At 49.4% G+C, this 227,634-nt stretch overlaps 13 protein-coding genes, 1 long non-coding RNA gene and 1 other non-coding gene across 44 annotated transcripts; 8 read left to right on the forward strand and 7 right to left on the reverse strand.

Moving 5' to 3' along the window:
* The first annotated feature begins 4,351 nt into the window (after positions 1-4,351).
* Nherf2 (NHERF family PDZ scaffold protein 2) lies at positions 4,352-14,613 on the forward strand. Its single transcript, XM_051181192.1, has 7 exons — positions 4,352-4,711; positions 6,834-7,034; positions 11,979-12,158; positions 12,377-12,530; positions 12,595-12,638; positions 13,259-13,321; positions 13,511-14,613. The coding sequence occupies exons 1-7, from the start codon at positions 4,499-4,501 to the stop codon at positions 13,667-13,669; spliced, it is 1,014 nt and encodes a 337-aa protein (XP_051037149.1). The 5' UTR covers positions 4,352-4,498; the 3' UTR covers positions 13,670-14,613.
* A 503-nt stretch (positions 14,614-15,116) lies between these two features.
* Positions 15,117-21,122, reverse strand: Nthl1 (nth like DNA glycosylase 1). The gene is made up of 6 exons (XM_051181193.1): positions 20,983-21,122; positions 19,731-19,969; positions 18,956-19,126; positions 18,143-18,302; positions 15,428-15,533; positions 15,117-15,349 (listed from the first exon to the last, which is right to left on the reverse strand). The coding sequence occupies exons 1-6, from the start codon at positions 21,083-21,085 to the stop codon at positions 15,226-15,228; spliced, it is 903 nt and encodes a 300-aa protein (XP_051037150.1). The 5' UTR covers positions 21,086-21,122; the 3' UTR covers positions 15,117-15,225.
* Positions 21,123-21,743: 621 nt separating this feature from the next.
* On the forward strand, positions 21,744-55,638 carry Tsc2 (TSC complex subunit 2). Of its 15 annotated transcripts, none has more exons than XM_051181203.1 (41): positions 21,744-21,928; positions 23,955-24,041; positions 25,509-25,619; positions 26,485-26,629; positions 27,710-27,824; positions 28,986-29,034; positions 29,367-29,492; positions 29,850-29,923; positions 30,982-31,108; positions 31,882-32,025; positions 32,915-33,052; positions 33,438-33,541; positions 33,826-33,907; positions 34,145-34,300; positions 34,741-34,857; positions 38,731-38,853; positions 39,581-39,687; positions 39,891-40,041; positions 41,123-41,245; positions 41,713-41,847; positions 42,976-43,165; positions 43,888-43,981; positions 44,153-44,255; positions 44,460-44,554; positions 45,667-45,795; positions 47,072-47,236; positions 47,407-47,559; positions 47,646-47,758; positions 48,259-48,471; positions 49,197-49,400; positions 49,981-50,049; positions 51,061-51,191; positions 51,480-51,970; positions 52,203-52,278; positions 52,456-52,542; positions 53,382-53,568; positions 53,744-53,883; positions 54,817-54,895; positions 54,961-55,052; positions 55,146-55,244; positions 55,341-55,638. In XM_051181203.1, the coding sequence occupies exons 1-41, from the start codon at positions 21,791-21,793 to the stop codon at positions 55,503-55,505; spliced, it is 5,427 nt and encodes a 1,808-aa protein (XP_051037160.1). In that variant the 5' UTR covers positions 21,744-21,790; the 3' UTR covers positions 55,506-55,638. The 15 variants fall into 15 exon arrangements, with proteins under 15 accessions (XP_051037160.1, XP_051037158.1, XP_051037159.1 ...); XM_051181201.1 differs by having other exon boundaries at positions 21,745-21,928; positions 27,707-27,824; XM_051181202.1 differs by having other exon boundaries at positions 21,745-21,928; positions 27,707-27,824; positions 47,075-47,236.
* A 6-nt stretch (positions 55,639-55,644) lies between these two features.
* On the reverse strand, positions 55,645-104,329 carry Pkd1 (polycystin 1, transient receptor potential channel interacting). 7 transcript variants are annotated; one of them, XM_051181194.1, is made up of 46 exons: positions 103,761-104,329; positions 84,998-85,069; positions 84,811-84,882; positions 84,474-84,643; positions 83,565-84,236; positions 83,263-83,446; positions 81,943-82,163; positions 81,699-81,814; positions 81,063-81,189; positions 80,354-80,589; positions 79,129-79,881; positions 77,802-77,933; positions 77,418-77,593; positions 77,015-77,148; positions 72,884-76,506; positions 72,550-72,699; positions 71,381-71,524; positions 71,016-71,295; positions 70,735-70,948; positions 70,506-70,683; positions 70,043-70,195; positions 69,135-69,279; positions 68,420-69,040; positions 67,953-68,109; positions 67,512-67,764; positions 67,191-67,386; positions 64,861-65,031; positions 64,641-64,784; positions 64,338-64,548; positions 64,128-64,254; positions 63,584-63,697; positions 63,425-63,477; positions 62,793-62,977; positions 62,624-62,717; positions 61,565-61,683; positions 61,287-61,489; positions 61,021-61,215; positions 60,473-60,612; positions 59,758-59,870; positions 58,778-58,919; positions 58,528-58,653; positions 58,133-58,307; positions 57,729-58,019; positions 57,511-57,645; positions 57,126-57,431; positions 55,645-57,031 (listed from the first exon to the last, which is right to left on the reverse strand). In XM_051181194.1, the coding sequence occupies exons 1-46, from the start codon at positions 103,973-103,975 to the stop codon at positions 56,564-56,566; spliced, it is 12,906 nt and encodes a 4,301-aa protein (XP_051037151.1). In that variant the 5' UTR covers positions 103,976-104,329; the 3' UTR covers positions 55,645-56,563. The 7 variants fall into 7 exon arrangements, with proteins under 7 accessions (XP_051037151.1, XP_051037152.1, XP_051037153.1 ...); XM_051181195.1 differs by having other exon boundaries at positions 80,354-80,586; positions 103,761-104,321; XM_051181196.1 differs by having other exon boundaries at positions 63,425-63,474; positions 103,761-104,321.
* Positions 104,330-116,143: 11,814 nt separating this feature from the next.
* Positions 116,144-120,398, forward strand: Rab26 (RAB26, member RAS oncogene family). Its single transcript, XM_051181574.1, has 8 exons — positions 116,144-116,341; positions 117,404-117,514; positions 119,213-119,254; positions 119,335-119,401; positions 119,588-119,640; positions 119,913-119,978; positions 120,065-120,121; positions 120,222-120,398. Exons 1-8 carry the CDS (start codon positions 116,144-116,146, stop codon positions 120,300-120,302), a joined length of 675 nt encoding a protein of 224 aa, XP_051037531.1. The 3' UTR covers positions 120,303-120,398.
* A 1,072-nt stretch (positions 120,399-121,470) lies between these two features.
* LOC127219869 (small nucleolar RNA SNORD60) lies at positions 121,471-121,553 on the reverse strand. The gene has a single exon (XR_007834302.1). It is a non-coding gene; the product is annotated as a small nucleolar RNA SNORD60 (small nucleolar RNA).
* A 587-nt stretch (positions 121,554-122,140) lies between these two features.
* Traf7 (TNF receptor associated factor 7) lies at positions 122,141-140,995 on the forward strand. 3 transcript variants are annotated; one of them, XM_051181217.1, is made up of 21 exons: positions 122,141-122,284; positions 130,331-130,446; positions 130,709-130,766; positions 132,980-133,074; positions 134,845-134,961; positions 135,464-135,556; positions 135,765-135,798; positions 136,408-136,591; positions 136,700-136,834; positions 137,462-137,679; positions 137,752-137,825; positions 138,021-138,069; positions 138,144-138,271; positions 138,452-138,534; positions 139,187-139,226; positions 139,328-139,444; positions 139,528-139,650; positions 139,773-139,892; positions 139,986-140,117; positions 140,205-140,324; positions 140,473-140,995. In XM_051181217.1, exons 2-21 carry the CDS (start codon positions 130,369-130,371, stop codon positions 140,485-140,487), a joined length of 2,013 nt encoding a protein of 670 aa, XP_051037174.1. In that variant the 5' UTR covers positions 122,141-122,284; positions 130,331-130,368; the 3' UTR covers positions 140,488-140,995. The 3 variants fall into 3 exon arrangements, with proteins under 3 accessions (XP_051037174.1, XP_051037176.1, XP_051037175.1); XM_051181219.1 differs by having other exon boundaries at positions 136,700-136,828; XM_051181218.1 differs by having other exon boundaries at positions 132,983-133,074.
* A 411-nt stretch (positions 140,996-141,406) lies between these two features.
* On the reverse strand, positions 141,407-160,653 carry Caskin1 (CASK interacting protein 1). 5 transcript variants are annotated; one of them, XM_051181221.1, is made up of 20 exons: positions 159,671-160,653; positions 153,362-153,413; positions 153,158-153,255; positions 152,838-152,983; positions 152,660-152,755; positions 152,418-152,548; positions 150,865-150,973; positions 150,662-150,770; positions 150,484-150,578; positions 150,269-150,386; positions 149,089-149,190; positions 148,908-148,996; positions 148,743-148,827; positions 148,560-148,657; positions 147,638-147,748; positions 147,446-147,547; positions 145,956-146,094; positions 143,872-145,875; positions 142,963-143,377; positions 141,407-141,951 (listed from the first exon to the last, which is right to left on the reverse strand). In XM_051181221.1, exons 1-20 carry the CDS (start codon positions 159,762-159,764, stop codon positions 141,735-141,737), a joined length of 4,410 nt encoding a protein of 1,469 aa, XP_051037178.1. In that variant the 5' UTR covers positions 159,765-160,653; the 3' UTR covers positions 141,407-141,734. The 5 variants fall into 5 exon arrangements, with proteins under 5 accessions (XP_051037178.1, XP_051037181.1, XP_051037180.1 ...); XM_051181222.1 differs by lacking the exon at positions 141,407-141,951 and adding an exon at positions 142,566-142,779; XM_051181224.1 differs by lacking the exons at positions 147,446-147,547; positions 147,638-147,748.
* On the forward strand, positions 160,186-161,480 carry LOC127219560 (uncharacterized). The gene is made up of 3 exons (XR_007834277.1): positions 160,186-160,330; positions 160,588-160,912; positions 161,311-161,480. It is a non-coding gene; the product is annotated as an uncharacterized LOC127219560 (long non-coding RNA).
* A 5,463-nt stretch (positions 161,481-166,943) lies between these two features.
* Mlst8 (MTOR associated protein, LST8 homolog) lies at positions 166,944-170,689 on the forward strand. Of its 2 annotated transcripts, none has more exons than XM_051181226.1 (9): positions 166,944-167,085; positions 167,521-167,726; positions 167,869-167,920; positions 168,003-168,165; positions 168,498-168,573; positions 168,651-168,803; positions 169,536-169,660; positions 169,779-169,942; positions 170,035-170,689. In XM_051181226.1, the coding sequence occupies exons 2-9, from the start codon at positions 167,598-167,600 to the stop codon at positions 170,151-170,153; spliced, it is 981 nt and encodes a 326-aa protein (XP_051037183.1). In that variant the 5' UTR covers positions 166,944-167,085; positions 167,521-167,597; the 3' UTR covers positions 170,154-170,689. The 2 variants fall into 2 exon arrangements, with proteins under 2 accessions (XP_051037183.1, XP_051037184.1); XM_051181227.1 differs by having other exon boundaries at positions 167,872-167,920.
* Bricd5 (BRICHOS domain containing 5) lies at positions 170,526-172,073 on the reverse strand. The gene is made up of 6 exons (XM_051179739.1): positions 172,023-172,073; positions 171,760-171,930; positions 171,424-171,576; positions 171,250-171,351; positions 170,843-170,996; positions 170,526-170,748 (listed from the first exon to the last, which is right to left on the reverse strand). The coding sequence occupies exons 1-6, from the start codon at positions 172,071-172,073 to the stop codon at positions 170,654-170,656; spliced, it is 726 nt and encodes a 241-aa protein (XP_051035696.1). The 3' UTR covers positions 170,526-170,653.
* Positions 172,074-172,932: 859 nt separating this feature from the next.
* Pgp (phosphoglycolate phosphatase) lies at positions 172,933-175,696 on the reverse strand. The gene is made up of 2 exons (XM_051181228.1): positions 174,966-175,696; positions 172,933-174,872 (listed from the first exon to the last, which is right to left on the reverse strand). Exons 1-2 carry the CDS (start codon positions 175,603-175,605, stop codon positions 174,547-174,549), a joined length of 966 nt encoding a protein of 321 aa, XP_051037185.1. The 5' UTR covers positions 175,606-175,696; the 3' UTR covers positions 172,933-174,546.
* Positions 175,697-175,901: 205 nt separating this feature from the next.
* E4f1 (E4F transcription factor 1) lies at positions 175,902-204,266 on the forward strand. Of its 2 annotated transcripts, none has more exons than XM_051181231.1 (14): positions 175,902-176,028; positions 196,387-196,538; positions 198,233-198,344; positions 200,596-200,789; positions 200,878-200,998; positions 201,164-201,316; positions 201,413-201,579; positions 201,924-202,133; positions 202,516-202,621; positions 202,715-202,932; positions 203,084-203,282; positions 203,359-203,501; positions 203,570-203,632; positions 203,709-204,266. In XM_051181231.1, exons 2-14 carry the CDS (start codon positions 196,419-196,421, stop codon positions 204,063-204,065), a joined length of 2,163 nt encoding a protein of 720 aa, XP_051037188.1. In that variant the 5' UTR covers positions 175,902-176,028; positions 196,387-196,418; the 3' UTR covers positions 204,066-204,266. The 2 variants fall into 2 exon arrangements, with proteins under 2 accessions (XP_051037188.1, XP_051037187.1); XM_051181230.1 differs by lacking the exon at positions 175,902-176,028 and adding an exon at positions 192,601-192,841.
* An 886-nt stretch (positions 204,267-205,152) lies between these two features.
* On the forward strand, positions 205,153-209,797 carry Dnase1l2 (deoxyribonuclease 1 like 2). The gene is given in 9 exon segments (XM_051181232.1): positions 205,153-205,322; positions 205,325-205,491; positions 205,633-205,721; positions 205,810-205,893; positions 205,972-206,072; positions 206,149-206,261; positions 206,372-206,623; positions 206,866-207,890; positions 208,104-209,797. Coding segments are annotated over 8 exon segments (945 nt in total). The 5' UTR covers positions 205,153-205,237; the 3' UTR covers positions 206,920-207,890; positions 208,104-209,797.
* Eci1 (enoyl-CoA delta isomerase 1) lies at positions 209,323-226,510 on the reverse strand. Of its 2 annotated transcripts, XM_051181233.1 has the most exons (7): positions 226,431-226,503; positions 226,237-226,323; positions 216,941-217,068; positions 211,625-211,771; positions 210,766-210,887; positions 210,516-210,694; positions 209,323-209,582 (listed from the first exon to the last, which is right to left on the reverse strand). In XM_051181233.1, the coding sequence occupies exons 1-7, from the start codon at positions 226,468-226,470 to the stop codon at positions 209,416-209,418; spliced, it is 870 nt and encodes a 289-aa protein (XP_051037190.1). In that variant the 5' UTR covers positions 226,471-226,503; the 3' UTR covers positions 209,323-209,415. The 2 variants fall into 2 exon arrangements, with proteins under 2 accessions (XP_051037190.1, XP_051037191.1); XM_051181234.1 differs by lacking the exon at positions 211,625-211,771 and having other exon boundaries at positions 226,431-226,510.
* Positions 226,511-227,634: the final 1,124 nt, after the last annotated feature.

Raw genomic sequence — 227,634 nt, forward strand, 5'->3', positions numbered from 1 at the left:
TATCAGAATTTAGGTTTGGCTGGGCAGTGGTTGCACAGGTCTTTGATCCTAGCACTCAGGAGGCAGAGGCAGGTGAATCTCTGTGAGTTCGAGACCAGCCTGGTATATAAGAGCTAGTTCCAGGACAGCCTCCAAAGCCATAGATAAACCCTGTCTCAAAAAAACCAAAACACCAAAACCCAAAAAACAAACAAACAAACAAAAAACCTACAAGATTTAGGCTTGATACAAAACTATACACAAAGACAGTAAATACCAAGTATGTTCTAGGCAAAGGAAAAGTAAGAACATACACACTTAGACCCTATTGCAGTGAAAGAACAAGAGCAAAATGGGAACAGCTACTACCCAGTCCTAGGGTGAAGGCATAACAGAGATTATTATAGAGTTGTTCTAAGCTGGAAAGTTTAAGTTTTGTATATAATATTTCTATCTAGGAAAAAACAATAATTGTGACAGTCTAATCTTAACCTCATCAAAGACCTGAGAAGGGAGATAACTATACTAGGGTAGGCAGAAAGTGCAGGCAAGAGCAGCTTCCAAAAGGTGCAGCAAAGACAGAAACAGCAGGCTACCTGGACAGCCACCTAAAGTCTCAAAGCAACGTCAGGGCAACCAGCTTTGGCTAAGGCCTAGAGTATCTGACTGACCAACATAGAAGCAGGAAGGTAGAAATGCTGTCTTACCCTGAATTGGCAAGGTTCAGCAGTCTTTTAAGTTTATTTCCTGCAACCACAGTAGGACAGCATGTCTAAAGTCAGCTGTTGAGGTGAGGGCAGTTCTTTGCCCAAAAGGTCATTAGCTGAGGAGAGGATGGACTCCAGAAGGAGTGACATCAGTGCCCAACATATTCTTGAAAATAGCTTGGGCTTGGTGCTGTCAGGAGCAATTGTGTCTCATGTCAACAGAGTACTAATATTAAAACATTTCAATGCCATGTTCTGCAGGTCTATGAAGTGTTTGAAGATCAAACATCTATGCCTGACTAATCTCATAGGTATAAGAAATATGGGTGAAAATATCTTTAATTCTCGGGGACCTAATTGTACAATGACAGAAGCTTCCCAAACTAATTTAGCAAGGACAGTAGTCTTATCCAACGAGCCATCTCTTCAGCCCGCTTTGTTTTTTTCTTGAGTCAGATTCTCATGTTGTCCAGGATGGCCTCGAAGTCACTATGTAGTTGAAGATGATCTTGAACTTCTCATCTTCTGGCTTTACCTCCCAAGTGCTCAGATTACAAGCATGATCCAAAGCAAGCACTCTTCCAGCTACATTCTCATCCCAGTCAGTACCTCAGCTTCCATTCAGTCTGAGGGTTTTTTTTTTTTTTTTAAGACAGGGTTTCTCTAGTTTTGGAGCCTGTCCTGGAACTTGCTCAGTAGGCCAGACTGGCCTCAAACTTACAGAGATCTGCCTGCCTCTGCCTCAGGAATAATGGAACTAAAGGCATGTGCCACTACCACCCAGCCTGATTTTAAAGTCTTTAAAAAGTGTTTTTAGAATTATTTATTTTCATGTATATAAGTGTTTGCTCTGCATGCATATGTGTGATCCACTAGCATGCCTGGTTCTGGGAGGGCATGGGATCCCCTAGAACTAGAATTAATGAAGAGTTGTAAGTTGACATGTGGGTCCTGGAAGTCAAATCTGGGTCCCTAGCAAGAACAATAAATGCTCCAAGGGCTCTTAATTGCTGAAACAATTTCTAGCCTTAAAGTCTCATTTTTCTTAAGTGATGGCTTTCAAAACATTTTGTTTGTTCCTGTTAAAAGATTTATTTGTTGCCAGGTGGTGGTGGCACAGGTCTTTGATCCCAGTACTCAGGAGACAGAGGCAGGTTGATCTCTGTGAGTTTCATGCCAGCCTGGTCTATAACTTGAGCTACACAAAGAAACACTGTCTCAAAAAACCAATATATATATATATATAAATATATATATATATATATATATATATATATATATAATTTGTTGCCAGGTATTGGTAGCTTCCAATATCTGCACCCCTAGAGAGTTTCTTTGTGTAACAGTTCTGATTGTATCGGAACTTGCTCTGCAGACCAGGCTAGTCTCAAACTCACAGAGATCCTCCTGCCTCTGTCTCTGGAGTACTGGGATTAAAGGCATGCAGTACCATGCCCAGCTCCAGCACACACCCTTAGTCCCAGCACTTGGGAGGCAGAGGCAGAGGCAGGTGGATCTCTGTGAGTTCCAGGACAGCCTGATCTACAGAGAAAGTTCTAGGACAGCCAGGGCTACCCAGAGAAACCTTGTGTGTGTGTGTATGGGTGTTTATTTGTTTATGTATTTTATGTATATAGGTGCTTTGTCTGCATGTATGTCTGCACACCAGAGGAGGGCATTGGATCCCATTATAGACGGTTATAAACTGCCATGTGGGTGTTGGGAATCAAATCTTGGTCCTCTTAAAGGCTGAGCCATTGTTTGTTCTTGTTTTTGACACATGATATCCAGGCTGGCTACAAACTCATCATCTTCTTGCCTCAGCCTCTAGAGTGTTGGGATTACAGAGGTCGTGCCTCTGGCTGCCTCTTTCTTCTTGTTCCACACTGCTGGCCCAGGCTTCCCCTGTGGCTCAAGCCCATGTCTAAGATGCTGCCTTGCTTTGTCACCTTCCTTGGTACTTCTCAGCTCTTTTGCTTTGGGAACTCCTTTGTCCTACTCTGTGACTGCAGTTCCTGGCTTCTCTGTGGCCACATGTTCCTGGTCTGGTTTTGTTCTCATCCCATCTTCATTCATGGGCAGAGTCTTTGGCAGAAAGCCAATGAGGGCCCAAGGTTGAGTTGAGAAGAAGTCCCTGGCCTTCCTTAACTCCTAGCCTGGAGAGCTCCCATCTTGCTAACCTCTTTAGTGTGACCACAAAAATGCAGTTAGCAGATGTGGGATGGTCCTGGTTGTTGTGGGATAACTTCCAAGTTCCACACAGGTGGGGTATACAGTGAACCTATTGTTTCTGCACATTATCTAACAATCTCCATGGATAACAGCATTAAGCTGGACCCAGAGGAACCAACCCTAAAACAGACAAACCCTGGATAAGGCAGGCAGATGAGGATGGCCAGCCAAACCAGAGCCTATGGCAGCATCATCCAGAATCTGCAGAGAGGGTTGGAGGCAGGGAGCAACAATGCATCTTCAGCCTAAGTGCCTTTCAGGGGCAGCCACTAGGGTGTGGGTACCCAAGAGGCTGCTGCCTATGATGCTGCTCAGAGGCAGGTCCTGGTGCTAGGGTGGAGGTGGAGAGCCCCAGCTAAGGGCTCTGGAAAGAGGAGAGGGAGAGACAAACACTGAGCTAGGCTGCATCTCCTATCCATATGGGGAATTGTATGAACTGGCTATACCTGACCCAGGAGGACCAGGTAAGTGAGGGCCAGTGGGCTGGGGAGAAGGAGGCTGTGGGTGAGCCTGGATTTCAGCTGTCATATATGCCTGAGAAGATACTTCAAGGTCACAGTGCAGTCTCACAGTGCTGGGCCCCAGCAGAGGTGCAGAACCTCCCTTTGCCAGGCCTCAGTTTCCTGACCTGTAAAATGGCATCTTTCCTCTAGGGTTGTTCTGGTGAAACTATATAGGAACACATAAGTGATTCTCTGAGGGACTACTGAGGGACACAATTGTAAAAGTAAAAGTGTATGGGGGACAGAGAATGGGAGACCTACAGGGGCTTAATATGGGACAGCTGGTCATGTGCCAAAGTCCATCCTCAGCACAGTTCATACCAGGTCAAGAGGAAGGCAGCAAATACCCTCCCATCTCTGCCAGATAAACTCATGTTCCCGAAAAGCAGGGACTATGGGGACAGGATGTTTAGTGGACACACACTTCCTGGGAGGGGAAGGGGGGTCACCCAGTCACTGGTATGTCTCTTTAAATTTGTATTTTTGCCTGTTGCACTCTGGGTTGGGGATCTAAATTCAGGGGCCAAAGAGGGAGCGGTCAGAGAAATCCCGATGGATAGAGGGTGCATTCTGAGGACGGAGAGCAGAGGCCCCTGCTCTTGCCCGCTGGTCTCTGTGTAGGGGTCCTTTCTCTAAGCTCCCCATTTGAGATACCTCTTCAATGTAGGGAATGTCGGGTACGCAGGTGTCTAAAAGAGTGGTTCCTGGAACAGAAGGCGAAGGTGCTGGCTCTACGGAGGGTGGCCAAAATGGAATGAGATAAGAGTCCCAAGGACTGGGGGTTGCGACCCTGCAATCTTCACTCCATGGTCTGGGCTCCCAGGCAGGGGCCTAGCTAGCGGGGTTTGGGCTAGGGCGGGGGCAGTCAGGAGGGCGGAGAAGGGGCGGGCGCGGGGGCGGCGCTGCAGCAGGGGCCAGGGCCAGAGCCGAAGCCGGAGCCCCAGGCGACGCGAGCTGAGCGGGAGCCACCGAGGCCGCTGCCTGCTCTCCCGCCCGCGCCTCCGCCGCCTCCGCGCTCCAGCCTGCGGGTGGTGTGAGCCGTGGCCAGTCGCCGCCACCCAGGGGGCAGCGGGTGCCATGGCCGCGCCGGAGTCGCTGCGGCCCCGCCTGTGTCGCCTGGTGCGCGGCGAGCAAGGCTACGGCTTCCACCTGCATGGCGAGAAGGGCCGCCGTGGCCAGTTCATCCGGCGCGTGGAGCCAGGCTCCCCAGCCGAGGCTGCTGCGCTGCGCGCCGGGGACCGCCTGGTTGAGGTCAACGGCGTCAACGTAGAGGGCGAGACGCATCACCAGGTGGGTTCTTGCGCTGCGCCCCGCCCCCGGCTCCCTCCTGGGGGCGCGTCCCTGCAGCGCTGGCCAAGATGCCAACGACCCCCCACTTCTGCGTACCGCGTGGTGGGACCTGGCAAGGGTCGCACAGGGGCCTGCTTGAGTTCGGTGTCGAGGTGTGGGACGTGGCCGGCCAGCTGGCCTCCTGGTGAGGAAGCTCAATCCTGCACCAGAGGGGGGGCACATCCTGGTAGGGAGGGGCCGCACTGCGGCTACTCTGGCCAGGGCCCTGGCTGCTTCTGCTAGTTTTGGCCTCTGTGTGCCATGGAGGAGGAGGTGGCTAAGGCACCTTGTGGCCTTGTGGTACAGATGCTTTTCGGTCAATGTGTGAGAATGTGTGTGTGCTTGCAGGTCTCTGGGGTCATCAATATGAACACACTACCCAACTGTTCCAGGTTGAAAGCATACATTGTCAGTGCTGGAATGTGTGTCTAGGGTTGTGTGGATACATCAAGCATGAGTGCCAGCTGTGTCTGTCTGTCTGTCTGTCTGTCTGTCTGTCTGTCTGCATGCCTGGTTATACTGATGTACTTCTCATGGGCCATTGATTGGGTCTGGCAGAGTCAGTTCCATGGCAGCATACTCCTTGGTGTCAGAAAGAGCCTCCTCCTGAGGGGGCTGCCTGGCCTTCCCTGTATAGGTCATTGTCAGGCTCTTGCCTCCTGCAGCCAGGGGAAGGCTGTTCTTTCTGCAGGTTTTACCCCTGGGTGTCTGTATCCTACTGAGGGGTAGATACATCTCAGACCTTGGCTAAGACCCAGCCTTCTTCCCCCTGTTTCTGGCTGGATCCCTGGCACCAGCATGTCCATGACCCATGACCCAGGTCCATGGACCTGGAGAGAGCAGGGTGGTTCTTTGGTGGGCCATGAGGGAATTCCTGTCTCCCCCAGGGACTTGCTTTCTACCTACAGTGACCACTGGATTTGGTTGTGTGCTGAAGAGGTTGGGCGTAGAGCCCAAAGGTGGGCCCACAAGGCAAGGGAGAGACTGGCAGAGTTGGTATCATCTGCCTGGAGCAGTTACTGGAATCCACCTGTTTATCCCAGGTTTCTGGGGAGCTAGTCCCTAAAGACTTTTACATAGAGCCACATTAGATCCCTTCTATTGCTCAGGAAGGTAGGAGGTAAAACTATGACTCTCATTTTATGACAGAGAGTGGGTGACTGGCTGGGTTCCCATGCCAGAAAGCATCAGGGTGCTGGGATCCTGTTCTGTTGGTCACAGGGAGAAGAGGATCACTGAGGGACCAGGTGAAGATGGCTTTGGGTCAGACCTTCCTATGTGATAGCACAGCATGTACTAAGTGAAGTAAAGATGGAGATCCTGTCTCTTCACCCCCAGGCCCTGGGGGTGTGGTTGTTAACGCTTCCTGCCCTTCAGATGTCCAGTGGGCATGTCTCCCTTTGAACTCATACTAACATCCTGCATGATCCATGGCAGCCCACATGCTCTCCACACTTCACAGGCACCCATCCAGATACACAGATGGCTGCAGAGCCACACCTGTTCCACTGTTGTGCCTGGAGCAGAATCCTGCTTACCTGATATTTCCCATACCTTAGGTAGGATCCCTAGAGTCATACTGCATCTCAGAGAAAGAAATAGGCCCAAATACTCACATTGGGGCCAACTAAGATGTTGCCCTCTCCTACACCTAGGTAAAAGATAGACTTTAAAATAGACACACACACACACACCACATACATATTGCATGCACACACACATGCATAGCTGGACTGAAATCCTGAAGCTCAACTTAACAGTTTCTGTCTCTTCCATCTGGCTGCTCCTGGCAGCTCCTTCCTGTCCTTACCTGAGCTTGGTGCAATGCCACAAGAGGACCCTGAAGGACTTGCAGCCTGGGCCCTAGCTCAGGCAGAAGAGGGAGGGAGCTACTGGAAACTGGGGGTGGGGGGTGGAGCTCACAGGCTTCTTAGTTCAGCTGCCCACCCCTGGCAAGCCAGCCCCAGCCTGTTGTCTGTGAGCCGTGCTTTGCTGGGAGTGGTGCCCTTTCGAAGTAGTGCCCTATCCATGTGTTGCTCAGGGTGTTGGCTGCTGACCCAGTCCTGCTACCCACCCATTCCAGGTGGTACAGAGGATCAAGGCTGTGGAGGGGCACACTCAGCTGCTTGTGGTGGACAAGGAGACAGATGAGGAACTCTGCCGGCGGCAACTGACCTGCACTGAGGAGATGGCTCATCGAGGGCTTCCACCAGCCCACAACCCCTGGGAGCCAAAGCATGACTGGGCATGCTCGAGCAGCCTTGGCTCGGACACTGGCCAGAAGGTATGGTGGGCTATGTCAGTGGGGATAATGAACCTTTTCCAGAACTTTTGGTAATATCTTTACTTTGATCACATGTTAGCCTCCATTTCTTAGGGCCCTTTCCCTCCTGCGGTAGCCACTATCTATGCCCTGGGTGACCATTTGTGGCTATTCTTTCTTTGTTCCCTCTACTTCAGGTTCCAGTGGTTGAGGAGCCTTGGTTGGAGCTTCTGGGACACTAAAGACTATCTGCTAGATACCTGTTGTCCTGGGCTCTCTCCATGTCTCTGTCTGGAATATCCATGTGCTCTGAGAGCCTTGGGTGGATTAGATCCTATTATAGTGGGGTGGGGATTCCAACACAGGTGGGAAATGGGGACAAGGATAGGGACTGGCACTCAGATGAGCTGCGTGTGGGTGTGGGTCCTCCTAAGGAGCTTCTGGGATGAGTCCTTCCCTTGGTTCCCCTCCCCTAGAGAGCCTATGTGCTGTTGTCCCATGGCTCCTGCTGGAGTCCTCCTCCTCCTTGTCTCCTTCCAGGATAGATCTGGAAGAAACAAGGGAAGGTCTGTTCCACCTCAGTAGCTACCAGGGCAGAACCTGGGGCAAGGAGGAAGGGCCCGAGCTGTTTGTTCTGCTTTTTGGAGGCCCTGGTGTTGTTGCCTCTTATGTCTTCTAATTATTATCTGAGCCAAGGGTTCCCCACATCCAACTCCGAGACCTATTGGCTGAGTGTTGCTGGAGGGTCAGGTGAAATTTCAGACCTTAGCATTTGCCTTTGACCTCACCAAATGTATCCTGCTTGAGCTGGCTGGGCCTGTGCTGATCCCTGTAGGACCTGTCTGGAGGCTGGGAGATGACATTCCCAGTGGTAAGGCCAACCTGGGCAAAGGTCTCAGCTTTGAACCTATTGGTACTTTTCAGAGATCTGAGGGCAGGTGCAAGCCCTGGGATCTAGATTCTGGCCTCTGGCTATTTAAGATTGGGAGTCTTTAGAAGGTCTTGAGGGAACAAGATGGTGCCTGGCCCACCTTCCTCTGGCTGAGGGCTAAGAGCCTCCCTCTTCCCCAAGTACCCCTTTCTCCTGCTTAGGAAGAAGGCCCCCCCTCCTGCCCATTCATTTAGATGCAAACAGCCCTGTTCACCTTCCTGTGGAAAAATCCACCCTGGGGCCTTATCTGGAGATGGGGTGGCCCAGGCCCCTTGGCTGTGGGTGGGTCCTTCCCTGTCATTGCTATTTCAGGCTTGGAGGGGCTACAGGAAGCCCTAGGAGGGGGCTTCCTCTGGGCGTATTTTTAGAGAAACAAAAGGGGGTACAATGGGCCTGTCCCGTTGTAGATGGGTCAAGTCTAGGAGGCATAGGAGCCCAAGGGACAGTCTTCTGGAAGAGAAAGGGGAGCCTCATATGGCCTCTACAAACCAGGCTTAAAACACCCTGCCTCAGGCTGGATGTGGGAGCCTCAGAGGGTTGTACTCTGAGGGGGGGTTGGGGGCTCGACAGACTGTCAGGTATGTGTGCGTGTCTGTGCTCTGCTGTAGGTAGGGTCGGGGTGTATATTAGGTGCCCCTGTAGGAGGTGACGGCTTTCCCATCGTCCCTGAATTTGTGTCCTCTGCCCCAGCCTGCAGGGTAGGGGAGGTGGGACAGGGAAGAACACTGGTATGGTCTGCCCCTCCCTTTGGGGGGCGGGAAGGCCTAGTCAGTGGTGACTCAACCCTAGACCATTCAGGGCTGGGGGTGGCTGCAGCTGCAGGGAGATGATTCTAACAGTGACGACAGGGACAGCCCCCAAACAGAGACCCAGCAGCTAGCAGTGCCAGGGACAGCAGGGTAGTGATGGTCCGTGCCTTTCCACGCCTTCCATCCTACCATGTCTATACCTCTGGAGGACTTGGGGACTGAGTTGGGGATGTATAACTCTGCAGGTGGTGGCTTCACGATACAGGATGCTGTAGAACAAAGAGATAGCAGCAAAGCTTTTGGGACTCCCCTGGTTCTTTCTGTCCTTTTCTTTCTCCCCCCCCCCATCCACTGTCTTCTGTTCTCCAGCCAGGGTCCCCTCCCTTGACTCCCTGTCCCCACAGCCCTGGGTCCTGGAGCAGGGCAGGGCCTCCCAGCAGCTTCCTTCCTTCCTTTCTTGGGACGGAAACCCAGTTGGGTGTGGGGGGCGCCAGACAGGGGAGGGGGTCCAGTAACCACCCTGCTACCCAAAGTGAGTCAGCCCCTATGTTCCCACCCATCCCCAGGGAACCTGGGCCACAGTGAGAGGTAGATAAGTGGGGTGGCAGTCTCTGCTGGCCCAAGAGCTCAGGCCGCTCCAAGCTGGTCACCTGCTGCTTGCCTTTCCAAGCCCACCTCTCATGGCTCGCTCCGGAAATGCCATGCTGCCTGCCTCCACCCCAGGAGCTCCTCCACAGAACTCCCATCCGGGGCTTGTTCAGGTCAGGTGGGATGGGGACAGAGCTGGGCTGTCAGGACCCTAGCCTTAGTTCACTCTCTGGGAAGGGACAGGGAACTTGGGGATGTTTGTGCCTGTAAGATGGACCCCAAGCAACAATGGGGGCCTTTCTCTGCTGGGGTTGGTGAGTCATTATCTGGGGGGGCTGGCTCCTAGGGCACCCCCATATCAGCCTTTGTTTGGCTATAGGCTCAGCAGGGGTACTGGGGCTTGCCCAGCTCTATGGCTCTGTGTCTCAGAGCCGTGGGAGCCAGAGAGGCCTGTCTAAAGAAGGCAGGAAGTGTGCTCACAGCTAGGGCTGGGAGGAAGAATTCCAGCAATGCACCCCTCCCACTGCTCGTGGGGGCATCCTACCCCCACTTGTTTGCTCTAGCTGTCCCCCTCTACCCCACAGGCTTGAGGGTGCATTGCAGTCCTTGTACTTGAGGGTCTTATGCCAGGCCTGGCACCACTTGGACTCTGCTTGTGGTCAGAGATACTTGAGGCCAGTTGACAAAAGGGATCTTTTAGCCTGTGCTTAGAGGTGGCTCATTTGGCTTGGGGTTGGGGGTTGGCCAGAACAGCCCCTCAGGAGTAGTCCCCAGTTTCATGGTCACAATAACTTGCCAAGTCCTGCTTCCCATTTGGGAGCCCAAGAAACCCTGCCCTGCAGGCTACCACAGAGGCCGTGGGAAGAGGCCACAGGGGGCAGTGCCATGAACATAAGCTTGCATGTGTGGGTGGCTGTGTGTGTCCATGTTGCTTGTTTATGAGTGTAAGCTTGGATGTCTTGTCTCCATGGCCACAGGGTATTGTTTTGTCTATTTCTCCAGTCTCTCTCCCTTGTAAACTAGTCTCTTGCTGTCCCAGGGTATGTTTTGACAGGTACCTCTGTTAGGGCCTATCAGAGCCTTGCCCCAAAGCCTGCACATATCTTTAGCTATGTCTTTTCAAGCTGACAATTCTGTGCAGTGGGGTTCTGACAATCTCTGAGGCCTTACAACCCCAAGTTCAGCCAACATTGCCGAGCGGGACCCCTGGGGGACTAGGACTCTGCTTGTGGTCAGAGATAGTTTAGCTAGTTGACAAAAGGGATCTTTTAGCCTGTGCTGAGAGGTGGCTCATCTGGCTTGGGGTTGGGGGTTGGCCAGAACAGCCTCTCAGGAGTAGCCCCCAGTTTCATGATCACAATAACTTGCCAAGTCCTGCTTCCCATTTAGGAGCCCTTGGTAATTCTTGGTGTAAGAAAATCCAGCTGGGCTTTGGGTCAAGGAAGGGGTCCTGAGTGCAGGCCAGACAAAAAGAGGGTATCCAAGTTGAAGGTACCACCCAGAACCCCAAAGCCAGGAGTGGTCCTGCATGGAAGGGTGTAGTTACTCCGGCAGCTGGCTGCTACCCATGGGCATGGATAATACCACATTAGGGCTTGGAGCTAGATATATGCCTATAATTCAAAAACAAAAGATCACTTTGAGTTTTGAGTTTGAGGCTAGCCTGGGTTATAACGTGGGGCCTTCTTGCCAAAACACCAAAAAGGGAGTATAGAGGGCAGATGGAATAGTCAGAGGTATTCTGGGGTGGGGGAAAACAGGTACCTGAGATTTAACAATCTGCCCTGAGACCTGAAAGAACCTCCCTGCTCTATGATCCCCCAGCCATCAGATATGCAGGGACAGGGGTAGTAGGTGAGGGAAATGCCCCCAGCCAGCACATTGTCACCTGCACACACACCTAGAAATCTGATCTGCCACCTGCCTGCCCACCCCAGCCACTGGCCCTGTGTAATTGGGCACCAGCAGCCACTGGCCATTCAGCAGCAGTCTCTGCCTTGGCCCCTGGCTGGGGTGGGAGGTCAACAGGCTGGCCCCTGCCTTCATAGCCTCCTGACCCAGAGATCTACTGCAGGATGCCAGAGGTAAAGCAAGGCAGCCTGGGGCAGCGGTAGGGGGTCCCTGTGGGTTGCCATGAGCCCTTCCATGTTGTGGGCTCGGAAGCATTGTAGTCTAGGAGTGGCTGTCACTGCGTCTTTCCTACTTGAAGCCTCTTCTTTCTGGGCCCATGGGGTGGGGGCAGTGGTTCCAGTTAGTGCTGGAATTCAAAAGCAAACAGCTGCCACACAGCCCAGGGAGCCTTTTGGAGGCCTTGAGGAGAAAACAAAGCTGCTCCGGCCACCAAGGCACCAGCTCTGCAAAAGGCAGGCAAAGGAGGGGGAGGTGAACCCTAAGGCACAGTCTTGCTAGGTGCTATGATGGGGGCCGCTATCCCACCTGGCTCACCAAGCTGTGCAGTGACCCCATGAATTCTTCCATGGCTCCTGCCAGCAGCTATCTCATTAGATATTTACATGTTTGGGAACAGACTTTGTCACTAAACTCACAGCTAAATCTGTGTTACAGGCAGCTTTGGGGACTAAGCCCCTCAGTCATGGGGCACAGAGTACTTATCAATGAAACCTGGGATTGGTTCCTGACAGCATAGGACTGGAAGGCTGGGGGTGGATCCTGATGTCACCTCCTTTGTGTTTACAGGATGTCAATGGGACTCCAAGAGAGCTGCGCCCCCGGCTCTGCCACTTGCGAAGGGGACCCCAGGGCTATGGGTTCAACCTGCACAGTGACAAGTCTCGGCCTGGTCAATACATCCGCTCTGTGGACCCGGGCTCACCTGCTTCCCACTCCGGCCTCCGGGCCCAGGACCGGCTCATTGAGGTACCCTGGGTTGCTATGCATTTGTATGTCCCTGGGTGTCCATGTCTGGGTCCTGGGTCCCTGCAGGAGGAGGGGAGACACAGGGAACTTGAGCTGGCACTCCTCTTGCTGCCTCGGCTGGTGGTGGCTTCGATGAATATTTGATGGCACACCTGGCTGGGTGGCATTGGGCCGACTGGGCCCTTCAGGCCTTTCTGACCCTGTGTGGGTGGTGGCAGGTGAATGGGCAGAATGTAGAGGGGCTGCGCCATGCTGAAGTTGTTGCCAGAATCAAGGCACGGGAGGATGAAGCTCGGTTGCTGGTGGTAGATCCTGAGACAGATGAACACTTCAAGCGGTTGCGGGTCATACCCACTGAGGAACATGTAGAAGGTAGGCTACTACCTCAGGGGCTCAGGGTAAGGTCAGTGCAGTCACTAACATGCTGTTCCCACAGGTCCACTGCCGTCACCAGTCACAAACGGGACCAGTCCTGCCCAGGTGAGAGGGTAGGCCCATGTGATCATACGTGGACCTCCACCTCTGTGTCCCCAGACGGGACAGAGGCTGCTTCTCTTGGAGATTCCTGCCCTTGAGGATGTACAGTTGTGAAACCTATTTGGCTTGGCCACCTCAAAAATACCCACTGTGTTAGCCATGCATGATGGCATACACCATTAATCCTAGCACTTGGGAGGCAGAAGCAGGTAGATCTTTGAGTTTTGAGGCCAGCCTGGTCCACAAAGCAAATTCCAGGAAAGCCAGGGCTACATAGAGAGAGACCCTGTCTCAAAACAAAACAAATACCCTCTGTGGATCTTGTATGGGGTCAGCACTGGGGCTCACACAGGGTGGGAGTGTACCCGGGGTCCTAGGTTACCCTCAGGTGACATCCACATAGCTAATTCCCATTGCCACAACTGCTCTCCCCTATCATGATTGGCCAGGTTGGGCTTGCCTGTTCACTGATAGGTGCCAGTTATGTGCTGGCCCAGACAGTGCAGAGTAGATGTAGTTGTGCTGTGTATGCTCAAAATTGAACTGTGTATGTGTGAGCAAGTGAAGATCTAGGTGCACCAGGATGGGGATGCTGAGACCACAACCTACCCTTACTTTTCTAGCTCAATGGTGGCTCCATGTGCTCATCCCGAAGTGACCTGCCAGGCTCAGAGAAGGACAATGAGGTAACTCTGCTGGGGTGCTCACACACGGGGTTTGAGAGCTTAAGAGTTCATCTCTATGGAAATATCTACCAGGACAGTGAGGCTACCACTTCCAAGAAGCCTCTTAGGCTAGTTGCCCTAGGCCCTGAGGTAGCCTCTGGTGTAAGTTCCAGGGATATGGCTCACTGTTTGCACCTCACTCGTACCCAGGATGGCAGTGCCTGGAAGCGAGACCCCTTCCAGGAGAGTGGCCTCCACCTGAGTCCCACAGCAGCTGAGGCAAAAGAGAAGGCTCGAGCTACGCGGGTCAACAAGCGGGCACCACAGATGGACTGGAACCGGAAGCGAGAGATCTTCAGCAACTTCTGAGCCCCTCTCTGCCTGTCCAGGGGCCCCAGGGTCTCTTCAAGCACAGACCTTGGACCTTTCCGGAGCTCCCCAAGCCTCAGCAGACTGGAGGGTGGTATCACGCCACCCAGAAAACAACCCATGACCCCATGAACCCTTGTCTTGTCCACTGGGTGCTGTGGCTGTCAGCAGGATGTGGGAAGAAAGAATCCCAGAGATGAGAGACAGAGACAGAAACAGACAGAGAGACAGAGAACCAGTGAGAGAGGGAGGAGCCTATGAATGGTGGTCTGCCAAGGCCTTTGCTTTTCTGCCTCGGGCCTGCTGACTGGAAGGAATTCATGTTTTCGCTTTTTTTCCTAAAAGGTCCCCAGCTCCACATATGTTTCTAGTTAATAGTGGAGCCCCCTCCCCCAGCCCCTTGGGACTCACTCTCTGAATAATTGCAATAAAACAAACCTTTCTCTGCAAACCCTTTCTTACCCACCCTGTCAGCAACACCATCCTGAGCAGAGACCAGGGACTCCAGGGAACAGACAGCCAGGGGCCCGCAAGGGCCAGATGTGCCTGTAGGAGCTAACACTGTCCCATCCTCACTGAGGGAAGGTCCCTAAGCCAAGCCTCTCTTTGCCTCCCACATGCTGGGTTCTGGAATGCAAATCCTAGGCTCTCTGAGGGGCCAGAGGATGGTGGTTCTATGACTCCAAGAGGGGAGGGAAGCATTTGGACCAGCTCCTCATACTGCTCTGCAGCTCCTGGACCTGGAGACAGTGAGTCTGTGTGAGCCATTCCCAGGTATGATCCTGGGCTCTTGGGCCTGGCCCCTGCCTTATGTCTACCTGGCACCCACTTTCTGCCCTTTCCTTAGTGTTCTCAATGCCCAAACTCACTTATTGACACTGCAGTCTGCCTCATAAGCCATAGCGCACGCGCGCGCCCTCAAATTAAACAGGCCTTGCCTTGGACTCTGGCGCCTGTGTCGTTTCTGAGTCTTCAGTTGAGGGGGCGGGGGTGAAGAATAAGGGCCATTCTAGAAGATCCTTAGGTAAGGAATGACACCATCTCCTACTTCTCCAAGACCTGTTCTGTTAAGCCTTGTGTCCAGCAGCCCAGAGTCTAGGTCTCTAGAGTTCTCTTTAAGGTGGGGGTGGTTTCTGGCACAGGCTAAGCACGAGTTCAGAAGCTGGAAGATTCAGGGAAGTGCTGGGGCCACAGGACAGAGTGTGAGAGTTCACAAGGACACATAACACACACACACACACACACACACACCCTGCCCAGACTTCCCAGCAGCTGGCTGCAGCTGGCTCTCTTCCCTCTCTCTCTCCCTCTCCCTCCCTCCCCAGGATACAGTATGTCCCCACACAGCTTCCCAGGCAGTCCTGCCCAACATGTGAACATAGTGTAGACACTGCATTCATATACATGCTTCTTGGCCTGATCCTAGCCAACTGGGCTAGAAGTCAAGTGTGAATAACCCCCCAGCTTTATTATATACCCTGCAAACAACCCTCAAACCTCATTAACCTTCCCCACAAAGGCACTTCACACTCTGGCCAGAGGAAGCCCTCTGACCCTTAGAGGTCCTGGGCAGCAGGGCACAGGGCCTGGTTGAGGCAGGCCTGGCACTGAGGATGGATAGGAAGGCAGATCTGTTGGCCAAAGCCCACCAGCAGTCCATTGATCTCACTCCACAGCCCCCTGTGAGGGTAAGGGGCATGTCAGTGTGTAAGAGGGCAGGGCTGCTCCCTCCCCCAGGCTCATCCAGCTACACTGTACCTGGGTAGCCACTCCTCCAAGGCTATGCGAGTCTCCTCTGGGGTCTTGGTCACCTTCTTGGTCCACCTCAGTCGGTTGGTGATTCTGTGCACATGTGTGTCCACTGCTGCTTGGAGATAGGGTAGGATGAACAAGGGCACTCTGCCAGCTGGACTCTGCCCCATCCAGTCCTAAGCAAGAGCCCAAGGCCTCTTGGACCTCTAGACAAGATGGGAACATGGAGCCTGAGAGAAGTCACCGCATCTGCATGGCTGGCTGAGACTGGTGTGCAGGTAGCCTGTTTATGTTTAGTTTGTTTGAGACAGGGACTCTCTTCATGGCCCTGACTATCCTGGAACTCACTATGTAGACCAGGCCTGCCTCAGATTCAGAGATACACCTGCCTCTGCCTCCTGAGGGCTAGGGTTAAAGGCGAGCAGGTGGATCGGATCTCTGAGGTCAAAGCCAGTCTGTTCTACAAAGCAAGTTCCAGGACAGTCAGGGCTACACAGAGAAACCCTGTTTCAGTATGAAAAAAAAGTGTGGGACAGGCATGAGGCATGGTGGGTGGCTCCTATCTAACCCCAACACTTAAAAGGTTGAAGTAGAATTGCTGAGTTCAAGGGTAGCCTGGGCTACAGAGTAAGATTCTGTCTCAAAAAAAAAAAAAAAAAAAAAAAAAAAAGAAAAAAAAAGAAAAAAATTCAACTCCCTATCCTGAGAAAAACAAAATCCCCGAGCCCTAAAGTGTGTGCTCTTGATCCAAAGCCTCCTCAAGAATGGGGCCTGGACCAGGGAGGGCCTTGCTCTACTTCCTTTGCCATCTTCTGCAGTCCCAAGTCCCCCACCCCACCAGCCCATCCACTGGCTGTGAACACTGGGCTAGGTGGCAGCAGCATGGCCCAGGGGGCTGGCCTGAGCTGGTTCCTGCTACTACATCCCCTGGGGACAGGGTGGAGAGCAGGGTCAGCCTGGCTCGGCTGTGCTCCCACCCGCTGGCCTCTGCAGGGATTCAGCCTCCTGCCTTCACCCAGGCCACTGCAGTGCCTGCCCTGCTTCTCTAAGGTGTGGCAAACCATTAGCCAGTCCCCATGCCAGCTTCTGACTTGCTTATTGCCTGAGAAAAGACTAGGGGGTGCAGGCTGAGGGGGTCACATTGTGGAAGCCTTAAGCCTCAGTTTCCTTCTCTGTAACAGAGGCGATCATACTCCTTAGAACCCCATTGGCCCAATCCAGGACCACATCATGTAGGAGCCTCCTATGCTGGCCAGAAGAGCTTCCTAGACTTCTGTATTGTTAAGCAGGGCTGTTATTTCATTGGCTGTGAAGTCAAGTTCAGAGAGGCCAAGTGTGTGACTTAAGGTCACCCAGCTGCAAGGGTCAGAGCTCCATCCTTGCTTTTCAGTTAAGAGGACATCATTTCTCCCTAGGAAGCAGCCCTGGGATCTCACTGGAGGTAGCCAGGCCCTCAGATTACAGAGAAGTAGGTGGCATTCATATACTGCCCTGTTCACTGGAAGCGCAATTCCCTGAAGGGGCCCTTCCCCCCACATAGCTACCCGACCATGGTACTCCCGGGACACAGATAAGCTCAAGTGTCGACTAAGAGGCTGCTGGCAGCTGCTGAGGAGTGGAGACTGAGGCCTCACCACTTCCTACCTGTCAGGTTTTTCCAAGGCTTGCTGTTCTCCACTCTCAACAGGTGGTCATCAGCTCCCAGTCAAAGCTCTGGGCCCCCAGCTGCCCTCTCCCCACTGGGCAGCACTACTGTGCTACGGGCTTGGTGACCCTGCTGAAGGACCTGTCCACCAGGCACGCACAGGAGCCAGGGGTTGAGGCCCCAAAGAGGTCAAGGCTAAATCTTGGTTTCCATGTGACCACAGGAGCCCCAGTTACTCGGGGTAAAGATCTGAGGAGGCAGGACTTCTGTCCGTGCCCCAGGGAGTATTGTCTTCAACTTAGCTACAGAGGTGCTTCAAATGCTGGGTGATCATACCCAGAAAAGGAATTCCAGAAATGACCCTCCTTCCCCATCCCAGCAGACCACCCTTCCCCTCTCAGCCTAGGTTTCCTTGATTTGCCCCACCTATTCTAGATCTTCCTCCTCTGTCATCCAGCTGTGCAGCTGCTATTCTTTCTGCCTGGGACACACTTGTACCTCTTGGTCTGGCTAATTCACTAGAAACCCTAAACGGAAACATGACCTCAGGAAGACTTCCCAGAGTTAGGCACATCCGTGTGTGATTATAATCCCAGGACTTAAATTGAGGTCAGTGCTGGGAGTTGTGGCTCACACCTTTAGTCCCAGCACTGGGGGGGGGGGAGGGGGGAACAGAGGCAGGTGGATCTCCGTGAGCTCCAGGACAGCCAGGGCTGCACAGAGCGACCCTATCTAGAAAAACCAAAATCAAAACAAACAATAACAAACAGAAAAGGCTTCCCAGATCCTGGAAGCCTTGGTCAGGCTTCACAGGGCTGTCATACCACCCACCCACCTATCACCCTCTCTACACAGGTGAAGTACTCGTCATTGACTGCAGTATGTAGAGAGCACCTGGCTTCAAGGTCCCTCACAGAGATCAGCATGCAAGAGGAGCTCAGTGCCCAGCTGTGAGCTTGCTCAGCACCGTGATACCCTTTGATACTGTTTTGAGTAACAAAATATTTAGGGAATTCTTATAGAAGCAAGCAAGCTTATAGTTGACTTTCTTCCTCCTTGTGACACAAACCACTCACCTATGCCTGATATGGATCCCCAGGCTACAGCCATAGCCAAGTGTGCCATCTTGGGTCCAACACCTGGCAAGGCTACCAGCTCTGCCACGGAAGCAGGGATGTCCCCTTCATAGTGCTGATGCAGTATGGCGGTTGTCTGCTTGATGAACTTTACCTTGTTCTGAAAGATGGTAAGTCAGGCTTGGGGTGAGGGCCCACAGGTATCTAGAGTTGCACATCACCTGCCCATGTCTCATGTAGAGATATCTACCTGTCCTGCCTCTCCAGGAGGTGAGGATCCAAAGGCAGCAAAGAGGCCTGAAGGAGATCCTAGCAGGACTCCAATACATGCCTAGAGCTACCTCCCACTAATGTGAGCCAATGACATGTGTGTGGGAACCAGCATGGGTCCCATGCCTCAGCATTCCCTCCCCAGAACCTAGACTCAGTAGCACCTGGACCTTCAGGAAGGAAGGCTGGAGCCTGGGGCTCCCCCAAGCAACTGCCAGACCCGCTGGGTGGTTCCCATCCTGTGCCTGAGTGGAGAGAGCTATTTAAAACCAATCTGATAGACACAAGGGGAAGCAGCCCCACCCACAGAGCCGCTTTCAACAGATCCACCCACCACCCAGGGTTCTGTGGAGTAGGGGAGCAGCCTCTTTGGAGTGGTGCACTCCAGGGAGCCTAGGAGGGGAAGGGAGGAAAGGGGAGGGCAGGCAGCTAGGTGGGAGGGTAGAGGAATGAAGGGATGTAAACAGGAAAGTCCCAAGAGCTTCAGGGACAGGGAACTAACCCTGTAGTCAGAAATGCCTGCCCACCAAAAATAAGGCTTACCCTCCAGAAGCCCACAGGGTAGATGAGCCTGCCCAGCATGTCATCATCTGTCTGTAGGATGCTTTCCACAGTCAAGCCCCGGGCCCGTAGGCGCTGCATGGCACCTGCTGTCACCTGGTCTTTGGTCTGGCTGGAAAGCATCAGCGATAGGAGTATCTGGTACCTCTGCACCTGTTTGTGCAATGACAGGTGCCAGGATGGTGACTGATCCTAGTCATGACTCTTACCCATCTTTACTTGTTATCCTGAACTTCTCACACATCAGGGATAGTGGGGTCTGTCTTGTCACACCTAACATGGACTAATATCTGCCTCTATAGAGTAGTGTGACACTCCAATGAATGACCTATTATGGAGTCGATATTAGACAACCACAGGCTACTATGGTTATTGCTAGTGCTTGGTTAATGATAACACTACTCATGTTATAGACAAGAAGGCGCAGAGACAGAAGTACTCAAGTCCTCCAGTATAGAAGGTGTTAGTCTAAGGAACCAGTGCAATGTAGGGGGCTCTCCTTTTCTCACATTACCCAGTGTCCCCAATGCTCCTACTATGCATGAGGCCTCAAGTCACAGGCACTCCTGACAAGCACAGTGGTCACAAGGAATGACAGACGATGCATGCTGTCCAGTCTCCAAAGTATTAGGGGTACATCCCTTTGGGGGCAGCCTGCAGGGGATGGTGTCAGCTGAGAGAGCTGGCAGGTCTTGTTTTTTCAGAGATCAGAAAGGAAGAACAAGGGATCCCCTGGGCAGGTGGAGGTTCTGCTTACCTTTGGGGGGGCACTGGCATCATAGCAATGCCCAGCGCCTAGCTGGTCCACAGGTGCATCCTTCTTGCTTCTCATGATTCGGATGTTGGCCAGCTGCTGTTGCCAGTTCTGGGGCTCCCAAACTGGCATTTTGAGGTACTCAGCATCTTCACCTTTCTCACCACTGGAAACCTCATAGGCCACATGTAGTTTCTGTGTCTTCCGTGGACGTTTCACAGGCCGGTGGCTTTTTCTTCCTTCTGCAAAAAGTGCCATCCAGTCTTTGGAGCATGAGCTTTATATGAGGGAAGGGTGAGGGTGCTGCTTACCTGCCAATTCATTTCTCCCTCAGTAATTTGTACAATTGTCCATCATGGTGTGTGTAGAAGTGCTCTGGCCTTGTCACAACATGACACGATGGTCTGACAAAGTGCCTGTTAGCACACCAAGACACTAGTAACAGCTTCTAGGATGAGTTAACTTTTCTCCTTGTCCCATGTCCTTTGAGGAGCATTTAAGGGAACCTCAACACCCAACTGGACTATGCTACTCCCCTTTCAGAAATCTTCACCCTCAGGATGAGCTCCAAACTCTCCTAACATCAAAGCACTTGTTTCCCTAACCGTGTCAACATTTGCCTTCCTTCTGTGGCACTTGGCTTTTGCTGAGCTTCAGCCTGCCTCCCAGTGGGTCTCCATGACAGAACGCTTCTGGGGCCACTGGTGTCTATGCAGTCTTGCTTTAATCACTTATGCTTAAGTACCAACAGGAGACTTGCAGCATAGTAGGTCCTTAACGGCTACAGAACAAACGCAATGAGTGCCATGCCCTTTCCTGTTTTCGCTAACGGCCTGTTTTCTTTCAGAACCACTCCAGCTGGGGGAGAAAACTTCTGGCTGGGTGTGTTCTTGGCACACAGCCTGGCCCTACAAGAGAGGCAGCTCTGAGGATGGGTTGCTGTGCCCCACAGTCAGCCTGGAACAAGTAAATGTCCCAAGATAGGCGGGCCGAACCTTTTCGCTGGCGACAAGGGTGGATGAATGGACAAGTCCAGAACCCAGAGTCTTACGGACTCCTGCAGATCCTGCGGGTCCCAGGCACTCAGAAAAAGCGAGGGTGGGAGAATGGACACGTGAGACTCAAGAGTTTGTGGGCGGCTGCCTACTACGTGGTGCCTAGAGTTGAGGTTAGATAGTGCGGCCCAGGACCTCAGCTTGGAGCCAAAGTTCCACGTCCCGCCTTTCCTCCAAAAATCCTCGAGGTGCACCGCTACCTGCAGCAGCTTCTCGCTGCGTGAGCTCCTCCCCAAACCCTTCTGCCGCGATCCTAGGCACGCGGCTCCGACTGCGAGTCACCATCCGAATCCCTGTGTTCATGCTTGGAGCGGCAAACTACACATCCCGGCCGCCCCGGCAGTCCCGTCACTTGCTCAATGCGCACGTGGAACTACAATTCCCAGAGAACTCAACGCAGTCAGCAAAGCCTGCCCCCGGAAGTGCAGGTTGCGTAGCTTCCGGCAGCTGCTCTGGGCCGGGGGTGTGCGCCCTTCCTGGCTGCAGGAGGTCCTGCGCGCGGGAGGCGCGCGCGGGGTGAGTATCCCGCAAGGCACTGACTGCTGGTGCGGGTCAAGATGATTGTGTGGTCGCGTTGCGATGGGATGAAGGGGAATTGGCCCTTCAGTATCCAGGCCTCGGCCTCACCCACCGCTGACAAGTCCCAGTGCTCCAAGCTCTCCATTGCTTTTATGAGCGGGCCTCTGCTTCTGTTGTCCTCACTACAGCTCCTCCTCCACATCAGGGGAAAACTAATGGCAAACAGCGTGGCTCTGCGCACCCCGCAGCGATATGCGGCTCACTGGATCAGGCCTATACCTCCCTGGCAGATTTGTGGAGTAGTCCTGCCTGATTGAGATTGAATTGTCCCAGGGGTTGTAGGGAGGACAGATTATTGCCTATCCTAGACCTAGGATTCTGGCAACTGGAGGTTCATCTCAAGGGCAGGAGGGCATAGCCCTTTCTCGGATGTATCAAGTAATACGTTTCTCCTGCACAGAGCAGTTCTCTGGTATTGCCCTACCCACCATGGCCAAACCAGCAAGCAAAGATTCAGGCTTGAAGGAGAAGTTCAAGATACTGTTGGGACTGGGAACATCAAGGCCAAATCCCAGGTGTGCAGAAGGCAAACAGACGGAGTTTATCATCACATCGGAAATCTTGAGAGTAAGTGTGCAGCCTCTATTTTGGCTAGCCCCACATGTAGCGCAAGGAAGGCTAAGTTTGTCTGTCACTGGGTTCGGTAGGAGGTGAGTTGCTGGTGACCCTGCACAGGGTCGCTGTCCCCAGTACTGTGGAGTCATATACATGTCCTTTCTCAGGATCTGGGTGACTTGCCCTAGCACCTAGCTTTAGGATTTAGGTAATGCATGAAAACTTACTTTGCTTAGTGTCATGGTAGATGCACATGGGAGACTGAGAAGATAGGATTATGAAGTTGGAGGCCAGCCTGGGGCAACATAATTCTTGACTAACCTGAGCAACAATAGTGAGACCTAGTCTTAAAACAAACAAGCAAACAAAAATGGTAGGCCATGGTAGCACACATCTTTAATCCCAGAACTCTAGGAGGCAGAGGCAGGAAGATCTCTTGAGTTTTGAGTTTCAGGATAGCCAGGGCTATACAGAAACCGTATTTAAAAAAAAAGACAAAAACAAACAAACAAACCCCCCCCCCCAAAAAAAAAAAAACCCAAAACACAGAAAAGAAAGCCGCTTTTCTAGTTGTGACCTGAAAATCATCCTTTTTGCAGGGTTAGGAATATGATGAGGTGCTAATTGATGGTTTGTGACTTTTGCTCCTTGTTAACTTTTTGATGATGCAGATGTAGCCTAGTTCTCACATACCAGCCCTCACATATAGTACCAAAGAGCTATAATTTGCATTTGTCCACTTGTTTGTTTTTTAACTTTTACGTGTATGAATCTCTTTTTTCTATTTTTGTTTTTTCAAGACAGGGTTTTTCTGTGTTGTCCTGGCTGCCCTGGAACTCAGAGATCCACCTGCCTCTGCCTCTGAAGTGCTGGGATTAAAGGCGTGCACCACCACCACCACCACCACCACCACCACCACCACCACCACCACCACCATCACTGCCGCTGCCTGACTGTGTATGGGTTTTTTGCCTACATGTATGTTTTACCCATAAATAATAGTGGAACTTTTATACTTGGAACATTTTCCACTTAGATACAAACCAAATACTCATCATTTGATGAGGTTTGTAAATAAAATCGTACATCTCTATACAGTGGGATACTATTTAACAGAGGAAAGCATCAAATAGTAACACATGCCCCAATATGAGGGAACATTGAAAGCATGTTAAATGAAGGAAAATAGTCATAGTAGCCTCATAATTCATGAGTCCAGTGTATGAAATGTCTAGATAGAGCAGATAAATCATAGAGGTGGATGTAGGAGCTAGATGGAGGAAGGAATTGATAGGTAGTTTTTTTTTTTATTGTGATAAAAACATTCTTGAAATAGTGGAGATGATTGTAATACCCTGAAGTTTGCAGTTAAAATCATTAGGCTGGTTATTTATGCCCATAATTGGAACACTTGGGAGTCTAAATCGGGAAGATAATCTTGAGCTCATAGTCTGGGCCTGAGTTCTAGGGTAGGTAGGGTCACATAGGAAAATACTATGAATAAATAAATAAAATTGTTATAATGGTATATTTTATATTATGTGAGTTTTATCTAACAAAACTTCCAGTTAGGAAAATAAAGTTGCCCCTTGTCAGTCCAAGAGCTGGAGAAGTAAGTTCTTCCATGAATTCTGGTCTACAGCTGGCCACGTTTGGTAGTGCATGCCTTTAATAACAGCACTCTAGAGGCAGAGGCAGGCAGGTCTCTGTGAAGTTGAAGCCAGCCTTGTCCTTATGGTAAGTTCCAGGCCACCTAAGACTACATACACAAAAAAATAAAAACAAAATGAGAAAGGTCTATAGTTAGACATGGTGGCTTTCCCTTGCAGTCCTAGTGCATGTGAGGCTGAGGCAGAATTGTCTATGTTTAAGGTTGCTCTGGGTTATAATGTGAGTTCAAAGATAGCCTGATTCTTAAGATTCTTAAGAGAAAAACATAGGTTTACAGATGAAATGCAGAGCAACTTGTAGGTGGTTTGTGACTGGTTTGTGACCCCTTTTCTAACCATTGTCCCTTTTCCTTCTTTCCCTTCTATAGGAACTGAGTGGTGAATGCAGCCTCAGCAATCGTATCCGTATGATAGGACAGATATGTGATATAGCAAAAACTAAGAGATTTGAAGAGGTAGGTTTCAGCTATACTGGGAGAGCTGTACATGCCAGCTCTAGGCTGTTGAGAAGCCTTCAGTTTGCTGTTGCTTTGTTGAGCTTTCTCTCTTGTTTTTGAGACTTGATATGTAGTCCTAGCTGGCTTGATATTCACTGTGTAGATCCAAGCTGGCCTTAAATTTGGTATGGTCTTCCTTCCTTAGCCTTCATCAGTGTAATATGGGATTACAAGTGTATGCCAGATAGCTAGCTTTGGTGTTTGTTTTGTTTTTTTGAGACAGGGTTTCTCTGTATTGCTTTGAGCCTTTCCTGGTCTGTAGGCCAGGTTGGCCTCGAACTCACAGAGATCCATCTATCTCTGCCTCCCCAAGTGCTGGGATTAAAGGTGTGCACCACTAACGCCCAGCTATTTCTTGTTTTTGTTTTTGTTTTTGTTTTAGACAGGGTTTCTCTGTGTAGCCCTGGCTGTTAAAGAATTTGCTTTGTAAACCAGGCTGGCCTAGAACTCAGAGATCCACCTGCCTCTGCCTCCCAAGTGCTAGGATTAAAGCCATGTGCCACCGTTACCTGGCATGACAGTTAGCTTTGTAATTATTTAATTTTTACTATTTTAGAGAAATTTAACTTTCATCTTAATGATGTGGAAACTTCTAGAAATGACCTGAGTTAAACTCTCACGGTGACAAGAGGAATGGATTTTCCCTGAATTTCTGGAAAGGGTTAGGGATATGAATATCCACGCATCCACTTTTTTGGTGGTTGGGGGTTCATGGTACCAGGCAATAGTGGCTCACTCCTTTAATCCTAGCACTTGGGAGACAAATGCAGGTAGATCTCAAAGTTGAGGACAGCTTGGTCTATTGAGTGAATTCAAGGACAGCCAGGGTCACACAGGGAAACACTGTCTCAGAAAAAAAGAAAGAAAAAGAAAAGAGACAGGGTCTCACTATGTAGTCCTGGCTCACCTAGAACTCACTATGTAGACTAGGCTGGCCTTGAATTTATTCCCACATTCTCACCAAATCAAGGCATCCCAGTCTTGGATACTGTTTGAGAAAGGCAACTGATTGATTGCATCAGACAGACAACCTTATAGAACACACAAAACTGGTTTATTTTGGTGAAATATTTTCAGATTTTTTTGATGTTGTGTGTCCAGTGAACAGTTTTCTTTCTGGAAGTCAGAGTTGCCATATGACACTTGAGTTTCATCATCCTTGCCTAGCATCTGTGTGTGAGATTCAGGTGCAGATCCACCAAGGGAAGTGCCTTGCTACATATCAGAGAAACCCTGTCTCAAAACAACAGAAAAGAGAGAGCAAGGGAGGGAGGGAGGGAGGGAAGGAAGGAAGGAAGGAGAGACTTGAGTGTGAAATGGTCTGAAAGTCTGTAGTCACTAGTGCTGCCATTTGATTGAGGGGCTAGGGTTCATGGATAGCACATCCTTATCACCGGCCTCTCTCTGTTGTGGCCTCTCTCATAGCATGCAGTGGAGGCACTTTGGAAGGCTGTTTCAGACTTGCTACAGCCAGAGCGGCCACCAGAGGCCCGACATGCAGTTCTTGCCTTGTTGAAGGCCATTGTGCAGGGACAGGTAAGGGCAGAGCTGGACAAACCTGTGGGATGAAGGCAGGCCATCTCTGGTGGGATGCTGTCTTTGGTGGTCTGCCAGGGGTGGGGTCTCATGGTTAACAGAAGCTCTGGAACCTAAGTATGTGTGAGGCTATCTTGGTGTCACAACTCATGTCTGGTGATCTTGGCTAATCACTGTATCTCCCTGAGCTTTCATGTTACTGCTAATTGAGAATGCTAACTGTATCCTTCTGGGAGTGGTACAAGTAAGTTTGTGCAGAATGTCTGGAGTATGGCCATTGTTAGCTTGCTCTTATTGACCAATTTTCCATTTATGGCTATTTCCCCTGTTTATTATTATCTAATCACTTAGGTCTAATCACTTAGGTCTCAGCTGACCCTTTAATGCCCAGGGCCCCTCTCTGTTCATCCCCGGAAGGGTCCTCCTTTAGGCTACTTTTTCTTAATAGTCTGGCCTCTTAGAAAGGTTTCTCCTTACTCTTACTGTACTCAGGCTGTTGTGTCTCTCCTAAGGGCTGAGGCACCTCTTCTGGGGCTAGATCTTTGTCTTCACAATATGAGTACACAGATGTCTACCCTGACTCTTGAGCTGGGGACAGAGCAGGAGCTTTATTGTCACTTCTGTCTGCTTGCATGCACCTGACCATGTTTAGAGCTTGATGCATTAGGTGGTGTATGCATGCCAGCTAGCTGTTGGTCAGTACCTCTGGCTCCCTTTTTGAGCCCTATGATACTGCTGATCTATCATTCTTAAGGTGCTTCTAGAGCATGCCTAGAGTCTTGGGATCTGATGTACTTTTTGGCTTTTTGATATCTGTAGGGGAGATGCTGGCAGGTCTCTGTTGACCACATGGTTTTATCTTTAGGGTGACCGTTTGGGGGTCCTCAGAGCTCTCTTCTTCAAAGTGATTAAGGATTATCCCTCCAATGAAGACCTCCATGAAAGGCTAGAAGTTTTTAAGGCCCTCACAGACAATGGAAGGCACATTACTTACTTGGAAGAAGAACTGGGTAGGTACCATACAGAGCACAAGGTTCCTCTGGCGTTGGGAATCAGAGATCTCTGGGATGAGAAGACCCTGGACCCCCAACCTGGGGGAGGAGTGTTGCAGTTGATGAGGTGGCCTCTAAGGGGCACAGGATTATATTGCTCCTGCTCATCTGGATTCCTTTGTCTTGGTGACTGATTACAGATGTACTGATGGGATTAACTCTAGACTTGCTGCTTAAAGCCTTTGGCTGGCAGGGCCAGAAGGTGTCTTTTTGAAATGGGTGATGCATTTGTCTTTGGATAGGGTGCTGATGACCTGATTTCAATCTAAGTGCCTGGGTCCCATCTTCCTAGTTACCAATGGGTCTGTGTTGTCACCGCTGCATTAGTGTGTGTGACATCCCACTCTGGTTTCTGCTCTTCCTCCTGTCATGTGACAGAAGTTTCAGTAAGTTTTAAGACTTTGTTTCCGTTTGGTGAGGGAAAGATTGGGGAGTAATTCAGCTTGGGCCCATTCTGATGCCCAGAAGTGGGCTTTAATAGTTGATCTGCCTCTGGGACAGGGGCTGTCACAGTTTGCCATCAAATTTTCTAAGGCTGTGTGGCCTGCAGCCTTGCCTGTGTCTTTCCAGAGATTCTTTGGAGGGAGGGGACTTCTTAAGAACCTGCCTTTTGAGCAAGCATTGTAATGTTTGTGCCCCTGTCATGGAGTCAAGCCTTAAATGGAATGCTTGCTTCTGCAGGGCGGTGGTGGCTCACACCTTTAATCCTAGTGCTCTGGAGGCAGAGGCAGATGGATTTCTGAGTTTGAAGTCAGTTTGGCCTACAGAGCTAGTTTCAGGACAGCCAGGGCTACACACAGAAACCATCTTGAGAAATGAAAAAAAAAAAAAAAAAAAAAAAAAAAAAAAAGAAAATAAAAGAAAAGAAGGATGATTGCTTCTTCTATCAGCTCAGCTCCAACACCCAGGCAGAGCCAGTATCTGTCAGGGCTTGTTCGGACTCCTGTTGAGCCTCGTTGGGTCCAACAGAACCTGTAACAGGATACAGGTTCATTTTCCTGGGGGAGGAGTATAGCTTCAACTTTTCTCCTACAGCAGAGTTTGTCCTGCAGTGGATGGATGTCGGCTTGTCCTCAGAATTCCTTTTGGTACTCGTGAATTTGGTCAAATTCAACAGCTGTTACCTTGACGAATACATTGCATCAATGGTTCAGTAAGTAAAAAAATTAATTAAGGGCTGGGGTACAGCTGGATGTTAGAGCTGTTGCTAGAATGCAGAAGACCCTGAATTCCATCCCCAGCTCCAGAAGAAAGAAAAGAACTTCACTGTTACTTTGGTGACAGTTCACTGTCTTGTGTTTTGTTTTAAGCTCTGCAGGGTGAATAATGGGGGTGAAACGGCTAGATATGAGCTGGGCAGTGGACGTAGTCTTTTTTTTTTTTTTTTTTTTTTTTTTTTTTGGTTTTTCAAGACAGGGTTTCCCTGTGTTGCTTTGCAGCCTATCCTGGCATTTGCTGTGTAGACCAGGCTGGCCTTGAACTCACAGAAATCCGCCTGCCTCTGCCTCCCTCCCAAGTGCTGGGACTAAAGGCATGTACCACCCCTGCCTGGCTATAACCACATATTTTTATAGTTTTTGTTTTCATTGCATTGTATTGTATTGTGTGGAGGTCAGAGTACAACTCTGTGAAGTCTTGTGTTTTCTCCTTCCCACCTTTGTGTGTGTTCTGAGGCTAAAACTCAAATTTCTAGGTTTGTATAGTAAGTACACACTAAACCATCTCACCAATTCCCTTTTTGTCTTTTTTTTTTTGTGGTTTTTAGATAGGATCTCACTGTATAGACCAGGCTGGCCTCCAACTCAGACTAATCCATCTGTCTCTGCCTCCTGAGTATTAACAATAAAGTGTGTGCCACTATGGTCAGCTCCTTTTTGTCATTATTTTATTTTAATTTACTCATATATATGTATTTTGTCTGCGTATATGTCTGTGCACTGTGTGTGTGCAGTGCCTTCGAAGACCAGTAGAAGGCATCAGACACCCTGGTCCTGAAGTTAAAGATGTTTGAGACAATATTTGGGTACTGGGAATTGAACCTGGGTCCTCCAAAAGAGCAGACTGTGCTCTTAACCACTGAGCCATCTCTCAGGTGTAGTTTTTTTTTTTAAACAATTTTGTATCCTTCCATGAAAGCAGAGGCTTTCTCTTATTTACACCATGCACTCAACACTAGGCTGTGGCACAGAGTAGGCATGCTATGGAGACACCATTCAAGTAACTGATACTGTACATTGAACAAAAAATGAAATATAGTCACAGAGTCTTCTGGGAAACACTATTTGAACTGACTTTTTTTTTTCTTTTCCTCTAGCATGATTTGTCTGTTATGCATCCAGACAGTGTCTTCTGTGGACATTGAGGTCAGTAATGCTCAGCTTTATTTTTGGTGGGCTGGGGTGTGAGGTCAAGCCCTATTTGCCTTTCTCTGGCTGTGTGGATTCTGGAGGCTGCTCAGCTCCTCTGAGCTATAGGTGTGTGCTCTGTCAGGACAGTTGGGTTGTCTACATGGTGGAGTAATCGCTTAGGATGGGAAGTAGCACTTAATGGTGTACTGTGATGGTGTGTTACAGTGCCTCCCAAGTGCACACTCACTCTTGCTCACTTGTTCTGTGGTTTCTACAGAGGCTGCTTAGGCAGTAGGGAGGAGGGGAAGAGTTGGAGGTGCCAGTGTGATGCTCTACCCCTTCTGCAGGTGTCCTTGCAAGTGCTTGATGCCGTGGTCTGCTACAACTGCTTGCCAGCTGAGAGCCTGCCTCTGTTCATCATCACCCTCTGTCGCACCATCAATGTCAAGGAGCTGTGCGAGCCTTGCTGGAAGGTAGGTGTCTCCCAGGCTATTTCTGGGAGCTCCTTCCCCAGGAAATGTCTGCTGCCAGCACCTGGCAGGACAGGGCTGTGTGTTTTCAGTGAATGCTGCTAGACTTTTGGGTTCACCAGGCAGTGGCCCATTGAGGCCATCCCACTGGCCATTGCAGGTTGTTGAGCTGAACCTCAGCTTTGGGAGCTGTTTTGAGAGCTCTGTAGTTTTTTGCATTTGGAAAGGGAACCCAGTGAACTAGTTTCATGGTGGGACTGCAGAGCTGTGTGCACACAAGGCAGGTGGAGGCCAGGGCTGCCCCGTGAGCCTGGGGCATATAAGAGTTAACCCTTACGGTGTGTGTGTTCTGTCTCCCAGCTGATGCGTAACCTCCTAGGCACCCACCTGGGCCATAGTGCCATCTACAACATGTGCCGCATCATGGAAAACAGGCGAGTGTGGACATGCCTGGCGAGGTGCCTGGTGAGGGCGGGTGGGTAGGATCAGGAGGAAGCTGTAGAGACATGGCTGGCATTGATGAGCTTGGGGTTTTCCTGTTTCTTTTGGGTAGCTGTTCTCCATTGTGCATGTGACCACTGTCTTCTGCTTCTACCAGTCTATCGGGATGTTCACATTTATACTGAGTTTCCTTTCCAACCCTGATGGCCATAATGTGACTTCCTTCCTACCCTGCTACAAATCTAGACTTATGGCACTAACTTGATATTGTCCTCACCTTCACCCCAATAGCAAAGCCATTACAAGTCTTGATGCTTTTATCCTGAGGAGTGGCTCAGATTTGCCCACTATTAGACACTAGCATCAGAGCTCCCCTTTTTGCTGCCCTCTGGCTTCCATCATTGCTTCCAGAAGCTTACTGTTGTATAGCAGCCATTTGAGGTTTCTCTCATATAGATCTGACCATGTTGCCCTTTTTTTGAAATCATAGTGGTCTTTCCTCTGAAACAGACCCAGGGGATGTCTTAACCCTATCTTAGTCCCATAAGCCTCTTGAGTTTTCTTTCTTGGCATTCTTCCTCCTGCTAAGGTTCTTTACACTTTACTCCTGGTAAAATGTTCTTCCTACCTGTGCTGAGTCCTGAATGTTCTATGAGGTCCTGATATGGTAGTTAGTTGCCTGGCATCTTGGAATACTTTTCACTATGTCCATGGCTTCTCAGCTGTGATTTCAGATGTAGCTTTGAGGGATTCTTGAGTGTCTGCCTTTCACCAGGGTGTTATCACCATGAGGCTCAGGGTCTTGTCACTCACTCACATTGGAGTCCCTTTGTCTGCTGTGAGCCATAACCCATGGTGATCAATGACTGAACAAGTCGTGGTGGAATCGTAGTTGCTGCTGGCCTTTATCTTCCCGGTCGTTTCCCAGACTATACTTCTGCACTGTAAGTGCAAGGTGATTCCTAGGGACAGTGCCAGAGCCCAGCTCTACCTTGGGCCCTACGCTGACCTGGGACTCTGCTCACATCTGACTTCCTGGGAACATTTTCAGATCATACATGGAAGATGCCCCACTGTTGAGAGGAGCCGTGTTCTTCGTAGGGATGGCACTCTGGGGAGCGCATCGACTCTATTCTCTCAAGAACTCTCCCACGTCTGTGCTGCCGTCTTTTTATGAGGTAAGGGATTTTCTACACCACAGTGGGTTGGGGAAAATGGGAGGACTTGCATCAGGTTTGCCCACATGTCTGGCTGGGGCTTACTGGGCTGCAATTAAGCAGATATTTAACTATGGGTAAGATTTAGGTCTATGAAAAGGTTTTATTCTCAAGAAAATATTTTATATTATGAATAATCTCTTGCCCATCATCAGTGCTGAACTACTCAGTGTTGCCCCTGGGATAGTGTTCTTCCTCAGAGTGCCGGTTCCAGTTTGTCAAGTAATAATTTTGCCATCTCTTTGAATGATGTCCACAGCATTGCTTTTGTTCTGTGGTACCCTGTGATGTCCAGAGAACTTCCTGTGGGTGCTTGTATTTGGTTCTCATGGCTCCCTGGTGAGCTAGGATCCTCATCTTCAGCAGAATTGCTCAGACAAACTGCCTTTCATTTGATTGTATAGTCTCCTGATCTTCAAGGGTCTTGCAGGGCTGGTACAGGGTGTGGTCTTTGCACATTACATTGCTTGCACCAGAACTTAGTACCTGTCACTTAGCTAGAATTTGAGCTACTGACTCCTCCAAGTGAGTCCTTTTAGAGGCAGGGTCTTTGGGTCTTGAGTTTAAATAACAGGTTCCTTTCTGGGATCCACATGTGCTTTGTGGGCATGTGTGGTAAAGTGCTGACCATACATGCATTTTTTTGCACTCACCTCTAAGATTGGATTGGAGGGGGGCTTCTTCTTTGTGAGCAAAAAGCAGCTGATCCTCTGTGCTCTGTGGCACTGTTTCAGGCTATGACCTGTCCTAATGAGGTGGTGTCATATGAGATTGTTCTGTCCATAACAAGACTCATCAAGAAGTATAGAAAGGAGCTCCAGGCTGTGACATGGGATATTCTTCTGAACATTATTGAACGGCTGCTTCAGCAACTTCAGGTAAGGAAGGAATGCCAGAAAGGACTAAGATCCAAGACAGGCAGGCTTGTCCCTGATGAGAGGCCTGCATGTATCCCTCCCATGCATTTGGGCCTTTCTTGGGGTCTGAGTGCTTGACATGGCTATTTGCTGGTGGTTCTTGGTGGTGCTAATTTGGCTTCCATTGAAGGACAGATCTTTTTCTTCCAGGCTCTAGGCAGAAATATGCAGTAGATGAGCAAGGGCTGAGCTTGTGACTGTTCTGACCAAGTGACAGGACAAGTCACCTCCATAGCTCGACTAGTCCCTGAGGCAATTTCCAGAGCATCTCCACTGCCAGTTGTGACTTTGGAGGACATTAGTGAATGTTAACCACACTGCTAAAGAAAACACCAGGGTGACACATTCCTGAGTGCAGGGTGTGGGTGATGAGGTTAGCATCTGGTGTGAGCTCAGCTGGGACAGGCAATGGAAAGGGGGCATGCCAGTGAAAGGACAAGGACAACCTGGGACCTGGCACGGTTCTAGTTGAGTTGTAGTTGTGTAATAGACTGAGCAGGACATACTTTGGGCCTGGTAGAGGAGGTAGGTGGCCACACTCTTGGAACTGAAAGGTCCTGGAACCTGGGAGCAGCAGGCAAGGGTTTGGAGTTGTAGTCTTCACTTCGCGTTTGCTCTTCTTTCCAGACCATGTTTGATAGGCTTACCCTCCATTCCTGTGTTAGGAAATGGACCATAACAATGGTTTCCATATTTCTCTCAGATAGCCTGGCTAAAGTAAGAGTGTGTGTGTGTGTGTGTGTGTGTATGTATGTGCGCACGCGTGTGGGTGTGTTTGTATGTGGCTCCTCTCAAGCTGTGTTTGGAGGGCAAAACAAATTAGTTTATGTGGTGTATCTTGGTACTATAGAACCTGGACAGCCCAGAACTCAAGACCATTGTCCATGACCTGCTGACCACTGTGGAGGAGCTGTGTGACCAGAACGAGTTCCATGGCTCTCAGGAAAGATACTATGAACTGGTGGAGAGCTATGCAGACCAGAGGCCTGTAAGGACCCTATCCAGTGTGGGGCTATAGGGAATGGTTACCATGGTTTCGCCTCCCGAGTGCTGGGATTAAAGGCATGCGCCGCCGCCACCACCACCCAGCTAACCATTCATTTTTTACCATGCCTGTGGAGGAAGGTTCTGGGCTGGTTCTACAGAGACCATTTCTCCCATGGCAGTAGTCATTTTGCCAGGATTCCTCTGCTTACTGCCAGACTGTTCCATGGGTTTGACATGAGTTTCTCTCTCCCAGATTTTTATTTTTGCTAAGTCCCCACTGGGTTATGAGGAGGCTAATCACTGGGTTCTGGGTCTTCAGCAGCAGGTTGCAGCATCTGCAGAAGGGTAAATGGCTTGCTGACCCTGGAATTGTCTTCCTTTGACAGGAGTCTTCTCTCTTAAACTTGATCTCCTATAGAGCCCAATCCATCCACCCCGCCAAGCACGGCTGGATCCAGAACTTGCAGCTGTTGATGGACAGGTTCTTCAGGTAGTAGAGCCTCTGTGATCCCTTTGTCACCAGGGGCCTGTCCAAGACCTCAGGGAGGTTCTCCAAAATCACAGCTTTTGATGAGTGAGAAGGATGGCCTTTCAGTAGGATGGTGTCCTCTTGTCCACATGGTGGTCATAAAGATGGCCTCTCAGACTTGGCCTTGGTTGGGTTCTTGATGGATTCCATGAGGATAGTCCAAAGTTGGGCCTCCCTGCTCAGTGCACGTGTGCTGAGGGTGCAAGTGTTCTCATCCAGCTGAAACAGGTTTGCTCCTCTCCTAGGAATGAGTGCCGCAGTGCTGTGCGCATCAAGGTGCTGGATGTGCTATCCTTCGTGCTGCTTATCAACAGGCAGTTCTATGAGGTGTGTGCTGGGGCAAGCTGGTCTGGGTTCCACCCCCACCTGGACCATATACGTGCTCCAGCAGAGCTGGTTACTGTTTGGGGTCCTCCAGCTGGCTTCATCCCTCCCTGTGGTCTTTAGTGATACCTTAACTGCTTTGGGTCTGTGCCTTGAGGGAGTCACAGTCTGTCACTGAAATATGTCCCTTGTTTACTGTGGGACTGGACGCTCACCTTCTCCAATTTTTGTCCAATGCAGGAGGAACTGATTAACTCAGTGGTCATCTCGCAGCTTTCCCACATCCCCGAGGATAAAGACCATCAGGTTCGAAAGTTGGCCACCCAGCTGTTGGTGGACCTGGCAGAAGGCTGCCACACCCACCACTTCAACAGTCTCCTGGACATCATTGAAAAAGTGAGAACCATCTAGAGGTCTGGGCTGGTAAGGGCAAAGCCCTGTGGACAGCGCATTCCTTGGGTTCTGCCCCATTCTTACTGTGACTGCTGGCCGTTTTCATGGGCAGCATATCCCTCGCATCAGAGTTGTGCGGTGTCAGAGATGTGTTGAGCCACCTTGTTGCTTGGACAGTGTCCCACCTGCAGCCCCTTGCAAAAGTATTTTGCCATTCTCGGGGATCTGGTCTGCTCAGAATGCTCAGGGCTATGGCCCTCACCCTCCCTGTGTAGTCACTTTGTCCCATTAGTTTTGAAGTGGTAGTTTGTGAACAGCCACTTGTGTAAAAGTGTATCTTCCCTCCTGAAAAGTACAAGAGAAGTTATTTGCTGTAGAGGAAGAGCTGTGGGTAACCACGTAGGAACCCTGAATTTGGAGCTTTCATGCTGGTCTCTTGGAAGGTGATGGCACGCTCTCTCTCTCCACCCCTGGAACTGGAAGAAAGGGATGTGGCAGTGTACTCGGCCTCCCTGGAAGATGTGAAGACTGCAGTCCTGGGTCTCCTGGTCATCCTTCAGGTGGGCACTCTGGAAGGGCAAGAACACTAGATTTTGTCTACTCTTGCTGGAAACTTCTCTAAAGAGATGTATCTCTCTCTCTTTTTTTTTTTTTTTTTTAATTTAATTTAATTAATTAATTTATTTATTTATTTTGGTTTTTCGAGACAGGGTTTCTCTGTGTAGCTTTGGAGCCTATCCAGGAACTAGCTCTGTAGACCAGGCTGACCTCAAACTCACAGAGATCACCTGCCTCTGACTCCCAAGTGCTGGGATTAAAGGTGTGCATCACCAATGCCTGGCAAGATGTATCTCCTGGAAGACCCAGCTCTGCCGGGTTTACGGGGATTGGGTGGTAAAATGGGCAGTGGCAGAAAGGTGAGATTGAGGTGTGAGAGACCTGCATTGTGCCCTTGCTGTTTACAACTATGTAGTCTGTGCTGCCCAGAGCTACCTCTGCATTCCTCTAACACTCGATCCCAGTATAGCTGCTATGCAGAGAAAGCCCATGCTTGCCTTGTAGCTGTTTTCATTTCAGACAGCTTTACTGGGGTTCATATATCATACAATTCCTTCCGTTTACAATGAAGTGCTCATTAGGTATAAATATGTTCACAAGGCTGTGTAGCTATCCCCATGGGTCAACCTGAGCTACATAGTGAGATGCTGCTCTATCAACATAATACACACCTGAGGAGCCATCACAGGTTTGTTCTGTTCTGTTGTTTTTTAGTGTGTTCGTGTGTGTGCATGCATGTGTTTGTGTGTGTGTGTAAGTGTAGACATACTCATGCTACAATGCACAGTGCACTTGGAGGTTCACGTGTCAGTCCTCATTGTCCACCTTATTTGAGACAGTGTCTCTTGTTGCTCTTGTTGTTTGCCACTGACTACTCCAGGCTAGCTGGCCTGGGAGCACACAGGGATTCTCCTGCCTCTCCTTCCCGTTTCCCCATAGGAGCACTGGATTTCAGATACGTGCTGCAACATCCTGCTGTGTGTGAGTCTAGGGATCCAAATGCTGGCCCTTCTGCTTATATAGCAAGTACTTTCCCACTCCATCTCTGTAGCTCACTTTTCTTTTTAAAGATATAAACTAGCTGGGTGTTGGTAGTGCACAACTTTAATCCCATAATCCCAGCACTCGGAGGCAGAGGCAGCTGGATCTCTGTGAGTTCAAGGTCAGCCTGGTCTAGGGAGCTAGTTCAGGATAGCTTTCAAAACCACAGAGAAACCCTGTCTGGAAAAACCAAAAAAAAAAAAAAAAAAAGAAAAAAGAAAGAAAGAAAGATATAAACTAGACTGGTTTTGATCTCTTGGTCCTCTTGCTTCCTTCCATCTCCTAAGTGCCGTTATCACAGCTCTGCTTGTCATGGTCAGCTCCTGGGCTGTTCTGCACTCATGTGTGTTCTGATTCTCCATCAGATCAGTGTATATTGTTCTCCATAGCTAAATCGCTTCTGGGTTTTGTCTTTTATTATTTTTTTTCTTTCTATTTTTGAAAGAAACTCTCATTATCTTACCAAGGCTGATTTTTAATTCATGATCTCCCTGCCTCCACTTTTCTAGTTGGAGTGAATACAAATGCACTTACGATGCCTACCTCCTAGCAAATTCGTGTGTGTGTGTGTGTGTGTGTGTGTGTGTGTGTGTGTGTGTGTGTGTGTGTGTGTGTTACATTGATGCAGGGTCTCATGTAGCTAAGATTAGCTTGGACCTTACTTTATAACAGGCTGACTAGCTCTCAAGTGCTAGGATTTCTATTGTGGACTACTATGCTGACACTCTTTAGTTTTAAAAATTTGTATTTATTTATTTTATGTATGTAAGTTCTCACATGCACACATGTACAATATATGTGGGTATTAGAGGATAGACAATTTGGTTTTTTATTGGTTTTTCAAGATAGGATTTCTGTGTGTAACAGCCCTGGCTGTACTGGAACTCACAGATTTGCCTGCCTCTGCTTCTTGAGTGCTTAGAATTACCTCCTGGAACCTCCACCTCCTGGCCGAGGACAGACAACTTTTATGGGAGTTGATTTTCTCCTTTGGCTTTATGTATTACAGGAACCAAACTCAGGTCATTAGGCTTTCTGGCAGTACCTTTAGCTACAAAGCCAACTCCCGTTTTCCTTTTTGAGAAACAGAGTTCTCTATGTATCCTTGGCTGTCTTGGAACTAGCTATGTAGACCAGGCTGACCTCAAACTCAGAGATCTGTCTGCCTCTTTCTTTCACATATTGTGATTAAATTCAAGTTCCACCTGGCTGCATGCCTGGCTCTCTCAAGCTTTTTGTATGTTTATTTTTTTTCAGACAGGCTTTCTCTGTAGCTTTGGAGTCTGTCCTGGAACTTGTTCACTTGCTCTGTAGACCAGGCTGTCCTGGAACTCAAAGAGATCTGCCTGCCTCTGCCTCCCAAGTGCTGGGATTAAGGGCATGGAGTACCACCACTGGATGTTCTCTCCAGCTTTTGAAACAGGGTCATACTGTGTAGTTCAGGCTGGTCTACTCAGGGAGATCCTCCAGCCTCTATCTGAAAAGGTTATATCAATTGGCATGCAAAGAACTCTATACTCTGCCTCCCTTCTCTGTTGGGAAGGAGTGGTTCCTGTGGGCCACATGATCAGGATAGAATAGGAGGGGAACTTAAGTTGTTTTTTATCCTACCTTGGAAGTCTAGCTGTGAGGCCAAGTTCCTGGCTATAGGTTGAGCTATGTTCTCTTGGAGGCAAAGTCTTGGCCTGGTCACTTCCTTACAATGTAAATGGTTCAACATGTAGACTCCCACAGAAGGGCTAGATTCCCTACCAACAGCAGCTGTCTGAGGCCCTAGGTGTCCTTTCCTAAATTATCAATCGTGGATGTGGTTTGTGTTGAATTTGTCACCTCAACCAGGCATGGTGTCACATGTCTTTGATCCTAACACTTGGGAGGCAGAGGCAGGCAGGTCACTGAGTTTGAGACCAGCCTGGTCTACAGAGTGAGTTCCAGGACAGCCAGGGCTACAGAGAGAAACCATATCTCAAGAAAAAAAAAAATTGTCACCTCAAGTCATTTAGGGCAGGGCTTTGGATGCTATGTTTTGAGACAAGGGAAAATATCTCTGTCAGTCGTCTTTAAAAGAAGAGAGTTGAGGGCTAGAGAGATGGCTCAGAGGTTAAGAGCATAGACTGCTCTTCCAGAGGACCGGAGTTCAATTCCCAGCAACCATATAGAAACTGATAACCATTTGTAATGAGATCTGGTGCCCTCTTCTGGCCTGCAGGTGTCCATGCAGGCAGAACACTGTATACATAATAAATAAATACTAAAAAAAAAAAAAAAAAAAGGAGAATTGAGTGTGGCATACACCTTTAATCCCCACACAAAGCCAGTGAATACAGAGACTTCCCTGCAAGCAAGAAAAACAAACAACCCAAACAACAACAACAAACAAAAACCTGTGATGAGTTTATCAGTACCCACTGCTAATCTCCAAGGCTCAGAGACCACTAAGGCCCCTTGGGTTCCCCATGGCTGCTTGCAGAATTAAGGCCTTTCTTCTAGGCCTACCTGTCACCTACCAAGGAGGGACACAACCTTGTTGGAATGGTATGGGGTGGGGGTGGGGGCTCTTTCAGTGGGATAATGACTTGTAGTATATTTTCCCCACCCAGGTTATCCTTGTTGACTTCACCTAGTCTTAGAAGCCATGGGGGGATGTGTTCCCTGATTTGCTCCCTGCTGATGAGATAGGCTCATAGAGAGACGGTACAGAGGAGAACATGTTAGATTATGTTAGACTATGCTGCTGCATAGTCTTTGGAGGAGTGAAGCTGTTTCCTCTCACCTGGGTCGGGGTGCCATCGCCCTGGCTACTGTCATAAGACTGGTGCATTTGTTCTTTGCAGACCAAGCTATACACTTTACCTGCCAGCCACGCCACTCGGGTGTATGAGACACTCATTAGCCACATCCAGCTCCACTACAAGCATGGCTACTCCCTGCCCATTGCCAGCAGTATCCGGCTACAGGTGAGACTGCCAGGCGGGTGAACACTTCTTGGGGGGGGGGCAGCATGTTGCCTTAGGCTTGGCAGATGTATTACAACAGTCTAGAGAGGCAGTAGGTGGCCTGGGGTGGGCTGGGCCTTGTGCAAGGCCCTTTTCTCCTTGACATCTGCTGTGTTTGTTTTGTCAAGGACCTACTGCCTTTCCTTGACCTGTACTCCTTGTGTCTGTGGCTTATAACCTGAAGTCATATGGTTGTGCAGGATAGGTGCACATTGGTTTCTAGGGCTGGCATATATTTGAAGTGCTCCTGGTGCTAAAGAATCTCAGTACCCTGTAGAATGAGCTCCCTTGGATGAGCTAATAGAGGGAGGGGAGGGCCAGGCAGAGCTTGACAGTTCAGTTGCTGACAGCTTGCCATGCTGATGCCCCCCGCTGAGTAGAGATCTCTAAGAAGGAATCCCCGAGGACTCCCAGGATCAGTGTATAGCCTGTTCTTTAAGGATCCCGGCCTAGTCTGTCACTGTAGGGAAGTGATGGGGCTCTGAGAATAATTTGCTGTTTGGTGTTGGTGGCTGTATGGTGTTACCTGGGAACCAGATAGTTACCAAAGAGAAGTCTCCCTCTGTAAGACACCAGCTTAAAAGTTCAGGCTTCAGTTGTCTTTAGAGTGTTAAGTGGTTAGGATCTCTCTGCCTGCTCTGGAGTCAGGCTCCTGGCTTGATTGAATGGCCATTTTGCTCCCTGGCAGGCTTTTGACTTCCTGCTGCTGCTGCGGGCTGATTCATTGCATCGACTGGGCCTGCCCAACAAGGATGGCGTCGTGAGATTCAGCCCTTACTGTCTCTGTGACTGCATGTATGTGTGGCAGTGCCTCTCTCATGCTCTGGGGGGGGGCGAGGGGGGCTGTTCATTACATGAAGCTGGGTGTTCTCTGCCCCAGTTAGTCTTTATGTTAAGAGGAACTGTTCAGAAGGGATGCTGGATCAGGAGCGACCGTGTCTGTTCTGACTTGCACAGTGTAGTACTATCTCCAGTGTTTGTCCCACCTGCTTCCACAGGGAACTGGAGAGGGCCTCTGAGAAGAAGGCCAGTGGGCCCCTTTCACCTCCAACTGGGCCACCTAGCCCTGTGCCTACAGGCCCTGCTGTACGCCTTGGCTACCTACCCTACTCTCTGCTCTTCCGTGTCTTGCTACAGTGTTTGAAGCAGGTGAGTTAGGCTCTGTGAGGGCAGACTGAGCTGTCCCTGCCTTGAGGGTATCAAATTCTTGAAATAAATCCAATTTTTCACCCTTGCATGAGTGAAGTTTTGTAAGAGGACTCAGTTACATAGCCACATAACAGTAACCCTAGATCCACATGCACTTCATGGGGAGGGCACAAGTGGGCAGTGTAGCATTAGAGGGGGTGTAGTCATGTCTTAGGGATATCTACCAGGTAAGCTAAGGTCAGGCCTGAAAAGTAGGAAGGTTTTAGAGACAGGAGTCAGCTAAGCCTGGAAGCAAGGGGTATGATTTTATACAAGAGGTGCTAAAGATGCCAGGTAAGAGATCATGGTGGGGGGGGCACAGATGACGGGGATGGGGGACTGGAGGGAGTGAGAGGCCCAGAGCCCCTGATGATGCTGGAGCTGGCAGGTTGTTTCCTAGGAGTATCTAGGCTTCCTGTCACAGAGTGTCGGGGGTTCAGGACTGCTTATGATTTAGCTCTGGGAGTAGGCTATCATGGACATATACCGGCAGAAGTCAGAGAGCCATGACTCTTGTCTTTCCTGTGGCTGTGGCCATAGGCTGACACACTGGCTCTCTGCCAGTGATCTTGGACTGTTGTGTGCTCTCTTCTACCCTTGGCCACAATTCATCTTTTCTGCTGCCAGTGTCAGTGCTGGTGGGTATCTGTTGGGAGCCCTTTAATACAGTGTGGAGGCAGGCAGTTTCCATGCCAACACTGGGCAGGTGAAGGAGGGTAGAGCCACACCTGGGGAAGCCCTGAACTACTAAGAAGAAGATGGCGGAGGCAATGCTCTCTGCTGGGCCTCCACTCAGCGTGGCCTCTGGAGGATAGCCACCACTGTCCAAGGTACTGCCCAATGTCCAAGGCTTTCTCTGAGAAGTGGCTTCTAGTACAATTCAGGGCCGCAGGTCAAGGTTGCATAGATACCCTGTGGGCAAGGGAGCCGAAGTCCAGAAACCTTGTAGCTGTAGCTGTGTACCAGCCTAGCTACAGTGCAGATGGAGCTTTCTGTCGCAAGGTCTAGTGAGCTGTGCTGCCTTAACCATGTCCTCTCCTAGGAGACCGACTGGAAAGTGTTGAAGCTGGTGCTTAGCAAGCTGCCTGAGTCCCTGCGCTACAAAGTGCTCATTTTCACCTCCCCCTGCAATGTTGACCAGCTGTCTTCTGCTCTCTGCTCCATGGTAATGACCACCACAGCCCCTGTGCCAGCTCCTCCTGTGTCATTTGTGGTGGCCTTTGCAGTAGGCTATAATCTAGGCTTTCTTCCAAAACAGAGGATGCTTCTCACAGGTACCTGCCACTACCTAGCTGGGATTCTGTGTCTTTGAGAATGAACCTTGGCTCCAGACCATGCTCCTTGAGCCAACGGAGGCTATCATGCCAAAAATGCCCTAGGAATCCCATTTCACCAAATCCCAGATATGTGCATTGGAGGTCCCTGAGCAAGGACAGTTACTGAGGAGATCTGCCTGAGGCTCTGCTCTTGTAGACTACAGCACCTGTGGTAGTCATATCCCCTGCTACATTTCTCTGGAGGACCTCTGCCAGGAAGGAAGTAGGGGGTCTTCTGTGCTTGCTTAGCAGCACCCCCTGGCCTCCTGAGGGGAATTACTATAGACAGAGGTTTCAGGGCTGTGTCTTATGGCAGCTTTCAGACCCAAAGACCCTTGAGCGGCTCCGAGGTACCCCGGAAGGCTTCTCAAGGACGGATCTGCACTTGGCTGTGGTTCCTGTGCTAACAGCATTAATATCATACCACAACTATTTGGACAAGACCAAACAGGTGAGAGATGGGAAGAGGGACAACAGTGGGACAGAGGGGCACTCTGTAAGCTGATTGCTGGGCCAGGCTGAGGTCAGCTGGCTTTGTTCTAGGGACTGATGGCGGCTGAATCCCAGGCACAGAACTTAGAAGCTGTCTAAAAGCTCTGTGTTTTGTTATGGCCCTTGGCTGTGCCCATTGCCCTCCTCTCCCCAGCAGAGCCTCCCCCCTTTGAGGAGTGCCCCTTGAACTCCTTCTGCTAGGTTTGGGGACAGGTGACCAGACCAGCTTTAAGAAGTGTGGTAGGTTGGTCAGGACTCCTGGCTGTCACCTCTCCTTTTGTCAAGGTCACAGTCATGCTCATTTTCTGTCACCCTATACTCTTCTCTACCATCCTCTCTATATCCCCTAGATTCTACTCTGTCTCCATGACAAAATGAGCTTTGGGTGGGGTCAGGAGAGTGCTCACAGTGCTGGCAGTCAGGAGAGGGACTGGGGTCTTACCTCAGGCCTGTCTGCCCTGGGCCGAGGTTCCTGAGTGCAGCACAGTTGGGAAGTGATAACTGTGGCTCCACCTGCAGGCCCAGCTTGAGTGAGACACCCCTGTGCCTGCCCTGGGTGTACGGCATAACCCCGCTGCCATTATGCCAAAAGGCATCCGTGCAAGCTGGGTCAAAAGATCATGGAGACGCTGAATCCAAAATATTTCTGAGGTTTGGCTGTAGGAAAGCAGAAATATTCTGGGGTATTGAGCCCCAGTCTGTGGCCTGGGCTGTCATTTTACTGTTGTCTACACAGTGGATATCAACCAGGAGGTACTTCCTATATCAGTTGATGCTTCTCCTCAAGGCCTGTCCTTTGGGAGGCTCAGAATGATGGGGGTGTGACCCGTGGGCATGTGGTTTAATCCTATTGGCCATAGGGTGGGTACCATCCGTGAGGATGGGCTCACTCAGGCACTGAGAGGCATTTCTAAGACTTGCCCCCACTCTCCTCCAAGAATCATCTCAAAGTAGGCAAAAGAAAGAAACAAGGCCTGGGAAGTACCTGGTATACTGGAGTAGCTTGGCCCTCCTGGGCAGGGGTTAGGGGTACCGTGTCAGTTGGTGGCAAGTAGATCCATAGTATCTCACATCTTGCTTCCCTTAGCGTGAGATGGTTTACTGCCTAGAGCAAGGCCTCATCTACCGCTGTGCCAGCCAGTGTGTGGTGGCCTTGGCCATCTGCAGTGTAGAGATGCCCGACATCATCATCAAGGCACTACCTGTCCTGGTAGTGAAGCTGACGCACATTTCTGCCACAGCCAGTATGGCCATCCCTCTCCTGGAGTTCCTGTCCAGTAAGTGTGTGTGGTTCTTCTTGTATACACCTGTACATATGTATCTGTGGGCACCTGTGTGGGGTGGACACTTAAATTTAGGCCTGTGCCTGTGACCAACACCCTGTGACTTCTCCAGCCCTCCTGACTCACACAGGTTGGCCTTCCTGGGCAACACAGGTCTTGGCACTTGTTCCAGCTCAGGGTGTTAGCCTTCCTGCTAGCTTCCCTGGTACTCTGCTGTGTGGTCTGGGTCTTTCTCTCGGAAGCCTGCCTGTCATCCTCAGCCTCTGCCCCATGCCCAGACTGGCTTTTTTAGTCTCCTTTCTGCCCTCAGAGCACTTGGATTATGCCACTTTCACTGATTTTGTCCTCCCTTGTCATACTTCCAGAATTTCAGGGTATTGTGTTTTTGTACCTCGTTATGTATCTGGAGCATCAGCCTTAGATCTTGAGGTAGCAGACAGACAGGTCAGCACTTGGTGGGAAGGGCCAGTGTGGAAAGCTGATACTCTGTGGATAACGTAAACTTTGTTGTGCTACTACCCTGTAAAAGTGTTCACAATGTTTGCAGATCATGGATCTATAACTGCAAACCATGGGCTAGACTTGTTCTGGGAACTATAGGCTGCTTGTCCCTGGGATGGAGAACTGAGGCCTGGGTCTGGAAGGTTATATTTAGGTGGCTGTGGATAGTGGCCCTGACTTTTAAGGCTCCCCTGATGGCAGTCCTTGTGTCACAGCTCTGGCCAGGCTGCCACACCTTTACAGAAACTTCGCTGCAGAACAATACGCAAGTGTGTTTGCCATCTCCCTGCCATACACCAACCCCTCCAAGTAAGTCTGGCTGCCCTGGTCTCCCTTCTCATCCATGACCTAGGAAGTCAGTCTGGGTTCCAGGCTCAAGAGTCTGCTGATGCCCTAGTACCTCTGCTCTGAATTTTAAGCCCTGTGATGTTTCCCCACTGATGCCAAGAGAGAGGCTAGAGCTGTGCCTTCTCACCCCAGGTTCAATCAGTACATCGTGTGTCTGGCCCATCATGTCATAGCGATGTGGTTCATTAGGTGCCGACTGCCTTTCCGGAAGGATTTTGTCCCTTATATCACTAAGGTTAGCCAGCGGCCATGGATGGGGTGGGACATGGGCAATGGACAGGGTCATGGATGGGAGTGGGAACTGGTCTGTGGCACCCAGGAGCTGGCCCTGCTGAGCTGGCTTACTGGACGCAACCTGAGGTAGGCATAGGGAGAGAACTTGTGATTTGCTCTCCCGTGGTCCCCCTCACAGCTTATGATATATCCACCCCTACTCCAGGGCCTGCGATCCAATGTCCTCCTGTCTTTTGATGACACCCCTGAGAAGGACAGTTTCAGAGCACGGAGCACCAGTCTCAATGAGAGGCCCAAAAGGTTCGGGGTCTTCTGGGACCTTGCCTGCTATCAAGTGGGGTGGGACCCTAGGCTGTAACTTAAGATCAGTGACCTCTGTGCCAGTGAACATGGTACTAGGAATGACAGGGTATCACCATGTATGGTGACCTGGGCCTAAGATGGCCTTGGGTAGGACCTGCAGAAGTTGTTAGTGCCTCCCATTTGCTAGGCTGGCTTATAGCCTGCAGCCCCAAGGAGCCCATGTGCCAGCACCCTGGCTTCTCTGGGCTAGGATTACATATTTCGTGTTGGAGATCAGGATGTATAGGGTTGGGTCTCACTGCACTGGGAGAGGAGTAAAGGAATGTATCATGGCAGCTGTGACTTGGGCCTGGCCAGGGAGAACCCAGAGACATCTACTTGTTGGCCCGTGGTCTCTGGTTAGCCCTGCTTTCAGCCAGAGCCACCCTCTTCCTCCAGAGCTTGCTCATCAGGGACACGCTCTTCACCATCACAGCTGCTTGTGCCAAATCTGAAAGCAGCACTGTGCTAGTCCTCATTGTTCTTGTTTGCACCTCACTGCCCGGCTGCCCTGCCTACCCCGCTTCCTGCGGGCTGTCTCAGCTCTCCCTGGGTGGGATACGGCACTTTCCAGTGCAGCCTGTACTCAAGTCTTGTGGCTGGGGATGAAGAATGTCATTTTGGCCATCATTGGCCAGTACCTCCTCCTCTTAGGGGCTTCTGGGCCTTGTGTTGAGAACTAGCCTCTTTCCACAGTGAGTTCCAGGCCCTGGCCTGAAAGGTCTCTCTTTGGGGTAGACAGGGATTCTGTTCAGCATAGCCTGGAATCTGCCGTGCGGGGCGATCACACACATTTAATTTGCACTAATGTCTTTTGTTTTGGTATCATGCGTGAAACCTTACATTTTCTCAGTTGCATTTACAAGCTGTATTTTTATGCATTTTTGTTTTCTGTTTCTTCCCCTGCTCACTGTCCTTTGGCATGGTTCTTTTGTTCATCTCACCCTCGGGACCTCTCCATCTTGACCCTGTGGCCTGGGACCTTTCCTCCTCACCCCTCCAATGGCTTGTTCTCCCATTCCCGGGAGCTGGGCTCTCTGGGGCTTGGGGCTTCCTTCCTCGCCTGGTAGTTTGAGGATAGCCAGAGTCCCCAAACAAGGCCTGAATAACTCTCCACCTGTGAAAGAATTCAAAGAGAGCTGTGCAGCCGAGGCCTTCCGGTGCCGCAGCATCAGTGTGTCTGAACATGTGGTCCGCAGGTAGTGGGGCTGTGTTGGGAGGGGGGCACAGACCCTGGAGCTTGGCCCCGTGAGCACCCGGGTGGTGGTGCATGGGGCTGCATGCATGACCTCCTCGCCTGCTGGCGGCTCTCCCTGACCAGAGCTAGAGGACAACATGGTCCCAGCCTAACAGAGCCTGGTGGCAAAGTCGTCGGGGAAGGTTGCATTCTGTCCAAGCCTTATACTAAGACAGTTGGCTGCACAGCCTCCTCAGGTCATCATCTGAGTCCTGACTAGAGCTAGGATAGCTGCCCTGAGAAAATTGGGAGGCTAGAGCCAGCCCCACAGGCTTGTGCCTGAAAGGCAAGGGCAAGACCTTTGTAAATTTAAGGTGCACTTGTGCAGGTTGTCAGACACACACTCTCCTAATTTTGACATCACATTCTGTAGGGCAGATTTCCTTCTTGGGCTTCATTCTAAGGGGAACTAGAGGCTTTTGTATAGGGATCTGGGGTAGAGGCCAGCCTGGGAGTGGAGGCTGGGCCCCAGGGTTACATGCTAGCATCTTCCTGTGAGTTTTGTCTATACTAATGATGGGCATCTTTCCCTCACCTTCAAGCCCTTCCTGGATGTGGCTTCTTCTACCCTGAGATCCAGCTCCTTACTAATGTCTGCCTCTGTGTGTGGCCTCTGGTAGCTGGGGACAATGAGGGGTTCAATAATAATCCCTCTGTCAACCCCTTTTTTTTTTTTTTTTTTTTTTTTTTTTTTTTTGGTGTGGCAGATTCCTTATAAGCAAAATGTGACTAAAGAGATATGGCACTCATGTCAGAGTCAGACCTATAAAAGGCCTTCCTCTGGTCCCTGGGGCGTGAGTGGAACCTGAGCAGTCACCCCAGTTTAAAAAGCCCAGCCACTCCCCATCTGTGACAGGAGGTGGCCCTGTGGGCAGAATGCAATCTTGCTGTGTCCTCCTGTGGTCTCTAAGTCTGCATGACTTAAGCTGTGTGTTGCAGCCATGGCTAACTCCTTGTGCTTTGGGTAGAGGGTGTTCTGTCTCCCCAGTCTCAGCTCTGCTCCAACCAGAGGGGCTTTGCTGTAAGGCAATTATCTTCCTTCCTCTCTGGGTTGACATGGTCCACATGGCTTGTGAGGTTGTAGCTCTACTGGCCACTGCACCCTGGGCCTGGTGGGCTTTCTGAGCAAGGCCATCTTGGCCGTGCATGCATTGAGCTTTGGCTCCTGGTGTTAGGTGACTCGGCATGGTTCTTCTCTTAACCCTGACCCCTGACCTGGGTATGGTTTCTTCCTCTAGCAGAATACAGACATCCCTCACCAGCGCCAGCCTAGGGTCTGCGGATGAGAACTCTATGGCTCAGGCTGATGACAACTTGAAGAATCTCCACTTGGAGCTCACAGAAACATGTCTGGACATGATGGCCCGATATGTGTTCTCCAACTTCACTGCAGTACCCAAGAGGTGTGTGCTGTACTGCAGGGCTGGGGCACTGAAGGTTGTTCCTCTGTAGCTGAACTGGATGCCCATGGTGGCAACTGCTTTGGGCTCTTGAGTCCCTGCTAGCCTTCAGGAGCCAAGAGTTCCCTTTGATCCTGCACTTGCAAGGGAGGTAGACACTTTTATTCTTTTAGGTCCCCTGTGGGAGAGTTCCTCCTGGCAGGGGGTAGAACCAAAACCTGGCTGGTTGGAAATAAGCTTGTCACGGTGACAACAAGTGTGGGAACTGGCACCCGATCGTTGCTGGGCCTGGACTCGGGGGATCTGCAGGGTGGCCCAGAGTCAAGGTGACTGTCCCTCCCTTCTGTGTTCACTGTGATCCTGGAAAGCCTGGGGACCATGGTTGACTCTATATGGATACTTATGTCCTTAGCTCTGACCCTGGTGTTCATGTGAGGCAGACAAAGGAAGCACCAGCCAAACTGGAGTCCCAGGCTGGGCAGCAGGTATCCCATGGGGCCCGGGACCGGGTCCGCTCCATGTCAGGTGAGTTTCTACCCCGACAGCTCCTGGCAGATGCCCGTACCCCTCAGCTGCCTCTCCGTTGGGCCCAGTGTTCAGAAGGCTACTGGCTCAGAGCTGAGGGACTACTGGCTAGCTTTATGACTGGATACTTCCTGATGGCTCTTGGTTATGGTCCTTGTGGCCTACTTGTCTCAGTCTGTGTTTAGAGGCATTGGCACCTCTGCTTATCAGTGGAGTAAGGACCGTGCAGCTGAAGGGCCTGGAGCCCATCCAGCTCACCAAGAGCTTTATCTGCTACAATTGAATGAGCTGTGGTTGAGTGGACAAGCTTGGGTCTCTTGCTGCTCTCAGCCTAGGAGGCCACCGCTCTTAAAGGGCCAAAACCGGGGGGCTGGGGTTGTCCTAATCCAGCTTTCCTTGGGCATGAGCCAGGTGCTTCCAGCCTGCCTAATGTCTGCTCTGTGCTTGGTACTTTGTGCTGGGTAAGTGGCGGTTACTAGTCTCAGCCCCCTTGTCTTTAGGGGGCCATGGCCTTCGTGTTGGTGCCCTGGACACTACAGCTTCCCAAACCTCAGGTGGCCCTGCTTCTCTGGGATCACAAACTGCACCAGCAGCTAAGCCTGAGAAGGCCTCTGCAGGAACCCAGCTTCCAAAAGCAGAGACGACGAATCTGGCAGCCTATGTGCCTTTGTTGACCCAGGGCTGGGCTGAAATCTTGGTCCGCAGGCCCACAGGTACTGAGAAAGGAGGCAAACTGGAATCCCTAAGAGAGTGTGTAATGGTCTTCTCCAGGCTGTAGACTCAGAGCAGCAAGCATAGGGTGTTGAGTCATTTACTCTGAAGTCAGTCTTTAAAGATGGATGGTGCCTGAGGCACTGGCAAAGTGCCTGACAGGGCAGCCCACCCTGCAGATGTTTATTCTTCCAATGTAGAGACCAAGAGATGAGACTAGATGGGGGCTGGGCTGATTCCTTCTCGGGGACGCGTGCGAGCAAGTGGCTGCCTTTTCTCCCCGTGCTCAAGGTTGAGCCCCAATCCTTTATTATGTGCATGCCAGTCATTAGCCTGGCCCCACCCATGTGATCTCACTTGGCCTCATTCCATTTCCACATACACAGTCACTTTCTGAGGTCCTGGGCTAGAGTTTAGCATACGAGTTAGTGTGTAACAAGGGCATGACAGTCACAAGGAAGGGTTTAACAGAGATCCCCAAGCCCTGGAACAGTCTCAGGTGCTGTAGGGATGTGGTACAGGGAGAAGGACATAGCTCTGGGCTTCCAGGCTGTCTCAGTAACCTCTGCCCTCATGTGTGTCTGAACCTGGCTTGCTTGGCCTCAGTGTAGTGTTCATCTAGAGCAAGAGAGGGTGTGAGTAGGTACAGGCTGTTGGAGATAGTGCTAGGAATGGTGTATGGCTGTAAGCAGTATGGCCTGAGGCTTAAGGGACTACCTATACCCAGGGAACACCAGCTGGCTGATGAGCTTGGAGAACCCACTCAGCCCCTTCTCCTCGGACATCAACAACATGCCCTTGCAAGAGCTGTCCAATGCTCTTATGGCTGCTGAGCGCTTCAAGGAGCACCGGGACACAGCTCTGTACAAGTCACTGTCAGTGCCAGCAGCTGGCACAGCCAAGCCGCCACCTCTTCCACGCTCTAACACAGGTGAGCTCAGGAGCATGGGCAGTGCTGGACCCCAGACGCCTTGTCTGATGGCACCGTGGTTCCTTCCACTGAAGCCTAATTGTCAGCGTCTTTGGGGAGATACTAGTGCTCAGGTCCCTAAAGTTTAAGAGTGGGTCCATGCCTGCTGAAGAAACCCTCTTCCTTGGAGACGGGTACCTGCTGTCAGCACCAGGATGCTGCTGGAGTTGGCAGTCTCTGGAGCCTTTGCCAGCACTCCCATGATGGGCATGGCTCTGGGTGAGGAGGCACTGCGGGCAGCTGAGCATCCCCCCGGGCCTGGGGTGGGATGCCTGAACCTGCCTGCCTTCTTGCCAACCCTGCCCAGCTAGGCCTTTGGATATGTAGTCATAGATGTACTTGGAAGCCAAGGCAGCTGACCAGCACTGACCTCCCAAAGGCTGTGCATGCTGTTTGGAGAGCTGGGAGCCCTGTGTGCCGGCCCTGGCCGCCGCTGGCCCTCCCCTCTCTCCTCTCCAGGCCCGGGGATATGCCCATCCTCTCTGCTCGGCCTTGTGCAGTCTCTGCCGCTGACGAGGCTACTCGCGTGGTTACCTTGCAGTGGCTTCTTTCTCCTCCCTGTACCAGTCCAGCTGCCAAGGACAGCTGCACAGGAGCGTTTCCTGGGCAGGTATTGGTGCATCCCTGTGAGGAAGCCATGTGGTCTGCAGAGCACCACTCTGCCTCATAGACACACTTCTCATCACCCCTCATGTGGTCACCCTTCATGGCTGGCTGAGCCTCTCATCACCCTTGGGGAGCAGGGTCTTGGCTGACACGGGGACAGCTTGTGGGATACCTGTGCTTAGCCCACAGGAACCCTTTGACATGTGTACTGAGCTGAGCTCTGCTTCTGAGGTGTATGTGGCCTCCGGCTGACAGGTTGGGTAGGTCCCCTTGATTCCTGTGGGTGGCAACTATTGGGACTGACCTATTCCTGCCTGCCGATGGTCTGATTGTTTTGTGCATCTCCCTTTTGTCATAGCTGGCCAACCTTGGTGACAAGGCCCCTACCTCTTTGCCACTGGCTCTTGAAGGTTGCCCTGCAGATTCTCTCAAGTGTACAGGAGCCAGCTTTGGAAGGGCAGTGTATACCTGGCTGCTGGAGTCTGGGCAGGAGCTAGGGGAGGGTGTCACAGGCTGCACTGACCTTTGATTGCTTCTTATCTTTGCCCTGCCCCAATGTTGGCCTGGGAAGTGCTGCTTGGGGACTTCGTCCCTTCCCTCAAGTACCTGACTTGAAGCCTCCATCTACAGAGTGGGTTGCAAGTCTGCATATGGGGATATCCTGTTAGCTTCTTCCTCAGGTCCAAAGTCCTAGTCTCAGAATTGGCTTCAGACATGATACCCCTACCAAGCTGGAACCCTTCCTGAATGGCCCTGCTCTCCTACCTGCCTTGCTAGTGATGCAGGAGCGAGCAGAGCCGCTGCCCACTGGCCTGCAGGAGGGCCTTGAGCCAGGGCTCCCTAGGCCTTCAGAGTCCATCTCCAGCCTGCTGCAGTGGCAGCCACAGGAAGAAAGGGGGGGGGGAAGCTCTGTGGGGTGCTGCCCATCTGGCAGAAAGAAGCTGGTGTTCAGAGGCCACATGAGCATCTGGCCCTGTATAACACATAGCAAGCAGCCCTGTCTGTGTCCTCCCAGACTCCGCCATGGTTCTTGAGGAGGGAAGTTCAGGAGAGGCCCATGTGCCCGTGGAACCCCCTGAATTGGAGGACTCTGAGGCATCACTGGGTACTGACAGGCACTGCCAGCGTCCTGATGCCTACAGCAGGGTGAGTGCCTTGGGAACGGCACTTGCTGTGACCCTGAGAGCTCCTCTCCTTCACTAAGAAATGGCTAGTTCTTCCTCCATGTCCCTCATGCTCAGGCCATCTGGGTGTCTTACCTCCCCCCCATCTGAGTGGACTTTATTATGGGACTTTTTCAGTCTGTGGCTCTTAGCTTCTCTGCTCAGGAGAAGGGCCCGGAAAGCATGGCAGACACAGCTAGTGGGCTGGAGGCAGAGCCAGAGGAACCTGCTGCGTGAGTGCCTCTAGCAGTTTTTCAAATTGTCTTTGCAGTCATCCTCAGCATCTAGCCAGGAAGAAAAGTCCCACTTGGAGGAGCTGGCTTCCGGGGGTATCCCTATCGAGCGGGCCATCTCCTCCGAGGTGACTCGGCCTGCAGTGGACCTCTCCTTCCAACCCTCGCAGCCCTTGAGCAAGTCTAGCTCTTCTCCTGAGTTACAGACCTTGCAGGACATCCTTGGAGACCTAGGGGACAAGGCTGACCGTGGACGGCTGAGTCCTGAATCTAAGGTCCGGTCCCAGTCAGGGATCCTGGATGGGGAAGCGGCTACCTGGTCAGCCCCAGGTGAAGAAGGCCGCGTCACAGTCCCACCTGAAGGTCCCCTGCCTTCCAGTTCTCCCCGCTCCCCTAGTGGCCTCCGGCCCCGAGGCTATACCATCTCTGATTCAGCCCCATCGCGAAGGGGCAAGAGGGTGGAGAGGGATACCTTCAAGAGCAGAGCTGCGGCCTCCAGTGCTGAGAAAGTGCCAGGCATCAACCCTAGGTGGGCATAAATCCCAAATTGCGACCAACTCCAAGGGATACATTTTCTTCTTGGCTGAAGCTCCCAGACACTGCCTGGGCAGAATAGGCATACATGAAGATTCTTGTGTCTTCCCTGTGGCTTGAGGGAGCCATAAGGAGGGTGGGTTCTTGGCCAGAGTTTAGGTCCTAATATTGCACATGTGGGACAGGGCTTCACTCTGGCCCTGCCCTGACCAATACTTTCTCTGCAGCTTTGTGTTCCTACAGCTTTACCATTCACCCTTTTTTGGTGACGAGTCCAATAAGCCCATCCTGCTACCCAATGAGGTAGGCCTGCCTTCTCTCTCCACTGTAGGGTGGGTCATAAGAGGGTCTACCCTTGTGGCAGCAGGATGTGTTTTATTTGGGTGGAGACAATCACCCTGAGAACCTGTGTTCGGTATGTTATCTGGGTTGGTGGCTGGTGGCAGGAGTCTCTGAACTCACATCTTTCTGTGACTACAGTCCTTCGAGCGGTCAGTGCAGCTCCTCGATCAGATCCCATCCTATGACACCCACAAAATTGCTGTCCTCTACGTGGGAGAAGGCCAGGTAAGACCCTGGGGCCAGCATAGAACCCTGTGATCTCAGGTGGTGGGTCTAGGTGTCTCCTGCCTCAGAGTTCAGTCTCTGATCTTTGATGCGCTGGAGCACTGGGAGCTTGTTGAGCCCTGAGCCAGGGGCACAGCTATGAGATGACAGGCCAATGTGTTGGTATGCAGAGCTGTGAGAGCTGCAGGGTGCATGCTTGCAATAGTAGACTGAGGTCCTGGGGTGAGCCACTGAGTGAATGCAGCTAAGTGGCAGGAGGTAGAGGGCCATCATGGACAATCTCAGTCCATTGTATGGACATGGGCTGTACTTTTCTTCTGAGCAAGATGGGGATCCTGGACTACTTTGAGACAAGAGGTCACCATTAACAGTCTTTTTGTTTTTGAGATAGGGTTTCTCTATGTAACAGCCCTAGCTGTCCTAAACTTGCTCTGTCTTGAACTCATTGAGATCCACCTGCGTCTGCCTTCCAAGTGCTAGAATTAAAGGCATGTGCCACTGCCGCCCAGCCTAGCACCAGCATTTTAAAAGTATCCCTCTGGCTGCTATTCAGAGCCATGATGAAGTTAGGTGATGACCATCCAAGTGAGAGGAACAGACTTGGGTTTGGTTGCAGAACTGCTGAGCAGTGCAAGGGTTCTGGGTGTGTTAATTTTCCTAGCTGAGTGTAGGGGTGGATAAGAGAGGGAGGCCAGGGGACACCAGTGCGTGTGGACTGGACAGCTATGAGCATGAACTACCGAGTGAAAGATGGGGATAGCCACCCTGGCTATTCATCAGTGATGAATCTGCCACACTCTTGCTTATGAGTTGATGCTAATCTCTGGATTTCTCCACAGAGCAGCAGCGAGCTGGCCATCCTATCAAATGAGCACGGCTCCTACAGGTACACAGAGTTTCTGACAGGCCTTGGCCGGCTCATCGAGCTCAAGGACTGCCAGCCAGATAAGGTGTACTTGGGTGGATTGGATGTGTGTGGCGAGGATGGCCAGTTCACATACTGCTGGCATGATGACATCATGCAAGGTGTGTATTGTTCTAGGTTGGCTGGCTTCCAAGCCCTGTTCTCTGGGAGAGGAGCCAAGGGGCTGGGAAAAAAGCAAGGAAAATCTGGAGGGATACAGAAGTCTCAACCTGGGCCTTTAAGCCCAGCCTGAGATGTTCTGTCCTGGAACCCAGCCTAGTGTCACCCACCCTACAGCTGTTTTCCATATTGCCACCCTGATGCCCACGAAGGATGTGGACAAGCACCGCTGTGACAAGAAACGGCATCTGGGCAATGACTTTGTTTCTATCATCTATAATGATTCTGGTGAGGACTTCAAGCTGGGCACCATCAAGGTAAGTGGGATCTCTATATGATGGACACCCAGGTAATGACCACATACACACCAGACTGAGCAGTAGCCCAAGCCATCTGTAAAAATGTTTGCTGCTGTATCTTCAATTGGCCTTGAGTGCCCTAAGAGGGTAGCCCCTCTTGGGAGCCTCATGTGCATGCTATCAGGGACACAAGGAGACATGATCACAAAACTTGCTTCTTCATCTATAGGATGGGCTGTGCTCCTGAAGAGTAGCTAAGTGAATGTGTGCCTGGTAGGGATGTAGAGTGCCCAATAGGAGCATAGTGTCTGCTTGGAGTGGTTTTTAATGGTCCTTGCTGAACACATTTCAGTACCCTTGGGGTCAGCATTAGTATCACCTGTGTATTTATGATCTGTGGGCATTGGATGTCAGACAGAGTCTGGCACAGCCCAAGCTAGCAAGTCTGAAGCATAGCAACAAGTGTGTAGACTGTACCAGAAGCCATAAAGGACACAGCAAGGCCTTAGAAGGGGCAATCTGGAATGACTGGTCCTTGGGAATGTCTGGTGAGACTGTCCACAGCAGCTGCTTCCAGGATGAGTGATGGGAGATGAGGCAGGACGCTGGGAAAAGCCAGTACAGCTCACTGAGATGGGGCACTTGAGCAGTGCCATCTTGAGAGAAAAGCCAACTCTGGAAAGTTCTGTCTCTTATGTATAGATTGTGTGTGTTTGTGTCTGCGCGCGCATGGTGGGGGGCAACACATCTTAGGAGTGCCAGGTAGTCTGCAAGGCAGATTGTATAATATAAGCAAATCTGTGTTGGGGCCCATATGCAGAGTAGGTTGCATTTAGCCAGAGATAAAGACAAAGGCAGGTGGCCAAGTGCTGCCTATTAAGGTGATAAACCTCTGACATAGCAGTGAAGCATAGTGGCCTTCAGCATATGACTTTCCTCTTGTCTGGACAGGGCCAGTTCAACTTTGTCCATGTGATCATCACACCGCTGGACTATAAATGCAACCTATTGACCCTGCAGTGCAGGAAAGGTAAGGCCTAGGTTGGGTAGGGTAGCAGTTGGCCTGAGTCCGGTATGAGCACTGTGTCTCTACAGACATGGAAGGCCTTGTGGATACCAGTGTGGCCAAGATTGTGTCGGACCGAAACCTGTCCTTTGTGGCCCGACAGATGGCCCTACATGCAAATGTGAGTGGTGGCTGCAAACTAGGGCCAAGCAGGGAGATGGGCGTGTTGGTGCTCCTGGATGGGAACTCACCATCCTGCTTTGGGGGTCCCCAGATGGCCTCTCAGGTACACCACAGCCGCTCCAACCCCACTGACATCTATCCCTCCAAGTGGATTGCCAGGCTCCGCCACATTAAGCGTCTCCGCCACCGGGTAAGAAGGACAGGGTTTCAGAGACATGGTGGCTGAATTTGGTGGGGGGGGGGGGGGCAGAACTTCTGAGCTCACTGCCAAAGCCTCTCTCCGTAGATCCGTGAGGAGGTGCACTATCCAAACCCAAGCTTGCCTCTGATGCACCCTCCAGCCCACACCAAAGCACCAGCTCAGGCCCCTGCTGAGCCCACACCCACCTATGAGACAGGCCAGCGGAAACGCCTCATCTCCTCCGTGGATGACTTCACAGAGTTTGTATGAGGGCCCCTTGGGCTCCTGAGGTGCCAGAGCCATGCAGCTGGCCCTTCCCTGTCCATTACCATCATCTGACTGTACTCTCACATGAAATAAACTGTGGCCATGTCCACCTGGCCCTGGAGTTCAGAGAAGCACAGATAGCAGCAGTCAGACAGCTTCTTTATTTGACTTTGTCTCGTCTGTGTGGGGCTGGGGCAGGATCAAGGCTAGAGCTGCAGCTGAGCCCACAGAAGCAGGCAGGCGCTGTCACACAAATTCTCTACCCCACCCTGGGGGCCAGCCCCAGTGGAGGTCTTGTCCAATAACTTCTTGGCATTCAACCCACAGTAGTCCTGGTCTTGCTCAGACCTGATACCAGCAGATCTGGGTACTGCCTGGCCCCAGACAAGGGAGGAAAATCATCAGGCCATGGTGGCCCCAATACCATCCAGCACCTGCCCAAGGCCAGACTCGGATCCAGTAAATGACTGCAGCTTCCCCTGCACCCCTACCATGGGTAACCAGCCACTAGGCCCTTCAGCCCAAGTGAAAAACAGTGACATATAAAAATATATACATTTTAACCCCATATAAATTATTGATGATGGACATACAAAGGGGACGGCGGCTAGAGGCATGTGTGCTGCACAAACAATAAGAGGTAATAACTTAGGGGATGGACAGGAAAGACGTGTAGCTTAGCCCTCCCTCAAGCTTGGATTCTTAGCAAGGGGAGATGGCCGCCTAGGGGTAGAGCTGGGCACAGCCCGCTGCACCTGAGGACTCAGGAAATAAATTAGCATCTTGGAGGCTGGGTACTCACTTTGTCCAATACTGCTGTATCCTCCTATGGGGAGGGGACCTAGGTCCTGGCTGGCTACACAGCCTTTTTAAAGTGCTGAAGCCCATAGGCAGACAGGTAAGGCCACAATAACTGTACCCTAAGGAACTTGTATGCAGCTATTCTGCCTGGCTCAACCTTGAGGGTAGCAGAAGGTAATACTGAGTGGTGTCCACCCTGGCTCTGGCTCTGAGAAGCCACAGGCCTTCCCAGGAAAGGGAATGGCCAGGACCCCTAGGGCCTAAGTGCTGCTGGGGTGGATCTTATTGCTAGACCGCAGGGATACCCTGCTAGGTCCCAATGCCTGGTCTAGCCCCTGACTGGCCCTAGCAAGGCAGCTGGGCAGAGCTGTCTGAGGGCCTGGGAAGCAGCCAGGGGAAGGTAAGAGAGGAGGTCTGCTGTGTCCATGGCCTCGAAGGCTTTGGAGTTGTTGCTCCAGCTGGTAGACATCCTCTGTGGCCTGATTGAGTCGGTCAAATTGGACAAGCAATGTTTCAAACACAGCATGTAGGCGCGAGGGTTCTGGTTCCAGCCTCAATGCTGAGCGACTCAAGCCTGCGCTCAGCCCATCTGGCTGGCTGGATGAGGTGGAAGGGTGTGAAGCATCTGAGCCTGCGCTGGGTGGAGGTTCAACTGGGGATGACTTAGAGCCCCTGGATGAGCGGGAAGGCAGTGGTTCCATTCCTTCAAACCGGACTTTGTGGCGGAACTGGGGGCGGCACAGGGGCTCGGTCAGTCCGGCTGCACCCTGGGCTCGCGAGACCCAGGGTGTGTCCCTCTCCCCCCCACTGGGCCGTACCCACCTCCTTGACCTTGCTGAAGCCCATCCAGAGCCGAAGCCTACGCAGAAAAAGCTCTACCATCTCGTAGTCTTGGGGCTCCCAGGCTGGGCGGTAGAGCTCTCCACGAAGGGCATGGTACCGCCAACGCAGAAGGACAGCCCCTAACCTCAGGGCACCCCATATCCGCAGAGCCCAGAGCCCCACACACAGCAGAGGGGACAGGTAACAGGACTCAGAAGGGCAAAGAGTAGGAACCCTGGCCCCAGGGCACAGCACCAGGAAGGCTCGGGCCATATTGTGGAGAGTGTCAGCACCGGAGGAAATAAGCTATGGGAAAGAGACACAGGTAAAGGCATACCATGGTCACCCTGGGCCTTCCCTGGCACACCCCAGGACAGCAACCTACCAGAATAGCCATCTGAGCATAGGCCACACCAAGCACCACCAAGCCCAAGGTGGCTCCCATGAGCTCTGGCAGGGCCCTGCACAATGTCTTGCCAAAAATGGACCACTGGCGCACGAACCGCAGTTGCTGGGCAGCCTGTGAACAAAAAGTTTGTCAGCTTTCATTAGGCCCTGGGGTCTGATGCTAGCTAGTCACGCACTGGCCCCCTTGGACCTTACCTTGATCAAGAGCAGGAAGAGTAGTGAGGCTGCCAGGCCCCGGGCCACAGAGCCCAGCTGAGCCACTTGGTCGAAGCTAGTAAAGTGGCGTGGATGATCATGCACAAAATGGGTCCACTGGCGGTCAGCAATGCCCAGCTGGGCCAGGCGTACTAGCCCTGAGGCTGCCGTCAGTATCACCAGTAGCCACCGTGCCCAGGCATCAGGCTGTGCTGTGCGTGCACACCCTTCTCTGCGCCAGGTATGCACCTCAGCCATGGAGAAGTACAGAGCGAATAGCAGCAAGCACACCTGAGGGGAGGGGGTGTCTGTGAGGGCGTGGTCAAGAGTGGCAGGGATGTGTTCCCATCCCCGTGGGGGCATGATCAGGGTCCTGAGGATAGATGTCAAGTGGAAGGGCATACCGAGGTGAGCAGTGGCAGTGACAGGCCGGTGCTGAGTCGCCGTAATGCAAATGGACGGACACTGAAGGCAGCCAGTGCATGGCCTGCCACAGGGAACTCGAGGCGCAGTGTAACAGCAGCGTGTAGCCCCACAGCAGGGCTGTAGCGGGTGAGTTCCACAAATACTGCGCGGCTCCTGCATGAAAGGTGCTGTCAACAGGAGGGGCGAGGTGTGCAGGAGCACAGGATGCAAGATGGGAGGGCAACAGTCATGGGTGTGTGGGGGGGTTCTGGGCTACGGGGGGGGGGTTCTGGGCTAGGCGGGGGGGGGGGGGGCCTGGACAGCTGGCTAGGAGTGAGGCTCAGAGGCCTTCAAAGGGAGTTAGTTTCCTGCTCATTTTTCCCTCAGCACCCACCTGCTGTCAAGCCAGTTGTGCAGCTTCAGGAAGGTCAGCCGTGCGCGGCTCTCCTCCAGAGTCAGGCCTAGCTCCTGGACATAGCCCCCACTGTCATACACTGCACAGTAGCCCCAGTACCAGGCGCTGTGGAGACAGGGCAGTACTGGAAACTCCCCAGCCCTGAAAGCATCTGGTAATAAGCATGCCCACGAGAGGGCCAGATCCTCCGAAGAACTTCATCACCCAGGTAGGGCCTTGTTTTACTCACCCCAGCAAGTCAGCTGAAGAGTAGGCCCATGTCTCAGAGCCATTTTGAGCCATACTCTGCCAGCCAATGCCATAGTCACTGGTGCTCAAGCTTCCTGCAGCTGAACACATGTGCTCTGAGCTGGAAGGGTCTGGGCAGAATGCTAGAAAGCAAAAGGCCAGGACTCAGGACATACTGTAACACAATGGGTGACTCACTCTTCGGTCAACTCAGCTGAGCCCCTGTGCTGGAGACCTTGAATCCCCTCCCCCACCCATTCTGCAGGATATTTAATCGCACCGTGAACCCTGAGATGGTGTTATTTAGTGGTAAAACCTGTTTCTAGTTGTGGTGTGGCTCAGCATACACCTTTAATTCAAGAGTTTTCTGCTTGAATATTGTAAACAGGGTTAAATAAAGTCAACCATAATTCAAAAGGCAGAGCAAGCAACCAGTTGATAGGAAGTGAATTTAGGATTAAGAAAAAAACATGAATGGAGCAGTAGATCTCTGAGTTAAAGGCCAGCTTGGTCTACAAAACTACACAGAGAAACCTTGTCTTGGGGAGTGGGGAAGCAAAAAAACAAACAAAAACCCATGAAGAGTAAAAGGGTGTCAGGAAGATGGAGAGAAAGGCACAGGAAGTAAGAGGAGGGAAATTTGAATTTGAGGGGGTTTTGAGACAGCGGAGAAAGAGAGAGAGAGAGGTGTGAGACTTCAGCTGAGGAGGGTCAGCTGGGTGCTTTCTCTGCTTCTCTGAGCTAGCAGGCCTTCACCCCAGCATATGGCTCCAGAGTCTTTATTGGTAAAATCCAATGATTGAGATTTTGTTGCAAGCAACCCACAAGGCAAATATTATTATCACTTATAGAAAGGCAATGAAAAAAACTAAAGAAAAGGACAAAGGTCATACTGTTAAGCAGAGTTCAAATGGATCAGCTTCAAGTGGCAACGGAAGGAAGAGAGCAACAAGTGTGGACTGACTGCCTTCCCCAGCTTACCTTCCTCCAGCCGCACCTGCCGCAGCCGTGGGGGACCCAGCTCAGGGCTAGACTGGTTTCCGTGGACATAGGGCAAGAAGACATGTGTCATCCATGGCCAGAATTCATCAGCCCTGCCAGCAAACATAGGTCACTGAGGTCAAGGCTGTCAGGGCCCAGGAGGTGCTGCCACAGCAGTCCCTCAGGGATGATCCATGTTCCCTACACTTGGACTGCTGTCATTTGGGGCAGATAATTCTGTCCTGATATTGTGCTGTATGCCACAGAAGACTAAGCAATGTCCCAATTCTCTACTCACTGGATACCCCAACATGTATGTGCTCTGACAACCAAGCAAGTATATAGATCAGGGATATATAATCTTTTAGCTTCTCTGGGCCACACAGGGGTTTCTAACCCACAGCCTAAAGGTTTCAAGAGCATAACACAGGTTCATTTTGCATGACATTGTGATTATGTTGTCTACAAAATTCATCTGAGTTATAAAAACAAAAACAAAATCTCTCATACTTTATGAACAGCAAATTTAGGATTCTGGGTTGGGATTCGTTCACAGCTACCCTGGATTACATGTGGCTCATACACTGTAAAATACCTTTGACTCTAGATACTTCCAAATGTTCCCTAGAGGCTGGGCTGAACTAAAGACAAAACAAATAGGGGCCAGTGCCACCCTGGCCCAATGCATGGATGTGTGTATCCTGAGTGTCCCTACCGGGTGATGGCCAGAAAGGCTTGGCTATCCAGCTCCTGCTTGATGGCACTCTGCAGGCGATAGGCATGACCATGGCAAGAAGCATCCCCATAGTTGGCCAGGAGTGTCACCAGTAAGAAAAGCATGGACACCAAGAGGCTCTGCAGGACAGGAATGGATGGCTCTGATCAGCTGATTCCATCACAAGGCCAGAGCAAGTCTACCCATTGGTGCAGGGCAGTAGCAGTGCACACCTTTAATCCCAGCATTCAGGAGGTAGAAGCAGGTGGATCTCCCAGTTTGTGGCCTGCCTGGTCTATGGAGCAAGTTCCAGGACAGCCAGAGATATACACAAGAGAAACCCAGACCCAGAGGCTCTGAGAACTAGAACAGCTATGCCCAGTGCCCTCAAGACCAGGAGAAAGCAGGAACTTGAGATGTACAATAACAGATGAAGGGCAACAGGTGATAGAAGGGCAGGAGCTACAAAGCCCTGAATGCCCATTGGAAGTCAGGAGTGGAGCAAACAACAGGAGACAGAGTAGAGGTTATCTGTGGCCAGAGCTCACCTTCAACATGTCATGGAGCTTCTTGACCTTGCGGGCTTCCTCTTTTGCCAAGAAGAGTGCAAAACCATGGGGGGGCCGCACACGGGGCACACGTTCACTTACAGGTGTTACAGCTGGGCTTTCTACCAGAGTGTCGTCTTCATCAGGGTGTAGCCGCTTGGCTATCAGTGAGAAGTAGAGGGCTTCCAGCAGCACCTGGGGTGGCAGTGGAATCAGCTGGCAAGCTTGAGACTGGCAGATGCCTTCCCCTCTAGGAGCTTTCTCACCTTAAGGGGTTCCCAGCCAAGAAATGAGGCCAGGAAGCTGGAACTGCTTGAAAGAAGCCACATGACACTCACACTGGGGGGGAAGCTGGCACCAATCCACCCTGAGACAGCAACAGCCACTGCTACCAAGAGCAGGCTGAGCCCATGGGCCAGGGGGGCACACCAGGCAGGCAGCAGTCGTTTCCGAAGACCTTCCACCAGTCCTGGAGACACACAGACAGCTGCAAGGCTGCAAGCCCAGGGACCCGGGAGGGATGTCCTGGTCTGTGTGAGCATACCTGTCCTGGAGAACCTTGTCACCTGCGACTGCTCCCAAGTCAGGCCCATGCTGGGTGGCCTCTTCTCCCCCAGTGTCTGCAGCATCAGTGTTTCTGTTTTCTCCCCAGGAACACTGGATCTGGGTAGAGGTCAGGGCTGTGAGTTATGTGCATCCCCACCCCCCCACAGGAAGAAGAGGCAGTGGTATCAGTTTGCATTTAAGTGGGAGCAGGTCCTTCAGCATCTTAAAGAGTACTGAACCAGGCTGGCTAATGGGGTGCTGGGCATGCATGACCCCATGGACCTGTTTCTTAGCTCTGCATGGTATAAGGACGGCACCTGGGGGGGGTATTAGCTAGCAATGGCCATCAGCCCCACAATGAGGCTGGTACGGGGATAACTGGAGTCTGCCAACAGCCTGGCCAGTGTACCTATTGTCCTTTTAAGCACTAAATACAAGGTAATAGGTAGTACAGTAGGAAAACGAGGTGCAGGACAGCAGGGTCAGTAGGAGAAATGCAGAGAAGGTACAGAGCGCCTATAGTGCAGGCCCTAGCAAAGGAAGGTCCAGGCAGGAAAGGCAAAATATGGAAGTTGCAGCTGGGAACACACTCATCCCTGCATTTGGAAAGAAGCAGTGAGTATTTGTTAAAGAATGATGGCAAAAAGAGAGTCACTGAGTCAAAATAGTCTCAAAATAAGAATGAGATATTTAAAAACTTTTCCATTATTTTTCAGTTTTGATTCCAACTCAAAATTCCTGCATGGCTATGCCTCAAAACAAAAAATAAAATTTCTTCCCAGATGAAGCCACTGGTTGCCTCTCCATTTGTCAAATGTCTCATGCTTCTGCTACTTCCCTAAAGGGATGATGTGCTGGGCCTCTTGGGATCCCACGAACTCCCTTCTACAGGTGGAAAGTGGAGGCTCACAGCAGTCAAGCAACACAGGAACAGGCACGCTTGTAACAACAGGGCAGCCAGGGTACCCTCAGCTTCCTGAGGCAGAGGCAGATGCAGGGTCCCACTACACAACCACCATGAACACCCTACCTCCTTCCAACCATGCCAAGCACTCACAGGCTATTAAGCAGGTCTGTTTCTGTGAGGGCATCCTGGGTGGGAACTAGGTTACTGGCCCCATCAGCCAGGACCTGCTGGATCAGGTCTTCATCTAGAGGAAACGAGAAGTGTTTAAGTGGTTATCTTTTAAGAGCTTGGGAAGCATTCCTTCCCATTTATGACTCACCTGATGCTGACAAGTATTTAGCAGGCAAGGGAGGGCTAACCAGAGAGATGCCATCTTCCTCAGGACCCAACATGCAACCAGGCCTATTCTGTGACAATTGCTGCAGTGTGCTGCTCACCACAGATGGGTCACTGAGCAGGTCTGGCCAACTGAGCGTGCCCTCACTGGATGGCCAGCACACCAGGCTGTGGAAAACATAGACACTGTTTTTTTTTTTTTTTGTTTTGTTTTGTTTTGTTTTGTTTTGTTTTTTTTCATTTGGTTTTGGTTTTAGTTTTGGTTTTTGAGACAGGGTTTTTTTGCAGCTTTGGAGGCTGTCCTAGAACTTGCTTAGTAGACCAGGCTGGCCTCGAACTCACAGAGATCCACCTGTCTCTGCCTCCTGAGTGCTGGGATTAAAGGTGTGCAACATCACTGCCTGGCAACATAGATATAGTTACATGTACCTGACCCAAGCCTAGTCTCACAAGCATGGGAAGAAACATACACAAGCACACACCAGCTCTGCAGCAGCCCCACTCCCAGAGACAGCCAAAACAGGATGAGGACACAGAGCCCAACACCCTAGCATGGCCTGCCAGGCACAGCTACTGACTCAGGCCAAAGCTCCCAGACTCTCCCGGCAACCTCACCTTTTAGTGTCTTCCAGAAACAAGTCATTCTTCACTTGCCCAGTGAGGGCCTGCTGAAAGGGAGAAAGTGCCTCAGTGTGGTCTGCAGAGCAGAGATGACAACCCAACCAGCCCTAACCAGCTCACCCTGCCCTGAACCCCTGGGGCGCATTCATTTACCTCTGTGAGGCCAGAGAGTGTGAGGAGGGAGCTGTCTAGCACAGATGGGTCCAGGCAGCTGTCAACATCTAGGGCCTGCTGCCCTGTGGGTGTGGTGTTTTGCTCACCAGATATCTGTGAGGAAACAACAATCTTCAATGGGTGGTAGAATTGGGCAGGAAGCATTTGGCCTTGCTTTTCTTTGTGATGATTCTGAATGATCAACTTAGGCTCTTTACTGGCTTCAGGAGCCACTTGAATTCTTTCTGAATTGGTTTTGAATTTGTGTCTTTCTAACAATCAACTGTTTATCCTAGGTCTCTTAACCCATTGGTGCATAGTTGCTCATGGAATTCCAAGTCCCATCTATTTCAAGATGCCTCCTCTAATTCATGGTTTGCTAATTTGAATCTCTTCCCCTTTGGTCAGTCTAGCTAATGGCTTATCAGTTCTGTCTACCCTTTCAAAGGATCACTTTTAGTTTCTGGATTTTTCCTCTGGCTGCTACACCAAACAACACAAACCATACTCCACCTCAGAGCTCTGAGTCCCTTGCCCAGCCCACCTTACTCCGTGACATCCGGAAGAGGAACAGGACAGCCAAGTAGACAGGGTAGACTACAACACTGGACACAAGGCCAATAGCAACTGTGTCAACACTTGGTGGGATCAGATTGGATACAGGCCCCATGCTGAGGTGACAGAGAAGATAGGATGGGTTAGGGTAAAGACCAGAAGGAAGTCAGCCCGGGGCAGCAGACCTCACAGGACTTACCTGTATGTGGTATCTCCCACGACCCCATACCACACAGCATTGGCAGCCAGGAACAGGCAGAGGAGGAGAACACAGCAGGTAACTCTCTGAACTCGAGTGAAGCGGCTACGAGGTGGCCTGTCCCATATGGAGAGCCAGATGTGCTTGTCAAAGAAGCCTCTCTGCAGTTCAGCCACTAGGAGGCGCTGGAACTGCCACAAGGCAGCTTCATCTGGGAGGATTCAGCAGGGATGCAGGGTCAGCCACCCACCTTTGTTATCCCTCTCTCCCTGTCTTTACCAACAAGGCAGGAAGCAGCCTTACTTGCTGCAAGCACCTCCTTCTCCACTAGGCCCCCATTGGCCTCAGTCTCCACAGACAGCCAGTCGTTGACCAGAAAGAAGGTGCTCTGGGCACTCTGCAAGTCCCGGACGATGATGTGCTGCAGGAACCAGGCAGGGCTGAGCCCTGTGGAGAAAGGGACCCAGGTGAGGACTGAAGCAGGCTGGCAAGATGCATGGGTGGCAACAGCTCTCACTCAGACCTTTGTTGTCATGCCACACTCGGATCTTCCACACGCTGCCAAGACTGTGTGGGGTGGCAATCTGGAAGATGTCCAGGCTGTTGCGATGAAAGGCTCTGTCCCCGTCTAAGTGCCGGTGACCACTACGACTGTCCTCTCCATACAACATGATGCCTACATGAGCCGTGGTACCTGGAGAGCAGAGAACTCTGGTTTGCTATTCAGTACATATGAAACACAGATCAGTCACCCTGTTTGCCAATAATGCAGGTAGCCCTTAGCTTTGAACAGGTTTTGAGATTTTTTACTTTTATACTACTGCATATTGAACCCAGGACCCTACCTCTGAATTCCATCCCTAGTCATTATTTATTTGTTTATTTTGTTTGTTTGTTTGTTTGTTTTGGTTTTTCAAGACAGGGTTTTTCTGTGGCTTTGGAGGCTGTCCTGGAACTAGCTCTTGTAGACCAGGCTGGTCTCGAACTCACAGAGATCTGCCTGCCTCTGCTGGGATAGCCATTTAAAAAAAAATTTTTTTTTTTTTAATTTTAGTACAGGATCTCATCCAAACTAGCCTAGAACCTGCCCTCATGTGCCTGAGTTTATGATACCCCTGCCTCAGCTTCCCAAGTAGTTAGGATTATAGGCCTGCAGCACAAGGTCCAGTCTGCATAGTTCAAAAAGACCCAAATTCCAGGTTCCTCAATTTGTTAACAAACACCAAGCTCACAACAGCGTGGTTTCCAGTGCCAGGGTGTATGTGCTGAGCTCAGGGTTGTAAGCCTGGCCAGCCTGTCATGTGACAGGATACATGTGCTGGTACTCAGGCACATCTGTAGTTCAGTCACACAGGCAACAGTGCCTCTCCTCTCCAGAGATGAACTCAGAGCTTTGAAAACGGGGCCCTCAGAAGAGAGAACTGGCCAGCAATAATGAAAGCATGGCAAAGAAATAAAAACTGGTGGGTTTGGGGTGAAGCTCAGGGGAAGAACGTGCTCAGCAGGGGCTCCAGCACACATAAATATAATGAGTGAAAAACTGCAACACTAGAAATAAAATTAGAAAAATAAAAAAAATTGTTGAAATAAGCTCTTGCCTTGGAATTTGTCAGCAAAGAGACTTTCTGTGTAAACAAGGGAAGTTGTCACAGAAAGGCGTGGGCTGTCTCTGCAGAAAATGTTGGTGAAAGCTTCCCAAAGAGTTCCCAGGGAAATTTCACAATAGTCTCAGCAAAAAGAAAAATGTGGGAAGTCAATTCAAGCTTGGACTACGACACTTGCCAGAGCGCACTTGTCCCAGAAGTCAATGGAATAGCTGTAATCACACTATTTTGAAGTTTCCAAAAGTTTTCACTTCCAGGGTGTGTCTCTCTGTGTGTGTTTGGGACATGGTCTTGTTATGAAGCCTAGGCTTGTGAACTTTTTTTTTCTTCCCCAAGACAGGGTTTCTCTGTGTAGCCCTGGCTGTCCTGGAACTCACTCTGTAGACAGGCTGGCCTCGAATTCAGAGATCTGACTGCCTCTGCCTCTTGAGTGCTGGGATTAAAAACATATGCTGCCAACCATACACAGATAAACACCTTGGGTTTTTTTTTGTCTGTTTGTTTTTGCATTTTATTTACTGAGTGCAAGCTACAGTGCACATATGGATTTCAGAGGATTATCTATAGGGTCTGTTCTCTTCTTTCACCTTGTGGTGCCTAGGAATTGAATTCAGATTGCCAGGTTTGGTAGCAATTTACCTTTACCTGAGCCATCTTTGCAGCCCCAATAGTAAGTTTTAATGTTAATAATAAGCATCAGCTGGGTGTGGTGGCATACACCTTTACCTTCAATCCCAGGACTCATGAGGCAGAGGCAGGTGGATCTCAGAGAGGCCAGCCTGGTCTACATAGGGAGTTCTAGGCCACCCAGAGCTACATGTTGAGACTGCACCCTACCCCAGCCAATAAATAAGCAAACATTAGGGGCCGCAGAGCAGTTATAATAAAGCAGTTTGAACTTCGTATGTGTGAGGCCTGCTCTACTCTGAAGTGAGGAGCACCTTCTTGGCTCTTGGACCTGTTGTCTTTCTCAGGAAATGAACATAAACTTTGTGTTTGCACAGTGCTGTGGATGGAACCAAGGACCTTTGCACCTGGTTAAGTGTTCTACCATTGAAGTATACCCACAATTTCCCTATTTGCTGTTTTCTTATATCTGAGCTAAGTCCTTATTAACAACTTTTTGAGAACTGAGCACTTGCTTTGTGGTACTGGTCCCCATAATCATCAGACAGGGTCCAGGACTAAGACTACAGAGTCTAGGCCAGGATAGACTTCATATCCCCACCCCTAATCACCCTTCCCTTACCTGAACCTCGGCTCCAGCCAGTCTTGACCAGGATTTCATATTTGAAGCGGCCCCCCTTCCCACAGAATGGGATGACACGGACCCGGCTAACATCTAGCTGATCCAGCTTGCGCAGGATCACAGCCATGACCACATAGGTCACCAGACATATGGCACACGTAAGCAGGACAATGTAGTTAATGCTTGCAGAAGGTTCCTGGAAAGAAAGAATCATCAGGTACTGGTGACTTTAGCTCATGCACTTTAGTTTCTAAGGATGGAATTAGGATGCCCTAGGCTTCTCAATATGGAAAAAAATCTAGGAACAGGAGCATCACTTACAGGAAAGATGAACTGGACATGGCTGGGAGGCACAAAAAGGCTGGCGCCAAAAGCAGTGAGGTGGCGGGTAAGGCAGACAGCCTGGCTGGGTGAGGTCTCCTCCAGGGGTACGATCCCCTCAGTTCTCCACATCATCTTCTCTTCACTGAAGTACTGGCACAGGGATGTATACAGGCCAACAGACACCTCCAGTACAGACCAGTGGAAATGGCTGGTCAGGTTCAGGTAGTAACTCCTGCCCAGTGCTCCAGTCCTACAAGAGATAGTAGTGTTACTGCCAGACTCCAAGGCCCTGAATGTCATGCCGAGCCTTCCTGTTGCCCTGGTTCCATAATTAGCCCACATACCTGTGGCTAATGCAGGACAAGTTACATTCACCCTTATCCCACCTCCTTCCCCTCTGCAATGCCTATTTCTGTGGTCCCAGTGGGAAGCACTCACCCTGGGGCAATGAAGAAGGTGTAGGGCCTGTGATCAGCACCCTCAAGCACCTCCAGGCTGATCTTCCTACTGGCCGAGCAGTTGTACTCATTGGGCTGCGACACCGAGTGCAAGTAGACAGCCAGATAGGGCTCAGGCTCCTCAGACAGGTAGCGCTCTGGGGGCCACAATACACACTATCAGATACCCACCAAAAGGCTCATCATCACCCTAGGGACCCTGCAAATTGTCATAGGGCTTGAGGGTCACCTAAGCATATTATAAGGCTCTCCACATGGATGTCATGGCATGCTTCTGTGTGGCTACAGGTATATGGGCATTATGGAACCAGGGCAAAAGAAAAACTGAGTATTAGTCAAGTCCCCAGGACCAGTCACTGCAAATTTAATGCTATCTACATAAATACCCTCTTCCCAGGGGCAAGGATAGGAGGACAGGCAGGTCATGTGCCCACCCCTAACACCCACCATTAAGCACTGTGTAAGTGATCCTCAGATGTAGCCCAGCTTGAGGGTTGCTGTTGTCTGCAGTGACCACAGCACTGACTGAGGCCTGGGGCTGTATGATGGTAGACCCTGCAGGGTTGTGGGAGCCCTGGGCAGTCTGGTCTGAGTTGTTTGGCACCTTCACTGTGATGGCACGCTCTGAGGCCAGCCGCTCAATAGGGATCTGGGCACCAGCCTGTGTCTGGAATGCCATAGATGCCACTTTGGTGGAGACAGTGTAGTTGCTAATGTAGCCAAAGGGAAAAGGGTTGGAATCCACAAGGAAAATGAGTTGCACTACATCACTGAGGTTGGACAGGGCCCCACTGAAGGCCTCAGGAATGGAGAAATGGCAGCTTGGTCCCAAGGTTTTGCCATAACACAGAAGGCTGAGTGGGTCTGATCGCTTGCCCAGGGCCACAATCTCTTCGCCCACCAGGGCTAGAGGCTCCTCATTGAGTACTCGGGAACGCATGAGGATGCACATGAGGGCTGATGAGAGGTTGTAGGCCTTGGATGCCACCATCAATGAGGGCGGTTCAGCCCCCAGCTCCAAGGGCTGTGGGCCCTGCATGTCCAAGCTGGCCAGATGGATGAGGTCACCTGGGATAGTAAGTAAGTAAGTAAGTAAGGATATTAAAAAGAGGTAGCAAGAGCTAGAGGGGAGACTAGGGGGTGAGAGGGGCAGCATATGCACCTGTGATATTGAGGATGCTGTCAGCAATGGTAGTGGGTGTCATGGTACCCTCAGTGGTTTCAGCTTGCAAGATGCGCATCATGCCCTCCAGCTTCTGCAACATCTTCTTCAGGCATGAACGGCACATGAGCTCCCTGCTGGACACCTTTGAGGAGGATCAGCATGGCCTCCAGACCCATTCATAGCACAGACTCATGGCATCTATGATTCCCACCCCCATACCACTCAATGGTTCTGTCTCACCACACTGGTTGGGATGCTAGGCAGCTTCCTACCTCTAACCTGCACTGAGAACTTGTGTGGATGGAAGTCTTCAAGGCTTTCCTTGCTAAAACTTCCTCTATGGCTCCTCCCAATGCGAAGATGTGGCCAAGTTCTTCCTGGAGCCTACATACTAATCATCCCAGCTATCTGTTTCCATGGCTAAAATCAAGGCAGATGTCAAGGCCTTGGCTAGAGTCCAAATCTAGATACACTCAAGGGCATAGAAGCCACATGGTAATAGTGACCTTTATGCAGAGCTCTCTGAATCTCTGTCTTCTGAGGACTTGGCTGTTCTACTGGTCCCTATACTGACCCTCACCGACAAGAGTACCTTCCTATCAGATATGGGTTGTTTGGCTCACAAGTCTACAGGTCGGAAAATGGATACCTCAAAGGTTCAATAGGCCCTATCAGGTAAGCCTCGTTAAGTGGGACATGACTACAGGCCTGATGAGAGGGCATACATACATAGACTACTCTTTCCAGAAACACCCTATAGTTACCAGAAGAGCATGTGGGCTCATACTGGGAGATAACAGCGAGGCTACAGAAAACTGGCACAGGCCATAAAGAGCTCCCAGTCTGGAAGCCCTACTCATGCCGCACAGGGCCTGTCATAGTGACGAAGGCTGCACCTGTCTTACCATGCACTGGGCTAGTGCTGCAGTGATCTGCTGGATGTCATCCACAGTGTTGACCCGAAGGGAAATAAGGGTCTCTGTGATGTTCTTACGCATTTGGGCTCGCAGCTGCTGATCATGGTTGGGCTCTGACACCATATCTAGGGCCTGCTCATACTGGAGGAGGCAGGGAACATAGAAGAACCATGAGAGGAAGACAGGCCTCCCTGTGATATTTGTCAAGGGTGTCAGAGTACAGTTATGAGGCATGGGCAGGGCTTTAAAGACCAAGGGTAATTAAGACCATATATAGGGTTCGGGGTATCAAGAAGATACAGTGGGAAAGCTGACCTTGGGAAGGGCCTAGTATGCTGTAGCTACTATGGGTAGGACTTAGCATCCAAATATACTAAGGAACTTCACTGGTTTCAAGTACAAGGTTTCAGTCCACTCACAAGGGATCCTTGCACTGACCACATGCACTGACCTCATTGAGCACTGTAATGAGAGCTAGAGAGTACTCGATGACATGCTGGGGGTCAGCCTGCCTCAGTAGCCCAGGCAGCACACTGGCAGTCAGGCTGTACAGCCAAGGTATGAGGTCTGCAGGATTACCATTGGGTTCTGGCAGGACAATGGTCAGAGACCTGGAGGGTAAAAGTAGACTGTAAGCAAGTGGTAATCAGTTTGTGTTCCCTACCCAGGGTTCAACTCACCTGTTGAGTGCAACAACAGCAGCACCAAGCTGGTCTTCTACAATCACAGTAAGGCCCACCACAAAAAAGGGCCGGAATCCAGGAGGCAGGACAGCCCCATAGGTGGAAAGACTGCCTTTATAGATACAGAAATCCTCACAATAGCTCTGGCGACAGCGCTTCAGCAATAGGGCATATACCAGTGGAGCTCCACCATCTTCTGCATCACGCCAGCCTATGGACACATAGTGTCAGTACAGAGTCCAGGTTCACACCAGCCTCTCCAGGTAACCCAGACTCACCTGTGCATTCAAAGTGCACCTTAGTGGTGAGGCCATGTACAGCATCCAACGGGAACAGGCGACAGGAGCCTCCAAGTGGAGGGCGGTTGGGTGAGAGGCGAATGGAGGCACAGCCCTCCTCCTCACCTGAATGGCCCAGCACAGTGAGTGTGAAGATGTAGCCCTCCCCATCACGAAGTGCTCCCTGTCGAACCACCAGATGCATTCCAGTGCTACCCGTGGATGTTGTTGTCTCATCCAGCACCAGAGTCTTATTGCTGAAGGTTCGTGCTGCCCAGCGCTACATGATGAAGGCATGGAGGACACGGTGAAAGCAATGCCTTGGGCACCTTCCCGGGGAACTTGTCATCTTGACTGATACTCACCCCTTGCTTGGAGCCACTGCTACAGTTGTGGCAGTAACCCTCCAAGTACACATAGGAACTGCGGCTCACTTCATAAACTGCTTGTGCCTTGCAGGATACACACTGAAGAGATACAATAGGTACTCGCCCACTTCGGATCAGCACCTGGAAGAGACAAGCATGTCGCAAGGAGGCTCCACCCTCTTGTATGCATGGGGGGTTGGGGAAGCTTCCTAGACCAGGCCACTCCTGTTTGACCCAAATTCCAGGTTGTATCACTGGGTGGGTGAATCAAGTAAGCTAACCAGCAAAACCCAGAAGGGCTTGCCAGCTGGTAGTATAAGTCCAAGGCCTTGCTGGCCTGGCAGTAGGAAACATGGAAACCTACTGACGGTGCATGGTGGAAGCAAAATACTCAGAAAGTCAGTTAGTTGTTTTATATACATATAGAGAGAGCCCTGTTCCAGACATGCTTGCTGACCTGGGTAGGTGAGCTCAGGTAGACAGGACCTACTGAGTGCCCACTCCAGAACTTTACTAGGTAGGACCATCTCCAGGTAGGTGACCTGAGAAGACCTGGTGCTGGGAAGACAACCTTAATCTGAGGCACCAAAATAGCCCAGCACTCCTCCATACACACTGGCAGGACCCATCCCACAGCACCAGAAGTGGCCATCACTCGCACACTGGTCCTCACCTACATGTGAAGTCCAGGGCAGATGTTTGAGCAAGAACTGACTCACTGCCCCCAGAAGCAAGGACAGGTTTTGTGGACAGGTGTTACCTAGGTAGGCAAAGGACTTGGTTTCTTACTATTGGCCTTTCATGCTGGTAGCATAAAGTTTATTTTTTGCAAACCAGTATTTGTATGGTTTTTGGACACAGGTCATCATTATGTTGGTGAGATTAAAATAGAGCGCTTGATTTTCCTACCTCCACTCTCTCTAAGTGCTAGGATTACACAGGAGTGTGCCACCATGCCTACCTGTCTTCCAAAAACTTACCATAGTTGTGCCCTGGATTTTCGACAGAAGCAATGCTAACTTGTTAATTTTGGTAAATTAAGTTGGTAATTTACCAAAATCAGCACAAGGTTAGAGAGCATTCATAGGCCCTGAGACTACTACAGCTATGACCGACAGAAACTGTCCTAGTGAGGCCAAACTGAGGGGCGTGGGAGCACAACCCACCGTCTGGTTGGTGGCTTCCTCCTTCCGGCCTCCTTTCCACACTATGAGGTTGAAGATATATTCCACACCAGCTTCTAGGCGCTCCAAGGGGATGGTGACCACACTGCTCCCACGGGGCCCGAAATTCAGCACACAGCCACCTGCCTCACTCTATGACAGCAAATATGGGAATTATGTAGTCTTAAATCAACACCGCCTAGCTTAGAAAACCTTTTCCTGTGCTGGGGCTAAGGCCCATCCCAGGAATAAACCAAGTGCTAAGCACTTACTAGGCATGGAAGCATGAGACAGAGGAGGCAGGAAGGACCTGTCATCCTAAGTTCCCATAGCTGACCTGTGTTGAAGCCACGCAGGCCCAATGGAAGTTGAGTGGCGTCTGGTCACCATCCTCCAGATTAGGATCATAGGACTTGCTCCCATTCAGCACCAGGTCCTGTGTGTCTGACCATACCCGGTATGAGCCACCTTCAATGATGGGTACCAGACGTTCAGCAGCTACTGTCACGTTGGCCTGGATGCTCCGTGCCAATGGTGTGTCCCCAAATGAAACCACAAACACAAAGCAGTAATGGCCCACAGGCAAAGCCAGACGTGGCACTACCAGCTGGGGCCGGCTCACATCTACACCAGGAAGTACCATTTGAGCCACACGCCCTGGCCGTTGACAGCTGGCAGTACGATATATCTCCCAGCGGTACTCAGTTTGGTAGGAGACACAGTTGCGTAGATCAACATGGGCCTCTAGGTAGTTGCGCTGGGAGCGCCGCATTAGCACCTGCAATGGCAGTGCTACCTCTACCTCAGGCTCCCTGCAGGCCAGCACCTGGACAGTCACTGTGACCTGCGCCACAAAAAAACTTACTAGATTTGTGGCATTCACTTCTACATGGTAGTCCCCAGGTTGCAGGTAGTAGTGGTCAGCCCAGGACTCGTCTGTATCCTGTACTGGAGTCCCGTCCCCAAAGTCCCAGTGGTAGGCTACACGCCGGGGACTAGGGCTTGTAGTAGCCTCAAATCGAGCTGAGCGGTTGACAAAGCAGCGGCCACTTTGAAGTTTCACATACTGGATGATATCCTGGACTTCCATCATTAGTGTGAGGTTCACACCACCCAGTTTGTTGAAGGCACGAACATGGATTTCCAGTAACCCTGCAGCCATGGGTGTGTAGGTGACATCACGCCCCGACAAAATGACCAACGAGTCACCCTGAACCTTTTGCAAGGAGAAGTACCAGGCATAGTCGACCTGAGAGCCCTGCTGCACCCGGGCTGTGAAGTTCTTCTCTGTGCCTGTGGCCATGCCTGGCTCACAACAGTTGGGTACCTGCAGCCCAACAACAGCCTCCAGCACTAAGATGTGAACCTGTGCCTGGGCACAGCTCACGTGGTTCTCAGCCTGCACATTTACAATATGGTCTCCAACCAAAAAGAAGCTATGGGAGAAGTGGGAACCAGGGAGAACTTCAGGGATAGATCCGTCAACCCGAAGTCGGAAAGTAACAGCAGAGCCAGCAGTCAGCAAGATCTGAAAATGGACTGGCTGCCCAAGTGCCACCACCTTGGGGCTGGCCCACAGCACTGGGCTCTTAATAGGCTCCTCTACTGTGAGACTGTACATGGCTGAGACCCAGCTGACTGCATTGGAAGCATTAAGCTGTACAGAGAAATTGCCAGCACTGGGGAGGTGCACAGCAATGTACTGGCTGTACTTACTGCCACTGGGCAAGGTCCAGCACCAACTCACATTGGTACCTGTAGCCAACTGACCCCAAAAGGATACATTGGAGCCAGCTGCCACAAAGAACTTATCTGGCTCACTGGTTCTGATGCTTAGGCCACTCACAGGCACCTGTATGGCCACTTCAATTGTGGCATTAACTGAGCCCAACTGGTTCTCAGCTGTGACTCTAACCAAGTGCAAGCCAGCTGTAGCAAAGGTATGGGTGGTGGATGGCGTAGAAGTCTCCCAACTTACTCCTTCCTCTAGGTACCAAGTGTAAACGACACCACTGCCACCAGCCACTTCAGCACCAAGGGTGAGGCTTACATTGACAGCAGCTGGATTGGGGGATGCAGACAGGATTAGACACTCCACAGGCTCCACAAAGTCTATGGTACGGTTGGCTGAGGCACTACCCAACATGTTGGTGGCCCTGAGATGGATATGGTAGGTGCTAGCCTTAAGTGCTGTGAGCGAAAAGCTTTTGCCACTGCCAGCGAGGGTGAGGCCGCCATCCTGCTGGGCTGTCCAGATGTAGGAGATGTTGGTGCCATCCCTAACTGCAGCTTGTAGCTGCAAGGTGTAGTTGGTGGGGAAGCAGCAGCTGCTACCACCTCCCACTACCTGCAGACCCTCAATGAGCTGCAGGACATAGATGAAGATGCTGTCCTGGGCAGAACCCACCTCATTTTCAGCTGTGACAATAATATTGAAAGTACCCACTGAACGGAAGGTATAGGAAATAGTGGGGCCGCCTGGAATGGGTGTACAACGGTCACAGAGCACCCAGGAGTAGTGAACATCACTACCCACCTCCAACAAAGTGCTAAAGCTTACACTACCATTCAAGGGTACTACTGTGCGGCTGGCATTGATGGTGAGACCCCGCACACGCTGCTTCACTGTGATGTTGAGTTGGGCCTCACTGCGGCTCACTTCATTCCAGCCAGACACCCTGACAGTGAAGTCACCTGTGCTACTGTAGATATGGGTGACATCAGGGCCCCCTTGCTGGCTACCATCTCCCAGTTCCCACAGGTAGGTAGCAGGGCTCCCATTGCCCACTGCTGAGAACAGATAAGGCTGCTGCAGCTCCAGTACATGGGAGCCATTGATCCTGATGCCACTGACTAACACAGGTTCCTGTACCTCCACAAAAGCCGAGTCATTGGAAGCAGAGATGTTGTTGGACACAGTGACTGTCACCAAGTAGGAGCCTGGTTCTCGGTAGATGAATGTCACTTCAGAGCCCCCAGTATGGGTGTGGGTAGCATCTTCAGTGCCAAAGTCCCAGGTGTAGTGGTAGGGAAATGGGGGCCAAGAGTAGGCAACCAGCCAGGCTTCATCCCCAAGCTTCACAAACTGCCTCTCAGGCTGCAGGGTGATATTTCGTATCTCTGGTTCCACACAGATGCTGGTAAAGTAATGTGCCTTGTTCACATGGCTTGACAGGACCAATGCCAGTGGGAATGTGCCACTCCTTGTGAAGTTGTGAGTCACTATTGGTTGTCCATAGACAGTCACATTGGAAGAGCCATCCCCAAAGGTCCAATCAAAGAGATAATGGGCAGGATTTCCGGTGACATGGGCAATAAGTTGGGCGCTGGGCTGTGTGGGGATGCAGGTAGAGGGTTCTATGCGTAATACCTCCAGGACAAAAACTTGCACATGCAAACTCTGGGACAAATGGCCAACAGGGCTGGCTGCTACTACTGTTACTGTGTAGCTCTGGGCCTGCAGATACACATGATGCACTGCAGCCTCAGTGCCTGTGAATACTGTGCCATCTCCCATGTCAAACGTCCATGTAATGTTGTCACCTGACTCCACAGTACCACTGACTACCATAGGGGCTCCCTGTTCCACAAATGGGCTCAAACACACAGTTAGACCACGCAACTCCTGGAAGACATGGATGTCTACATGTGCTGCCACATTGCTCACTGTGTTGTTAACCTCCAAGATGATTCTGTAGGTGCCCGTCATGGTGTAGGTGTGGTTGAGTGCTGGTTGGCTCTGTATTAGGACAGGGGATCCATCCCCAAAGTTCCATGTATAAAGAACACCATCAGCTGAGGGCAGTGGGTATGGGAAAAAGGTGATAGGTCGGCCGGCCACCAAGATGTTGCTGCTCATGCCAATAGCCACACTGGGGAGCACAGCGCGTACACTCACGGGCACCTGCTGCGTCAGGTTCTCATAGGTATTGGACACAAGGACCGTCAAGTTGTACTCACCTGTGAAGACAGGCCCAAGTGGGACTTCCTGCTCATAGAATCCCCACCTAGGACCTATTACTACATGGGGACAGGATTTCTCAAAGCTTGAACAACCCTAAACAGGGCAAAGCACCCAAGAGTCCACAATGAGCAAGAAAATGGACAAGACTATTCTTAAGCACAACTGCACAAGGGTAGATCCAGAAGTGAAGACCAGCACAATGGCTGAGTATCACATGCCAAGGGATGGAGTGGGGATATTATAGTGTGCAGTCAGGAGCTGTTAAAGTGATTAAACAATGACCCCATCTCACTCTCTCCAAAGGCTGAAACTGAAGACTAGAGGACCCAGTTCCTGGCAAATTTAAATTGAGGCCTCGGGGACCCTGTCAATTCACTCCACTCCTCAATATCTAGGTGCCCCTCCTTTATCCAAGTAAGGACTTTTCTCCACCAACCCAGGCTGGGACAAAGTAGGAGTGATAGGAAATATCATACCCAAGAAGACAATGGCCCCACCCCTCACCTGGGGTGGTGTAAATATGTGTGGTATTGTGTTCCACCAGCACCTGGGCCACTGTGGGGTCCGGGACCTGGAAGGACTCATCGTATGGAGGCTTGAAGTGACGGAGTACCTGCTCCCCATCCCCAAAGTTCCACCTGCCGGGGCAGACAGACAGTAAGCAGGCAGATGAGTAGACAGGGTGCCCCCTGGCTCTTGATGCAACTTCTACAATTGGCTCTACTATGCCAGGACCTCTGCCCCTCACATGGTCCTACCCACCAGTATTCCTAAAAGAGGAGGAAACTGTAGCTCTGAGTCAGGATTCCAGGATAAATGCTAGGGGATGAAATGAGAACCTGATGCCAGCCCCACCCAAGCCCTGTTCAGCTAGCCACTTCCCCTCCCTAGGCCCAGAGGCACTCACAGAAAGGACACCTCCACAGCTGAGTCCACCAGCACACCACCCGTCAGTACCAGTGTGGCATTGGGGGGCAACACAGCAGGCACTGCAGATACCCACAGCCCCCGCATCTTGTTCATCCGCTCCACAGTAACATTGTAGTTCACGGTGACGTTGCTCACATGGTTAGAGGCTGTCAGCTGAGGAGACAGGCATCAGTGGGTATGGCCCAGAGGCAGCAAGGACAGACCAATGGGTGAAAGGCCTCGAGCCCCGACTCAGCAGCCTCCCCACACTCACCCACAGCTGCAGCAGGGTCCTCAGGGGCAAAGCAAAGCAGAACAGAAGGCAAAGTGAGCACCCAGATATCCCAGGACCCCATGCCTCCCTCCATTGGCCCCTGCCTACCGAGAGCTTAAAGATGGCAGCAGTCTGGTAGATTACATTGAAGACAGTGTTGTAGAAAGTCAGAGACTGCTTGTCATCAATGGTCCACCGGAAGGCCACATCTGAGCCAGCCTCTACCATGGGGCTGTACCGCTAGGGAAAGGACATGACATTGGCCAAAGCTATGACTTTGCCCCAGCCTGGGGCTGGCTTTGGCTTTGGCCCTGCCCCATCTGACCCCATCAGACATACTAGAGAACTTGATGTGTGGTGCAGAGTGTACAGTGTGGGTCTACCAGCTGAACTCTGATTACAAGACACCCATGTTCGTAGTCTTAGATGTTGACCCGGGTCAATGAAGAACAGGTGTATCCATAGGAGAAGCCAAAGTATCCAACTGGACAAGTCATAGGAGATGGACAGAAATGGTCCACTCTCTCTCTTCCTTCCATTCTGTCTTTCTTTTTCTTTCTTTCCTCCCTTTCCTTTTTCTTTTAAAGATCCCCCTTTTTACAAAAATTATTTACGTATATAGTATTCTGCCTGCATATATGTCTCCTGGCCAGAAGAGGGCACCAGATCTCATTACAGATGGTTGTGAGTCACCATGTGGTTGCTGGGAATTGAATTCAGAGACCAGGCTGGCCTCATTTGCCTGCCTGTCTTTGCCTCCCTGTCTGGCTAGAAATGACCCTTTCAATACCTGCGGGTGCTAGGGCGGGCATGCCCACAATGAGGAGGGTACTAAGGTAGCTAGCAGTTACCCTTTGAAGTTTCAGATGCCATTTCAATAGGCACATGCACAGCAAATAGCTCAGAAACACATGGGGATTCATGGGAGCTCAGTGAAGAGTGTAGAGAATTGTGATGAAGTATTTCAAAATATCTCAAGAGTATCTTGGCAGTGGTGGCTCAGGCCTTTAATCACAGAGGCAGGTGGACCTCTGTGAGTTCCAGGCCAGAGCAAGTTCCAGAACCCAGAACATCCAAAGCTACACAGAGAGAAATCCTGTCTTGGAAACAAGCAAGCAAGCAAGCAAACAAATCTTGAGTCTGTAGGGCAGCTGTTATAGCTGTGACCTTCAGTAACTTACAAATTTCTAAATGGTTCTCAGGAACTGCTCACAGCAATAAAACTTGCCTACTCTGCAGAAGTCCCTAGGTTCTATCCCTGACATCACTAAGGAGAGATATAATCACTATGTAGACAAGGGCTCCCCAACAGGTCTCACAGGGAAACTGTATAACAAAAACTCATCCCTGGAGGACAGCTGAAGGGCTTCTTCAATGGGAGGAGGCTTCTTGTTTTCATAGTAATTTAGAGGGCTAGGTTGTAGGCCACACTTACCACTAGGATGCCCTGCAGCACACGGGCCTCAGGGCTTGGAACAGCACGGAGGCCAAAGATGGGCTCCTCAGCTATCACCCTCAAGCTGAGATTGGCCTGGCTGGCTCCATTCTGTGCCACAATGTCCACTGCATGATCCCCTTCCGTAAGCCTAGGCAGCACCAACACTGAGAACAGGGTGCCATTAGAATCTTCAGTGCAGTCTTGCTTGAGAATATCCACCTCAGGAGGGCAGGCATCCTCAAAGGGGGCACTAACGTTGCCCTCAAACCAGTGAGCCGTGGCAGTGGCATTAGCACCAGAGTCCACCTGAAGCACCAAGACTGAGCCATTGGTTGGCACGTAGAAATGCCCATCAAGGGGAATAGGGTGAATGACTCTCAGCCCAGACACAGGGGAGACCACACTGAAGCTGCAGGACAAGTTGTACCTGGACACGCTGTTGCCCACTGTAGCCCGGACCTCATAGCGCCCAGGATGCTGAAGTCCAGGATTAGGCCCAAGGCCCAGCAAGGGGGTAAGCTGCTCTGTTACCAAGAGCAGCTGTAGTGAACAGGCAGAGCCAGCCCAAACTTCTTCCAGATGGATAGGCAGGTGGGTCAGCCAATCTGAGGCATTGGTAGAAAGGTACAAGGCTTGGCCAGGACAGCTGGAAGCCAGGGGACAGTGTAGAAGGGTACCTGGTCCAGCATCATGTTGTAGGCCAATGAGGTCACCAGGGAGCACAGGGACATCCTGGCCATGGAGGGTGACCTATAGAAAAAGGAAGCAATATTGTGTTGTGTCCCCATGATAAACAAACAAACAAACAAACACCCTATAGGAACTACTGAGAGAGTGGACAGGACACCCATCTCAGGTCTCAGCACTGTCAATGGTACTTCAGAGTCCCTGCTCCAAGGCACTCATGGCTGAGACAATTGTTAACACAGGGGACTTGAACAGGAAGATATAACAAGAGTGACTGCCACAGGCATATTACGATAGAAACAGGTAGCTGCTCCAAGGGAGAGCAAGAGTTCCCCCTTAGAAGACACAAGGATAGGGGCCCTGAGAAGATGAGACAGGGGCTGAAGAAGGATGCAGGCAAGAGCATCGGGGAAAGGCCTTTGGGCACACAAAAAGCCTGCAAGGTATCTGGTGAGAGATCAGGACCCTGGGCAGATAGGGGGAAGTGGCCTCAGGAATATGTCAGAGACATATAGTCCCACACCAGGACATGTACCGAGTACTGTGTGGGAGGCCCTGCAGGCACAGAGAAGAGGAACTCCTTCCACAGCATGTAGTTGGCCCTGGGAAGTCCCAGCCCTGACATGGAGCCATTGATGCAGACATGGGGGTTGCAGGAGGCATTAAAAGGTATGCAGGCGTTGGCTCCAGCACACCAGTATTCCTTGGGCACACACTTGGAGGTCAGCTCAGTCCTGTTGTCGGGCTCACTGCTGCCTTCTGGGGCCACTGCTGGAAAAGGAAGGCTATCAGGAGCTTGATTCACTAATAGGTGCCCCACTCACCCATGACAAAACCAGACCTGGGCTGGGCAGTGGTGGCACACACCTTAAATCCCAGCACTTGGGAGGCAGAGGCAGGAGGATCTCTGTGAGTTTGAGGCCAGCCTGGTCTACAGAGCAAATGCCAGGATAGGCTCCAAAGCTACACAGAGAAACCCTGTCTCAAAAAACCAAAAAACACAAAACAAACAACAACAAAACAGACCAAACCTGGATAAGCAGTTCCTGGGTTTCCATCATCATTGTCCTGCCACTAGACCATGCCCAAGCAGGCACTACCCAATCTATCTTTGGGACAAGGGAACAAGACTTGGCAACTCTGGAGAAGCAGCCATCAGTCTACCCTGAAGCTGGGATCAGAAGGCGTAAGAGAATTCAGAAAGCCCACCTAAGTCCCCGATTCCTATCCCCACAGAGCCCCACCTGCTTCTCTCAAGGGTCGGTACACCTGCAGACGCAGCTGGACAGGACCTGCAAGCTCCATGGTCTCAAACTCTGCTGCAGTGAGAAAGGCTTCACGGCTCGGGCTCAGGCCAGGGAACACTATAACCTGGAGGAGATGGGACCGCCTCAGCTCAAAAGATCTATCCTTTGGGGTATAAGTAAGCCCTCTCAAAGACTACCATAAACCTCATTTCATATCACTTGAGGAGAAAAATCAGATCAAAACTATCTGTGAACAATAGGAAGGTTGAAGCAAGATCATGAGTTCAAAGTCTGCCTGGGCTACACAGCAAGACTCTTCAGATAATGGAATTGGATGCTGAGTATTTTTCTAAATGTTGCACTGGGCACACTAACAATTTTAACAATCTCTACCAAAACCAACTTGAAGGTTTTTTGGTTTTTTTTTTGTTTGTTTGTTTTTTGTTTTTTTTTTTTTAATGGCTATGGTGGTAGGACCTGAACCTAGATCCTCATTAATGCTAGAAAACTTCTCTCTACTACTGTGCCGTATCCCCAACCCCCATCTTGATTAAGGAGACAGTAATGCAAGGCCTCTGGAGTTGAAAAAAATGCAAGGTCTTTGGGTTCTAGAACACAAAAGGACTGGCCTACCTCCACGGGCTGCAGGGGTCCTTGGAGAGTTTGCTGCTGGGCCAGTGGATGCAGGGGTCCAGACAGGCCTCCACCAGACACTCCCACAAGAAAGCTCTCAGCATCCCACACAGGCCCTAGGAGTGGTAAATATGCAATGAGGTGCCAGGGCCAGGCAGAGATGACACTGGGGAAACATGCAGGTTGGAGCTGGATGTAAGGCTAAGCCTGAACAGGAAAGGGTGGCCACCCAGCAGTCCATTACCTCCAGGCCTCAGCTCGCAGACATAACTATGTGGTGCTGAACACAGGTCTGTGTTACACTGCCCAGCTGGCCCCAGCCGCACACAGTGCTTCGCTGTAGCTGGGTGTGGCTCCCCGGGCAGCCAATTCTGGCAGCTTTCCAAGCTGAAGGCCTCCCCCTGAGGATCCAGGCCTTCCTCTGCCCCCTCCACAGATGAGAAGCCGATCCACACATCCAGGCTCCTGTGGGCAGATTCAATGGAGAGCCAGGTCATCAGGAGGCATCTCTGCCTTACCTCTGGGGACACACTCCTCACAACACCCTGGTAAATGGGCCATCTCACTCTCATTTTCCAGGTGGTAAAACAGCCTCAGAAACATTACCCAGTAAGGACAAACCCAGGCCCGTAGGCCACATTCAACCTGAATCACATGGGTGAGACCAGCTCTTCTTGGAGAACTCAGATTTGGACCAGGATCATGGGCCACCAGGTCTTGCCCTGAAGGGAAAGGGCTGCACAAGAGGACCAAGACTGTCTCACCTATAGGTGCTATGTGATATTCTGCCAAGGCAGGAAGGCCCTTCTAGAGGCAAGGTTTAGAGGTCCATGGCCCAGTTTAGGCACAGGTACACACACAAGAACATACACGCAGAAGTACACATAGTGGTGCTCAGGTGTATACACAAGCCTGTACACACACACGGAGGCCTGGTTCCATGTAAGGGCACTGTCACCCATTAACTAGATGGTTATGGAGAGGGTTCTTAACCACTCTAGACCTCTATTTCCCCTTCTCAAGACAGGCAATGTAAAGGATGTGAGTAACCAACCAGGATGCAGTTCCCACCCAGGGAACAGACTCCCAGGGGAGGTGAAGTGTCCCCTTACCACCTACCCCTGACACAGAGGACCATAGGGCCTCAGAATAAGTCCCTATAAGCCTGGACGAGGCACAGGAGCCTGACAGGTCACAGATGGATAGCACTGCCACTCACTGTATATGAGAGGGTGATGAGCATAGGGGTATGAGAAGGAAGAAGTATATCCTGGTGGTGACCAAGAACCAGTCTAGCCAGCAGGACCCAGGGCCCTCATCTAGAGGGGCAGGAAAGACTGGGAGCCTGTGACACTTTCTATAAAGTGTTTAGAGAAGCTGTTCCACTCACGTGTGCCTTTACATATGCAGAGCCACCAGCAGTGGCCATATGTGGAGCAGGATACAAAGCACCCCCACCTTCCCCTGCTCCCAGCTCACCTTCAAGCCTCTACAGGCCTTAGGTTCTGCCCACACCCAGCATCCTTTACCTATGTTGGCCTTTGTAGGGTTTGGGGACAGGTACCTGGTAACCTGGGAGACTAGGAAATGCTGGATAGCAGGACTGTCCACCATGGCCAGAGCAGCTCCAGCCCAGGTCCGGCATTGCTCCTGTGCTTGCAGCCAGGGTGCCTTCTCTGCCACCAGGCGGTAACAGTGTCCATTGCCAGGAAAGATCTCTGTGTCCGAGGGGCAGAATGGGTGCACCACTAGGTGACAGTAAGTAAAGAACAAGACATCAAAGTATGCCTAGGGCTGAAGTACCAGGCTTTACCCTACCCTGTGTAGAAGGAGAAGCATGAGGGGTTAACCAGGGTAAGTAAGCACCTTGGGCAGGCTCCTTATCCAAGGCCAGGATACTATAGGTGACCTCGAGGGCTGAGCCTCCACGGTGCCGTATGGCAAGCTCAAGGCTCTGGTCACTGTGCACAGAGGATGGGCACACAAGCTCCAGGGCAGTAGGTGACACTTCTACTTGCACCTCTGTCTCCAGCAGCACGGAGGCAGCACCCAAGGCCAGCACAACTGTCACGTGATAGTTCCCAGGTAGCATATAAGAGTGGGTGGAAGCAGGGCCAGCCATGTCCACCTCAGGGGAGCCATCTCCAAAGTCCCAGCGTGTGTAGTTGATAGGCAGGGGGGAGGTGATGTGGAAGTCTGCTGGCTGGCCAGAGGCCAGGGGTCCATGGGGCCCCACCAGGGCAGCCCCGGGGGAGACAGGAAAGGTGTGCTGGAGCAAGGTAGGACCCCCACAGGCAGGGCTGAAGGACAGCCAGATGCTGGAACACCAGGACAAGCAGGATGCAGAAGTGTTGGAGGGCTGGCCTGCCCCACAGAGGCACTGGTTCTCTTCTGAGAGGGCTGCAAGGCTTTTACCAGCTGCGAAGCAGAAGGCACTGCAGGCCTCAGGCTCCAATGGTCCCTCATGAGCAAAGAAGAAGGGAACTGCTGCCACAGCACCTGAGCTGTTTTCAGGGAGACAGGCCACATATTCCTCACCTGGGGACAGACAAATACACTGGGTCCCAGGGCCTTACCTTCTGCCTGTATCTTGTTTCCTCATCAACTCTCTTTAAACTCCATGGTAGAGCCCCCACCTCCAAAGAGAATTCCTAGACCCTATCTAGCCACTATCTTCCCATGTATGCCTTTCCCTGGGTCTCATCTGCCACCAATCAGTGGCTCCACTCTTCCTGGGTCCTGCCATCCCTGTCCTCTTGAATCCCCTGCACTCACCACAGGAACTGTCCAATAAGGGGATACTGAGGAGAGGTTGGCCAGCCAGTGGAATGGGCCCCCTGCACGTGGCTGCCTCAGGCTGTACCACATGCACCTGTCGTTCCTTTGCCCAGCGTGGCAGCCAAGTCAGACCACAGTTGCACTCAAATGGGTTCCCACTCAGGTTTCTGCAGGGGAGAGGCAAGTGTGGGGTACCAGGCCAGCAGGGCTAGAGATCAGCCTCCCACTGCCCACAACTCTCAAAACTGGGAGGGGTAGGGAATAGGGCAGGACAGAGAAGACGTTGGGGACAAGAGACCAGTTACTGATGCCCACTAAAAGCAAAGCAACTTACATTTCACTTAAATTAAATAAATTAGCAAAAACGCCTTCTTCTAATGTAGAAATTCTATTGTTGCTTATGTCCCTGCAAGAAAAGAGAATTGGACAAGGTGTGACCCTTTGGTGACAGGCAGCAAGCACTTCCTGCTTGCCCTGACTAACCTCTAGTGTGGCAGACATAACAAGGAGGGGACACTCACAGCTCCACCAGGGCCGAGAGGTTCACCAGGAGCCCAGTATCCAGCGTCTGGAGTAAGTTGTGGGACAGGTCTCTGAGGAACAAGTAACAAGTGACTGTGGTCAGGACAGGAACTCTGGGATAGTTGAGGGCACACCTGGTTCTCACCAGGAGCTTCCCAGCATCCAAAGCTATGGCTTTGCATCCCCACCAGTCTCCTGTTTTCACAGGCCACAAGAGAACTTTCCTCATGAATGGTATGAAAAACACTTAATTTGGAGAAAATGAGATAGAAGAGCTCAAAATTCTGTAAACATCTCAGCCCTGCACTGAGAACCACACAGCAGGTCACACGGAATAACAGACCTAAATGCTCTCCCAAAGGAGAGCCTTGGGCTGTCTCCAGCACAACAGAAGAGTCTCTACTGATAGTAGAAGACAATCTTAATGCATCATGTTCCCAAGATGCAGTAGGGCACAGAGATGAAATGACTGAGGAAAAGACCTGCCGGGTAACCCGTACCACAGCCCTGGTGACATCATACAGTAAATCTCCCCAAACAAACTATCAAAAACTCTGAACTCAGGGCTTGGGAGTACTGTTAAAGCACTTGCCTCAAAAGCAAAAGGACTGGAGTTCTGATACCCAGAACCCTCATAAATGCTGGTGAGTGAGACTAGCTAAACTGGGCAAGCTCTAGGTTTGATTGAGAGACCTTGTCTCAAAGGATAAGATGGAAGAGTGACTGGGTGACAGTAGAGGTGCACACCTTTAATCCCACAACTCAGGAGGCAGAGGCTGGCAGAGCTCTGTGAGTTCTAGGCCGGCCTGATCTACAGAGCGAGTTCCAGGACAACCAGGGCTACACAGAGGATCCCTGGTAGAATATTAATTTATGGTGTGTTACTTTTGTTTATGCTGTGGAACATTTAATGATATAAAGAGGTGTTACTTTTGTTTACTCTGTATTTGTTTAATTCTGTGAAGCTTGATTCTTTGCCTGTCTAAAACACATGCTTGGGGCTATTCTTCCAGAGGTCCTAAGTTCAATTCCCAACAACCCATCTGTAATGGGATCTGGTGCCCTCTTCTGGCCTACAAGGATACATGCAAGCAGAACACTGCATGAATAATAAATACATCTTAAAAAACAAATACAACAAAAAACAATTCCTTGGTTTAATGAGCTGAGCAGCCAATAGCAAGGCAGGAGAAAGCATGGACAGTAGTGCCAGGCAGACAGACTAGACAGAAGGAGAAATCTGGGAAGAAAGGAAGAAGGAATGAGAGAGGTAGGAAGAGGGCCTGAGGGGCCAGCCACTCAGGGAGTAACAAAGGCATACAAGAATTAAAAAAAGATAAAAGCCCCAAGGCCAAAGATAGATGGAATAATTTAAGAAAAGCTGGCAAGAAACAAGCCAAGCTATAGCTGGGAATTTATAAGTAAGAATGTGTGGATTTATTTGGAAAAAAAAAAAAAAAAAAAAAAAAAGAACAAAGGAGCAACAACATCCTGTCACAAAAAAAGAAAGAAAGAAAGAAAGAAAGAAAGAAAGAAAGAAAGATGAAGAGTGACCAAGACCAAGGAAGATTCCCAACAATTATGGCTTTTCCACACATATTTATACACACATACAAATACATATACACATACCATATATGCCGGGCATTGGTGGCGCACGGTTTTACTCTCAGCACTCAGGAGGCAGAGGCAGGCGGATCTCTGTGAGTTCGAGGCCAGCCTGGTCTACAGAGTGAGTGCCAGGACAGGCTCGAAAACAATACAGAGAAACCCTGTCTCAAAACAAAACAAATAAACTAACAAAAAAATATACCATATACACATGAAAAAAGGGGGGAGGGGCATCCCATCTTCATTTAAAAAGAAAAAAAAAAAAAAAAAAGATGCCATGAAGGTTTGTCTAGCAAAAATTAAGAAATGTGGGAATAGGAGCCAGGCAGTAATAGTGCACACCTTTAATCTCAGCACTCAGGAGGCAGAGACAGGTGGACCTCTGTGTCTACAAAGTGAGTTCCAGGACATGCTCCAAAGTTACACAGAGAAACCCTACCTGGGAAAAAAAAATTAAAGAAAAGAAAGAAAGAAGGGAGGGAGGGAGGGAGGAAGGAAGGGAGGGAGGAAGGAAAGAAAGAGAAAGGAACAAAGATGGGAATGGAACATGAACTGGGGAGGTAGCTCAATAGCTTGCTGTGGGACCTGAGTTTGGTCCCCCAGAATCCACATTAAAAAAAAAAAAAAAAAAAAAAAAACAAGTATGGTAGTGCATACTTGTAATCCAACACTAGAGAGGTAAAGACAGGCAGATCCCTAGGACTAGCTAGCTAGGCAGCCTGCCCTAATTATACACGCTTCAGACCAATGAGAGAGAAACCCTGCCTCAACTATGGTACACGGTATTCCTTTGTTTTATTTTGAGACAGGATCTCACTATGTAGCTCTGGTTCCTGGACTTCACTACATAGACCAGGCTGGCCTCAAACTCAAGACATCTTCCACTCCTAAGTGCTGGCAGGGTGGGCAGTATTCTTAAGAAGTGACAACTGAAGTTGTCCTTTGACCTGTACCGACAGACAGACAGACAGACAGACAGACAGACAGACAGACAGACAGACACACACACACACACACACACACACACACACACAGGCGCGCACGCAAGCGTGAGAGAGAGAGAGACAGAGAGACAGAGAGAGAGGGAGAGGCTGGGGAGATGGCTCAGAGGTTAAGAGCATTTACTGCTCTTGCAGAGGACCCTTAGCATCCTTAGCATCCACATGGTGGCTAACAACCACTATAACTCCAGTTCCAGGGAGTCCAGTGCCCTCTTCTGCCCTCTGTGAGCACTGCACCCACATGGGGCACTGAAATACACAGGAAAAACACTCATACACAAAAAAAATAAAAGTAAATACATCATAAAAATAAAAATTAAGAAATGTGGGAACATGAACTGTGCCACTTTCTTTTTTGTTTTTATACACAGGGTTTCTCTATGTAGCTTTGCGGCTTTGGAGCCTGTCCTGGAACTCACTCTGTAGGCCAGGCTAGCCTCAAACTCACAGAGATTCACCTGCCTCTGCCTCCCAAGAGCTGGGACTAAAGGCATAGGCCACAAATACCCAGCTCTGTGCCACTTTGTAATGTACTGTAAACTGGAGTAGACAGACTGATAGAGAAGAAGGGGTCACAGAAAGGCACTGGCCTTTGAGAGCTTTAGGAGAGAAAGAGAATAAGAGCAACCGCAGAGGAAAGAGTCAGAGCCTGGCCATGAAACAAGTCACCTATAACCTGTGATGGAACCAGAGCATGCTATCACTGAGACAGACCTGTATTTGCAAAGCATGATCCTGTGCAAGCACAAAAACAAAGCATCAAGAAAAGAGACATGGGACTGGAGAGATGACTCAGCAGTTTAGAACACTTGCTGCTCTTTTGGAGAACCCAAATTTGGTTCCAGTGCTCAGGTTGGGCAGCTTACAACTACCTATAACTTCAGTACAAAGGGACCCCCACACCTTCTCTGGCTTCCAGGAACCTACACACATACAGCAGACTTAAACAACACATACACATATACAATACACAAATTAAAAAAAATTTAAACATCAGGTTATTTACTTCTTTAAAAAAAGACAATCGATACAGCCAGGTCTGGTAGCACACATATGTGGAAGCTAAGGCAGGAGAATTACTACAAGTTCTAGAGCAGTCATGGCTGTTGAGTGAGACCTCATCTAAAAACAAACTAAAATCTAGCAGACTCAACTACATTCCAAAACAAGCAACATCTACACAAAAGATCATGGATAAAATTAAAAATAATACAAAACAAACAAACAAAAAACAGGCTGAGCGGTGGTGGTGGCACACACCTTTAGTCCCAGTGTTTGGGAGGCAGAGGCAGGCGGATCTCTGTGATTTTGAGGCCAGCCTGGTCTACAAAGCTCCACAGAAAAACCCTGTCTCAAAAAAATTTAAAAAAAAAAAAAACTATAGGCTGGAACTACTGCAGCAGCAAACATTTGGAGTGACAAGTGCTCAGAAGGCTGAGGCAGGTTCACAGAGTAAGCCGATGAAGGAGTTATAGGAATGCAGGCTTGGAAATGCAATAGTACTTCATTCCATCTCACTAACTACCCAGCCACACTCGTGCTACAAACACTGAATAAACTATTCAGCAAATATCAGTGATTCCTTCTTAGGCTAGTGATGTGGCTCAGCAGCTAACAATTCCAATCCAAAGAATTAAAGTTTTCATAATAACTTGACAATTACCAATGAAAAACAATGCAATCATGCCTGTCATCACTAAATTTGTAATTGTGTTATATCAGAATCCCAGTTCCCGATTCTAATAATAGGAAGGTAACTTAGGCCCCACGTATGAAACCAAATGACCTTGGCATTGCTGGATCCTTTTCAGAGGTATTTCCCATGTCAAGCTCTATCCAAAAACCTGCCTAGCCTCTAGTTCCAAGGTCTTGTTAACCCCCAGTCAACCCTGCCATCCATGTCCTGGGCTCTCTCTGCACACATACTCCAACGTCCAGTGACATTCTGGGAAAGAAGACCCTGCATCACCCTGACTCAGTGGACACTTTTGAGACCTTCCAGGTCTAGACACTACTCCAGTCTCTAATTGGTGACCCACATACTCCACAAGATTGTACTTAGTTTTCTGGCAGAGATGGCATCCCAATAAGAACATACCTCTTGAAAAGGCTCTCCTACATCCCTTTCTAGAATTTGAGAAACCCTAAAAGGAAGCACCTTGCTGGACTTAAACCCAGCAGAGGCAGGCAGATCTCTGAGCTCAAGGCCAGCCTGATCTACAGAGTGAGTTTCAAGACAGCCAGAGCTATACAGACATCCTATTTCAAAAATAACCAAATGAATAAATAAAAGAGAAAGCACCTGGTGCAGAGCCCCATCTCCTGGTTTATGGGTTGTGAAAAGTACAGAATACTATAAAACCCCTCGGTCTTTTATCCATGCTCAAATGGTAGTCCTGTGCATTGGCTGCAACCCCGCCCCCCATGCCATCCTCTGTCAGCCTACAAGAGGAAAAACAAGTGGTAGTGAAGGAATTTCCTTCTGATGGAAGCAGCATTCAAAGTGTATAAAGATCAATGGTGTTATGGAATAATCTTTTTGTACACTGTGAAGATATGTCACTCTTGTTGCTTTAATAAAAAGCTGAAAGGCCAATAGCTAGGCAGGATTTCCAGGCACAGAAAACACTGGGAAAAAGAAAGGTGGAGATGAGAGGAGACACAGAGGAAGCAGAATGGACAATATGTAGACGAGGTAAACAAGCCTCGGGACAGCACAAGGATGAATAGAAATTGGTTAATTTAAGTTATAAGAGCTAATTAGAAACAAGCCTATGCTACCAGGAGAGCTTTCATAATTAATAAGAAGTCTCATGCAAACAGAAAAGGTTACAGATACATGGTAAACCAGGTCCAGACAGGGAAAAACCTCTAAACAGATTACAGTGTGTTTAAAAATGTGTGTAGTCTTAAGAAAAGAAAATGGGGGAGGGGGGGTTGGAGAGACGGCTCAGTGGTTAGAAGCACTGGCTGCTCTTCCAGAGGTCCTGAGTTCAATTCCCAGCAACCACATGGTGGCTCTCAACCATCTGTAATGAGATCTGGTGCCCTCTTCTGTCGTGCAGGCACACATGCAGGCAGAAGAATCCTGTATATTTAATAATATTTAATAATAAATAAAATCTTAAGAGAAAAGAAAATGGGTATATACAGTTATAGAAAAAAGAAAATAATCTCAAATAATAAAAAAAGAATAAGCCATATAGAGATGGGAAATACACAGGGAGTCCAGATCCTATATAGTTTTATATTGAGTTTAGAGTTTTTGATTGCTGATGAGCAAACAATAACTGTTGAAAGACATTTGATTATAAAAACTACTAAATTAAACCAACCTATATGTATAAAAAATAACTTAAAAAAGGAAGTTGGAGCTGGAGAGATGGCTCAGTGGTTACAAGTACTGTCTGATCTTCCAGAGGACTCAGGTTCAATTCCCATCACCTATATGGCAGCTCACAACTGTCTGGAACTCCTGGTTCCAGGGGATCTGATGTCCTTGTACAGACATACCTGTAGGCAAACACCAATGTACATAAAAATAAGTAAATTATTTAAAAAAAAATAAAAATGGAAATCAAAACATACGTTACATTAGGGAAGAGGCTAAGCTTTTGTTTCCATGGAAAATGAAAGGCTGTGGATTCATTCAAGGTTGATAAAGATCAGATTTGATCAGGGAAGACCCCTTGAAAATCCTGGCTACAGACATAAAAAATAATAAACCTACAAAAACTACAAGACAGTTGATGTATATATTTTACCTGCTCAAACATAAAACTAAAAAACATCCTTTTTGGCTGGTTTATGTACAATGCACAGTCCATACCTGTGTTGATGCAGTTATGTATGTTACCTTTGAAAATTTATGTGTTTTTAGAACAAGAGGACCAGACACTAATGAAAACAGGTGGCTCAGGTGATCCAGCCTCTCAGAGTGCCTCTGTTATAGTTTCCTCAGAGTTCTGCATCCAGAACAGCTTTAAGCCTGCTAGCTGTGATGGTCCAGCCTCACTGACTCTTCTAGCCAGGACTTGACCATTATCCTAATTTTCTCATGGTCCCCCAAAGATGTCAGTGCTCCCCAGACAATGGGAAGCAGTCTAGAGAACACAACACGAGAACACAACACCCACCTTCCTAAGAGGTGGGGTAGAAGGGTTTTGGTCATTTGATAGGCTATGGATATTTGTTATTAGGGAGGGGAGTTGATTAAAAATTGTTATTGGTCATAGTCAGAAAAAAAAAACTGAACAAAGGAGGTTAGATTCAAGGATCTCTTTCTGAAGAGAAAAAGAGGATATAGTGTAAAAATGTTAAGATAAAAAGGTGAGTTGTTGGGGCTGGAGAGATGGCTCAGAGGTTAAGAGCACTGGCTGTTCTTCCAAAGGTCCTGAGTTCAATTCCCAGCAACCACATGGTGGCTTACAACCATCTGTAATGAGAACAGGTGCCTTCTTTCACCCTACAGGCAGAAAGAACACTGTATGCATAATTAATAAATAAAATGTTAAAAAAAAAAGTGAGTTGTTGAGTCTACTTTTAAACAAACACTAGTCTCAAATATTGGTAAAGATTTTTGGTTATTTTAAGGTTATTTTTGTTAGAACATACCTTACAAACATTTCTACTCTTGTTTAAGGTATTGTACCTATGCAGCTCGTTTAACAATGTAATGTAAATTTCTGGTCCTTGAAAGTTATTATTTACAAACTATTTAGGATAAAAAAGAAATACAGGTTAGTAGTCAGTCAGCTATAACAATCAAATTGTAGTCATGTTAGTTTTGTTTTCAAGGTCAAACAGATATGTTTTAGATAGACGGTCTCCAAACACTTCAAAGACCTACAGAATATGGTATTTAAATTGGGGGGAGGTTCAAGACAGGTGTCCTCTGTGTAATAGCCCTGGCATCTCTGGAACTTGCTTTGTAGACCAGGCTGGCCTGGAACTCACAGAAGATCTACCTGCCTCTGCCTCCCAAGTGCTGAGATTAAAGGCATGTGCCACCATGTCAGGTTTAAAATGTTAACATAGGGCTTCTTATGAAAGTGAGATGTATCTGCTCTTGGCAGCACCAATTTACTTCAGAGAAGATGATGGGCATCAAAGAAACTCCTTATGGAGTTTGCTTTCAATATGGCAAAACTAGCCATTTGGACAAGAAGTGGTTCTTGTATTGACTGCTGAAAGTATGCTATACAAACTGGACAAGCAGGACACAAAGGAAAAAGACTGTTGAGCTTTGCCAAGATAAGGCGGGACAGTTGTTTCACAAAAAAATCTGTCAGATATTCTAGGCCTGTAGGCTGAAGACAGATGCCCTAACATTCCAGAGGAACCTTAGGGTCACTGTCCAGGCAGCCAAATGTCTCTGTTGTTTCTTAGTTTTGGAAGTGGCTTGCACTACACTTCCTATTTACTCAGTTAATATTCTATCCTTCTGGGGTCTTTGATAGTTTTGGAAGTGGCTTGCACTACACTTCCTATTTACTGAGTTAATATTCTATCCTTCTGGGGTCTTTGATAGTTTTGGAAGTGGCTTGCACTACACTTCCTATTTACTCAGTTAATATTCTATCCTTCTGGGGTCTTTGATGGAATTGACAATTATAGTTTTCCTTAGTTATGATAGAGGATAAATTAGGTCTATAACTTTGAACTCATCAAAAGAGGAAAGGTAATGGAATATTTTCTCTAAATTTGCCAGATACAATTACACTGATCATGGTAAATGTAATTCTTACTTGATAATTGTTCTTATTGTACATAGTTTCATTTGTTAAAGTTAATACCTTTCCTTTCTATTTAGACAATGCCTGATAATTATTCTTATTGTATATAGTTTACTGTGTTAGAATTAAAACCTTTCCTTTTTATTTAGACAAAAGGGGGAAGTGTCATGGAATAATGTTTTGTACACTGTGAAGATGTGTCACTCTGATCAGTTTAGTAAAAAGCTGAATGGCCAATAGCTAGGCAGGATTTCCAGACAGAGAACACTGGGAAGAAGGGCAGAAAAGAGAGGGGACACAGAGGAAGCAGAAAAGCAGGATGGACAGTACATAGATGAGGTAAACAAACCTCAGGCCAGCACATAGATTAATAGAAATGAGTTACTTGAAGTTATAAGAGCTAACTAGAAACAAGCCTAAGCTATTAGGAGAGCTTTCATAATTAATAAGAACTCTCTGTGTGGTTATTTGGGAGCTGGTTGACAGGACAGAAAAATCCACCTTCAAATGGGAACCTCCCCAATGAACAAATTTCAGATTGACACAAATAAGACTGAACCCACTTACTGAAGCCAGAGTCCAGGGTTTTCCTGGATGGCTTCCATCCCTAAGCATGTTCCGAGATACCACCCTGACCCCTTGCTAGATTTATCTCACCTCTGCTATCCAAGTTCCCACATGAGAGGAAATGGTCATTCCAGGGGAAACTTCAGTTAGATCTAAGCAAGGACTTTCCACTGGTTATAGTGATGATAGCACAGAAACCTGCATTTTTAGGAGGAACCAGGATATAGACTGAGCAGCAGTGATCCTGGAAAGGCTAATGACACAGGGACAGAGACCAATACAGGTAGGCTCTTATATTTGCTCCTAGCATGGAGGCTTTCCAGCCTAGCCTACAAGATTGGAGTAGGAGGAAGGAAATAAGTAAGAACCCCCAAATTCCATTTCCTCAAAAAGCTATCCTGAGTGTTAGTTGCTAGGGTCACCTAAGAAAGCAGATGAGAGGGCATCAGCCTCAGGATACCAACACCCGTCCTCATCTAAGACAATTCAATTCCCGATCCAACCAGACACTAAAGTGAGACCAAGCCCAAAAGAAGCACCAAGGCTCCTTTCCCAAGAGGCTACTTTGTAGTATTTTCCCCAGATCTCACCTGGACTTGGGCTAAGGCCCCCCAAAAGAAACAGAACCATAGGGACTCTGCTCAGCCAAGCTCCCAAACCCAGGGTAATAAGCAAGACAGCTTGGACAGGACTGATTCATACCCCTAGGGTAAGAGATCAGCACTAACAGACAGGGTGGTATGAGGGGATGTGGGGAAAAATAGAGGGACACATAAGGTCCCTGCACAGAGGCCCTGAACAGAAATTTTCCATCTGTTGCTGCCATCACTGTTCTAATAATATGGCCAAGACCTGACTAGCCCCATCTTCAAAGGCCTCATTTCCTGCCAGATGATGTCACTATAGTCTGATGCCCAGGAACCATATTTGGAATCTCTGTAAGGATCAGGGACAAGACAAAGGCAGACATGAGGTATCCCGGCAGAAGGTGCACAGAAGCAAGGGGTAGCACCACTGACCCCTTACCTGCTATGAGGAGGTAAGCCAGCAGCCTAGATAGAACACCCCGAGAAGTCATAGGCCACCTGGGTACTCTGGACCCTCAAAAACCTAAGCCAGCAACTTATAGAAACCCCCATATTCAAGGCTAGAGGGGACCTGAGCTGGGACTCACACACACTGGGGTGATAGGCAAATACTCGTACTATCTCTCAGTTTGGCAGACCACCTCCATACTGCTTACATCACTGGGACAGATGTAGCCTCAGTTTCCAACTTGGCCTATCTGCTGTCCCCCTCCTGTTCCACAATGGGTGACTATGTTGGGAAAGGTAAATAAAGATCTTCTTTACCCTATACATGTGGACCCCATACCTTCCAGATCAGATACTCTAGTGGGGTAAGGGACAGAAGACAGTTCATGTCCCAATACTGCCATCTCTATGGGGCTACCTGACCTGAAGGGAGGGACCCCAGCCTCCCCAAGTATATGTCCTTGGGCTCACATATCCCATGACACATCTTGTTTCTGACTCCCAACTTCCTTCAAATAAAGAGGAACAGGGGCCTCCCTGAGCCTCCGAGTATAAGCTACACTAGTTGGGCTGATGCTGTGAGACAAGGAGACAAGCAAACTCAGGGCACCTCTTTGTAGGACAGCAATAGTATAAAGGCAAGTGTGTAGGTCTGTGCAAAAGTGGAGATCAAGAAGGGTCACTGCAAACACTGTAAGCCCTTACTAAGATGGGCTAAATTGGGAGGACCAGCCCTATTCCAGAGCTGCATGCAATAGGAGGCCTTCAACAGGCTGCCCACAACAAAACGCAACCCAGACCAAGAGCTAAGCAGCCTTCGTTTCCTCCTCTGCTGTAGGGAGTAGCTTAGGTGCCCACTCCTTAGTCTAAATGTAGGGGGTAGGGGGAAGTTTAAGGGCCAGCTGGAGCCCCAAAGGAAACATCTGCACATTCCAGACACATGTGGTCAACAGGCAGGCGAGTGCCAGCCACCCCCACCCCAGCCCATTGCTGGCCGCCATGCTGGAAACAGGGCTCAAGGGGAACAGCTCTGAGGGGCCGCTTGTGGATGTTATGTAACCCACTCCACAGGAGCCAGCTGTCTTCTCCCTCTGGCAGGCTAGGCCAGCGTGGTAGGGAAAAAGCCCCCAGTACTCCTCCAAGGCCCAGCTTCATCCTCTCTCTGGGAAAACAAGAGTCCCCTCAACCAGCAAGGATGAACCTCCAAAAACATCCCCAGTCAGGGCAGAAGGAAATGGGCGCTACCATGAGGGGGCAGCCCTAGGTCTGGGCAGAGTGGCAGAGGCCCTAAGCTGGCCTCACGCTGGGTGCCTTTCAGCAGTAATGGGCCTTTCATAGCCTAGCAACAGCAGAGCCAGTCTAAGTCTAATATCCTCACTCTGTTTTTGTTCTCTTTGCTTTTTGTTCCCTTCTATTTATGGCAAGCAAGGCTGGCTTCCAGGGCCGGAAATGATGTTTAAATTAATGAATTCAAGTTTAGGAAAGAGAGAGTTGAAGAAAAACACCCCAGCACACTGGTGGTAGAAAGGACAGAGGCAGTCTCTGAACTATATGAACTCTTTTTCTAGGGAGAAGGGCCAGAGGACAGCCATACCTACCATCACTCTGCATGCATCTTGAGGCCCATCTCTCACCTGGCTCCAAAGCAGAACTAGGCACACAACAGGGAACTCAGTGTCAGAGATGGCAAAGAAAGTACATCAAGACACAGACAGTGGAAATGCCATGTTCAAAGTCCCTCAGCCAGGCTGTAGGACCTCATAGTTCCAGGGCCTGGGGAGCAGAAGAGGCCCCACATTGTTACAAGATGTTCTGCATGGTCTTTTTGTCCTTAAGAAGCCCTTTGTCACAAATACTAACATCTCCCACAACTAAACTATAGCCAAGATGAGATGCTGGGGATGATATGACTTGCTTAGGATTTTCTTGGGACCTATAAGCAAGAACAGAGAACAAAGACTCAGGCACCAATATCAGAAGGAATGTGATAAGCAATAGGTTCTCCTCATACTGAGGGACAAGCCCAGCCTAGCCCAGGAAATAGCTGTTCCAAGAGTTGCTCACTGTCCCCATGGGGAGGAAGGTAGGCTCACATCCACATACAAATGGGGCATTAAGGACACTCATTCAGACCAAAAGAAGGAAAGAACCAGCACTAGTGCCACTAGCCTCTTCCCAGACCACTTCCTGATGTCCACGCACCATGGCACAATGCGAGGACCATGTGTGGCCGCTCCTGTCCCATTACACTCAGCAAAGGCAGGAGCTGCTCCAACCATGAGCTCAGTTCAGAGAGATTATTGCCTCTTCCACGCTACCTGACATGTCCATAGCAGCCAGCAGATCTACGATCTTGAAAGAGTGTCAACAGGCAGATGGGACTCAATTGCTGCCCTGCTTTTCTAGGGGCTGTGGTGCCCTGTAGAGGGCAGGAGCCTCAGTCTAGCCATAGTCACACCTCAACCTGTAGTGAAATATTCACCCTGAGGTGCAGGCAAGGTGAATATCTCACTACATTAATGACTTGGGGATCAGGCATGGCCAGTGGCAAGAACCAGCACAATACCAGGGCAATGAAGCAGTATGGTGACTCAGGATCCTGGAGGCCTCTCTACTCCTACAGCTGCAAAGTGGTCCCTTACTAACCCTTACCCTAAATAAAGGCTGCAACCAGTACAAGTTGGCTTCTGCCACTGCCAGAGGGACAAAGCCCTTTCCAAGTGGCCTCATAGGGTCCAACCTGCCTTCTTAGCACTATGGATACCACATTCTGCCAGGAACCAACCCACAGGAGTTTATCAGGGAGAGGAAGCACTGCCTACCTTGACCCTTAAGTGCACCCTTCTCCTTGGCAATTAGTGCCTGGGCATCACAAGGCCTCATTATGAAGAAGACTTCTGCCAAGCCAAAAAGAACGAGGTGTTCCGAGAAAAGACATGAGCTGCATTTTCCAGCTGTATCTAGTCCTTCAGAGAGACTGCTCACGCCCTGTGGCGCCCACACCAGGCCAGCTGGAGCCATACGGACAGCTGAGGCAGGCCAGGCCTGAGCATGGAGCCCAGACAGCCAACACCCCAGACAGCAGCAGGAGAAGTGGGGTGTTTTCATTCCAGAGCACTAGGCGGGCCAGCTGTCTGGGCTCCTGCTGCTGATGTTGGCCACAGCAATGTTCCGGAAAGGAAAATGTGTCTCCATCCAAAATGGCTTCCTCAATTGAAACCCAACTCAAGCCAAGGTTTCCCTCAGGAGCCAGGGTCACTATGCTCCTCTCCCTCTCAGCAAAGACACCCTGGGATAAAGAAGCAGCAGAATGGCCCCTTATGCCTCAGGAATGTTCAGGGAGGTTCAGGCATTACTTAGAGTCACATGATGGCAGCCAGAGAAGGCAGAAAAAGGCTACACGGAAAGCCTATGTGGAGACATTCTGTTTGCCTATGTTGGATGGAGAACCCAGAAGGGGAAGCCTAGCATGGTAGCCCACGTATTGCAACACCAGGCAGGAAGACTGATGCCAAATGCAAAGCCAAGCACTCTTCAACACACACACACACACACACACACACACACACACACACACACAAAAACAGCAAAGGGAAACTGAGACTCACAACATTTTGGGTTGCTTAAAAACTTCCAGTCCTAAAAGCCAAAGTTCACTGGGCTCATGGGAGCAGAATGCAGGGCAGTATCACATCATCACTCAAACTAGAGAGCAAGGGGAACTGGGACAGCAGATGCAACGGTGTGCTTTCAACACAGCCTTACTGCTTTATACATGACTTTCAGCGCATAAAAAGACAACATAAAAGCTGAGGTTAGTAAGAGGAAAGCTAGGTATGTTGGTTTTCCACTGTATTCCCAGCACTAGTGAGACAGAAGCTAAGTAACTGATGCCACGGGAGAAGCCAGCCTGCTCTACATACTAAGTTACAGACCAGTAAAAGATACAGAATGAGACAATAACACCTGTTTTCAAAAAAATGAAAAAGAAAACACACAAACAAAAAAGATGGGCACAGTCATTCACACTTGCAATCTCAGCATGAGAGAAATGGGGGCAGGAGAATCAGAAGTTCAAGATCCCTCTTGACTATATAATAAGTTTGAGGCCAACATGAGATCCCATCTCAAAAAAGCTACAACTAAATAAAATCAGGGGCTACAGAAATGGCTCAGCAGCTAAGAGATAGTGCTGCCTTCCAGAGGTCCTAAATTCAGGTTCAAGTAACCTGCCTGTAACTCCAGCTCCAGGAGACCCGACAACCTCTTTTTGGCCTCTAAGGGTACTCGTACATAGGCAGACATTTACACAAACACATTACACATACATATAAAAATAAAATCTAGAGCTGGATATGGTGGTGCACACCTTTAATCCAAGTACACCCAGGAGGCAGAGACAGGTGAATCTCTGAGTTCCAGACCAGCCAGGGATGCAAAGCAAGTTCCAAGACAGTCAGGGATACACAGAGAAACCCTGTCTCAAAAAATTAATCAATAAATAAATAAAATATAAAAATTAAAGTAAAATAATATTTTAAAGCAAACATCAATTTAAAAAACAAAGCAAAGAAGCTGGGTATAGTGGCTCATACCTGTAAACTCAGCACTCAAGAGGCTGAGACATCTTCATAGCAAACTCTAGGCTAGCCAAAGCTATAAAGTGAGAATTTGCCTCAAAAAAAAAAAAAAATTAGAGGGACCCCAGAATACTTGGTGCATGCCTGTATTCCCAGTATGTGGTAGGCTGGGACAAGAACCCCCATCGTACACATACTACCACCACACATGCTCCATGCCACACACAGAGGTACTGGGCTAGGATGTTGGACTTCTGCTCTCCTTGACCTAGATGTTGAGGTATGAATAGGAGTTTGCCAGCTTACAATGGTCTGTGCTTCTCCTACCTATAAGACATCTAACCTGAACCCACACCCCACACTCAGGCTCTCATGACCTGCCCACAATGCAATGGGCTTGAGGTATATTTGCTCATGGGCAAGCATAGGAACCCCTGCTCCCAGGGAACACATATAGAAACTTAGGAGAAGCTGGGAGTAGTGTTGCATGCCTTTAATCCCACCATTTAAGATGCAGAAGCAAGCAGGTCACTGTAGCCTGGTCTACACAGTGGGTTCCAGAACAGCCAGAGCTATACAATGAGACTCTGTCTTGAAAATACCAAAGGGGGAGGGCAGTGGTGGCACATGTCATTAATTTCAGCACTCAGGAGGCAGAGGCAGGTAGATCTCTTCTAGTTTATAAACCAGGCTGGACCCAAATTTGTAGCAATTCTCCTGCCTCTGACTCCCTAGTGCTGGGACAATAATGTGCACTACCACACTTGACCTCCCAATGACCAAACTCTTTATCTTGGTATGTATTTATTACTTGGTCTAATTAAAGCTTATTTTCACTGGGTGTAGGTTGCATACACCTTTAATCCCAGCACTCAGAAGGCAGAAGCAGGCAGATCTCTGTGAGCTCAAGATCAACCTTGTCTACAAGAGCTAGTTCTTCCAAAGCCATAGAGAAATCCTGTCTTAAACAAACAAACAAAATAATAAAAAAATAGCTTATTTTCATAATCAACAACAAAATTCAAATAAAAATTGCATACTATGAAGTTCACACCTTTTCAAAATTTACAATTTGATGGTTTTTAGTATCTCCATAAGCCTGGGTAACTATCACTACTAATTTCACAGTGTTTTCATCATTCTAAAAAGAAGCTCCACAGTACTCGGCCATCTGCCCTTACCACCCTATGAATTTTTTTCTGTCTCTATAGATTTATCTTTCTTTAACTTTTCAAAAGGGTTATGTTTTATTTTTCAAGACTGGGTTTCTCTGTGTGTAGCCCTGGCTGTCCTGGAACTCACAGAGATCTTCCTGCCTCTGCCTCCTGAGTGCTGGGATTAAAGACACGCTCCCTCCATCTTTTTGATACTAGTAGACTATTTTTGATACTAATAGAGTGCTATTTCACCATGTGTTTTTTCCTAATTTTTGTTAGTTTGTTTTTTTGGTTTTTCGAGATAGGGTTTCTTTGTGGTTTTGGAGGCTTTGTAGACCAGGTTGGTGTCCATATTTGTTTGTCTTTAAGATAGTGCCTGTCTATACAGCTCAGGCTGGCTTGAACTCAAAATTATCCTGACCAAAATGTGCAGCACCTGTCACCCAGAAATGATATCTAAAACAACCACATCTAAAGCCAAAGCCAATTTATACCTAATGCATTCCAGAGAGCTTTCTTTAATAACAGAATTGCCCTGCCTTGTAGTCACTAGCCACAGAGCCACAGAGACCTGACAGAGCTGTGGCCCTCCACAACAAAGCTGGACACACAGAGGACAGAGACATGCCAAGAGCTCACAGCTCTGTCAGTCAGAAACCTAATGATAAAGGAATTAGTTTTTTCCATGAATCAAAAGTAGAATAAAAGAGAATTAGCCCAACCATTAGCTAGACTCAGAACATCAACTAGTTGTTCTATATAGACCTCATTTGGACCCTAATTTAAATTACCAAAAATCCAGAGCCAGGTGGTACACATCTGTAATTCCAGCTCTAGGAAGACTGGGGCAAAAGGATCAAAGGTTTGAAGGTTCGATGCCAGCCTGGGCTTCATTAGACCCTGTCTCAAAAAAAAAAAAATCAGAACAGCTAGGCATAGTGGTACACACCTTTAGTTCCAGCGCTGGACAGGCAGAAGTAATCAGATCTCTATGAGTTTGAGGTTATCTTGGTCTACAGAGAGAGTTCCAGGATAACCAGGGCTACATAGAGAGATCCTGTCTCAAGAAACAAACACATGCCATGTGGTAATGGCTTACACTTTTAGTCTCAGCACTTAGGAGGCTAAGGCTGGAGGATCTCTATGAGTTCCAGGCCAGCCTGGTCTATAGAGTAAGTTCAGGGACAGCCAGAGGTACACTAAGGAACCCTGTATAGAAAAATAAAAATCAAAGCACACACAAACACAGACAGACAGAGAGACAGACAGACACACACACACCTCTAAAACAAAACAAACTTTAAAAGAAAGACAAACAAAAAATGCCTACAATTGACATTCAATAGAACCGAGGAAGCATTCCCTAGTTTAGCTGTGTTTTGGGTATTATGATAGACATTCACAGATAAAACACTAAGATGCCAGTCTTTGGCTCAAAACATAGGGCAAGAATGACAGACAAGAAGGGTGAGATTCATTACTCTGTTCTACATACTTTCTACAATAAAATGCTCCACAGTAAAGCCCAAAGCCAGTCAAATAGCAGCACCCTGCCAGTAATGCCATTTTTCTTAAGCAGCAGCATGGTTTTAAGCCAAGGAAAAATGGGAAGCTCTGCTCTCAGAAAACAAGCGGTCCTACTACCAGGACACAGCTATCCCTGCCAAGGAGCCACACACATACAGAGGGGCCTGATTACATTTGGAAAGGAAGCAATATTTCTTAGGCCCCTAAACAATGACCTGAAAGGTTGCTCTCTGTGTCCTTCTCCCTCAGTGAAAACCATATATCTGATTTCTAGTAGTCTGCAGGGTGGACAACCTACTGGACAGACTGGCTTCGAGAACCAGCACAGGAACTCAACACCTGCCACAGAGGCTTCAGATTCCTATCAGTTGGTTCTCCCAGCTCCATAAATCCCTAAGAAGCAGTGTTGGAGGTAAAAAGAATAATGTGGACACTTCACCCCTCCATCACATGAGGTTATTCTGACAACTCTTCATACAGTGTGAAGGTTAACACCTTGAGAAGTCAATGAGCTCAGGCTGGGCCAGGTTATCAGATCTCAGAAAACCTCTTGCACCAAAACCCAAGGCAACAGTTCAAGCTTCACTGTTTGCAGAGAGCCCACAGACCTGTAGGCCTTCATCCTTCCTTCCCTAGACAGCTCCTAAGAGGCCAGTGGGGCTGCAGAAGGAGGAGCCAATAGGAGTTGGGCCTGACCCCCAAAGATGCCAGCCAGCAGAGAGGTGCCCTTATTCACAGCATCCATAATTAAAAGGTGGGGGTGGATCTGATGCAATTCTGTGGGTACTGCTGGATAGCTAGAGGGGATCCATCTCCAGATACCACAAATGCTACAGGGTCAGGGAGCACTATAACTGGCTGAGATGGGGGTGAAGTTCCAAAGGACACAGGGTTTCCTTACAAAGATTTCTCTTCCCTAAATTCCTAATAAAATGCAGCCCTATCTAAGGCCCACTCCCATCATACCCTCTACTCCCTAACACTTCTCAAGCAGTCACCATATGTGGCCAGGACCAGCCTGCAGTCCGCTGGACCCATCTTGTCCTTTAAGCATAAGCAATTCCTACACATTCATCAAATTCTTGTCTGCCCCCTCCCCTAGATGCCATCTCTGAGCCCTGACAGAAATCCCCTACCCTAGAATGCATCTCAATTGTCTCTAATTAACGTTTATTCCGAAACCTCCTACCACGCCCCACGCTTGCTGCAGCTCCTGTTTGAGAAGCCCGGCAGCGTAAGGCTTCACAGAAACCGAGAATTTTGGCTACCCTTGTGGGTCACGCCGGCTGAGGTCCAAGGTTTTCCTTATTTAGTCGGGCCGACATCCCTACTGGAGCCTCGCCCTGGGAGCGGCCAGGCCCCACTGCATCTTGTGGCCCTAACTCGGGACCGCGCCCATGCCCTGAGGCCGACAGCGATGCAACGCTCCAGAAAGGGCCCTATCTACTTCAGCTCTGCTCCCGCAGGACCCAGTCCTGATGCTCTAGCCAGGCCGCCCGCCACCATGGCAACCGCCCGACCGCCTGCACTGCCTCGGCGCAGCTACTCACAGCGCGGTGGCGTCAGCAGGGATGCGCAGACTCGGCTCAAGCGTCTGCAGCCAGCGGCCCGAGCAATTGACGCGGCAGGCGGCGTCGGGTGCCAGACTGCAGAAGCACGGTCGCGGGCAAGGCCCGCAGCCGTGCCCAGGGTCTCCGGCTAGCGATCCGAGCCACAGGCCCAGGCCTAGGGCCAGCGCCAGGCGAGCGGGCGCGCCGTGCGGCATCGTCAGCGCAGCCCGCGCATGGCCCCGGCTCCCCGAGGCCCCGTGCGCCGGCAGCCGCAGTTCAGGAGGGGCCCGCGGACCTCATGATGCGGGCCGGGACAGGATGCCGCGGCGGCCGTGGCCTGTCTGCGGTGCGACAGTTGCTCAGCTCTCTGGGGCAGGCCGCACCTCAGGCCCTTGGCCGCCTGCTCGCGCATTCGCGCTGCACTGCAGCCCAGCATCGGCTCCTCCTCCTACCTCACCCCCGGCGCCGCGCAAGGGGTGCGTCTTCAGGCTCCGCCCCTACGCTTCCAAGTCGGCCGTAGGCGGGGCTGGATGAAGAAAAGGCTTTCACAGGCTCTCCCCGCGGCGCTGCAGATCCTGCAGTAGGCGGGGCCTGAAGGAAGGGCGTCCGCTTGGGTTCCACCCAACACTAAGGGGTCGTTGGTGGCCCACCAACGCTCCGCCCTCTGCTCTGCAGGGCCGGCTACAGACAAGACTAGAGGGTGAAGGAAGCTCCGCCCCCTCTGCTGCGGAGTTAAGATGCCCCACCCATCAAGCTGCAGTGAGGCCGCGGAGTGCGCGTGCCAGGTATTACAAGCGTCGGTCCCCGTCCCGCAACAGAGCGGCTATGTGAGACTGGAGGGCGTCAGGCTCCTCACCTACTACCTGAGCTCCCTAGTGAGATTCTCTGGCTGTTGAGGCTTCTCCGGTGTCAGTAGCTTTCTCTGGTCCCAGCCTTCTGTAAGTAACAGTTACAATATTGAAAACACCAATAACTGTGGAAGGGATGGCTTATCAGGAGCTTGCGGTGCAAAGCCTGTTGACCTGAGCTCGATCCTGAAACCCTCTCAAAAATGAACTTACACAAAGTTGTCATCTGGCCGCTACACCCTCGCCATAGCACGCTCCCTACAATAAATTTAAAAAAAAAAAAAATGCGGCTTACTGTTTTTGGGTGTCCACTGTGTCTGTTTCCATTCTCTGCTCCTAGAGAGAACGCCGATGTGAGCCTCCGCAATAGATAGTCAATAAGTACTTGCTGCGTCATCTCATGGACCTCTGCAAGAGGATGCTACAAAGGCTCAGAAGTGATGCACAAGATAGCTATGCTCACCTGGAGTGGTGAAACTCATCGCGGTGCCCTCCACCCCTGCACACAGCCCACCCTGTGGCTGCTGAGTCGCTGGGAAGCTGCTGTCCCTCCCTCCTATCCTGCAGGCAGTTCCAGTCTTCAAACTCAGTCTACTACAGATCCTTGTGCACTGGACCTAAGACAAAGCTAACATGAAAGGAAATACTCCAAGCCCAGTACTTTGCATAAAGCTTAAACACATGCTTAGATGACGAATACCAAGAACTACAAATTGTGTTTCCATTTACAAGAAGTATTTAAAAAAGGAAAATCCACAAAGACAGGAAGTTAATTAATGCTCTAAGGCTAGAGGGAATGAGGTAAGAGTTTCTTTGTGGCAAAGAAGCATATTCTGGGATTAGTGAAAGTGACTGAACAGCCTTATTAAATATATTAAGATGTACAGGGCATGGTGGCACACATTTCTAAGGCCAACGCTCTGGAATGAGAGGCAAGAGGATTCCCAAAAGCTCAAGGTCATCCTATCTTCTTAACACACTCTAAATCTGACAAAGCTACTTAGTGGGTCTCTCTCAAGAAAACCCACAGACACTGCAGGATGGTGGTGGCACATTCCTTTAATCCCAGCAGTTGGGAGGTAAAGGCAGACAGATATCTAAGTTCAAGGCCTGCCTGGTCTACAGAATGAGTTCCAGGACAGCCAGGACTACACAAAGAAACCCTGTCTCGAAAAACCAAAACAAGAAAAGAAAATACAAAACACACATATACACACACTGGAGTAGTATGAGGGTAGAGCTGGAGAAATGATTGAGCTGTTAAGAGCTCTAGAGGACAGGTGTTCAGTTCAGAGCACCTATGACAGCATACAACCAGGGGATTCCAAGGTTGTCCTTCTGTCCTCCTCAACAGGATACGTGAGTAATAAATGCGCACAAAATAAATAACTATTATTTAAAAGAATACTAAACCTCATGCTTGGTAAATTGTTTCTCAATTTTTTTGTTGCTGAGTGCATGAGTGCACGTGTGTGTGTGTGTGTGTGTGTGTGTGTGTGTGTGTGTGTGTGTCTTTGTGTGCATGTGGTTTTGGACAATGTCTCTCTAAAGCTGGCCTGAAACTTGTAGATATCCACCTGCCTCTGCCTCCAGATTAAAGGCATGGTCCTCCCACATCTGGCTAGTTTGGGGATTTTGTCATTTTGTTGGTTTTTTTTTTTTTTTTTTTTTTTTCTCACACTGTAGCCCAGGCTGGTCTGGAACTATGTAGTCCAGGCTGGCTTCAATTTATGGTAATTCCCCTGCTTCGGTCTCTTAAATTTTAGGATTATAAGCATACACCATCATTGGACATTTATACTTTACAAATAAGAGGTTTTCAATTTTTTTTTTTTTCTTTTTAAGATAATGTCTCACCATGTAGCCCTGGCTGATCAACTCCTCATGTAGACCAGGCTGGCCTTGAATTTACAGAACTGCATCTGCCTGTGTAATGTTAGAATTAAAGTTATACACCATCAAAACCAGCAATTACCTTTTGTTTTTGTTTTTTGTTTGTTTGTTCGTTTTTTGTTTTGTTTTTGGTTTTTTTTGGGGGGGTTGGTTTTGTTTTATTTTTTGAGACAGAGTTTCTAGACCAGGCTGGCCTTGAACTCACAGAGATCTGCCTGTCTCTGCCTCCCTAGTGCTGGGATTAAAGGCATGTGATACCACTCATTACCCAGTAATTACTTTTTAATTTTTATTGGGCTAGTCACAGTGGTGTCACAGTTCTCTAATGCCAGCAGTGGTAAGGCAAAGGAAAGAGGATCTCTGTGAGTTCAAGGCCAGCCTTGTCTATATAACTAGCTCCTGGTTATATCATGAGAACTTGTCTCAATTTTTAACGTGTGTGTGCGCGCGTGCGCGATCACCCATGCTCACATGTAGAAGTTAGTTGCTGCTAGCTGGGGCCATGAGCCACATAGAGCTTTGCAATTCCCCAGAAGATAAGTGAGTACCACCATACTTCTGTGGATAATGGGATGCATGATTCCACATTTTAGGGATGAACTAAAATGTTTCCTACAACCAGTCCCAAAGAAGAGCTGGTAGATGCCACATAGGCAGAAGGCAGAGATGAAAAGGAAGCAAATAGTAGTCTGGATCCTTGAGGTCAAATAATCCAGAAATAAACAATGTATCCACCCAGAAGACTGGACTGAGAGAGGGACTTGGTCGATTCTCAAATTCAACTTCTTTGCCAGAAATAAAGGAGAAAGTCAGTATAAGGAGAAGCTCCAGCAGGACGATGGTGGCCCATGCCTTTAATCCCAGCATTTAGGAGGCAGAGGCAGGCGGATCTTTATGAGTTTGAGGTCTACAAGAGCTAGTTCCAGGACAGCCTTCAAAGCCACAGAGAAACCCTGTCTTGGAAAAAAAAGAAAAAGAAAAAGAAAGAAAGAAAGGAAGGAAGGAAGGAAGGAAGGAAGGAAGGAAGGAAGGAAGGAAGGAAGGAAATCCAACCTAACAATTGAAAATCTAAAAATCTAATCTACAAACTAATAAAGAATTGTAAATAGTATTCTAGAAACAGCTTGAAAACACTGGTATGTGGACTGAAAGGACACATATTTACCAGCCATCTACTGTAAACAGATCACTTGTCAGAATCCCAGAGACAGGGTTCTCCAAGATGGTTTTGACCCTGGCCCTTGCTGTGTCACCTGTGGGTTACTAAAGGAAAGATGCCAGGGAGCCAGGAAGCGATCTTTATAGAAGGCATTCTGAATGGAAGACTTGGCAGGAAGCCAAGTGGGAGCAGGTTGCTGTAAACAAAGTCTGGTTAGCTGTCCTGAAAAGCCTGGATGTATGGGATAAGGAAGGACAGAGAAGACCAAGTCTTTTTCTTAATAATGGAAAGGTTTTACAGGTTAAAGGAATCATGCCAGCAAAGCGAGGTGAACTGAAGAACAGTGAGGACATCTTAAGAGATGGAAGGAAAGGAACCCACATCCCACACTTCCTCACCCACTCCTTCATTGCTGTATTCTATTGAATTTCAACAGCTGTAGCAACTGGGACCACTGTTATTCCTTTATGAAATGAGATTGCAGGAAACAGAAATGTCAAAAAATGTTCCAGGCCACACAGCAAATGAGTAGCAGGGTTAGAATTATATTCGAAGTCCAGGCTTTTCACTAAAGTCAGATGGCAGATTTTTAAGATTCAAGAACTCAAAGGGCAGAAAGATACACCCACAAAAAAAAAAAAACAGTGAAAGAGAATGGCACACACCTGTAATCCCAGCACGTGTGTGTGTGTGTGTGTGTGTGTGTGTGTGTGTGTGTGTGTCAGAGGCAGGTATCAAGGCCAACCTGGTCTACAGAGCAAGTTAGGAGCTAGTCAAGCTACATAATAAGAACCTAGCTCATTTAAAAAAAAAAAAGTGAAACTAAGTAAATAAGTAAAACAAATTAATCCAGCTGTTTTAAATATATATTTATTTTTATTATTTTCTTTTATGTGTATATGTGTGTCTGTGTGAGTGCACCCCACATATGTGCAGGTCTTATGTAGGTCAGAGGAGGGCATAGGATTCCCTGAGACTGGAATTACACACAACATGGGTGCTGAGAACTGAATTGGGGTCTTCTGAATTGACTGATAATACACACATTTGTTTTTCAGTACACACTCTTCAGCTCCACCTTTTTAATTTTATTATTATTATTTTGTTGCTGTTGTTTCAAAACAGTGTCTCACTATATCATTCTAGTTGACCTAGAATTCACTTATGTAGACTAAGCTGGCCTTGAACTCACAGATCCGTTTACCTCTGCCTCCCAAGTGCTGGGAGTAAAGGCAGGTGCCATGAAGACCCAAAATAATCATCTCTAAAAGACTGAGAGTTATTAAGTTATCTGTGACTGGATGTGGTGGGACATACCTTTAATGCCATTTTCACACAATAAATTTTCTTTTTCATGACAGGGTTCCAAAAAAGCTAGTCAGTGGTGGCAAATGCATTTAATCCCAGTACTCAGGAGGCAGAAGCAGGAAGATCTCTGTGAGTTCGAGGACAGCCTGGTCTACAAAGCTAGTTCCAGGACAGCCAGAATTGTTAAACAGAGAAACCCTGTCTCAAAAAAAAAAAAAAAGCAATGTGCATTCTAGCAATGCAGATATTCTATTTTGTTCAGTATATTCTGGCATTGCAGATATTTGGCAAGGTCAAGAGCAAAACTGTAGGTAACACTTTGCCCCTATTATCAGTTACAGCAAGGCCTGGGGCAATACCGCCCCTAGAGGTTCTTTTAGGTTTCCTGTGCTTTGGGCACTGAGGCTACAGATGCTCCAGAAGGCTCCTTCAGGCTGCCCTAAACCAGGTACTCCCACCTGAGTAGGGAGGCCTAAAAGCTCTCTAATGAAGATCTTGGGACAAATTTATACTCCCAATACCAAGTGACATTAGGTGATAGGTGTGTTTTTGTCTTGGTTGTTGTATACTCATGGTATGCATAAAAATACTAAAACTTGTCTGTTGTATGACTTTCCATGCTGCACCTGCCCCAGAGGCTGGTCTGCTTTCCCATTCACTTTCCCCCAATTAAAAAACAAAAACAAAACAAAAAAAACCTCCACCTAAGCTCTGTTTTAAATTACAGCACCCATCTGGCCTTAAACTCCCAAGTGCGGGGATTAAAGGCATGTACTATCACTCCCAGCTTATTGTCCCCCCTCCTCTTTTTCTTCTTTTTTTTTTTTTTTTTTTTTTTTTTCTTTTCTTTTTTTGCCTTCTCAGGACAGGGTTTCTCTGTGTAACCCTGCCTGTCCTGAAACTCCCTCTGTAGTTTGAGGCTGGCCTCAAACTCAGAGATTCACCTGCTCTGCCTCCTGAGTGCTGGTGTTAAAAGTGTGCACCACCACTGCCTGGCTCCCCTTTTACTTTTTAAAGAGAACTTAGAAAGGAACTATGTATACTTGGCTGGCCTAGAACTTGCTATGCAGACTATACTGGTCTTAAAATCACTATGAGGACCTACCTGCCTTTGCCTTCTGAGTTAAAGATATGTGACATCAGGACACTTTTTTTTTTTTTAATGATTTATTTTTGTTCTATGTACATGAGTGTTTTACCTGCTTGTAAGTGCATGGCATGCATGCAGTTCCCACAGAGCCCAGAAGAGGACATTGACTCCTCTAGAACAGGAGTTACAAATAGCTGTAAATTTTCTTCTGGAAATAGAATCCAGGTCCTTTGCAAAAGCAGCAAATGTTCCTACCCACTGAGTCATCTCTCCAGCCCTGTCCTAGCTTTGAGACAGTTTCTTATTGAAATTGGAGGTCAATGTTTGAGCCACACTACATTATCATTGAATCCCTGGAATTCCCATTTCCATTTACCAGCTCGAGGGTTACAGACACATATTGTCAAGCTGGCCTTTTTTTTTTTTCAATTTTAATATGGGTGCTGGATATCAGAATTCAAGTCCTCAAGCTTGCCCAGCTTACACATCATTACCCATTAAACCATCTCCCTAGCCCATCAACTTGTATACTTTAAACATATGAAGTTATTAGATATATTAACTAGATACCCATAAAACTTTTTGACAAAACCAGACAACATAAAAGTGCCTTCTACTCTCCCCCTATAAAGAAAAAGAAAGAAAGAAGGCACAATACAAGTTCAGTCACAGGGAGTCATGGGTGGCTCTAGGGATTATGTGGCAAATCCAGGGACTGTTTGGTCATTTCATGATCTCCAATGCTGTTTGAGAATACAGATCTGCATGACAGAGGGACACATTCAGAAGCTGGAAGCCAACACTGCTGAGAACTGGTCCCTGACTCCATAGGAGTTCAGACTTAGGGACCATGATCCCCTAGAAAATAGAGAATGTGACTTTTATTTTCAGTGCTAGGGACAGAATCCAGAGAATCCAGGGCCTCTTGGTTGCTTAGTGGGAGCTCTGCTTCAACTTCACCCCAGCCCTATGAATGTGACTTTTGCAAAAACTCACCTTTATTTGTGAGAAGTGCCTCTGTGGTCTTAACCTGGAAAGGAGCTACTCTCTGCTTGGGCCCCATACAGATATCTGGTTCTTCAGGCAGATGGCCATTCACCTCTTACTACCAGCCAGCAGAATATTAGGGCCACCAAAATGAGTAGGCTACTGAGGGTATCTTTTCAGGAGTAGAATATATGTGGCCCCTTTATATCTTGATGCCAGAGTCAACATACCGCTGACATCACCTGCTTCTAGGGTGACTCAGTGTTCTCCCTCTCTCTGTGTCTCTGTCTCATATAATTCAGGGCTGTTGCAGTTCTTCTGATGTTTCCATGGCAACTTTCACAAGGATTTCATAGAACATAAGGTATTTGAGCAGGAAGGGCCCTTGGAGATCAACTCCTCCTCCACATTTCACAGAACAGGAAGTAGGTCCAGAGAGGCAATGCCAAATACATGGGGTCACACAGCAAGAAAGAGATACTGCCCTATGGCTTTTAGATAGCTGACAACTGTGTCCTGCAGCTGACTCCTCATGAAGTGCTCTGAGAACACAAGCTTTGGGGGCTTTGCCATTGTTTGCTAGAGGACCCCTGAAGCCTAGTCTAGCTTCCTGCTGCTTAATCAGAACCTGTTCCCTTCAGTGCCTGTCTTCAGGCACAGGAGCAGGCAGCATAGGATCTATCCTGTCCTCAGAAAGTTTCCAGATAGGCACAGAGGCCAAGAGCAAGCTTCTAGAGAACCACTGGAGGGCATCCAGGGTGCAGGAAGTAGGGGAAGGAGAAGCCAGGGAAGCAGGGCTCCAAGCAGAATCTGTAAGGTCAAGAAGATGTTGGCTCCTGCTTGCACTGCTCTCCAGCACAGGCCAGAATCTGGTGTGGGGGTAAAGCTAGAAGCCTAGGGAAAATGGAACCTCTGAGCAAGGCTGGACTAGGAACTCATGGCACATGCTACACCAGGGCAATGGGCTCAGACTCCCAGAAGGATCAGTTATCAGAAGCCAGACTAAGTGGCACACACCTTTAATCCCAGCATTTGGGAAGCAGAGGTAGGTGGATCTCTGAGTTTGAGGCCAGCCAGGCCTGTTACACAAAGAAACCCTGTTTCCCCCTCAAACAAAACAAAACAAAACAGTGTTAAACTAAAAAAGGTTACAGGAGCTGAGGGGCATGAGAGGACCAAAGGTTGGGATTGTAAGAGGATTCAAAGGCAAGGTTCCAAGGAGACCTAGGTGGCTCCATTCATTTGGAAACAATGATATTACACATATATTTTTTTTTAAAGCATAGAACCATCTTTGCATTCTAAGGTTGAGGACAGGACCACTCTCTTCCTGGGGCATATAGCCAGTCCTAACTTTCTGCCTTGGGGCTGATCAGCACTGCTCTTTCCAAGAGACTGGGGGACTCCAGGCCAGACTAAGGCCATTGCACCCTCCTGACCCTTTCTCACCAAACTGGTCCCTTCCCTCAAGTTTGCTCTGAGCTGCCATTAGTTATTTATTGCTATGTAACCAATGTCTCTCTAATACATAGGAAACTAAGGTTTTAAAAGGCTCATTTCGCTGGGTGGTGGTGGCACATGCCTTGGGAGGCAGAGGCAGGCCTGGTTTACAGAGCGAGTTCCAGGACAGGTTCCAAAGCTACAGAGAAATCCTGTCTCAACAAAACAAAGAAAACAAAAATGGGCTACATAGCAAAGTCCTATTCAACATATCATCATCCACTGAGCTGTGTCTATCAGCGATCCAGTTTATTCAATCAGTTTCTCTTCATTGACTGGATGGGTGTTTTCTAATGATGGCAGGCAGCCAGATTCTGGAAATCACTGTCTCAAGGTACAAGAAACCTGGGGTCACTTCTGTTTTATTGTTGCTATTGCCCAGACTCAAGGGCAGGAGACATAGACCCGCTCTATTACTGGCAAAAATACCAAAGAGTTAGCCATCTTCTTGTGTTCTTGTTTTGCATTTTGAGATAGGGTCTCAATATAGCCTTGGATGTTCTGGAATTCATTGAGATAGGGTCTCAATATAGCCTTGGATGTTCTGGAATTCACTATGTAGATCAGGCATCTCCCCCATACCCAACTCTTTATTTTTATTTTAATTATTTAATTAACTTTGAGACAGGGTTTTGCAGTAGGATTTCTTGGACTGCCAGCCCCCAAAATCATGACATGGAGACAATATTAATTATAAATGCTTGGCCTTGCTGAACGGTGGTGGCACATGCCTTTAATCCCAGGACTGGGAAAGCAGAGGCAGGTGGATCTCCAAGTTTGAAGCCAGCCTGGTCTACAGAGTGAGTTTCAGGACAGGCTTCAAAGCTACAGAGAAGTCCTGTCTTGAAAAACCAAAACAAGCAAACAAAACAAAATACATTTTTACATAGTTAAAGCAATATTCCACAACATAAATAAATGTAACACATCTTTGCCTAGTTAAACAAATATTCCACAACAGGGTTTCACTATGTAGCTCTGACAGGCCTAGAACTTGCTATATAGACCAGGTTCACCTTTAACTCACAGAGACCTGCCTACCTCTGCCTTATAAGTACTAGATTTAAAGGCATGCACCACCATGCCTAGTTTCTAACTTACATTTCTTTTGACAATTTAGTAACTACTCACTGAGGCCAGGAGCTGGCTGCCAGGGATATGGCAGTGACCAAGACAAGCTGCTTCCTGTGCCCAGAAAGCTTATATTCCAGGGTGAGAAACAGATGGGAACAGAAAGAGAGCCATGAGATACAGTGATCAAAGATGAGCAGAGCCATGGGGAGCAGAGAGCTGCAAAGTTTCTCAGGATTCAGCAGAGACCTGGGTTTTATGTAAAGGCTCCTCATTGTAAAGGCACGTCTGTACGTCTGTCTGCCCTCCACCTTTTCCATCTTCCCTGTTCCCTCTCTTTTCCTAGTTGCCTGCCCTAATTTTTTTTTTTTTTTTTTTTTTTTTTTTTTTTTTGGTTTTTGAGACAGGGTTTCTCTGTGGCTTCGAAGCCTGTCCTGGTCTCGAACTCACAGAGATCCGACTGCCTCTGCCTTCTGAGTGCTGGGATTAAAGGTGTGTGCCACTGCCCGGCTGCTTGACCCATTTTCATTACTCACATCCAAAATTCCTCACTCACAGACCCTGCCCCACAGCATCCAAACGTGAACTCCTTGTTTTTATCTGATTACTTTGGGTGCATGCACAAGTGTGCAGGTATACACTTACCACACCAAGTATATGGAGGTCAGAGGACAACTTGTGGGGATCCATTCCCCTTTCCACCATGTGGGGCCTGGGGATTGAACTCAAGTCCTCTGGCATGGCAGCAGATGCCTTTTAGCCACTGAGCCATCCCACAGGCCCTGACTCTTTGTTTTTATCCCACATACTGGACATATTCTAGGCAGCAGCTGGAAGTATGAGCTACTTCCTAGAGCAAGTAGGCACAGGCTGTTGAGGTTCCCAGCTGAGGTTGGCTTTGTAAGAGTGGGCTATCTGGTTCCCTCAGGGAATACAATAGTACTCCCACTCTAGGTCAGGACACACAGATCTTGAGACTGGCCTGAAAGAGGTAGGAGATCAGTGAAGGGAGCCAATGAAAGGAGACCTGAGGCTTTGCTGGGTTTGCTTTACAATAATAGGTCCCTGATGGGTAAAGCTGAACCATAGGACATGAAGCCAGTGTTCCCAAGAGCAGCCTTATTGCTGCCATGCACTAGCCTGGAGATCATGGACAGCAGCTCCCTGTTGCCTTTCTGAGCCTCAGTTTTCCCATCTGACCATTGGAAGCTGTTAGAGCAATACCTACCACACAGACTAGCACACCTAGCTCATGGCAGCAGGGCAGTGCAGGCCACAGCAAGGCCCTGTCTAGGAAATACTCTGGGTCCTTTCAGGCACTGAACCCCAGAGGCAGTGAATTATTCATGCTTTGTTCATTGCCAGTTTAGAAGGCTCAGGGGGCCTCCAAGAGGTCCAGTTTTGGTGACAGGAGGACAGCTAGGCCATCCCAGAGGAACACCAAGAAATATCCTGTCTCAAGGGCACCACCCTCCTGTACCCACTGTCCTCACCTCTGATCTCTGAAGCCTCATTCTCCAGACTGGCATGTCTTGGGTGAGAGGCTTCAGACAGAGCTCCTCTGGTCAGTGTAGATAGGGCAGCAGAGTCAGTTCCCGGAGGTGGGGTATACCAGGTCCTGGACCAGTTTGGGGTCTAGAGAATCAACACTGACACTTTTGCATGAGAAACTAAGATGGAAAGACTACAGACCAGTCACTTCTGGGGAAGAACCTCCTATCTACTAGGCTCTCAGGGCAGGGGTCTTGCAAGGGTTATCTCAGAGGGCCTGATGCTGGCTGTGATACCCACTTCCTTTCTTTCCTCAGATACTCATGCTTCAGCCTAGGTGGCGAAGTCTATGAGGAAAAGAAACCTCCTCACTCTGTCTTTGATCAGCTGAGCCCAGAGTGCTCAGGCATAGCAGGGATTGTTTGTGAAGCCTGAGTGTGTGAGCTTCCTGGATCTGCCTGACCTGTAGGGTACAACACTGAGAACAAGTGTCAGGTGGCTGGCATCTCTTGCTGAGAAGAAACAGAATCTCAGGCTGACTTCTCAGCCTTCTGCCCCAGCCCCTTCATCTCAGAACACACCCATGTCTCAGGTCTGGGGTCCAGTCTATTGAGCTTGGTTCCTAAGCTGGGACACTGAAGACTGGGGTAAGGAACAGTGCACCGAGAGGACACATGATCCTGGTGCTTCTTCACACTAGATGCAGACAGTTGGGGTCCTTGTTAACACAGAGCAGCTTTATTTAGGGTGAACACCTAGAGCCTTGCTGAGACCTCCTGACTCCGTCCCCTGAGCGGCGAGCTAATTTGCATGGCTCCGCCTCAGAGCGGTTATTGGCTGCGGCGGTGGGAGGCTGGGCCTGAGTGGCTGCGCTTCCAGGGAGGCGGGGGCGGGGCAGGAGCCGAGTGCTGGAGATGCTGCTTCTGCTGCTTCTGCCGCTGCTGCGGGACGAGTTCGGGTCCGAGTCTGGCTTGGCGGGCACCGGGCGTGGGACGTCCCAGGGCGCGGTAGCAGCAACGGGAGCACACTGAGAACCATGTCCAGGAAGAAGACCCCCAAGAGCAAGGGGGGGAGTGTGCCTGCTGCTTCTACGTTGCCCACTGCCGCCAATCGGTCCCGTCTGGCATGTCCCATGACTGCGCGTCCTGGACCAGAGGCGCTGCCCAACGGGACCCCGCAGTCGAGCCGGCCCTCGCTTGGTGGCACTGGAGACTTCTACGACGTTGCTTTCAAGGTGAGCTAGGCACCTCCACGCCATGGGAGTGCAGCAGGTGGCTTTGGATACTAGACTGTTGGGAGGGCCTCTGGGGAAGAGTGCAGAGCTGTGCGGACCTTTGCAGCTGAACTGGCCAGAGCAGCACCTCGCAGCTAGCCAGTCAGCACCTTAGATTGTCGCGCGCGCGTGCACGCACGCGCGTGTACACATTGACACAAACATATATTCACACACACAACTATTAGGCTTGGGTTTGGGGTATTCAACAGCTGGCCGTGCCTGCCCCTACTCCATCTACTGTAAGACCAAGCAAGGGGTTCTGAAAGCTGTCCTACCACTGCTCCATTCACACATTTCCCATCCATATGCTGCTTCCCCTCTCTCTCCCCCAGGGGCTGTAAGTCTCCTTTTTCTGGAAGGGTTGAGAAAGTGGCCACCCCCCCCCCCCAGACCAAAACCGAAGCTTGTGTGAATTTGACCTGTGAAAGCAGGGCCATCATTGGGTTTTGGAGCTTTTGGCAGCAGGGCTGTGGGGGGAGGGAGAGACTTTGCCAGTCTGCCCCTCAGGCCCACAGATGATCCCTAGCCCCTGTTCACTTACAAAGCTGTTTGGCAAACCTCTACTGAGCCTTGCTGCTGAGATTTGTGTCTTTGCTGGAACTGAAGAAGCCCCTGGCACTGAGTCCCCACAGGTCTCTGTAGGATGGATGTTCCAGCTGCATTTTCATGCTCTGCTCCCCATAGGCCCCAAATGCTGCCCTCCAAGATCAAGTATGATGTCTATGGAGGAGGGGTAGGTAAGATCTTGGATGGGGACAGCAGTCCCTCCCTCCCCATTGATTAAGGTGGCATTGTTGGAGGGAGAGGTGGCACAGGACTACCAGGGGTAGAGAAGCTGGGCACCCAAGCTATTGGGGACCATGTTTGCTGTATTTCCCCAGGCTATGCTGTACCTACAGGCCTGGAACATTCATTTCCTCTCCTGCCCCTCCCCCACAGCTCAAGGCAGACCAGACGCATCTCTAGGTGGGCAAGGCCCTCAGCCCCAAACCTAATTCTTGACCCTCATATCTATTCTAGGTCATGCTGGTGGGGGATTCTGGTGTGGGGAAGACCTGTCTGCTTGTGCGCTTCAAGGATGGGGCTTTCCTGGCTGGTACCTTCATTTCCACTGTGGGCATCGACTTCCGGGTGAGAGTGGAGGCTGATGTCCTGAGCTCTGACTGGGTCCAGCTGTACTATGATTCTTACACGTAGTCCTCCCAGTACCCTGGCCGGCTGTTTCTCCATCTCCTAATGAGTCCATAGGTCCAGGGGATGAGAGCTTAGTTACCAAACCAGCTGCCTCCTAACAGCTGAGGGTCCTAGGGAAGCCTCCCAACACCAAAGGTGCTGTCATTCAGCTGCAGCAGAGTTCTGTTCTTACCATGGGCTGATGCTATGCTTAGCTATACCTGAGCCCTAGGGTAGTGACAGTGAGAGGAAACTCAAGGCCTGTTCTTTAGGCCAATGTTGCTCTCCCACCAAAGAGGGGACCCAAGGCTATGGGAGGTACTGGGAATTTTCTAGTTACTATAATGCAGTGCAGCTTGGAAGAGACCTCCTTAGATCCCAGGCAGGGTCCTAGGATCTCCAGCATCAGAGCCCTCCCAACCCCTTACCCAGTCTGAATCTCATGTGCTGAGGTGCCGGTGTGTTCTTGGCAAATCCTGAATTTGCATTTTTCTCACCCTTTAATTAGATCCAGTTAGCAGGAGGTTGGGAGGAAGGCCCACTCTGGGGACAGTAAAGGGGGTTGGGGGTCCTCTAGTGGGAAATTTTCTTTATTGAGGATTGCAGGTCTTCTCAAGCCCTCTAGGTCCTAGAGTCCAGAAAGAAGGCTGAAGTGCCAGTGAGTAGGACAAGCTTGAGCAGGTGTTTCTTGCCTATCCTGGTCTCCCTCCCCCACACTCCTGCCTCCTCTTAGCTCCTGGGAGGAAGATAGGGCTGTGTGGTTTGCACCCCTGTTCAGAGTGCAGGAAAGGCAAAATATCCTCCCTTGCCAGGCAGATGGTTGAGTCTGATTCCCTGGAGACCTAGAAGCACTGACAGCAGCTCTGGAAAAAGGGGGAGCTAGGCCTAGCCTGGGATGACAGGTGGGTGGGCATTCCAGCCTGATGTCTAATCTTCAAAGGGACAGGTCTAGACCTACAGACAGCAAATTTATGGCTATTACCTATGTACCAGCCATAGTTCTGAGCTCTGTGGGCACAGTAGAGTCAGACAGCCCCTTAGAAATGGGTGTCCTAGTGGTTGGCGGTGTGTGTGTGTGAAATTAGGATGTAGTTTTCAGTGTACATAGTAGCTCATTAAGTCAAAGTTGCCCTATCTATCCCCATCTCCAGGTGGGGAAACTGGGGCACAGTGTACCATTTGTACCATTGATGACTTCTAAGCTAGTTGAAGTCTTTAAGCAGAAACAGTACACTAGTAGTGCTACACTCTTGACAAGTGGGAACCTGTGTAGTAGGACCTGGTGTGCGGGGGTGGTAAGCAAGGCCCCAAAGTGGACACAGCTGGCCATTACCTAGTATCAGGGTAGCCATCTGAGGAAGAGCCCAGGCAGGGTCATCTGAAGAGGATGCCCCCAGGGTTGATGCTGGGAGCAGTACCAGGGGATACCATGCAGTTGCTAGGAGCATCTGATTTTAAGCATGTGACGTTTAGGCTGGTTTAAGTTCTCAGAGCAGAACTAGGAGGTACTGTAGAAATGGGGTAGGGATCTCCCAACTGCCCACCAGTGGGGGTTCAGTCATGGCTTGCATGACTTCCTCTCCTACTTCAACCTCAGGATCCCCCAGGCCACAGGATGGCAGGCATCCTTAATGTTGCTGGCTGGTTCTGTTTCAGAATAAAGTTCTGGATGTGGATGGCACGAAGGTGAAGCTGCAGGTGAGGTAACAGGAGTGCGGGTTTGGGGCTGGAGACACCAGGGAGAGGTTGGGCAGTATGACCAGTGCCTATTGCCACAGATCTGGGACACAGCTGGTCAGGAGCGGTTCCGAAGTGTCACCCATGCCTACTACCGGGATGCTCACGGTAAGCCCACAGATATGGAGACCAGTTCTCCACAGGAGTCTGGGTGACCTACTAGCATGGGGGAAGGGGGTGAGCACAAATGCCCTGCAGAGGGCGATGTGGTACCCTGTGACTTGTAAAGTCTAAACGTGGGTAGCTAAGGAGCCACTGGACCCCAGGGATGTCCTCATTACTTTCTGTATTCAGCACTGTTGCTACTCTATGACATCACCAACAAGGACTCCTTTGACAACATTCAGGTCAGTGGCCTTCTTGGTGGGGGAATGGGCCCAGACTGTCTAAATGGCAGGCATCAAGAACACTCATAGAACCTCTCTGAGCTCATGGTGGCCAAGTTGGGTATTCACTAATCCATCGGGCCTGAGTGGCAACTGGCTCCATTAACAGGATCACCAGGATAAGGTACCAGTGATGTGGGTACCATTCCAAACATGGGAGGGCTTCTAGGAAAAGGCACCCAAAGAGGTGGCAAGGACCAGCCTTGAAACTGGTCCCAGCTCTCCCCATACAGGCCTGGTTGACAGAGATCCAGGAATATGCCCAGCAGGACGTGGTGCTCATGCTGCTGGGGAATAAGGTGGGAATTTTAACCTGTTCTCTCCAGCCTGGCCCAATAGGGCAAGGCATGGACTGCCACTAACAAAATTTCTGTGCCTGAGCCAGGTAGACTCTACCCAAGAACGTGTGGTAAAAAGGGAAGACGGGGAGAAATTAGCCAAGGTGAGTCAATACAGGGTGGGCGATAAGGGTGGCTTTAAGGCTGTAACACTTGGGCTTGCCCCCATTGGGCCAGCACCCCCCTGGCAGCAGCTGTTTGCAGGAGTATGGGCTGCCTTTCATGGAAACGAGCGCAAAGACTGGCCTCAATGTGGACTTGGCTTTCACAGCCATAGCAAAGTAAGTCCTGACAGTCAACACAAACACTGCCCTTATGTTCCAGGCCATAAACCTCTAAGAGGTTGCACAGGCCACATGTGCTCTATTGTCATCCCTGCTCTTCAGGGAACTGAAGCAGCGATCCACGAAGGCTCCCAAGGAGCCACACTTCAGGCTGCACGACTATGTCAAGAGGGAGGGGCGAGGGGTCTCTTGCTGTCGACTCTGAACCTGGCTGATCTCAGTTCCACTCCTGAAGAAGCCCTGCCCTGCTGAGTTGTACCGGAAGTCTATAGGCTTGACCCAGTGGATACTCGTGTGCAAGGCTAAACGCTATCACCCCTTTGCCCCAGAGGCCACCACAGAAGTGGTATTATAGCATATAAACCATGCCATGATGGCACTTGTAGCAGAGGACGGCATCATAGAGCCCAGGTGGGACCCCACCCAGGGCTTGGTCATTACCGTCTAGTTAACCCCCAGAAGCCTGCTTCCAGCCCACTCACTGTGAGACTTAGATCACAGAAATGTGAGGGAACTACAAACAAGTCACCACCCAGCAGGTTGTCCCAGTTCTTCCCATGTTGTGTTATCAACCACAAACTTGAGTGGAAACCTGTCTTCAAAATTCCCCAATAAAGTTGTTTTCTGGAGTTTGTGTCATCTGTGGAAAATCACCTTCCAGGGCCAGCAGGATGGCTTAGTGGGGCTAAAGGGATTCACAAGCAAGCCAGGCCTGGTGTCTTCAGAATTCACCAGTGGAAGCAGAATCCTGCGGCTTATTCTGGCTTCCACAAGTACCAATACCCTCACCAAAACAGTCTCTCATGGAAGCTGGTTACCAAGACTAGAGTGCCCTGAAACCTATCACTGACACTGAACAGGCTAAAAGCTCACTCTAGAGCAGAGTTCTAAAAGTAGGAGGCTTTACTTTCATGAGTACCCCTTTACAGACCGCAGGAGTACAAACGAAGCCTTTTGCAGAACATGGAATAACGACATTTGAAAACAGAATTAAGATTATTTTTCCTTTATTCAGATACAGATGCCCAGCTTACCAGCAAATCCTGCCCGCCGTCGACCGGAGTCAAGGTCTGTAGCACACTCACCATGCCCTGAAAGTCAAACAGAAATCCTTTACTTTTGGTAACTTTTCATTCTCAGCCATCCAATTAAACGTAGAGTAAGTTCCCAAGCCTCAGTCTTGCAATGTAATCAGACTGCACATGCAGTTTTCATACGAGGTGTCAGAAATTATAGCAATTCATCACAGGCTTGGTGCTCCAAAGGAAAGCCAGGCCTGACTTACCTTACCCGCAAAAAAGGAGTCGTAAGTTGAAGGAAAACGTTAAACAAAAAGGACTAAAGCAGAGCCCAGACTTCCGCAGCACTCGAGGAAAGGCTGGCCTGCAATTGAGCGATCCTTCGAGTTACATTTGGCGACCATTTCCGGCAAAAAAACGTGCCTCACAGAGATAACAAAAAAAAGAGCAGAATACAATAGTCACTCCCAAAAGACCGGTCGCAACCGAAGCTCAATCGTTTATAGAACTGCTCCTTATGTGATTGGACAGTTTCTGAGGAAGTGCCCACCTTCTTTTGCTGCTGATAGGCTTCTCAAGCTATTATGAAGTTTCCACCAATCATACCGTACACTTTCTTTTGGAGGCGGTATCTTGGGTCGTTCGAAGATCCTCCCCTTTGTAGAGCCATTGGGTACGTGAGCGACGAGTGCATTTAGCCAATCAAATTCCGACCTGCAACATAGAGTGATTCTGAAGCCACCAATCCGGTCCTTTAGTGCCGAGGTCGCCGGAAGTCGTAGTTTAGGAAATTCAAAGTGGGAAGCAGCCGCCGGAGTTCCAGGAGTCCGTAAACTACAAGTCCCGACGTGCGTAGCGCCCGGGCCCTTCCGGCTCCTGTATCCTGTATCTTTGCGGGCCGCGGGCCGAGGGGGCAATATGATGCCGGAGGGTGTACTCGCTGCTCCCAGGCAGCCGCGGGCGGGTGAGTGTTTTCGCGTCGCACTGGATCTTGGGCTCGTTATTCCGTGCTGTGCGGCAGGGCCCGGGCTGGCCTGGGAGCGTCACGAGCGGTCGTGGGCCTAGACTGGGGGGGCGGGACTGAGACAGCTGGGGTCTCAGTGTCCGTAAGTCCGCTTGACTCTCCACAGACCCGTCTGTCACTCCTTTCCTTCACTCTCTTTCTCGTTCTTTTTGCTCTCCTGCTTTTACTGAACGCTACTTTTTTGTCAGAAAGTATCCTAGGCTCTGGAGAGTCCGCAGAGAGCAGGATTCCAAACTGATAAGCTCATCTGGTACGCGGTTTCGAGACAGAACATTCTGCCTCTAGGGTCCTGTGCATTGTAGGATGTTGAGCAGTATTTCTGGATTTGTTCCCTGGATGGTAGTAGTACCCACAGCCCTGTTGTACTACTACAAGTATGTCCCAAGATTTTAAGTGTATCCTTGTGGCAACTCACCCTCCAGAACTGTTATTCTTAAAAGGAGCGAGCGACTGACAAGAGTTAAAAATCATGAGGAACTGTGATAAATATTACCAAAAAAAAAAAAAAAACCTCACAAAACTGAATGCAAGTAAAGTGATCGTTGAGCGTTCTTAAATTGTTTAGTAGGGAGCGCTACAGTTAGCCAAAGATCTGATTGAGAAACAATCTTGAGACATTGCCTGAAGAGCCTTACAGGTAGAGGGAGCCAGAGGGATAAAGGCCCTGGGAGAATGAGCTTGGAGCAAGCTAGGGAGTTAGTTGTATAGATGAGCTAGGAGGCAGATCAGGGCAAAGTCTGAGAGCCTTCAGGTATGCATAATGATGAACTTTATAATTCAGGTGAGATGCAGGAAAGATCAAGGAATCTGAATCATTGCCTCTGACTCTCAACATAGCCAATTGTCCCAGCCTGGATATTTTGTAGAGGCCAAGATGAGGCTGAAGGCTAGAGATGTCTGCCACCTCAGTCTCATCTCCCCCCTTGAGCCCCTCCTCCATGCCCCTACAGGTTCATTCCTTTGTTCACTGCTGGCCTTCAGTCAGTAGCCACTCAGCCTTGTTCTTCAGTCTTCTTTGGGCCTTGCTATGCCCAGATACCTATTTGGGGGGATCTATGTGGCAAGAGCTGTTTCAGTCACAAAGATACTCCATGCATTCATGTTTCTCTGTGGAAACTCCGGTTCCAGTACTCTGAGGTTCCTGCATCTATTTGCCACGGTTCCTTCAGGAAGTGAGAACCACTATACGCAACCTGACTAAGGTGACCCCAGACCAGAAGGAATGGCCAAGAGTGGTGTCTAAATCCTAGAAGTTCCTTGCTGTAACTTCTTGTAGCTGTATATCAGAGTCTTTCTGGAAATGAATCAAAAGATCGGGGTCTTTAGTTCTGATCTGTGGCAGACAGAACAGAAATAAATGGGTTCTCTACCATTGCCCCTCAGACTAAATTGGGGGGGTCTCCCTACTCTCCGGCACCCAATGGGTATAAATCGTGGCTGAAACAATGCATGTTGTGGGAAATAGGAAGAAGGTATAGCTGAAGGAAGATCTAAGATGGGCAGAAACTATAGACAGCTTAGTCTCTGTAATGGGCTGCCTGGCTCAACCTAGCAAGGGACTAGCCCAAGGGTGCACTGGGGTTCCTAGTTTACTGATAGAAATGGAGGGAGCAGAAGGAACAAAGCTTGGGTCAGCCTTTTTGTGCCCATACACTCACTGGCTTGTCAGTGGGCTAGCCTTTTGGCCTTTTTCAGCCTCCACTCCAATCTCTCAGAGCTGCTGCTGCTGATGGTATATCTATAGCTTTTAGTTATATGTTATCTCTGACAGTTCCTTTCAGACTTGGATCCATTACAATGTTTTATAGTCAAGCAACTTACCCAGTCATTCCTTTCTTGAATGGTCAAAGCAGACTTTGAACCCAGGTCTGTCTGAGTTTGTGGCCCATGGTCATGATCACTCTGCCACAAGTACCATGCGTGTGAAGTACCAGCCTGTGTCCACCTGAAAAATTGATCAGCTGGTTGTATCTTACTGTGGACCAGGGTTCCTGGAAGTCTGGTCTTACAGCAAGTGGGTACCTAGCACTTTATCAGTTCTCTGATTGGCTTGTTCACAAGAAGCCCTTGGAGAGGAACCTACCAACCCCCATTTTTCAATAGACACCCTTAGGTCCCCAGAACACTAGACCTAGGGAAGAGTCATGTGGCTGAAGGAAAACAGACCACTAGGGAATAAGCTGATAATGTAGGACTTGATGCTTGAAAGTCCAGGTAGAAGAAGGTCACAGGGTAGAAACCAAGAAATAGGGCCATCCAATCTCAAGAGATCCAGGGGGATACCCATTGTTGGGGTTGGGGGTACAAGGAGGAACAGCCTTGAAAAAAGCCAAGTTTGAGGGGTGGAGCTGCTGTGAGTGCCAGAAGCAGGGGTATAGTATGGGATGGGGCTGAGCAGGTCTCTGTCCTCTCCCTTCTGTCTGGTCAGGGACGTTAGTTAGACTGTACCTCAGCTTCTATGGATGGGAAGAAGGAGGCACCAGGAAGTCAAAGCCACAAGAGAAACAGATAGTCAAACCTGTTACCACAGGTTTGACACCAGTTGAATTTGAGATAGCAGACATTCAAATGGAATGGCATATACCTCAGAAGCTCTGTCTGCTCTGGATCTGGCTAGTTCCCTCCTGTGGAAAACCCTTTGCACTTGTAGACAAAGCCTGATTGCTTTGCCACAGACGGGAAAGGAAGGACAGTGAGTTGAGACTAGTGCCACTGGCAGGAGGGTGTTGAAGTTCACTTCCTGAACTCTGAAGACAGTCAGCCTGGGCAGGGAAGGTGCAGAGGCTGGATTATGGGTATAAGGCGGCAGCAAAATGCTGGGAAGGAAAGGCCAGTTAAAGGCCCCATGCAGAGTTTGAGGCTGTGGGTATAGACAGCAGGAAAACTGAGGGTAGAAGTCGGGCTGGGTGCTGGGAGGGAAGTAAGCTTCTGCCCAGGGTTTTATATGGATTCTGGGAGGTCTTCACTGAGGCAAGTGAAGGCATTCTAGGGTCCCTGGCTGTCATACTTTGCCTGGTTGGGATGGAAAAGATGTGCTAAAATGACATTAAGGGAAAAGCCAGAGGGAGTGTATGTGGCTTGCTATGGCAGTCAACTCTGTTTCTATAGGATTTGGTAGCCAGATCTGGTTTTGAGCCTGGACGTTCTTCAGGTTCTTGCACTGACTTCCTTATACCAGGAGATATGCTTGGAACTTTGGCAAGTATAACCAGAGGGTGTTCTGGCTGAAGTCTAGTCTGTTTGCTACCCACAGCTCAGACAAGCCTTGAGCTACTTGTCTACTGCTAACAGTAAAGGTAAATAGTGACCTCCCCCATAGAGGGTGTGTGTATGTGTGTCTGTGTCTGTCTGTCTCCAAGACAGAGTATCACTGTATATTGAAAGTTGGCCAATCCAACTTCCTCAGGCTCTCAACTGGTTTTTGTTTTTAAAAGACTAAATTGGGGCTGGAGAGGTGGCTCTGCTTTTACAGAGGACCCAGGTTCAGTTCTCAGCTCATAACTGTTTGTAACTCCAATTCTAGGGGATCCAATGCTTTCTTTTGGCCTTTGTGAGGAGTCTGTTTATGGTTTCCAGACATACATAGACATACATGTAGTTTTGCACACACATAAAATTAATTTTTTTTTTAAAGAAGATAGACTCTTGTGGGGGTTGGTTAAGAGCACTTATTGTTCTGGTAGCAGTCTGGAGTTCAGGTCCTAGTGTTTATGGTGGGTGGCTCACAACCACCTAAAACTCCAGGGATTCCAGCACTCTCCTTTTTTTGTTTCTGGAGGTACCAGTACATATGAACACTTACACACACACACACACACACACACACACACACACACACACACACAAAATTTTTTTTTTTTTTTTAAGGTAAATTGTGGGGGGAGGTGGAGAGTTGGCTTAGTGGCTAAGAGCACATGTTGTTGCAAGGGACTAGGTTTGATTTCCCAGAAGCCACATGGAGGCTCACCATCTCCTTAAGTACCAACATAAATGTGGTGATGGGAGATGCCATTATGTATATATGTTTCTCATACTGGTTAATAATAAAGCACTGTTGGCCAATAGGAAAGGAAGATAGGAGGGACTAGGAGACAAGGAGGAAAAGAGTAAGGAGGAATCAAGATGGAGAGTCTGGAGAGAGCAGTACGCGGCAGCTGGCTCCGGGTAAGAAGACCACATGGAAATACATAGATTAACACAAATGGGTTAATACTTAAGACAGAGCTAGCCGATAAGAAAGTAGTAACTGGCCAACAATATAGAGTCTCTGTGTGTTATTTGGGGCTGGCGCGGCGGCAGGACAAGACCAGGCAGTGGGCGGAAAACCGTACTCCTTTACAAATGGCACCCAAGTGGCTACAGACACACATGTGGGCAAAACACTCATACACGTAAAATACTAAAAATGAATCTAAACAAAGTTTTTTTCTTTTTTTAAAGATAAATCTTTGGCTGGTGAGATGGCTCAGCAGATAAGGGAACTTACCACCAAAGATGACGTGAGGTCATTTCCTGGTACCCAGATAATAGAAGGAGAACCAACCTGCCCAAGTTGTCTTCTTCCCTCCACATGTGTGCCATAGCACATACACTCACAGTCACACACAACAAATAAATAAATGCTATCTTGTGAGATAGACGACAATCCGAGTGGAAGGAGAGAGCCTACTTCTACAGTCTACACACTCATGGTAGGGACTGTGGCACACACATGTACAGATGCAAGACATAGAAAAATAAGTGGGGCAAAAAAGAGTCTGAAAAAGGAAAACAGTAAAATAAAGTAAGATTCTTTTTCTCAGAGGCTTATGTCTTGGGCTCTGCAGACAGTCAAGGAGTCTTCTTGAACTTGGGAAAGGGGCAAGGGAGCTTATGTGGCAAGTCCTGGCTTGAGAATGGGCTGCCAACCTTATAGAAAGCTATCCTTCCAACCCTAGGAATTAGAGGACAGGCATGATCAGGCTTCTAGGACACATAACCCCTAAGGAGTTCCTACCCTGGTTGATAGCTTTCTTCCAGAGAGCCTCAGCAGGGTGTAGTTTCCAGCTTGTGGTGCATTTGGCCTGCTTGACACTTTCCCTGCTGTCTCAGCCTGCCCCCACCAGCTGGGGAATCCTGTTATTGCAAAACTCAGGCCCTGGGGAGCTGACCTGAAGAGCACCTTCAATGTATTGCTCAATCCTGTAGTGCTTGTGGAAGTAGCTGCCTTGTGGGTGGTGCACAGATGGGGGCTCTAGACTCTAGCCTGAGGTTAGCCTTCCCTCCAGTTCTTGAAGGAGGCTGAACCCATATGAACTGGGAAGCTGCCTCCCTCCTTTCTAGCTCAGTTTAGCTCTATGCTTCTTCTCGATAGTTCTGTTCCTCTATACTGCCTCTATGGACTGGCCTCTGATTTGCATGCTGCCAAGTGTACTTTTTCTTTTTTAACGTTACAGTAGAACCAGAGAGAAGCCAGGCACTGTGCTCCTGAGCTCACAGCCCAAAGCAACAGGTGCTAGGAAACAACTCTGTGGAATGTAGGTCTGTCTCTTAATTCCACCCTGTGAGCCCACCTCCTGGATTTCTCCAAAGGGTTAAATCTTTCACACTGATGGAGCAGGCCTGAAGCCCCCAGGTTTAGTCTGGTTGGAAGTCCCTGTGGCAAAGGTGTTTTCATCTAAGTCAACATGACAAGCAAGACTCTGGCAGCTATCAAGGTCCTTCCTGTTCAGGAAAGAGACTGCTGGGGGGGAAGGGGAAGAAGAGTGGAGGGTTGCTACTGGCCATATTCACATCTCTGCCCCAGGACTACCTCCTCTGAGCTTGCCTGTCACTCAGAAATACATAGAGCCAAACCCTAGAACTACAGGTAGGCCACAGGTGGTATTGAGGTAACTACTATAGAAGCCTCTGGTTTGCATTGGCAACTGTCATGGAAGCTGTGTGGCATGAAGCTAAGGTCAGAAGAGGTAGGCTTTGGCCTGCTTTTTAGAGAAATCCACTTACCTGTACTTGAGGATACTTAGAATGACAGATGGCAAGTTCCTGACAGTGCCAATTACAGAGGCCAAAATTGACCCTGATTTGTGAGGTGGAGGGTTGAAGCCTGAGGCCCAAAGGCTAAGTGAGTCCATGTCAGGTAGATTGAATTGCAGGTGGCAGCTGAAGAGGTAGGTGAGGCCTGGTCATGAAAAGGAAAGGACCAGGGACCAACAGGGGTTGTAGACAGGTTGGGAGCCAGTCCTTCCTCAGAGCTCTCTGGATGGGGCTAAACAACTCTGAGTAAAGTGGGACAGACTGTGTGGCCTTCTTGTATTTGTGTGACACCATGTCAGGAGGACCTGATGGGAGAAAGTGGCAGAAGCTGCCCATGTGCAATATTCCTAAGGAACTGGGATAGAAACTGTCTGTCTCACCTTGATCTGGGCCTACGCTTAGCACATGACTCACCTGGACCCCTCTGCATTCCCTCCCTTCTGTGCCTTCTCTGTCCTCAACGGCCTGGGCACAAGCCAAGCTACTGAGTGGCATGGTCCTGGTGTGTAGAACGGATGCTCCCCTGCCATGTCTCTCTGGAAGGTTGCTTCAGAGGCTCCACCTGGGCAATGAACCTGTGGTACAAATCACTGGGTGACCTCATGAGAGAGAGAGAGCGCACAGTTGATTCGACACCATGAAGCAGGCTTTCTTGGAGCACCAGCCCCCAAATCATGACATGGAGACCTATTAATTATGAATGCTTAGCCTTAGCTTGTTTCTAGCTGGTTTTTTTTAAACTTAAATTAACCCACTTCTATTCATTTATGTGCTGCCCTGAGACTTGTTTACATCATCTATGCACTGTCCATCTTGCTTTCCTGCTTCTGTGTCTAGCTGGTTGGTACCCCTTTTCTCTCTGCCTGCCAGCCCTGCCTATTTCCCCTCTGCCAAGCTATTGACCATTCAGCTTCTTATTAAACCATTCAGGTGCCTTAGGTAGGCAAGGTGAAATAGTAACACACTAAACAAATGCAGCTCATCTTTACATAGTTAAACAAACATTCTATTCCACAGCAACCCTGCTCCCTGCAGGAAGCTCTCTGGGACTAAAGTAAGGCTGCTGCTTGCTTGTTTGTTGAACAGTGGTGCCCTCTTAGCTCCACCCTTGCAGAGTCCTGAGAGGTGGGAAACCCTTAGGGGATGCCTTCTGACAGTGCTATGTCCCTGCAGTATATAATGCTGTAGTGTCACATGATGGGTGTTGTCCTGGACCTGTCCTGAGTATGACCTGGTGACTGGGTCTCTTTCTTATCTTCCCTTCCCTGCAGATGACAAGTGTCTACCCTTTCTCCTGTCCCCTCTTCTGGGCAGAGCAGGGACACTGGCCCTTGCATGCTTCCCTCTGTAACCATAATCCCTGAACGGCACAGTTGGTATAGGTGGCTTGCCCTGTATGACCACAGTTGGAAAACAGGCTCAAGTGACTTTGCCTGTGAATTCTTGGTGATCCTGGCTAGGTCTCCTGATAGCATCTGCTGTGACAGAGAACACATTCATGTTCTCTGGTCCTCCTATGACTAAGTCCTGGTGTGTGTGCTACACCTTAGGCCCAGTCTAATGGATGGGTAGAAAGCAAGACCTAGCCTAAGCCATCAGGACATTTGACCTGCAAAGGGGCAGGCCTCAAAGTGATAAGCTATGATCAGGACCAGATAAGCAGATCAGATGGGGTTTTTACTTCAGTGGTAGAGCAGGGTGGGTTCCTCAAAAAGGTCCAGGCCTGAAGGGATGGTACCACTAAAGGTCTCCTGTCCTCAGGGGCCTCCTTTCCTATACCTGGGGCCTTTACAACTTTGAATGAGGGGCAGGAAGCCCTTGTCCACTGTGGACCTACCAACAGAGGTAGGAAGAAATTAACATTTGCCTTGTGATGGACTGGCCAGAGGTCTACCAGGTGGGGAAGCTGGGATGACTTCCAGGTCCCTGGGATGTCACCTCCAAAGCCCTTCATTTGTATTCTACCTATAGGGGACACTGCCCGAGGAACCTGGATGCCTCTCTAGAGCATGAGCTCAGCCAAGAGTGCCCGCTACAACCGCTTCTCTGGGGGGTCTGCCAGCCTTCCCTCCTCAGACAGCAGTGGGGTAAGAGAGGTACCTGAGAGTGAGGGTCTGCCCTCTGCATACCATACCCCAGGCCCTCAGCATGATAATATATATTTGCCACTAAGGGCAGAGCTATTGGCAATCCTTTTCCTCCTTGGAGGGTCCCCCACAACAGCCTGTGCCTGTTGATGGTATGTCCCTGTATATGCATGCAGGTGAGCCACCAGCAGGTAAGCATGTCAGTCAGTCAGTATGTGTGACCCTGTGCAAATTGCATTAAGCCTTTTCCATTGTCTATTAGACCAGAATGGAAACGACCTTTGGGCCTACCTTCTCGACCGTCGCCACTATCACCAAAGGTGAGCCTGTGATGAGGAAGAATCGGTATTCTATTGGGTTCTTGGGGTACTTCCTGGTGGGAGCGCACTAGGTACTTGTGTTGGTGAAGGAGCATTAATGGTCTCCTGACCTCTTTTTCTTGCCATGTCTCCACTACCAGCTGGGCAGAGTTAGGCAGTCCTGTCCCTGTGCCCCCCCCCACCTCCTTCCTGAAAACTTGCCCATCCCCCCCCCCGGGGGGGGGCAGCTGTCCTGACTTCCCTGGCACCACCAGTTATACCTATATCTTGTCATAGTGACTCATGCCTCATCTCAGCCATGGGGCCCTAGCGTCCAAGAAGGTGTGATTGGCACAGCATCTCTCCTAGGGTGGGATCCGGTGTTGTCAGACAAGGTGCTTCAAGAGATCACATAGCACAGGGTGGGGCAGTGGGGCAGCATCCTTACTGAATGCTAGGGAGAGCCAGGGTTCTGGGGCATTGTGTTCTGCTTTTCTAGTACAGTACTCACTCCACTGCAGGAGTGCACCAGCTACTAATTGGTTTTTTAATTGCCTTCCCATGGCTGAAGGCACAGGCCTACCAAGTGCATACCAGTGTGTTTTAATCGTGGATGACCTCAGGGGGCTTTGAAAGAGCCTCTTCTCCCACACTGCTTACCCAGGAATCTGTTGCTTAATGTCTCATCTATCTTTAGAGACTACATAGTACCTGCCACTACTGTTGAGGGTTCCAGAGCCCAAGTGGCATATGGTCTGCTATACCCTGGTTTCTGGGTGGCTAGTGGTGGTCAGCTAGGCAATGAGGTACCAGTTGTTGCCTCATCTGGCCTTTCTCATTACAGATGGAGAGGCTCAGTCACAGGATAGTCATATTTCCTGATCTTGAATGGAAGCATTTAAGATTCTGGTTGCTTCGACATCTGAATCTGTTTGAACCTGGGCTGGTTGTAGCCTGTCTCCAGTGCTGTAGCCTATAGGGTCTGTGAGGTGTTTCTCTGGTTCCCATGTGGACCCTTGACATTTTATTCTCCAGGAACCCCTTCCTGCTTCTGGCCCAGATTGGGCAGGGTGTTCTGTTGGCAAGAGGAGGGAGGCTAATAAGGCTAGCTAGCCCTAGTTCCTGAATCTGGTTGTGCCAGGGAGGAGGCAGGAGAACCAAGACTACCAGAATGTGGTATTAGCCTGGCCATATATTAGCTGAGGCCCTTCAGTCTCTCTGTGCCTCAGTTTCCTCTTCTGAACTGAGGCTGTCAGAGAACTCAACTTGACAGAGTTACCTTGAAGGTCAAAGGGATGTACCCAAATGATCTACCCTAGAAAAGGTGCCATGCCACTCATGCACAATTGGGGGTTGATTGTATACCCAGATAGGCACAGAGGGCCCTCTGTCAGGCTCTGAATGAAACGTCTTAGCTGGGTATGGTGGTGTTCACCTGTCATCCTAGCACTCCAAAGATGGAGGCAGGAAAATAAATGCATTTCAAGTAACCCTGAGCTACATAGAGAGATCCTGTCTTAAAACGAGGATTGAGCCAGGCACACCACTAATCCCAGCCCTCTGGGAGATAGAGATAGATAGATCTCTTCTGAGTTCCAGGCCAGCCTGGTCTACATACTAAGTCAAAGCTAATCAAGTGAGACTGTGTTCCAAAAAGCCAAACTCAAGCAAGAGTTGGATCTAGAAAGATGTCTTAGTGGTTCTTCAAAGGACCCAGGTTCAATTTTTAGCATCTACATTGTGTTACACGTCAACCTGTAACTCCAGTTCTAGGAGATCTGATGCCATCTGGCCTCCATGAGTACTAGCCATATGTGTGGTACACAGATGTACATGTAGGCAAAACCCTTAAACACATAAAGTTAAAAAAGAAAAACAAGGCTGGGGATTTGTTGCTCTTGATTAGCATGAACTAGGTCCTGGGTTCTCCACACCAGAGGAGGGAAATAAACAATTTAAAAGTCTTCAGTTGGTAAGGATGGGGCAGCTAGCAGAATCCATCCTCAGTTATCTGCAGGGCCAGGCTGATGAACCTTTACTGGTCTCACCTTGGAAGACAATCTCAGATACCATGTTCCATTCCAGGACCCTCTTACTGCTAGGGAAGATGAAAACTAGAGACAATCCAAAGGGTCCCATAGACATAGGCTCCGCCAGCAGCCTGCTATCCCCACTGCCTTAATCCCTTCTTTCACTGACAGTCATGTCACTCAGCCCTTCCCCTCTCTCTTTAGCAGCTGATGGGACCAGCACATACAAACAGCATCGCAGGACACCTTCCTCCTCTAGCACCCTTGCCTATTCACCACGGGATGAAGAGGACAGCATGGTAGGTCCCCATGATGCGGGAGCCTAGTATGATTCCTAACCCTTCTACCAGGCCCTCAACTCTGACAGGAGATCAGAGAAGTGAGAACAGTGAAGCACCTTGAGGTCTAAGCCACTTGCCACGTTCTTGAGACTAGGAGGACGCTCCTGTAGCTGGATGGTGGCAGGAAGCCGCCAGTTTGTGGGACTGGGCTTGAGGTCATGGACCCTGAAGGCCAAGGTCTGGAAGTTTTAGTTCTTAAGTGAGGTGGGAGCCACAAAAGGTTTTCTCAAGTGAATCTGCCGAGGGACAGAGGACAGCTGGTTTATTTTTAGTAGGTTTTTTGTTGTTGTTGTTTGTTTTCATTTTTGGTTTTTGAGCAGGGTCTCTCTACATAACTCTCATTGTCCCTCATTATGTACTCATTATGTAAGACCAGGATGTCCATGAACTTAGAGATCTGCCTATCTTTCTCCCAAGTGCTGAGATTAAAGGCACATGCTGCTATACCCAGCCCCCTTTCCCCTTCCCCCTTTCCAATGAGAAAATAAATTCTGAATAGGCATGTTATGGGCCTGGCACAGCACTAAGCCCAAGGATGAGTCGGATATATTGTACCATGCTCCCCACAGCCACAGCTTCACCTGTCTGAGTTTCCACCCAGCTCCTCTAACTGCAACCCAGGTCTTGGAAGTAGACTCTTTGTGCCTCTGGTTTTGGGGCATCTACAGGGTACAGTAGCTTTAAAGATATACTGGAATCTTCTGTTTGCTGTGGACTGGTGGGCAGCCATTTCCACCCCATCCTACTGGCCTGGCCTCAGTTCTTGTGCTCAGGGTGGGAGCCTAGGAGCTGCTCTGGCCAGTAGACAGAGGAGAGTGCAGCTCTGTGCCTGCCTGGTGCCCCTTGTTCCCATGCCGGCCACTGCTGCTTCAGGGGATGTTTGACTCACTTCCTTTAACTTTGCCCTCTGGGTCACATGGTTTTCCCATGCAAGGTGTCACTTGGGACATCATAGTTAAAGGAGATGGGCACTGCCCTGGTGAATGAAATACATGTCTAGTCTCTACCTCCTGTTCAGGGACACCCATCACTGGGATTGGCTGCATCTCTGTTCTGTGGCACTCTTTCCTGTTCTGGACATAGGCTCAGGAGTGGCAGGTGGGCCCAGGACATTGGGTCCAAGAGAAGTCATTGCTCACAAATGGGGCTGCAGGTGTCTGTCAGCCTGCAGGGAAGAGCTATGACAGCAGTGGCTCGTAGATACTGTGCCTCTCTCTCCTTTGAACCTCATCAAAGGTTGCTTCCCTCCAGTCTCAGGAGGCTAGGTCAGCCTCTGGTAGAACATTCCTGCCGGTACAATGAACCTCCTTGGCTGGATCTAGTGTCTCCTGGTGAAGAAGGCCTCTTAGCCATGGCCACAGCTCCTTGACCAGGCTTCTACTCTTTTCTGTTCAGTAATCTGGAGTCTTACCTGCTCCAGGATTGGCTGGTGGATGCAGCCTCTCTGCAGTCCACATTCCTTCACGGGAAGCAGGAAGAAGCCTGAGCATGTCCTGTGGAATTGAATAGCAGGAAATCTCTCCATTTACACAAAGAAAATTGGCAGGCAGGAACGGGCAGCCCAGGACCAAAGGCCAGGACTGGCCACCACAGCAGCAGGGACTGAGGCCACACCAGCCTCCCACATATAATCCTCGGCCTTGTGGGCTTGCTGGAATTGGGGTGGCTTAGGGGCACCCCTGCCTCCACAGGGCTCAACCCCCTGATAGGCTGCCTCCATCTATGCAGCCCCCTATCAACACTCCTCGCCGCTCTGACTCAGCCATCTCTGTCCGCTCCCTACACTCCGAGTCCAGCATGTCCCTGCGCTCCACGTTCTCGCTGCCTGAGGAGGAGGAGGAGCCGGTAGGTGTGGTAGGCTTGACAGGAACCGTCTTCTAGGGTTGCCACTGCTGCACTGTCCCCTCAGGCCACATCAACACAGCACACAGTGAGGGTAGGTCAGACCTGGTTAGGGCCTCTGGTCCATGTTGAAGTTCAGGGTTACATCTCCCATTCCTGTCTGAAGGCTGCCTGGGGATGAGTGGTGGGAGGATGGGGCTCTAATCTGTATGCCAGGAAGGGGGACCAGTAAGGCTGGCTGAGACCCTGTACAGATGCTTATGTGTGGTTGGTCACTGCTTACGGCCTGCCTCTGAGCCACACCCCTTGCCTTTGTTCCTCTTTTGGTTCTCTAGTTCAACAGCACCTTCAACAGGATAGGTCCAGCCCTAGAGAACAGCTGTGGACAGGGTGGACACGCAGGTGGCTTGGGCAGTTAATGTTACTGAGGGTCTATTCCCAAAACCCTCACCTTAGCACTCCAGGCCCACCTCCTGATCATCTGACTTCTCTCTGCTCTGTCTAGGAACCGTTGGTATTTGCTGAGCAGCCCTCAGTAAAGCTGTGTTGCCAGCTCTGCTGCAGTGTGTTCAAGGACCCTGTGATTACTACATGTGGGGTGAGGTCACAGACACTATTACTCCCCAGTCCCAGGTGCTCCCTTTGATACTCAGGCCAGTGAACCAGTGAACTGCTGGCCTAAGCTGGCTGTCAGGAAGGTACTCTTTGCAGTGGTGTGGGATGATGTGAGCTCTGGGCTACCACTGACCTTGACTTAGAGGGAAGACAACTACAACATCCCCCAAGTCCACTTTTTGTCCCCACAGCACACGTTCTGTAGACGATGCGCCTTGAAGTCAGGTAGGCTTGTGCCTCCAATCCAGACCTGGGGAGGGTGGTGGGTGGTCCCCACCCTGCTACTTCCCAGGCTGCCAGCAGAGGTCACTGGTTTCCCATCCAGGCTTGTGTGGCCTCTCCCGGGCCTGGAATAGTGTTGCAAGGGCTCAAGCCCGCCTGGCAAAGGACCTCTAAAGCAAAGCAGACTGCAATTTCCTGATGTCTCTAGACTCAGAGCCTTTGCTGTGGTGGACATGGGATGGGTCCCAGGGTGAGGGCTTGAGCTCCAACAGATGCTGTTATCCCTGGCAGCCCCTGCTTCTGTTCTATACCAATCTAATTACCTTTCTACTGTCTGCCCACTCACTACCCCTTGACCCTGCCCAAGACTACTGGGTCAGCTAAGAGGCCTCTGTCACTACCTGTTTATCCTCTGGGAGGTCTACTGTGCAGCTTTTCCTAGATAGGAGCCTTGGGGCAGATGAAAGAATAGACAAAGCACCTAATGGGCTTCTGTTGACCTGTCCTGTCATTGCACCTCCCTTTCCCAAGACTTGGCTTCCCACTGGGCAAAGCTGCCAGGTTGAGAGGTGGCTGGGCAGGTGGTGGGTTCAGCATGTCCTCCTCTCCCAGAGAAGTGCCCTGTGGACAATGCCAAGCTGACAGTGGTGGTGAACAACATTGCAGTAGCTGAGCAGATTGGAGAGCTCTTCATACATTGTCGGCATGGTTGCCATGCAGCAGGCTCTGGAAAGCCTGGTGTCTTTGAGGTAGACCCAAGGGGCTGCCCCTTCACCATCAAGCTTAGTGCCCGCAAGTGAGTACCTCCTGATTCTCCATCTCCCTGGGGTCACTGAGCATGTTTACTGTCTGAGGCTACACTGTGGATGCTCTCAGCTCAGGCCTATGTCCTGCATATGCACAGGGACCACGAGAACAGCTGTGACTACAGGCCTGTGCGCTGCCCCAACAACCCCAGCTGTCCTCCCCTTCTCAAGATGAATCTAGAGGCCCACCTGAAAGAATGCGAGCACATCAAGTGTCCCCACTCTAAGTACGGGTGAGTGGGCGGGGGTGGGCTGTGGGCTGGTGGGTTTGAGTTCATTAGCTGAAGGCTTCTGGGAGCTGGTGCCTGGGAGATGGACCAGAGCTGGGAGCCACACTAATGACTGCCATCACAGCCCACATATCCAGTGCCCAGGAGAACACAGGACTGAACAGGTTGGAAGTGGGGTATCAGGGAAGGTGGGTAAAAGGGCATAGACTTAAACAAATGGCTGAAATGGGAATGGAGGGGAGGCAGGGGCAGAAGGAAAGAAGAATTATGCCTAGCTGTTCAGAGCAGGGAGGCTGTTGATGGACAGAAGTTTTGTTCTCAGGGAGGGAGGGATCCTTGAGGCATGATAAGATTTTGTTGGCGAGGGGTTGAAGAGATGACTCATAGGTAAGAACTCTAGCTGGTTCTTCCAGAGGTCCTGAGTTCGGTTCCCTCACAACTGAGACCTAATGTTTTTTTCTAGCCTGCAGGGATACATGCATACAGAACACTGTATGCATAATAAATAAATAAATCTGGATCCGGGGGTATTGGGTATGGCCGTGATGACTTGAGGGATTTAATTAGGTTAGGGACGCTAAGGGTCAGTGTTGCCAGAAAGGCAGGTGGGCAACTGTCCTATTCCCCCAGGTGCACGTTTATCGGGAATCAGGACACATATGAGACACACTTGGAAACATGCCGCTTTGAGGGCCTGAAGGAATTCCTGCAGCAGACTGATGACCGCTTTCATGAGATGCATGTGGCACTGGCCCAGAAAGACCAGGAGATTGCCTTCTTGCGCTCCATGCTGGGCAAGCTCTCAGAGAAGATTGACCAGCTGGAGAAGAGCCTTGAGCTCAAGTTTGGTAAGATCTAGTCCAGAAAACATGGGGTTCAGCACTTCTCTGGACCCCAGTAATACCTTTCTTGTTTCTCAGATGTCCTGGATGAGAACCAGAGCAAGCTCAGTGAGGACCTCATGGAGTTCCGGAGGGATGCATCCATGTTGAATGTGAGTATGTGAGGGTTGCAGCAGCGAGACACAGGAGGATAGATTGGGGTCCCTCCTCTTGCCTTTGCCCCTAGTGCTCAGGGTTTAAGGGTCTGTGTCCAGTAAGAACTGACCCTATGCTTGGGGCTCCATAGTGTCACCAGAGGTTGTGTCCATTCCACCCAGCCAATCTCTGCTCTGTTCTTGGCCTTGCAGGATGAGCTTTCTCACATCAATGCACGCCTGAACATGGGTATCCTTGGATGTGAGTATAGCCCAGTGCTGCTAACATTGTCCCCAGAGCCCTACCAGTCCCTCATTAACATCTACTGTTTGCAGCCTATGACCCTCAGCAGATCTTCAAGTGCAAAGGGACCTTTGTGGGCCACCAGGGCCCTGTCTGGTGTCTCTGTGTCTATTCTATGGGTGACCTGCTCTTCAGTGGCTCTTCTGACAAGACGATCAAGGTCAGTGGGGTCCTGGTCCACAGGTTCTGCAGCATGGCTGGGTTCAGGTGGGCACTGCATGCCACCCTCTGCTGCCTCCTATCCATGGTTGGGTCTTCTCCCTTAATGGGTGTTATCTTGTCATTTTGGCACCGGACTGACCTGACCTTGTGGGGACCTGGTCTGGCCTGATCTCTGCAGGTGTGGGACACATGTACCACTTACAAGTGCCAAAAGACACTGGAGGGCCATGATGGTATTGTGCTGGCACTCTGCATCCAGGGGTGAGTCTTGATGTTATACCCACTGACCACAGGGCCAGGGCCAGGATGTGCTGTACTGACACCCTCCTATGGGCCCTGGGCCTGTATGAGCCTGTGTAGTTTATGTCTGTTCCATCCATGGAACACTCACACCTGAGCAATACTGGGTTCCTATGTGACAATCTGTGAGCTCCCAGCAGAGCATATCCTTGCCCTAGTATATCAGGGGGCTAGAAGCTAGAGGTGGCACTCTTAGAGGGTAGGACAGCTCAACTGTCACCAGGATGGCAAGTACCTTGGGCTTAACTCTGGTTGTAGTTCATGTGGCAGCTGCCATGCTCTCAATAGGCTCTTCCCAAGCCTGGCCCTCCTTTCTCATGTTGTGTTGGGCTGTGTGTAGTCATGCTAGGTATTGACAGCAAGGGCCTTGCTCAACTTACTGGTGGTGTTAACCCCCTTGGGACTTGGTATTCAGGATAGTGACCTCCCCGTTTGCTCAGCTCAGCCATCAAATGTTTCCCAGACTGGTTGTTCACATCCAACTATGCAAACTGAGAATGGGCTCAGCAGTGGGGAAAAGCCATGCCCCTGGGACCAAGTCAAGTTGGTTCTTGGGGCAGCCAGGGTATGGTGTGGTAGCTTCTGCTGCCATATATTGACTTTGCTTCCCCAGGTGCAAACTATACAGTGGTTCTGCAGACTGCACCATCATTGTGAGTGGAGCACAGGATGAGGGGTGAGGGGCAGAGAAAGCCCAGTGTTCTTTCCTTCCTCACTAGCCCTGAGTCCTGGGGTTTACTGTCATCCCCTACAGGTGTGGGATATCCAGAACCTGCAGAAGGTAAACACCATCCGGGCCCACGACAACCCTGTGTGCACACTGGTATCCTCCCATAACATGCTCTTCAGTGGCTCTCTGAAGGCCATCAAGGTATGGGCAAGGAGTGCACATGTATGTGGGGGTCCCTGGGCAGTGGATGCCTTGCTAGCCCAGGCTCATGTTCATCCCTACAGGTTTGGGACATCGTGGGCACTGAGCTAAAGTTGAAGAAGGAGCTCACAGGCCTCAACCACTGGGTGCGGGCCCTGGTGGCAGCACAGAGCTATCTGTACAGTGGCTCTTACCAGACAATCAAGGTGTGCCCTCTGCTGCATTTCTTAGGGTGTTCTGGAGCTCCTTCTGCCCTTTTCCTACCCTCCTACATATTTTGAGGCTATCTCCTGAATCCTAGAGGATTAAGTGACATACTTTTCCCTAGATATGGGACATTCGGACTCTCGACTGCATCCATGTCCTGCAGACATCTGGTGGCAGTGTTTATTCCATTGCTGTGACAAATCACCACATTGTCTGTGGCACCTATGAGAACCTCATTCATGTAAGAGCTAGGCAACCCTGTAGCAGGCCTCCATCTCTCCTGCCCTTGTTTTGGGTCCCGATCTCTAACTTACTTGGGCCTGCCCCCTTTCAGGTATGGGACATTGAGTCCAAAGAGCAGGTGCGGACCCTAACGGGCCATGTGGGCACAGTATATGCCCTGGCAGTCATTTCAACACCAGACCAGACCAAAGTCTTCAGTGCATCCTATGATCGGTCCCTCAGGGTATGTGCTGCCAGGAACAGGAGGACGAGGCCTAGAAGTGGCTGGGCCAGGGTATGCCCTCATAGCTCACATGTCGCCCTTCCCCAGGTCTGGAGTATGGACAACATGATCTGCACACAGACGCTGCTGCGCCATCAGGGCAGTGTAACTGCACTGGCCGTCTCCCGGGGCCGGCTCTTCTCAGGGGCTGTGGATAGTACCGTGAAGGTTAGTGCTTGTGGCTCAGGCTGATGACAGGGGTTGCATGAGATGGAGCTTTGAGCACGGATGAGGGGCAACAGTAGAGGGTTGAGAGACCAGCTTGAAGGGGATCCTTGTGCCACAGGGGATCTGAAACAGAACCCTTTCTTTGCAGGTTTGGACATGCTAACAAAATCCAGACCAAGCTTTGACTCCCTTTGGGTCTGTCAGTCAGGCTGGTCCTACATGATGGCCTTGGAATTTCTGCCTGTCTTGTGGAGACAGACAGACAGGCTCAAACAGCTAGGCAGTGTCATTTCTGCCCTATGCTTGGTGAGGGATCTTTCTTTAGGCCCCGCTCTTAACTTCTACCAGAGAAATGCCCAGGCTCTTCTCTGGGCGCCAGGTACGATGCTTGCCCGGCCCACCATTCATTTCACTCCATAGATTGTTGTTTTGAGACAGGGTCTCACTATGTAGCTCTGGCTGTCCTGGAACTCACTATATCGAACAGGCTAGCCTGGAATTCACAGATTCACCTGCCTCCACCTCCCACGTGCTAGGATTAAAGGCGTGTGCCACCACTCCTGGCAGGACCCAGATGGACTGTGGGTCTTTTTACTCACCTTTTCTACTGGTTTTAGACTGTATATAGATTTTATTACTTCCCTGTTGAAATAAAAGCTTCACAGACTGCTTGTGAGTGGAGATAGCTTTTGAGACCTTGATTCACATGGCCTTAAGCACAAGATGGGAGGGAGGAAGGGAGGTTGGGTGGACTTTTCTTCCCTGCAGAGGCAATTGTCAATCCTTGGCCCCCAGCTTCCAGTCTTCAAGCTTTGCTTTCCCCACCACACATGTCCCCAAAGAGTGAGCCAGGCAGCTCTGTTTTCTGCTGTTTATTGACAGCTGACAGCAGCTCCCTGTCCAGACCCACCCTCCCCACTTCCTAGAGCCCTAGCCTGGGCCACCTATACAGAGGCTGATAAATGGCCAGTGTATTCACTGATAAGGAAGTGCCAGGAATGACAGTTGGAAGGGGCCCTGTGCCCACACTACCTTAGTTGGCCCCCTCCACCAGCCTACACCACAGTTACAGTTTTGGCAAGTTATTTTTTTTGTTCTTTTTTTTTTTTTAAAGAAATGTCAATGTTATGCCCAACACTTGTGGATCAGCAAACACGAAAGAGGAGACCAGTCAGTATTTTTGTAGGGAGGAAAAGAGGGTGAGAATTACTACACAATACAGCCTCAGACCATGAGCAGAGCTGTCCATGGAAATTCAAGATGGATAGGTTGGCTGCCTGTACAAGGCTGCCTTGGGGGGAGCGGGGGGGGGGGGCAGACACAACCTTGAATACACATCTGCCCATAGTATGGCATGCATGCCCTTGTACTCATGCCCACGTTCACACAGGGTCCACACTGGGTGCACCCTCACACTGGCACCCCAAGGGCATGGTCACATCCAGAAGGAAGAAGCCCTCCCCAAGGTGTATGGGGCATGGAGAGGAACAGGTAAGAGCAAGGCACATCCTTCAAGTTCTTCAGACTCTCAGAAGCTAGAAGAGTGGAGGAGAGGCTCTGGGCAGAGCCGCCCCTCCAGACTGTGCCTCCCAGTTGTGTGTGCTCGTGACCAAGGGCAAGGCCATTCCTAGATGAAAGAAGAGAAGGGCAGACAGGTGGCCTCAGCTCCTGACAACTGTAGTCTCAGGCCGGACATGTGTCCTTTCTGTTGGTAAATGGTTTCTATAGAATCAATAATATTTCTTCTCTTTAAATATATATTTGTTAAAGTTATCTTTTTGTTTCTCTGGGGAAATCTGCCTCAGCTCATTCCCAATAAATTAATACTCTTGATAGCTTATATTCTGGGGTGCAGTGGGGCAAGCCCAACCTTGGCCCCCTGTCCCTTGTGCTGTGCCAGAGCGGCTGGCAGAGGTTCCCCAATGGGCAGTTCTGTGCTGGGCATAGGCCTGTGCTCTGCCACAGATTGGGGAGAGGGCCACAGTGGCCACCCCCCTCATCTTCCCTCGGTGCTCAGTCTGCCTAGGGCAAGGGAGGAACAGCCTTCCGCAAGCAGAGCAAAGCCTGCAAGTGTAGGGCCCAGCAGTTGTTGCACAGGGAGCAGCAGACAGGAATGGGCACCAGCGGGCAGCACATCTGCCCAGAGCCCTTGGAGCGTCCCCCACCCCTGTGCCAGGAAACTGACAACCGGCCTGGGCCAGGAGTGGGAGTTGTGCTTGTGCAGAGCGGGGGGGGGGGGGGGGGCATGCCCCGCCCACTCGGCCCCCGCCCACCACTCGGAGGTGCCCATCCTGAGGTAAAGGTCAAAGTGCGGGCCAGAGCTGGGAGTACGGTGGGCCCTTGTGGGTGGCCGCCTCACTCCAGCATGGCGTCCAGCTGGTCGGCCAGGTCGTCGAACATGCTGCCGATGTCTTCCAGGATGCTGCCAGTGCTCTTCTCCTCGATGGAGGAGGGGCTAAGGGTGGGCATGCATCAGTGGGGTGGGGCAGCACAGGCCTCCTTCCTCTAGGCTAGGTGGCTCCACAGCAACCCACTCTTAAACCCCGGCTGGATGGCTCCGCCTATCCCTACCAATCCACCCACAAGAGCCACGCCCTGTGCTGGACCACAATGACCCCACCAGACCCCAGGTACCTACCGAGGGCCTTGCCCGTCTTCCTGCCGGATCTTCTCCTCCACTGCCTGCAATGCTGCAGCCAAACACGCACTAGTCTCCTCCAGCTTCTGCCGAGCGCTGTCCCCGGGAGAAGCACAGTCTGGAGCTACTTGGGGTCCGGAGGCCACTGAAGCAGCAGCGCGAGGGGGCTTGGCGGGTACGTGCAGCGCGGGTGGCCCTGGGGAAGGGGGCTTGGCGGGGCTGGCACTCTGCGAGGGCGGTGAGCTAGACGGCTTGACAAGGGCTGCTGACGGCTGGCGTGCCGGCGAGGGCACAGGTGAGGTGGTGGTGCTGCTGGACTGTAGTCCCGCCACAGCCTTAGCTGGCTTGGGTGCTGTGGGTGGTGGAGGAGGCTTGGGTGACACAGGCGGTGGCGTGCCATGAGCGCGCTTTACCTCTGCAGGGAAGAGGACAATGCTGGCTTCCATAGAATAAAAACATTGAGTTCCCTCCATGTAGCAGGAGAGATGCTGTACCCGAGCCTATTCTCATGGCAGCTGCTAGGATATACAATTCCCTAGCATGCCATGCTTCCTAAACTTGAGATGTGGCCTGATGCATCCAGCCCCAATGGCCGTCTCGGCACCTTTGCACTGCTGTCCTCGGTGGAAAGCTACCCTCTCCTGTATCTGGGAACTCCAGCTAGGTCTTCCTGCATCTGTGCCACTACTCTTGGTCTTCTGCACCTCGTTCACTGAACAACAGGCATGGCCACTATAGGATGGCAGAGTTGTCCCACAGTGGATAGATAAGGAGATCTGTAGACAGTCTTATCCCATACCACCTGGGCTTCATCAAACCCAGAAAGGGAAATCAGACTATGAGATAGGGTAGCAGGCAAGGGGTCTGTGCTGAGATCCTGTGTTTTCTTAGCTGGCTCTCTGTACCTACCTGGGCTGCCAGGGCCTGGCAGTGGCACCTTCTTGGAGGCAGGTGTAGGTGAGCCCTGGATCTTAGTCACAGGCTGAGCCAGGATGGGCTTGGGAGAGACAGGTGGCTTCACAGGCTTCCGGGCATTGCCATCAGGCAGAGGCAGTGGAGGCAGCTGCATGAGGTCAGCAGGTGGGGGCTCAGCAGGTGGAGGAGGAGGGGGCAGCTCTGGGGGCCCAGCCTGCTCTGAGGCTGGCCGTCGACGAACAGTGGCTGTGCCATTCTGATACACAGACAGTGGTGGATGTGCTTCGGGCCCAGTGTCACGATCTTTAGCCTTAGGCCTGCGCTTGACCGTGTCAGACTCAGTCAGGATGAACTTGACATTCTCTTGCTGGCTCTGTTTTGCCCGGATGCGCCTCTTGAGTGTGGCACTGGCCTCTACCCGGGCAAGGGGAGGGCCCTCCACACTTGCCTCCCCCTTGGCTGGACCTCGAGGCCTTTGTCGGGCTGTGCCATCCTCCATAAAATGACTCTGCTCAGCTGGTTCCCCAGGGCTCCGGCGAGCAGTGGCCAGAAGTCCAGTGACTGGGCCACTGAGGGTGCGGCGCCGGTTCACTACTTCACCGTCGGGCCCAATGGCCTCTTTGTGCTTCACAGAGGCCAACACAGTAGCTACCCGACCAGGTTCTGGACTGGCAGGCCGAGGGGTGGGGTGGCCTTCTGGGGGCCTGCGGATAGCCCGGCCCCCGCCCCCAATGGAAGACAGCTCCAACATGGCTGCAATGCTCTTCACACTGCCAGCACTGCCTGTGTCCACACTGCCTGTCAGATCACTAGCCCGCCGGCGCTGTGCCCGGACTCCCAGCCGGCCATCCTCTGTCTCAGCATCTGGAGCTGGCTCATCAGCTAAGTTGGCACTGGCCATGGCTGAGCTGGAGCGCTTGGGTGGAGGTGGTGGGGGCCCCTTCTTCCGTGGCCGCACAGCAAAGGACTGACTGCGGTTAACATTCTTGTCAGTGCCAGCGGGAGCCCTCACTGAATGGCTCCTACCCACGCGCCGCTGGACTGTGGCATAGGGTCCAGCAGCAGCAGGCACCAGCAGCTCATCCCGCTCCGGCTCACTGTCAGACGCTGCATAGCGATTCAGGCTGTGGGCACGTTTCTTGGGTCTCCCGGGCTCCACATCAGCTTCTGGGGGCAGGCATAGTGTGGGCACAGCTGCTGGTGCCGGTGGGAGTGCAGGTCCTGGAGCAGCTGGCCCTGTGTCACCCTCAACTGGCTGGGGCAGCACGTAGGCAAAGCCACGGTGTGTGGGTGACTGAGGCAGGGAACGGGGTGACATGGGTCGGTCTGTTGGCGGCAGGAGCTGTGGGGTGGGCTTCACCTTGGCTGTGGCGGGACCATGAGGTCCTCCAAGAGTCTGAGGGGAACCTGGCTGAGCTTTGGTGGGTGTCTGTGGGGGTGTGAAGTGGCTGGCCCCTGATGGAAGGACCTGCCGTGGCTTGCCAGGCACAGGAGGCACACTGGCCCTCTTGACACTGTGGCCATGGCGGCCAGACCGCACCTCCTTGGGTGGTGTGCCAGGAGCTGGCCCCTCATCCAGCAGGTACTCCTGACTTCGTGACATAGGGCTGCCAGGCCCTTGGGGACCGTCACCGAGCAGCTCCTGAGAGCTGCTCATGTGCCGAGCCCGTCCACCCAGGCTGGACTCCTGTCGCAAGGTGGTCCTCGGAGTGGGTGGCAGGTGGTTGGAGGGCTTCTCAGCAGCAGCTGCACCTGCTTCGGCTGGGCCAGACAGGGCAGCCTGCAGCTCACCACTGAGTTCACTGTCCTGGAAGGTGCTCATCTTAGGAGATTGGCAGTCTGCTGCAGCAGGCTCAGATGGGGGTGGTGACTCAATAGCAATCATTTCAAGTGACTGGGGTGCCTTTCGGTGCAGGGGTCCCCCCTCATACTTGGAATATTCTGCTTTTTGCAGCTCCGCCAATTTCCTCACAGCCAGCATCAGCTTCTTTTGGTGTCCTGAGTCAGGGATGGGGAAGAGGCTGGTCAGGAGGACCTGAAGGTACAGGCAGATATGGAGGGACAGGCTGGGACCTTACCCAGCTTGGTGATGCCAATCTCCTGAAGGTCCTCCCAAGTGATATCAGTGATGAAATCGATGTTCTCATAGCCGTTGTCTACCAGCACCTTATAATACTGGGCCAGACCGATCATGGACAGCCACACAGCCAGGTTAGCCTATGGAGAGGGGGACAGAGAGGGGCAGCCCAAGCCAGCTGCTCACACCATGACCACCTACTTGAAACTATTACAAGATGGGCCTGTGGAGCACAGACAAACAAAAGGACAAACAGACAGGCCTGAAATGTCAGTATTGCAGACAGCCTAGGCCCAATCTTGGTGGGGACTGAGGCCAGCTCCTCAACATGCCAATCATACTACTAGGATACACACAGGTTAACACATGCAAACATACTTGGGATACCTATCATCTGGACACGGTTTCTGGTATAATCAAGTGCTTCTTTGCCTAATCAGATGGCCACAGGCATTGTCCTGAGGAGACATACCCATACACCAGACACAGACACACACAGTACCACAAAAGATACATGTACACACACCATACACCCTGCATGCTGCTTCCAGCTATATACAAAACACAGGCACTCTCTCTTGGTCACCCTCACAATGTTTCCCCACCCACAACAGATGCATGATCACACACCTGTTACACATTCACTACACAGCCGTACCAGGAATGTGCAAATATGCAGTGTGCACCAAGAACTGCCCAATCGTCCCAAGCTCCCAGCTGATGACACTCTTGCACCCACACTCGGCACCTTCAGTCATGCAGGTGACAGAGTAAGGCGAGGTCCATGAGACCCAGATCCTCCTGGGAGGATCCCTGAGCTGCTGACTGAGCAGCAAGGTAGGGCATATAGGTACAGCCCTGCCTGCCTACAGATCCAGGGCCCTGAGAGGGCAGGCTTTGCATAGCCAGCAACACCTCTCCCATGGACAGATGGAAGAACAGAGCTAGTGTGCAACCCAGAGGGCCAGTATCAGTCCAGAAGACCATAGATAGGCATCTCCTCATAAGAGCAAAGGCCACTGTACAGAAGCCACCAGAGGAGGGTTGTCAGCCACCAGCACAGGCCAACACGTGCAATGGGACCTGTGTGCACGCATGTGGCAAGCATGTCTGACACCAGCCCATCTGCAGCCCACATGAGTAAAAGACAGTGCTATAGGGGTGCTTGCCATGAATAGAGAAGGCATACTGTCCTGGCTCCCAGCTCCCCTCACAGGCCCTAGTCTTAGCCATGAACCTGCTTAGGGAGTTTACCCCCATAATGGACAAATAGGCTGTCCAAACAGCTCCCTGCTAGCGGGCTACCTCATGATCCTCCTGCCTCAGCCTCCCTGAGTGCTGAGTTCTGTACCACTAGGCCTGGCTCCATCCTCAACTCCACTTCCTAGGACGCCAGAAGGCAGATGAGGGTTATAGCCAGGGAGGCAGCCTGTCTGACTGTCCATCTGCCTGTTGGTCCTGGCTCGGCCACCAGGGCGCAAGGAGCCTTACGGGTTTGTGTTCAGGCAGCCAGTCAGGAATGTTCAGGCCGCTGATCTCTGCTGTGATCTTCTTACGATGACCTGGCTTGGTAACACCAATGGCTGTGAGGTCCTAGGCAAAGAGGAGGCCCATTAACTAGCAGGTAGAAGGAACCTGCCTTTTGGAAGGGAAGCAGCTGACAACTAACCCATAGCAGCTCACCTCGGGGGTCATACGACTGATGGTGGGCAGGTCATAGCCAGCACTGGTGAAATTGGGGGCATAGAGTTGTAGCTGGAATGTGGCAAGCCACTGACTGACCACCTCAGCACTCTGCAAGACACAAGGTACCAACTGCAGCCTGTCCACTACTGGGCTGTGCCCCAACCTCCACTGTGCCTCCTTCTCTGCTTGGTTCATGGCCAAAGTGCTGGGTCCGCCGTTGTGTCCACTGCACCAGTACTCCATGATCTGTCGTCCTGGATACAGCATCTGCAGCCCTCCAGCCTTCTTCTGTGAGCTCCACCAGGAAGGTCCTGCAGAGTCTGTGCCATGACCTCCTCCCACCCCATGTCTGCGCCAATGATACCCATACCATCTCAGAGATGCAGATGTGGCCCTATAGGAGGGGACTCAGGGGGAAGGGCTTCAGGTAGGGCTGCTCCCTGGAAGGTGGGCTCTGTACCCTAGTCAGAAGTCCCTCGCCTCCTCTGCTGTGTGGAATTCAGCCATCAGATCATGCCTCACAGCCACAGGTGCATACACACATGACCCACTGCACCCACATACACATTTATGTGTCTTACACCCATCTCTTTCCATATGTGCAAACACACACATACATGCCCAGCTCATAGTGACCATTCCACATCCACACAACACCCTGCATACTTCTACAAGTGTGCACACACTAGCTCACAGCCTACACGATAGACAACACCTGTACACTTGTGTGTGTGTGTGTGTGTGTGTGTGTGTGTGTGTGTGTGTGTGTGTGTGCGCACGCGCACATGACACAGAGACAGACAGAAGGACAGAGTCTGGTCTGTCAAGGCCTGCAGTAACTGCTGTGGCCAGGTATGCCTGTCAGACTGTTAACCCCATCCCTCCCAAGTCCAGGCCTGGAGCTGACCAGGCCCTGTACCTTGCCCTCTGAGGCTGAGGCAGACTCCAGCTTCTTAGGAGGCTGCTCCCCATATACCTGCCCAGCATGGGCTGCTGGAGGCTGGGACCGGGCAGCACCTGGTGATGAAAGGAAGTGGCAGAACAAGGGCTATATAGGGGCCACCTGCCTGCCAGGCTAACATACCTGGATCCTTGCTCTTACCTGTAGAGCCCTCTGGAGGCTTGACGGGGCTATCTCCTGGGCTGGAATCAGAGACTGACTTCTGAGAAAGCACTGTTGCCAGGAGCTGGAACCCAGAAAGGTCACTTGCTGTCACTTGTCCAAGTCTGACTAGCCCAACCTGACCAACCCTCCCTGCTCACTCACCTTAACTCCTTCAGAGCCTGCATGCAGGGCATGGCCCCCACCACTTCTGCCCCCAGCCACATTGCTTAAGCTGCCACTGCGATCTCCACCTGCCAGGACAGAGACCATGAAGTATGCTGGCCCCACAGTGGAATCCAGCAGCAAAACTACTGTCCCAGTGCTCTGGAGGCCCCTGGCCTACCTGCAAAAGGCTTTCTCAGTACCCAGATCTCCTCTGGGGGTGCAGAGGGCCCCAAGGAGCCACTTCCCTGGGGTGGGCTTGGCTCACTGCCTGTTCGGGAACCTGTAGGCCAAACACAGCTTTCCTGAACCCTGGGTAGCCCAAGCATAGCCACACATAGAGAGGAAACGGTAATAAAGGCCATTCTGCCGCCTTCTGCCTTGTCTCCAGTAACCTGAGAGACCCTGAATGTCTGAGACCAGGTCAGAGTAACAGAGGCACAGGGCCCTATAGGCAAAGAGGCTGAGGATCACTGAAAGGTTGACTTTCTCTGTGCTTGGGGACAGGTAAAGACAGGTAAGGAGCCACCCAATGGCCTGAGACCAAATCTGTCCTAGAACCAGATGACCACAGGTGGCTGACCTACCTGGGCCTCTTGCCCCACCTGCTGATCTCCACCCATGTCCACTCTAAAAGACAAATCAACCCCATCCTCCTACTCCTCCTCCAGCCTCGTTAAACCATACTATGGAGTTTTCCAAGTTGGTCCTGCAACCCTCCCACAGGCTCTACCATTAGGTGCTGAGATCCTGACCCACTGTCCTTGCAAATATGGTTCATGTTGCCAGGACTGTGTCGCCCATGACCTAGCCTCTACCAGCCATCAAAACCTCCTCTGGTTTCCCTAACTCAGGTGAGCCTTGCTTCACTTTCTCTGTTGGTTCAGTGGTTGGCTCTTCTCCTGTGTTAATGTTAACAATCCCTGCTCTTTCCCATCTCAGGAAAGACCACTGTCTGCTTCGGACCCTTAGTAGCCACCTAAGAATTGGTGGCACATGCCTTTAATCCCAGCACTCGGGAGGCCATCAGTGGCAGGTGAATCTGAGTCTGAGACCAGCCTGGTCTACACAGTGAGTTCCAGGACATCTAGATGGGCTACATAGAGAAACCCTGTCTCAAAAAACCCAAAATAAGAATTGGACAATGGAAGGTATGGTAGACAAAAAGAAGGCATGCACATGGTACTCTGCTGAGAGGGGGGCAGGAGGAGGGGTTACTGGATGCCAGTCTTGGCCACAGCTAGAGTTCAAGCTGGCTCTGCCACCAACTGAAGTGTACTTATTTCCAGTTCCCAGTCTCAGGCTGAGTGACCCTTGATTGCTTCCCTCCAGAGTTGGGCAAGGGTGGGGGATGGACTTACCTGCTCGTTTGACAATAGCCTCTCCCAGGGAGGATGGGAAGTAGCCCACCCTGTCATTGCCTGTCCGGTTGTCATGGATACAGCCTTTCCACCGGCCATCTGGATGCTGTTCAAGTACCTGACCAAACAAATGAAGTGTGTTCAGGGAGACACCTCCACAGGTGAGGCCTGCTGCCCTGCACCCTCCCCCAACAGCACCCAGGAGCTGTCCTCACCGTGATAATGTCCCCAGCCTTTACATTGAGACTGGTCAGGTCATAATTGTTACAGTAATCCTTGGTCGCCCGGACCTGTAGAGCTGCTGAGGCCTCTGGAGATACAGGGAATAGATCCCCAGTCCTGGGAGCTGACCTCCCCAGCCCTATCCCAGCCCTTGGCCCCACCCCGGCCCACCTCGAAGCAGTTGCTTGATCTCTTTGCTGGCCTGGGATGTAGTAAACTGGTGTACAATGTCCAGTGCTGTCTGGCTGTAGGTGTTTCTCACCTGGGCATTGATTCCACTCTGTATACACCAAAGGCCAAGGTCTTGTCAAGGGTTCCCATGCCTCCCACTTGACCCCAACATTCCTCTCTGCGTTCTGGGTCACCAGACTCACATCCAACAGCAACCGAACCACTTCTGTCTTCCCACAGAGTGCAGCCTCGTGAAGAGCCGTGCCTGACTTGGTCTGGCGGTTAATATCAATGCCTGCCTGAAGAAGGAGTCTAGTGCAAAGACAGAGGGCAGGCAAGGCGTTTTAGCTGGAGCCCTTCTCAGCACCCTCAAACTAGATCTTGGTTCTAACTGTCTTCCAAGGCTGAATGACAAGTCTCCCTGCCCTTGTGTAATGATATGATGACCAGTATTTCTGACACTTTGCAGAAGGCCTGTCCACGACTGAATTTTCACAGCAGTTGTTTTGTTCAGATCTAGGGTATGCAATGTTGTGAGGCCCCTTTTATAGATGAGGGAACTGAAGCTTGGGGAAGTTAAATGCAGCTACAAGATTTCAGCAGGTGGCAAGATCAAATCAAGGCCAAGACTGAGGAGGTACAGAAGCATCTTCCCCAGCCTCTCCAGTTTTTCCTTTATCTGGGCACACTCAGGTTACCACAACTGCACCTTCCTTCAGGTATCGTGCGTGTACATGCATGTGTGTGTGCATGCATGCATGCATGCGCGTGTATGCTAGGGATTGAACCTAGGGCCTCATGCATGCTAGGCAAGTGCTCCCCCAGAGCTATATTCCAGACATTTTTTGTGTCTATACATGTCCATTTGTAATGTACAAGTGTATGAGTGCACATTCACATGTGTGCAAATGTGTGTAGAGACCAGAGGTTGATGTTGGGTGTCTTCAATCACTCTTCACCTTTTTAAGTTTTTTTTTAAATTTATATGTATGTGTGCATGTGTCTGCAAATGGAAATGTGCAAGTGAGTGAGTGTGTGCTTGTGAGGGAGTGTAGCGGGTTCCCTGGAGCTGGAGTTAGAGGTTGTAAGCTGTGTAACATTGGGTATTCTGGAGGAACAAGTCCTCTTAGCTGCTAAACTCTCTCTCTAGCCCTCCACATTATTGTTTGAGACAGGATGTTTCACAGAAACCTGAGCTCTCTGGTCCAGCTATACTGGCTGACCAGAAAGTCTCAGAGATACTCTTGTCTCTCCCTCTCCAGTGATGAGAGTATAGGCACGGGCTGCCATGTCTGGCGTCTTTACGACTGCATGGCAAGCACTTTACTAGCTGAGTCATCTCACCAGTAACCACCCCCTTTTAAGAGAGAGTCTCATGTAGCTCAAGCTGGCATCAAACTCATTATGTAGCAGAGGATAACCCTGAACTCTTCATCTTCCTGACCCCATCCCCACTTCAGTACTGGGATATGCATCTGACTCAAGGCCTTTATTTTTCATTTTTAGGTAGGATGTTGCTATGTTGCTTAGGTTAGCTTTGAACTCTCTATTCTCCTGCCTCAGGTGACAGGCATGACAGACCTGTGCCACTATCCTGGAGGCTCCTTCCTTCTTCCCTTCCTCCCTCCCTTCCTTCTTATCTATTAGGAGAGAGTGCTCCTTTCTTATTCCCAAGCCAAGAACAGGAGCCTGTGCCCCTAGATACCACCATGCCCCAGAGGCCTGAGGCTGGCCCCATTTCTGTTCCTGGCTGTACCTGATGATGTCGATGTGGCCATTCTTGGCTGCCAGGTGCAGGGGGCTGGTGCCATTGGGGTCAGTAGTGTCCCCTGGTCGGGGCTCCAGCAAGGCTGCACACATGTTGCTACTTAGTAGCAGCTGGACCACCTTGAAGGAAGGATCAGAGTAGGGTGGTCCTGACTTGGAGCTGCCCCTGGCCCCACCACAAGTGAGAAGGACAGGCAGGAAGCACCCCACCCATTTATGGGGAAAACTTACCCCTACTCGGCCGAACTCACAGGCCAGGTCCAGAGGTGTCTTTCCAGAGTTGTCTACCATGCAAGGGTTTGACTGATGCTGCAATAGCATCTCTGACTGCAGGACAAGGGGCTTGTTATACCTGGGGCCACCCAACCCTCTGCCTGACTTCCCACCCAGACTCCCCATGAGGCCTCACCACATCGTAGTGACCATGCTGGGCAGCCAAATGCAGGGGTATGTGGCCCTCGTCGGATGGGACATTTACTGCTGAGCCTGCCTTCAGCACCAGCTTCATGGGCTCCTTCCGGCCCTGCCAGGCTGCATAGTGCAATGGCCGCATGCCTGGGGACAGGTATAGTTCATTGGAAACTAAGTCCTGACCCTGAATCCAACCCTCACTAAGAATATGTCACCACCTCTAAGGTTCTGTCTTAACTTTGGGCTGAAGTCTGCCAGGATTCCACCCTTGGCCTTGTCCCCTGCCCTTGGCTTCAAGGCCCCCCAGACCAGGCTTGCCTTTGTTGTCCTTGATGTCTACAGCAGCCTGAGCCTCCAGCAGAAGAGAGATCAATTCTGTGTTGCCATTCAGGGCAGCATGGTGCAGGGCTGAGAAGCTGGGTAGATGAAGGACAGGTCTAGGAGTGAAGCCAGTGCCCAGCTGTCCCTGGGGCCCATCTACCCTTGGGATCCATGCTGCTACTGCCCAAGCTGACAACTCACCCGTCTGGGTCCTGGAAGTTAACATTGATCTTCTTGGTAGAGCCCAGGAGCTCTGTGGAGGGAGGAAGACCCAGTGAGGAGAGGTGGTCCAGACCCTCTTAAGAGCAGGGGAGGGTAGTAGTGATCTGCCTGCCTGTTGGAGCAAGATCTTAGTCTATAGTCATGCATCCAGCTCAGCAGGGACTCGGCTCTCGGTGTTTGACCTGTCCGCATCTGGGAATGGGAGATCAGACCATGCACACACATGTGTACATGCACCCCTCCCTTGGGACACTGGCTCAGCACCTGCCATTGGTGGGAGGGAGAGAGCCAGCCCCATCTGTCTCTCAGAAGGACCCAGATGGGGCCGGGGGTGGTTGAGGAGGCTGGAACACCCGGAAATGGGGTATTTCTGGGGGAAAGGACTACATCTCCAAGCCCTCTGCTGCCAGCTCTGGCTGCCATGTGAATATGCCCTCCAGCCCTGCAAGGAGAGAGGGAGGTTGGCTTGTAGGCAAGGGCCTTCAGGTGACTCATGCCAATGGCCACCTTGCCCACAAAAGCTATATTCAGACTTCATGTTCTGACCAACTATAGGACCAGGGTCCACACTCTCCCTTCTGAGGGTCTCTCATCCTGTGGTCTCCCTCACCATGACCTTTTCTAGAGCTTTCAGAAGAGGGAGCCCACCAAAGCCCTCCCAGTGGGCCCTTGTCCACCGGACTCTTGCCAACCCCCTGCCTGTCTGGGCCATGGTTATATAACCCATTTGTGGGTCAGTCACTCTGGGGGGGGGGGCTAAACGGACAGAAGCCCCTTTGTCCAAGCTCAGAACAGGGGTGGGGGTGGGCGATGGGGACCCAAAGGCTGAGGAGCCAAGAGAGTAGAGTCACAGTGGGCTGGCTGTAGGGCTTAGCTTGGATTGGCTCAGCCTCAGCCACTGGGCACAGCATGTGGATCTCTTAACAGTCCCTGAAGCCCGGAAGCCAGCTGCACCTAAACTTGAATCTTTGTCCTGACATTTCCTAGCCCTGTGGCCTTGGCCACTGATCTCTTCGGTGAGCTAGAAAAGGCAGTATCACTTGAGCTAGTGAGACTGGGAGCATTACTTGAATACTAGGCCCTACTAACACTAGCTGGGCAGGCCCAACATCGCACAGTCTCTCCTGGATAGAGTGAAGGTACTGCCACCTACTGGTTGCTCTCATGTTCTCAGATACTACTGGTACCAGTTCATCAACTATATACCATTTGACCAGTGGTCAGCCAGACCAAGCCTGGGCATCAAGAGTCAGCCCTGGTTATCCAAGCACTTGGGAGGCAGAAGCAAGCGGATCACTGTGATTTTGAGGCCAACCTGGTCTACAGAGTGAGTTCCTGGACAGCCAGAGCTACACAGAGTGAGATCCTGTCTCAAAAAGTAAAAAAACAAACAAACAAACAAACAAACAAAAACCCAAACCAACCAAACAAACAAACAAAAACCAAAAAAACAAAACAAAGAGTCAACCCTAGGGGTCTTTCTCATGGAGCTAAGTCATGTTCCCAGGCAAACCCCCCTGACTCTACCTGAAGATACTCTCAAAACACATCAGGTCCCATGCTTTTCACCATACCACAGTTTCCACCATGGGCCAGGCTGGCACTTCAGGCAGGAGCCCTGCAATGCATTGCCTTCCCATTGGTGTCACTACCGACTTCTTGTACCGCTTGGTTTGTCCTCTGCACAAATAAGTCAGAGCACTGTTAAAATGCAGGTCACAGCCAAACATAGTGGCATATGCTTTTAATCTCAGCACTCAGGAGATAAAGAGCAGAGAATCAGGAGTTCAAGGCCAAACTTGACTACATAGTAAGTTTTAGGCTGACCTGCGCTATATAAGATGCTGTAACAAGAAAGAAAGGAAGAAAGAAAAAAAGAAAGAAAGAGGCAGGAAGGAAAGCAGGCAAAACAAAACTCCCAAAAACCAAAAGTTACAGCCACATGTAGTATAGTACATGTGCCTGTCACTGCGGTACTTTGGAGGTGAAGTCAGAAGAGTTCTGAGTCTGGGGCGTGGGGGTCGCACCAGTGCAATGGCTACCTAGGTGAATATGCCTGCCAGCAAGGCTAACAACTTGAATTCAAGCCTTAAAACCTACCTGGGGGGAGAGTGAAAATTGACTTATGCAAGCTGTTTATGACACATGTACCATGGCACATGCATGCTCACATAAATAAATAATACACACATACAAACATGAAAGTTTTAAAAAAGGGAGCCAGGTATGGTGGTACCTGCCTTTAATCCCCCCAGTACTTAGGAGCAAGGGCGGCGGAGCTCTGTAAGTCTGGCTTAGTCCAGTGACACAGTGAGACCCTGTCTCAAAGCAAAACCCCACAAACAAATGCTCACCAAAGTAGAAAACAAGAGTACAGACCTCCTGGAAACCCTCCAGCACCATTTCACTGGGGTGGGGGCTAAGGGTGCAACGTCTCACGTGATTGGGCTCTTGATGTTGCTCTGACCTCTTCCCTCTCCTCTATTCTCATCATCCCTGCTACTGCTGCATAGCCTTCTTGATTATAGGCCACCATGGCCACAGGACCTTTGCATGACACCCTCCTTCACACACTTCAGGTCTGTTCAGATGTAGCCTATTCTCCAAGATCTCACATCTGAAATGCTACCCTTCCCTTCCTGGACTAGTTGTGTTTTTCTCCCTAGGCCTCTTCACCACCCAGCATATCACATCAATTTCTGTCATGGCTTTGGTGGCTAAACAATGCCAACTCCATCCTACATGCTGTCTGTCCACCTTCAGGGCCAGCTGCATGGGTAGGTGACCCGTGTATTTACTCAGAAAGGTACCCTATTCGAACACTTGGATTTCAGGTAAGGGTCCTATATTAACATCTTACATAAGGCCCTGAAAACTATATATGACTGGAACTTCTTCAGTCCCCTGCTATGATGGCATAGCCTCAAGACACTTTGTCCCATTCTTCTCAACTGTAATGCAGTCAGGGCTCAGAATCTCCAAGGCTTCCCAAATGCCTGTTCTCCCTCCACCATAGTTCTTCCAGGCAGCTACAGTCAGGGTTAGGGAATGGAAGCCCCAGGCAAGCTGCTCTGAGGTCAGAGAAGTAGAAGCCAAAGTTTTAAAGAGGTATAGAAGTTAAGACTCAAAAAAGGATTCAAGAGAGGAGGGAGGGCTCCATCAAGAATGGGACTGCCAACAGGGCATAATCTGTACGCCTTTAATTCCAGCATTTAGGAAGCTGAAATAGATCTCTGTGAGTTCAAGGCTAGCTTGATCTATGTAGCCAGGTAGCCAGCCAAGATTACACAGTGAGAGTGTTTCAAAAGAAAATTAATTTTATTTTTTTAAAAAGGGGGGGCTGCTCCCCTTGTGGGGAGGGTCACCTTTCCAAGGACACAAATGCACAGTCCCATAGGGAGGGGAGTAGTGTAAACTGCTTGGAAGGCAGTTTGAGACCTCAGGGCATCTTCAGTGCCTTCAGGAGATACCGAAGAAAGTTTAGGGCTGGGGTGGCTATCAAACAGAAGGACAGGCTCTCAGAATGAATCAGGAGCAAAAGACAGCTGAAGGAGGCCTGGGAACTGAGGAAGGGGCAGGTGGTGACCAAGTTAACAGCCTCAGGAGCCCCTTTCGATTTTTGTTCGTTTTGTTTTTCGAGACAGGGGTTCTCTGTGTAGTCCTGGCTGTCCTGGAACTTGCTCTGTAGACCAGGCTGGCCTTGAACTCAAAGAGATCTGCCTGCCTCTGCCCCCACCCCCCTGTCCCCAGTGCTAGGATTAAATGTGTGGGCACTGCCTGGCCCCTTTCACTTTTTAATAGGTGTCTGCATTGATACAGAACATAGACCCGGGCTGCAGCTTCCTGGCAGAGAGCCTACTTAGCATTTATGAAGCCCTGGAATTCCATCCCCAGTACCACACACATACACAAACAGTGCACAAACCTTTGCTCCTGTTTCTTGTGACCTCAGACCTCACACTGCTCTCCAGAAACCAGCCTGAGGCCAGATCCACACTTGGGCTGGGAGGATTTTTATTTTAAAGACCCTTAACTCACTATGTAGATGAGGGTGACCGAGAACTCACAGAGATCCTCCTGACTCGGCCTCAAAAGTACTGGGATTAATAGTGTGTGCTACAGCCACAACCAGAAGGGGATTCTTAGTGGGCCAAGGTGCGTGTGTGAGAGAGAAGGGCTCTGGGAATTCCTACTGGTGTTCTCAACCTGCCTTGGGGAGGGAGACTAGGCCACAAGACTAGACAGAACCCCTTTCCAGTAGCAACATCTTTCCTCTAAAGTTGTCTCTTTTCCTCTCAAGGACAACGGCTAAATGTGCATGCATGTGCAGACTCCCTTGGAGGTGAGGTGGGGGCTAACAGAGCCATGGGCTGGAGGGAAGAGCTGAGCACCCTAAAAGGCTCAAGAACAAAATTGTGGGAAAATCTCTAGGCTAGACTGTGACATACTTTCTTTTTTGTTTCATTTTTGTTTTTTGAGACAGGGTCTCTAGAACTTACTATGTAGACTAGGCTGGCCTTGAACTCACAGAGATCTGTCTGTCTCTGCCTCCCAATCACTAGGGGATCAAGGGTGTGCACCACTATGCTTGGCTTGTGTGTGGGGCAACACATTCTTAAGCATGCTTATGGACACCCCTCACCCCATGGCCTAAACTCCAGCTGTACTTTGCTAAATCAAAATACATCTTACTCCAAAGCAGGCCAGCGTTGCCATGACAACCGAGCTAATTCATGGAGGGATTTCTCTGTCTGATTTATTGTACCGCCCCTCTGACTCAGAGAGTACAGACATAAGGGCCAAGGCAGGTGCCTCTGCTGTCTCTTAGACCACACCAGTCAGAGGCAGAAGTCGAGACCCTGGTACTCTCACCTCCCCACAACTGCCACATGGAAGGGAAGAGGAATCCCAAATTTGTGGTTCTCACTGGCTGGTGGCAGAAAAAATCAGCACCATTAACATTTACTGAACTGAGTGTCTCCTCTTCACCAGTGACTTCTTACTGTTTTCATGATGTTGTGGGGTGACAGGGACCACAGATATTCCATCCTACAGATTAGGCCATTAAGGTCTTGAGAGTCAGTATGACCAAGGACACGTGGCCACTATGTGGAAAGCTGTGCCTAACCCTCTTCCATCTGCCTCTCCTAAAAGCTCTTCCACTCCACCGTGAGGTCCTAAAGCCAGTCCTAGTAGATGGAGCTTCCCAGCCAGACTGTGTGTCATGGAGGCACCAGTGTCCTCACCAACAAGGAAAGTGGACACAAGCCTTTCCAGACAGTCCATGTCTCAGCAGCCCCCTGGAAAAATGGGATTCCCCTTTCCCCAACTTATATGCAGTTTCTGGTTGTGGGTAGGAAGTGGAGACACCCATGTCCCATGTGTTGACCTACAGAGCCCAGTTCGTGTCTGCACAGGTGCCCTGACACACTGACACGGTCATACGTGCGCAGCTGCACACTCGGCTAGTCCACACGCCCATCCATCCATCTCCAGAGGCCCCTAGGGAGGCTCCAGGGCTGAGAGCTAGAATCAAAGCTCCAAGCTCCCAGTCCTTCCCTGGACCCCCTGGGAACAAGCTAGGGATGGTGTGGGAGCTCCTTTACTGATCCTTGGCCCCCTCTCCTAGCAGAGAATCCAGGGATGACCAAGGGCTATAGAAACCTGCATAAGCAGTGAGCCCACAGTTCTTATCCCCCTCCCCCAAGGCTGTGCCTGCCTGAAGCCCAGCCTGCCCCAGGGCTGGGCGACCTTGGGCCTCTGCTTCACTACCTCATCAGTAAATGGCCCCCACTGGCCATGCTTGGACAGCCACACCCCCAGCGTGGTTCCCCCCCCCCCAACTGCAAAGCCTGTTATTAAACATAGGTTTGGGAGGAAAGGTGTGACAGAGATTGTTAGTCTCTGGGTCGTCCCTCACTGTAAGGGCCCCTCCCTCTCTCCACAGTGTGTGTGTGGGGGGGAGGGGGATATCTGCCTCGCCCTTATTTGCCCAAGTAGAAATCATCAGCCCGCAGCCTGGGAAGGGAGGGGGTCCGAGGAAAGAGGTGATCGCCAGCGGCCTCAGGGGACCGTGGGTGCCGCAGGTGCCTGCAGGGGGCTGGGCAGACGGGGTCCGGCGCTCGTTGCCTCCCCTCCTCCAGAGCTGGGGCGAGAAAGGGGGGCGCCGACTAAGGGTCTGGGCGCTCCTGGCCCCGCCCCACCCCCGGAGACCCAAAGCATCCCTTCCCCGCCCTGCACCCCGGCGGTGGGGGCCCCGCCCGCGCCCCGCGCACCCCCAGCACTCACTGGCCTTCCCCGGCCGCGGCCTCTGCAGCAGCCTCTGCGCGGTCCCCACGTCCTCCGCCTTCACCGCCTGCACCAGCTCCTGCTCCTTCCCCATGGCGCCGCCCGGCCCGCAGCGACGCGGCGCTTGATGCTCTCGCCGGTTCAGACGCTGCGGCGGCCCCGCGTCTGCGATCGCATCCTTTCCAGCCCGCGCTGCCTGCGCCGCCCGCCGCCCAGCGCCCTCCGCGGGTTCGGGTTCGGGCTCGGACTCGGGCTCGGGCTGGGGTTTCGGGCTCGGACTGGGGCTGGGGCTCCGACGCGGAGGGACGGATAGCGCGTCACGGGCGGGGGGCGGCCCGGGGGCGGGAGCCGGCGACGGCGGCGGGCACCCGGTGGCGCGCCGCGTCTTAGCCGCCTCCCGGACGCCTGGGTCCGCTCCCGCGGCCGCTGACCTCCGTCAGCCCGCGCCGGCCGCGCGCCCGGCTCCGAGGCTCCGCCCCCGCATTGGCCCTCCCCCGCTCCCGACGCCCCCTCCCCACGTTTGGACGCGCGGGTCAGGCTAGGCCTCTGCGGACAGCGGGGAACCGAGGACGACCGCCGGGGACAGAGAACAGTGCGCCGGCGTGGGGGCTGGCCACGGAGCACCGGCACGACGGCGACGCAAGGCTAAACCTAGGAGAGGTTTCTCGAGGCTGCGGGACCTGAGGGGGAGGGACTCGAGACAGTGGGCGGGCGGGGAGCCGGGCACCAGTGCCACCGGTGCTGGCCCTCCAGAGGCTGTCAGACATTTCTGGCCCGTGGATCCTGTGGGAGGTGTTGAGGGATTGCGAAGAGGAATCTCCCAATAATGAATTCGGTGTCAGGGAACCCGTACCCCCCTCCCCCCCAGTTACACCTTCTTTTCTGGCAGCCTCTGACTTCTTTCTACAACAATGCAGGATGACAATTCTTCGAGGACAGCCTGGAAGGGAGCTTGACTTCGCCACTCTCAGTATCTACTGGGATGTAACTATCTTCACCAAGAAGGAAATTAACCTCCCATCCTCCGCACCACTTAAGGCCCAGCCCTGCCCGGCCCTGCACCATTCTAGTCCAACCTAATCAACCTCCAGCCACAGGTTCCCAGTCGTCAGGATCTTCTGCTTGACCAACACCTCAAGGGATCTTACCTTTCTCCTGCCTGCCAGACGGCTAGGGCTGCTCGAGGCCTCTCCTTATCTTGCCTGCAACATTGTGGACACAGAGTTGTGCTCCATATCTTGGGTAAGGGTCTACTGCCTCGGTTTCCTTATTTCCAAGCAGGATCAGAGCGTCGTCCCAACCCAGCAAGACAGTAGAGAGAATGTGGTGAGGATTCACCGTATGCATACCTGACATACTGTTCTTGTGGTTCTAGACCATGCAGCAGGTCCAGAAGGGCAGGGTAGAAGCAGCAGCTGGTACAAGGATTTCCAGGATCATGTAATTCTGATCATGGTAGAGTCATGAGGCTCAGGGAATGTGCCTGGATCTCCTATGTGCTGGGCCCTCAGAAGAGGTCTCTGAATTAAAAAAAATCCTTGCCTTGATCCTTTATAGTGACCAATTTGTGGTTACTGTCAGGGTCAGGTGCTGTGCTGGTCATTTGGGGTAAAGCTGAATTTACTGTCCCCATTTTACAGGTTGAAAAACAACAATTAAGCTTTAGAGATTCTGTGCATTCCTGAATGTGTGCTACAAGGGCCCTGGGTCTCAAGGTCATGAATCTGGACTTGGAACCTACATTGATTCCTGTCCCAGTTCTTCTTACTGGTTTGTCATCCTGAACTGGTAACTTAGTCTTTCTGAGTCTGTCATCTGCCCTCCCTGTCAAAGGTGGGTCAGCAGTGTGTCCCCTCTACTTACTCCAGGGATAATTGTGATGCTGTCCCCACAATTAATCTTGGATATAGCAAATGCTCAGCAAATAGCTGCTGTGAACAATGTGATGTTCTTGGGCCTCTCTGCAGGGATTGCAGCTGTATTAGATTCATCTTCACATGATACATTGCCAAGGACATAGGAAGCACTACAAAAATAAATATATAAAAAGAAAACAGCTATTATCATGACTATTATTGCTGTGTTTGCAGCTTCTAAGGTAAATAATCTTTGTAGGACCTGGGGCAAAAATACAAACAGAAGCCCACTCACCAAATGTCTATTTCAATGTTGTGACTCACACTAATAACCTGTAAATAAAATATCTTTTAGCCTCCTACTTTAACAAATATACCTTCACCAAGACCCGAAAGGGCAAGTTAAAATTTAGAATTCTTGGACTGCTTTTGGGTGATGAACTGGTCCTTGCCTGTAGCTGTCATTCCTGTTCTCTGTCCAGCTCCAGCATCAGCTTACCTGGTAAACAGGCACCCCTGGGCCACTCCTCAGGCCAGATGTGCGCATCTCATTATGTAGCCACCCGGGAGGAGGGATGTGCAGACCAGAAAAATGAACTATATCTCCTTGGACAGGAAATCCAAGGGTTCCAGTTAAATATTCATATTGTGGTCTGGAAGGGACATCTGGAAGGTCCGACTAGAGCCCAGAAGGGGTCCCAGAGACCAAGGTACTGCTAATGAATGACAATGTTGGACAAGCTCCTGATGCTCAGCTGCTTTGTCTGTGAAATGGGACAGCAGCTCTGCCTGGAGGGCTGATGGGAAGGTCTGCATGGATACAAAGATGTTCATGTGATTTGATCCCCTCCCCATGCACATGGGAAGAGGGCAGCATAGCACACTGTTATTTGCTATGATAACTGGGGCAAAGGATGCAGATTCCTGGGTCTGGGGCAGCCCTCCAGGGTGTCAGGCCTCTGAAGATCCAGGGAGGAGGGGCCGCTGAGCAAGCAGAATTGCTGAGCTGATGGCAGCTTCACTGCAGCCCTGACTGGCTTTCTTCCCGGATGCTTAGCTGCCACCAGCCAGCCCACAGCCCCTGCCTCTGCCTATCAGCTTTCCCCAAGCATTGGTACCAAGCCCCTCATGAGTACAATGGTGATGTTGAATGTGCCTTCCCATGGGTTGCTGGAAGTATGTCAGGTGTCATTTCTGTGGGCACTACCTCTGTAAAGTGCTGTGCTGGTGAGTAGTATCTCACAAAGGCTCAACAGCCACACACGCCCCATTTCTTCTACCCCACAGAGATGCTGGAGCTGCTCAGGGCCACGCCCAGTTTAACAGCTATCTCTGAGTTGAACCATCTGCAGCATCCCAGCCTTTAGCTCCTAGCCCCACCTAGAGTTCCAAAGAAAGGGCAAAGGCTCAGGAAACAGGTGACACACATATGGCCACTCTTCTGTGTTCTTGGGTCCCATCATGATTGATTTAAATGTCTTTCTTATGCTGTCTCTTCTCTTCACCCAGCATCCTCAGGGCTCTGAGCCTTCAGTAGAGTTGCCTTTGGGGAGCTTATGCTTCATCAAAAGGAAGATAAGTAAGATGCAGGGTCCTTGTGGATCAGTCTCCTCAGCTGGCCAGAAAGGATGAAGTCAGGAGAGAGTGGGGTCTGAACTGCAGCTGGGCTAAACTGGGATTCACCATCTTTCAGCTCTGAGTTTTAAGTGGCAGTTCTGCAGCCCTGAGCCTGTTTTCTGACAAGATATCCCCAGACAGGGACTGATTCTCCTGAGTAAACTCACTGCAGAATACTAAGTATGATGTACTGAAAACACTCATGATGTTTTGGCAGTTCCTCAAAAAAATTGAACATAGCAGGCTGGAGAAATGGCTCAGTGGCAGAACACAGAGTGAACGTAACCCAGTAATTCCATTCCTAAGGTAGTTCCAAGTCAAATGAAAACATAAATGCAAACAGATGCTTGTACATAAACATTTATAGTAGTAGCACTGTGTCATAATATAGGAGGAAATAACTCAGATATCCATCATGAGTGAACAAATAAAATGAGGTTCATACATACAATGGGACAATGTTTAGCCACAGAAAGAAATGAAATAGTAACTCATACCTAGTGTGTAGGTCTGGCTGTCTTGGAACTAGCTCTGCAGACTGGACTAGCCTAGAACTCACAGAGATTCCCCCATCCATTTCCCAAGTGCTGGGATTAAAGGTATGGGCCACCACTGCCCATCAAATTGATTTTTTTTAAATACAGGATCTCATTATGTAGCCAAATGAAGCTGGTCTTGAATTCATGGTCTTCTGACTAAGGATTCCAAGTGCCAGGATTACAAATGTGTCATATTGACTAAATTGTTAACTCTTTTTTTTAATTTATGTATTTCTGGGCTAGCCTAGAATGTACCAGGCAGTCTTTCTACTACTGATTTGTGTCCCTTGTCTGAACTGTTCAATTTAAATGGCCAGTTGTGGGACTAGAGAGATAGCTCATAAGTTAGGAGTAATTCTGTTTTTCCAGAGGATCTGAGTTTAGTTCCCAGCACCCGTATCAGGTTGCTTACAACCTGTTACCCCCAGCTCTAGGAGATCACATACCCTTTCCTGGTCTCTGAGGGCACCTGCAGGCATGTATGTATACTAACTGGGACATTACATACCCATAAATAAAAACAAACTTAATAAAAGGACAATTTTATGCTTTGTGCGTTTCCCCTGAACCAGCACAAAGTCCCACAAAGAACAAGCTCAGACAGTGAAAGTGAAGATGCTGAGAGCCAACAGCGAGGTAGGTGACGGGATGGAGGGAAGAACAGCCTAGGCAGCAGGTGTGGCAAGAGTCTGTCTCTCTGCTGAGCCAGTGGTCTTCAGGGAAGAGCAACTAGACAGAGGCAAGAGCTAGACTCAGGAACCTGGAAGGTTTCTGGAATCCCTGAAGGCTCTTGTGGGTTAATAAGGCCAGATTTCAACTGGTAGAAGACCACACAGGCCTATCTGTGATTCTAGCACTTGAGAGGTGAAGGCAGGAAGAGGAGGTCAAGGTCATCTTTAGTTACAGAGCAAGTTCCAACCAGCCTGGGATACATGAAATTATGTGGAGAAGAAGAGGAGGAGAAGGTACAGCAAACAGGTCAACTGTTAAAAAGGGGACTAGGGGGCTGGAGAGATGGCTCATTGGTCAAGAGCACTGACTGCTATTCCAGAGGTTCTGAGTCCAAGTCCCAGTGCCCACATGGCAGCTCACAACTGTCTGTAATTCTAGTTCCAGGGGATCCAATGCCTTCTCACAAATACAGGTGGAGGCAAAACACCAATGCACATAAAAATAAAACATTAAGCTGGGCACACGCCTTTAATCCTAGCACTCAGGAAGCAGAGGCAGGCAGATCTCTGTGAGTTCGAGACCAGCCTGGTCTACAAGAGCTAGTTCCAGGACAGCCTCCAAAACCACAGAGAAACCCCATCTCGAAAAACCAAAATAAATAAATAAAGCATTTAAAAAAAGGGCGGGGAAACTAGAGTATGGCTTTCTAAGATGTGATGGCAGTGGTGGTCCAGGCCTAGCACTTGGGAGACAAAGGTAGGTGGATCTCTGAGTTCAAGGTCACTCTGGTCTACAGAGTGAGTTCCAGGACATCCAGGGTTACACAGAGAAACCCTGTCTTGGTTGGAATACAACAAGCAAACAAAAAAAGATGTGAGGAGGTGGGTATCAGGTGAAATTGTTGGCTGAAAATGGAAAAGATGAGGGATGTGCTCAGATTATAGTTAGTTATTACATATAATCAGACACTGCTTACAGAAGGGCATCTGGTCAGTGAGGAATCACCTTGGACATGAAAGGTGACTTCCTCTGTGCGGCAATTGTGTGCCATAATTAACAGAGAGCTGGATGTGCTTCAAGAGCCTGGGAATTGAAGATGAGCGTGGCAAGACACCAGAGCAAAGACAGCATGGGAAGCCTGTAGGGTAAGGCAAAGAGAAAAGGGGGAGAGTGATGGGAGGGGCACAGGGAGAGAGCCCATTGAGGTAATCTGGTACTGGTACTAGGGCACAAAGGAAGGAATGAGATTTTTCTGTCATCTACAGTACAGAAGGGTCAGGAGGTGGAAAGAAAGTATCTACTGAGTTTGGCAGATTAAGCTGGGCAGTGGCCTTGAGGAATTTCCCCAGAGAACTTGGGGGTAAAGCTGAGGAACGAGGGGGATGGGAAGTGGGGCTACCACATGGTGAGGACAGCTCTTTGGAGAAGAGACTTTAGCTGGAAAGAGAGTATTGAGGTTGTTTTTGGTTTTAAAACACTAAGAGGGAGGCTGAAGTTAGCACTGAAACTCAGATGGTAGTGTACTTGCCTAGCATGTGCAAAGCCCTGACATCTTCAAGTGATACAGACAGGGGACTTGAAGTTCAAGGTCACCCTTGCTTACATAAGAAGTTTGAAGGCCCCATAAAATACCAAACAAATCCTGGTTGAAAAAACTAAGTCAGTCGGTGGTGGTGCACACCTGTGATCCCAGCAGGCAGAGGCAGGCTGATCTCTGTGAGTTCAAGGCCAGTCCAGTCTATAGCATGAGGTCCAGCATAGCCAGAGCAACACAGAGAAACCCTGTGCGGAAAAATAAAAACACAAAAACCCAAAACAAAACAAAACAAAAAACCAAACAAACCAAAAGGCAAAAAACAAAACAAACAAACAAACAACAAGCCAAACAACAAAAACCCACGAAGGAGGTAAAGATTAAAAGGGCCTGGGGAAAGGCACCAGGGAGAAGGTTAATCTATGGTCAAGGACCTGATGCATGGACGGGAATTGGCATTGGCTAAGGAGCTGGATTCACCCTCTCTGTGGCCAGAGAAAAAAGGGGTTTGCATTCCCATCTATAGGATGGGAAAGCAAGGCTAACTTCGTGGAGTTCGGAGGGCTGTAATGAAAATGGGGGAAGTTTTAAAGGGTCCTGGATAACTTGTGTGCATTGAGGATCAGGCTAGGGCTGTACAGATCTGAAAGAGCCCAGACTAGACTAGGGTTACCAGATAAAGCAATAGAAGTACAGAATGCCCAGTTGCATTTGAACGTCTTGTAAGAAAGTAATTATTTTAGTACGACGTTTGAGATATGCTTATACAAAACAAAACAACAACAGCAAAAAAAAAAAAAAAAAAACTTTTAAAAAATATCTGGAAGTTTTTGTATTTGCCTGGAAATTCTAGCTTGGTAGTTAGGATAGGGGATTGTGAATGTATGCAGGGGTGGGGGAACGACAGTGCAATCCTTCCTGGGAACCAAGCCTGGAAAATAGACAGCCACACCATGTCTGTCAAGTGAGTACAAGGCTGGGGTCATGGGGTCACGGCTCACGCCCATTCCGCGCGCGACCGCTTCTGCTGTTCCACCTCTCAGAATTTTGGAATCACTGCAAACTCCCCCCACTACCGGGACTCATGGTCTCGCCCTGAGCGGCTATCGATAACTCTACACTCGGCCCGGCTTCTATCGACTCGCTCCTACTCGCCTCGCCGTCCTGAACCAAGGCAGAGTGCTGAGCGTGTGTAAGGTACGGAGGCCGCGGGGTAAGGGCTGCGTATCAGCCGCTGGGTGGCTAGGAGGGTGCGGTCGGGGTAATCAGGCTGGTAGGGCAGAGCCAAGTCGGTCTGCAGAGCACAGGGGTCCTCGGGGGTCCTGCCACACAGCGCCCCCACCCATCAGATCTCAATGCCGGGCAGCTACGCATGCGCAGCAGCATTGGTGCCCGGCTTTCCCCAGTCACGCTGCGCATGCGTTGCCTACCCTTGCGGCAGACGGCGCCCCTGTGATTGCCCTGTGTGTGTGACTGCCTCCTGCTGGCTGCAGGCGGGGTGGCGTCCCCATCAGTGCTGGTGAAGCTGAAGAACAGCGTGACTCCAAAGACTCTCGTTTTTCTTATCTTTAAAGTGATTATACTCAGTGTAATGTGCAGATTGTTTTCTCATACATTCGTCTTTTCCGCTAGATGTTTTGACCTTTGGACTTTGCCTATCGCCTCGCTGTTGTCCCAGTGCAGGCCTCATTTTTCCCAGCCATCAAACAATGAACACCACCCCAGGCACAGTGGGCAGTGACCCTGTCATCTTGGCAACTGCAGGCTATGACCACACTGTGCGCTTTTGGCAGGCGCACAGTGGCATCTGCACCCGAACAGTGCAGCATCAGGACTCTGTATCCTCCACTTGGAAGCAGGCAGGGTGGTGCTGGCCAGGATTATGTGTGAATGAAAAGGGCCCGGGGAAACTCAGGCCAGTGGTGGGCCTTGGGCCCTCCCTTTCCAGGGTTTACTTCCCATCATCCTTAACATATTCAGCAGGTGAATGCATTGGAGATTACACCAGACCGAAGCATGATTGCTGCTGCAGGTACCTGAGATTCTTGACCTCTGCCCTTGACTGGTGGCAGGACTACTTGGCCCCCATGCTTTAATTCAGCCTGTGTCTCTAGGTTACCAACATATCCGAATGTATGATCTCAACTCCAATAACCCCAACCCCATCATCAGTTATGACGGAGTCAATAAGAACATTGCATCTGTGGGCTTTCATGAGGATGGCCGCTGGATGTACACGGGCGGGGAAGACTGCACAGCTCGCATATGGGACCTCAGGTGTTGAGTGCTGGGCTGGAGAGGACGGCCGCATGGGGAGAGGGCAGCCAGGGCAGGTATTCTACGAACAGACTAATCAAGGGGGCTTTGAATGGGTGTTTGAGGGAAGAAGGGAAGCAGCAGAATGGAATTACATCAAAGCCAACCCTGTCTTGAGGCTAGGAGCCAGACTTCATTCCCTTTTTAATGACCTAACACTACCATCTGTGGGAAAGAGCCAAACTCCACAAGCTCCTAAGGTAGAAGCAACTCTTATTAGCAGAGAATGGGGGCTTTTGGTTGGATACCAATAGCATACATTAGGCACCATGTGTGACCCTAACTCCCCACAGATCCCGGAACCTGCAGTGTCAGCGTATCTTCCAGGTGAATGCACCCATTAATTGTGTGTGTCTGCATCCCAACCAGGTGAGGACTCATGGGACCAGTACCTGGGGGCTTTGGAAGGCAGAGGTACTCCACATCTTACCCTTACTATATCCCAGGCAGAACTCATTGTGGGTGACCAGAGTGGTGCTATCCACATCTGGGACCTGAAGACAGACCACAATGAGCAGCTGATCCCTGAGCCTGAGGTTTCCATCACGTCTGCCCACATTGACCCTGATGCCAGTTACATGGCAGCAGTCAATAGTGTTGTGAGTACTGGGTTTGGGTACAGGGGCATGTTAGCATCTAGCCTCTTATCTTCTGCAGATGAGCTGATTCCCTAGTTGTTCCTCAGGCCTAAGTTTCCATCCAGTTCCCAAAGTCAGACACTTGAGTACCACTCCTCATGTCCACCTTGTTGTCTGCCATAGCCCTCTCATCAGACTAGGCACCTCAACCAGTGTTTCTCAGGGTCAGTTATTTCCTCCTTTTCTTTCATGTTCCAGTCCATGACTTTCATCTTCCCTCATACTGACAAACTTCTCTGTGGCCTTCCTGGAATGCCTGATCTATTCTTCAACTGTAGAAGTATCCTTTAGCCTTATGGCAAGCTGCATTGTTCTGAGACCTTAAGATGCTCTGGCTCCTTTTCATGGATTGGTCCCTGCTTTTATCTCTAGTCTCATTTTCTCCTTTTAAATCATAGAACATCACTTGTTCTACATACTTACATTCCCTCCTTCTAGCCTTGGGTTGTTACCACTTCTATCTGGGTCCCTTCCTTCCTGCCTCCCTTCCTGCACATCTCTATTGGCCAGCAGCAGCCTCTGAGGAGCTGTGTTTGAGTCCCTGGCCAGTGTGGCCTCCTGCTTTTGGCTGGCTAGGCCATAACAGTTGGGGCCAAGCTTCCTGTAGACATGACCCAAGATGCTGGCCTTCCTGGCCTGGCCCCCCTGGTTCTGAGGGTCTGGGTTTTGAATGACTGCCCTCTTGTCCTATAGGGAAACTGCTATGTCTGGAACCTGACAGGGGGCATTGGTGACGAGGTGACTCAGCTCATTCCCAAGACCAAGATCCCAGCCCACACACGCTATGCACTGCAATGCCGCTTCAGCCCTGACTCCACGTGAGTGTTAGGGTCCTGGGAGTAGAGGGTATCTTCAGAGGGTGGGGGCACTATCTGGTGTGTGGTAAGTAGATACAAGGTGGTAGTAGCTGCTGAGATACCCATTGTCCAACCCCAGGCTCCTTGCCACCTGTTCAGCTGATCAGACATGTAAAATTTGGAGGACATCCAACTTCTCCCTGATGACAGAGCTCAGCATCAAGAGTAGTAACCCTGGAGAGTCATCCCGCGGTTGGATGTGGGGCTGTGCCTTCTCAGGGGACTCCCAGTACATAGTCACAGGTGAGCCCTATCTCCATCTCCCCCACATTGCCTAGTCCTCTAGAGAGGCCATTCATGGTTGCTGCTTCTCTTCTGCCTGATCCCTCCTGCAGCCTCCTCTGACAACCTGGCCCGGCTTTGGTGTGTAGAGACTGGAGAGATCAAGAGAGAGTATGGTGGCCATCAGAAAGCTGTCATCTGCTTGGCCTTCAATGACAGCGTGCTGGGTTAGCCTCTATGCCTTGAGGCTGCATTGGGCAGTCAGGACTGCCTGGTGTAGTGGCTCTAAGTGGATGTACCTCAACAATATCCTGGCCTAAGTGACTCTCAGGTCAGCCTCTGCATGTCAGGCCAGCTGGACCTGTCCAGACTACCGTGGACCCTCTATCCTGGGACTTTCTTCATTGTCAGAAATCTTAGTAAGCCAGGCTACATGTGCCTGGGCTGGGAGTCTTTTCTCCCTTTAGAGAGGCTAGACCCAGAGGGATTGAACTATTGAGGAGATCTGAGGTTGATACCCATTTCCCAAGCATGTTACCCCCATTTGCCCCTCTTTACCCCTGTACAGGTCCTGGGCCCCCCCCCCCCAGAAATTACCACCATGGCCAGGTAATCTGGGTTTATTTGTCCCTATTGTCAGCTGCCCTTTGGTGGTGCTGGTGACCTGACCAGCATTGCTGACCTGTGGGAACAGGACTGGCCTGTGGGACCAAAGGCAGGTCAGTAGGGGACTTAGTCTGGAAGGTAATAAAAGCAGACAGACACACAGATGTTGCTCGGGAAGCAGATGTCAATGCAGAGGTAGATCAGCCGCTGTCTCTGGGGACCTGGGAAGAAAGGAACTCATGAATTCCAAGGGCTCCCACCTAGTACTATCCTGCTGGAGCCACTGGCCTCTTTGCTCAACCTATGCCAACTCACCCTCTGCTCGTTGGGCCCAGTAAATGGGAGTGTCCATGCAAAGGTGTTTCACCGAAGCTCCTACTTGGGCAGGGTCCACAGTATGTCCCCCCAAAACTGCCAGCAGCTCCTGGGCATAGTGGGTGTCTTGGCCAGGTACATGGGACCCTTGGACCTGCAGAAAGACTCTGGTGGGCCACCATATAGTACTTTCTTGATCCTGGCTGGGTAGGGCATTCATGTCCCACCCAGCCTGATGGCTCTTCCACCTGCTCTTGTCAACAGCCTTAGTCAGAAGATAGAGCTTTCTGTTCCCCTGAAACCAGAGCCTTGGCTGGCCCAGCTGGGCTGCACAGAGGACCTTTTGTTTGTCCCCTGTCCTTGGGGGTGGGGTGGGGGTGATTGGCAAGCCAAGTAGTACCGCTCACCCTGGAAGTGTTCACCAACAGCCGTAAGGTCTCCCGATCTTGAGCTTCCATCAGACGGAGGAAGCAGGCCTGGTGCTCTGCAGGTCTGTAACAGATGTAGCCCTGGGGAGGCAGATAGGTAAGTCAAGGCCACCCCTGATACTTCCACTCTGCCCCTCTTCCAAGCTCACTCACACTTTGTCCATCGAACAGTATGGCCCAGCTGTGGTTGCTCTGAAGCGGAGTCACCATGATAGTTGCCATATTCTGGGCCACGTCCACTAGAGTGGTTTGGTTGGGCCAGGGTACCCTGGAGCTTGAGGTCTTTCGGAGCGTCTGCAGCAATGTCTAAGGGGTATTTGGAATTTCAGCCTTGACATGTAGTTTCTAATCACCTGAGTAGGCCTTTGTTCCTTTTGGTTCTCTGTCTGCTCAAGGCCAGTGTTAAGGCCTGGCCCCATGGGAGGACTAACAGGTACTGGCTTTCCCACCCTCTTCCCACTCTATCCCTGGACTTGAGGAGTGGCTCACCTTAGGAGGGCTGTACATGAAGCCAAGAAGCCCTCCTGCCACGGCCCCTGCAGTGACCAGTGTCAGCAACAGCAGCAGGCCTGCTGCTCTCCGGCCCCTATGGCAGGGTTTGCTCTTCACCTGGGGGCAAATTACTGTCAGTGGGACTTCTGGGTTAGAGAGCTGGCTTGCTCAGGGAGGGGCTGATAGTAGGTGGTGACACACCCCTGTCTCTTTTATGCCTGTGTTCTTGTGTGAGTGTATGGGAAGGTAGAGACACTTACCTCAACAGGCCTGGACCTGAGGCTTTCAGTGTGGCTGTGCCCTTGCTCCATGCCGCAGCCCCTGCTGACAATGCACTGATTGTCTACAGCCCCTTGGAGGAGTCAGCCAGGGAAACCTCAGGATGCCTTTGATGAGTCAAACTGTATCCTCCCCTCCCAATCCCACCACTTCCTTCCCAGTCAGTATCTGATATCCAGGTCAGGGCCAGGACAGCCCTCTTCCCCACTGTGATTGCTGGTCACCAGTCTCTGGACCACTGACCTGCAGAACATGATTTCTGGGAGCGAGTAAAAGCAGGACCTTGGTAGGAATTCAGAACTGCCTAGGTCTTAGCCAGGATGATTTTGTCTGGTCGGGCAGTTTTTTTTTTTTTTTGGAGTTTTATCTCTAGACTCCTGAGCAAGACACAGGAACCATCAATAAATGTTCAGTGAACCATCAGTGTGAGGCTAATTGTCTTTTTTTTTTTTTTTTTAACTTTCCCTGCAAACTCCCAAGCCTCTTTCCAGACCCCATTAGCACCAGATGAGACTGGACATTCCCATGTGCACCAAGTGGGCTCCAGGCTGGACTGGACAGCTTGATGGATGACTAAGCCAGCCTGTTTCCTAGGATGTTTTTTCTAACTAAGCTGTTAACTGCTCTGGTCTGATCTGTATAGCTATATGACATGGTAACTCAGCTATACTCACATCCACATATTTTGCCCAATAGCCTTATTCTCTGGTTTTATGCTACACACTTCCTGTTTCTTCAGGACCTGTTCCCAAGAAGGGCGGGGCTGCAGTGGTCACGTCCACTGTGCAAGATTTTGGAACTGGAAGCCCAGCCTGCCTTATATACTCTTGCCTCGCCCCCACCCATAGCTAGACAGCTGCTACTCAGAAGTATAGAGGAAGGCAGACCTAATCAGTGTGGTTTGAGAGTTTAATGTGCATTTGAATTTACAATGAAACAAGCTGGAAATGTACCACACACAGGTTCTCGGGCTACTGCCCAGTAGAAGGGGGGCATCCCTTGCTGCTGCACCTGCCAAATACTCCTATGTGGGTGATAATGCCAAAACAGGTCTGTTCACTGTCCAGACTCACAGAGCCACCCTCACAGAGGATCAACCAGCAATATCACAGGCACTGCTGTTTTCATGCTTAATTATGGCACCATTCCACTCCCAACCACCCGTCCTGGGAGCAGTTTCAGGCATGGGATACATTTTATTGCTCTGAGAATTTGAATAGGTGAAGTGCAATGACTACTTGGTACAGGGCAAGGTGCCAGGAAGGAGGGAGTCAGCTAAAAGGAACAGCTTCCTGGGTTGCCCCATGAATACTGCTGCTAAAGGTCACACACTGGCAGAGCAGAGCAAAGGGCCAGAGATGCTGAGAAGCCAACTGGTTGGCAGGGTGGCCCTTCTTCCTAGCCACCAACAAGGAAGTCCAGGATGGAAATAGATGGCTTCATGGAGCACCAACATATGACGCAGCCACAAATGCAAAGGACATAGGCAAGGGAGACAGTTATTCTCAGGACTCCTCTTTCCTTCCATACTCAGAGAGCACTCTGGGAAACAAGGTAATCCTTGGCTTACACATTGGCTATGCTACTGACCAGGGCATGAGATTTCTTCAGTGGGGTTTACCCTTGAGACAGCACAGCTATTAATCAATACCCTTTAAGATCCAATTCCACAATTGACAATGTTGTTCAGTAGTTTTAAGAAAATTTTTTTAAAAAATAAACACTGATCTAAGGTCCCTGTACAGCAGTAGGAGTTCAGTGCAGGCATTCATGCATGCTCTGCTACTTAGTTTCACTCAGTGAAACACCTGCATTTCAATTCATACAAGAAAGCCAAAGTTTATCTATGCTGTTAGTGTGCATGAGGGGCTGTAGTGCTGGGCATCTGAAACAGAACAGACAATTGTGACATCAAACTGGCCTTCGAGGAAGCAGGGGCGAGTGAAAGTTGTCAAGGGCAGCATACTAAACCCCAACAACAGAAATCCCACCTGGCAGCAGCTTCCTCCACTCCCACCCTTATGTGAGGAACATAGTAGCAGACTTCCCTGCTGTATGATCACACTGGGGGAAAACCCCGGTTTTTGGTCTACACAAGTGTCTCATAACAGCCTTTCCTTTTCTCTAGCCCATCTGAGGGTCTGATCCCTGAATACATTTTACAGTAAAAAGCATGACACACAACCCTTGACCCACTTCAGATTCATCAACGGGGCCTAAGTTTACTTCAATGCTGTGCAGATGCTATGCCCATCCCTGCCACCACATACAAAGCCCAGGGCTCACCATAATGCCTTCCAAGTTTAAAAGTGCATGGTAAAATATAATCATTTGTAAACGGCACTCCCCCAACGTTTACTTACAAGGTTAACTACTACTGCCTTTGCTTAACTCCAATTAACCTGCAGCCACCTAACTGAGCCATTTCTAAGCCCCACCTATTAATTTAGGTAACTGATTTTCATTTTTTTTTTTTTTATTCCAGAGATTAAAGACACTAGATCTTTAACCTTGAAGGGCAGGCAAAAGGTCGGCTATGCTGTCAACATAAAAGTCAGGGACCATTTTCTTCTTGTACATGCAGTCACTTTCCTGATTAATCTTCACATCCTCAAGAGTGGAGACTCCGGTGAGGGTCAGGATAGTCTTCAGGCTACAGGTGGCGCCCAGGAGGATGTCTGTGTCCAGGCGATCTCCTACCATAACGGTGCGCTCCGGGTTGATACCATACTCCTGGGACACGCAGTCGAAGATGAAGCGGCTAGGCTTCCCGATGATATCCGCCTGGCGCTGGGCGGCCATCTCCACGGCTCGCACCAGACAGCCGGTACCTGCGGGGCGAGGGAGGGAAGGGGACGCTGGGGGTCAGAGGACACGGAAGGGCTGGGCCCGCCCTCCAACCTCCAGCCCCTAGGCGCACGGACCCGCAATGAAACGGCCGTTCTCTAGCGGGAGGCGGTTGTCCATGTTGGTGCCCACGAGCAGACAGTCGGGCTGCTGCAGGTACCGCACGGCCTTGGTGAGTTTCATGTAGCTGAAGTGTGGGTCGAAGCCCACCACTACCGCGCGCACGTCGGGTTCCAGCGGCACCGCCAGCCAGTCGCTCGGGCCTTCGCCGTGCAAAACCTCCGGGCCCACACCCACGCTGGCAACACCCACGGCCTCCAGCTCGGCGGCTAAGGCCGGACTACCCAGCACGTAGGCCTTGGGGTCCGGCACGCCGGCCAAGCGCTGGCGCAGATAGAGCGCGCTGCAGTAGGCCGTGCCGAAGACCTCGAGGCCGGCGTCGGGCCCCACCGGACCGCCGAAACCCAAGCGCCTTAGCTTCTCCGCGTAGGCCGTGCGAGTCTTGCTGCTGTTGTTGGTGATGAAGCCCAGTCGCTTGCCGCGGGCCCGGAGCGCTCGTAGAGTCTCCGGCGCGCCCGGCACGGCCGTCTCACCGCGCCACAGCACACCATCGCAGTCGAACAGCAGTGTGTCCACATCGGCCAGCAGCACCTTGGCCCGCTCGGCGTTCAGCCGCACGCAGCGGGCTTCGTCGCCGCCGGCCTCCGCCTCCGCCATGGCCGACCGCTGACCGCTGCTGCCACCCGCCGCCGCCGCCGCCGCCACTACCGGCCGATCCTCACAGCCGCCCGCCGCGGCGCCCGCCCCGCCTCTGGGACGCTCATTGGCCCCGCTCCTCGCGCGCACCGCCCATTGGCCCCTGCTTGCGCCAATCCATCTCCGTTTCCCGCGAGCTGCAAGGCGCGGCGCACAGCGGCAAATGCCGCAAGTCCGGCGCGCGGAGGCGGGCAGCCATTGGCCTTCTGGTCGGGATACACCAATGATTGGCTGGCAGAGCGCCAACCGGCAAGGGTAAAGCGTATGCTGCGGAAACGCTGCGGGCCGTGAAAGGCACTGGACGTAAGGCGGCTGGTCAGGGATGGCCGCGGGGTAACTTGCTCTTTGGAAACTGGTGGTCAGCGTAGGTGACGGAGACTCCAGGTCAGTGTCCCCGGGCCAGACCGGCTGCTAATTGGCTACTTCTGGAGGCCTAAGTCGGCGCTTGAACCGTGTACCTTCCAGTCTTTGAAGCCAGCCTGGAACTTCCTTTCCCGGGTACTTGAATTCTCACCTTCAGTTCTTCCAAACGGTTTCCCAGGACCTCCAAGTGACATGAACCAATAATGGCAAAGCAGTGGGGTTGGGATCTAGGGGGACATTGCCTACAGTATGATATTCAGCAATAGGTAGCGCTTATTGTCCTTATCAACTATTAACGCTTTTATTGAGGCATAGTATACAATGATGGCCTTAAGTGTTAAGTATGCAATTTTTACATATTAATATCATCATATATCAAATATCAGATATACCATAATTCCAACATGTCACAAAAAGGCCACTTATATTAATATCTGGCCAATAACGGATATCCCTCCCCAACCACGTTTCTGGCCTTGATTATACATTCACTCTAATTTGCTTGTTCTAATGTTTTTAAAATTTTCACCTTTGGACTAGAGGAATGTCGATTGAAGATCTTACTGTTAAACCCCGAGACAGGAAGAGAAAGACTAACCAAATCGTCATGGCCCAATTAAAGCAAATAATTAGACTTTTGTTTTTGATTAGTGTACTTGGGCTGCCTCCTCCTCCTAAGCTGAGGTTCAGAGGTCATCATTGGCTGTGAAGAAAACGAAGGATTTTGTTGTTGGGTTTTTTTTTTTTTTTTTTTTTTCGAGACGGTTTCGCTGTGGCTTTGGAGGCTGTCCTGGAACTAGCTCTTATAGACCAAGCTAGTCTACAAGATCAGCCTGCCTCTGCCTCTGCCTCCTGAGTGCTGGAATCAAAGGTGTGCGCCACCACAGCCCTTCGAGGAAAATGAAGTTTTTAGAAAGTTTAGGGGCACGGGGTTCCTAAATGGGATTTGGCAAGCAAAACAGGGAAGGACATAAGCTCCTAACGACCTCCTGAAACAAAGACATGTTTGCAAGATGGGCATAACAAGGTGGTCATGAGTGGTCACATAACCCTTTGAAACAAAGGTAGGTTTGCAAGATGGTTATAAGCAACTTTTTGAAACAAAGACATGATTGCCATTCCTGGAACAGGCAGTACAGAACCATTTGTAGTTAAGGTCACAGGCAGGGCATAGCTCAATCCTTGAGAAACAGGTTTAATCACAAACAGGAATGCACCTAGTTTTTCCTTAAGATGGCTTTTAATCCTAAGGTGGAGGCAGGCTGGTTTTTTACTCCTGCAGATCACCCTGATGAGTTCAGTTCCCAAGCACTGAAGTTGGACAGTTCACAAGTGCCTATAACTCGAGCTCCAAGGAATTGGTCGCTTTCTTGTGACCTCTGTGGACACCTACATACATATGCACATACCCACATTACTTAGAAATAATATTTTTAAAGATTTATTTTTTATTTTATACATGTGAGTGTTCTCCCTGCATTTGTGGTGACCTTGAAGACCAGAAGGAATGAGTTCCTTTGGAACTGGAGTTACAGCCTGTTGTGAGCTCTCATTTGGGTGCTAAGAACCCCAGGACTCAGAGGCAGAGGTACGTGGATCTCCGTGAGTTTGAGGTCATTCTAGTCTACAAAGCAACTTTCAGAACAGCCAGGGCTGTACACAGAGAAACTGTCTCCACAAACATAATAAGGTATTATGTGTAAAATCTTTTGGAAATCTTTTTTTTAAATTTGGTTCCTGTGTGCCCATGCCATGGCATGTGGAGGTCTGAGAACACCTTGCAGGAATCTCCTCCTACCCAGTGGGTCCTAGGGATCCAACTCAGGTTGACAGGCTTGGCTACAAGTGCCATTTCACAGGCCCCATTTGTTTGTTCGTTTTGAGACAGGGTTTTATAAATTGAGGCCACCCTCAATTCAATATGTAACTGAGGGTGACCTTGAATTTCTGTTTTGTGTCTCCCAAGTACTGAGATCACAGATAATGTACCACCATGACCAATTTGTATATGCTAGGCAAACAAACCTCTCTCAATGAGCTATATCCCTTTTGTTTGATTGTTTTTTGTTTTTTCAAGACAAACTTTCTACTCTGTAGTCTGGGCTGGCCTGGAACTTTTGGCACTCCCCCTGCCTCAGCCTTCTAAGTGCTGGGATTATAGGCTTGAGCTGTCATACCCACTCTAGGACCATCTTATAAATGAGAGGTACCCTGCTTATCATGCTTCCTTAACTCAGCATAATGCCTGTGAAATCTATCCTCAGTTTATTTTTAATTTTTGTAGGATTATCTATTGCTGATGAATACTGGGCCATTTCTTGTAATGTCCATGTGAAGATTCTTGTTCTTATGTATGAATATATGGACATATGCTCACACATCTGGGGTGTATCACTTGGAGTGGAATTGTTAGGACATAGGGGAGGTGTGTGTTTATCAGTATCACTTTGACTAGAGTTAGGTGTCAGAATAACAGTAGTTCTTAGTTTCCTGAGGGCTTACCCTGTGCCATGTAGACACCAGATTCCCAATGTTTTATTCTTTTGTTTTGCTCTTGAACCCCAGTTCTCCATAAAGTATTTCTCTGAATCACATCTACCTTCAAACTCATCAGACAAACCCAATGACCTCAATACTCCCATCTCTGTTGGCCTGGAAAACCTGAAGGACAAGGACCATAGCCTTGGAGGGCAGGGACTACATACTGACTAGGAGAACTCCCTTCATTTCCTTGATTTCATTTTGAGGACCTGAGCTGACCCTGAGAAGAGCTGCACTTGACAAAAGATTACAAATGCTGATTTTATCACATAGAAACCAGGAGTTGATTTGGTATACAGGCCACAATGGAGAATGCCAATTGTGTTCAGATGTGACCAGACTTCTGAAACCCTGACCTGATTGCCTTGGTTTACAGTTAGTACTGAGTACCACTCCTGTTGTAAGAATCACAGGACCGTCCTGAGAAGGAGATATGGTTAGTACACCTGTGTTACAGAGAGGACACTAAGCAACAAAGAGCCATCACTAGCCGATGCAGAACAGGGATGAAACTTATTGTCCCCAAAACTGAACCCCGCCGTATCTGCTGAGTGCATTGGAGTGTCTGTCGGTGAAAGAACAGCCTGCAGAGTGGAAGAAGTGCAAAGAAAACTGTGTGAGGTCCTGGAGGAATCTCAAGGGGACAGTGACCTTCATGGTAGAGTGGGCCTGTGGATGGACAGGAGCCCATTTTGCTATGCTCCTCATGCACAGTTGGTACTCAGTATATAACTTCTAGTAGATGGCACCAGTGTCATATCTTTTCAAATGAGGAACATCCCATAAGTGGCTCAATCAGTGGTACAGGATAGACTAGCATAGTTGGTTTTCATTGTTGTTGCTGAGTTTTGTTTTTTGTTTTTTATGTTTTGTTTTGAGACGGTTTCTCTGTGTAGCCCTGGCTGTCCTGGAATTCACTCTATAGTTCAAGTTGGCCTTGAACTTAGAGATCCACCTGCCTCTGCCTTTGAAGTGCTGGGATTAAAGGTGTGTGCCACCAACACTTGGCTCTTGTTTTGTTTTTTATGTTTTTGAGACAGGATTTCTCCGTGTAGTCCTGGCTGTCCCAGAACAAGCTCTATAGACCAAGCTGGGCTTGAACTCCTAGAGATCCATGTGCCTCTTCCTTCTGAGTGTTGTTGGTATTAAAGGCATTCAGTACTACCATGAACTTGTTTTGTTTTAGACATAATCTCACATATCCAAAGCTGTCTTAGAGCTGGCTACATAGCTGGGGATAATCTTCAGTTTCTGATCGATCCTCTTGCCTTCCTGCCTCCATTTTCCTACTGGTAAAATTGCAGGCATATGGCAACATGCCTGTTTTACCCAATGTTGGATATTGAATCCAGGGCTTCTGCATTTTAGGAAAGCATTCTATTAACTGAGATACACCACCAGCCATTTCTGCTGCCATTATGGAGTGTTCCATCAAATTAGGGCAAACGAGAGAAGTACACACTCTCTGATAAAACATAACAATGGTGAGTGATTTGCCTGCAGAAGGCAGTTCCACCATTAGTCTATCATGAGTAGGGAAGACGTTAGCGGTTTCTTTCTTTTTTTGCTTATGAATACAGTGTTTCTGCCTGCACGGCAGAAGAGAGCACCAGATCCCATTATAGATGGTTGTGAGCCCCCATGTGGTTGCTGGGACTTGAACGTAGGACTTCTGGAAGAGCAGCCAGTGCTCTTAACCTCTGAGACATCTCTCTAGTCCCACCTTAGCTGTTTCTTATACATCCCAGTTCCGCACCAAGCCAAAGGTCCCAGGTCTCAGTCTCCCAAATTGACATCACAGCATGAAAACCACCTATACTCAGTGCCCTTCCAAGGACAAAGCTGCCTGCTTCCTGCCAAGGAACCTACTGCTCTTCTTGGTACTGTGTCTGTGTCATTGTTCCTGGAGCCTGGGTCTGATCTACCCAAGATCTCATGGCCTGCATCCTGCTGGTTACTGGGGATCATTAAGCTAACAGAGTCCTCTGAGTTCTCAGCCTGTATTAGTTCTGAGAGCAGCCCCGGGACAGGTATCCTGACAGTATAAAACTTTAGGTTTTCATCTTCAAAATAATGATGGTGGGGCTGTAGAGATGGCTTAGTGGGTAAGAAGAATTCCAGCCGGGCAGTGGTGGTGCAGGCCTTTAATCCCAGCACTCAGAAGTAGAGATATGAATCTCTTGGGAATTTGAGGCACATATTTATTTTATGTGTATGAATTTTTATTTATTTATTTGTGTGTGTGTGTCTGTCTGTATCACATATGCATTGTGCATGGAAAAGCCACAAGAGGGCAGTAGATCCCATGGAATTGGATGTTTGATATCTTTTAAGTTCTGTGATTCAAACCCCTGTCATTAGGAAGAATAACCAGTGCTATTAACCACTGAGTCCTGTGTGTAAGCAGATCTTTTCTGTCCCACCAGCCAGCTCCCAAGTAACCACACAGAGACTTCTTAATTAAGTTTTTTATTCCCCCCCCCTCCAGGACAGGGTTTTTCTGTGTAGCTTTGGAGCCTGTCCTGCAACTAGCTTTTTGTAGACCAGCCTGGTCTCAAATTCAGAGATCTGCCTGCTTCTGCCTCCCGAGTGCTGGGATCAAAGGCATGCACCACCACCGCCCTGCCGACTTCATATTAATTATGAAGGCTCAGCTGTTAGCTTAGGCTTGTTTCTAATAGCTCTTATAACTTAATCCACATTTTTATTAAACTACATTCTACCAATAGCTCTTATAACTTAATCCACATTTTTATTTAACTACATTCTACCATGTGGCTTTTATCTCTGTCCCATTTTGTGTGTCTGACTCATTCTGCATCTGTCTGGCTTCTCTCGACTCCCCCTTCTTCCTAGCGTTCCCTCCGTCCCAAAAATCTTGCCTAGCTATTGACTGTTTAGCTTTTTATTGAACCAACCATGGTGAAATATTTTTACACAGTATCAAAAATATTCCACATTTCCCCTTTTGTCTAAATAAAAAGAAAGGTTTTAAATCTAACATAATAAAATTATAAACAGTAAGAACAACTATCATGTAAAAATTACTTTCACAATGTCCAGTCCATTTGTATTTAGTGAATTTGGAGAAAATATTCCATTATTTATTCTATCTTGATGAGCCCAAAGCGCTGTACCAAATTTACCTTTTATCATAACTAAAGAAAGCTGAGGGCTGGAGAGATGGCTCAGAGGTTAAGAGCACTGGCTATTCTTCCAGAGTTCTCAGTTCAATTCCCAGCACTCATGTGGTGGCCTACAACCATCTATAAAAGGATCTGATGCCTTCTTTTGGCATGCAGGTATATACATGCAGAGCACCCATACATAAAATACAAATAAAATAAAGAAAGCTGCAATTATCAACTACCTAGTCTTCAACTTCATCAAAGACCCCAGAAGGATATAGTACCTGAGAAAACAGGAAGTACATTGCAAACCACTTTCAAAATTAATAGACATCACAGAAACAGCTGGCTGCCTTGACAGTCACTGAAGTTTCATAACAAAGCTCTTTGATATCCATCTTCCTTTCTATTGAAGGTGGTGTTGCCAGGAGTAGTTCTGCCTCAATGTTAAGAAAAACCCTAAAGCATTTTAAATGCCATATTCTGTAGGTCTTTGAAAGGTTTGAAGAATGCTTATTCATCTCAAATACATCTCTGTATATCCAGAAATCCTAACTAACTTAACTATAAGTTTTGACTATTATAGGTAAAACCTAACTAAATTTTTGATTATTATAGGTAACTATCTAAAATCTGTACTAAATTATACATTTTTTAAATGTACCTAAACAAGAGAAATATACTTATCATAAATTGACCTTAAATTTGTATCAATAAATGAAAAATCCATTCCAAAACAAAGTATTCATATCTATACCACAATCCCCTTTTTACCTTTAAAAAGAAATTGGTTATGGTCATTAACCATTTATAACCAAGCCCATTTAAATGAAAACAAACATTTATAGACGATATTTGGGAATTTGGGTGTCGTTCTTTCCTAACTGCTTCCTGCTGGTAGGGGGTGCTGTCATGGGGATCCTAACAAGAAATCCTGGCTGTAGTGGTCTACAAGGCTGCCTTGTCCCATGGACATTGCTTCAGAGGGTCTTGCTTGATCAAACCATGTTAGTCTGGAAGGAATCCATAGCTTTTTATTTTCTGTGGAAACAAAAATAGAAATCCTTTCCCCCAGTAACCTGTCCTTGAACTTAAATTTTGAAGTCAAGACATTTTTAAAATATATAAATTGGATGAATCCAGCAGCAACAGTTGTTATTTCCTCAGTAGTTAAATACTTTAAAGACAATAAATACAGTAGCATACAATATCCAGAATCTTTGTGGTTTCCATCTTTAAGTGGTCTATTTCTATTTTTTTTTTTTTTTTTCATTTTTTGAGACAGAGTTGCTCTGTGTAACTTTGGCTGCCCTGGAATTCACTCCACTCTGTACATCAGGTTTACTTTGAAATCACAGAGCTGCTTGCCTGTCTCCTGAGAGCTGGAATTAAAGGCGTGTGCCACCACACCCAGCTACTCTCTTTTTATTATTCTTTTTTAAACCATTGTATCCTGTTTCCTTTTTCCTCCCAAGCCTACATATATTTTAAAACACACTGTAAATCTTTAGCGGTTTTTCTTAATGTGAATCTGTCTTTACTGTAAATCTTTATCTTTTCTGGCCACGAGTCTTTTATCTAGTAAACAACATTGCTAAAATGAAAGCCATAGATAGCTGTATTAGCTGCAGTCTATCCAAGATGGCTGGTACTTTTACTACCAGAACTGAGAGCAGTGTTCACTGCCTTGGTCTACGCTGCCAGCCAGCAGCATGTTGCTGGCCTGGAGATGTAGTCATTGCCATTGCCAGCTCTCTTACACACCATTAAGTTGTTAGTAGAGCTCTTTAAAAGCCTTGCTGGTTTTTGCCGCTTATGCTGAGTCAGGAAATCTCCCTTAAAGGAGCTGCGCAAATTTCTGCTTGTCTCTAGCAAAACATCCAACCAAGAAAAATGCTGCTACCAAGAAGCCTTGTCTTTGTTCTTTTGTTTCTAAAACCCTTTTCCTGCTGGCCAAGGCCCACAGCCGCACAAGCCCCAAATAACACACAGAGATCCTGTATTTGATATAATGCTGTTAGCCTGTTACTAGCATTTCTTATTGGCTAGCTCTGTCTTAAATATTAACCCATTTCTATTAATCTAAGTATTTCCACATGGTCTTATCTTACCAGAGAGAGGGGCCGGTGTACTACCCTATTGGTCCTAAGTCTTGAAAACTCCCTACTACTTCCTGAATCCTCCTTGTCTCCTAGTCCCGCTTATCTTGCTTTCCTATTGGCCAACAGTGCTTTGTTCATTAACCAGTAAGAGAAACTACAGAATGAAATCTCCCATCAGGGACTAGTGGTTGTTTAAAAGTAGACTCAACAATCTACCCTTTTATCTCATCATTTCTATGGTATAAAAAAGGACTATACTCCTTTTTCCCTCAGAAAGAGATTCTTGAATCTAACTCCTTTATCTTTTTTTTTTCCTGATTATGATCAATAACTTGTAGTCAACCTGCCTAAATGAAGACAAATATTAAAAGTCATTCAGCCTTCCTCCTGGGAATGTGGGTGTTGTGTTCTCTAAACTGCTTCCTGTTGTCTGGGGGTGCTGGCATCTTCAGGGACTCTGAGAAAGTTAGGATAATAGTCGTTATGGCTAGAAGTATCTGTGAGGCTGGAGCATCTCTACCAGCAGCCTGGAAGCTGTTCTGAGGAGACGGCAACAGAGGCATTGTGAGAGGCTGGAAAACCCAGGTCACCCATTTTCATTGGTGTCTGGTCTCCTTTGAAAAATCTGAGTTTTCAAAGGTAACATACATATCTATATTAACACAGGTATGATCTGTGCATTGTGCGTAACCCAGCCAAAGATGGATTTTTGTTTGTTTGTTTTATGTTTGAGCTATCTTGTAGTTTTTCTAGGTTTGTTTATCTGTAGCCAGGATTTTCAGTGGGTCTTCCCTGATCAAACATGATCCTCTTTAACTTCGAGTGAATCCACAGCCTTTTGTTTTCTGTGGAAACAAAAGCATAAACTCTACTCCAACACACACATACAGTTTTTCAAGTCAGGGTTTCTCTGTAACAGCATTGGCCACCATGGAACATGCTCTGTAAACCAAGCTAGCCTTGAACTCACAGAGATCCACCTGCCTCTGCCTCCCAAGTGCTAGAATTAAAGGTGTGTGTCACTGCCCATGCTAGTGCAGCTGCCGCCACTACCACCATTACCTGTCCACAATTTTTTTTTACATTCATTTTGAAGTTAAGACATTTTAAAAATATATAGGTTGAAGCCAAGTGGTGCCTTTAACTCCAGCAGTCAGGAAGTAAACCAGCCTGGTCTACAGAGTGAGTTCCATGGCAGCCTCCAAAGCTACAGAGAACCCTTGTCTTCAAAAACAAAAACAAAAAAACCCCTACCACCACCACCAAAAAAAAAAAAAAAAAAAATATATATATATATATAATATATATATATATAGGTTTTAGTACTTTTCATAATAATCTAATATTTCCCAGCAATTATTGTTTTTTTATACATTAGCATTTATAAAGTTCATAGTTAACAAGACACTATACAGGAGCCAGACTTCCTTTGTATTTTCCATCCTTGGCTTTTTTTTTTTTTTTATTACTTTGCTCTCTCTTTAAAAACATTATTATTTTACTTGGATAGCTTTATTGGGGGAAAGGGAGTGGGAAAGGGAAGGGAGAGAGGGGAGAAAGAGCTACTTTATCATTTTAAACTATTTTTTCTATGACTATATCCTTTTTTTTTTTTTTTTTTTTTTTTTTTTTGTTTTTCAAAAGAGAAACAGGGTTTCTCTTTGTAGCTTTGGAGGCTGGCCTGGAACTCAGTCTGTAGACCAGGCTGGCCTTGAACTCACAAAGACCTGCCTGCCTCTACCTCCCCAGTGCATGTATCACCACTGCCTGGTTTTTATATCTTTTTTTTTTTTTTTAAGCCTATGCACATTGTTAAATACACTGTAACCTGTTTAAAGTTTTGTTTGTTTGCTTGTTTTCTGAACCTGCTTTGTTGAGTATCTGTAACCTTTTCTGTGTGCATGATCAAAACTGTAAACCCACACTTAGCCTTAGCTCATGATGCACTGGCAGCTCAGGCAGCTGTCAGATGTATCTGCAGTGTGGCTGGCATGAAAGACAAAAGACTAGAAAGCTGTGTCTGCCTCCATTTTTTGTGTGTTTAGAGCCTTTTTGCTTTTTCGAGTCAGGGTTTCTCTGTGGCTTTGGAGGCTGTCCTGGAACTTGCTCTTGTAGACCAGGCTGGTCTCCAACTTACATAGATCTGCCTTCCTCTGCTTCCTGAGTTCTGGGATCAAAGGCGCATACCACCACTACCTGGCTTAGAGCCATTTTGAAAGCTTTCTCGGGTCTTATGTTGATATATGTAGTCCCATGTTGATCTCCATTTTAGGCAGACTTTTTCTGTCTCGACAGCCAGCCCGCAAATAACTACAGGGTGACTTCTTATTAATTATGACAGCTCAGCTGATAGCTTAGGCTTGTTTTTAACTAGGTCTTGTAACTTAAATTAACATATATTTTTATTAATCTACATTCTGCCATGTGGCCATTTTGTGTGTCAAACTCATTCCATATCTGTCTGGCTTTTCCTCTCAGTTTCCCCTTCTTCCCAGCATTCTCTTTGCCCACAAAATCCTGCCTAACTATTGACGTTTAACTTTTTATTAAACCAATTGCAGTATCTTTATACAGTGTAAAGAAATATTCCACAACACTTCTCTTCAGCCTTTTTTTTGCAAAAAAAAAAATTTTTTTTTATTAGTGTATAAGGTGTATATGTATGCATTTATCACCTACCTCAGTGTGACCTGGAACATTAAAGAAACTCAGCACCTGGATCAAATGTCTCTTTCAGGATTTTTCAGAGCTTTTATTAGTATTATATGCTTTCTTATATATTTTATATACATTGGTGTTTTGCCTACATGAATGTCTGTGTGAGAGTGTCAGATCCTCTGCATTGGGTTAGAGACAGTTGTGAGCTGTCATGTGTGTGCTGGGAATTGAACCCAGGACCTCTGGAAGAGCAGCCCATGGTCTTAACCTTTGAGCCATCTCTCTTTAGACTAGGTTGTCCTTGAACTCACAGAAATCAGCCTGCCTCTGACTCCTGAGTGCTAGGATTAAGGTGTGTCCCAGAACTTATTAACTTTTTTAAAATCACATTTATTTACTTACTTACTTGTGTGTTTGTATATGTGTGTGGGCCTGAGGCCCGTCTGTGACATGTGTGGTCTTTGATTCTCTCCTTCCATCTGGTGGGTCCCAGGGATTGAATACAGGTATTCAGCTTAGAAGGGGTGTGCTTTTACTTGATGAGCCCTCTGATAATTGGTATTAAAAAAAAAAATGCGTGTGCATTAGCACAGTCTTTTGTGCAAGTGAGTGTTGTATATTTGTAAGGGTGTCTGTATACTTCAGGGTGTGTGTGAAGTTCAGAAGCCAACTTTTGTTGGTCCTGAGGATCAAATTCAGGTTCTTAGGCTTGGTGGCAGGTAGAGGATGGCAGGTACCTTTCCAACCCAGTGACTGCTAACTTAAAGGGATTAATCCAACAAAGTAGTTTCATGAAACTACTTAAATACTATCTTATAAAAATAAAAAGAACTAGGAAACAAAACAAAAATATAAAAGGATGTTCAGAGCAACACTATTCATAATGGCAAAAAGATACAAAGAAGTTGTTGAGCGGTGGTGACACACATCTTTTAATTCCATCACTTGGGAGGCAGGTCTCTGTGAATTCAAGGCCAGCCTGGTCTATAAAGTGAATTCCAGGACAGCCAAGGCTACAAAGAGAAACCTTGTTTCCAAATAAAATAAAATAAAAAAAGCAAGTCTATTGTGATGAATGAAATATAAATGCACTGTTCATACAGTCAGTAAGTAATTTTATTTATTTGTTGCAATAGTTTCATGTGTCCCAGGCTGGCCTCTAACTCTCTGTTGTAAACAGTCAAGAATGTGACCTTTTGCCTAATCACTGCTAGGGGACAGTCTGGGATTTAAATGTCTAGCTTCCTGGGGTCAGTGGAGAGTTAGGCTAAAATTTCTATCCTTACATTCCCCACTTCTTCTCTTGTTAATAGTTCTAATCTCAGAACTGGGAGGACTAAAAGCAGCCTCTTCCTTGCCCGGGAGGCTCTTGTACCATTGTCTAGGTATCATAATCTGAACCACACTCACTCCCTCCCAAACAAAATTAACGATTCTATTAATTATACAAGGTCTATTAGTAAGCAGCAAGAACAAAATCAGGGCAGGAAGTGGGGTGGTCATTCAAGGGGACTTGTTGAACCATCCCTCAAACCAAAGGGCAGCAAAGAGGCTTCCCAGAGCTGCTTCCATGCTCGCTGTCTCACCCATTCGAGCGCCTTTAGCCTAGCGAACAGGGGCTGGGAGGACATCACATCAGCACTATGTGCAGAGACAGTTTCCACAAGTGGAGGGGGCCCCCCCACAGAGTAATTCATAGGGGGTCACCCCAAACCGTCCAGGGGTGTTTCTAACTCTGAAAAGCACGAAGGGTAGGAGAGCTATCCAGTCACTAATGCCAGTCTCTGCGGTCAATTTAGTGAGGGTCTCTTTAATGGTTCCATTCATCCTTTCTACTTGCCCTGGGGTCTGCATGCACAATGTAATTTCCAATCAACCCCCAACGTGTTGGCCAGTCCCTGACTTAACCTGGTCAACAAAAGCTGGACCATTGTCTGATCCTAGTACCTTAGGTATTCCAAATCTTGGGAAGATTTCTTCCAGTATTTTCTTAGCCACCATGGTTGTGGTCTCCTTCTTGGTAGGGTAAGCCTCTACCCAACCTGAAAATGTGTCTATAAAAACTAATAAGTACTTGTTACCATATTTGGCTGGCTTTATCTCTGTGAAGTCCATTTCCCAGTGAGCGCCTGGATGGCTTTCCCTCAGTCTCTTCCCAGGAGGCATTCTTGCAGGGTAAGCATTAACCAGCTGACAAGGCACACAATGTTTTACTCCTGAGTCGGCCACCCCCAATAGTCCCAGAACATGATAAGGGGATGTTCTAACCAGTCTCCGCAGATGTTTAGCCCCTAGGTGGGTTAGATGATGTATCTGCTGGACGTACTCTGACCCTTCTGAGTAGGGTAAAATCTCCTTTCCATCTGAGGTATAGCAAGTCCCCTCTGGGGTTTCAGTGAACCCATCTAATTCTTTTATTTCCTGCCAGTCTTCCAGAGTATACTGTCATCCGAGTTCTGGGGCTTTAGACCTCTCTACTACCGGCAGCAGGTTGATACCCTGGGCTGCCTGCTTGGCTACCTTGTCAGCCATCTGATTCCCTTTTGAGATGAAATCTTTGGCCTTTTGGTGTCCAAGGCATTGTATAATGGCCAGTCTTTTTGGCAAATGTAAGGCTTCTAGCAAGCTTAGAATTTCTTCTTTGTTTTTGACTTCCTTCTCTGCTGAAGTAAGCAGCCCCCTTTGCTTATAGATAGCCCCGTGCACATGTGCAGTTGCAAAAGCGTACCTGCTGTCCGTGTAGATATTTATGGATTTCCCTTTGGCCAGCTGCAAGGCCTGTGTGAGGGCCACAAGCTCAGCTTTTTGTGCTGAGGTTCCTTCTGGCAGGCTGTTGGCCCAAACAATGTGGATTCCATCCACCACCACTGCCCCAGCCATTCTTTCTACCATGTAAGTGTTCCCATCCATGAACCAGGTCAACGCCTCTCCGGCCAGATGGATGTCCGTAAGATCTTTGCGAACTCCAGTCTCTTTAACCAACACTTGATGGCAGCCGTTGTCACTGGTTCAGTCTCCTCAGGCAGAAGAGTGGCAGGGTTGAGGGTGGCTGGCGGAGCGAACGAAATCCTCTCGGTGAGAAGCAGGCTTTGATAGTGAGTCATGCAAGCATTGGTCATCCATTGGTCTGGGGGCTGCCGGATAATGCTCAGTCCAGTGCATGGGGGGCTATTGTAGTTACTTGTCAACTTGTCAGTGTCTTTGACCAGTACAGCCATGGCCACCATAGCTTTTAGACAGCCAGACCATCCACTGGCTACAGGATCAAGCTCCTTCCCATTTTATCAGTTACTGATGGCTGTTCAGAGTCAAAATGAATCTGGGCTCCTACTTTTGACAGAATGTCTCTTCCTAACGGAGGGTAAGGGCATTCTGGGATAACCAGGAAAGAGTGGGATACCCCCCGGCCCACGCCAAGGTCCACTGTTCTTCGGGTAGTCAATGAATAAATATTGCAGTTGCCCTGTGGCATCCATTACAATATGCACATTGGTCCTTCTCAAGAGGGGTCCTGATGCCCAGGTTTCCTGACTGTCTAGGGCCTGCTCTAAAGTTTTTAATTTTTTTCTCTCTCTCGCTACCATTTCCTTTTTTAACTACTGCGGCCAAGATTTTAGTCAAAATTTTTTTCCTGTCTTTTGTTACGCCTGTCCTCTCTCTCTTCTTTTTCCTTTTCTTTTTTCTGTTTCTTTTTTTCCTCTGTCTCCCTTCTATAATACGCTTTCTCTGCCTCTTTTACTAAATCACGCAACTCAGCTTCCTGTAACCCTTCCAGTCTCTGGAGTTTTTTTTCCCCCTAATATCTGGAGCCGATTGCCCTATAAAGGCCAGAATCACTGAAGCTCTCTGGGCTTCTGAGGTAGGGTCAAAGGGAGTATTTTCTTTACCTTAGCCAAATTGGTGGGCTGTCTCACAGCACCTTGGAGATCCGCCACCAGAGCCTGGCGATAGACGACTTTTAAGCTCTCCCTACCTTCGGCGGTGTTGCAGTCCCAACTGGGGCAACCCAAAGGGAATCCCAAGTCAGTAGTATTCTCTCCTGCTCCTCGATGGTGAAGAGCATCTGCAGCAGGCTGTTGACTGTTGAGAAAACATAAGAGACTCCACCCGAGAAGTGTTGGGGATCCTCTGAGAAAGGGGGGTGGTTAGTTTTTCAATTACAAAGATCTGAGGCCCAGTACTGTCTGTGTGTGTGTGTGTGTGTGTGTGTGTGTGTGTGTGTGTGTGTGTGGGCCAAACATGCACAGCAACAGGGTCATAACCCTGCCCGTCCATTCCGGCGTGGCTCTGCCCCTGCCACCCCGGCCCATGGCCTCTCAGCTGCAGCTTGGCCTTGGCTGTGCAGGCGGCTGCGGTGGCAGTGACCGAACACTCCAGGGAGCAGGAGACCTGCGCATTCACATTCTTGCTGGGTCTTCCAGCCCCAAAGATGGATCCGCACAAATGCTCTCTGGCAGTGGGTCAGGATGAAAGCCAGGTCCGGAAAAACAGTTGCCTTAACAGCTTGGATAATCTCAGAATTAAACGCCATCCGACATCGAATGTCTGCCAACTCAGGCACAAAAGTCTGCCAGAATCTCCCTAACCTCTACTGACAAATTATGGGCCGAGACTTAACTTTAGTCCAGTGGTCAAGAGTTAAACTAAAGGGGAGTCGTCAGTCACAGTCAGTCCTAGGATAAAACTACAGATAAAGACACCATGGAGGAAGTTTCCTAACAGAGTTCGGCCCCACCAGCCGACAGATGGAAGCCGATGGCTTCCTCACCTCCTGGGATGTCCCTCAAGGCGGCTCTAACGGATTCAGAGTTCGGTCTACCGACCAACAGATGGAAGCCAATGGCCTCATCTCCCAGGGTGTCCCCCAAGGCAGCACTAACAGATTCAGACATGCGCGGCCCAGGCGGGCCGAGGAGGAAGTTTCCACCTCAACAACAGAGTTCGGCCCTACAGGCCGACAGATGGAAGTTAACAACGGGGCGTCCCCAGGCTTCCTATACCCCCTGGAGATTCCTCCAGGGCCACAGCTTGTGACCATCCTAGCACGTCTACTGATCACAGCCCACTGGTACTTACAACCCAAGAAGGCAGCTGCAAACCGAAACCGAGAACACACGTTCCAGTATACAGATACAGGAAAACAGAGACGCAGGCTGACAAGACATACAAACAGACACACACATTAGAGGGATCCCCGTACCTCCAAGCCGGTTCTCGGGTGAGAGGGGTGGTCGCAGTTTCCCGTCTAACACACCAAATGAAAGACCCATAGAGCGGGTGGACCCTCACACCCCGACTCAGGAAAGGCGCCCTCCCCAAATCACTCATGAGAAGCGGTCTTGATGCAAAAGCATGAGGTCTTTTATATTCCCAGTGCACTGGGGTCCGCAGCCATACTCACGTGGGAGTAGAGGACTGGGGAACCCTGGGTACAGGGTTCAGACAGCTTTTATAGCGTTACAACAAAGCCCGCGCATCATAAACCAATCATCTCATAGCATCCAGTGCGGACCAATCAATTTGAACTATCCAAGCCCACACTTAGCCCAGGAAGTCTGCTTTTGCACGGGCTTCTGGGTGGGGTGACAAGGTTCATTTCCTGTGTTCCCTCACTCACAGGTGCTGTCATAAACAGCCCTGTTGTAAACAGTCAAGAATGTGACCTTTTGCCTACTCACTGCTAGGGAACAGGGTCTGGGATTTAAATGTCTAACTTCCTGGGGTCAGTGGAGAGTTAGGCTAAATTTTTCCATCCTTACAACACTTCTTCCGGTCTCTGTAGGCACCAGGCACGCACATGGTGCAGACACACATGCAGACAAAATATTCATACACGGGTTCGAGGTCTACAAAGCGAGTTCCAGGATAGGCCCTGAAGTTACCCAGAGATACCCTGTCTCGAAAGCAATAACAACAACGACAAAAATCCATACACATTTTTTAAAAAGAGGGAAGGAATTCAGATCCTTTAGTCCATGGCTAGCAACAGCTCCCACGTCCAGCCAACAGAACACAAGGCACGCCCATTTCCGTTCTCAACAAAGTCCGCCTCTTGCGGCTCAGAGAGCCAGGCTCCACCTCTACTGAATGAAGCTCTGTGCCACACCCGGCAGCTCCCGCCCCCTCTGCCTGTCCGTCAAATGCATCCTGGTCCCGCCCTCTGCCTATGTTTCACGCAGACCTCAGTGCGGCCCGTTGTTATGACGACACGGTCGTAAATCCGCCATCTTCCTGTGGCGCGTTGCGACATGGAGGGCGCGATGGCAGTGCGGGTGACGGCCGCTCATACGGCAGAAGCCCGGGCCGAAGCCGGGCGTGAAGCGGGCGAGGGTGGGGTTGCGGCGGCGGCGGTGGCCTTGACCTCCGGCGGCTTTCTTGGCCTGCCAGCACCCTTCAGCGAGGAAGGTAACGAGGCTACAGAAACCTTGTGCGGCCAGGGTGCGGGCGGCTCTGGCCCGGCCGCGGGGTGCAGACTCGCCAGCATCCAGGCTTTTCGAGTGTCTGCAAACCTTCACAACTCTCACGGGCCACCTCTAACTCGCTGGGCCCAGTACTGGGCCTCACAGGGAGCCCATTTCTCCAGTCCCTTGGAGTAGATCTGGCCAAACATCGCTCGCAACTCGTAAGCGTTCACCAGCCCTAGCTCCAGGGTCCCCTCCTTTGCCACTGGGGCTTTGCTTGCCCCAGGAGGAGCTGGAGACTGGGGGCGGGGCCGTAGGGCCCTGACAGAAAGGGAGTAAGGGACCTGAAAAGGGGCGGTGGCACCGCCCCACTGAGGACCTGGGTCTCCCCTACAGGGTGGAGCAACGACTCCAGGGATGTGCAAGACACTCCCGCTGTATCGGCTTTTACCATTGCTTAAACCACCAACTTCGAAAGGCGAACTATTATTACTACTCTTCACTTCAGAGATTGGAATAATTGGAATTCAAGGATTGTAAAATGGTTGGATCACTTATCTCTTTCTTGTCAAGGATCAGATTGGAGCCAGGACTGTGTAACTCCTAAACCCTTTAATTTCTCCTAGGAGCATGGGGAAGAATTAAAAGCATGTCTGTATGTTGAAGGCTGTGTTGGGTACACTAAAGATTACTGGGTGCAGATCTGATGGTTCAGGTATCCACTCTGAGTTCCATGGAGCTGTAGATTTGATCAGACAGGAAGTGGTTTGTCAAGTAATATTGTCATCAGGGTGCTGTTCTTTGTCCCCACAGGACTCAGTTTCATTGTAATTGTTTTTCTCCCTTATTCAGTTACAGTCTCAGAGGGATCGCTCTTGAGATTCTTTCTGTTTTTTGTTTATTTGAGACAAGATCTCAATACATAGAGGACTGGCTGTCCTGGAACTCTTTTTCTGTAGACCAGGCTGGCTTTGAACTTAGAGATGCTCCTGTCTCTGCCTCCCAAGTGGTGGAATCAGAGGCGTGCACATCCATCGCCTGGCCCCAGTGCTGGGATTAATGACATTTACCACCATACCTGGCTTATAGATTCTTGGGTTTGTTTACAACAGTGGTTCTCAACCTTCTTAATGCTGCAACCCTTTAATACAGTTCCTTGTGTTGTGGCGACCTCCACCATAAGTTTATTTCGTTTTGATAGGCAGTGGTGGTTCATGCCTTTAATCCTGGCACTGGGAAGGCAGAGGCAGGAAATCTCTGTGAGTTTGAGGCCAGCCTGGTCTATAGAGGAAGTTCTAGGACAGCTAGGGCTACACAGAGAAACCCTGTCTTGAACTCACTCCCCCCCCCAAAAAAAAATTATTTCGTTGTGAACTTCACAATTGTAATTTTTGCCACTGGTACGAGTTGTAATGTGAATATCTGATAGCTAAGCCCAGAGGGGTCATGACCAACATTTTGAGAACCACCCTGGTATGCTCTGGAATGGCCCTTTCTCTGTGAAATGGGCTACCTGTGCTACTTTTCTTTCTTTCTCTTTCTTTCTTTTTTTTTTTTCTTTCAGACGGTTTCTCTGTGTAGCTTTGGTTATCCTGACACTCACTTTGTACATCAAGTTAGCCTTGAACTCACAGAGTTCCAACCTCCTTTGACTCTTGAGTGCTGGGATAAAAGGCATATGCCATCACTGCCTGGCCAGTAACAATATTTTGTTGCTAAGTCAGACTGTAAATGAGATGGGTAAAAGGATTGTTGGCACTTCAGTGCTTGGTTTGAGACTGAGCCGTGTGCAGGACACCACCCTCTTACAGGTGGCCAGTGTGCCAGTCATAGCTTGGGGTTGCCCATTTATTTGATGGTTAATTTGTCATCAACTTTACTCCTCCCTTGTACCAGGCTAGGTTTGACTTTGATGTGGGACTGCGTGTAAGATAGTGGAAACTAGCAGACTGTTTTGGAAGCTGAGTCTGGCGAGTTCAGCTGAGTGACGTTGAACCTTAGTAATTCTTTAGGATTGACTTAGTCATACCTTTCCCCAGGGTGCTGGGATGAGTTGGTTAAATTCTTAGTTGCTGAGCTGAAAGGAAGGCTCAGTGGTTAAGAGTACTTGTTGCAACTGGGTGGGAGTGGTGTACATATAGTGAGGGTACAGACCTACATACAGGTGAAGTACCCACACTTGAAGTAAAAGTAAACAAATCTAAAAGAAAAAATGGCCAGGAGTGATGGTTCACACCAGCACTTGGGAGGCAGAGGCAGGTGATGTCTCTGAGTTCATAGCCAGTCTGGTTCTAAATAGTGAGTTGCAGGACAGTCAGGGCTGTGTAGAGAGACTCTGGAGAGGAAGGGGAAGAGACAGAGGAAGGGAGGAGAGAACAGAAAATGAAAAACAATTCCTTTTTTTTTTTTTTTAAACTTTTTTGCCTCCTGAGTGCTGGGATTAAAGGCATGCTCTACCACTGCCTGGCCTTTTTGTTTGTTTGTTTTTGTTTTTTGAGACAGGATTTTTCTGTGTAACTTTGGAGCCTGCCCTGGAACTCACTCTATAAACCAGGCTGGCTTCAAACTCACAGCCTCCCAAGTGCTGGGATTAAAGGTGTGTGCTACCAATGCCCTCTCAAAACAGTTCTTACATACTCATCATGTAACTCCTGCAGGTCCAAGAATAGGTGCAGTGATGGTGAGGGGCCCAGATGCAGTATCTGGATGAGTAACTCCTTTGGACTGCTTTATCTTTGGAGTATACTCTGGATCAGGATGCTACCCAATGGGGACCAGTATAGCATCAGATTAAGAGAGAAAAAGAGTGGTCATGGTGTGGCTATATCCCCCTGGTAGAATGTTTGCTTAGCATGTTCAAGGCTCATTTTTAGCACTATATACACACATGCACAAAGCAGTAAGAGTGATTGGAGTGGGGGTTCCTGCTAGTCTGTTCCTGCTGTTTTTAAAAAGCTGGCCTATTAACTAGAGTTCTGTGGACATCCATCCTCTGAGCCCCTTGTACTCTAGGTGGATATACATAACTAGTTAGCCCATTTATCTTTCTCAAGATATGAAAATAGCTTTGAGATGGCAGGTGAGATGCCTACACATTAAATCACCAGCAGGCTTAAAATTTTTTTTCAGATTCTGGGTATCTAAACTCAGTGGTCTAATGGATGGTAGGCAAGTGTTCTGCCACTGAGCTACATCCCCAACTTCTCAGTAATCTTCAATCTGAGTTGTTTGCTATCCCCAAACTTACTTAGGTGAGTTCTTATGTCTCCCAGCCTCTCTCCCCAGCTCTGGCATGTAGGACTTTGAATGTTACAGCTTCAGTTTGCAGTTGCAGGATAAATGTGTGGTCAGGGTAACCCTGTGCAGAATGCTGATCTCCATAGTAGACCTTGCTCCTGTAGACCTCTAAAAGATGAGGTTAGACCTTAAGATGTACTCCAGTATGTCCTCAGCAGCTCCTGGGTGAGCAGTCTCTTGTGTCAGCCTTGAAGGGGAAGCTGGATGAGGCCCTGACTGCTTTCATTCCCCTTGACATGAGGCTTATTGCAGATGAAGATGATGTGCACAGATGTGGCCGCTGCATGGTCGAATTCACTGCCTTGGAGGACTTTGTCCAGCACAAGATTCAGAAGACCTGCCATCGGGCTCCTCAAGAGACCCTGCCTACCACTCCTGCTGCCACTACACTACTGGGCCAGGAGGTGAGCCCCTACTAGCTGCTAGCACCCACACTCCTCTGGTTTGGCTTATCTCCCAGAAGGAAGCGGAAACTGTCTCGAGCAGCCTGAACAGCTGGTTTATGACATGTGGCCAATTGGAAGGCAGATATGCCTGTGGGTGAAGGGAGACTAACTGTACCACCTGGAGTGGAGTTGTGCTTTGGGGTGGCCTGGGTAGCTCAACTTCAGCAGCCTACATAGTTTGGGGGTGGGGGATCTTTCTTGTGTGTGAGGGGTATCTTAGCTTTGGTCTTTTTCCTCATCTGCTATCCTGTTCACATGGTTCTTAGGGCTCTCTTGAAGTAGGGCCTACTGGGTCCTGGGACCCACTTGATTGAATCTCAGTGATGTGCTTGGGTATGTACTCAAATAGTCTTACTAAATGCTGTCACGTACAGCATTCCCATGAGTCTTAGCGGGTAGAATTAAGAAGAGGTGATAGCCTGGCTTGGTAATATAGGCCTGTAACCCCAGCTACAGAGGAGACTAAGGCAGAAGGATTTCAACTTCAAGACCAGCTTGGCCTACAATATAAGTTTGAGGCTACCTTAGATGACTTAGACTCAAAATAACATTTTAAAGGAGGCTGGAAAGATGGCTCAGTGATTAAAAGCACTTACTGCTCTTGCAGAGAACTCAGGTTCAGTTCTTAGCACTTGTATGGTAGCTCACAACTATCTGTTACTCCAGTTTTTGGAATTTTGATGCCTTTTTCCTGGCTTCTGTTGGTGCTTGGCATGCATGTGGTGTACATACATACATACATACATACAAGCAAAACATTCATATATAAAATAAAATAAATATATCTTTATATTAATGAAAAGAGGCCTAGGAATATAGTTTAATGTATTCAATATAGTGGATGTTTACTTACTTGTACAAAGGTTCAGTCTCTAATATCTTTGTTCCGAGAGGAGAAACCTCTAGGACAGTGGTTCTCAACCTGTGGGTGGTAACCCCTTTGGGTTGTCAAACATCCTTTTTACAGGATTCACCTAAGACCATCAGAAAACACAGATATTTACATTATGATTCATAACAATAGCAAAATTACAGTTATGAAGTAGCAAGGAAAATAATTTTATGGTCGGGGGTCACTACAAATGAGGAACAGTATCAAAGGGTTGCAGCATTAGGAAGGTTGAGAACCACTGCTCTAGAAAAAAAGTCAGTGGCCTCAGGCTACCAGCATAGAATGGTTCAGGTGACATTGGAAAGGGATTAATTTTCCAACTTTGCACTTAACTACTTGCCCCCTCACTGTGTACACTCTAGGAATGTCTGTCTCACAGCCCTGGGGTCCTTTCTTCTAACCACCTGGCTGGGGCTGTGTGTGTGTGTGCATGCACACTGCACCTTCATTCCTACAGCTAGCCCAGCTTTATGCCTGTTGTGTGTCCCTTGCTGTATATGTTCTCTGATCAGTGTCCAGGTCAGAGGTATTAGACTTATGGGGCTGACCCTGACTGGGGTCATGTCGTGGTTCAGGCTTAGAGCCATGTTCCTTGGAGGGAAGAAGAGAGCTCCCCCCATTCCACTCCACACAGCCTTTCTGTAGGACATGGACCAGGCCTGTGTTTCTCAAGTCCCTTTCTTGCGTAGAGGGTAGTTTCTTCTCTGTAAATTCCAGAATCCACAGATGCATCTCATTTGTCTTTTGATCCCATTGATAGGTGGTGCCAACTGCAGCAGAGGGAGGTCCAGAAGAGCCCATCACTGTGGCCCACATCGTAGTGGAAGCCACCTCTCTGGCGGCAGACATCAGCCATGCTCCTGACCTTGTTGGTAAGCCAGTTGTCCATGGGTCACCCTCAGCTCTGAGGAATTGGCTTGATGGCTGATTATAGTCAGGGCTGGAGGGTCTCCATTGTTCACATCCTCCACTCTCCTAGGAGCATGGACTGTCTACAGAGGGGTCTATGCCTTGTGTGAGCCTCCCTTGGGCAGGCCCTTCAGGGGGAGGGTCAGTAAACACTAGGCTCTTTCAGGAAGGGAGCCCAGGACATTCCTTACTGCCCTGGAGTACTTGGAGGCATTTGGGAATCTTCAATCTATGTACCACCATGAACTTGTCCCTCTTATGTGCTGTTTCTATCCCTGTCCTCCTTAGCATCTTCTCCACTTCTCTGCCAACGTAATCCGTCCCTCCTGCCCCTAGGTAAAACCCATCGGTATACCCCATCATAGTCCCTTGCCCCAGCGGTTGCCTTCCTACGAAGGTGGACAGGGTGTTGCTGATGCTTCAGCTGTCCCTGACTTGCTGCTTGGCCCTGGTTTTCATCCCTTTGCTTGTTTACACTGGTATGGATTGTTGCCCTGATGCTTGATGGGCTTTTATGAGCATATAACGCCAAGCCTCTTTGATGGCTAATGCTTTCAATTTAAGTACTCATTGATGTGAAGAGGGGCTACTGAGAGGCCTAGGTCAAGTGCTTATTAATTGGAGACTGCTGAGTATGCAGGGAGCATTCAAAGGGCATTCTGGGCTTGAACAGGTGAAGGGAGCCAGGGACTGAGTTCAGGGAAGGCATAAGTAGTTGAATGTTCAAAAGCCATTGAAGGGTAATGGGGTTGAATCCAGTGAGGTTGGATGTTGGGAAGGGAATCATCATTGCCCTGCAGGGACCAAGACAGATAGGTGAATGTGCAGGTGGACAGAAAGTGATTGGGACAATGGCTAGAACTTGACATTGAGAAAGCTATGAAACTCCATTGGGGCAGGAAGAGAGAGAGGATCTGTTGACAAAGGCAACCTTGGCTAGGGAAGGGAGCCTCTGAGCACATTACCCTTCCCAAGGACACCTGTCTGGGTTTCCACTGCCTTTCTCAATGTTCCTGCCACAGGAAGACTCACCCCTTGCCAGTCAGACTTAGGAATGTTGTAATGTGGGGGTGGGGCCCTGCTTCTGCCCTGGCATAGAGTTTAGTTTCTGTGGTGGGAGGTGTTATTTGGAAAAACAAGTTCATTGGGTTCTGGCGTGTAACCAAGCTCTGCCAGCTGGGTCCTTTTCCACCTACTCCAGCCTTCAGTGGTTTCAAGGTTTTGCTTAGCACAGCAGTCCTGTACCTTCTGTAGCCCTCCCAAGGGGAGGGGAGCCAGGGCCCACCAGAATTTCTGATAGCCTGGGTGAAGAAAAGGTGGTGAGGGAGATGGACTGGTCAGCAGGGGCTGCTTGGAGTGGCTGTATCAGCTCTAGATTCTTTGCATCTGTCTCTAACAAGTGTGTTTCTTCTTGGTTACTAGGTCTCTGTCCTTTGGGTTGGTACTTGTGGGGCATTGGGCTGGGAGCACAGGTGGGAAATGCCCTTAATTGTTTCTGAGTCATGGTGCTCACTCACTCTGTTTTGAGAGAATGGCTTGTCAAAACAAGACCAGCTGGCTGGAGATGGTTTTTAAGAAGTAGTTTCACAGCTAGTTCCCACTCATCACTTTTATGAGTAGAAAATGTGAAGGATGTTTATAGTGTGGCTTTGCACATTGTCAGATTCCTCAGCATCCTGTGAGAAGTGCAAAAACCTGACTTCCTTTTCTATAACTGTCTCAGGTGTCTAGTTTCTCCAGTCAGTTCTAGGCAGGGACCTGGCTAGGCCTGCCTGCCTACCCACTGGCAGCCCAAGCCTTTGGGCAGCACCCAGAACTATCTTTCCTTTAAATTGGTGGGACTGATTCATCCAGCAGAAAAAAATGCATTGCCTATTTACCTGGGCATCCTGTTGTAAGACCCCTGGGTCTCTTGGTTTAGGGGATGGGACATCTCCTCAGGGAGTGTCCATATTGGGCACAGTGTGGGGGCTCTGAACTTCAGGCAGCTCTACTGAGGTGAAGGTGGTCTATCCACATGTCAGACTGCCTCTAATGGCTCCTGCATAGACTTCCCTCAGTGCAGATTAGATTCAGGTTCTAGGCCCTAGGATTGGGGTGGTGTGTGGTATAGACAGTTCTGTGGCTTCCAGTGGACTCCTGTGGAGGGATCCTTATGGGCAGAGCCTATAGTATGCTAGGTCTTGAGGCTTACGTTAACTTGCCTCTCCTCAGGAAGTGGGCACATCAAAGAGGTCATTGTGGCTGCTGAGGCAGAGCCAGGGGATGGCGAGATGGCAGAGGCTCCAGGCAGTCCTAACCATCAGGAACTTGGGCTTATTGGGGAGGGCGAGCAGGCCCAAGTCAAGCTGCTGGTGAACAAGGAAGGCCGCTACGTGTGCATGCTATGTCACAAGACCTTCAAAACGGTGAGCCCCTGGGGCCAAGGGCCCATTGGCTCCCCTGCCTACTCCTATCCAGTGAGGTGCCTTGAGCCTTACTGCCCCTCCCCCACAGGGCAGCATCCTTAAGGCCCATATGGTAACGCACAGCAGCCGCAAGGACCATGAGTGCAAGCTCTGTGGTGCCTCCTTTCGGACCAAGGGCTCACTCATCCGGCACCACAGGCGACACACTGGTAAGTGAAATGGGGGTTGGATCTACACTAAATAGATTGGCTCTGGGGGCACCCTACAGCTGGCCTGTGTCCTTCCAGATGAAAAGGCAGAGGTTCTATGCCTGGTGTCCCCTCAACACAGGACATTTGTCCATACCCCACTGGGGGCTGGTTGTTCTTTTACAGATGAGCGTCCTTATAAATGTGCCAAGTGTGGAAAGAGCTTCAGGGAGTCAGGTGCACTGACTCGGCACCTTAAATCTCTCACTCCGTGCACAGAAAAGATCCGCCTCAGTGTGAGCAAGGCCACAGTTGTGGGCAAAGAGGAAGTGCCTGCAGGTTAGCCTGGTGGGGAGGTTGCCTGAGTTCCTGGGATAGGTATTGCTAAAATTGGCTGCCAGGCTCTTCAAGGACTCATTGAGCTCTGCCTTAAAGGGCCTAGTGCCTCCACTGTGGGGACAGTTACATCATCAGTGGCAGGAGAACCCATGGAGACATCACCTGTGATTCACCTGGTAACAGATGCCAAGGGCACTGTCATCCATGAAGTCCATGTCCAGATGCAGGAGCTTCCCCTGGGCATGAAAGCCCTGGCCCCCGAGGTAGGTGATGCTCTGCCCTTTGATCACACTGTGCCAGCCAGGCTGGATTCAGAAGCTGCCTTCTGAAAGCCCAGGACAGAGTTATACCCGACCCCCACCCTGGGTGTAGGGAGACCTCCTTAGTCGATGGCATATCAAAGCAGGGGAGCTGCCAGGGAGTGAGGTGAAGTGTAGGAAGAATGGGATGGATTTACTCAGAACAGAGGCAGCTGGCAGTGCACCATGGGGCTCCAAGGATGGGCCTGTCATGCGTCTGCCGTGTGGAGTGGGTGAGAAAGGATGCCCTGTGCTGGGCTGCCTGGCAGGCTTCCCCTCTTCCTTCTTTGCCTCTACCTCTCTTACAGTCCCCAGACCCTGAGGAGCTTCCCTGTTCCAGTGAGAACAGCCGTGAGAACCTGCTACATCAGGCCATGCAGAATTCTGGCATTGTCCTCGAGCGGGTTGCTGGGGAGGAGAGTACTCTGGAGCCAACCTCTCCCTCTGTGTCCAGTCCCCAGTCCCTGGGAGAGGGACCCCCAGAACTGCCCCTGCTGGAAGTGGAACAGATAGAGACAGTAGGTTTCTGTTATGGGCATGACCCTTCTGGTGAGGTTAACGCAGTGCCTGCTTACCATGCTAGGGGGAGGCTCCCTCCTCATGCATTTGGCTTTAGGTTTTGTTGCTTTTGTAGACACCATCTAATGTAACTCAGGTGCCCCACAGTTACTATGGAGTCAATGTCAGCCTCACTCAGTTCTTGTTCTTCCTGCTTCTTCTGGAAATACAGATGTGCACTACTGTGTCTGGCTTGAAAAGTAGCATTGCTTTCTGCTGTAACTTTTTCTTGTTAATTTCCTTACCAAAGGCCAAGAGAGAAGAGGCTGGCTCTTCTTTTTGGCACCTTCGGGGCATAGCTTACAGTAGTACTAGAAGTTGGTCTGTGGTCCCCCCCGGCAGGTGGCCAGTGAAGCTTCAGTGGTGCCTAGGACACACCCATGCCCTCAGTGCAGTGAGACTTTCCCAACAGCAGCCACCTTGGAGGCCCACAAGAGAGGTCATATAGGTGGGTAGCAGAGAGGTAGGCGGTTGGCCTATGGGATGGCAACTGGTGGGCTTGTGGGTGGTGAAAATGGCTTAACGTTCGTTGTGGCTTCAGGGCCGAGGCCATTCAACTGCACACAGTGTGGCAAGGCCTTCCCCAAAGCCTACCTGCTCAAGAAGCACCAGGAGGTGCACGTACATGAGCGCCGCTTCCGTTGTGGAGAGTGTGGGAAACTTTATAAGACCATTGCCCATGTGCGGGGCCACCGCCGTGTCCACTCAGATGAGAGGCCTTTCCCTTGTCCCCAGTGTGGCAAGCGTTACAAAACCAAGGTAGGCTGTTGGTCTTAGAATCCTTATGCCTGAACCCACCCTCCATTGCCTTAACTGGGGGACCTGCCGTGTCATGTGTTACACTGTCCCTGCCATACCTGGGGGTGGGGGCTGTGGTCGAGAGCAGGCTGTTACAGAAGGGTCTCCCTAGAATGCCCAGCAGGTGCACTTCCGGACACATCTGGAAGAGAAGCCCCACGTGTGCCAGTTCTGCAGCCGAGGCTTCCGAGAGAAGGGCTCACTGGTGCGGCATGTGAGGCACCACACAGGCGAGAAGCCTTTCAAGTGCTACAAGTGTGGCCGTGGCTTCGCAGAGCATGGCACACTCAACAGGCACCTGCGCACCAAAGGTCTGGGCCGCAGATGGCAGGCGAGGGTGAGGGCTGGGGTCATCGCCCTGACTGAGCTGAGTGTCCCTGTTGGCAGGGGGTTGCCTGCTGGAAGTGGAGGAGTTGGTGGTATCTGAGGAGAGCCCCTCTGCGGCTGCCACTGTGCTTGCAGAAGACCCCCACACTGTGCTGGTGGAGTTCTCATCTGTGGTGGCGGATACCCAAGAGTATATTATTGAGGTGGGTATAGGGCTGGGGGTGCAGGTTTGGACTCAGGACAGTCTAGGCTGACCTCATTGGCTTTCCAGGCTACTGCAGATGACACAGAGACCAGTGAAGCCACTGAGATCATTGAGGGCACCCAGACAGAGGTGAGGGTATGGGTGAGGTATGGGAGGGTCATCAGGCTGCTGAGCAGCCTGTCAAGCTGACCCATGGTCCCTGCAGGTGGACAGTCACATCATGAAGGTGGTGCAGCAGATTGTGCACCAGGCTGGTGCTGGGCACCAGATCATCGTGCAGAATGTGACCATGGACCAGGAGGCAGCACTGGGCTCAGAGGCAGCTGCTGCTGACACGATCACCATTGCCACTCCTGAGAGTCTAACTGAGCAGGTGGCCATGACACTGGCTTCAGCAATCAGTGAAGGCACTGTGCTCACAGCCCGCGCAGGTCCAAACAATACTGAACAGGCCACTGTGACAATGGTGTCATCAGAGGACATAGAGATCCTTGAGCATGGAGGAGAGCTGGTCATTGCTTCACCAGAGGGCCCACTTGAGGTGCAGACGGTCATCGTGTAGCTTGAGGGCCTCTACTGTGGTAGAATGAGGACCCTGAGTGCCTGCCCACACCTGCCTGGTCAGAAGAAACTGAAGTTCAGGCACCTAAAGGAGATGACAGTGTGAATATGCAGTTTTTTGTTTGTTTTTTTTTTGTTTTTGTTTTTGTTTTTGTTTTTTTTTTTTTTTTTTTTTTGCTTTACAATAAAACATGAAAACCTGCAGCTTGTGATGTTGAGGTACAGATAGCCTCTGGGGCTGGCACCACTGCCTTCATAGGTGCCCTCTGGACACACCTGCTTGCTCAGGCCACCCTTTAACCACACACTTGGCTTCCAGCCCTGGTGGCGCCTCAAGGCGCGTGGGTGTCTCTGGCATGTTGACAGACAGCCTCTTGTTGGTACCCTACCTAGCTGGATCCATGACTCTAGCTTTCCCAGGCCTGCTAGGGTGTGAGGTGTTCCTTCTCACCTACCAAATTTAGGACTGCCAGGGATTAGGGGCTGGTCTAAAGACCTAGGGCCTTGGATCAGACTGAGTAGCTGGTGCTTTCCTCAGTGATGGAGAAGGGTTGGAGAAGCAGCAGGAGATGCCTGAGCAGGCTAGGGCTGGTCTTTCCTGATTCATCAGCTTGTTTCCCTGATGGGATGCTGCTCAAGGCAGCTTATTCTGGGCCATCTAGTTTCTGGAGAGGTGGAGACAAGAAAGAGGCTGGCCATGGGTCTGGTTGTCCCTTATTATAGTGATGAGATTCTTCTGGGGGACTACCAGGGACTTCAACCATGATTCTAAGTCAGTGCAACTGGTTTAGTATGCCCTGCCCCTTACACTCTTGGGTCTCTGGAATGGGGGCCAGTTCTGGAATCCACTCCATGGAAGGGGCGGTTCCCATTGTAGTCCAGCCCCTTCCTGGTTCAGAGCTTCAAATACCTGTGGGTGTTTGGAATCAGAGCTACTGTAGATCCAAGGCTAAGTTCATCTTGGGCTACATGAGGCCCCCATTCTGGACTGAATCACACTGACTCTGGACCCTTGAGTTTTTGATAATACCTTTTTCACAGCCCAGGTAAGTCTAGGGGCTGGGCTGGGCTGGGCTGGGCTGGGCTGGGCTGGAGGCTGGGTGGGAATAGAATCCTTCCATCCTTGCAATGAGAGAACATCACCCCACCCCCATACGTACACACTGAAAAAACATGGGGAATGTAGGGACACAGGCCAATACGATGCCAGATCTAGTTGGATATAGTTATGGTATGGCCTGGTATGGGTTTGTGTTCCTGTCCCCAGGGCTATCTGCTTTGCCATGGGTTGGTTCTGGGCCTGGCTGACAGCACTTTGGGCACTGGGAGCCATGGGGGCCAAAGCACTGCGCATTGGAGCCTTCAACATTCAGAGCTTTGGTGACAACAAAGTGTCAGATCCAGATTGCGGCAGTGTCATAGCACAGGTGAGGCCCTGTAGGGGTGGTGGAGGAACTGGATGAAGGGCAACGGGGAGGGGTTGGAAGGTGTGGAGCAGACTGGACCAGGAGCTAGGCTCGGGGCAATTAGGCTGATTGAGACAGAGTACCTGTGAGTTCTTCCTTCAGATCCTGGCTGGCTACGATATCGCCCTGGTGCAGGAGGTGCGAGACCCAGACCTGAGTGCAGTGTCCTTGCTCATGGAGCAAATTAACAGGTATGGCAGGGCCCAGCACCACAACCCCAGCCACAATCACAAGCTTGGTTTGGTGCCTTGACTCAGGGATTGGTGGATCTCTCCACAGAGTGTCCAAGCATGAGTACAGTTTTGTGAGCAGCAAGCCACTTGGACGTGACCAATACAAGGAAATGTATCTGTTTGTCTACAGGTGAGGGGTGGGATGAAGGGAGGGGATACAGGCACAGAGGTAACCAGCTCCACAGACCCCTTGATCCTCTGCTCCCAGGAAAGATGCAGTGTCGCTTGTCAGCACATACCAGTATCCAGACCCAGAGGATGCCTTCAGCCGGGAGCCTTTTGTAGTCAAATTCTCAGCTCCTGGTACTGGTGAGTTTGATACTGCCCTCTCCCAGACCTACCACCATTAGGCTCTCCTTGACTCTCATAGTCCCACCTTCCACAGCTGCCAAGGAGCTAGTGCTGATCCCCTTGCATGCAGCACCACATCAGGCGGTAGCAGAGATCGATGCCCTCTATGATGTGTACCTCGATGTGATTGACAAGTGGAACACTAATGTAGGTAACCTCCACCCCCACTTCTTAACTCACATCCTGGAATACTAAAGGTGTGCTCAGGTCTGGACCACTGAGCACTGCTAAGATCTACCTGCTGTGCTTGCCCACAGGACATGGTGTTTCTAGGTGACTTTAATGCCGATTGCAAGTACGTAAAGGCACATGACTGGGTATCAATCCGTCTGCGCAGTAGTGAGGTGTTCAAATGGCTCATCCCAGACAGTGCCGACACCACAGTGGGCAACTCAGACTGTGCCTATGACCGGATTGTAGTGAGTGGTGCTCACTTGCGTAAGAGCCTGAAGCCCCAGTCAGCCTCTGTTCACAACTTTCAGGAGGAATTTGGCCTAGATCAGACCCAGGTGAGTGTGGGATAGGGCTAGTGAAGATGGATCAAGCAGACACACTAGCCCTCTCAGGGGAGGACTCAGAAATGCTTGCTGTGAGTGTACAAGCTCCCTCCAGCAAAGGCAGTTATAGCCCAGGAAGGACTATTGGCATATTCCTGTTCCTTTGGGGTGTACGGGTAATATGGGGCCCGAGGGTGGCCATGCAGACTTCACCACTCCACTTCTCAGCTGATGAGGCTGCATTCTCCTTCCAGGCTCTTGCCATCAGTGACCATTTTCCTGTGGAAGTGACCTTCAAGTCTCACTGACAGCTATGGCCTAGCCAGGATATACCACCTGCAGACTCTGGCCCCGTGGAATGGTCCCACAATGGATCACTGGGTGGCAGGCCACCCACCCATTGAGAATACAGGCCAGGGCTAGCTGGTGTGGACAAAGACTATGGACACATTACAGGATTGTTCAGAGCCCGTTTCCTCATTTGTAAGGTGTGCTAACATCACCTAGCTCATAGGGCTGTTGTGAGGAGTACCCATGAAAGGAACCAGAGCAACATCAAGCACATAGCTGCATGTTTAATAAACAAGTCACTCTTGGCCAGGACTATCCCCAGGTCAGATGAGGCCCCTCTGCTCTGAGACCTCTGTCCCTAGGCTGCAAAACTTAGCCTTAATGCCCATTAGGTCTATGTTTCCATTGCTCTCAGGGAATTGGATGGCTTAGCTTGTGCACTTCTCAGCCTGGTAGAAGCTGTGCCAGTTCCCTGTCCTTATTTCCTTTACACAAGCTTCAAATGCTTCCACGAATCATAACCCCAAGTGCTTGGGTAGTAATGTCTTTCTGGGCCCTGCTGGATTTCTGCCTTCAGGGATCGATCATAAAACGCTAATCTGAAGCAGAAGCTGGGTTCTAACCTAACTGCAGGAGCAAGGGAGGCTGCACCCATCCCGGTGCAAAATATTTCTGCAAAATAAGGGCAATTGCTTGGCACTAAAGTCCTGTCCTGAGCCTGTACCCTTGCTTGGGTTGAGGCCTTCAAAGGAGCCTTATATCACTTTCCCCCTAAAGTACTGGAATGGGAAAGGCCCTGAGAGGATGGAGATTTTATGCTCTGGTGTGCATCACTTTAGGAGCAGGAAATATCTCTTGGAACACAGGGCTCTCATGAGGTTTCTGGTTGTTCAAACTTCTCATCTTGTGTGTGTGTGCCTGTATTTATTTATTTCTGTGTGTGCCTATGGAGATAAATAAAACATCTTTAGTGGCATTAGAGAAATAGGTCTGAGGGGGCTGGAGAGATGGCTCAGAGGTTAAGGGCACTGACTCTTCCTGAGGTCCTGAGTTCAATTCCCAGAGACCACATGGTGGCTCACAACCATCTGTAATGAGATCTGGTGCCCTCTTCTGGTCTGCAGGAATACATGCAGGAAAAAGGCTGTATACATAATAAATAAATCTTAAAAACAAAATAGAGAGAGAGAGCGCAAAATAGGTCTGAATCACATGGAGAAAAACCCTTGTGATGGATTAGAAAGTTTGGTTCTGTTTGTTTTGGCATTTCTGGGATTAAACCAAGGGCCTAGAGCATGCTAGGTAGGTGCTCTAGTAAGCCTTATTCTCAACCTACAAGTCTGGTTCTTGCAAAATCTAATGTAAGATTCAGGACCTGGCACTGAATAAGCAGTACTGGTCTGGGGCTGCAGCTCAGCGGGCTGGCCTAGCATGCCATGGGTTTGGTCCCCAGCACCACATAAACCAGTAATGCCAGCACGCAGGAGGCAGAGCAGAGGCAGGAGACTTGGCATTTAAGGCAGTCCTCATTTAAATAGTCGGAGAGTCATCTTGGGTACATGAGACCCTGTCTGGGACAGGAATGGGGGCGTAGTCAGGGAAAGGTGGCAGCTCTTTAGTCACCATCCTCCACATTCCTGTTCCTCAAGTTCCTCTGATAGTTGCCTACTCTTTTTAAATGAAAACATGGGGCCCCGAGGATTTTCTCTGGAGGTTCTGGAGGGCGACAGAGACTGTCTGGCCTGGCCTTAAAAGACAGTTAGTAAAGGCCAGGAATAGGCCAACCTGCAGGTTGTTCACAATTCTGCTTTAAGATGGACATGCAGTATGATCTTATAAGATCCAGAGTGACTTGTGCTCACAGAGAAGAAAGGTTCTTGTGGTTGGGGCTGTAGGCCCTAGGCTTCAAGGAACACCTTATGAGTATGCATTTGTATAAGACAGAGGTCAAGGAGGTATCTACCTTGTTTTGAAACAAAGTGTCTCACTGGCACTCACTAATTAGGCTAGACTGGCTGGCCAGAGAATCCCAGAGACCTGTCTGTTCCTGTCTGTCCAGTACTAGATTATAAGTGCATCCACTATGTCTTGCTTTTTACTAAGCTCTCATGATAGTTGGTGAGACCTTACTGACAGATCTATTCCCCTAGCTAACAGGACTGTCAAAAATAATGTGTATGTGTGTGCGTGTGTAAGTGAAACGTGTCTGGGTGTTTTGCCTGCATGTGTGTATGTGCACCATGTGCACACAGAGCACAGAAGGCATTGGATCTCCTGGAACAGATGAGTATGAGCCACATGTCAGTGCTGGGATTTGAACCTGGGTCCTGTGCAAGAGCAGTCAGTGGTCTTAACCACCGAGTTGCCTCTACATCCAGGAACAGGACATTTTAAGGTCAGGAACACAAGAGCTAAGACAATTTTTAAGTTGAAAAAGACCTTGTTTATAATCCTTGGGACCAGTGGGTCCCCAGAAGGCACATGTGACTAAATGCCCGTGTGGCAGCCTTGCTTTAGCCCCTCTTTTGCTTGAGCTTTTCTAAGTACACCTGCAGGGACTTCTGGATAGAGTCTCGGGAGATGAAGCTGATGAAATTCTGGATGTCAGCCTCCCGCTGCTTGATCAAGTTGTCTGCTGTGGCCTTTCGCATCATGCTCTTGGTCAGCTGCCGAGAATGGTCTAAAGAAAATGGGGTTATTTGTGAAACCTTCAGAGAATGTGGGGCCATTCCTGGCTGTTCTATACTTTCTTCAAGTATTGAAATACAGACTCCTAGAGAAAGAAAGCTGGGTGTCTTAGCATTTGGGCAGCTAAGGTGGGATAGGGAGTTCAAGGCCAGACTGAAATGAACACCCTGTCTAAACAAACTCACATAAATAAAATGTAGGAGCAGAGAGGAGGGTGCTACAGGAGTTTTTGTTATTGCTGTTGCTGAGACAGTCTCTTTGTAGCCCAGGGTGGTCTTTAACTTCTTTCTTGCCACTATGCCTGCCTCTTAAAATTTGCTATTGAATGTCATTTTTAGGGCTAGGCACACAGGTCAGTGATAGAACACATGCACAAGTTCCATTTCCAGCACCTCAAATAACCAACATGTCATTTTCTTTGAATTGTATTATTGGCCACATTTTCCATATCAGTAGATTCTTTCTTGTGCATGTAGAGAGAGACTGGCTACTTGCTTCAAGGAGTTCCTGCCAGATGGGTCCTTTTAGGGAAACTCAAAAGGATACTTTGTGACATTTGGGAAATACATGAAATTAACATATTTAATGGTGTCTTGTGGTACATGCCTGTATCTCCACATTGGAGAAGCGAAGGCAGGGGGATTCCAAATGAGAAGACATGGGTTAAGTAGGTTGTTTCAGGGGAAATCTTAGCTAAACAATGAGACCGTCTCAAAAAAGTCAAACACCAAAAAGTCTTTAGTGCAGCTGTGTCAGCCAGCTTTGTCCCTGATGGCTTCCCAGCTCCTGAGAGCTTTCTGTAAGTACAGAACCTGACTTGTTAGAACTTTGCTTTCATCACGATGGATCAGCAGAATCACCAGAATGAGAAAGGTGACACACTTTCCTTAACGTGACCCAGAACTGCCCTCTGCTCGCTCCTCACCTGGAATGGCCAACCACTGGACCATCACTGAGCGAGCCTTGCTGTATATCTGGTCCTCAGGCACTACTTCATCCACCACACCCAGCTTGAGGGCCTCTGCTGGTGGGAAGAGCATCCCCAGCTGAAGGGCACGCTCTGCTGCTCGGTGTCCAATGGTGTTCACAAAGTTATCTTTTAACCTGAAATGAAGACATCATCCTTCACCTCCTTGCTAGGAGGGAGGGTGTATAAGTACAGTCCCTGGTCTTACCAGAAGGGGGCAACAATGCCAAGCAGGCTCTCATTCAGCCCTATGGTGTATTTGGGGTTGTCAGCCATAATCCTATAGTCACAGGTAAGAGCCATGAGGCAGCCTCCAGCTGGAGAGGCACCCTGTAGAGAAGCAAGAGAGTCAGTTTCCAGTAATATTCCTTAGACAGGGCAGAGGGTGCCCGAGCTTCCAAGGGCTGAGGGTAGGCATGAACTTCTGGCACTGTAGTGGCATCTGGACCAAGTATGCCAGAACTCAGATTGTCCACCCACAGATCAGCTGCTGAGCTGGGGTCTTAACAGACTGAATTTTTTCTACAGGCTCAAAGGCCTTAGTGTGTGGCTCTATAACTTTTAGGGGCCAACAATGACTCTTGGGACAGCAAGTTGCATGTTCTTTTGGAGCTTTTATCTGATGCTAATGATCACAAGCTGTGGAGCTATTATCTCCCCTGGCAACCAGTCCTACCAGGGTGCCTGGGAACCCTAAAATGGCAGTGTCCACATTGCATGCACCCTGATGACCGGTACTGAGACAGGTTACCAGTGTCTCTTCTCCAGGCCCCTATATTCTCTATCACCTAACTTTGTATCTTCAATTCTTCCTTTATGCCCCACACCCATGGCTCTGATCCTTAAAGCTATCCCCTCAGAAAACCCTTGCTTTTTCCTTGTCTTTTTGTTTTTTCTTCCCGAGGCAGGGTTTCCTGTGCAGCCCTGCTGCTCAGGGTTCATTCCAGCCGCCAGGTCCAGGTCCAGGTCCCCACCCATTAGCATTTCCTCTATCTTGTCTGGCTCAGTAACATCAAAGTCTGAGTGTCCCTTGCTTCTGGGCCGGCCCTTGAGAACTGTGTACTCACATTGATAGCAGACACTAACATCAGCTTGGACAAGTAGAGCCTCAGCCACAGCTCCTGCACAGCCTTCCAGTACTCCGCGTAATGGGCCGGGTTCCGGCCATACATCTCCTTCAAGTCCAGGCCAGCTGAGAAAATCCCCGGGAGATCCTGTCGGGAGAAGCCAGGATTATGTTTGGCTAGTAAGATGAGTCTTCCATGGATTCCAGAACTGAGGTTGTTGAGGACCCTCTCCTGGACTGTCTGATTTCTACAATGTTCTTTTTCTAGCTTCAAACTAGAAAGGACAGAACAGGTAAGAGTGAGTACTGCTCAGACACCTATGTACCAGCCAGGCTTACACCTGAGCACACCTCTTTGTACTCAGTTCTGTCTTTCCCACATGTTCTGATCTACCTCCCAAGGTTAAGCAAGGGCAGAAAGTTCTGGGGCAGAAGGAAGATCTAGAAGATCTGCATAGCCACACATGTGGGTCCTAGTTTGATGTCTCAGGTCTGACAGCCTCCAGAGCAGCTATGAGAAGAGCAGGTGGAGGAGGAGCCATTGGGCTACAGGGAAGCCATAAGGACAGAGCCTTGTCAGGGTCAGCACCAAATCCTGGGAGATGAGCCAAATGCTGCCTGCCATGTGAGAAGAACCCTCTGCATGGTTTCTTAGCCAGCACTTGAGTCCATGGGTGGTAGACTTGATGCAGAACAGCACCTGCTTCAGCAAGAACTAGATATTTTGTTTGCCCAACAGCACCACCTGTCGGCAGTGAGGGGCTGGAGTCACAGTTCAGCTGAGTCCATGTTTTGGACTGACCTCACTTTATGTGTTAATAAAATGCATCCCTCTTTAACGTAACAGGCACAACCATGCTAGATTCAGATGTTCCCCCAACCCCCAGGGTGGCACTATGTAGCCCTGGCTGTTCAGGAACTCACTCTGTAGACCAGGCTGGCCTCTAACTCGGAGATCCACCTACCTCTGCCTTCCAAGGGCTGGGATTAAAGGAGTGCACCACTATGTGTGGTTAATTCAGATGCTTCTAATGAGAATGGGTACAGTGGACCTGTGGGTCATCTACACATTGGGTAGAGGATGGCAGAAGGGACAAGGCTGAGAGGACAATGGCCACATGGAATAACAACAGGAGCAACAAAAACTTGGCCTTGGTGAATGTCTGTAATCCCGGCACTTGGAAAGAATCAGCAGATTTAGGTTTCTATCTTTCAATTATTTATTTCACATGTTTGAGTGCTTTGTCTGCATGTGCCTTGTGCCTGCAGAGGCCAGAAGAGGGTGTCAGACGTCCTGGGACTAGACTTACAGATGGTTGTGTCCCAATGTGGGTACTGGGAAATGAACCCAGGACCTCTGTAAAAGCAGCCAGTGCTCTTAACTACTGAGCCACCTCTCTAGTCCCCAGATGCAAATTCTGTGTGAAGAAAGATAAAGTACTCCTACTAGTTATACCAAATAGACCCGAAGAGATATGAGTCAGCCCATTTCTGTGATTTGGGAAGACAATACATTGTTAGGTGAACAATGGTCTTAAGTCACATTCCAATTCTTACCTCTAGTGTCTGAATATGGCCTATGTAGGAATAATCTAATGTTTATTCCCACAAATAAGCAGTAGAAGCTTTTGACTCCTTTCTCCTGAATTCCTACTCCTGGTATTATCAACAGCAGGAGCAGAAACAGGAAGAGGCTGAACTGTTTATCCCCCTGAAATCCATCCCACCCGAAGATCTGATGTTTCATCTGTCCTGGGTGAAATTAACATTGTTAATACCAGCATTACTATAAGACCACCAGTCATAGCACAGTATCAAACCCCATTATTCATGTCACCTGTCCTAATTCCAGTAGCCCTCTTCCCCTCTGGTCCTCACTGCAGGAATTTCTGTATTCTTAATTGCCTGAAACTTAAACACAACCTTCCTGCTGGAGGAAGAGACATCTCTTCTGAGTTATCAGCCAATAAGTTTAAATTTTAACCCTTCCAGGCTTCAGGATAACTTTCCATATCTTTACTTATTATTCAGCTCCCCCCATCCCCATCCACACCCCCACCCCCACAAAGGACATTTGGATATACAGGAATAGTTTGAGCTATGATGTCTACGGTTTCTTAGGATTTATCATATGAGCTCATCACACATTCCCAGGCCTTGATGCAGACATTTGAGTTTGTTTCACCTCAGCCACAATTATTGCTACTCTAACGAGTTTCAACTGACTTGCTACACTTCATGGAGGAGACATTACTGCTATACTATGAGCACTACATTTCTTTTCCTATGAACAGTTGGGGGTATAGTATTTTGAATGTAACTGGCCCCCATAAGCTCATAGGGAATAGTACTATTGGGAGGTGTGGCTTTGCTGAAGTAGGTGTAGTCTTGTTGGAGGAAGTATGTCACTGTGGATGTGATGCTAACGCCCTAACCAGCGTCAGACCACTTCCTGCACCAGGTCTGCTTGCGTGCCACCATGTCACACCATGATGACAATAGACTAAACCTCTGAAAATGTAAGACACCCCAATTAAATGTTTTTCCTTTATAAGAATTTCTGTGGTCATGGTATCTCTTCACAGCAAACAGAAACCCCAACCAAGATAGGGGCCTTCCTGGAGCTGCTCTAACCCTCACCTGATGTTGCCCTTCATGCTCACTTCCACTCTGTCTTTTCTATAGGAGCTGTCTTCGCTATTATGGCTGTGATTGTCCACTGATTTCTACTAATTTCAGGGTATAATCTAGGCAACACATAAGCAAAAGCTCATTTCTTATCATATTTGTAGGGGTAAACATGACATTTTTTTTCCCTCAGTTTTTCTAGAGCTCTGACTATTCAGATACTTACACCACAAGAAATGCAGTATACTCTATAGGCTCATTCATCTCACTGATGATGGCTTTTATTATAATCTTTATAATTTGAGAAGTCTTTGCCTCCAAACAAGAGGTCCTCTCAGTAAAACAGTTATCCAAACTTCAGAGGAATACCACACCAGGTGCTCCAGTTCCCAAAGCCTCCAATTATTGTTGGTATCACCATAAAGAGACTGATGACAAATGCATGGGCAGTAACAACAAAAAGTGATGTTTCAAAGTGTTCTGAGTCTTTGGAGAAAGGTGAACTATAGTCCTGACATGATTGTAACGAGTAAGGCTTGGTTTATGTGATTTGACTTCCTTCTAGCATGTCATGGTGGGCTCATGTGATTCAAATTCCTGATGCTAGAAGGACTGATGTATTAAGTAGGGGGACTTCAAGTAGATTAAGTGGAACAATTCCTGTAGGTGGTCAGCATCCACCTAGGTCACCTAGGCACAAGGCTGGAGTGATAGGAAGCTCTGATAGGGGGGTGAGGGGACAAGACCAGGTACAATAAATGATTCCATAATGAAGGTCTTTCTGTACAATAGGGGTGCAGTGGCCTCCGAATTATCACGTCATCAATGATATATGATAGGAGTGTTTGTTATACAGCCTAAGGACAGTAAGATAGAAGAGTTAAAATGGAATCACACTAGTAAGCCAGAGATCAGACAAAAGTGGAGAGGGTTCCAGTTAGTAGTATTGGGCTTGAGTTAATTTTGTGCTATGTGCTTGGTGGGTCATTATGTGTTATCACATAAATAAAAACTGACTAGGAGGATAGAAACATAGGTTTGAATAGGAGCTAAAGCAAGTTCCAGGACAGTTAATAGGATAAGAATAATGAATGTAACTGTGGCAGTTGGTGGACTAATGCTTTTTTTGTTATTATGCTAGATGTTTTATTGGGGGAAGGGAAGGGAGTGGGGAAAGGGAAAGGAGAATGGAGAGGAGAGAGGAAGAGATAGAGAGAACAGACTAATGCTTATTAATACTACTGCAGCACCACCAATTAGATGTATTAAAGGTGGCCTGCAGTGATATTAGCTATGAGACGAATAATTAAGGCTATGGGCTGAATAAATAAACTAATAGTTTCAATGATGCCAGGCAGTGGTGGTGCACACCTTTAATCCCAGCACTTGGGAGGCAGAGGCAGGTGAGGTGGATCTGTGTAAGTTTGAGGTCAGCCTGATCTACAGAGAGAGTTTTAAGATAGGCTCAAAGCTACACAGAGAAACCCTGTCTTGAAAAATAGACAAACAAAAAATACAAAACAAACACAAAGAACCTAGTAGTTTTAATGACAATAAGCATAGGAATCAATGAGAGATGAGTCTGGTGGCCACTGTCCAGGGTAGTGATTGTTTCCCTACTGGGCAGCCTGGCCTTCTGGGGCTTGATGACTGTTAGCTTCCTGTACCTTTACTGACCACAATGATGACATGTTATTGTTCAATGGCCCTATCTGGTCTCTGTATTACCATAGCACATAGTGTAGGGAGACATGCACACTTTATGCCTACTCTTAAAGGGAGCAGACTGTCATTGCACCTTACCAAGAGGCTAAAGAAGTTGTACAATGGCAGAACACTTGCCCAATATTCAGATGGCCCTGGGTCAATCTCCAGCATCTCCCCAACAAAGGAACAAAAAAGCCCCCAAATCTTTATTTATTGGGAGCTGGAGACGTAGCTCAGGTGGTAGAGTGCTTTCCTACCATCCACAAAGGCCTGGGTTTGGCACAGCAACACTTTGGCTTTAACTACACAAGGTGGAGGCTAGTCTGGGATATAAGAACCTAACTCCAAACAACAATAAGAACAAAGGGGCTGAAATGTGGCTACACATCTGACTTTGTGTCCTGGCATTCGGGGGGGGGGGGGATGCCCAGTCTGGCCAGAGACCATACCTCTGAGGACTTCTTACCTACTGTACCACCTCCCCTCAATGGCCATTTGCTGACTTCAGTGACACTGCTGTCACTAATGCTGCGCCTGGCATTTGCCAGCACTTGCAGACAATGCCCAGACTCCCCTCAAGAGTTCAGATGGCAGAAGAATTTGCCCTTTGATACCTGACCTAAGATGGTCCAAAGGCAGAGTACAGGCTTTCAAGGCAGGTACCCTGCTGGAACTAGCTGAGGGAACCAGCAGCTCCTGCGGAGGGGGCTGGGGGAGGTACCCTGGGATATTTGCTAATGACTGGATGGCAACTCCTGGGAAGACAAAGTTCCCACAGAGACTGTTCAGCAGGTTCCTGAGGACAGTCCAGGCCTAGGACATGCCTGGGAAAGCTGCTCTCCTGGAAACTGTTCTAGAGGTCCCTGGTGGTGTCAGGGTTACTGGTGACGCCATACCCTAAGATGAAGAACTCCAGATTTTTCAGGTTCCCATTCTTGACCACAGTCAGGGCTGGAGGTGTGTGGCCTGAACGGGCACCTACCGAAGTGAGGATGACACCACGGAAGGTCTTGTCATTCTCTAGCTTCTCCAGGCTGATGACAAACTCTGTCAGAAACTCCAAGCTAAGGGAGTTCACTGGGGGGTTCTTGAACTTCATCACTGCAATTCCTAGTTTAAAAAAAGAAAGAGTTCTCAATAAGTGCTCAGGCCAGGTCACTCCTGGACACCCCTGGCCCTCAGTCTTGTCTATGAGAGCTGCAGAATTTGGGGTTTCAAAAGTTCAGGCAGACCATGGCATACACCTTTAATCTCAGCACTTGGGAAGCAGAGGCAGGCAGATTTGTGAGTTCAAGGCCAGCCTAGTCTACAGAGTGAGTTCAGACAGGCCTTGAGGTGGTGAGGCATGCCTTTAATCCCAGCCCTTGGGAAGCAAAGGCAGGTAGATCTCTGTGAGTTGAGGCCACCCTGAGCTACAGAGCAAGTTCTATAACAGCTAGGGCTGCATAGAGAAATCCTGTCTTGAAAAGAAAACAAACAAACAAACAAACAAAAAAAAAAAAAACAAAAGACCAAAAAACTCTAAAAAACCAAACAAAAAATGACCACAAGTAACAAGAATAACAACCAAAAGTTTAGACAGGAGCCTGGTGTGCTGGTGAGCACACCTTTGATTCAGTCTCAGGAGACAGAGGTGAACAGATCTCTTTCTTTTAGGCCAGCCTGGTCTTCAGAGAAAGTTCCAAGATTCAAGAGAAACCCTGTCTTCAAAAAACAAAAACAAGTTAAAGCAGGAGCTAGTAAGATGCCTCAATAGATGAAGAAAGCTATTGATTTGGGAATTCTGGTTTCCCATAAGCTTGTAGATGGTGAAGTCCTGTGTGCCCTAGGACAACCTCAATCTGCTATTGATTAGACAGCCTTGATCTGCTGTTTGCTTCTTAGAGAGCTCATCTCCTAAATAACCTCACTAGTCTGGAGGATGGAGGTTAAGAGCTGTCTCAGGTACCGAGGACAATGCCTCTACCCTCTTGCTTCAGCTTCCCTTTCAGGTCCATTCCTCTTAGTCTCTTTGTGTGTTTGATTTTTATTGAGACAGGTTTCTCTGTGTGGCCCTGGCTGCCCTGGGACTCACCCTGTACACAGGTTGACCTCAAGGTCACAGAGATCCTCCTCACCTGCACCTGCCGGGACTAAAGGATTGCTGTACCACTGCCTGGTCTGAAATTATAACTGCTACAAAAACCCCAAACAAATTCCTGAATGAATAGGGAATCTGCTCTCACTTTCTATAAAGAAAAAGAGGACTGAAAACAAAACAAACAAAAAATCCCAGCCAGGAATGGTGTTGGACACCTTTAGTCCTAGCACTTGGAAGACAGAGGCAAAAAGACTAAAATGAGTTCAAGACCCTATTTCAAAAAAAAAAAAAAAATAATATATATATATATATATATATATATATATATATATATATATATACATACATACACACACACACATACTAATTCCAGCCAGGCCCCAGAACATGGGAGGCAGAAGCAGGTGAATCTGTGAGTTGGAGGTCATTGTCTATAGCGCTTAGAGCTAGTTCCAGGACAGGTAGGGCTGTTACACAGAGAAAACCTGTCTCTAAACAATAACAAAAATGCAAAAACACCAAGGTTCCAAGGACTCATAGGAGTGAACTTAAACATATCCTAAGAGGAGATGGAAATATGATTGAAAGGGGCAAACTAAACTTCACTTCGAATAATTTACACTCGGGAAAAATTGTATAAATGTGACAAATCCTTAAGTTCCCAGTCAACTCTTATTATTCATACTAGAGAAAAATAAAGGGATCAGACCCTCACTCAGCCCCCTGCTTTAGCAGCCATGACGGGCTACAGAAAAGACATGTAGGTCTCTGACTCAGCACATAACACAAAGAAACTTCAGACCCTCTAGCCTCCTAGATACTTGATTCCTGAGAACTATTTGGCCACAAAAGAAACTCCAGAGGAGACAAAAAACTCCCCTCTTGTCTCCAGGATACAGTCTGAAAACTACTGATATCTATGAACAATAGGCCACCTGCAAGTAATGAGACAAAACCACAGAAACCACAGAATGTTCCCTCTCAGTACTGAGCAATAAAAATAAATGGTACACAGGTATTTCATACGAAAATATGGCTTTGAGAAAGTCCCCTGATTGTTCTGTCAACCAATCAGAAACCAACTGGTACCTACTGCTGTAATCCTTCGATTTTTGCCTTTAAAAACCTGGCAGTGCACAGGGAACTCACTTCCTCTGGTGGCTGCTGCATCAGCCAGCTACACAAGGTCCCTGTCAGGGTTGGATGAACAATAAACCTTGCTATTACAGTTCAGTGGGTCTGTCTCCCTGGTGGTCACTTTGGGGATCTTTGTGACTTGGGCACAACAATGATGTGGGTATGGGCAATGGCTGCTCTTCCAGCAGACCCAGGTTAGATTCCCAGCAGCCATGTGGCAGCTGGAAACTCCAGTTCAGGGGATGTGATGCCATCTTCTGAATTCTATGGGTTCCAGCCATGTATATACACAACAAACATGCAGGCAAGACCCCTATACACATAATTTTTTTTCCCCCTTGAGACAGGGTTTCTTTGTGTAGCCTTTGATGTCCTGGAATTCCCTCAGTAGACCAGGCTGGCCTCGAACTCTCAGAGATATACCTACCTCTGCCTCCCAAGGGCTGCAAATTAAAGGTGTATACTGACACTGTCCTGCAAATTTTTTTTTTTTTTTTTTTTTTTTGGTTTGTTTTGAGACAGGGTTTCTCTGTGGTTTTGGAGCCTGTCCTGGAACTAGCTCTGTAGACCAGGCTGGCCTTGAACTCAAAGAGATTCGACTGCCTCTGCCTCCCAAGTGTTGGGATCAAAGGGGTAAGCCACCAACTCCCAGCTGCAAAGTAAATTTTTTTAATCAAAAAATATCAAGCATATTTTTATGCAATCCAATTAAATAGGCCAAATGTAAAACTAGAGGAAAACTCTTCACCTTTCCCTTGCTGACCTTGCAGCCCAGGAGTAAAGTCCTTATTAAGAAAAAGGCCTGGGGATAGCATTTTCAGCTTTGCTGGCAACACAAGTGACTATTACAAGTAGTCAGGTCCAAGGCAGTTGGAGTTTTGGAGTTAGGAATATGTGCTGCTGTGTGTCAAAGGAAACAATTTATAACTTGAATGTGGTGATGTAGGATTGATGACAATTCAAGGTCAGCTTGGGCTACATAGAGGCCCAGACTAGACTGCTCTAAAGAGCAAGAAGTCAAAGGACTGGCAAAGCATCAAGGACAGTCTGGGCATGGTGGTGCATGTGTTTAATACCAGCACTTGGGAGGTAAAGGCAGATGGATCACAACACAGCCCCAGGACAGGCATGGCTACATAGACCCTGCCTCAAACACCAAACCAAAACTAAATCAAAGCCAGGGAAGTGCCTCGGGGCCCTGAATGTTCCCCATCTTTCCAGTATCCGCACCAGATGTCCATCTAATTTTGAAGGCAGCTCAGCTGCCGGGAGACAGATCTGGCAAGGAACCTACTTTAGTTAGAAGTAGTTTTCCCTTGATATGATATGTCAAAACTGACAGCACTGTAGCTGCCTGTCATTTCCACTCTCAGCAGAATGCCCTAGGGCTCTAGGCCTCAAGGGCACCAAGGAGTTGACAGCAGCGGTGGTTCTCTGCCATGACTGGGATGTGGGCAGAGATCTACTGATTGTTCATCAGCCTGTCTTCTAATCTCCCTGACTTTAATTCATCAGCTTGTGATTTCCTCTTGTTCTTCTGTACCAGATTTCAGAGGAAGAGAGAACAGAGAGAACAAGTCAGAACCTGACACACAAGGAGGCTTCTAGTGGGGCTCAGCTCACACTTCTTTAGTAATTGCAGCTGAGAATGTGGGCAGTGCCCTCCTACTGTCCTCATGCATTCTGTTTATAGCATGGATGCAAACAAGGGCCTATCTCCAGGGGCACTGCAGCCACTAACCTGCTGACTGCATACCATCTGGTACTGACTAAAGAGCTGCCAAAATAAGAGACTTTTCCAGCTGAAAACTCTTCTCCAGGCCAGACAGTGGTGGTGCATGCCTTTAATAATCCTAGCATTTGGGAGGCAGAGACAAGAGGATCTCTGTGAGTTCAAGGCCAGGCAAGTCTACAGAGCTAGTTCAGGACAGCTACTAGGGCTACATAAAGAAATCCTGTCTCGAGAAAAACAAAACAAAACAAAACAAAACAAAACAAAAAAAAAAAAAAAAAAAAAAAAAAACAAAAAAAAAACAAAACAAAAAAAAAAAAAAAAAAATAAAACCCTTCTCTGAGAACAGGGCCAAGTCTTGGTGCCTGAGTTCTTTTACGACCTTTGACTTTGAGTTAAGTGGGAGAGGTAACTATGACCCAGTTACAGGTCTACATAAAGCAAACACCTCAAACTTAGTTGAGAGAAACATCTGAAATGCCCAGTTTGGCAGAGGACACTAGGGAAAAGGTAAGGAGGCAAAAGGTGAATATGAGCTAAGAGAAGTTAAATGATCTTAGTCAGCATGGGACAAGTGACCAAATTCCTGGGACAGAGTGACTATTAGATAAAATCTGATGGGAGATGTCATTCTGTATATGTTTCTCATACTGGTTAATAATAAAGCACTGTTGGCCAATAGGAAAGGAAGATAGGAGGGACTAGGAGACAAGGAGGAAATAGGAAGTAGTAAGGAGGAGTCAAGATGGAGAGTCTGAAGAAAACAGTATGCCGCCGGCTCCCGGTAAGAGAAATACATAGATCAGCAGAAATGGGTTAATAATTAAAGGCAGGGCTAGTCAATAAGAAACAAGTAACCGGGCCAACAGGATTATATCAAATACAGAGTCTCTGTGTATTATTTGGGGCTGGCATGGCAGCAGCACAAGACCAGGCGGCGGGCAGAAAAACCGTACTCCTTACAAATGGCGCCCACGTGGCTAGTAAGAACTTCCACTTAAAATTTAACAAAAGCTTAAAAACAGGTTTTACAAACAAAAGAACAGAGACAAACAAGGTTTCTTGGTAGCAGCATTTTTCTCAGTTGAACTCTGCTTTGCTAGAGACAAGCAGATATTCGCGCGGCTCCTGTAAGGGAAGATTACTTACTTTAACCGCACAGCTTTCAAATAACTCTGCTAACAATTTATTGGTGTGTATGAGAGATGGTAATGGCAGTGACCACATCTCGAAGCTGGCAGCATGCTTTCTGGGTGGCAGCGCAGACCAAGGCGGTGAACACAGCTTTCTGTGCTGGCGGGTAAAAGTACCCGCCACCATCTTTGGTAAACCGAGGCTGACACAGCTATGACTTTCATTTTAGCAATGTTGTTGTTTACCAGATAAAGGACTTGTGGCCAGACAAAGATAAAGATTTACAGTAAAGACAGTTTCATATTAAGAAAAACCTCTAAAGATTTACAGTGTGTTTTAAAATATACGTAGACATGAAAAAAAAAATGGTTTTAAAGAGACAAAGAGGAACTGGGTGTTGTAGCACACGCCTTTAATCCCAGCACTCAGGAGACAGAGGCAAGCAGATCTCTGTGATTTGCAAAGTAAACCTGGTATGCAGAGTAAATTCCAGGACAGATAAGAGTTACAAGGAGAAACCCTGTCTCAAAAAATAGAAAAGAAACAGAATAATAAAAAGCCACAGATGGAGAAAATTTGTATACTGTATGGTATTATATTGTCTTTGTATTGTTTGACTGCTGAGGAAACAACTGTTAAAACAAATGCTGCTGAATTAATTCAATGTATATATTTTGAAAATGCTTTGACTCCAAAATTTAAGTTCAAGGACAAGTTACTGGGGAAAAAGATTTCTATTTTTGTTTCCACAGAAAATAAAAAGCTGTGGATTCCTTCCAGACTAATGTGGTTTGAGCAAGCCAGACCGCCTGAAACAGAGTTCCTGATGATCCAACATTCAAAACAGCTTGAACAAGGCAGACTTGCAGACTACAGCCAGGATTTCTGCATCTTCTTAGGATCCCCATGACAGTGCCCCCTATCAGCAGGAAGTAGTTGGAAAGAACGACGCCCAAATTCCCAAATATTGTTTATAAATGTTTGTTTTCATTTAAATGGACTTGGTTATAAATGGTTAATGATCATAGCCAATTCTTTTTAAAGGTAAAAAGGGAATTATGGTATAGATATGAATACTTTGTTTTGGAATGGATTTTCATTTATTGATACAATTTAAGGTCAATGTTGTATATGTATATTTCTCTTCTTGTTTATGTATTGTGTTTATATAGCTCATTTAAAAATGTAATGTATAATTTAGTACAGATTTTAGATAGTTACCTATAATAGTCAAAACATAGCTAGGTGAGTTAGGTTTTCTAGATATGCAGATGTATTTGAGATAGATAGATATTCTTCAAATCTTTCAAAGACCTACAGAATATGGCATTTAAAATGGTTTAGGGTTTTTCTTGACAATGAGACATAATTGTTCCTGGCAACACCACCTGCGTCAGAAAGGAAGATGAAGATGGACATTGAAGAAACTCATTATGGAGTTTACTTCCAATATGGCAAGACTAGCCATTTGGACAAGATACTGCTCTTGTCTGGACTGTTTGACTTTATGCTGTATATACTGGACATGCAGGACCCACAGAAAAGTGACTGCTGATTCAAGATGGACATTGCTACAGAGATCCTGCTTCATGGAAGAGTCTTCGAGACAGTATGCAGGACACAGAGAAAAGTGACTGACAAACTGCCAATACAAGAAGACAGTTTAAAGTTTCCTGTGTTGCTGAAGAGTCTGCCAGACACACTATGGCCTATGGGCTGAAGATGGAAGATTACAAAAGAACTTCGGGTGACCAGGCAGTGAGTTGTCCCTGTCATTTCTAGAGTTTATACTATCCTTCTGTGGTCTTTGAGGGACTTGAAGACAGAGAGTTATGGTTACAGTTTTCCTTAGTATTAAAGATAAGTTACTTAGACTTTAGACACACAAAGATATGATAGATGATGGAATATTTTCTTCAAATCTTGCTAAATGTTAATGGACTAAATAGTGTTAACTGTGATTCTTATTTGATAACTGTTATGTGATATATTTTGCTATGTTAAGGTTAAAACCCTTCTTTTTATTTAGACAGAAAAGAGGAGATGATGGGAGATGTCATTCTGTATATGTTTCTCATACTGGTTAATAATAAAGCACTGTTGGCCAATAGGAAAGGAAGATAGGAGGGACTAGGAGACAAGGAGGAAATAGGAAGTAGTAAGGAGGAGTCAAGATGGAGAGTCTGAAGAAAACAGTATGCCGCCGGCTCCCCGGTAAGAGAAATACATAGATCAGCAGAAATGGGTTAATAATTAAAGGCAGGGCTAGTCAATAAGAAACAAGTAACCGGGCCAACAGGATTATATCAAATACAGAGTCTCTGTGTATTATTTGGGGCTGGCATGGCAGCAGGACAAGACCAGGCGGCGGCAGGAGGAAAAACCGAAAACCGAACTCCTTACAAAAATCTTCTTGAATGATGAGTTGAGCAGAAGCTAAAATGAAATGTCAGTGCCCCTGACTTTGGAACAACTGATTTTAGAAGAAGTTTGCTAATCTGAAGTGCCTGCTAAGCAACACTGAAGAAACCATGAAACAAGTCAGAGTCTGTCTTCAAATGAAATGAATCTTTGCCAAAAAAAAACCCTGCATCATCTCTGAAGGAAACTATTATCTGTGCCAGCAAAGTTCATACACTTTAGGGTGTTTATGTATTAGTGTGAGCTAGAGTGGGCTGGATAGATGGCTTAGTGGTTAAGAATACTTACTGGCTGCTGGGCCGGGCTTGGTGGCCCACAAAGGCAGGTGGATATCTATCTGTCTGTCTATCATCTATCTATCTCATTACTCACATATACTAAAGTTGTGATAAAATATATATGGCATTAAGCCAAAATATCTGGTTACTTTTAAGTTCTGTGACACAGAGGCCCTTTATAACCAAGTGACTGTGGCATGGTATAGTGTTTTCTGTCTCTATGCATTCTAATGTTTGTTTATTCATTTGTGAGGTACTGGGATTAAACCCAAGGCCTGTCCAATGCTAGGCAAATGTTCTACTGCTAAGGTACCTCTTCAGACCTCTAATATTTTAAGATGGTTCTCTGTAGTATTTGAGATGTATTAAAATTGGTCACAGAAATGACCACTTCAACGTCTCCACCTTCTGTTTGATTCATTAGGGTTAGCACATGACCCTCCTCACAGCACTATCACTCGGGGAACCCAGACCTTGACCTACAAGACTACCTGGGAAGCTTCCTTCCCTACAGGTGCCAATACTTAGTGTTGAGAGGACAGAGTGAGGGTTAGAGTGTGACCCTAAGCTCTGGGTATAGCTGTGTTCACTGTCTCAGGTTTCTCTTCCATAAATGCATTATCTACTTGCCTGGAAAATTCTACCTCCCCCCTGCATCCTCACTTTTAAAAAAAGAAAACTACAGGAAAAACAAGTGCTACATGCAGCCCAGGCTGATCTCAACTTCACCATCCACCCTTCCGCTTCAGCCTTGTGAGGGGAGGTGCTTCCTAGGTGTTCTGACCAGAGGGGGATGTAGGGAGAGACCCTACTTGCAGCTCCCAACTTAACTAGGAAAATAGCTGCTGGGGGTCTGTGCCAGGCACCAGTATTTGCAAAATATTAAAATACTTTCAATCATTTCCATGTCAGAATGTCTTTTTCTGAAAAAGCCAGGAGTGGTGGTGCCTTTCTTTAGTTCTTCCTTTCTTCTTTTTAAAAATTTAACTTTATTTTATGTGCATTGGTATCAGATCTTCTGGAACTGAAGTAACAGGCAGTTCTGAGCTGCTATGTGGGTGTTGGGAAGTGAACCCGGGTTCCAGGGCAGCTGGGTTCTCTTTACCACTGAGCCATCTCTTCAGCCCCACCGTATTACTTTTGAGACCCTGTCTCACGGTGCTGAGACTGGCTTCAGTAGATTTACAAGCACGAGCTCCCACTGCAGGCTACAATCATTTTAAACTAACAGTTTAGGTAACAGATCATAACTTTAAAAACTTTAACCAAAACTTAAAAGCTCACACGTCTTGTCATTTAAACCACCTGGAGTGAACTTATGAAACCGAGTTTACATGTTTCTTTGTTTTTGTTTTATTTCCTCACTGCTTTTCGAAGTTCAAAGCTCTCAGCATCCGCCTGACTTCACACAGAACTGGTGGCCTTGGGTCTGGAGGGCATTAACTAATCACGTGCCCGGCTGTCACACCCCCGCCCCCCAGCACTCACTCACTCACCTGCCGCGTCCTCTGCCTCCACCAGCACCCGCTTGTTAGCGAAGCGCCGCGCGCCATTCACGGCCTCTCTGCGCCCGAGGCGGGATCCTGCGGAGTCCGGAGCACCATTAGCAAGTACGCCAATCTCGCAAACGCCGCCCTCGAACCCACCCTTTCTGAGGCTGTGCACCAGCTCCCCCGCCCTGGCCACGAACCCGCGTGCAGCAGAACACGACTCGCCACAGCCAGCGCCATCTTGTCTGTCGGCGGGGCCTGGAAGGCCACTGGCAGTGTAGCCACCACCCGGGCGTTGCAAACTCCGCCTCCCCAACCGGCCCCGCCCCACTGAGGTCAGAGGCAGCCAGTCATTCAGAAGCCTCCGGAGGACTGGGCGCGGCCTCCTGGGCCAGTAACTTGGATTTTGGTGAGACTCCCCCCAACCAGGCCCACAGCTGCTGGCAACACAGGCAGGCAGGTGTGGAGATTTGAGAGCATCTCTTGAAGGTTTCTGGCAGCTCACTGCTGGAAGGAAGCCTGCCAGGCCTCACTCAGGCATTGTAGAAATGCATGCCAGAGGAGCTGGGATTTTAAACATAAATTAATTCTAGCAGAATGGCTGCAGGGTAGTGAACAGAAAATGGCCTTAACGGAAGACTGCCACCCTGGGTTAAAACATACCCTCAAGAGTATATTTATAGCTGGGTGGTGGTGGGGCACACCTCTAATCCCAGCACTTGCGAGGCAGAGTTTAAGGCCAGTCTGGTCTACAGAGCTAGTTCCAGGACAGCTAGCTAAGATTGTTACAAAGAAACTCTGTTTCCAAAAAACACAAAACAACAACAAAAAGCAAGAGTGTGATTTTATTTTCGTCAATACTGAAAGGCCACAAAAGAAGCCACCTGCATTGTAATGAGGGGCAACCTCAACGTTTGTTCCTTCTCTCATTGTAAACGTTTATAAGTCTTCCTTCTGGCATAGACTTTTCTGTGCCGCTGAGTATGGACTCAGAAATTGGGCCACACAGCTCAGAACCAGTATGAGATGGAAAAGAAAACTATCCCCAAATCTTCCCAGAATCGGCTTCTCACCCACACGACTTACCTCACCCCAAACACAAACCCTGGGTGGCCCTGGCTGAGAGTTTTTAGAAATAAACCTAAAATGAGCTCTTAGATGAGTGAACACCACAAATCTTGACTGTAGCAAACTAAGAAGCAGTGAAAACAAGTACTCAATTTGCATTCTAATCCTAGGTTTATTCAACACAGTCCTTTCACTCTATACAAGTACAAACACAACCTTATCTAAAATGCTACAAAGTTATAAAACTCAAAACAAATTTTATAGTACTGACTGTACAATAAAACCAAAAAGAGGCAATGAATGTATACATTGCCAAGGTTAACCTGCAACATCATC

The sequence above is a fragment of the Phodopus roborovskii genome, unplaced genomic scaffold (genome assembly GCF_943737965.1).
Source record: "Phodopus roborovskii unplaced genomic scaffold, PHOROB, whole genome shotgun sequence".
Lineage (NCBI taxonomy): Eukaryota > Metazoa > Chordata > Mammalia > Rodentia > Cricetidae > Phodopus > Phodopus roborovskii.

Excerpts from the sequence above, each read along its gene's own strand:
- Nherf2 (XM_051181192.1), top strand. The coding sequence starts at position 4,499 with ATGGCCGCGCCGGAGTCGCTGCGGCCCCGCCTGTGTCGCCTGGTGCGC. Across the intron at positions 12,531-12,594 it reads CACTGAGGAACATGTAGAAG|GTCCACTGCCGTCACCAGTC; the intron begins GTAGGCTACTAC and ends CTGTTCCCACAG. Across the intron at positions 12,639-13,258 it reads ACGGGACCAGTCCTGCCCAG|CTCAATGGTGGCTCCATGTG; the intron begins GTGAGAGGGTAG and ends TTACTTTTCTAG.
- Nthl1 (XM_051181193.1), bottom strand. The coding sequence starts at position 21,085 with ATGAACACAGGGATTCGGATGGTGACTCGCAGTCGGAGCCGCGTGCCT. Across the intron at positions 19,127-19,730 it reads ATGCCAGTGCCCCCCCAAAG|GTGCAGAGGTACCAGATACT; the intron begins GTAAGCAGAACC and ends TTGCACAAACAG. Across the intron at positions 15,350-15,427 it reads TTGGAGGAGTGGCTACCCAG|GGGGCTGTGGAGTGAGATCA; the intron begins GTACAGTGTAGC and ends TTACCCTCACAG.
- Tsc2 (XM_051181201.1), top strand. The coding sequence starts at position 21,791 with ATGGCCAAACCAGCAAGCAAAGATTCAGGCTTGAAGGAGAAGTTCAAG. Across the intron at positions 33,908-34,144 it reads TCAACAGGCAGTTCTATGAG|GAGGAACTGATTAACTCAGT; the intron begins GTGTGTGCTGGG and ends TGTCCAATGCAG. Across the intron at positions 34,301-34,740 it reads TCCTGGACATCATTGAAAAA|GTGATGGCACGCTCTCTCTC; the intron begins GTGAGAACCATC and ends GTCTCTTGGAAG.
- Pkd1 (XM_051181194.1), bottom strand. The coding sequence starts at position 103,975 with ATGCCGCACGGCGCGCCCGCTCGCCTGGCGCTGGCCCTAGGCCTGGGC. Across the intron at positions 77,149-77,417 it reads GCTGTGGAGGTGTCCTTTCT|GTGGAACTTTGGGGATGGGG; the intron begins GTGAGTGCCTCT and ends CTGCCCCGGCAG. Across the intron at positions 65,032-67,190 it reads TGGCTGGAGCCGAGGTTCAG|GTACCACGGCTCATGTAGGC; the intron begins GTAAGGGAAGGG and ends TCTGCTCTCCAG.
- Rab26 (XM_051181574.1), top strand. The coding sequence starts at position 116,144 with ATGTCCAGGAAGAAGACCCCCAAGAGCAAGGGGGGGAGTGTGCCTGCT. Across the intron at positions 119,641-119,912 it reads ACTCCTTTGACAACATTCAG|GCCTGGTTGACAGAGATCCA; the intron begins GTCAGTGGCCTT and ends CTCCCCATACAG. Across the intron at positions 120,122-120,221 it reads ACGGGGAGAAATTAGCCAAG|GAGTATGGGCTGCCTTTCAT; the intron begins GTGAGTCAATAC and ends AGCTGTTTGCAG.
- Traf7 (XM_051181217.1), top strand. The coding sequence starts at position 130,369 with ATGAGCTCAGCCAAGAGTGCCCGCTACAACCGCTTCTCTGGGGGGTCT. Across the intron at positions 130,447-130,708 it reads CCTCCTCAGACAGCAGTGGG|ACCAGAATGGAAACGACCTT; the intron begins GTAAGAGAGGTA and ends ATTGTCTATTAG. Across the intron at positions 130,767-132,979 it reads CGTCGCCACTATCACCAAAG|CAGCTGATGGGACCAGCACA; the intron begins GTGAGCCTGTGA and ends CTCTCTCTTTAG.
- Caskin1 (XM_051181221.1), bottom strand. The coding sequence starts at position 159,764 with ATGGGGAAGGAGCAGGAGCTGGTGCAGGCGGTGAAGGCGGAGGACGTG. Across the intron at positions 152,549-152,659 it reads GTGAGTTCGGCCGAGTAGGG|GTGGTCCAGCTGCTACTAAG; the intron begins GTAAGTTTTCCC and ends CCTTCCTTCAAG. Across the intron at positions 141,952-142,962 it reads GAAGACGGGCAAGGCCCTCG|GAATGGCCTTGCCCTTGGTC; the intron begins GTAGGTACCTGG and ends TCTTTCATCTAG.
- Mlst8 (XM_051181226.1), top strand. The coding sequence starts at position 167,598 with ATGAACACCACCCCAGGCACAGTGGGCAGTGACCCTGTCATCTTGGCA. Across the intron at positions 167,727-167,868 it reads CAGTGCAGCATCAGGACTCT|CAGGTGAATGCATTGGAGAT; the intron begins GTATCCTCCACT and ends TAACATATTCAG. Across the intron at positions 169,661-169,778 it reads CGCTTCAGCCCTGACTCCAC|GCTCCTTGCCACCTGTTCAG; the intron begins GTGAGTGTTAGG and ends GTCCAACCCCAG.
- Bricd5 (XM_051179739.1), bottom strand. The coding sequence starts at position 172,073 with ATGGAGCAAGGGCACAGCCACACTGAAAGCCTCAGGTCCAGGCCTGTT. Across the intron at positions 171,931-172,022 it reads TCAGGTCCAGGCCTGTTGAG|GCAAGCCAGCTCTCTAACCC; the intron begins GTAAGTGTCTCT and ends GCCCCTCCCTGA. Across the intron at positions 171,577-171,759 it reads TCATGTACAGCCCTCCTAAG|ACATTGCTGCAGACGCTCCG; the intron begins GTGAGCCACTCC and ends AATACCCCTTAG.
- Pgp (XM_051181228.1), bottom strand. The coding sequence starts at position 175,605 with ATGGCGGAGGCGGAGGCCGGCGGCGACGAAGCCCGCTGCGTGCGGCTG. Across the intron at positions 174,873-174,965 it reads GAACGGCCGTTTCATTGCGG|GTACCGGCTGTCTGGTGCGA; the intron begins GTCCGTGCGCCT and ends CTCGCCCCGCAG.
- E4f1 (XM_051181230.1), top strand. The coding sequence starts at position 192,685 with ATGGAGGGCGCGATGGCAGTGCGGGTGACGGCCGCTCATACGGCAGAA. Across the intron at positions 198,345-200,595 it reads CCATGCTCCTGACCTTGTTG|GAAGTGGGCACATCAAAGAG; the intron begins GTAAGCCAGTTG and ends GCCTCTCCTCAG. Across the intron at positions 200,790-200,877 it reads GTCACAAGACCTTCAAAACG|GGCAGCATCCTTAAGGCCCA; the intron begins GTGAGCCCCTGG and ends CCTCCCCCACAG.
- Eci1 (XM_051181233.1), bottom strand. The coding sequence starts at position 226,470 with ATGGCGCTGGCTGTGGCGAGTCGTGTTCTGCTGCACGCGG. Across the intron at positions 217,069-226,236 it reads GGAGGCAGAGGACGCGGCAG|GAATTGCAGTGATGAAGTTC; the intron begins GTGAGTGAGTGA and ends TTTTTAAACTAG. Across the intron at positions 209,583-210,515 it reads CCAGTGGTTGGCCATTCCAG|ACCATTCTCGGCAGCTGACC; the intron begins GTGAGGAGCGAG and ends CATTTTCTTTAG.